Source organism: Marmota monax, unplaced genomic scaffold (assembly GCF_021218885.2).
Source record: "Marmota monax isolate L192 unplaced genomic scaffold, Marmota_monax_Labrador192_F-V1.1 WCK01_AAM20220418_F8-fsc00059, whole genome shotgun sequence".
Taxonomy (NCBI): domain Eukaryota; kingdom Metazoa; phylum Chordata; class Mammalia; order Rodentia; family Sciuridae; genus Marmota; species Marmota monax.
Window position 1 is genome coordinate 10597392 of NW_026693595.1, and position 288358 is coordinate 10885749.

General features: G+C 38.1%; 2 protein-coding genes and 1 long non-coding RNA gene across 10 annotated transcripts; 2 read left to right on the top strand and 1 right to left on the bottom strand.

The window, feature by feature from the left end:
- Positions 1–29981: 29981 nt before the first annotated feature.
- Positions 29982–184020, bottom strand: LOC131424739 (uncharacterized). 5 transcript variants are annotated; one of them, XR_009228213.1, is made up of 20 exons: positions 183859–184020; positions 108349–108498; positions 106098–106328; positions 101433–101649; positions 100663–100826; positions 99335–99413; positions 96112–96218; positions 94880–95032; positions 93989–94112; positions 82434–82516; positions 81485–81669; positions 80437–80578; positions 78280–78336; positions 51315–51412; positions 49832–49901; positions 48473–49171; positions 33859–34018; positions 33464–33516; positions 33161–33337; positions 29982–32130 (listed from the first exon to the last, which is right to left on the bottom strand). It is a non-coding gene; the product is annotated as an uncharacterized LOC131424739 (long non-coding RNA). The 5 variants fall into 5 exon arrangements; XR_009228214.1 differs by lacking the exon at positions 183859–184020 and adding an exon at positions 182140–182214; XR_009228211.1 differs by lacking the exon at positions 183859–184020 and adding an exon at positions 113577–117532.
- Positions 182445–215551, top strand: Vldlr (very low density lipoprotein receptor). Of its 4 annotated transcripts, XM_046459459.2 has the most exons (19): positions 182446–182645; positions 195426–195545; positions 200273–200395; positions 201728–201850; positions 203542–203913; positions 204016–204138; positions 204223–204345; positions 205023–205142; positions 205246–205371; positions 205865–206036; positions 206661–206879; positions 207787–207905; positions 209321–209460; positions 209785–209926; positions 211159–211305; positions 212156–212239; positions 212618–212698; positions 213530–213699; positions 214903–215551. In XM_046459459.2, the coding sequence occupies exons 1-19, from the start codon at positions 182564–182566 to the stop codon at positions 214936–214938; spliced, it is 2622 nt and encodes an 873-aa protein (XP_046315415.1). In that variant the 5' UTR covers positions 182446–182563; the 3' UTR covers positions 214939–215551. The 4 variants fall into 4 exon arrangements, with proteins under 4 accessions (XP_058440015.1, XP_046315415.1, XP_058440016.1 ...); XM_058584032.1 differs by lacking the exon at positions 201728–201850 and having other exon boundaries at positions 182445–182645; XM_046459460.2 differs by lacking the exon at positions 212156–212239 and having other exon boundaries at positions 182448–182645.
- Positions 215552–226906: 11355 nt separating this feature from the next.
- Positions 226907–229829, top strand: LOC131424740 (uncharacterized). The gene is made up of 2 exons (XM_058584034.1): positions 226907–227000; positions 228109–229829. The coding sequence occupies exon 2, from the start codon at positions 228293–228295 to the stop codon at positions 229109–229111; it is 819 nt and encodes a 272-aa protein (XP_058440017.1). The 5' UTR covers positions 226907–227000; positions 228109–228292; the 3' UTR covers positions 229112–229829.
- The last annotated feature ends 58529 nt before the right edge of the window (positions 229830–288358 follow it).

The following is a 288358-nucleotide window of genomic DNA, read 5'->3' on the forward strand; positions in this document are numbered from 1 at the left end:
AGCCATAAAGAAGAATGAAATTATGGCATTTGCTGGCAAATGGATGGAACAGGATAATATCATGCTAAGTGAAATAAGTCAATCCCCAAAAACTAATGGTCAGAAAGTCTGGGGTCAAATGTTATCTATCCTATACAGAAGCTAGAGACAAGTAAGGCACAAGAAGTGGCAGGGGTTGGGTGGAGTTGAATCTCATGAAAATTCAGGGAAGATCAGTTGAGTAGAGGAAAGAAATCATGAAGAAGTAAAGAGTATAGGAAAGGGAAAGAAATCGGGAATGATTTTTGAGAAAAGTATGCTATGTATATATATATATATATATATATATACAAATAAACTACAACAAATTCCACTTTTCTATATGTCTATAAAGTATCAATTAAAATAAATAAATAAAAAGAAGAAAGACAAGCAAACTTGAGAAAGGGGAATGGAGAAGGGAAACAGGGAGGGAAAGAGGAAACACTGGGACTAAAATAGAGAAAACCAAATTCCACGCACGTATGAAATATTAAAACTAACCCCACTATTATGAAAAAATATAATATACTAATAAAAGCATAAAAAAGAAAAGAAAGCAAAAAATAAATTAAAATTTGTGGGCAACCAGCCAGGGACTAGAAAGTAACTCAGAACAGTTTTGGAAACCGATATAGTAATGGGAAGAATAAAGTTATGTTTTGATAGAAATGACAATAATTTTATTATTTCAAGGAAAGTCAAGGAATCTGCAAAATTAAAAAGTTAAAAATTATATATATATAAAGTTAAAAATTTTATACACACACACACACATATCCTTTTTCTTCAAATACTTAATCTCATTTTCATTTTTCCCTTTTATATTCTTTCTATGTTTCATCTTGGATAGTTTTGTTTTTTTTTTTTTTACTTATCTTGCAGTTCATTTACTCTTTTTCCATTTCAAATAGGTTTGTTATTCCACCTGCTGAATGACATTTTAAATTTCAAGTACTATATTTTTTATTTCTTGAATCTTGACTGTTTTTTTCAATATTCACTTGGTTATTCTTTATAGTTTTTTTTTGTTCTGTGTAGATATTTTTATGCTTTATAATTTCAACAAAATAAGCATACTTATTTGTATTCCAGGTCTCATAATGCCAATATTTGAAATATTTAAGGATATTTTGCTATCTGTTGTTGCTATTTTTCTTGTTCATGAAACATTATTTTCTTGTGTGCTTAAATTTTTATGTTTATTGAATATTTTCCCTGGAAAAATTATTTCTAGGAATTCTTTGAGGATATGATAAAAGCACATTTCTCTGGAAAGAATTTTCTTTTCCTCTGTCATGAATCTGTGAGTACTGTACATTTGTGGTATGTTAAGCAGAGGAAAAATAAGAAGAAACTAGTAGTTTATGAAAATGTTATGTTACTTGGTGATTTGAATTTGTGCTATAAATCCATGTGAAGTAATTTATTTCTTGGCTGCCCTTATTAAAAAATATAATCACAGACAGTGTTCTAACATCATAGGAGACTACCATTAGGCTCCCTACGTTGGCAAGGTTAAGATTTATCCTCTCTACCTTACACACAGATTCCATGGACACTTAGACTCAAGTCTATTCAATTTAGAAAAGTAATATCAGCAAGATGGCAAAATTTGAGTTCTCAGTTTCCCTCACAGAAACCCAAATAACAACTATTCCCAGATAAGAATATCTTCATGAATATCTCTAAAAGCAAGAGAGAGGATAAGATACCCCTTTAGGCCACAGTACTGAGAAAAATCATATTCAATGGGAAAAAAAATGATTTAACTTTGATCCTGTCACTCATCCCCCTAGTCAGGACAGTACTACCCACAAAGAATTCTCCTAGGATGACAATTTTGGCAATGAGGGGCAGTTATCAGCTTCCCCACTGTTCTGGGACTCCTTGCAAAAGGCCATGAGAACCACTGAGAGCGCCAGCAGGATTAGATTACTTGGGTTCAATTAAAAACAAAGGATGGAGGAGGGGCTCACAATGACCAGTGCACAGATTTGGTAGTGGCTTTGTAATCCAAAAATGGAGGTGCTATACCAGAGAAATCAGCCCCACACATCACTTTGTAGTAAGCACCGGTGAGAGGTCTGCCATACTCAAGTTCCTAGCCAGTTTCCCCAACTCAGCCCTGGCACTCTACATAACTCATGTAACTCTTGCTCAGACCAGGAAGGATTGCAGGTCATAGACTATCTGGAGAGGGGAACATCTGACTTTACCCAAACCCAGTGACTGAGTAGTGACCAGTGCTCTCCTTAAACCTTCTTTAGAGAGAAGGCAAGCACAGGACATGAAGTATCTGCAGAGTGTAACTTCATCAGCCAAGCAGTAAAGTCATCAAGTCTTGGTACTCAGCTTAAGGCTTTTCTGAGAAAGTACAGGTCAGTAATTACTTGCAAAGAAGAGCATCTGCTTCTGCCCAACCTCTGGTACAAAGCAGTGACCCCACAAAGTCTCAGTGTTCTGCTTAATGTTTTCCCAAGCCAGAAGACAAGATCAGTTCTGTTTATCTGTGAACCATTGCCTCTGGCATGGCCCATCCCAAGTGACTGAGTAATGACTCCACAGACCTCATCCATTCTTAGAACCCAATGTATGGCCCTGCCCAATTACAGATTCCAAGTGGTAGCCTAGAAAAAGCCTGTAACTCTGCCCAATCAGAGGTGGTCACAATACCCAGCTAATAGCTCCAAACAAAAATTTCTACAGACCATAGGTGCATCCAGTAGTTCCTCTCAAGCTCAAAGACAGGCAGATTTGGACAGAACAATGCCAGAACTCAGGCGCTAGCCTAAGACCACCCCCACTGACTGGCAGACACACTCTGGAGCCCAGGCTCAGGCCTACGAACACCTCCCAACCCATGAGGGAGCCCTGGCCCAGTTCAGGCCCAGCACCACCTAGTGGGCCCACCTTGGAGCCCAGGCCTCCATCTTGGGACATTGCAGTCATTGCTATAGCCCTCCCCATGCAGCTGCCTCCACCTCTGACAACAGACAAGTCCTAGAGGCAGCTGCATCTTGAAACAAGCAGCCCAAAGCCACTGTAAGGCCCATCCTTTCAGCCCCATCTCTGAAACTGTTTGCATCCATCTTGGGCACTTCCCCCTCGTATCTCAAGTTACCTCTGCTATTGCCACCCTACCTTTAGTTGCAGTAGCATCTATCATGTGACACTATCAGGTACTGGAAGTCCAACACCAAGGTGGGGTACAGGTAATCTGCACAGACACTGCAAGATTATAGGGTAGAAGCTATAATACCTCAGATTCACACTGCAAGAAATGAAGTCACATAAGCAACATGAAATAACAAGGGAAGAAAGTATCCCAAACAAACCAAGATACTATAATAATACAATCCATGGTCAACACAGTTGATGAAATGTCACAGAAGAAGTTCAGAAGATTCATAATTAAAATGATCTGTGAACTAAAGAATGACCTAAGTGAGCAAATACAGGCAAAAACTGATCATTCCAACAAAGATATAAGAGAGCACATATAAGCAACCATCAATTATACCAACAAAGAGATAAGGGAGCAAATACAGGTAGCAAAAGATTACTTCAAGAAAGAGAGAGATTCTGGGAAAAAATAATGAGAAATTCTTGAAATAAAGGAAAGAATAAACCAAATAAAAGCTCAATAGAAAGCATAACCAACAGACTAGATCACTTGCAAGACAGAATGTCAGATAATGAAGATAAAGTATACAGTTTGGAAAATGAAGTTGACCTCATAGTTAAAATTATAAGAAACCATGAACAGAACATCTAAGAATTATGGGATAGCATAAAAAGACCAAATCTAAGATTTATTGGGATAGGGGAAGGGACAGAGAGTCAAACCAAAGGAATGCACAATCTCTTAAATGAAATAATATCAGAAAATTTCACAAACATGAAGAATAAATTGGAAAATCAAATACAAGAGGCTTACAGGACACCAAATGTACAAAATTATGACCTATCTACACCAAGACACATTATAATGAAAATGCATAGCATACAGAATAAGGATAGAATCTTAAAGGCCACAAGAGAGAAGAATCAGATCACATATAGGGGGAGACCAATTGGGATCTCAGCAGAAATTTTTCAACCCAGACCCTCAAAGCCAGGAGATCCAGGAACAACATACACTAAGCTCTGAAAGAAAAATGGATGCCAATGAAAAAATCTTATATCCAGCAAAATTAAGCTTCAGATTTGATGATAAAATACAAACCTCTCATGATAAACAAAAGTTAAAAGAATTTACAGTGAGAAAGCCTGTACTACAGAGCATCCTCAGCAAAATATTTCAGGAGGAGGAATTGAAAAACAACAATGAATATGAGCAAAGGGAGGAACTATACTAAAGGAAAGGCCAACTAAAGGAGAAATCGAGTCAAGTGAAAACACAAAAATAAACCAAAATGTCTGGGAATACAAATCATATTTCAATAATAAACATGAATGTGAATGGCCTAAACTCATTAATTAAAATACATAGACTAACAAATTTGATTTAAAAAAAAAAAAGATGCAACAATAGTGTTGCCTTCAAGAGACCCATCTCACAAGAAAATATATTCACAGACTAAAGGTGATAAGGCTGGAAAAAAAGGACCACTCACATGAACCATGTAAACAAGCAGGGGTTTCCATCCTTATATCAGATAAAGTACACTTCAAACCAAAGCTAGTGAAAAGGAATAAAGAAAGATATTTCATACTGCTTAAGGGTTTACACATCAAGACATAAAAATCATAAATATTATGGTTAATATTATATTAATAATATCACACAATTAATAATAATAAAAAATTCTGCCACAAACAATGATGCATCTATGTATGTCAAACAAACCCTTCTCAAATACAAGAACCAAATAGACCATAACACAATAATACTGGGTGATTTTAATACACCACTCTCATCACTACATAGATCTTCCAAACAAAAACTAAACAAAGAAATTTAGAACTCAATAATACATTCAATAATTTGGACTCAACAGACATATATTGAATATTCCATCCATCAATAAGCAAATACACTTTCTTCTCAGCAGCACATGGATCCTTCTCTAAAATAGACCATATATTATGCCAGAAAGCAATTCTTAGCAAATACAAAAAAAAAAAAAAAATAGAGATAATACCCTGCATTCTATCTGACCATAGGGAATGATATTTTAAATCAATGATAAAAATAAAAATAGAAGCTACTCCAATACCTGGAGACTAAATGATGGATGGATAACAGAAGAGATCAACGAGGAGATAAAAAAAATTCTTACAGGTAAAGGAGACCTCTGAAACAATTTATCAAAATCTCTGGGACACTATGAAGGCAGTGTTAAGAGTACAGTTCATTGCATTAAACTCATTCATTAAAAGAAGAAAAAGTCAACAAATAAATGACCTGACATTATATCTGAAAGCCCTAGAAAAAGAAGAACAAAGCAACACAAAAGTAACAGAAGGCCACCACCTGCCGCCAGCGTCTGCAAGGTAGGCAGACCTGCGACTGACCAGCAAAACAGGCCCAGCGGCCCGCTGGCGTGATAGACATGTCACCCCATTTGGAGGAGGGGCAGAGCAGAGCCGCCACCCGCGCTCCAAGGTAGGCAGACCTGCGACTGACCAGCAAAACAGACCCAGCGGCCCGCCGGCATGTTAGACACATCACCCCAATTGGAGGAAGGGCCCAGCTGCCACCCACAAGGTAGGCAGACCACGCGTCCCGAAGAAGGGGCCCAGTGGCCCGCCGGCCTAGTTGAAAGATCACCCCAATTGGAGGAGGGGCACAGCCGCCGCCCACGCCTGCAAGGTAGGCAGACCTGCAACCTGGAGAACAGGCCCAGCGGACCGCCAGCGTGGTAGACAGATCACCCCTATTGGAGGAGGAGCACAGATGCCACCCGCCCCTGCAAGGGAGACTTTGCAACTATACAAGAGCAATATAAATATACAGGGGGAAAAAATTCAATAGCACAACAGTTTCACCAAGCAGAAAGAAATGCGAGCAGTATGAAAAGACAAGGAAAGAAAGGACCACAAGCAATGCAGGTCAACTCAACTTTAGAAGAGGTAATAGCTGCAGCAGATGGAATGTCAGATAAAGAATTCAGGATTTACATGCTTCAGATGATCTGGAGTCTCAAGGAAGACATTAGACAGCAAAATCAGACAATGAAAGATCACTTCAACAATGAATTACACAAACAAATCCAGGAAGCAAATGATCAACTATACAGGGAGATAGAGGTTATAAAAAACAAACAAACAGAAATCATAGAAATGCAGGAAGCAATAAACCAAATTAAAAACTCAATTGAGAATACTACCAGCAGAGTAGAACACTTAGAAGATAGAACATCAGACAATGAAGACAAAGTATTTCAACTGGAAAAGAACATAGACAGCTCAGCGAGACTGTTAAGAAACCATGAGCAGAACATCCAAGAAATATGGGATAACATCAAGAGACCAAACTTAAGAGTCATTGGGATACAGGAAGGTATAGAGGTCCAAACCAAAGGAATGAGCAATCTGTTCAATGAAATAATACCAGAAAACTTCCCAGACTTGAAGAATGAGACAGAATCCCAAATCCTAGAAGCCTAAAGGACGCTGAACGTGCAAAATCATAAGAGACCCACACCTAGACACATTATAATGAAGATGCCCAACACAGAGAATAAGGAGAGAATTTTAAAAGCTTCAAGAGAAAGGAAGCAGATTACATTTAGGGGTAAACCAATCAGGATAACAGCTGATCTTTCAACACAGACTCTGAAAGCTAGAAGATCCTGGAACAACATATTTCAAACGCTGAAAGAAAATGGGTTCCAACCAAGAATTGTGTATCCAGCGAAATTAAGCTTCAGGATGGAAGATGAAATTAAAACCTTCCACGATAAACAAAAGTTAAAAGAATTTGCAGCTAGAAAACCATCTCTTCAAAACATCCTTGGCAAAACATTACAGGAAGAGGAAATGGAAAATAACAATGAAAACCAACAGTGGGAGGTAGGACAGTAAAGGGGGGGGAAATAATCAAAGAAGAAAACAAACCATGTTTAGTAACAGAAATAAACAAATATGGCTGGAAGAACAACCCATATCTCAATAATAACCCTAAATGTTAATGGCTTAAACTCACCAATTAAGAGACACAGGCTAGTAGAATGGATCACAAAACAAGACCCAACAATATGCTGCCTACAGGAGACGCATTTGATAGGAAAAGACATACATAGGCTGAAGGTGAAAGGTTGGGAAAAAGCATATCACTCATATGGACTTTGGAAACAAGCAGGAGTGTCCACACTCATATCAAATAAAATAGATTTCAAGCCAAAGTTAATCAAAAGGGATAAAGAGGGACACTACATACTGCTTAAGGGAACCATACACCAACAAGACATGACAATCACAAATATATATGCTCCAAACAATGGTGCAGCTATGTTCATCAAACTCTTCTCAAGTTCCAGTGTCTAATAGACCACCATTCAATAATTATGGGAGACTTCAACACACCTCTCTCACCACTGGAAAGATCTTCCAAACAAAAGTTGAATAAAGAAACTATAGAACTCAATAATACAATTAATAACCTAGACTTAATTGACATATATAGAATATACCACCCAACATTAAGCAGTTACACTTTTTTCTCAGTAGCACATGGATCCTTCTCAAAAATAGATCATATATTATGTCACAGGGAAACTCTTAGACAATATAAAGGAGTAGAGATAATACCATGCATCATATCTGATCATAATGGAATGAAACTGGAAATCAACAATAAAAGAAGGAAGGAAAAATCATGCATCACTTGGAGAATGAACAATAGGTTACTGAATGATCAATGGGTTATAGAAGACATCAAGGAGGAAATTAAAAAATTCTTAGAGATAAATGAAAACACAGACACAACATATCGGAATCTATGGGACACAATGAAAGCAGTTCTAAGAGGAAAATTCATTGCCTGGAGTTCATTCCTTAAAAAAAGGAAAAACCAACAAATAAATGATCTCACACTTCATCTCAAAATCCTTGAAAAAGAAGAGCAAAACAACAGCAAAAGAAGTAGAAGGCAAGAAATAATGAAAATCAGAGCTGAAATTAATGAAATCGAAACAAAAGAAACAATTGAAAAAATTGACAAAACTAAAAGTTGGTTCTTTGAAAAAATAAACAAAATCGACAGACCCTTAGCCATGCTAGCGAAGAGAAGAAGAGAGAGAACTCAAATTACTAGCATACGGGATGAAAAAGGCAATATCACAACAGACACTTCAGAAATACAGAAGATAATCAAAAACTATTTTGAATCCTTATACTCCAATAAATTAGAAGATAGTGAAGGCATAGATAAATTTCTTAAGTCATATGATCTACCCAGATTGAGTCAGGAGGATATAGAAAACCTAAACAGACCAATATCAATTGAGGAAATAGAAGAAGCCATAAAAAGACTACCAACTAAGAAAAGCCCAGGACCAGGTGGGTATACAGCAGAGTTTTACAAAACCTTTAAAGAAGAAATAATACCAATACTTTTCAAGCTATTCCAGGAAATAGAAAAAGATGGAGAACTTCCAAATTCATTCTACGAGGCCAACATCACCCTGATTCCTAAACCAGACAAAGATACTTCAAAGAAAGAAAACTACAAACCAGTATCTCTAATGAATCTAGATGCAAAAATTCTCAATAAAATTCTGGCGAATCGGATACAAAAACATATCAAAAAAATTGTGCACCATGATCAAGTAGGATTCATCCCTGGGATGCAAGGCTGGTTCAATATACAAAAATCAATAAATGTTATTCACCACATCAATAGACTTAAAGATAAGAAACATATGATCATCTCGATAGATGCAGAAAAAGCATTTGACAAAGTACAGCATCCCTTTATGTTCAAAACTCTAGAAAAACTAGGGATAACAGGAACATACCTCAATATTGTAAAAGCTATCTATGCTAAGCCTCAGGCTAGCATCATTCTGAATGGAGAAAAATTGAAAGCATTCCCTCTAAAACCTGGAACAAGACAGGGATGCCCTCTCTTACCACTTCTGTTCAACATAGTTCTCGAAACACTGGCCAGAGCAATTAGACAGACGAAAGAAATTAAAGGCATAAAAATAGGAAAAGAAGAACTTAAATTATCACTATTTGCAGGCGACATGATTCTATACCTAGCAGACCCAAAAGGGTCTACAAAGAAACTATTAGAGCTAATAAACGAATTCAGCAAAGTGGCAGGATATAAAATCAACACGCATAAATCAAAGGCATTCCTGTATATCAGCGATAAATCCTCTGAAATGGAAATGAGGACAACCACTCTATTCACAATATCCCCTACAAAAATAAAATACTTGGGAATCAACCTAACAAAAGAGGTGAAAGACTTATACAATGAAAACTATAGAACCCTAAAGAGAGAAATAGAAGATCTTAGAAGTTGGAAAAATATACCCTGTTCATGGATAGGCAGAACTAACATCATCAAAATGGCGATATTACCCAAAGTTCTTTATAGGTTTAATGCAATGCCAATCAAAATCCCAATGGCATTTCTTGTAGAAATAGAGAAAGCAATCATGAAATTCATATGGAAAAACAAAAGACCCAGAATAGCAAAAACAATGCTAAGCAGGAAGTGTGAATCAGGCGGTATAGCGATACCAGACTTCAAACTATACTACAGAGCAATAGTAAAAAAAAACAGCATGGTACTGGTACCAAAACAGGCGGGTGGACCAATGGTACAGAATAGAGGACACAGAAACCATTCCACAATATTACAACTATCTTATATTTGATAAAGGGGCTAAAAGCGTGCAATGGAGGAAGGATAGCATCTTCAACAAATGGTGCTGGGAAAACTGGAAATCCATATGCAACAAAATGAAACTGAATCCCTTTCTCTCACCATGCACAAAAGTTAACTCAAAATGGATCAAGGAGCTTGATATCAAATCAGAGTAATGGCGTCTGATAGAAGATAAAGTTGGCTCCGATCTACATATTGTGGGGTCGGGCTCCAAATTCCTCAATAGGACACCCATAGCACAAGAGTTAATAACTAGAATCAACAAATGGGACTTACTCAAACTAAAAAGTTTTTTCTCAGCAAAAGAAACAATAAGAGAGGTAAATAGGGAGCCTACATCCTGGGAACAAATCTTTACTCCTCACACTTCAGATAGAGCCCTAATATCCAGAGTATACAAAGAACTCAAAAAATTAAACAATAAGATAACAAATAACCCAATCAACAAATGGGCCAAGGACCTGATCAGACACTTCTCAGAGGAGGACATACAATCAATCAAGAAGTACCTGAAAAAATGCTCACCATCTCTCGCAGTCAGAGAAATGCAAATCAAAACCACCCTAAGATACCATCTCACTCCAGTAAGATTGGCAGCCATTATGAAGTCAAACAACAACAAGTGCTGGCGAGGATGTGGGGAAAGGGTACACTTGTACATTGCTGGTGGGACTACAAATTGGTGCGGCCAATTTGGAAAGCAGAATGGAGATTTCTTGGAAAGCTGGGAATGGAACCACCATTTGACCCAGCTATTCCCCTTCTCAGTCTATTCCCTAAAGACCTAAAAAGAGCATACTACAGGGACACTGCTACATCGATGTTCATAGCAGCACAATTCACAATAGCAAGACTGTGGAACCAACCTAGATGCCCTTCAATAGATGAATGGATAAAAAAAATGTGGCATTTATACACAATGGAGTATTACTCTGCATTAAAAAATGACAAAATCATAGAATTTACAGGGAAATGGATGGCATTAGAGCAGATTATGCTAAGTGAAGCTAGCCAATCCCTAAAAAAACAAATGCCAAATGTCTTCTTTGATATAAAGAGAGTAACTAAGAACAGAGTAGGGAAGAAGAGCATGAGAAGAAGATTAACATTAAACAGTGATGAGAGGTGGGAGGGAAAGGGAGAGAGAAGGGAAATTGCATGGAAATGGAAGGATACCCTCAGGGTTATACAAAATTACATACACGAGGAAGTGAGGGTAAAGGGAAAAAAAAGGGGGGAGAAATGAATTACAGTAAATGGGGTAGAGAGAGAAGAGGGGAGGGGAGGGGAGGGGGGATAGTAGAGGATAGGAAAGGCAGCAGAATACAACAAACACTAGTATGGCAATATGTAAATCAGTGGATGTGTAACCGATGTGATTCTGCAATCTGTATACGGGGTAAAAATGGGAGTTTATAACCCACTTGAATCAAAATGTGAAATATGATGTATCAAGAACTATGTAATGGTTTGAACAACCAACAATATAAATTATAAAAAAAGTAACAGAGGACAGAGAGAATTAAAATCAGGGTAGACATCAGTGGAACAAAAGCAACAAATCAAAAAATTGACACAACAAAAACCTAGTTCTTTGAAAAAATAAATACAATTGACTAACTCTTAGCAACCCTAATGAAAGGAGATAGAAAACTAAAATTACTAAAATTCATGATGAAAAAGGAAATATCACAACAGACACTATTGAAATACAAAATACAATTAGAAATTATTTTGAAAATTTATATTCCAGTAAAACAGAAAACCTTGAAGACAGCAACAAATTTATAGAGGCATATGATGAATCCAAAGTGAGTCAAGAGGACATACACAACTTAAGCAGATCAATTTCAAGCAAGAAAATAAAAGATGCCATCAAAAGCCTACCAACCAAGAAAAGCCCAGAACCAGACAGATTCATAGCTCAGTTCTATAAGACTTACAAAGAAGTATTAATACCAATACTCCTCAAAGTATTCCATGAAATAGAAAAAGAGGGAACCCTTCCAAATTCATTCTAAGAAGCTAGTATCATCCTGACACCAAAACTAGGCAGAGACACATCAAGGGAAGAAAATTTCAGACCAATATCCCTGATGAACATTGAGGCAAAAATTCCCAATAAAATTCTGGTAAATTATATACAAAAACATATTGAAAAACTTGTGCACTAAGACCAAGTAGGGTTCATTCCAGGGATGAAAGGTTGATTAACATGTGGAAATCAATAAATATAATTTATCACATCAATAGACTTAAAGATAATAATCATATGATTATATCAATTAATGCAGAAAAAGCATTTGAAAAAATACAGCACTCTTTCATATTGAAAACACTAGAAAAACCTGGGATAGTAGGAACATAACCTCAACATTATAAAAGCTATCTATGCTAAACCCCAGACCAACACCATTATAAATGGAGAAAAAATTAGAAGGATTCTCTCTAAAACTTGGAACAACACAGGCATGCTCTCTTTCACCAATTCTATTCACATAGTTCCTGAAACTCCAGCCAGAGCAATTAGACAGACAAAAGAAATTAAAGAGATACAGATAGGAAAAGAAGAACTCAAAATATCATTATTTGCTGACAACATGATTCTATACTTAGAGGATCCATAAAACTCCACTAGAAAACTTCTAGAATTAATTAATGAATTCAGCAAAGCAGCAGGATATAAAATCAATACCCATAAATCAAATGCATTTTTGTACATCAGTGATGAAGCCTCTAAAAGAGTGTTGAGAGCCACAGCCGAAGGGGCCCCAGCAAACTTCCAGCTGCCAGTTGATGATTGGCTCACAGCAGCCCCAGCAAACTTCTAGCTGTCAACTGATTGGTTCCTCTGCGGTGATGCTCATTGGGTTGTTTCCCCGCCCTTTCAGACCACGGAGCTGTTCACTGGGGGACTTTTTTTGGCTCCGCCCATGCGACCCAGCCAATCGGCCTCAAGAGCAGGAGGAGTGGGGGAGGTTGAGAGGCTTGTGGGAAGCCAGTGGTGGCAGTTGGGCTCTGAGGGTTTTCCTGAAGAGCTGTGTGGTTTGTCGTGTGTGGTTCTAAAAATAAAGTTAGTTTCCTTTGACAACTGGCTCCTGAATTGTGCCCAGCCTATCATTATTTGCTGACAACATGATTCTATACTTAGAGGATCCATAAAACTCCACTAGAAAACTTCCAGAATTAATTAATGAATTCAGCAAAGTAGCAGGATATAAAATCAATACCCATAAATCAAATGCATTTTTATACATCAGTGATGAAGCCTCTAAAAGAGAAATTAGGAAAACTACCCCATTTACAATAGCCTCAAAAAAAAAAACTTGGGAATCAACTTAACAAAAGAAGTGAAAGATCTCTGCAAATGAAAACTAAAGGACCCTAAAGAAATAAATTGAAGAAGACCTTAGAAGATCGAAAGATCTCCCATGCTCTTGGATAGGCAAAATTAATATTGTCAAAATGGCCATACTGCCCAAAGTGCTATACAGATTTAATATATTCCAATTAAATTCTCAACATCATTCCTTATAGAAATAGAAAAATCAGTCATGAAATTCATTTGGAAAAATAAGAGACCCTGAATAGCTAAAGCAATCCTTAGCAAGAAAAGTGATGCAGGAGGCATCACAATACCCGACCTTAAACTATACTACAAAGCTATAGTAACAAAAACAGCATGGTATTGGCACCAAAATAGACATGTAGACCAATGGTACAGAATAGAAGACACAGAGACAAACCCACATAAACACAGTTATCTCACACTAGACAAAGGAGCCTAAAACATACATTGGAGAAAAGATAGCCTCTTCAACAATGGTGCTGGGAGAACTGGAAATCCATATGCAGCAAAATGAAACTAAATGCCTATCTCTCACTGTGCACAAAACTCAACTCAAAGTGGATCAAGGACCTAGGAATTAGTTCAGAGATCCTGCACCAAATAGAGAAAAAAATAGGCCCAAATCTTCATCACATTGGATTAGGCCCTGACTTTTTTAACAAGACTCCTAAAATGGAAGAAATAAAATCAAGAATTAATAAATGGGATGGACTCAAACGAAAAAGTTTCTTCTCAGCAAAATTCACAATCAATGAGGTAAAGAGAGAGCCTACATTTTGGGAGAAAATTTTTACCACACACATGTCAGATAGAGCAGTAATCTGCAGGATATGTAAAGAATGCAAAAAAATTATACACACACAAAAAAAACCCACAACCAAATCAATAAATGGGCTAAGCAGCTAAACAGACACTTCTCGGAAGATATACATTTGATCAACAAATATATGAAAAAATGTTCAACATCTCTAGTAATTAGAAAAATGCAAATCAAAAACTACTCTACGATTTCATCTCACTCCAGTCAGAATGACAGCTATTAAAAATACAAACAACAAGCGTTGGCAAGAATGTGGGGGAAAAAGCCATACTCATACACTGCTAGTAGAACTGCAAATTGGTGCAACCAATATGGAAAAGAGTATGGAGATTCCTTAGAAAACTTGGAATGGAACCACCATTTGCCCCAGCTATCCCACTCCTTGGTCTGTACCCTAAAGACTTAAAAATAGCATATCATAGTAATTAACCAAGTCAATGTTTATAGCAGCTCAATAGCTAAACTGTGGAAGCAACCTAAGTGCCCTTCAATAGATGAATGGATAAAGAAACTGTATATATACAAAATGGAATAGTACTCAGAATTAAAAGAGAATAAAATTATGGGATTTGCAAGTAAATGGATGGAGCTGGAGAATATCATGCAAAGAGAAGTAAGCCAATCCCATAAAAACAAATATCAAATGTTCTCTCTGATAAGTGGATGCTTATCCATAATGGGAAGGGAGGCTTGGGAAAAATGGAGGAACTCTGGGCAAAGGGGAGGTAGGGGAGAAGAGGCATGGGGCAGGAAAGATGGTGGAATGAGATGGACATCATTACATGTATGACTGCACATACAGTGCAATGCTACATCATGTACAACCAGAGAAATGAAAAGTTGTGCTGCCATTGTGTGCAATGAATCAAAATGCATTCTGCAGGCATATATATCTAATTAAAACTAATTAATTAATTAATAGTTTTTTTAAAAGACACGAACATTTGATAAATGTCCTCAGGTCAGAAACAACTTCCTTGCGTCTCTTACGTCTCTCAGTTTCCACTTTGGACTTTGGATTTAATCCTCATAAATATCTTGTTCCTTTCCTCTTACCTCTCAACTATTTTCAAAATAGTTTTCTATATTTTATTAGTTATTTTTTATTCTTAACATTAGAAAGGTTAGTATAGATGTTAATCCTAATGTATTAACAGAAAAAGAAATCTCACTTTTACTCTAGAATGGTAAAATAGCTATTATTCCTTAATTTTCCTTTTGTTTAGAATTCCATGACGAGTTATTTTGCTTAAAATTTTAATATAGTATTTTACTCTGTTTATTATTCATTTATTGGGCTATTGTTGATGTTTAATATGGTAAAGATTTAAGGTTCATTACTACATTTTATAGCTGTTATTATAAAGATTTTTTATTTGTCTTTGTAATTTTATCCAAGGATAATTTAGCTATGTCTCTTAAGTTTTTATATTGTTCTACTTTCATTATGCTCAGTTAATATATTTTCTAAAGTTCACTGATTACTTTTTCCTCGATCTATTGGGTATCTAAAAGAATACTGCTGAATTGCAAAACATTTGGGGATAGTCAATTTATCTTTTCTAATTGATTTCTAAATTGCTTATAATATGATAAGAAAATAAATCACTTAAATAGTTAAAATATGTCACTTCTTACTTCATAGCCAAGCAAAAAGCTAAATTTGGTAAACAGTCCATGTTTGTTTGAAAATAATGTATTCTGTAATTGTCAAGTGCAACATTTGATACACACCCAACGTTTGTAAGCTTTGTTGTTCATATCCTCTCTGTTCTCTCTGCTTCTTTTATAAGTTATTTAAAAATGTTGCAGGTGCTAATGCCTCTTAAAAATTCTCATTTTTTGGGTAGCGGTGTTCTTCTGTGATCTTTCCTGAACAGGATTGAACCTAGTGACTTACCTCTAAGGAAAAGTGATAGGATGGAGCTTCTAATACAAAAAATATTCATGACTTCTGTTGGTCGTTAGCTTCCTCATTGTGATAGAAGTCAGTTGCCATGCACTAAGTAGCCTTATGGAGGGGCTCTTGTTGCAAGAAATAAAGATGAATTTTGGTCAACCACATAGAAGTGAGACCCTACAAGTCCATTGACTTTCAAAGGAATGAGCAAATACTGTAACAACAATATTGGAAACAGATGTTTTCTAAGATGACCTTTAAGATAAGGTTGTTATATAAGACTTATTAAGATGTGGGTACCTTCCAAGAGTCACAATCTACTGAAACTGAGACAAAAGTTTTTAGTGTACAGCAATATTAAGTACATTCACATTATTTTTTAGCCAATCTGCAGAAATATTTCCATTTTTCACAACTAAACTCTATGTCCACTAAGCAATAACCCTCCAGTAACCTCTCCCTGCTGCCCCTGGTAACCTCAATCCTACTTTATCTATGAATTTCACTATACTAGTTACCCGAGGTAAACAGAATCATACAATATTTGTCTTTTTTGAGTGGTTTATTTTACCTAACAAATGCCCTTAGGGTTTATGCCTATTGTAGCATATGTCAGAGTTCTGTTCCATTTTAGGGCTGAATAATATTCCATTGTATTCATATGCTACGTTGAATTTTCAGATACATACTATTTCTACCACATTCATCTGTTCATGGACTCTTGGGTTGCATTTGCTATTGTGAACAATGAACAGAGATGTAAAAACCTCTAGGACCCTGCTTTCATTTTTTTTTTTTTTGGATGTATGTCCAGAAGAAGAATCGCTGGATCATATGTTAATTCTGTATTTAATGTTTTTGAGGAAATGCTATACTGCCTTTCATAGTGACTACACAATTTTTTAATCCTACCACAAGTTGAAAAGGGGTCTAATTTTTTTTTGTATCCTTACTTTGTTATTGTCAAGGGTTTGTTTTTATAGTAGCCATATTAATGGTGAGGTGAATTTTATTACTTTTTTGCTTTGGATATTTTGAAATTATGTTAATAAGTGCCCACATATTTAAATTATTATAAAGGTCTGATTGAGTCTTTTATAAATATAAAGTGATCCTCTTTCTTTTTAACATATCTATCGTACAAAACGTATAAAGAGTATACTTTCTCTGATAGTAACAATGCTACACTAGATTTCTTTTTCATTGTTATTTTCATATATATTTTTTCCTGTTTCTTTTTAGCATTTAAACTCCTGCTGTCCTTATATTTAATGTACAGCAATTAGGTTGAGATGTTTTAAAATATAATTTGATAATCAGTCTTTTATAATTGAAATATTTTGTTCATTTATATTTAATATAATTACTACATGTTTGAATTTTAACATATCATATTCTTTTTGATTTCTATTTTTCCAGTTAGTTTAAAAATTGTACTTTGATAAATTAGTTTCACAATTTTGTATTCTTTTCCAAGTCTGCTTTGTCTTTATTTAAGAGTGTACTCTTCTCTCATTTTGGTTTTCTTCTTTATCATAATTAGGAACATGTTTATCTTATAATTTCTTAAATTTACTATTTCAGTTTTGGGGGGGGGATACCAATTCCATTTTATGCTATCATCAATTCCTTTTTGTTGTAGGTGGATTTTTTTATCAGGTATTTTCTAAGTTTTATGGTGAGTTTATCACAAGTGTTTCCTTTGCTTTCCCTTAGAAGATCAATATGCATTGAGTTAAAAAAATCTTTCTTTAAGTGGGGTGTGGTGGTCACAGGTCTGTAGTCCCAGCTACTTGGGAGGTTGAGACAGGAGAATCATAAGTTTGAGGCCAGTCTGAGAAACTTAGTGAGACCTTGTTTCAAAATAAAATTTAAAACAAAAGGGCGGTGAATATATCCCAGTGGTGTCATATTTACCGAGCATGTGCGAAGCCTGTGTTCAATACTTACTACTACAGAAAAAACAAGAAACAAACAAACAAACAAACGAAAAACCTTGCTTTAGTTGAAGTGTACAATTTTTGTTCAGGTCCTGAGGCTGGGTTTATTATTATGCCACATCTAGTGTACATATTGATTTGCTATGTAAAATTTCTATGCCAACTGGGCAATCTAAATTAGAATAGCATTTATGTTTAGGTTTTATAAAAAATATTTAACAGGAAATTTTTTGCCCAATCCCAAGGACAAGAAGAGAAGAAATTCCCAGCCATTTCCCTGGTCCAGGACTTAGAGTTTTCTAATATCATTTTTGAAGGAAAACAAAACAAAACAAAGCAAAAGATACATATAACTATTTGGGCTCTTGTTTTTACACAGTTTTCTACTCTGCCTGGGCACTAACCAAGTCTCCTCTCCCTGCATGTATGTTAAAATTGTAGGACCGCCAACCTAGTCTAACATCCTCTTGGGATGCCTGTCCTGGCATTAGCTTCTGCACTCAGCATTCTGGGGATATACTCTGTTGCTTGGAAATGAGGAATTTCTCATTCTATTAAGTTCAGCCACATTAATTTTATTTTTTTGCATTTATTCATATTTGTATCAGGGAGAGAATAAAAATATATACTAAGTTCAAAATGGTGCTGGAACTCTTAGGTCCTACACCAATACAAAGGGACACAATAATGTCTAATGTCCCTTATGTATTAAAAGTTCTACTATTTTCAGTACTATTGACTTTCGTGTATGAACATTCATAATGAATTCCTGTAGTTTTTACCTGTTACTAATTCCTTAAATACCAGATACTCTTATTGGAAGAATTTCTACAAGTATTACATTTTGTGATTTACATTCATAAGGTGCTAGATTCAACTTCAGTTCCATATTAGTGTCTCAATGAATGATGGAAAGTGCATGACCAGTTCTTTGTCTATCTTTTTTTTTTTTCCAAAATATGATTTCTGCATTTGTTATCAGTGTCATTAAGTCTATTTAGGTTTATGCCACCTCTCTTTTTCTTTGAAGCCTATGGTAGGATTGTCACTCTGCACACCCCCACCCCCAGACTGGCATCAGTCATTGAAGTATGAGTAGATGATACCACTTCCTGGTGGAAGCTTCAAAAGTTAGTAGTGTGGGCTTCACCACGTTTTCTTTTCCCTCCTTCACATGTTGACAGTGTTCTTTATAGCGTTGCTTCTTCAGCCTAGGTCCCAGAATGAGAAACATGCAGAGTGGTGTTTCTAACCACCTTAAAACTTACATGGAATCTCACTGAAAATAAACCTTTGTTTTTTATGTTTTTGGGGTTGCTTGTTATGGCAGCATAATTTAGCCCTTCTTGATTGATACAAGAACAAGTGGGGCAGCTTATTTTCCACTGTATTCCCCATAGTTTAGCACAAAGGCTAGCACAGTCAGTGTTTGTGATTTACTGAGTCAAATTTTAGAAGCAGAACTCTTAACTCCTGTGGTAACAGTGTCAATATAGAAGCTTTCTGATCTTTTCTCATATTTGGTCTCAAATCCTCAAAACATTCCTTCCATCTTTTCATCTGGAGTGAGCGAGAAGAACATTTGACATAGTTACAAATGAAAATCATTTTTTTGGTACAAAACCCACTGGATAAGGAAGATGATGGGCATTTCTTTCAGTGGGTAATCTATTACTACATGTCCTGTAAACACTAGATATTCTATTCTGTTAACCTATAAGAAATAGAGCTAAGCAGAGGAAGAGGCAATGTTTTGTTTTTTAATTTGAAAGAATAAGAGGAATAACACTTTCTGAACACAGAATTCTATTTGGGAAGTCTTTTGGCAATTATTGAGTCTACTACTCTGAATACAAGAAACCCATCTTGAAAAATATGTTTTGTTCTCAGAAGATATGAAGCCATTTTTGGTATGTGAAGCAAGATGATTGGATTTTCCGTTAGAAATGTGTATCCCCTTGGTCATACAAATATTTTGTGGATTTATTTTTTTTTCTACTAGGTAGAATAGCTGTATTATATATTATCCAAGCATAGATATGTTGGAGAGTTAAAGAAGGCACTGCTGTTAATTATACCAGGACAACGAATAAACTGATATTTTCCAGGACAAACTGTATGAATACCTTACAGATAGGGACATGTATAAATGTGAATTTCATAGCATATAATCAAGGCTTTTAAGTCTTTTAAGTTCTAAGTACAGCCAGCAGAGTGATCAAAAAGCCAAGGGCAGAAAACATCATCTTCAATAAGGATTTCAATGAGTAACATCATTTTTCCACTAGCTGATTTTTCACTAACCTTTCCTCAGGCCCCACGAATTATTTGTTTTCCCTTGAAGGACTTTTTGGCACCAGCAACCTTCTACCCACACCCCAAAGCAAACTAAATGTCATTTCCTCTAGGATGGCTTCTCTAACATCCCTGCACGTGGCTTGTCTCTGGCCACTGGGATTCCCCAACACAATGTAGACATTTCTCTAGCGGCACAACCACATTATATTGCATTTCCCCATGTATGTCTGCATTCCCCCAGGGGCAGAAACAATGTCTTACTTCTTTTGGTGTCTAAGAAAACCTTTTTACCTAAAGGTAACAGGAAATCATTGAAAGACTAAACCCAGAGTTCTAATCATTTAAAAAGATCATGTTTATAAAGACTTCCCAGCTTGAGCATGAGCGAAAATGAATAAAAACAATGAACTGGTTTGCCAGCTGTTTCCTGATTCACAGGGAAAGAGAGATAATTCTGAGGTGGAGGTAGGGGAGAAACAAAACATCATTTCTTCATTTTAATTACAGTTGACTGGGGCGCCATTGCAGGATGGAACTCACAAAGCTGTGACTGCAAGAAGCTGTGTGTTTATTATGTAGGGGGAAACAAGATAATATGCTAATCTTTAAGAGATTTTGAAGGACTATGTTGTAGTATATCTTCTAGGAATGAAACTGAATCTAGATCATATCCCCCCAGTGGCAATTACAGAAATTAAGAGATGTGGAGAAATCATCTGCTCAGCTCTCCCAGCACAGCAGGTACAATGTCACCTGAGCCATTTTTATGAAGCGCCTGTCACTTCCCAGGAGTAGGCATTGCTCCTAGCAGAACAGAGCAGACTGCTTTGGAAATATAAAACAGGCACTTGGCTCCTAATGCTAGGTGGCCTTGGAAAAGGATTGTAAATTCACAGATGTTAAATTGGAAGCACGATTCTGCAATCCAGGAGTTAAAACTAATGCTTGCTTGAACTACTGAGATTTATTTGTATAAATTTATACAAACATATAAATATATGTGTGCGCATGAGAGAGAGAGAGGAGTGAATTCTTTTTTCTTCAGGACCAAGAGGATAAAGGATAAATTTGCTTTTATGAAGCTATTTTTTGCAAGAGTTGATGAGCTGATTTCACTGAAGCCCATGGCATGACAGGTAGAGATACTCAGAGTCATGTAGTCCTATCTACAAAGCACAGCACAGGACATGCAGACTGTGGGGTTCCTTTGGGCTTCAATTCTGGGATGATACTTGAGTATTGAGAAGCATGAAATATCAATGTCCCCCACTCCCACCCCCAGGGCTGAAGTTTGTACAGCACAGGGTATAGGAAAGAGTGCTGAGGTCATGGGAGGTGGCATTAGGAGATGGCACAGAGAAGCCATCTGACATCCCCCACTCCCTGCACTGAGTCCACCTCAGCCCCCACCATTCTCTGCTTCTTCAACAAGTACCTGCAAGACCTCTACTATATTTATGGTGCTGTGCTAAGTAGTTCAGAACTAATGGCAAAAATGGCAGCTTTGGATCTTCAGATCTCCTGGTCTGATGGAGAAGGGAGCCACAAAACAGATCATCATCATCATCCACTGTTGAAAGGCATGCTATTGAAAATGTGTGTGGTTATGGCAATTTGGCCAAAGGAATCTTTCACTGTGGTTATAATTGTGGAGGAACTGGAATTTGGGGAAGGCTTCATATATGGCTCCCTGTTATAAAACACTACTTTCTTACTGAGGTATTCTTGGTCCTCCTATCTATGTTTCTAGTAGTCCAATCTCCCACTCACTGTGCCCGACACCCACTCACATGCAGTCTGCATGATTCTCAGCTTTGTCTTCTTTGTTTCCTGACTGGAATGTTGCCATTTTCTCTACTGATCTGAATCTGATCTGTTGAAGAGCAGCTGAAGTCCCACCTCCTCCATGAAGCCATACCTGATTATTCCTGCCTATGGTGATGTGCCCATTCTTGCCTCATTTTTTGGTTTTGATTTTATCCTGAATTTTGACATCTTTATATCCCTTATCCAAACACTTGGGACCAGAAGCATTTCAGAGTTCAGATTTTGGGGTTTGAAATATTTGCGTACACATAATGAGTTATCTTGGGGATGCCTCTCAAGTCTAAACACAAAAATCATCTGTTTCATGTACATCTCATACACATAGCCTGAAGATAATTTTATAAAATATTTATAATGTGGCTGTGTTTTGACTGCAATTCATCACCTGAGGTCAGGTGTGGAATTTTCCAACTGTGTCATATAGGGGAAATGAAATTTTCAGAATTTAGAAATTTTGGATTTCAGATTCTCATAAAAGAGATGCTTAGTCTGTTTTGCTATAAAGCTCTTCTAGTATTGATTTAATACATGCATTTTTCTTTTCTCACTAAAATTGAAAAGCACTAAATGACGGAATCCATTAACTAATATTCTATTCAGACCCTAGTAAAGTATAGGACAGAGCACTCAGTAAGTACTGGTTGAATGGATGAACATAGGCATTTTGCCCCTTGAGGGAGATTCAGGATGAAACTGACCCCCCCCACACACACACACTTAATAATATTGAGAGCCGTACTTTTCTGTGGCTACAAATCTGTGTAACCTTTTTTTTCCCCCCGAACTCTATCCATACATTTATCCATTCATCAAAGTCTTTCCTTAGGGTTTGCTATAATCCCTACTTGGTACTTGAGAAACAGAGATGGACTGACACCCCAAATGGGAGGGCCAACTCCTAAAGGGATAAGTGGGTTAAAGTGTTATGAGTTTTCTGTTAGGGTGGGGTGGGGGCACAGAGAATAAAAGCCGATTCTATCACAAGGACAAACACTGATGTCATGAGGCAAGGGATCTTGAGCTCTTTAGTGTTGACTAAGGAATGATGTAGCTGGAGTTAGAGGTTTGGGAGGAGAAGCAAAGTGAGCAGAGAAGTATCATAGAGTGAAGGCAGCCCAGGGGGACCACGTGCCCTGCAATTTGAAGAACAAAGCAAGGAACCTTGAACACCAGCCAGCTGTTTTGTCTTGCTTTGGCTTAGGATGCGCCCTTTCTACATTCCAGACCTGATTCCTTTGTTACCTTACATATTTGAACATGCCTTTTTCCTTCCTTTACTGATGATGTGCTTGACACTTTGCCAGGAGGTGAAGTTCATAGCTGGTAGTAATTTCTCCTCGGCATTCTGAGGGCATTTCCCAATTATGTCTCATTTTCACTGTGGCTGGAGTCAGATGCCATGCCATGATTTTTGATATGTGAGATTCTTTTTTCTTCCCAGCTCACCCCCAAAGTTTTTAGGATTCTCTTTTTCCTTTGCTATCAATAAAAATCTGCCTCCGTGTATTTTGTTTCATAATTGCTTTACTTGTGATAAAATACATCTCACCTAATTTATCACCTGAACCGTTTTTAAGTATGCAGTTCAGTGTCGTTAGTATATTTATATGCCTTCTGTTATTCTTCAACTCAGGGTCTTAAGCGATTGATGGGCTCTTACAAGATGGAGATGCACTTTTTATTTCTTTAAATAACTCCCCCCCCCCCCGTTTTCTCTCCTCTCTCTTTCTAGAACTTCTGTTGAGTTGATGTTTGATTTTTTGAATGTTTTTCTAATTCTGTGTCCTACCTCTGATTATTCCACTCTTTGATTATTTGTTCTAGTTTATGAGATTTACCTTGTCTTTTAATTCTTCACAGAAGATTTTATTTCCATTATTTTAGTTTTCTATTTGTTGTTTCTTGCTCTGATCTTTATTTTTTTTAAACGGCATCCCATTTTCCTATTGATGCAAGATATCATTTCTCCATGTGTAATACTTGTGGTTTTCCTTTTCTTTTGTTTGTGGCACTGGGGGTTGAACCCAGGTGTTCTCTACCATTGAGCTATACCCCCACCCTATTTATTTATTTTTATAATGGAGGTTTGAACCCAAAGGTGCTTAATCACTAAACTACACCTCAGCCCTTTTTATTTTGAGATGGGTCTCACTGAGTTTCTGAGGCTGGTCTCAAATTTGCAATCCTTCTGCTTCAGCCTCCTGAACTGCTTGAATTAGAGACCTGTTCTACTATGACTGGTTGTAATATTTTGAAGTGTTCTTATAAGTCCTTTCTTTATTCCATGAACCTTTTAATTTATCCTGTTTGCTGCTTTGAGGGTCTCTTTCTCACTTTCGGTGGTTTTCCTTAAATATCAGTGGCTGGCTATTTGCTCTTGGCTAAGAAAGTGTTCCTGGGAAGCTGAATGGACCATCTCTAGGCATGGATAGAACTGGTTTAATCAGTCAGGGACCTGGTAATTTTCCTGGTGAATTGTTGGCAAGTATCAGTGGACTTCCTTCAGCTATATTTCAGCAATCTAAAAACCCAGCCAGAGAAGGACAAGCATGCATGTTTTATGACTTGCTATGTAGACTTTTACTTACTGTTTTTAGCACAGTAATTTCATTCCTGAACCTGATATGCTTACCTTTAGGACCCATCAGGTTCATCTTTCCCAGTAAACCTCTCAGCCCCTCTGAGCATGAGGCAGGGAAGGGGTCTGGGTGCCACCTACTTCTTATAACATCTCTAAACTAAACCCTCCCACTTTAGTGAATTTTTAGACTCTTATTACCCCTCATTTCTAAGATTTTCCAGATTTTTGCCCATTAATAAGCTCCCCTGTCAAGCTTTCTTCATTTTGCTTAGTTAATTATCATTTATATACTACTATCTTCCAAAAGTTTTTGAAACCTGTCATTTACTATCTTGTCCTATTCTCACTTCTTTATGGTTTTTTGTTGATTTGGTTTGGTACCAGGATTAAACCCAGAGGCATTTAACACCTGAGCCACATCCCCAGCCCTTTTTATTTGTAGACAGTGTCTTACTAAGTTGCTTAGAGCCTTGCTAAATTGCTGAGGCTGGCTTTGAACTTGCAATCCTTCTGCCTTAGCCTCCTGAGCTGCTGGGATGACAGGGGTGTGCCACTGAGACTGGATGAGTTTTTGTTCTTTGTTATTCTGGAGAATTTTCTGGACAGAGTTGAGCTTGACTTGTGGGTTTATGTACCATATTTAACCCATAGTCTGTTTGCTTATATTAGATTATTAGATCTTAGATTTCTCCCACAGATTTTCTTGGGGGATCCTCTTACCCACTTCTTCCACCCTATGTCTAGGGCTATAGTATAATGTTGCCCTATTTAGCAAACAGAAACACAAGACACACAGTTAAATTTGGACTTCAGACAAATATTTCATGGCACATACTTATTCTGGAAAATCATTTGTTGTTTTCTGAAATTCAAATTTAACTAGTTATTTGAAGCTTATCTTAGTTCAGGCTAATACAAATTAATGGGTTTTTTTTTTTTACTCAATATGTCCATCCCAGTTTTATTTTTTATTTCAAATAAGTTTCATTTGATGAAGTTGGAAATACTAGGGTTACTATCTTAGATCTTCATTATTACATGTTGATTTTTCACTTTAGGAATAGAAAAGAGAAATTCTTATAGGAAATAATAAAAAATTAACAATTTTAGCCTGCCTCCTATATTCCAGGCCTGCTTCTGAGCTCTTTACATGAATCATTGAGATGAATGAAGTGTCAGTTGGCACAATTTAAGGTCCCAATCTTGGTAACATAAATACAGTCATATGCCCTAAAAGAATGTTTTATCCAATGACAGACTGCATGTGTGAAGGTGGTCACATAAAAATTATAACATAGCTGAAAAATTTCTATCACTTAGACTTTTGCAGCTGTCATAATGTTGTATTGTCATACATCACTTATGTGTTTGTGGTGATACTGGTATAAACAAACCTACTGCACATTCACTGGCTTTTAAACAACAAAATTTATTTTCTTACAGATTTGGCAGCTGAATATCTAAGATCAGGTGTGAGCATTGTTGGGTTCTAGGGAGGACCCTCTTTAACTTCTTGTTATTACGTCACACAGCAGAAGAGGGACAAAAAGAGCTCTCTGAGGCACCTTTTATAAAGGCACTAATCCATTTGTGAGGGCTCTACTTCATGAACTAATTATTTCTCAAAGACCCCCCACCTGCTAATACCATCAAATTTTCAATGTGAACTTTGGGGAACACAAATATTCAGTCCATAATACAATCCTACATACAAAGAAACTTCTTATCTAAGCTTTGGCCTTGTATAACCCAATCCTTACATGTAATGTCATAGCGTATGCCTGAGTAGCCCTTGTCTGTTTTGTTAATGCTGTTAATGCTGAGAAGACAATACTAAATATTTACCTGTGGTTCAGGGTTTCTGTGCCCTCCTAAAACAAGATAAGTAAAATATCCGCTCTAACATTTTTATTCTGCTAAGCTAAAGACTTTGAATTTAATCCTTAAAGCTTTGGAGAATTGCTAAATATTTTTGACAGTGAAGTAACATGATCAGATTTGGATTTTTTTTTTTTTTATTCATGCTGTAGCATAGAGACTGAAAAGCCTAAAGGCAAAGACTTTTAGGTGACTATTGTAGTGAGTAATTTGAGCAAGAAAAGATAGCATCCTGACCAGAGAAGAATATGTGAGAACGAAAAGAAAATGCAAGGAATATTAAAGTAGCGGCTACTGACTTGGAAATTGAGTAGCTGTGCTGAGGAGGGAAAAGCTCAAGGAAGTGCTGAGTTTCTAGCTTAGGCCAATGTTGGCGAGTAGAGCCTGCACCAAGAAAAGAATTTCAAGAAGAGGACAGACCTTGGGGCAGCAATTATTACTGGTTCTCTCCCAAATGGTTCTCATTCAATGGGATGTGGGGAGGTTCTTCCAGGAATCAGGAATGACTTTAGCTTTTCCTAAACTCCAGCAAGAAGAAGCCATAAAGATGCATTCAACTTACTGAAATCACCTGCAAACTGTTGCTCCTGCCCTGGCTATGAACTCAGTCGTTGAAGGAAGGCCTTCCATTTCCCAGGTGATGGTGCTGTTTTTTCAAGCATAGGGACATATGTCAGCAATGGTCAGCTCAGCAACAGTGGCAAAAGGCCTCATTTTGATCTGGTCCATGATTATCAACAGGACTGATAGGAGCCATTTTGTGCCAACCTGAGTTGAAATTACTCATCCTGGACTGGGACCTGGTAGAACCAAATGGGACTGACTCTAGAGGGATCATTTTCATGCAATCCAGGAGCCATTCCCCTTTTGCTTTCTCTCTTAACTTTTGGATGACATCGTTTGCATCAATCTCTCTCCCTGCACTAAATAATCTGCTTGGAATAATGACGTCAGGAATAATTTATCAGCCACAATCAGCACCTGCCACTTGTTAAAGACCTGGTCACAGTATGAACTCTGTTGTTAATACTTTTTTTTGCTCACATCAAATCTCATTATTGAGTTGATTGAGTTGGTTGAGAGTTTAACATTAACTTTCATGCCAGTTCTTTGCCCTGTTAATAACCAAGCCAATAAAGGCATCTGCTATCTCTGTTAAGCTAATGAGGCAGGGGAAAGGGATGGAAAGGATGGCAGGTGAGACCAGTTCTTCATCCCCTGAGCCAGCGTTGCCCAGGCAACTTATCCTGCAACTGTAAATGGCAGTGTTTTGCTTTTCAATGTTTTTTTTCTCTCTCCCCTATGTTAGTAGACTTCCATTCCCTAAGGACTGGCCCCTTTGCTTTGTTTTCTCAAAGAACCTATAGGATGAACTGGAGCTAACAGTCTCATGGCAATTCTAGACATAGCTTCTCCATTAATTTCTATTGCTGTCAATTCAATTTCTTTTTGAAAAAAAAAAAGTTGTACAGACTCGGAAGCACAATTTTGCATGTAAAATTACCAGCACAAAGCAGCAAATGATTGCAGTGCTTTGGAAAAGAAAGGCATAGGTTGAAAGACACATTTAAAGAACTGGGGGAGGGGAGGCGGTTCTGAAATGCATATCTCCAGCTGAATAATTGTAATGAGTGCATAAAGCAATAGGAAAAGGGTTTCCAAAACTTGCCACACTGTGAATTCAAAATGCATTACTGTGTCCAAGTTTGCCGTATCAAATAAATTGCTAAACTCAAGTCAAAGGACAGGGAAATAATAGATAACGAAATAGAGTTTTACGTGGGTAGCTTAGAATATGGAATTTCAGTCGAAGCGGATATTACATCTTACTTACAGGAATCCAGCAGAAGTGATCATTGATCAGCCTACGTGAGTGTGTTATTGCTTTGCTTTTTAACCAGCCTACCTTTCATGAGGAAATCATGGAATATAATGAATGAAATCTAGTGTTCAAATGCTTTCTCTCCTAAAAGACTCACACTCACCACTGGCCCTGCAAACAGTCCACTAGTCTCCATGTCCTGGAATCTGGCCAGGTGTAGTGGTGCATGCCCGTAATTCCAGTGACTGGGGAGGCTGAGGAAGTTCAAAGCCAGCATCAGAAACTTTGTGAGCCCCTCAGTGTTTAGTGAGATACTGTTTCAAAGTTAAAAAAAAAAGGGCAGAGGATGTGGCTCAGTGGTAGAAATCTTCAGGTTCAATCCCCGATACTGTGGGGGAGGAGGAATATGGTGTCTGGAATAAAAAGGGTTTGGAGAGAGATCGTTCATTCTGAGCCTCAGTGAACTACTCTGAAAAGTGGGAGCAAGTAAAAGAAAAGCCAGGAAGCATCCATGATGGTGTAGCAATAGCTACACTGCTATTGTTCAGAGACTTGCCTGTAAGAGTCCTTTCAGGTCTTCCATTCTCCAACTGAAGGTCAACACACACCATCAGCTTCCTTTGTTTCCTCCTGGGAAATGCTTCCTAAATCCTTGCCTCTCCTGCTTTTTGTTGCTGGCCACAAAGACTCCTGGCTCTGAGTAGGTGGAGAGGCTTGGTTATTTGCCAGACTATGATGAGGATTCCCCTGGAGGACTATGTCAGAGGAGCTAATGAGTCTCTGTTTAACTGTGACTGTTTGCTCCCCTGGCAATTGGGACAGAGAGAAACACCTTGCACAACAATTAGCTTTTCACAGCCATTAGCAATTTGCAGTCATTAGCACAGGCAGAAACAGCAAATAACGCTCAGGAATCAAATACCACTGTGAGTCACAACAGGACTCCTGAGCAGCATCAGCCCCAGCAAGTCAGGGCTCTGAGGGCCTGAGGTCCTCTGTGCCTACCCACTCCAGCCAATGAATTTTGTGACCCAAAGTGCCTCCATTCTTTCCCATCCTATCCTTGAAAATGCCTGCATCAAATTCATTATTTGTTTCAGTGAAATGTAAATCTTTCAGAGAAAAAGTCTGGAAGATCTAGTGCATAATAAAGCAATTTTGAATTGCCTCAAAGATCAAGAAGCTTAAATAAGGCTGGAAGGAGCCATGTGAATAATTGAAAATTGAATTGAGTGAAACCCAGGGCAGTGCAATGATTTAGTTCCAGAGCTGTTGAAAGCAGCATTCCTGAATACTGAAACCACGTATATCTCTAGCAATAGGGATCAGTTAAATAATTATGCTTCACCCATCTGATGGAATATAATGCACCTTTTAAAAGACAATATTTTGGAACTAGAGTAGATTACCTCAAAAAAGGTTATAAAACATTATTAACATATGATTCCATTTTTATAGTAAAAAAATTATAGACACCTTCTAAAATATTAGTGATCATCTCTGAGTGCTGGGAAGGGCACGGGTGGTTTTTGATTTTCATTCTTTTGCTGTTTTTTGTTGTCTTTCTAAAATAAGCATATGCAACTGTTGGGACTAAACATAGGGGGAAAGAGAGCAGGCTGAGAAAGTAAGCCCTGTTTGGCTCAGTGGGCTTAACATGACTGTAAAGATTTTAAACAAATTATTTATTGAAGTGTAACATCTGTACATAAAAAGGCACATATAGTACATACACAGTTTTAAGACTTTTTCCCCACAAACTTTTTTCCCATAAACCAGGTGCAGATGAGTCTTGAATATAGCGATGGTTACACTTGGTGGTTCCACAAACATGAGTCTGTGTGGTGAAGGGTGACTGTAGGAGGTCAGCTCAGAAGGGGTCAAGGATGCAAGCTGGAAGCCCAAGATGGGAACTCTGAGAGCAAAGGTGGTAAATTTCCATTTTATAGATGTAGAAACTGAGCCACAGGGAGTGATCCTAACTTGAATCCGACAGCTGTTCAGTGGAGGAACTAGGATTCATTCCCAGTAAGGCTTTGGTATCCATGCCTCTTCAAGGAGAAAAAATACAACTGGAGCAACTAGCAGAAGGCCAGGACATCTCTAAAAGCTTAATGACAGGAGAGAAGAGAAAAATGTCTTTAAGGGATGGTGGGAAGGCTCATGTTAGGGGAGAGGGATAGAAAAGCCAGTTTCCAGCAATTTCTACAAAAGGCAGATTAGTGAGGAAATTAATAGTTCTAAGTTTGGTGTTTTTGTGCACTTAAACTCCATGTGGGACTGAGAGGAGCTCTTGAGCCTGGGGAACCAATGGTGCTGAGCACAAGAGCTCTGGCCTCCTTTGGTTGGCTAGGAGGAGAATGGGCTCGGATTGGTATTTTCTTTGTATGTGCTGATTGGTAGGGAAGCTAGGCACTACCCATAATCTTCTCAAATATTCACCCAAACCCCTTTTCCTCTTGGAATAGCTATTCTGGGAGAACCATGCAGAGGGCACACTCTGGGCTAGGAGTGCCTCTAGAGGATGAGAGGTTCATGTTGAAGGCTGAGTGCAACTACAGCAGAAAGTCACCTTCCAAAACAGACTCGGCTCAGGAAGGCTGAGCCTGGGAAATTTCCATTTCACCATTTTGTGAACATCGTCAAAGATAAATGCCTAAGAATTCGGTTTTCTTAGTTAACTCAGTGGTAACACCATGCTATTCTAAGAGGACTGGGCATGAGATTTGTGACCACTTCCATGTAGGTCAGTAGCTTTGTATTGGCACTTAAGCTTTTCATGGATAAGGGCCGAGTGGTGGTTCATTTCTCATCCCCAGTGCTTAATGAAGTGCCTGGTAAGTAGAAGATATTAAAGAAATCCTTACTAAATGTACAAAACACACATCCTAGGTTTTCTAGAGCAATATCACTTTAAATACTCCATGGCTATGTACACTGATTTGGGTCCAGAAGGAATGATCACCAGAGACAGGTCTTAATGTGACTGACAGGAATTTCTGGGAATCTTCAAGAGACATTTCTCAGCAGTAGCTACTATACCAGTAATTATTTATATATTTATGACAGGTAACACTGTATGTTTTTATTGTGGACATTTTTCATAGTGCTTCTCAATAATTCTTTTTTCCTAGTAATAGAAATGAATTTGAAATGAGACAATCAGAGTTTCACAGAACCTAAAATTGAATCCTGCATTTAACACCTTTTCAATCAATTGTTAAAGTCTTACTAAGTGCCAGTCTTATACTCAGTGCTAGGAATACAAAAATCAATAAAAATAGAACTTACAAATGTGAAAATGGACAAATTACAACACAAGTTGGATAGTGTTTATATGACACAAGATGTTTTTGGTTGCATGTAAGAGAAAAATACTGGCTACAACAATAGAAAATTTTAATCATCTCACAAATCATGGAAAGTCTAGATATAGATTATTCTAAATTAATTCAACAATTCAATAATATCATCAAAAACTCCACGTTCTGTTATTGTTCTACTTTTGCTCTTTGGATTGTTGGCTTATGATCACAAAATAATTGTTGCAGCTCCAGGTACCACATTCATACATAATTGCATTTAAGTCATGGAGGAGGGAACTTGCTGCTTCTCTTTATAGCAGGAAACAAAAAAGCTTCTGAGTCGAACCCACCACTAGACTGTCCATTTGATCTTATTACTCAGAACTGGGTCCCTTTCCCATTCCCAAAGCAATCATGGGGAAAGGAAAATAAAATTTACATGCTTGACATAAGCTGACTACCCTCCATTCCTTCTGGCTGGGGGAAGGGCTCCATCCTCCTTTAGCATGTTGCCATGCCCTATAAAATAGGGATCCTAGAACCTAAAGAAGATGAAAAGGAGAGAAGAAATCAACCAACAGTGATTGCTCAGAATTGAGCATATAGTTATATGTGTCAACGTATTTTATTTTCTCTAACTTGATATCATGTCTTCCTGACGAGTGAAGGCTACTCTAAACCCCTGGCCTTTCCCTACCACTGCCCTGACCTGGACTGCCTCGGTGGAGGGAGTGAAATGAGCAGCCAGATTCAACTCTGAACTTACCTTTGAGCTCTAATAACTGTAACCATCCAACCAACTCCAAAACCTGGCTTGTTGAGGTGAGTGAGTGGGAGTTTGGGATGCTGGAGGGAAAGGGTGAAATTCAGGTGAACCAAAGAGATTGGAAGTGGTTTTCCTCCCCTAAAGGCAAGGCTCATATCAGGACTCTGTACTCAGTTGACTTCTCCTGAATGAGAAGGAAGGAGACACACTTTGAGAAGGTCAGAATGGTTCAGCTACCTTCTTGTTTCAGAGGAAAACCAAGTGGAGGCCCGGATTCTACCTTCAGAGTACACAGAAGAGAGCAGTAAAGAATGGTCTGAGTCTGGATAGAAAAAGAGGAGCTGACTGGAGGAGAGCTATATGGAATATGTGACTTCGGTCAACACATTCAGAAACGTGTTTAACAAAGCCATAGTCAATACACTGCTGGCTATATACTGTATGGCATATGTAATATATAACACATATATGGAAATTATACATATACACACATATATAATGTCTATAAGTAGTAAATTGTAATATATTACATTATAATATGTATCCTATATATTATAGATAATGGCTATATAATACTGCTATGTATAATACTGCTATATAAAATTATATATATCATATATGATTGATATGAAATGATATGATGTTATACAATATGCTGTAATATAATACAGTAATATAGCAATACAATATGATAACTAAAATTCAGCATTAACTATATGGTAACAAGGATGCAAAGTACTTTCCTTATGTGATTACTCATAATCATGCCCACAGGTAAGTTCCATTATAATCCAGAGGCTAAGTACCTTGTGCAAAGCTGTTCTGATAAATGGTGGACCCAGGACTCAGGACTGCAAGGTTGTCTGCATCTAGAACACCTCTCTTCACTTCTTTTTTTCTCTTATTTCCATTTGCCTCTTTCCTTACCAAGGTCTCAATGAATTTGGTGATGACGAGGCAAGGTGGTAACCATATATGGGATCCTTGAGAGAATACGAATGAAAAATAGTTTCTGAGGAAAAAAAGATTCTAGTAGCTAGAGAAATGAAAGAAATCATACAAAAATTACTTTAAATGTTTTATTAAAACATTTAAATTTTAAAGATTACCTTAAATGAATTATTTTAATAATTCATTTATAGTGTTCTTGTTTTATAGAGTTCTGGAGAATAAAAAATGGAAGAGGACATTCTGTATCAATGGAAATTATATAAAGAGATGATCTTTCTCCGTCATAGAATTCATCCAGATTTTTGTATGTGTTGTCAAAGTTTTGCAATTCCCTTTGTGTTTTTCAGCAGTCATTTTCTCATCTAGATGGTTCATTCATTTACTCATTAACTCAAGCACTCACTTTCTTCTTTCATTCATTTATTTACCAAGTCATTGGCTGGAGGTTTATGCAGTCTCTTCCATGTACTGGGGACCAAGGAAGATAATGGAGGCTTAAGGATAAAGAATTAGTGTTTCCTGCATTAAATGGGATGGAATGTAATATGCTTACCAGGTGTTTTCCCTTTCTGATCCACTTTCAGTTCCCCATTATCTGTGAAGAGTCCCCTGCTATGGACCCATCTCCTTGGCCTTCTGGAAGGGCAGTGTATACTGTAGGGAATTGTGCATCGTTGATTGAGAACTGGGGTAAAGGTCTGGAATACAAGAGGCTAAGAACAGAGGACATTAGATATGCTACCTGTATGTCCACCTGGAAAAAATTCTGGTTTAGGGAGCCCCTGGAGGTTCTGAGATATCAATTCTATAGGATTTAAAGACATTAAAGCTTCCAGGAACTGATTAACTCAGTATGGTCTCTTCAAGATTTCCCACCACTTACAGAGGGGCAGTGGGCTAAGAGCAGTAGAGGAGCCAGGGGCAATACTTACCCTCCAATTCCCCTAAGGAGTTAATTAACTCTTGCAACTGATAACCCCTCTCCTGGTTTTGGCCTTCGATTGACTCAGGATCCTAATGATATTTCGCCTCTCCAGCACATTCCTCTATATGCTAACAGTGGTGAGCACTGTTCTCAGAACAGCTCTAGAACTGATCACATATCTATATGTCCTGGCTTTAGGCTCTTTACATAAAGTCCCACCCTTGGAAGGTGTTCCTGATCACTAACAATGGCCTAAGTAAAGACCAACTTCCCACAACCATGGTGGATAGTCTAAGCAGGTTTCTATGCCTGAAGCAGTAGGTCTCCAGAGGAGGTCTTCAATTATGATAGTTCCCCAGAAAGATGTGAATGATAAGTATGATGGAAAGGACAGGACAATGGGACCTAGGAGACACCCCACAACCACTACCACCATGGCCTGGACATTTTGTTCCTATTTCTGTGCCCAGATCTCCTCCTCTGCAAAATAAATAGTTCAGACTAGATGAGGCCTCAATTCCTATCAGGCTTGGACAATCTATGACTTTCTGAGTGCTGTATGTTATCTGCTTTCACAGTTTGCACTGAGCATCTTACTTCAGAGATTTAGCACACCCTGATGTTCACTCAAGTGTCATGTTTAGTTTCCATGATAGGCATCTACCAAGCACAGAATCCCTGGGATCTCTGGGCTTCTGGAGTGCAGTGGGTAGATGGCATTCCCAGCCTAGTCCTGGGGGAGACGTGGAAGCAAATCTGTAGAAAGGCACTTTAGTCTATGTTCGAGCCAGTCTGACCCCGTGGCAGAAGGAGTCCTTGGGGGAGGGGAGCCATATCCGAAAGCACTGAAGCATGGGCAGAATGCCCTATGGGCCCACAATCCCAAGTACCTATGAATAGAGAGAGGGGAACAGGCAGTCCCTGTATGCCTATTTGGAATCTAAAGTCCTATCTGATCTTAGAATTGTGGAAGCCTGTGGGACATGGCAATGCTAATGCCCAGAGGCTGGGCACTGTAGTGGAAAGAGAACTGGCTTTGGAATCAGAAGTTCTGGTTTGAGTCTCAGCTCTGTCCTGGCTAGCTACGTGACTAGGAGCAGGTCTCGTAACCCTGATGATGTGTGGGTTTTCTTGCCCGTCCAATGAGGAGCTTTAGGTCTTCCCCAATGACCTCATAGGGCTAGTCTTTCTTAGTTACTTTTTCTGCACGTAGTGTACAAACCCCCAGGTGAAGATGCCTTAGTCACAGTCTGACAACACTATTAGGACAAGATAATGATAAAATTAATATTAATATTTGTAACAAAAATAACATAATCCCTATTGCTACCAGCTGTTGGACTCATTATGTAGCAGACACTCTGCTAAAGACATTTGAAACATTATTTCATTGCCCAAGGCCGCATGGCTACCGCCGCATGGCTACCAAGTGTTATGGCAGGACTCCACACTGACATCTCTGAGTCAAGAGCCAAAGTCTTAATCTCATGTGTGCTTTATTCCTCAAGACCAGTCAACCAGGTTTTTTCAAGTTCTGGCTCACTTGGAGAATGAGAGGGAGATGTACTGGCTTGTCTACTTACATATTAGTAATTAATTAATCAATCAAATTCTTTCAAATACCCATTTCAATCATATGTGGAAAACTATTTACAGATGAAAATTAAATAAATAAGTTTATAGAAAAAAGAAAGTGATTCTATTTTCACTAGCAGCTAACCAGCATGGCTAATAATTGTCTTGTATATGACTTTTTCTTAGGCTTGTAACAAACAGGCATCTATTCCAAATCATCCACCTAGACCAAAAACAAAAACAATAACCAAACCCCCCTAAAAAAAACCAAAAAACTACTGAGCACCTACTCTGTGCCAAGTATCTACAGCATGCCAAGATTCAGTGGTGAATGGTTGTTTCTGACCTTGAGGATCAATCTAACAGAAGATACTGATAGAGAAATAGTTTGGGAATATGAAAATCCTTTGATGGAGGTATGAATAGGGTACTAAGAAAAAACAGAAAATAAGATGCTAATTGGGACTGAGGGTGTCTGAAAAACCTTTCTAGAAGGGGCAACAGCTAAATTGAGTGGAAATATTACCGCTGGTAAAGAGAGACATGGTGGGGAAGAAGGGAGAAGGGATGAGGCAGGACATTTCGGATGGCAGGGTATCTTATGCAATGACTAAGAGACACAAGAGGCATGACCCACTCAGAAAGCCAAAATAATTTGATGAGGACAACTGCAGTTATACAATCTAAGGCAGGAAGGTGATCGCTGAAACAGAGGCCGTGGCATAAAGGGCCATGAGTGTCTTGCAAAGAAGTCTGGACTTCACTGTAATCATTTTGGTAATTAATTGAAAAGGTTCAAGCTGGACGAGGAGGTGTGGAGATGTGGGTCCTAATCCCATTTGTGTGCTACAAAATACACATATTTGCAGTAAACCCACCAAAAGATGAAGATCCAGCCTCAGGTAATGAAAACAGGAATGGAGAGAAATAGAAGCAATAGTGCTTAGCAGAATGAGGCCACCTGATGTACTGACTGAACGAGTTAGGGAGGACATGGTGTGGAGAGTGCTCACCTGTTTTATTCCAGGTCCTTTTCCAGTTTAGCTGAAATGACTCTGTGTCTTGCAATTTTTATATCCACCAACCCATATGTTTTGACATCCCTCAGCTCTTCTTTTGCCCCATATTTTCTTCTATCTCCCAGATATGAACTCAGATGTGAACTGCTGTATCAAATCCAAAATTTTCAGTGGTCTAACACAGTGCAAGTTTATTTCTTGCTCCTGTAAGAGTCCTCCCTGGATAGTCAGTGTCTTCCTTCCACGTAGGTCTCTCCATAGTTATTGCTTTTACCATTCCCTGGGGATTCAGTAGTCTTGGCAGCCAGTGGAAAGGGAAAGTACAGAAAAGATCCATGCTACTTAAAATCCCCACCTGCACATCCAGTAGTAGGAACCTGATACATGAACACACTGACTGTCATTTCTATCTCTATGTACCTATGTAAGGGAAGAAGCACCAAATTTTGTTAGAAAGCTAGCCACCTTGGTCACACCCAAAAGGTTTTAACTCACCCCTGCTCCAGCCCGTTGTCTAATTTAGTTGCTTCTTCTCCTACTTGATAGTGACTGATCTTTGAAACAGTTACAAACATTTTCATTGATCTGGATTAGATATTGAAAAAGGAAAGGATTCCTCCAATGCATAAACAACAGAAAGAGGATAATTCACAAGATAAAACCATGGCTATTTTGCAGCTATGTAGCAAAGGGCACCTGACTGAGAGACAGGCTTCAAAGTTTCATATTTCAAATTCTGGCTTCATCAATAACTTACAGCATAACTTAGGAAGAATGTGTATTTGGATTCTTTGCTCAATTTTTTTTTGCATAAATTTAAATGAAATGTGTACTTTGTTTTATCATTTACTGTTGTAAAAATGTTTTTTACGATTTAATTTTTATTCACAGTACATTTTGGGGGCACATTTCCATGTCAAACACATGTATCCATATAATTTTAAGAAATGACCATGTCACATTATATCTTTCTTTAGCTTTCTTTTCCATTTTTTAAAATTTTTTAAAAAATTTATTTATTTATATTTTTTTTAAACTTTGTTTTAATTAGTTACACATGACAGCACAATGACCTTGACATATCATACATTTGAATTAGATGGGATATATTACAATTCTTATTACACATATAGAGCACAATTTTTCATATCTCTAGTTGTATACAAAGTATATTCACACAAATTTGTGTCTTTATGCATGTACTTTGGATAATAATGATCATCACATTCCACCACATTTATAACCACATGCCCCATCCCTTCCCCTCCAACCCCCCTACCCTATCTAGAGTTTGTCTATTCCTCCCATGCTCCCTCTCCCTACCCAACTATGAATCAGCCTCCTTGTATCAAAGAAAACATTCAGCATTTGTATTTTTAGGATTGGCTAACTTCACTTAGCATTATGTTCTCTAATTCCAATCATTTACCTGCAAATGCCATGATTTTATTCTCTTTTATTGCTAAGTAATATTCCATTGTGTATATATGCCACATTTTTTTTATCCACTCATCTATTGAAGGGAATCTAGGTTGGCTCCACAGTCTAGCTATTGTGAATTGTGCTGCTATAAACATTGATTCGGCCGTGTCCCTGTAGCTTGCTGTTTTTAAGTCTTTTGGGAATAGACCGAGGAGAGGGATAGCTGGGCCAAATGGTGGTTCCATTACCAATTTTCCAAGAAATCTCCATACTGCTTTCCATATTGGCTACATCAATTTGCAGTCCCACCAGCAGTGTATGAGTGTACCTTTTCCCCCACATCCTCGACAACACTTATTGTTGTTTGTATGCATAATGGCTGCCATTCTGACTGGAGTGGGATAAAATCTTAGAGTGGTTTTGAATTGCATTTCTCTAATTGCTAGTGATGATAAACATTTTTTTTCATGTATTTGTTGATTGATTGTATATCTTCTTCTGAGAAGTGTCTGTTCAGGTCCTTGACCCATTTATTGATTGGGTTATTTGTTTTTTTGGTGTTTAGCTTTTTGAGTTCTTTATATACCATAGTGGTTAATGCTCTATCTGATGTGTGAGTAGTAAAAATTTGCTCCCAAGATGTAGGCCCTCTATTCACCTCACAGATTTTTCTTTTGCTGAGAAGAAACTTTTTAGTTTGAATCCATCCCATTTATTGATTCTTGATTTTAATTCTTGTGCCACAGAAGTCTTATTAAGGAAGTTGGGGCCTAATTCCATATGATGGAGATTAGGGCCTACTTTTTCTTCTAGTAGACATAGGGTCTCTGGTTGTATTTGTAAGTCCTTGATCCACTTTGAGTTGAGTTTTGTGCATGGTGAGAGATAGGGGTTTAATTTCATTTTGTTGCATATGGATTTTCAGTTTTCCCAGCACCATTTGTTGAAGAGGATATCTTTTCTCCAGCATGTTTTTGGCACCTTTGTTTAATGTAAGATAATTGTAATTTTGTAGGTTAGTCTCTGTGTCCTCTATTCTGTACCATTGGTGTACCAGTCTGTTTTGGTGCCAATATCCTGCTGTTACTGTTGCTTTGTAGTGTAGATTAAGGTCTGGTATAGTGATGCCACCTGCTTCACTCTTGCTGATAAGGACCTGCTTTAGCTATTCTGGGTCTCTTGTTTTTCCAGATGAATTTTATGATTGCTTTTTCTATTTCTATGAGGAATTCCATTGGGGTTTTGATCGGAATTGCATTAAATCTATATAGTGCTTTTGGAAGTATGGTCATTTTGATAATATTAATTCTGCCTATCCAAGAGCAAGGTAGATCTTTCCATCTTCTAAGGTCTTCTTTGATTTCTTTCTTTAGGGTTCTATAATTTTCATTATATAGATGTTTCACCTATTTCACTAAGTTGATTCCTAATTTTTTTTTTTTGAGGCTACTGTAAATGAGGTAGTTTCCCTCGTTCCCCTTTCTAGAATTTGTCACTGATATATAGAAATGCCTTTGATCAGCTACTTTGCTGATATTATCTACTAGTTCTAGAAGTTTTCTGGTGGAACTTTTAGGATCTTCTAGGTATAGAATCATATCATCGGCAAATAGTGCCAATTTGAGTTCTTCTTTTCCTATGTGTATCCCTTTAATTTCTTTCTTCTGTCTAATTGCTCTGGCCAGTGTTTCAAGAACCATGTTAAACAGAAGTGGCTCAAGAAAGCATCCCTGTCTTGTTCCAATTTTTAGAGGGAATGCCTTCAATTTTTCTCCATTTAGAATGATGTTGGTCTGGGGCTTAGCATAGATAGCCTTTATGATGTTGAGCTATATTCCTGTTATTCCTAGTTTTTCCAGTGTTTTGAACATAAAGGGGTTTTGTATTTTGTCAAATGCTTTTTCCTAAATAGAGGGTGCTTAGAAAATTGTATGACCCTTACAAAAACAAACAAACAAAAAATTTGGCCGGTGGATATTCAGTTTTCATTGTCATTTCTATTGAGATGATCATATAATTCTTATCTTTAAGTCTATTGGTGTGATGAATTACATTTATTGATTTCTATATATTGAACCAACCTTGCATCCCTGGGATGAATCCCACTTGATTGTGGAGCACGATCTTTTTGATATGTTTTTGTATTCGATTTGCCAGAATTTTATAGAGAATTTTTGCATCTATGTTCATTAGAGATATTGGTCTGAAGTTTTCTTTTCTTTTTTTTTATGTGTCTTTGCCTGATAGTGGAATCAGAGTGATATTGGCCTCATAGAATGAGTTTGTAAGTGCTGCCTCTTTTTCTATTTCCTGAAATAAATTGGGTAGTATTGGTATTAGTTCTTCTTTAAAGGTCTTGTAGAACTCAGCTGTGTATCCATCCAGTCCTGGCTTTTCTTGGTTGTAGACTTTTGATGGTGTCTGCTATTTTGTCACATGAAATTGATCTGTTTAAATTCTGTATATCATCCTGATTCAATTTGGGCAAATTATATGACTCTAGAAATTTGTCAATACCTTCAATATTTTCTATTTTATTGTAGTACAAGTTTTCAAAATCCTTTCTAATTATCTTCTATATTTCTGTAGTCTCTGTTGGGATATTTCCTTTTTCATCATGTATGTTAGTGATTTGAATTTTCTCTCTCCTTCTCTTCATTAGCATGGCTAAGGGTCTGTCAATTTTATTTATTTTTTCAAAGAACTATCTTTCTGTTCTGTCAATTTTTTCAATTGTTTCTTTTGTTTCAATTTCATTGATTTCAGCTCTTATTTTAATTATTTTCTGTCTTATACTGCTTTTTTTGATATTACACTTAAGTCTTTAGTACATTTTTACCTAATATTTGGCAGGCGGATATTCAGTTTTCATTGTTTTTGTTTGTTGTTTGTTTTTGTAAGGGTCATACAATTTTCTAAGCACCCTCTATTGAAGATATAATCCTTTCCCCATCACATATTCTTGGCACACTTGTCAAGATTAGTTGACCATATATAGTTTTTGAATAAATGTTTCTTCGTTTGCTATAGGCCCTTATATAATTCACCAATACTTTAAATAGTTGCTAGGTTTTTAAAATGATTATACCAGTTAAGGCTCTTTTGTAGGGAAGCAGGTCTATAGAGTTCCCCATACTTCCCCTCTGGAAATCATATCTTTATAATTATCTTTAGATGAAACTTAACTGATTAGGGTAAAGGAAATAAATTAATGAAAATACAAAGAGAATAAACCTGAAGTGTAACTAATTGGGAGATTAGTGGTAATTAGTATTTACAGATAGGTTTATTTGTAGCTCATTAACTGAAAACTTGCTTCATTTGTTTTGTAGCTCATTAATCAGAAAACCATGTTGAGTGATAGGGCTCTAATGTGGTTTGACTTTTTAAATAAATTCCAAGATTTGGATATCAAATTGCAGTGGAGCATTAAATAACCACTTCAGGGGATTGAAGAATTGGTGATTATGTGAATTTTCTATAATGCAAATAATTTACTATCTTAAATGTCAGTGTTCTTATATCCCCAGTAACTAGATGGGTCATAATATATCTGCTCTGTACCAAATCATATGTTTGCAGAGGTTGCATAGTAAGAAATTATTTTATTTTATAGAACATATAATGTCTGATTTAATTAACTAAGAAATATGTATCGAGTATCCACTGCTTAGAAAGTCACTGTGTTAGAAGACACAGATAATTCAACAAATGTATAACAAGGAAACTGTCTCCAAGAAACTAATCATTGAAATGGTAATAAATCCTCTAAAAATAATTTCTAAGTCCACATTTTTTAATGACAGCTGAGTGGTACAGAGGGATTCAGAAGTGTATTAGACCCTTTAGGTTTGGAGTTATATTTCCTGTTACAAAAATAATGGCTTCCAACAAGAGCAGTCTTTTCACCTTTATTCTCATAAAATTTTGGGCAGCGCTCAGTGGGGAGGATTTCTCTCTATTTCATGAGATATTATCTGGGGAATTGTCAGGATGGGGTTGATGTTTAAGGCTGGGAATTTGCTTTCAACATGTTCCTTCATCTAACTACTTAAAATCACCAAAAAGTTCTTTGATTCTCTTTGATTGATTTATTTATATACTCCTGAGCTACTGATAAGAGTTACTGCTTCATAAAGCTCTAGGATGTAGTCTCCAGAGGGAACCACCTTCATCTCCTGATCATCATCAGTGGTGGAAGGAGGCTCAGTGGTGCTAAAGATGCTGATACTTTGGCTAGAAGTGTCGACAGGCACTGTTGTGAGACCATGAAAGGAAATTCTCTGAGGAGGTAGGTTTAAATTCAAACACAGGGTGCATTCTCTGCAGGTCACTGGTCCAACCTGCCCCCTACTGAGCACTGGCCTTAACACTGATGAGAAATTAGACAGTTAGTAGACTTCAAGTGAAAATTGGATACTACAGTGGAGAGAGTATGAGCCTTGGGAGTCTGTTTGAGGTGGGTTTGCATCCATGCTCTGTCACATACATTTGTCACTTACATTTTTCCCAATGGAAATTTGTCTTTTTCCTTGTCACTTTTTCTTTTTAAATCATTGAGTGTTATAGAGAGGTCTGAATGAAATGAATTAATACATCCAATAGAACCTGACACATTGCAGGTATTCAAAATATAATAGCTAATCATGTTCTTTCCTATCTTGTCCCCATGTGAAATGGAAAGTGATGAAACTCCAAGACCTCCAGCCAATTATTGAGTCCAAAATTATATCATGTCTCCCCTATTCCTAAGGAAGTAGCTGAGGGCGATCGAGTCTAGGAAAATTGCTAGTAGAGTAATAAAGCTGTAGAGGCAGGCCCTGTGCCTGTGAGAGCCAGGAAGCACACTGTTACATGGAGATGGACTTGCAATTGATGCTACCCAATTCTAAGAACTTCAGAGATCAGAATTCCCATTCTATGTATTTCAGTAGTTACTCCAGGACACATTATCATAAAACTAGTAAAAGAATTGTAGTCACAAAAGATTTTGTTTCTGCAAAAAAAAAAAAAAAAAAAAAGGTTTTCAACATAAGTTTCCTCCACCTCATGTGTAAAAGATGCAAGCCAACTTTCTCTTAAAAATCCACTGCTTGATTAATTTTCCCTCTCCCCAGCTCTACCTGTAATAGCCAGATGTTTGGGGTATCACTTTGCAATTCAAAATCTGAGACTTTCATCGATGCTTCTTGATTTGATGTTCCAGGTGGCTGAGAAGAAAATGGACTTTAAGTGATTACTTGTGGCTTTGAAAGGTCATGATCTACTTCCTTCAGCAGGCTGGAGAATGTCAATCTGCACCTGAACTTTATGCCTCACATTTTTCTGATTATGGATACAAATCATCTGACAGTGGTAGCTGCTCATTCTCAGGCATATCCAATGCTAAATTAGGATAGGGCTCAATGCTGATGGGCACTTCTGTGATTGGCATTCTAGAAGTGCATTTATTTCAGTTCTATTCCGATTTTCTTCCTCAATTCCAACATCAAAGGAACTTAAAAACTTTGGCTGATGGACAGAGCGGAAAGCTATTCTTTACTTATATATAATCATTTATACATGTTGAGCTCACAAATTTTGCCAATCTTCCCTAATTCAAATTTTGCATATAATTAGTTTACTAGATAATGTATCTGACACGTTTCAAGAAAAATATTGCAAGAAAAATGAGCATGAATATTTGAAACATATAATAAAAATTTCAAATTTCATAAAGCTGTTATTATTTTGACATCACATCAAATCATTGACCTAAGGAACACTTTGATCATTATCATTATGAAACATTATTTGCATCTAAGGTGTAGTACAGATAGAAATATAATGAAGATGTTTTTCACATATACTACATTGTTAATAGGTTCCAGCTCAATGAAGTAAATTCAGATGTTTAACAAACGTTTATTAAGAGTCTATTTTATGTCACACCGTGAACTGGCACTGCAGTTAAAAGGCCTAAATCTAGTTGAATGTACAGAAAACAACTTTTATATACACACATAAAATAATTATAGATTGTAATTTGCACTCTGAAGAAAACAGTGTGCCAGGACAATGAAGTTTATGAGGTGATCTTCTTTAGGTAGAACAGTGAAGACCACATTTGAGATGAGACCGATGAATAAGAAGCCAGACAACTGAAGAGTGTCAGGAAGAGTATTTCAGGTAGAGGAAAACCAATATTGAATTGTGTCAGAGGAAGAGAATATGGCCTGGTGTGACTAGAGAAGAATGGGCGAGCAGTGTTGGGATGACAGCAAGTATATTTTCTGATTGTCCCTACACAAGGAACAGGAGACTTAGAGAGTAATTGTTGAGGCAAACAGAAGCAATAAATGACAAAACTTGGCCTGAAGTTCTGGTCTTCTAATTGAAATAGCAAGCCTATTCTCTTATTTAAGGACAGGAAGATAAGGGAAGAGATGGCCCAATGAGGCAAAAATCATTTTTCCTGGCCCCTTCATACTTGATGTAATGCTACACATGAGTTTATTATATCCCTTCCTACTTTATTTTTTTTAATTTTTTTTTATTGTTGGTCCCTTCCTACTTTATCCAAAAGAATATTGGCAAAGACAGTTCTCGTATAATAAAAATGAAAGGAAAAATGACAAACTAAAATAGAGACGAATATTATTTTAAAAAATAAGTGAAAATCACTATGACGATGGCAAAAAAAAAACATAATATTTTTAACAGTAGCACTGGATTAAGACGCTCTTCACCTTTGTTGCACACTGGAATCTACATGGAATTTCTTTAGTCATTACTAGTATCATTCAGTTTGTAAAATACAAGCAAATTGACATACATCTAGGAATTCTGGCTTCTGTATTTGTTGGTATTTTGTCTTGAATTTGAGGTAAAATTATTTTAATTATTAAGTTATAGCAGATGTTTCTGGAAAATGAACTCTTAAGCTACCCAGGGATGAACACCATTAAAGGAGGGACATGCTGCTACCTCAAAAATTACAAGGAAACTCACCAGAGGGGAAAAGGGATAGGATATTGTCATCCACAAACTCACCAACACTAGAGAGATGGGGTACCAATGGTAATTATAAGGGTTGTGGAGTTTGCACGCTTAACCTAACCAACCATTAATTCAGAGCATAATATTCCAATAAAAAGCCCTCTCCGACAGCACTCAGAGACCCTTGAGTACTAAGAAGAAAGCAGATTAGGCCCAGGACCTGCTTATGAGAGTCAAATTGCAGAGAAGGGAAGCCCTATTAGATCTCATAGTCAAATCAAGGCCTTGACAGGGAAAAAATAGGACCCTAAGACATGGACTGAGGAAATGTAGGTGGCAGAATTTGAGAAACCAAAGTCCTCATAATCCTTAAACTTTCTGGGCTTGTTGAAGTGGCCCACTACTTTTTGCCTAAAAATACTGTAGAGGCATCTCTTCAGCAAGATGCCTTACAAAATAATAATATTCCTTCCTCAAGATTTGTCCCCTCTTCCCCTCAAGACATTAACTTTGTTGGATTGGCTAATGTACAACCAGAAACAATTTTACCCAAAGAAACTTTTTAAATACTGTTTTCAATTTCTGTATCAAAAGTGTTTCTGTTGCTCAACACATTTTGAAACTCTGTGCAAAGTTTTCACATTTGCAGTGCTTTTATGGCTCTAAATGTGTATAATATGACATTTTGTGATGAATGAATGATTAAAAGCTCTGGAAGTCCAAGATCAGATCTGCACATTTCTGTGACCTCCATCCAAATAGGTCCTTTCAATGACAATTAAATATAGTAATTTAGTTCTTAAATGTCCTGTGCATGTCAGGCTATTAAGGAGAAAGCTAGTTTTTTGTTTTTTTTTTCCTGACTCTACTCTTAGGTCTGCTGTAATATACCAAGGTCTCCTGGGATAGTTACTCTGTTTTACTTATTAGGACGGTATGCTATGTTGTTGGATAAAGTAAAGCATCCACATGCCAAATATAATTTTACAAAGTTCTTTGGTATGACAGATGCTACACAAATAAAAGAAGACACTTGAAATAAATGACAACATACAAGAAAAGCTTCCTTTAGAGCTTTTCAAATCTGGGAAACACTGTTAGGGAGAAAAGAATTCCGTGGAAACAGTCTGTGATTCAGCCTCTTTACTGGGCCAACCTTTCTTATATTGAGCCATATTGAGCAATCCATCTACATTGTTTCAGAGAGTATGGAAACATATTTAGGTCACCTGTGGAACAGCTCATGATTTTTTAGTTAGCATCAGAGGATGGGAATTGTCCCAACTTGCTTTGTCAGTACAGGAAGCACTCAATAAATATTAGGTGAAATAAATTCAGGTCAGACTATGTTCCCAGTGCTAGGTTACTAAGATAAATAAGACACATTCTACCCTGGAGGAACTCACAGTTTGGCAGAAAAATCAGAGAAGCACACAAAAGAGGATAATAAAATATGATATAAGCAAGTTTCTTTGGGAATCCAGTAATGAGTAAGATTGATTGTTCAATGGAATCGGGCAGGGTTCACAGGAAAGGTGACATCCTTTGAGATCCTCTAGGCAGAGAAGCCAGGAAAGAAGTGGGAGAGGAGGGGGAATTCTAGGAGGCATCTATGAGGTCTCGGTGAGTGAAAGCACTGAGTACGTGCATGGCTCTCTACAGACTGGTGGGAATGAAGCATGAAGATGCTGAAAAGGGGACAATAAATTAGATCTGGAAAAGCAGGTTGAGGTTGGGTTGTCAAAAGCATTATAAATCATGCAAAGGAATTTGAATTTCATTTTCCCCACTGGAAAAATCAATGCTTGAAGCTCCAATTTGCCTATAGAACTGAGTTTTCCAAAGGCTATTCCTGAGCATGTTAGTTCTATAGGTGTTAATAGGTGCTGTACTATGACCCATGTAGCTTTTAGTTGAAGGTAAGAGAATAATTATCTGGGACAGATAGCAGGGACTTGTGGTTGTAAAAAACAACATCCATAGAGAATTTCCTGAAATGTGCACAGTTCTTCTGACTCTTGTGTATGTTAAACCAATTTCACCTGCATACCTAGACCCAATAGTTTACCACCTCCTTTAGAAAGGACTTTGCCATTCTGCTCTTCATCAAGATGGCATTGGCCTATGCTAAGAACTGTAATAAGAAAGAGTTTGATGCAACATATATGGTGCTACATTTAAAGAGCCAGTTGGTGTCTTAAAGTATGTGTGTGCTTTAATTGATGGTGTGTCAATTTTTACTCTAAACACTAGGAAGCTTAGAGCCAAATTTGTACCTCATCTCCAAGTAAAAGTATATAGCACATGTGTTGTGGTTTGGGTATGAAGTATTCCCCAGAAGCTCATATGTGAGACAATACAAGAAGGTTTAGAGGTGAAATGATTGGGATTATAAGATCCTTAACCTAATCAGTATAGTACTCCCCTGGATAGAGATTAGCTGGGTGGTAACTGTAGGCCAGTAGGGTATGGCAGGAGGAGGTGGGTCATTAGGGGTGTGCATTTGGGGTTTATATGTTTGTCAGTGGTGAAGGGTATCTCTCTCTCTCTGCTTCCTGGTGAGATGTCCTTAGCTACTTTCCTCCACCACACTTTTCTGCTTCACCTGGGGTCCAGAGCAATGGAAACAATCATCTATGCATTGAGACCACTGAAACCATGAGCTCTAAAATAACTTTTCCTCCTCTAAAATTGTTCTTATCAGGTCTTTTGGTCACAGCAATGAAATAGCTGATAATAACGGCATGTATTTTTGAGTAATGACTGAACCCAGGATTTTATCTGACTTACTTCATTTGTATTCCCTTTGCTATGATACTTTCATCTATTTATATGATCCTATTGCAAGCATTTTGTAACCTCTCTCTCTGATACTTTTGAGGTGAAAAGCTGAGATCAAGAGAGATAATGAATGTACATCATTTACCACAACACCTGGCATATAGTACATACCAGCTCAAGATTTGTTTCTGTTATGCTGATTTTTATCAATCTTATCCACTTCATTGCAGAAGTATAAAAGCAGCATATCCAACTGTCAGAAAAGTTTCTTAAATTCTGTTTTCATGGCCTCAAGTTCCATTAAGCACTTAAGTAAATGGACAAATACTGAGTTGAGTAATTACCAAATGAAAGGCCCTGAACCCTGTGTCATGAAAAAGAGTTGATATCAGTTATTTCATTAGCTATTACTACTGTAAATTACCTTTGTTCAGAAAATACAGTCATTAGGAGCTCTAAGTACTCACACAACAGGGAAATCACTTCTAGGTCAAGAGTTCCAGGAAGTCTTCCCAGCAGAGGTTAGATTTGAACTAGACCTTGAAGGATGAAGAGAATTCATTTAGGCAGAAAGGAATATGGAAGCTCAATGAAATAAGGTAGAGAGGAAGGGGAGATACAATCAGAAGAAGACCTCATGAGAATATGAGATTCATAAAGGAAACCAGTGGGTGGCTGACCAGACAAAAGTTCCTGTCCTCTCCTTCCTCATTGTTCACACTTTGGCATTAATGCCCTGCTCCATCATGGGTCCTCTCATGAAAGAAAACCCAATGCTGTTCTTTGAGAGGCCTCTGAGCCCTCTTCTGTATCCTTTATCTGTTTTATAACCAATAAGAAAATTAACTCAGGTGTGGTAATTATTGGGAGCTACAGATACCTTGTCTACTCTCCAATGAAATTCCTTCACACAGATTCAAACAACTGTGTTCTATTTTGGGAAGTTGAATACTTAGCAAAGAAAGTACAGGAAGTGTGAAATGAGAAGGGGGGAAGCAGAATTCCCATCTGTGCAGAGACTAAAAGCCCTTTATTAGGGAACGTGAGAGAGAAATCTGGTGAGTTCTTGCAGCGATGACTAGACTGGTTCCAAGATGCAGGCTCTACATGGCAGTGGCCAATATGGCTGATGATATTCAAAGGTCAGGTTCCCAGGTTCCTCCACCCTGTTTAAAGAGAAGAAAATGTATTGTTTTTAAAATGTTTCATAGTCTGATATTTCTAGAACATTAAATATTTGGAGGAAAAGGTTCAAAGATGTTCATTTAGATAATTAATAATAATCCTTATACCAAAGAGGAAGATCAATTTAAAACTGTAGTGGTGAAATGTGAACCAACAAGGTCTGTGGAAGATTTGATTGATGTGCACAGGCCAGTAAGTTTATGTCCATTGTTGACAGAAGCCTCAAAAGCTGAAGGATGAAGATAACCAGCTAAGAGTGAAATTCCAATTCTGATTTGTTTATTTATACTCTGACTTATGCCAAAATTATTTGAGCTTGCCAGAATTTAAGCTGAGAAATCAAACTTCTCAGATACTCAAATAACACCTACTTATATAATTATCTTATTTCTTAAAGCAAACACTAAACTCAGTTCAAGGAGTTTTTTTTTTTTCATTTTGTCCTCTGACACCATGCTCAGAGTGAAAAGAGCATTCACCAAACCAAAAGTTCACTTGAGTCAAACCTATGCTCTCTATTTCTGTCCTAAATACCACAGAAAAATATGCTTCACAAAGGGAACTTTTTTAATTAAAACTTTTATTGAAGTATAACATAAAGATAGGGGCTGGGGATGTGGCTCAAGCGGTAGCACGCTCACCTGGCATGCGTGCGGCCCGGGTTCGATCCTCAGCACCACATACAAACAAAGATGTTGTGTCCGCCTATAACTAAAAAATAAATATTAAAATTCTCTCTGTCTCTCTCTCTGCCTCTCTCTCTAAAAAAAGATAAAGATATGTACACAAATATATAACTAGATACATTTTCACACTGTATGGAGGTTACACTCAAATTGATTTTGGAAGGATAAGAAACTATTGGCCAGGGGACAAAGTGAAGAACACAGAGGGACCATCATGTGGTACATGAGAAAGCAGGTCACATCCTGCGCCTTGTGGTGGAGCAATAGAGGAAGACAGGAAATGTGTGGAGAAGATGAGGTCTGAGTAGGTAAGGACCTTGCTTGCCATCTGGGGAGTACATACACTATCTTGAATGTGATAGAAGCTACAGAATATTCTAGGGCCATGGAATGACAAGATTGACTCATTCATGTGGCTGTTTGAAGTCAGGACTGGACAAAGAAGCCAGAAATGTATAAAAGAAGCCTAGAAATTGGAAAAGTACTAGAACAGAAGCTTTATCTGAAAAAAGGGGTGGAGTATGGTAACTTGTAATGGAAAGTAGGTGATTCTCTGAGAGAAGCCTGGGTTTGACCCAACATTCACCCTAAGACTCTAGATGGCTTCTAATGGAACACAGAGTATAGGGCAGAGGGGACAGGAGAAGAGTGTGTGTGTGTGTGTATGTGTGCGTGTGTGTGTGTGCGCGCACACACATGTGCATGGTCACCACGCATGCCAAGTTTCAGTGTGCAGAAACCATACACAGTAATTCATGCAGAAAGCTTCTGGGGCCAGTAGACCACCTGCCAATACCCAGCCTGGTGCAGGCAAGGAGACTCTGCTTGAAAGCGGAAAGGCCAAGCATATGTGAGGGACTTCAAGCCAAAGAGCTAATGCTGATAGTCTGAAAGCCCTGCCAGGATCTCACAGCAGCCCCCTGTCCCCTTTGGAGATCAAGATGCCAGACTGAGTGAAGATAACCTGCCCAGCTCTCTGCTGGATGCAATCACTGATTGAAATTGTAAATTCAATAGGAATATTTTGTGTAAATGTACCTAATGTGATGGCTTGGTTGGAGCCCAGGAACTTAGTTTTAGGATTTCCTTTGGATACTCCACACAGCAAAGAGTTATTCAAGATGAAACAAAGAGATGTAATTAATTTAATAAGTTCAATTTTATATTTAAAAAATTAATTTACTTTTATTTCTTCTAAATATAAAATTAGTAAACTATGAGAAAGTATGAAAGTAGAAAATTTGTGCCCCAAATTCCACTGGCTAAAAAGATCTGTTATTAGGGAAGACCACCCTTCCTTCCTCCTTTCTTCTCTACCTCTTGGTCTCCACAACCACCGCCCCCACCCCTGACACACACAACTCTCCCCAATTCTCTATCTTTTCTGGATACCTTTGCAAAATAGCTTTGTAATAGTTTATCCAGCATTTCTATATACCTGAGGCATATGGAAAGATGCCACATTCCCTGTAAAAGGAACTGGAAACCTGTATCTGTCAGGTTTGGAGAATGCTGACTGTCACAAGAGAGAGTGCCCTGTAAATAGAGCCAGATTTGAGTTGAATTTTGTGATCAGAATAGATTTATGGCAAGTCATTTCATTTCTCTTAGCTCTATTGTTCTCATCTATAAACTTAGGTAATATAATTATGACCTTCCTCACTGTTTTAATTCTCTTCTATTTAAGCTGAAGCCATTTTCTCCATCCTTCATTTCCAGAAAAGCTGGAGAAGACTGCAAGTTTCTCAGACACAGGCACCATAATCTTATTCAATATGTCCCTTAAAAAACAAAACTTCATGAACGAGGCAGTAGTTGTTTGAATAACCTTGATGATTTCCTTTCATCAATGTACCAATGAGCTAAAAACAAAACAAAACAAAAAACACAGTGATAGAAAAGAGACCTTAAACTGGAAACAAGTGATACATTCAATTTCTTAAGAAGTTTGCCAGGATGAGGCAGGGGTGGCATTACATCTCCCTGGAGTTTCACTCACCACAGTTCTCTCATCCCACTATCCCTACAGTACTAAAAAGTGAAACCTTGGTTTAGAGGTTCTGGCTGGGTAAATGTTTAAGAGCCATTAAATCTGCCAGAATGAATCTCAGGTTGAAGAACCTCACAGAAACTTTTCCAGAGTCTCAGGGTACCAGGTAGCATACGCAGAGAAGTTACCAAATGCCAGCTTATCCCATGCTCAAGTGCAGAGATGTACCTCATAGAAATAGGAGCAATGTTCCCAAAATGCTGTCTTTGCCATGTGGTAAAATTCCTTGCCAAAGTGCAGAGCCATCAAAGAGAGAGAGAGAGAGAGAGAGAGAGAGAGAGAGAGAGAGAGAGAGAGAGAGAGAGAGAGAGAAAACACAAAATAAAATGGAGACATATAGAAATCACAGGTCCTGCTTCTAGTAGTTAATAGACTTCAAGGAAAATCATTATTCATGGTAGAAGACAATTTGGTGGTATCATTCAAAAAGTTTGGTGTCCATATACAACAGCTATACACTTTTAGAAAGTTACACAAAAAGCTCCATGTTGTCTATGCAGTTTAATTTTTTACTTTTTGCCATTTAATTTTAATAATGAAAAACCTAGGAGATATAAAAATTCTCCTCCATAGGGAACTGGTAAATACATTAAGAGACATAAAATAGGAGGTAGTATAGGTGCTAAAGTTAGGCAGAGCTCTGTCCATTCTCACATGGACAGGTGGCTAAGGCATGTTTTATTGTCATGACTAAGAGCATGGACTGTGGAGCCACACTGCCTAAGTTCAAATGCTTGTTTCTAGCTGTGTGATGAAGGTAGACTTTTAATTTTTATGTCATACTGTTGGGACTGGTTTTAGTGAATACAATACTTTTATTTAAATAAGTAATTAAAATAATTATTCAAACATATACTAGATAAGAAGATAGTTGTTCTGCAAGTTTGGTACATAAAAGAGACTTTAAAAGTGACAATAATAACTGAGGGCTATATACTTCAGGCATTATCAGTGTGACCACAACCTTACATTTAACCCCTTCTATTTATAATGTATTTTAAACTTTGCAAAAATATTATCATATTCATGAGTTAATATAATCTATCACTCTTCTAAAGAGGATTTTTATATGTATTATCCCTGAGAGAGAAAGAGAGGAGAAAGAGAGAGAGAGAGAGAATAAGAAGAAGAAAAAGAAGAGGAGGAGGAGGAGGAGAGGAGGAGGAAGAAGGAGAAGAAAAAGAGGAGGAAGAAAAGGAGGGGAGGAAGAGGAGGAAGGAGAGGAGAGGAGAAGAGGGGAGAGTTTTTTGTTTTAGGAAAGCTAAGTACTTGACAAAATTGAGGCTTAGCGTGTTAAGGTCTTGCTAAAGATGTGAATGACAGACATTCAAGAAAAGACATGTTTCTAAAACTAAACTCTTTCTACCAAACCATAAGTATTTTGTAAACTGGGCTAGTGCAACATAAACAAAACAGATTTGTAGCATGAACACAATCAAATATGTGGTTTGGCAAAAAGGTGGATATTCATTGGTCACAGGTGAGAATGACCAAAATATGAGTTCTCAAAGACTATGAACAAAGCTTATATAACCACTCCAGGATGCAAATGACCAGTGTCTGACAACTGACACAGGAGAACGTAGGCTTGGCTTTGGCTCATAGCACCCTCAAGTGTGATAGTGTCAATGACTGATCATCTCTGGCCTCGTGAGACAATAAACTGATCAAACTGGTGGAACCAAGAGTAGAACTAAAGAAGGTTGCTATGTCATCTATTTGAGGCCAGTATAACCATGAAAAAATTTAAAGCAATAGGCCAAGTAGCCAGCCCACTACCCTTGTGCTCTTAGGCTTTTGGGAAAGAAAGTGACTGAGAAGGCACTCTGCAGGAGCCCAGGGAAAGACTCTCAGAGGAGGTGACATTTTAGAAGAAGCAAGAATATAGGAAAGAATAAGGCCACAAGTGAAGATATGAGAGAAGATTTTTCTAGCCAGAAGAAGAACTGATTCAAAGGCATAAGGAGGACATGAGCTTGGTGTTTGAGGAACACAATGAAGGTTTAATAGACCCAGAGCACAGACGGCCCTGCAAGCCATAGAGATATGGGGAATGGGGTGACAGAGAATTTTGCAAATATTTGATGAAGACATGATATGTCTTACACTTCTAAAATTTGTTCGGGTTGCTACATAGAAGACTAGAAGCAGAGATACCGGGTAAGAAGCAATTGCAATAACCAGGAGAAATATCATGATATCTTTGTTAAAGTACTAGTCATGGAGCTGGGTGCTGTGACACATGCCTGTCATCCCAGAGGCTCAGGAGGCTGAGGCAGGAGGATCACAAGTTCAAAGCCAGCCTCAGCAAAAGTGAGACACTAAGCAACTCAATGAGACCGTGTCTCTAAATAAAATACAAATTAGGGCTGGAGATGTGGCTCAGTAGTCGAATGCCCCTGAGTTCAATACCCAGTACCAGAAATAAAAACAAAAAAAGGTAGTAGTCATGGAAATGCAGAGAAGTGGATGCATTTAAGATCTGATTGAAGGCGGGTTCAAGAGTATTTGTAGATAAATAGCTTGTGTGGGTTAAGTGAAAGAGAGGATTCTTGGCTTGAGCAAGTGGAAAGAAAGAAGTATGTAAGCACTAGTTATGGTGTGTGATAATAGAAAGGAATTAACAGTTCCATAATTGTCACACAAAGTGTTAGTTACCACTGAACATCCACCTGAAGATGTCAAGTAGGCAACTAAAGTTAGAAATTTTGGAGGTAAAACAGAATGAAAAGTGAAGACCTGAGAGTCATCAGCATATAAAAACGGACTGGTTGGAGTCAGATGAAGAGATCAGGTAGGTGTGAAAAGAGGAAATGAGTCAGCATGAACCTAGAGGGAAGTGTGGGAAGATTAGATGAACTCTAGATAGGGCAAAGGGGAGGGAGGGGAAGAGAGTTGCAAGGGGGTAAAAAAGATGGTGGAATGAGATGGACATCATTATCCTAAAAACATGTATGAAGACACAAATGGTGTGAATATACTATGTATACAACCAGAGATATGAAAAATTGTGCTCTGTATGTATAATATGAATTGTAATGCATTCTGCTGTCATATACAACAAATTAGAGTAAAAAAAAAAAAAACACCAGCAAGGCCTAGAGCAAATAACATTTTAAAAAAAGTGAAAAACAGTACAGTAGTGGGGAGAGAAAAGGAGACAGATGACAATGCAAACTAATATGACCAGGAGATAGAGCCGCTATTATAGAGATAGCAGAGTCCTAGGAATCAAAGTATCTATAACATTAAATTTTAAGTGGTTTGTATTGCTATGATATAATATGTCTAAATCTTATCCAATCTTTTATGAAATGCATACAAAAAAAGTACCTCATGTTCCTAGAGAAAAGACCTATAGTTACTAATGTTTAGGAATTTCTGAATTAAAAAACCAATTCCTCCTAGCATGCACAAGGCACTGGGTTTGATCTTCAGCACCACATAAGTGTAAAATAAAGATATCGTGTCCACCTAAAAGCTAAAAAATAAATAAATAACAATTCCTTACCCAAATATTCTGCAGTGTACCTTAGAGTGGACAAGCCAAGTGCATAGAAATTCTATCAGCAATTTTGTTTGTTTGTTTGTTTTGGTACCAGGGAGATTGAATCCAGGAGCATTTTACCACTGAGCCACATCCCCAGCCCTTTTTATTTTTATTTTGAGACAGGGTTTGCTAAACTGAGCCACATCCCCAGTCCTTTTTATTTTTATTTTGAGACAGGGTTTGCTAAATTGCTTAGGGCCTCACTAAATTGCTGAGGCTGCCTCAGCCTCCTGAGTTGCTGGGATGACAGGCATGTGCCACCATTCCCAACTTCTATCAGCATTTTAAAACCTAACTGTGAAAATATGAACAGACAGCCTAGGACAATGGGACATGTAAGGAAAGCCTTTAACATAAGAGATACAAACATCAACCAACGCAGAAGAAAGGACACACACACACACACACACCACCACCACCACCACCACCACCACCACCAGAAAAAAGAAAACTGTAATCAAACTTTACCCAATGACCTCAGAGAAATAAGATGAATTACCTACCCTTAAAATAAGGTTAAGATGCTATTAAGAAAAAGGAATAAGCAGAGATTATTATTAGAAAAAAGTGAGGGTGTTTAGAAATTTAATATGATAGCTGAAGTGTGTGTGTGTGTGTGTGTGTAAAATTTGGGAAATACAACTAAGAAAACGTCTCATAATATTTTTTTTAAGAAGTAGAAGAGATGAGACTAGAGGGCCAATGCAGGAATTCCAACATCTTACCAATAAGATTCAGAAAGAGAAGAATGTAAAAAGCACAATCACAGAAACATTTTTCTGAAGCACATAAGTCTCCAAATTGAAAAGTCCTATCGAGCACCAACATAATAAAGGAGAAAAGACCCATCATTTCTGTAAACTTGCAGTACACCAGGGAGAAATAAGAGTTTTCAAGAAAGGAAACATTAAATTTCAGCACCATTTAATGTGCTGAAAACAGTGCCTTGAGTAGTATGGGCTGTTGCAAGAGGTGAGAAAACACACACAGAGAGTGGAGTACATTTATGTATAAATGGTCAAGTTATAAGAATGGCAGTGAATACCTCACTAGGGCTATCAATGGAGAATACAAACATTTTCTGACATTTGAGATCCAAAAACACATTGCCATCCATGCACCACTTCTCAAGAAGTTTCTACAAGATGAACCTCACCTGAAGTGAGCAATAAGATAAATCAGGAAAGAAGAAATGTTATCTAGAAGGCAAGGAATCAGCACAGGAGGAAGATGAAAGAAATACCCTGCACAATAATGAAAATAAGTCTTAGGAGGATAAAGGTGCTAAGGATTAGAAAACAAGCTATCCAGATATAACCCAAGGGCAGAGACAAGCAGGAGAAAGGTTCTCTCTCTCAAAACAAACAAACAAACAAAAAATGAGTTCAGTGGTGAACACATAATCCCAGCCTCTAAAGAAGCTGAGTCCAGAGGATCACAAATTCAAGGCCAGCCTCAGCAAATTAGCAAGGTTCTATGTAACTTAGTGAGACCCTGTCTCAAAATAAAAAGAGCTGAAGATGTTACTCAGTGGTTAAGCACCCCTAGGTTCAATCCCCAGTGCCAAAAATAAAGAAACAAACAAACCCCAACTGATTGAATTATCTAGTACATTCACTAGTGTAGACATATTGCTTGTACTTGGGAGCATTAATGCAGAAGCCACAGTTTGGGTGCCATACATTCTAGTTCCAGTCCTGCTTTTATGATCTTATATGAGCCAGTGCACTGCTCTGTGCTGGTGTTTCCCATCTATAAACTACACATTATAGAGTTAACTTCAGAGATTAACTAAATACATCACTATATTTAATATGCTGAATATTATGGGCAGTTGCAAAAGCAGAAATAATGTAACATATACGGAGAAAACAGAGTACATTTTTTAAATAAGAAAATTATCAGTTCTTGGAAAAATAATAATTGAAAAAGAAAAGAGTTGTAATCGTAGCATGTCTCTTGGCTCAATAGTAAATATTTCCATTGTCAGAATAACATAATACTGAAAATTAAAATGCAGACAAGCTGGAAAAGGCAAGAAGGGTCCAAGAATGTAAGAGAGAAATCTTTATCTAGCCTAAGAGGAAGTGAATAGAGGTAGCATTCTATTTAGAATGTGGGATTACATGTTAAAAGAATAGCTAAATATGTTTGAAGTTTGTGCTGAAAGAGCAGAACTTGGCTAATTGTGGTCATTTGGTTGCCAAATAATGAATAAAATAATAAAGAAGAAAGTATGGATATGGGAAGATCAGGTGTTCCTGCAGTATTTCCAGAGCAAAAAGTTCCAATAGAGGTCTCAAGGTCAGGGTTGGTGGAACTATCTGTCCACCAAGGAGTCTGCACTACTGAGAAATAATCCCAGGAAGTGAAGAACTGCCCTCTTCAAGTATTCCATTTCATAGGCCCATAACACAGCTCCCCGTTTCCTTTGAAGTTTTCCTTCCTGTATGGAAAAGGGACCCGGAGGCAAAGCCTAATTATGAGGAAGGGAAACTTTTTTTTCTATTCTGTTTTTTTTTTTTTTTTACTTCTATCACCTAAACATGAGTTAAATTGCCTTAATAATACAATCAATCTTTAAAGAAAAAAGACAAAAAATAAATTTTGGTCTGAAATTATTATACTTTTGAAGTAGGAAGTCCAGTCCTGATACAAAACAGATATTTAAAAGCAGGCAACTGACATATAAATAAAGGAACAAATACCTCTGCTGTTCTCTGAAATTAAATGGAGTCTGCCAAAGAACAATCCGAAGGATGAGAGAGAAGACATACAAGTTGTCCATGTGAGGATAAAGCTGAAGGGAGTCTGATTGTGCCTGAGTCCCCTGTGCCCATTCAAAGCCAAGCCCAGCTGTAAACATCCCGATGACTGTGAACACTCAGTGTCAAAAGCACTTTTCTCTATCAGTGATTCATCACCAGGGCGGGTGCTCATCCCTAGGCAGGCGGGTTGGAGGTACTCAGGGCCCACACTGTCTTAAGCCACAAGATCAGCTGGCTTGGAGGAAGCCCCTTCGTTAGGCACTTCCCTGCCTGGGGGACAGATGTGTTTGGATTTCAATGAAAGAGCTGAAATTTCAATAACAAAACTAGAGACAGCTGCTCCAGAAATCCAGAGGGAGACCCAGGGGTCTTGGTGTTGTTTATTGTAACATGACAACACTCTTCTTGTTACTGCCAACCCTTAGCAGAGGCCAAGGCCTCTGGTGCTGGGCCTGGAGATGATCATGTTTCCAGCTGTGTTCAGAAGAAGCAATATGAAAAAGTCCCAGGGACACCTGGCTTGGGACACAGAAACATGAAGAAACTACCTGAGAATCAGATCCTGCAAAATATAAGCTAATGCACATTGATGGTGATAGAAAGTGAAGCTTTTGTAAGAAGCAAAATAAATGTAGATGAATTTTTTTTTTCATGTGAAATTATGAGTAAATTGTCTTAAATGTATAGTTCCCATGAATTTTGATGCTTTCAACAATAAGCAGGAGCACTGAGTTTTGGGGCTTAGTTTCTTAGTTTCAATTCATGTTAGCCAGTTTTCCTAGAAAAATATTTTGGTTTATGTTCTCACTTTTCTCCCCTAGGTTAGAGTTATTGTAAAAAGCAAAGGAGACTGAGGAAGGAAGCAGATATTTATTTTCTATTTTGCCAAGTGCCGTCCTGTGCTGAGCATTGTTTTACTTTGATTACACAATCACAAAATTTTTTCATAATTCTAAGCAAGGCATTATTACGATATTCATTTTAAACATGAAAAAAATGAAAATCAGTTTACAATATGTCTAAATCACCAGGCGAATAAGTAGTAGAGCTGAAATGAACATGAAATCTTTCTGAATCTTAAATCTATGCTGATTTTGATATCTGCACTCTTGTGTTCATCACAACATTGTTCACAATAACCAAGAGATGGAATCTACCTAAGAGTTCATCAACAGACAAGTGGATAAAAAAGTGTGGCACATATACATGGTAGAAAGATACTCAGTCTCAAAAAAAAAAAAAAAAAAAAGAGATGGAAGGCCAAGGGGTGTGGTGCACACCTGTAATCCCAGTGGCTCAGAACGCTGAGGCAGGAGGATCCTGAGTTCTAAAGCCAGCCTCAGCAATTTGAAGGCACTAAGCAATTCAATGAGACCCTATCTCTAAATAAAATACAAAAACAGGGCTGGGGATGTGGCTCAGTGGTTGAGTGCCCTAAATTCAATCCCTGGTGACAACCCCCATCCTCGGAAAAAAAAAAAAAAAAAGAGGAAATTCTGTCATTTGAAACACAATAAGGATAATGTATGCAAAGTGAATAAGCCCAGCATATAAAGACAAATATCATGTGATCTCACATATAAATGGAATCCAAAAAGCTCAAACTTGCAGAAGCACAGATTAGAGGGGTGGGTACCAGGGGCTGAGGAGAGGCAGGAGAGTTTGGGGAGACATTGGCCATAACATACATTTCAGTTTGGCAGAAGGAATAAGTTCAAGAGATCCCCTGCACAACATGGTGACTGTGGCTAACCACAATGCTGTGTGTACTTAAACATGAATAAGAGAGTACAGGTGTGTTCCTACCACACAAAAAATTAGTATTTGATTATCTTGATTTAATTATCTTGATTGAGACTTTCCACAAGGTACAGCTATTTCAAATATATTATACACCATAAATACATACAATTTTTATTTGTCAAGTTAAAAGAGTAAATGATAATTTAAAAAGTGAAAATAAATGAGGAAAGAAAAAAATCTATTCCCTTCCTTTTATACCATGTTCCTTCTGATAAACCCCAAACACAGACCTTTGTTTTCTCTCACACAGTGAGGCAGAGCCAGAGCTAATAAAAACAATGCATCCCTTTATCCCTGTAAGCCATGTAGAAGAGTTCATGATTCAAACGTGAGAGTGAATGTGCTTATTTCTAGTTTATCAATTAAGACTCCTGCTGCAACACATTTTTCTGTTTTGCCAAGTATTTAAAAATCTTCTTTATTCATTGCTTCTCACCTTGCCCAACTAAAATTGGCAAGCACCGTTATCCTCACTTAATAACCCAAGTCACCGAGGGAATAGCCTGGATTAGAAGCTGTGATACCCAAAGCTCATGGATAAGTGTTCTGTCTCCTGTCTAGACTCAATGAATAATTCAGAGATCTAGTGGGTGGAAATCCAGTTAGGAGTCTGGCAGATTTGATTGCTTTTGAGCTGTGGCAGCCAGGACACTACTTTTGTCCCCTCCCTAATGCTTCTCCTTAGGGGAAATCCTCTCATTCCCCAATCCCTTAAGAGTTGGTATAACATAAGGTGATGGTCCCAGCCCTCTTCCTGATTATCTTTTGCTGGGAGCCATTAGCCAAGTAGGTATGACAATTTCCTTGCCAGCGTACCCCATGTTGCAGTGACATTGAATGTACGTGACCTTGCTCAAGGACCAAGGCAGATTAGGGTGTTCCCGGTTTTAAGATAATTGTGTTTAGGGCGTTCCCAGTTTAGGTTCCAGGTTTAAGGTTTAAGATTATTCCTGCTGGGAATAGGGCGTATCCTGCTGCCTGAGTTCCCCTTGAGTTCTCACGGGATTCAGACAATATATTTTGGAGATAGAAGCCCAGTGGAGGGGGATTTGGGCAGAGAATGTGGATTTGGGAAGAGAACGTGGATTTCCCCAGAACGTGATTGTAGACGGCTGGTGTGAGTTCGGGAATAAAGAGTTGCTGTTTGAATCTACAAGCTGTGTGGTGGCTCGTGATTGTGTGCCCAGCCAGACTGCGGCATTTGTGCCCAGCCAGACTGCGGCAATCTTTATTCCAAAAACGTATTTGAGCTCCTATTATATGTGCATGCTAAATGCCTGTCGGCTTTGGGGTCTATTTCTGGCTCTTCCCCTAATGACCTGTTAGCTTCTGGTTACTTTACAACCCTGTCTAGACAGGTCCTGTCATGATTCTGGGGGTCAGACAATGGGCTCCAATGACACGCTTTCTTCCCTATTCTTCCAGCCCCAGGGAGATATCATCTTCTACTTGTCACTAATCTTTGGTCCCCTCATGGCTCCTTCTGGATTCTCAGATTTCCCATCACCCTTTTAACCAACTATCTATATTATATACCCATCTGTTTAAAAGACCTAGAGGGCTATTTTCCTGGCTGGATCCTGATGGGACACAAACAGAATTCTTAGTTACAAGCTATAGAAACCAACCCTGACATTTTAGCAGGAAATAAATTTATTACAAAAGATATCAGAAAGCTTTAAGAATCTCTAAGAGGACCACGGTACCAGTAGCAGAGAAAGAGGAAGAACGCTGCCCCCAAAAACTCCCCAAGCAGAACTTTTCCATGAAGTCACTATCACCACCATGCTTCATGTCAAGGGTTGTACACAGGTGCTTTTGACTCTAGATTCTGGAAGCTACCATTAAAATTGTGGTCTCTGCCATCATCTGTCAACCGAATCAATTCTGGGCATTTCCTACTTCTTTATGATATTAGCTTCCAACTTAGAGACCGGCATGGATACATCTGATTGTTGCAGTACAGGTGATGTGCCTAACCCTGGCTTCAAGGAGAGGTGGCTATGTAAGTTAAATGACAGCTTCAGTCCCCATCATGGGAGATGGGCTTGTCATAGGAAGCAACATTCCCTAAATACCAGATGGGGATTTAAATGCAGAGGGGGTATTTTAGTTTGAGCAGATGCTGAGATAAGGATTCAAGTATAAGTAGTTTGGGGGAAGGGAAATCCCAGGAAATGGGAGAAAAGGAAACAAGAGAAGTAAGATCAGAGAGAAAACAGCCTGTGGATGGTAAGCTTTCACTATCAATGACTAGAGCTAAATACCACTGGGAGACCTCAGAGGAGTTGTTCCGCCCAAGGAGCCAGGAAGCCTACGTACCACCCACCACCTGCTACCTGACACTACTGAGAACAGCTGGGGGTTCAGGCTTAATTCCCTCAGGCCTCTAGCCTCCCTCCCTCTTCTGTGAGCTCAGTGGGCCTCAGAAACCAGAGAAAACATTAAGGCGAATTATAGGTGCTGGCCTTTGAAAGTTGGCAGGTGTAAACTGAAAAGTTGAGGGAAAGAAAATACAGTAGACACCAAGTGCAGCAGGAAAGACAACTGGTAAAGGTAGACCCTAGGAACTGCTGAGCATTGAGGATACACCGGAGAGCAAAAGGGAAATTCTCCTGGCCGCATTAAGCCAATGGTCTTGAGATTCAGACACATAAACAAGCAAGTACAATAGCAATGCACAGGGAGCTAGACTTCTGGCTTCTGAGATCCAGGAGGATGGGGATAGTGTCCTGCTCATTTCTGAACTCCATTGCCTAGAGTGGTACTTACTCCATTCGTGCTTACTGGCCCTACACTGAATGGCTATTTAGACATAATACCAGTCTATAAATACCACTTGGAAGATTTTTGCAGCCCTGGTGTATCACTCTCATTGTCTCTGTTTCTTACTATAATCCATCAAGTGGATATGTCCCCATTTTACAGCAAAGCAAGTGGAGGCACCCCAACTATTTCCTAACTACTAATTGTTCTTATCTCAGCATGGATGTGGTTACTCTGAGAGGCTTGCCTGCCCAGGCTGCCCCTTCTCCAAGGCAGGGTTATCTCTATCACAGAACCATCTTGGTTTTGTCATTGGCAACTCATTCTCATGTATTCTCATGAGCTGAGCTCTTTGAGAGCAGAAGCTGGGTCTGTTTTGCTCAGCAACGTCTGCTCCGAGTCCTGGCTCCTGCTCCCATGTTCTACATGCACGAACATCATTTACACTGATCATTTTTTGAATGGTTTGAATAAGTGAATATAGGCTCAGAGATGTTAAATAATGTGACCAGTCAGAAAGCTAAGAGGAAGCAGAACTGAGGCTTGAACTGGAGTCTGCCTGATCCTCAAATATCTCCTGTAATTTGCTAAACAAATTGGCAATATAAAATCACAGGTGGCTTAAATACTGCTATATTAAGGTCAAAAGTAATGAACAGAAAGTGTCGAAGAACTTCTCATAATCATCAGGCTGAGGAGTTATTAAACAGAACACAAGCTAGAAGGAGGACAATGTCCCTTAGAGAACAAAGTCCCCAGATCCAAGACTTTGATCTGGCTGGACAAGATTTAAAATTTTCCTTAAATTTAATATTCTAAAATTCTAATGTATTTAATATAATCTCTAGGTAAAAGGAAAATCATTCCCTCTAACACTGATGACTAATTGACTTCATCAGCTCACTAAAATAATTCTGAAATCTTGGAGATGAAGTGATTTTTAAGGCACCTGATAGGGTTTTTCATGCTACTTTAGCCATTGCAGAAAAGCCTTTTCAAATTCCCAAGTGTCAGGCATACACAGCCACATTCAAACTGAAGGGGAAGAAGGAGATAATGGTTTGGAAAATTTCAAAGGTTTTCTTTTTCTGTCTTATTTAGCCAAACAATGTTCTCATTCCTTCCATTCTGCAAAGTCAGTGAGAGCTGTCCATCCTCCAAACATTCACTTCCTATTCGTCCTCAATTCTAAAATGACCAAGAAGCAACATAGATTTAATAATAGCCTTTGGGTGCTAGGGGTAGGCTTTAGAGGTGCAGTGGGGAAGTGGGAGATGGAACAGGCAAGAAATGCCACATGAAGTGTTCACAGAAATGACAACGTGACCCAAAGAATGACTTAGTATTTTTTTAAAAAATTGATGACACATAAAATTGTGGGGAAAAAAATTAAATCTTCCAATTGGTATTTATGGACTGGTATTATGCCCAAATGATATTTCTAGACATAAATAAAATACAATGACAAAAACAAAAGAAGGCTTCACTTAAATTATATATTAAAGAAGTAAAAAATACATTTAAAAAATTACCTTAAACCACTTAAAGTATTTGGCTTTCTGAAACTAGTAAAATGAAAACTTACTACATGAATCAATATATGCACATAAAGTGTGAGTGCTTTGATAATCAGTATGTGCTTTCCTAGTAAAAACTGAAAAAAAGATCTAGGTTCCACTTGAGTTCTATTTCTTGTGGAGAAAAATACGCCAGTGCCCCATCAGCTTTCAAATGGAAATCTGTGAGTGCAGAAAATCAGATTGACAGTCCATCAGTCTGACATCCCTTGACCTGATGGCTGATTCAGAAACTCAGAAGTGAACCTGGGGATGTATTTCATGTTTTTTGCCCCTTCACTAATTTCTAGCACCATCCTGCCACAGTGCTCACAAATAGAATTAAGAGGACAGCCAAAAGCAAAGAATTCCATTTGATTCAAACGTATGATATGTCAAGATCACTGTACCGTCATGTGTAACTAATAAAATAAATAAATAAAGAAAGAAAGAAAGAAAGAATAAACATTGCAAAAACTTTTCAAGGATCTCAGCATATATTCCAAGATAGCACAATGAGAACCAAAAGCCAGACAAAGATATTGAAAACATACACACACACACACACATACACACACTCACACACACACACAGATACATGTATATATATATATATATATATATATATAGAGAGAGAGAGAGAGAGAGAGAGAGTGAGTATGAAAGAAAACATTAAGATCAAGAATGCATATAAAAATTTACATCACACGGACTAGAGAGAAAAAATACGTGGTACTGATGATAACCTGTCACCCCCTTATATGCTCTCATCTGACCTTTAAACAACTCTAGAGTCAGATTTAGCTTCAGAAGCCATCTTAACACATTTCCTCAAAAAGTCACTCCAGGGGATTGGGTGTCCAACCAAGAGAGAAATTTTTGCCCTCATCGCTGAAGTTTGAATCGTTCAATCCATGAATGTTTGCAGATATTTTATACCCTGGCTACACGAGCTACTTATGATCCTTAGATGTGCCATGCAATTTCAAGTATCTGTAACTTTGTTCATTTAGTTTCCACTATGTGAAAATAACTTTTATCTACTCTTTTACCTGGGGACATCTTATTATGTTTTTTTTTTTTTTTGTAGCTCTATACAACAATTTCCACTTTTGCAAGGGATGTCTAACTATACAAATTATGGGTAATGGTTAATTTGTTTCATGTCTAGTTCAAGGGGCCTGGGGTTATTAAAGAAAAACCATGACCAAATCACCACAATAATTATTATCATTATTATGAAACATAATATATTTATATGTGAAATACATTTCAGTCAAAACAAAAACTCAAGAGGGAAATAATGATGAGATTTTTGAACTAGAATTCATTTCCTAATTTTTAAAAATTTGTTCTAATTAGTTATACATGACAATAGAATGAATTTTGACAATATTCTGGTTTACATGATGTAGAATCACACTGGTCATGTAGTCACATATGTACATAGGGTAATAATGCTTGATTCATTCTACTATCCCTACCCTCTCCCCTCCTTTCACCTCCCCTCTACCTAATACAAAGTAACTCTATTCTCCCCTATACCCCCAATTGTGAATTAGCATCCATATATCAAAGAAAACATTCAGCCTTTGTATTTTGGGGATTGGCTTAGCATGATTCTGCAGCTCCATCTATTTACCGGCAAATGCCATAATTTCATTCTTCTGTAAGGCTGATAATACTCCATTGTGTATATATACCACATTTTCTTTATCCATTCGTCTGTTAAAGGGCACCAAATTTGGTTCCATATTTTAGCTATTGTGAGTTGAGCTGCTATGAACATTGATATGGCTGTGTCACATAAAGTGAGTCATTATATAAGAGTTTAGTGTAAATCTGCAATCCTATTGTAAAATATAACAAGGATAGAAATTCAAACATTTCACTTTGTCCTAAACTACAGAAACTTCTATCAAGGCAGAACATCTTACACCACAAAAATTATTTTAAGGGTTAGCAAATGTTCTAGTTCAGTTGTTCCCACACTGGGCTGATACCCAGAATTATAAGGGGAACTTTAGAAAAATATAGATTTCCTTGCTTCACATTTGGCCTGTGACTCAGCATCTTTGTGGCATGGGGCTCAAGACTGTATTTTATAAAGTCTCCCTAGGCAAGCTGAAGAACAGCCAGGTCGACTGTATTAACTGATGAGTTTTTACAATTAAATGCCTGAGCTGGGAACACTGGAAAATATCTCTAGTTGATGCATATTTACATGCAGGCACTCCATATTTGGATTCCATTTCTGCTGTCAATTTCAGGGAATATACAGGCTTGTCCATGTACTCCTTTTGCTATTTTGACACTCTAGTTATGGGAAAAGCGAACTGCTCAAAGTTTCAATCTTCAGTCTACTCAGAAAACACTTGGGAGGAAAACTTTATTAAAATTCAATATAACTGACTTATATAACCATGAACAGAAATCATTTTTTTCCCCACATTTTCAAAGACAGCGTGAAACTGGGTTTTTAAAATAAGTTGTCTTTGATTTTGTTTTTCCATACTAGGAATTGAACCCAGGACTTCATGCTTGCTACGGAAGCATTTAACCCCTGAGCTACATTCTCATTCCTTTTTAATCTTTATTTTGAGACAGAGTCACACTAAATTGCCCAGGTTGGCATCTAACTTGCAATCCTCCTGCTTTTATTTATTCTACATAGTAAATTTGTTTTACATGATCAATGTACCAAAATAGCTTACTTTTTAAGGTTTCTGTCACATAACAACCTAACTTCTCAAATGAGAGTTTGCTTATGTTCAGAGAAATAAAAAATTATAATAATATTTTATAAAGCTAGAATCCCACAGGAGGTGTAATTTATAGCTTGTTTGGGGCTAAGAATTCACACCATAAAATAAAAGGAAATTTGAATCTAGTAAACTCGTTAATTGGATGTTTTCTGACAATCCTTTGAGCATAGCTTTACAGGTAATCGATAAATACTCAGTGATTAGTCTCCTGTTAACAATGGTCTATGCCTATTACCTCAGTTGGAAGAAAGGACAGCAGGGATACAAATGAATGCCTTGATTCAAACCCAATAAATGAATAAAAGAGAAGTGTGTCCGACTCTCAAACAATACCTTAAGTTTGACACCACCTTGTATAAAGATAGGCTGGTAGATAAGAAGGACACCATGTACATCTAAGAGGACTATTTGAAATTCCATCACAAAGCATTCATTCTCATAAGCCATGAATTTTCATTGTATGCTCTCTTTTTCTGTTTGAAAAGCAAGCTGAGAAACAAAAACAGAGTACAAACCTACCTGCTTCTGCATCAGACTGGGTATCAGCAGACTTTCCCTATCCCTGGAATGTGTCAATTTGCCTTTTGGGTTAAGATAAATTTGGTGGTATAGGAAATATAATTGTAAAATCATGGCTGTGGTGGGCCTGAGAAAGATAATGCTAGAATATTAAAATTCCTAGGTCTGGGGAGGGAGGAATGGGAAAAGGTTGATCAATGGGCACTAAGTTATAGAAAGGTAGGATTGAGACATCCTGGTGTACTGTTGCCCCATATGATGACAATGAGTAATGATAATGTACTATATATTTCAAAAGCTAGAAGGAGTTTAAATGTTTTTATCATAAAGAAATGATAAATGGTGGAGAAGACAGGTATGTTCAACCTGACTTAAACATTACATAATGTATAAATGAATCAAAATATCACATTATCTCATAAACATGTAATATTTTATGTTTTTATGTATCAGTTAAAAATACAATTGAATGGGCTGGGGTTGTAGCTTAGCGGCAGAGCACTCGCATAGCACATTCAAGGCCCTGGGTTCAATCCTCAGCATCACATAAAAATAAACAAATAAAGGTGTTGTGTCCAACTGCAACTAAAAAAAAGTTGTTAAAAATATAATTAAATTAAAAACAATCTTTGGTTTCTTACATAAGAAATTACAACTCTCACAATTCATGCATTCGATTGTGGAATAAAGATGAAGTTGTAATTCTCACATCTGCTTATGGAAACAGAAATCTGGCTAATTTTCAAATTTTCACTTCAGATCTGGGACATGGATAACATCAGAAAGGAAAGGACTTATTGTAGCAGTTTATATTTTCCAAAAAATGGCCACATTAATATTTCTGATTCCACATGGCCCTCTCCACTTGGCCTCCCCACTTAGAGAACTTGTTAAGAAGTAGAGTCCTTTTTCCTCTCCCTAAATATGGGGAATGCTTTGTGTCTACACTATCAGAATGTGGAAGAAGTAATGCTTGGTGACTTCTAAGATTAGGTCTTGAAAGTTGGTAGAACTTCCACCTGGTTCTCTCTTGGAACACTCACCATTGAAACTCAGCTATCATATTGTGAGAAAGACAAGCAGCCACATGGAAGGGCTACCACTAGGTGGTCCCAGCCAACAGCCACCATCAACCTTCAGACACATGAGTGTTAGTTGCAGATGATTCCATGCTTCAGCCTTCTAGTCACTCCAGTGATGTCAAGTAGAATGCGAAACTAGTGGGGTAGGGAGGGGGAGCATGGGAGGAATAGAGGAACTCTAGATAGGGCAGAGGAGTGGGAGGGAAAGGGAGGGGGCAGGGGTTAGCAAGGATGGTGAAATGTGATAGACATTATTATCCAAAGTACATGTATGAAGACACAAATTGGTGTCAATATACTTGTATACAACCAGAGATATGAAAAATTTTGCTGTATATGTGTAATAAGAATTATAATGCATTCTGCTATCATATATAAATAAAAAATTAATTAAAAAAAGAAAATGCCAAACTGTACAGTGTTGTGCCAGTCTTTATGACTGACTCATTTTTGTCTACATTTTAAATTAAGGTGATCACTAAAAATTGCAAAGCAACATTGATATTCAGAATAAAATTTCCATTTTCATATCTAAAAAATGGCCCTCCCGTGTCTCTATCAAACTACAAACCTATGAGTAAAATATATGTTATTTTTTGAGCCATTCATTTGAGTGGTTTGCTTGCAACAGAAATACATATCTAGTGTCTTAATTCTGTTTGATCTTCTATCAACAGTTTAAGTCACTTTTAACCAGGAAAACAATTTAACAATCATTTAGCAGTGATTTTTTTCTGCAATGATTCATGTATCTGACTCTCTTATAATAATTGCCTTGGAAAAACAATGCTTTGGGTGACACTATTTGACCGTCACCCTGTGTGAGCTATGCTTGTTCAACTTGTGCCATGTGAATTCTTTTTTTAAAAAATGATGAAAGGAATACACACTCATGAAAATTCAAATTGTACAAACTTTCGGCAAAAACATACTGCTCCCTCTAAATGAACATCCTTCTGGAATAACCATATCAGATCTAGCACGTATCCTTTCAGATCATTCTTGACTTTTCTATACCCTTACACACGCATACACACACACCCTAAGTATGAATCTTAGAAATTTGCCATATATATCACACATTTCCTTTCAATGCATTGTTAATGTAAGCCTATTCATAATAAAATTAGGAAAATGAGATCAAAAGAGGAAGATGATGATAATGATAACAGTCACCATTTTTTAGTTCTAATTGTGCACCAGTTATATGCTATATTTATCCTTTATATGCTAGATAACACATGTATGTTATGTGCAAACTACTTTACTTGCACTATTTCATTTAGTACATTGCCTATTAAAGTTTAGGGAAATCTTTAAGGAAAAAGAGCTCATAAAACAAATTTAGAAAGAAATAAAACATATTCTATATTCTCCAAACATTGTTGAAGCAGGCAGGATGCATTACTAGGCCCCTATACAGATAAAAAAGACCTTTCAGGGAAAAACAACAACAGTTAAACCACTGGGTATGTGCAGAAAAGATGTCTGCTGTCTGAAGAGCAAGGTTCATGACACCAGGTGGCTCAAACCACATCTGCATGTAAATCACTCCAAAATGTATACTCTAGACCAGACTTCTATTCTGAGTTCTAGACCCATATATCCACTTGGATGTCTCAAAAATGTTTCCAACTCATCAAGCCTGTTTTAGTCAGCTTTTTCACTGTTGTGATAAAAAGATCTGACCAGAGCAATTTTAGAGGAGAAAAAGTGGTTTTTGGGGCTCACAATTTTAGAGGTCTCAATTCATAGGCAGCTGGCTCCATTCCTTGGGGCTTGAGGTGAGGCTGAACATTATGGTGGAAAAGTGTGTGGAGGAAAGTGGCTCACATGATGCTCAGAAAGCAGAGAGAGAGACTCCACTCCCTAGATACAAAATATATATCCCAATGACCCACCGCCTCCAGCCACACCCTACCTACCTTCAGTTACCCTCAGTTAATCCTATCAGGGGATTAATTCACTGGTTAGGTTAAGGCTCTTATAACCTAATCATTTCTCCTCTAAACCTTCTTGCATTATTTCACACATAGCTTTGGGGGGACATCTCACATCCAAATTATAACAAAGCCCAAGATTCCAATATTTATGATCTGCCCCACACATAATGATGTTCTCATACTTTCTGGTACCCCAATCCAACCAGTTGTGCAAAACTCAGACAGATTGGGTAATACATTAAATACTAGCCCCTATTAACTCAACTCAATTTAAAGTCAAAAATATCTCTGGAATTTCTCTGCTTCTCTCCATTTTTATTGCCAAGACCCTAGTCTAATTTATAGGCATCTCGTACATAGACTATGTAAGACACTGCTTTTTCCCTCCCAGCTTGCCGCCCAGGTCAACTGAAACTCCCTCTCCATGTTGTAGCTAGAGTGACCTTTTAAAAGTGCAATTTTCATCATTTTACTCCAAGGCTTAAATTCTTCAATGGACAACCCCTGTATTTAGGATAAAAATTTCTGTTTTTATCATAGTTGATAAACCACAGATGGTTCATTTTTTGTCTTCAAACTCATGTGTTCCTCTTCCTGTCACATTTCAGCTACAAACCCTTTAATTTTCTTCAAATTCACCAACTTCCCTCCTACCACAGAACCTTTTCATGAGCCCTAACATCTGTCTAAAATGTTCTTCCTTCATCTGGTAATCTCCTTTTATACCTCAAGTTCTCATCTTAAATATCAGTTGCCCAGGGAATACTTCCAACATTTCCACAATCTAGTGTGTAGTCCTGTTTCCATCATAATGCCACAGGCCCCTGTTTCACAGCTCCATCACAATTTGAAGTTACAATTTATCAAAGTAATTTTTAAGTGTACAGCTCCCCAACTTGACCATAAGCTCTTGGACATCAAGAGCCAGTGGAGTATTGGAGCCAGCTCACATTGACTTGCAGCTCCTGATTGTCTCCACTTCTTCTCATTCTGCAGAACATTGATGGTTTGAAATTGGGTACAATGGGAGTATTTATACCACAGAAATTGAAAAATACTGAAAATCAGAATTTTTCCTCCTGGAAAGCCAGTTAAGCATTTGTCAGCAAAGACCATGTTTGCCTTTCTTAGTAACACACTTACCTAGCACAGTGTCCAGCACATGGAAGGATTTCAATAAATATTTGTTGAATGAATGAATTAATGAATGGCTATTCTAATCACAGGCTCTGATTGATGCAGACCTGCAATGAATGTGACCTACATGAACAAACATGTTTCCAAAATGCTATTTGTTCTTTGTTTTCAGAGTTCTTTATTTTTAAAATTGGGTTATTTCCCCCCCACCCCTCTCAGTACCAGGGATACTGATATAATTGAAGCATGCAATTCACTGGAGGGCACAGTTCCCCAATAACAAACTGGTTATGTTACAATACATGTAAACCTTGCAACCAAAAAATATCAGCATTTTTCCTCTAGCTATCATTTTTATTGTGCTTTTAGAACTGGTAGAAAAAAATTCAGGAGTGATCAAGTTGAAAAGCCCAAAGACCCTAAGAAATTGTAGCAATGATCAAGTGAGAGGACAAGGGCTGTTCTCAAGTGTAAAACTATGGACATTATTTAACTATATGACTTGCTCTAAGTTTTAGGTCACTAATGATAATCATGATTTATAGAATGATATATATCTACATGGTACTTTCTCAAATTCTACCTCTTTTTAAAATATAAATGCTTTCCAGAACAGATTTATCTCTTCAATTAACTTTCTTAAGGACTCAAAGAAATTCAATTGGGTTAGGCTAGATGTGAAGGAGTTGAATGATAATGGTATTGTTACTGGTTATTTATGAATTATTCTTTAAGGTTGGTTCTGTCCAATACTGAAAGAACAAATGCTATTTGGTTTCCTTTCATGTGTTCTTTATGAAATCCCAGGAAATATTAGAAATCTCTTTTCTGTTTCTTTGAAAAAACTCATTAAGTTATATAAATATGATTTTCCAAGAGTCCGACTTTACCACTGAAAGTAGGTATCTTATATGTCATGCTTCTGAATCATATCAATAATTTCCACAACTGAAAATATAGCCTTATTTCTTATGGCATTTCAAAAATCAAAGACACTTAAAAAAATGCCAAGAAGTCAGGAGAAAGCCTTGTATTCCTCCCATGGAAATCAAAGAGAATAAAATTAAAGGAATGTCTAAGAAAATCTCTAGCATTCCAAAGCTTTTTTATGTCAGCAAAATAAATTAGCTTATCAAAAAAATCTTTTTAAAAAATAGAGAAACCAAAAGACACCATATAACAAAAATTCAAGGACAAGTCAATATTAGAAAACCTATTAGCATATTTCTCTGAATTATAAGTCAAAAGAAAAACGGCTTTCTCCTTGTTTTCCTCCTACCTCCTTTCCTTTTTGATCAATTCAGCCCAGAAACCGTTAGATAGGTCCAAGAAGGAGTAGCATGTGCTGGAACTTGAGTAGTGTGAGAATGGATGGAAGATGAGTTTATATAAAGGTATGGTCATATAAATAACTATCTTGAGGATAATGGAAATCAAATTTCTTGCTCTCAGAAAAGGGAATTACAAACATGGAAAGGAGAAAACTGGATGGTTTATTGGGTGGATGTGTGGACAGTAGACAGACAATGTAGAGAATCACAGACATAAATGTGTGCATGTACATACACATAAACATACGTCTATTCTCCAGCTTAGTCCACGAGGAGGGACCTGGAAACAGTGACACCCAAAGACCAGTAAGCATACCTTAGAAATCAAATCTTGGTTTCTAAATATCATTCTCCATTAAAAAGAAGCTGAGTTTCTTGTAAAAAATAACTGATTATAGGGCTGGGCAGACAAAGTACAGACAAAATTAGAGTATCTTCTTGTAACAAAGAGTAAGGAAGTGCTCAGAGAATGAAAGGGATGTACCACAAAGACACAGAAGCCAGTTTGAAGGGACTCCTACTAGCCAAATCTGGGATAATTTGAACAGCAAAATGACTTTAATAATACATCATAGCATGACATTTAGATGTGAAAGTCTGGGTTCATTCTGACATAAACAGATAAGTAAGTACTTGATAAAGAATGAGATATTTATACAGTCTCAATGTAACTTTTCACAAAATTAAAATGATTTCAAAGGGAAAAAGAATAACTTTAAAAAACAGAAAGCTGATATACAGTATCTTAGTTTAGTTAACCAGTAACTGGACAAACTAAAATTGTGTACCACTCTATAAGATACAATGAGAACACAGTACTACATCTGTGATATTTTTGGCCAATATATATAACCTGAATCTAACCATGAGGAAACACCAAAAACCTGATGAACAATCCACAAAAGAACTGGCCTGTAATTTTCAAAAGAATCAAGGTCAATAAAATCAAGAAAGATTAAATAATTATTCCAAGGAGGTTGAAGAGACGTAACAACTAAATGCAACAAATAATTTTTTAAATGACAGTTTTATTGAGATAAAATTCACATCTCATAAAATTCACCCTTTCAAAGTAAATGACTCAACAATTTTAAATATATTCACAGATGTGCTAAGACAGCATCAGCATCTAATTTTAGAACATTTCTATCACTCCCCAAAAGTAACCCCATACTCAACAGCAGTCACTTCCTATTCCTTCTCCCAATACCCCCAACTCCTACATAATACTAATCTACTATATGAATGGATTTGCCTGTTCTAGGTCTTTCATATAAATGAAATAATGCAACATCTGGTCTTTCATGTCTGCCTTCTTTTCTTGGCATATTGTTTTCAAGGACCATCCATGCTTTGCCACGTAGCAATACTTCATTCCTACATCGCAACAGCCCTCGTGAGTCTTTAGAAGCCTCTGACAGAGGACTTCTGTGGTGCCTTCACTCCTCCTCCTTTGTGGAGTGAGTTTAATCATCGAAACAGTATTTCTTATCCTTAGAAACTCTCAAAAATTTCTGTGCATCAGTCCTTGTTCTCCATGTCACTTGACAATGCTGAGAAATGTATCACTGGGTGATTTCATCATGAGAACATCACAGAGTATACCTAGACAAACCTAAATAATTCAGCCTGCCTACCTCATTCCTAGGCTAGTGGTGTGTGTGTGTGTGTGTGTGTGTGTGTGTGTATCTCCTGGAGCCACAATGAACAAGACGAGTTAAATCAAACAAAAGAAAATGATGCAATCCAGAGACCTGGTAAACACCAGATTTATGAGGCTGCTGCCAGAGTTACACAGCATATCATATTTATAGTAAACTTATTTTTATAAGTAGGCGTATGCTCTAAAGCAATGATAGAATGTGTAATATAGAAAATACATAAACTATTAACAAAGTCATTTACTATCCAGTAATACTACTATACATAACCACATGTGCTGTGTCTTATACAACTGGCAGCATAATAGATTTTACATTGCCAGAAACACATAGGCAATACACTGCATGATGATGGTGTTACAATGCCTATGTACTCAGCAGGTGATAGGAACTCCTAGGCTCCGTTATAATCTCTTAATTAATTAATTAATTAATTAATTAATTTGAGACAGTGTCTCAGTATGTTGCACAGGTTGGACTTGAACTCATGATTTTCCCAACTTAGCAACCCGAATAGCTGAGATTACAGGGATGCACAATCACCCCCAGCACGAATTCATTTTTTGACATATAAAAATTGCCCACACTTATAGAGTGCCATGTTTGGCTTCAGTACATGTATACATTGTGTAATGCTCAAATCAATGATCTCCTTAAATACCATTCTTTGTGGTAAATACATTCAAAACCCTTTCAAGTTTTTAGAAAATATACAGTACAATGTCATTGTCTATCATTACCAACTATAGAATAAAACACCAGAATTTATTTTTCCTAACTATGACTTAGTACCCTTTGACCAACTTTACCCCATCTCTCTCTTTCAGGTACTCCTTCATGGTAATTACCATTCTACCCTCAACTTCTGTGAGATCATTTTTTTTTTAATTCCATGTATGAATAAGATCGTGTGGTATCTGTTTTTCTATTCCTATCTTATTTCACTTGACGTAACAACCTCCACTTCCACTTTATGCTGTTGCAAATAAAAAAATTAAATTCCTTTTTTTAGCTAAATAGTTTTCCATTGTGTATACCTACCACCTACCACACTTCCTTTATCCATTCATCAGTTAATGGACACTAACTAAGGTTGTTTTCATTTCTTGACTACTGTGAATAGTGCTACAACAAACTCAGGAATAAATGTATCTCTTCAACATACTGATTTCAACAAATTCTAAAAACCTAAGTCATATTAAATATCTTTTCTTGACCACAATGCAATAAAATAAGAAATCAATAACAAGAAAGATTTTGGAAATTATACAAATACATAGAAAATAAACAACATACTCCTGAGCACCCAATGAATCAATGAAGAAATTGAGGAGAATTTAAAAACTTCTTGAAAGAAATGAAAACAGAATCATGACATTCCAAAACTTTGAGATAAAGCAAAAGCAGTTCTGAGAGGGAAGTTTATAGCAAAAATCCACCTCCACTGAAAAAAGCAGAAAGATCTCAAACAACCTATCACTGCACTTCAAAGAAGGAGAAAATCAAGAACAAACCAAACACAAAATTAGTGGAAGAAAAGAAATAAGAAAAATCAGCATAGAAGTAAATGAAATAGGCTAAAAATAACACAAAACATCAATAAAATTGAGTTTTTTTAACAAACAAAAAATTGATAAACTGTTAGACTAACTAAACAAAAAGAGAGAGAGAAAAAAATCTCAAATACAATCAGAGACAAAAAAAGGAGACACAACAGAAACACAGAGGATCACTAGAGCCAATATGAACAGCTACATGCCAACAAATTTGATAACTTAGAAAAGAAAAAAATGTACAAATTTCAGAACATATACATACCTTACTAAAATTGAATCATGAAGAAACAGAAAATCCAAAAACACCAATAATGAGAAACAAGACTGAATCAATAACAAATACAATTCCAACCAGATGGTTTGACTGTTGAATTTTACCAAAAATTTAAATTTAAAGAACTAAAATCAATCCTTTTAAAAATTATTCTAAAACATTGAGGAGAGGGAAATTATTCCAAATCTATTTCATAAGACTAGCATTACCCTGACACTAAAATCAGACAAGGACACAATAAAAAATAACCCTATAGGCCAATATCACTGATGAAAATAGTTGCAAAAATTTTTCAACAAAATACTAGCACACTGAGTCCAATAGCACATTTAAAAAAAAAGTTACAGGCTGGGACAGGAAGATTGTGAGTTCAAGGCCAGCTTCAGCAAAAGCGAGGCACTAAGCAACTCAGTAAGACCCTGTCTCTAAATAAAATACAAAATGGGCCTGGGATGGGGGTCAGTGGTAAAGTGCCCCTGAATTCAATCCCTGGTAGCTCCCCCCGCCCCTCCCCCCCAAAAAAGTTATTCACTATGATCAAATGTGATTTCTCCCAAGGATGCAAAGATGACTCAACTTATACAAATCCATGTGGTACACCATATCAATATTAAGAAAGACAAAACCATATGATCATCTCATTAGACCAGAAAAACATGAGAAAATTCAATATCCTGTTATGATAAAAACTCTGAATGAATTAAAGGAACATACCTCAACATTAAAATGAATATCATATATAAAAATCCCACAGCTAACATCATTACGGAATGGGGAAAAGCTGAAAGCTTTCTCTCTAAAATTCAGATTAAGACAAGGATTCCACTTTCAGCACTTTCATTCAATATAGTATGGAATGTCCTAGCCAGAGCAACCAGCCAAGAAAAAGAAAGGAAGTAATTCAAGTGGAAGATGAGGAATGGTTTTCAGATGACATGATCATACAGAAAGAAAACCCCAAAACTTCTTCAATCAATTAGAACTAATACACAAATTCAGTAAAGTTACAGGCCACAAAATCAGCATACAGAAATCAGTTTGAATAGGCCAATAGCCAATTATCTAAAAAAGAAATCAAGAAAGCAATCTCATTTACAATAGTCACAAAAATAAAATAAAATACAGGGAATAAATTGATCCAAAGAGGTGAAAGATCTCTACAATGAAAACTGTAAAACACTGATAAAAGAAATTGAACAAGACACAAAAATATGGTCAGCTCTATTATAATCTTATGAAACCACTACCAAATATGGGTCTGACATTATTGACCAAAATGTCCTTAGATTGTTAGGTGGTACATGACTGCAATTAATTTATGGGTTTGCCTTCCCTGCTAGAAGATAAACTGCTCAATGGCAAGGTCAGTGTTGTATTTGTGGTATTTCCAGTGTCTCCTCTGTGCCTGGCATATACTGAGTGATCACTAACTGCTTATTGAGTTGAGTTGACTTGAAGATATTTGGAGAGAAAGCAGAATTTTAGCAGCTGCTCAAATGAAGAGCGGCTTATGCATACTTAGAATAACTATGATGACAGAAATAACAACTAATATTTTTGTCTTGAACAAGTTCTATGCTCTTTAAATATACTATGTCATTTAGCTCTCAGAACAATTCTAAGTACTATATGCTATTAATACCTTGAAGAAACTTTTCCCAAATCATACAGTTCTATTAAGTGGATGAGCCAAAACTTACTGAAAAAGAGAAAAAAAATAACATTATTTATACATATACATGACAATAAACAAAATTTGAAAATGACCTACCTTCACAGAGAAAACCCCCTTCCAAGACATAATAAGCCTTCTCCTGAATGTCATTTACCTACCCCTGCAGCATTTTTTTTTCCAGAACTTTGTGATCAGCTGAGTCTTCCCTGGTACAGGTGCACCTCTTTACAAATTTTGAATCCACCACTCCTGGCTTGATATTTCATTGTCTCTCTTACTTGCCTGCATGCCATTTGCATTCTGCCTGACTTATCAAAATGGCAGAGCTTTTCACGAACAGCTCCAGAAAGTCACCTTTCACGAACAGCCTAAGAGATAGAGAGGTGCATACACTGCCTGTGTCCCCCCAGCCCCCAGAGAACCACATCACATGACCTGTGGGGGAGGTAATGACTGTTGATATGTGTATGCTCTTGTTTGCGGCAACTGGGCTGAACTGTGCCTAATAAAAATAACACGGATTTGGTTTATTTATTTTGGTGTATAAAAACTCCACATTATCTTGAAACCATGAGAACCAGAAGCATATCTGGCAAAGAAAATAAAGCTGGAGGTGTAAGGAAAGAACAGATTAGGAGAAGCCCTGAAATCAAGCCTCTCAGTTTAGATTTGATGTGGAGGGAAATGAAGATCCCTTGAGGGTTTCTGAGCAGGGGAGTGGTGTGATGAAAACAGTGATCAAGAAGATGAAATACAAGCAGGACAAATTGAAGGGAAGAACCAGAATCTGGGAGGAGGCTGAAATCCAGGCCCAAGGGAGGTGGAGAAGGCAGGGTAATAGGAGAGCGGGCTATGATTTTATATAAATTAATTAACACATGCCCACCCCTAATTCACTTTACTATCAAGTTACTACCCAGGTTTTTTTTTCCTTCTTGTTTTTATGTTCCTGCTATATATGGGAAAGCAAAAATAAACCCAGGAGGAGCTGAATATTTTCATTAAACCGATAATAAAATTTCATCTCTGTGAATATAATGGTTTAACTGTCTGAGCACCCTGCTGAGAAAATGAGCTTCATCATGAGCATGTGGAACAGTTTGTTGGGCAGAAATGGATTTTAGGAAAATTTATTTAAAGTCCTTATTCACAGAATTAGCAGCACAATGAAAACAAAATACTTTTTTAAGGCAACGTCATGAAGATAAATCCCACATGACGGGACAGAAATGGCTGTTCTCAAAGTTTGGGCCCTGGCCAAAGAGTGCTCCCAATTTGTCCTGTGGGACTCTAAAAAATGTCCTATCCAAGTCAGCTCCTGCAATGGCAGGAAGAATAGGTTCACTCTCAGGCATATTGGCCAATATTGTTTGCCCAACTCCAACTCAGGAAACCCTACTCCCTCAGCTCTAGGCTCTTAACTTTGGATACAATTTTAAATGATCCAGAGACTCAAAGGTTATTTTTAGTCAAGTTTAGATCTGGAAAGAGCTCAAAGAACCTCTACACCCATAGTTTAAGAATATTTTCAAGATGTACAACCCTTGTTGCCAATTAAATCTAATGGAAATATATAATAGGCCAATAATATTAAAATTGGGATCCTTGAGTAGGGGTGGGAGTGTAAGGCCCAGAACTCCATCTACTCACTCCAGTTCCTTCCCTCTTTTCTACCACACACACACACTGTGACAGACCCTGAGGTTCTCCTTATGACCTTGGGGCTGCAGAAAAACTAGATTTCAAAATTCTTTTATTATTATTATTATTTATTCTAATTAGTTATGCATGACAGCAGAATGCATTTTGACTCATTGTACACAAACGGAACACAACTTTTTATTTCTCTGGCTATACACACTGAAAATCTAGATTGCGAAATTCTTAAGAGGCTGGTGTGTGTGCTTGTGTGTGTGTGTGTGTGTGTGTGTGTGTGTGTTGTATGACTTCTTGTGACAGATGAAAAACTGAAGCCCAGAAACCTTAAAATAGGACTTCCATTTCCAGTTGTATGGCACACTAAATAGCTTGAAAAGACATCTTCTAGAAATACATAGAACACTAGCTAAATACAAATATCCATTTAGATATTCTAATAAGATAAACCCACAAAGACAAACTTACCAGTTTGACAATAATGGGCACAATCTATGACCCAGTAAGTCCCTATTTACGCATGTATCCCAGATCAATGTTTTTTCAGATTGTCAGTGGAGAAGCTTCATTGGATTATACAATCACTTTGGTAAATTCCAACTGGCATTTCCTGGGTGCACAAAATAGACTAGCTTAAACTGGATTAAAACTAAATAGAAGATAATGGTATTATTATGAGAAACTTATGTTCCATATACTTTTGCACACATACAAACACACATAAGTATAGCATATACATAGGCTGGGTTTCCATGTAAAGTATACCTTTTAATTTGGGTATAGACAAAACATTTTGAAAAAAATAATTTTAAAAACCCCACTGTCTTAGAGAAGAGGACAAGAAAATGCACAAGAATACTCATTGAAGCATTGTTTATGATAGCATAAAATTAGAAGCGATTCAAGTGTTCATCAATGGAGAATAGATAAACATATAGTAGTCTGATTATGAAGCATTATGCTACAAAGCAGTTCAAATGAATGAACCAAAAGCTAAATTGCTGGAATACAATATGAAATTCAAAAGTAGCCAGTTGTAAAATAATATGTATAGTGTACTCTTATTGATCTAAAGTTTTAAAATATGCAAAACGATAGTACATATTATGGACAGATGCATGTGTTTACAGAAAGTATGAAAGCATGAAAATTCAAAATAGTGTTTATCTTTGGGGTGGGAGAAAGGGAAATGGTATTTAGGAGAAATCTACAAAGAACTTCAACTATGTCAGATATGAATCCATCAAAATGTTAGGATTGTTAAAACTGCATGATGCATATTCAGTTTTATCATTTTATTCTTTTGTTGTTGATTAAAAATATATATTTTAAGTCATACAGACTAACCTGAAGCCAAATGGCTCATTGCTGGAGTCTTCTAGACTAAGCCCACCAGGTAGGATCCTGATGGATTGCAAGTTCAGACCTCCTTCTACATGACTCCCAGTTCTATTATAAGTGTACAGGCTGAAGGAGTTGTATAATTTTGGTTTTAATATTTTTAATTTATTTTTACCTGAGAGAGGCTGTTCCCACTGTCCATCAAGGCCACATCTGCTCTGGCCAGAAATAGCACAGAGCACATCCACTCTATGAAGGCTGAGCTGTTACTTCACAGTTTGTCACTTGGCTCGGTTTTCCAGCTTCACTTGTACATTGCAACAAAATGTTAAGCCACTGAAAGGTCACTAGAGAGATGACCTGAATATGAAAAAAAACAAAAACAAAAACAGAGAGAAAGAGAGAGAGAGATGGCAATAGAAAGCCAAGGGGGAGGGAGGGAGGACCAGCTCTGAATGAGGAAATAGGCAAACTCTAGGAAGTGATCAATATAAATCAGAATATTGCTGAGAAACCACAAAACAAACATGGCTTTTATTTTAGATGACTAGAGTGATTTGGAATTGTCGTGTTTTTATAGCCTTTAACGGCAAATATACAATCTAACAAGAGGTGGGTTCATCAACTTTTTTCTAGTCTGTCTTCAGACAAAAACAAGAGGACAAACAATACCTTGGCAACGACTGGAAAAATCTTAACATGGAGAGATTTATGGTGCTTTGGAAAAGTTCAGGGCAGCGGTTTTATCATTGCTCCTTTACACACTTCAAGTTACATAAGAGGCTCTGACTTCTCCACTAAATACTTAATCATAACCTCCAGGTGAGCTTGGGCTTTTCAGGCGGGTGAACTAAAGTTCTTTTTACTGTTGAGGGAGCGATGTTGGCAGAAAAAGAAGGTAATCCTCGGAACACAGGAGCCAGAATATATCAGTGCCTGGAATTAGGAGGAAAATTGTGTCTTCTGGATACATCTTACCCTAGAAAGCCCACTGTTAGGGATTAGGAACTCATTCTGTTTGTGCTGTTGGGGAGAATTCAGATCTGCGACAGAACTCCTGGAGCTGGATCAAGAGCAAATGTAGCAATGACTAGCACTGACGGTTCACTGTTCTGAGCACTCACTGTGATGGTCATTCAGAAGTCCTCATTTAATCTTCATCACCACAGGAAGGTTCTATACTAGCTCCATTTTACAGATGAAAAACCTGAAACAGGGAGGTGAGGTGATAGATCTCAGGTTCCCCAGAAGAAGTTGTGGATCCAAGATTTATACCTAGTCAGTTGATTGGAACATCCTGGCCTTTTAAGTGCCACAGTAAGTCTGAGAGGTGATATTTAATATAAGGGGACGCTGCAACTGAGATGGGTCAGTTCCAAGTTATGGTAGTAGCCATCAGGCCCCTGTTTCTGTTACAGGCACTGCTAGAAGGAGGCATGGATTGGCAGGACACAGGAGTGAAGAAGATGTGTCACTAAAAATCAGAATTCTTTGTTTAGAGCTCTTAGCAACCCAGAATATCTGCTTCAGGAATGGACAGTGACTCTTCAGGGCTTCTGCGTATCCTGTCCTGCCTAAATCATGGTTAATCTCTGCTATGCCATCAACACCCAGAGGATGAAAATGGAGATTGACTTAGAAATGCTATTGGTTAAAAGTCAAAAGATCTAAGTGTGGGTCCAGTATTGCCATTTACTAGCTAAATGGATTTACCCTTCCCAGTATCCTTTTCCTTGTCTATGAAAAGAGGGAAAAAAAATGCCTACTACATATGATAGCAAGAATAATCCAGACAGAGGAATAGACAACTCTTATGGGCACAATAGGAACTTTTTGTTGTTGTCCCTAAGTCAAGGAGCACATTACAACACAAAGCTCAAACGTCCATGAAAGACCCAGGTGTGTCCCAAAGATTCTTTACTATATATAGTGCCATCATTAACGTTGGTTCTGGTCATTTTTCCTTTTTTTAAGAAATTTTCCATAGATAAGAAGAGAACTGTTAATCACCAAGGTCCCTGCCAATTTCAATATTTTGTGTTTTTTTTTTTTTTTTTGGGGGGGGGGTCCTAGAGGACCGAACCCAGAGCTTCTAAGTGATGAGTTGAGCTCTTTTAGGCAACTTTACCCTGCTAAGGCCAACAGTCAGATTCCTAAGGTCCAATCACACAGGAAATCTAATTGCCCAGAGATAGACCGTGTTTACAACTGCTGCTAAGGTCAAGTGTAAGAGAAATGAGAATTCTGTTTTCTACTGTAGCTGAGTGGACATCTGGTTTAGTAGGCACCCTGCTAGGAGAGGGGATCCTGGTGTTCCAACACTTTTGTTCTGGGCAACACCAGACACAGGAGGAATGCAAGACAGGATCAACTCTGAGGGCGATTCTGGCCTTGTGGTGACATGTGACTGCTTCACTGATAAGTACCACTTGAAGACGATTTGGGGTATGACCAGCTGCAGCAGGCTGTGAGCCACAGCCAGAGGCCCCACAGGCACCCCGCCTCTGCCTTGTTCTCTCCATGGGTGGTTCTCAGCATGAGGCACGTCCAACGTGGCAGCTGTGACTTGAGTAGGTGACTGTTGTGTGGTCTGAAAGCAGCTATGTGCCAGCTGAACGCTCTGCCAGTCCCTTCTAGAACAGGGCTGATCCTAATCGGAAGGAAGCCAGCCCTGACAGGACCAGAGAAAGCCAGTCCCCTGGGGAGCATTGGCTGGGAACGATGGAGCCATTCCCAAAGGGAGAGGAGAGAAGGGATCAGTCACTCTGGACTGAGAATTCACTGCCCAAAGTGAACCCCAGAAATCCCGTCCTCTGACAGCCTACAGCAGATGGCAGGAAAGCCTGCCCTGTGGAACACATAGCTCAGCCAGCAGCCTGGAGATGTGTCAAGAGGTCAGTGAGCTGAGTCGCTGGCACAGTGTCAGCGAGATAAGCATGGGTAGCCTTCCAAGTCACCATGCAGGACACACTACCACACACCACTCTGTCTCCAGCGGGCCAGTGTCTCCCACTCCAACCCTGGGGCCCCTGGACTGGCCGTTCCCTCCTGAGGGGCTGGCCCTCAGGTCTTGCTCAGTTGGTTTCCTTTTGCAACTCAAGTCTCATCTCAAACATCCCTTTCTTAGGCCTCCTATGATAACAGCCTCCCTTAATTCTCTAGCACAACATCCTTTTTGGTATTTTTAATAGTTTTTCACTATATAAACAAATACTGTTCATTTCGTTTGTATGTTTATTGCTTACTTTCCTTTCTAGAATGTTCACTTAAGGAGAGCCAGCGTCTTCGGAGGGATGGGCGCTGTGCAGGAGCACCCACACTAACTCATGGAGCACAACACTTGCCAAGGGTCACATCGCAAATCTATGATAAAGGGCAAAGTCACACCAGGCCTTCCAAAGTCATGCCAGTCTATGCTCAGCACCTAGAAAATTATCTAGCATAAAATGAAGGATCCATAAAAATCAGTAGAATTAATAAATAGAATTAATTAACAGGCATGTACTGGCACAAAGTTTCTCTGTGATCTGCAGCAGTGAGAATTCAAGGCTCCTGGGTGGCTTTAGCACACACTTTTGAATATCTCACTATTTCATGCGTCATTCCCTCTTCCTCTCTCCCATTAAAGATCTGAAAATCTCTTTGATTCCATTGGTTCCTGGCACCCATGAACTTACTGCATATTTTTTTTTTCATTTATAAATGCTTTTGATTATAAGTAAAACCAGTAACAACGACTTATTAAAATATACTGTGATTTCAACAAATAGGTTTTCATTTTTCTCAAATACAATTTTTTTTTAAAAAAACAGAAATCTTGGTGGAGGAATGAAAAGTGTTTTAAAACTGATTTATTGTGATTGTTGCACCACTCAATGAAATTACAAAAAATCATTGAATTCTAAACTTGAAATGAGTGACTTTTATGAAATGTGAAATATACAAACAAACAAAAGAAAAAGAAGAAGCAGGAGCCAGAGCTGGGTGTGGTGGCACACACCTGTAATCCCAGTGGCTTGGGAGGCCGAGGTAGGAGGATTACAAGTTCAAGGTCACCCCAGCAACTAAGTAAGGTCCTAAGAAACTTAGTGAGACCCTGATTCAAAATAAAAGGGGCTAGGGATTTGAGTCAGTGGTAAGTGCCTCTGGCTTACATCCATAGTACCAAAAAAAAAAAAAAAAAAAAAAGAACAAACCAGAAGGTACACAGTCCAGTGTTAGTATAGCAGCCCGACCATACTTGGGCAGGACCTTGGGTTTTTTTCATTCGTGGCCTCCTTTCCTGACATACAGCTTTCATCTCATGTTTGTCACATCATGGTCACAAGATGGCTCCTGTACCACCACACATCATATCTGCATTCCAAAGAAAAAAAAGAAAAGCAACGAGAGAGTCTCACCAGGTGAATTTGTTCCTTTTTATAAGAAATTAAAAACTTTCCTAGAATTAAAGTCAGCCAACTTCTACATTAAACTGGGTCACATGGTTAGTTACTGAAAAGAGAAATGGGGTTACTACGACTGGTGCTGACTATCAGAGTTGGCCCCTGAAACAGGAGAAGGGATCTGTTTTCCCTGAGGTCAAGCTGTTGCCTTGAACAAATCAGGATTTTAACAGAGAGATGAGAGAGATAGCTGCTAGTTATGCCATAGTTTAGTGGACTTCAGTGGACATTTACTGAGCTATCAACTCTCTTTTTCAAGAATTATAGTTGAAACACACATAAACTGAGTTTTTAAGTCAGATCCCTTAATCTGTCATGCTTCTGAACCTTCTGAAAACTTGGATGTTTGCATTCTTTAAAGTCCATCTTGTTTAAATATCTTCCCCCAAAAATGTCTTTTTTCCCTTAAGTCACTCACAGTAGTTCATGTTGTTAAAAAGCAAAGGCTCTTTATGGTAGGAGCATCCAACGTCCTGCTTGGCCCAGGCACCATGTGCTGCATAGCAGTCATCCACACCTCCTGCGGGAACCACACAGTCCTTTGTACCATGGTGTTTGGAGGTGACCCCAGCAGTGTAGACATTATGTCATCAGCATGACAACATCTTCCTCCTGTTCTTCACCTCCAGACAGTATTTGCTGAGGTCCCCAATACAGAGAGAGGCCTTGTTGGGACTAAAGGACTACCTGTGACAGAGGGATGGGGTTTTGCAGAAGCTAGAGGAGGTCCACAGCTGCTGAGCGTCATATCACAAACCTGTGATAAAGGCCCAGATCACACCACGCCTTCTGCTTGTTGGCCCAATGCAGTTTTTGTTGTTGTTGTATTTGTTTTAAGTCACTCAGTTATCCAGATCAAACACACACATCCTCATACAGTCTCCACACACCCCACAATTAGGAAAGATCCTAGCCTGTAAAAAGCCTGGCCAGCCCAGTTGAGGATTCCACCCCTGCTAATAGCCACAAGGAACGTTTTGATGTTTTGTGGCAGATGATAAGGATTGTCACTCAAGCAGAACCCTGTAGATCTCCTGGGTGATCATCTGTGAATTGGATCTAAATTCCTTTTTAATGTACATCTCTCTTAAGCTTCTGCAAATTTTAAGCAGGATTTCTCAAAATACATTGTTTACAACTTTCAGGTTCTCAGGGAACAAATGGGGCCGTGATCAGAAAACTTTCGGAAGCACCTGATCAAAGTTAAATGGCTTCTTCATTGCCAGACATAGAGAAATCTGTAATGCTCCAATTTGCCTGGTGAGTTTCTAAGAGAGGAATGGAATATGAGGCATTTCCCAAATTTGTTTGAACACTGATTTTTTTTCTTTCGCATATGTTAAGTCTGGTGACCCAAGACACAAACTTTTAAAACTCTGCTAGTGAGAAAGAGTGCAATGGTGCACCCCCAAACCTACTCAATACCCCATTTTGGGTGCCAAGAAACATATTGTGCACCATGGTTTAGGTCGTGATCAAACCTCAGTGTGCTGCCAGTGAGTGTGGCCAGATGGTTCTACATCACAGCTGCTGTCCAGAGTAAAAGCACATTGGTCTAGGAGGGTTGTGCACTGTGCCTTTGTACTAACCGTATTATTTCTCTCATCATCAGGTTACTCTCCTTCAAATTAAGCATCTTAGGCCAGGTGAGAATAGGAAGAATGGAGTCACAGTTGGAGACTTTAACCTGCTTTTGTTTTTCTTCTGTTCAAACACTTCATCAAAGTTGATGTGAGCCACACTAATCTCAATGACATGGTTCATAAACTAAAAACGTATTACCCTTGTTTCGATCTATCTACCTTCCTAAAAAGTCCACCTGGTACAACATGACAAAAGTACTTTCCACCAATATGCAAATGTGTCCCTAAGATATCTGGCACCAATTTGGCTGCTTCCTAAACTTATATGCTTTAAGCATCCCTAAACTTGAAAATGATTTTAGGAGAATTAAATGCCTAGATTGGCAATGGTTCAGTCCAAGCATCCTCAGGACATCTGGAAAGAAAAGCTTGCTTCCCGGGAACCTGTTTTCCTAGGGGTAAAGAGACTCAAGTCAAAGGGGAAGATAACTCACAAATCACACAATTTAATAATATAAACTCATGAAAGATGTCTTGGAGAATCCTATCTCCAAAGGTTCGACATCATCAGCCCTGTAATAATAAAAAATTTGTTTATCCCCAAGATGAATATTTTCAGACTATATTAATAAGGCTTATTACTCCCGTAAATTTACTCTGTCCTTATGTTCCCCCTAAACTGAATTTTATGAGGTATCTGAGATAACTCCAGATTGCAACCACAGCCTTGTATGTTATCCCAGTACAAAAAAGAATGATGTTCTCTGAAGGGATGGGAAATAAGAACATTAAAAGTAGTGTAATAGGAAAAGAACTACTAATGATGGCATCAGAGGACCCAAATCCTATTCAGTCTTTAGACAGAGGATGCTGTGGGTTGAATTGTGTCCCCCATAAAATTCATGTGTTGAAGTCCTAACCCCCAGGACTTCTGAATGTGACTTTATTTGGAGACAGGGCACTTTTAGAGGTAACCAAGTTAAAATGAGTTCATTAGGGTGGGCCCTAATGAACTCATGTCCTATGACAAGAGGAAGTCTGGGGCTGGGGAGGTAGTTCAGTGTAGAGTGCATGCAGGAGGCCCTGGGTTCAATCTCTAGTGCCACAGCGGGGAAAAATAGGGAAGAGGAATTGTGGATATAAGCAAGCATAGAGGGAAGGTGATGTGAACAGGCACAGGGTGAAGAGGCCATCAGCTAGTCAGAGAGGCAGTCCTGGAACAAATCCCTGCCCATTAACTCTCAGGAGAAACCAACACTGCCAACACCTTGATTTTGGACTTGCAGCCTCCAGAACTATGAGACAGCAAATTTCTGCTGTTTAAGCCACATGGTTGGTAGTACTTTGTGATGGTAACCCTGACAAACATAGCTATGTTCCTGGACAAGTCTTTTAGTATCTTGGGGCCTCAGTTTCCTCATCTACAGCATTATGAGGTAGATTGCCTTTGAAATTATTTTAATCTCTGAATGATGAACGTGATCTCCGGCTAAGTCTCCTGAGATATAAACATGTGCCATCTTCTAAAAAAGAAACTCTCCCAATTATCTACAGATCAATGGATTATTGACAGGTAAAAACCAGCTTTGATCATTCTGTCTGGCCATCCTAACTTATTGTTCAGTAATGACATTAGAAAGAAAAATAAGGAGGAAGGAGGGTTAAAGTCACTCCTATGAAAGGCAGCCAATCTATAAGTTTATGTCTTTTCACAAGAAACTCATCATCAAAAAAAACTGACCTATTATACATTCCAATGCAAGTGCTCATGTAGAGCACAGATGAAAAGATCATTAATAAATACAAATTTCATGGTAGGGTTCACCATGGCAGAACTTCTCTGAAGTAAACAGTAAAAGCACACATTCTGTTCTCTCTTCAGAGCCTGTTTCTGGGCTCTCTACCACTTAAATGTTTATCATGAAAGGAAATCATGTTTCAGGGACAACTACTAAACTTTCAAGTGTTGCTATCCTGTTCCATCTCACCAATAAAACAGAAAATAACAATGGCTTTTCATGACATCTATCAACCTCTCATCAGCTTGTATCATTCTGGTATAAACCCAGACCATTAATGCATCTTCAAAGCCTGGAATATAGAATTAATGCCAGAATCATAATGGGTAAGAGGCGCATTTTGGCAACTGAAAGAACAATTTTAAATGTCTAAGTGCTATAAAACAGAACTGATGGCCCAGCTCCCCTTCTCTGCACCTCATCGAATGTACACTCTCCTGCCAGAAGAAATAGGAAGATAAGCATTCTATTCTATGGTATGATTTTTTCACTGCCAACTAAGGTGACCTTCTTAAGCAGCTGAACAGCAGCCTGGCATCAACTTTACTAAAAGAAAAATCAACATACTTGGCAAATGTAATCCAGCATACGAATATACAGGGTCCCTATGAGATGGAATGCTCAGGGTAATTCAAAGAAGTTTTATTTATTAAGAAAATTTTTAACAAGTGTATACATAGAATAGAACCATATGAGTTTGCAGGCATTCACCCAGGGTTAGAAGCTGAAGCACTTTTATCATACCTTGGCCCAAGGACACAAGGAGAAGAAGTTACCATAATGTGGAAGAAGAAAGCTATTTTGTACAAATTGCCTTGAAAGGAGATATAGCCAAAGTTGGCCTCTTAAGAAGGGAGTAACACCCTGCCTGCACTCATCTCCTTCTCTTAAACTTGCTGCCAGACATTCACACCCAACCAGAGACAGAAAGCATGGTGCCCACTGATGTGACTCATAAAGCTCAGTCTCTGAAGACCAGATCTGGAGGGGTGATTAGCTGATATATGCCACAGTGCTAAATCACAACAACAAACTCATCAAGATACCTGTAAATTTTGAAAGCAGAAACTTCTCTACTTCTCCATTCTACCCCAGCTACATCATTTGAATACCTACCAATTATCTAATTTGCTAACAGCAATTAAATTGGCCAACAATCAATTCGGTGTGCATTCCAACTACTCAGTTCCTGCAGACTCCACAAGTTAAGGGCACAGTTTCAGAGGATGCTATCACATTAGGTACCAGCAGCATACAGAGTCCCCAGGCTAGCTCTATTTTTCTGCTCAGTCTACCACAAATTGGAGGAATCCCCCTATTAGGTTCAAAATTTGCTAGTACGACTCCCAGAATTCAAAAAAGGTTCCTACTTTCCAATAAGGTTTTGTTATAAATGATACAATCAATAATAGCCTGGGGCTGAGGTTTTGGTTCAGTGGTAGAGTGCTTGCCTCACACGTATGAGGCACTGGGTTTGATTCTCAGCACCACATAAAGTAAATAAATAAAATAAAGGTATTGTGTCCATCTATAATTAAAAAAAAAATTAAATAATAGCCAAATGGAAGAGGTTTATAGGGCAAAGTATAAGTGGCATGAGACCCCAGAGCCCTCCCTGTGTATCATGTGCTCACCAACCGGGAAGCTCCCTTAACTTCATCTTTTCAGAGTTCTTATAGAAACTTCATTATGTAGGTATGATTTACTCAATTATGGGTGATTGAACTCGGTCTCCTGTACCAGAGATGGAGGTGGAGTGCAGAGGGGCAGCTCTATCTGTCTAATTAGGTGGTTGGTTCTGCTGAACTATCTAAGCCTACCCCTTTTCAGTCACTTCACTAGAATATGAATGACACTGTTGTCACTCAGACAATCCTAAAGACTTAGAAGCTCTGTGCCAGAAACTAGGAGCAACACCAAATATAATTTGGATCATGTCACACCAGCACATTGTACCATGGCACATAATAGACACTTAATATTCATTTATGAATGCACAATATAGTCTTCAGCAGGTCACTCTAGAGGTTTTTCTTCATTTTTCTCATGACATAACTGAAAATTTTGAAGCCACCCTCCAGCTGGACAACCTAGAGAAGACAAGCCCAGCTTCCTCCCAGAATCTTGGGCCACATCATACCTCTGACATTGCAGGCAAAGGCAGAGGAGAGATCTTTACCTAGACTTTGTAGAGATGGAACCTAACCATCTAGGTTTGACCATCTTCCCTAGTCTTCTCACAGTTTCAACCCTTTCCTCCACCATCAACCAACAGGTTCTGATATCCTTAAAAGGAGTGTTACGGTTTGGATCTGAAATGTCCCCCATTTTGTGTTGAAGACTTGGTCCCCTGGGCAGCAGTATTGAGAGGTTTGGCCTTTGGAAGATGATTTGATGATGATAGATCTGACCTCACTAACCCACATGTGAATTAACCCACTGATAGACTCGTAATTTAATGGGTTTTGGGGAGGTGGTGGGAATTTAGGAGATGGAGGGATTAGTTGGAAGAAGTAGGTCCTTGAGAGCATACCTTCTGGCCCAGTCTTCTCTCCTTCCCCATCCCCCGCCTCTCTCCTCTCTTTCTGCTTCTAGGCTGCCAGGAGATAAGCAGCTCTGTCCACCATGCCCTCTCCTTTATGATACTCTACTTATCACAGGGCCATACTCAAAAGAGTCAAGTGACTGGGGACTGAAACTGTGAACCAAAACAAACCTTCCTCCTTTAAGATAATTTCTCTTGGGTATTTTGTCAACAGTGATAGAACTAATCTAAGGAAGAAGCTAGAGTTGGGCATTTTCTGGGGGTCATGGGATACGATTTTTCTAATGACATATGTTGTACATCATGCCACCCAAAGGGTTTTATATTCTAGATAGTTTCCAATGATATGAATCCCAATAATAATTTTAAAAACCCCAGGTGATCAATATTTAACACATGATAGGGAAAACTGGGTTACTACCAGGAGGAAACTTAAAACCAGGAATGAAGAAAATATAGAATATGGCCAGGCTATTCTAACTCATTCTGAAAAAAAAATGAAAATTAAAAATAATCATGGCCTAATCAGGGCATCAACTTTACTAGAAGAAAAATCAACATACTTTGAAAATGTGGTGTGAGATTCCAGGATTTGAATAGGAGGGAAAGAGTGATAGAAGTTTTCTCTCCATAAGCAGAGCTGTCGTTTTGTAGATTGTTATGGTTCTCTATGGCTAGTAATAATCTTCTAATATAAACCAAAATGAACAAAACTCTATGCAAACTCTGGGTTCTCAGACTGACTAGGTATGCAAGGACTTGAATCAGTTCTTATAGAGAACGTCTTTAGCCCTGCTCACATACTCCAGGTCCACTTTTCTCTGGAAGTGGGGTGTCCTTCAGCTTGAACAAAAACAAAAAGTGGGATTTCCTCAGCTGAGTGTCCTTCCTCTCTGGCCAATGTGTCCTCTGTGCATGTGATACCTCTTTGATCAGCAGCACACAAAATTGTCACTTCAGGCTCCAATCAGAAAATGTATCTAAGAACATTGTGATACACAGCTTGCAAACGTTGGCTAGAGACACTCAATATTGGAAAAAACTGCCTAAGGCCATTGTTCTAAACCCAACTGATAATCATCCTAACTGACACAGGGGGAGGGACAGATGGGAACAATGAGTGGAGTCATTTAAAAGAAAGAAGCAGTAGAGAATAGAGTGGATATGTTGGTCCCATCCAAGGCAAACTGAATCACAATTTCTGGAAGGTAGGGCCTTTTTAAAGTCACATTAACTCCATTTATACAATGGCAAAATTCATAATGAATGTCCTTTTCATACTTTTAAATTATAGTTACTTGAATTGGCTACATAGAAACAATGGAAATTTTTCAAAATGTATTCCTGGGAGACCTGCCCTACCCATACACCTAACCACACCCTTCTGATAAACTTTACATCGTGATGATGTATGCATTTTACAAATGCTCTTGAGGGGCTTCAGATAGTCTCTTCCCTTCATCCCACCCTATCTGAAGTTTAGAGCCACTGAGCACTAGTTCTATATTATAGTCAGTTGCTAAAAAGAGATATATTTGGGTCACATATCTTAATTCCCTACTGACATGTTAATGGAATTATTATTCAACAATACACATTTAGATCAGCAATGCCTTAGAAGAGTTATGTAGTTGAATTTTTACATTATTACATATTCTGGAAAACTACAACTTCACTCATCTTATGGTACCCCATATCTATCTATTCCATAAATGTTTATGAAATTCCATATCAGAAAAGATGTGGTCCCTCCAGTTGAATATGGCTGTGCCTTTCTAACCAATGATGACAAAGAGATATTGCAAAGCATTGCCCCAGAGCCTCAGCTTCTAGGAAACACCCTCCCCCCTTTTTTTCAGCAATAACAGTGCACAATTGAATGAGGACCCTTAAGAACAGCACCTTGAAGAACAGTGTTGTCCTAGACACTTTCTATGATAATAGATATGTTCTACATCCTCACTGTTAAAATTCAGTGGGGTAGTGAGTAACCACTTGTGGCTAGTGAGAACTTCACATGTGACAAGTGAGACTGAGGAATGAATTTTAAGTTATATTTACATTTTCAAATTTTACTTAGTATCAACTAATTTAAACTTAAGAAGTCGCATGTGGCTAGTAGCTACATTGAACAGGGCAGTTGTAAGGCTACTTTTTTTTTCTTTTAAACTTGTACTTGATACTTAACAAATAAACAAAATAATACCAATATTTCAGGGTACTTTCAATTTAGCTGTTAAACCTATGCCTAAATTGTAAGAGTGCCACTGGATTTTAGTAAAATTATTTGAAAGGATTTGTGCATACCTGCTTTTGACTGAAGAAGTTCGGCTGCTCCCATTAAAAAGAAGATTCAGGTCCTCTCTCTGGGCAGCCTGATTTAACTGGACATGCCTCTGGTCTGGGCTGTGACTGTTCCCACTGCTGGGACCTGATGACAGAATTGATGACCTTCCTCTGAGGATTGCTACCACCAAACCCCACCTGAATGGCAGGGCTATTCCCTGTACTCTGTTCTCCACTGTTCCTACCCAACCTGGTGAAGGGAAGGCAGGAGGAGGCTTAGGGTGGTTTTGTTTAATTCACACATAGAAGCATGTTCTCAGTTAAAGGAAGAACTCAGTGGGTTTGCAGGGTTTCTCAACCTCTACATTATCGATATTTGGGGTCAGATAATTATTTGTTGTTGGGAGTTGAACTGTGTATAATAGAACAGTGAGCTGCATCCCTGGCCTCCACCCATTAGATGCCCTGATATCTCCCTCCTTCCCAGTGGTGATCACCAGATATTTCCCAGACATTCAGAACTACTGATTTAGTTCAGTCTTGGGCTGTGGCACCTTAAGAAAGAAACTAAATCTTAATTTTTTGCTTCATTATTTATATTTTTTAATGTTCAGTACCTAGCAGATGCCTGATTCATGATGTGCACTCAACTAAATATTGTTTGGATGAAAGAATGAATAAAAGACCAGAATTTCTTTTTAACTATTTAAAGATCCCCTCAGTGCCTAGCATAGTATAACACCCAGTCAAAAATGTTTTCTGGATGGTTAATATTCTTTCAGGTTTTAATAATATACGAAATCATTACTAAAAATTATTTGAAGAAGAGAAATTATAGGTAAAATAAATGTTTTGTATATCTGAATATTAGGGTTTTAAGCAAAGAGTACAAACATAAAAATGTAGTCTCACCATTTCCAAACCAAGTGCCATCAATCAGGGCTCCTTCACTTATCTACCTCCTCACTGAAGTCCATCTAGGTACTGGGGTACGATTCCTTCCTTGCTGACCACTGTAGCCTGTCATCTGTACCAGACATGCTTATGGGGAAACCCAGCTGCTCCCTGCACAAGAAAAACAGACAGCTAGGTTCAGTTTGCAGTTCCTGAACCTTTAAGGTGCATTGCCACTAGATAATGCTTTTATCTCATTTGTCATAATCAAGCCCCAGAGAATAATTCTACTATCTAATTAAAGCCCAACCTTTTGTACTGAAAATTTAGAGACTGTCTCACCTCCGAGTACAGACAGCATAGCAGAGGGAAAATAAAGGCATTCCTACCACATACAAATTTAAACGGACAACACATTTAGCATAATCTGCCCTTCACTGTCTATTTACCTAAACTCTTTATGGTATTTTAAGCTTCTGGATAAGATTTTTAATTTAATAGGAAATATTACTCTCTAAATTCTATATCACTGGCTGTGCATTTAAAGAACTTGCTGCATCCAAACGACCAAAATCATTAAGTCACACTGCTACAATACCAGGGACAAGGTCAGAACATTTATTATAATTAAACAAAAAAGGTAGAAGGAAGAAAGAGCAGCTTGTTCGTAGAAATCATCCCTCCCCATAGAGTAGTGGATTGCTGGATACAAATTAGAATTACCTTGGGAGCTTCTAAAAAAAAAAAAAGTGTCTTACTTTAGAATAATCTTAGTTTTATGGAAAAATAGCAAAAATAGTACAAAAGAATTCCTATTTACCCCATATCCAGTTTCCTCTTTTATTAGCATCTTACACTAGTGTGGTATAGTTATTACTCTCGGTGGCCCAATATTGATACATTGTTACCTAAAGTCTATACTTTATTCATTATCTCCTCAGAGATTCCTTAAAGTCCATTTTCGTTTCCAGGATCTGTCTAGGATATCTCATTATACTTGGTCATCATGTCTCTTTAGGTTCCCAGTAGCTGTAACAGTGTCTCAGATTTTCCTTGTTTTTGATGACATAGGCTTTATTATTTATTTACTTATTGCAAATTACTGGCCATACATTTATAAAATGTCCCTCAACTGGGATTTATCTAATGTTTTCCTCATGATTAGATAAGGTTTATGTGCTTTGGGGAAGAAGACCACAGAAGGAAAGTACCATATTCATTGTACCCAAGGCAGAGGACATAGTACTAACCTGAGTCATCACTACTGATGTTGACCTTGATCATCTGGCTAAGGAACAGTGCCTGACAGGTTTTTCCAGCATAAAGTTACTCCTTTTTGCTCTTTCCATTCTGTACTCTGGAAGAAAGAGATCATGTTCAACTTACACTTGAGCAATGGGGAGTTATGTTCCAGGTCCTTAAGAAAAGAGTATCTAAGTATATTATTTGAAATTATTTAGCATAGAAAATTTACCCGTTTTCCTCCATTTTAAATTTATTCAATAATTTGCTCATTGTGGTATGAATATATGAATTTATTTTATGCCTCAGGTTTCAAACCAGTACAAATTCCTTTTATTGTTCAAATATTCCTTCTTTGAGCTGGGCACGGTGGTGCACGCCTCTAATCCCAGTGGCTCTGGAAGCTGAGGCAGGAGGATCCCGAGTTCAAAGCCAGCTTTAGCAAAAGGAAGGCACTAAGCAACTCAGTGAGACGTGTCTCTAAATACAAATGCAAAATAGGGTTGGGGATGTGTCTCCGTGGTCAAGTGCCCCTGAGTTCAATCCCCAGTACCAAAAAAAAAAAAAAAAAAAAAAAAATTCCTTCTTTGGCCACTATGGGTTCTTCCTGTTGGCTCTCTTTCTTTGACATCATTGGTGTGTGTGTGTGTGTGTGTGCGTGTGTGGTGTTTTCTGTACAATTCCTTACTTTAGCACTCCATGCTCATCTTTTGTATTCCCTACTCTAGTTCTAGAATTCATTACTTACCCAAGTCGTGGTTTCTTTTGGAAACCAAATCATTATGCTAGGTGTGTTTGCTACTACAGGGTTGTCACTAATTCTAGATTATCTTGACTGATACACCAAGAAAATATATATGTATAACTCATTTATATAAACATATCTATTTCTATGTGCTATCTAGAAATATTTCTATATGTAAAATTTTGTATCTGTATTAAGCTAACAGGGGTTCATATCATTACACCCAATACTAATCCATTACCACATGGATGATTCCACATACAAACATTCCTTCTCTTGTTTATCTGAAACTTCACATAACTACAGTGAGAAACTTGGCTCCTACCATTCCATCCATTTACTTAATTGTTCAAATCCAGTATGCCTATATACCAGCATGAGAATTGTTAATTTGACCAACCCCCTGGGGAAGCAACTTTATCAACTAGAGTATAGTGCTTATTTACAGTTCCTTTAGCTTTTAGACTTACAGGGTTCATTTACTTCCGAAGCTACTTAGTCAGTCCCCTTTTCCTCCATACAATTGAGTGAGATTGTTTCATATATTTGTAATACAGTTAGATCATCACAATTCTGCGTTTCATCCTAGGATTCCCCGATCTTCTAAATGATTTTTCAAATTTGTATACATTAAGGCTCACTCTTTGTGCTGTTAAGTTCTATGGGTTTTGACAAATGCATAATATTATATAACCATAATTATAATATAATGCAGAAAAATTTCACTGTCTGAAAGAATCCCCTGTGCTTCACTTATTCAGCCCTCTCCTACCCTACCTCTGGCAACCATTGGTCTTTCTACGATTGTTATAGGTTTGCCTTTTCCAAAATGTATACAATTTGAATCATAAAATATGAAGCCTTTTCACACTGACTTCTTTCACTTAGCAGCATTCATTTAAGATTCACACATCTTTTTGAGGCTTGATAGTTCATTTCTTTTTATCATTGAATAATATTTCATTGTATGTATGTACCTATGTTTGATTATCCATTCATCTATTAAAGGGTATCTTGGTGGCTTCCAGTTTGGTCAATTATGAAGAAAGCTGCTATAAATACTCACATGCAGGCCTTTCCGTGCACATATATTTTCAAGCAGTAACTTAAGCATTCAAATCATTAAATATGTAGTGATTCAATCACTGATGGTACAGTAAGACTCTGTCTAGCTTTGCAAAAAGCTGCTGCACTGTCTTCCCAAGTGATGGAATCATTTTACATTCCCATCAGCAGTGAAGGAGAGTTCCTATTGCTCCACATCCTTGTCAGCAATTAATATCAGTGGGGTTTTTTTGTTTATTCGTTTGGTTTTTAATGTCAGTCATTTTAAAAGATATGCAGAGTTATCTGGTTGTAATCTGTAATAACCTAGCAACAAATGATGAATATCTTTTCACATCCTAATTTTCCATCTTTCTATCTTCTTTGGCAAAGTGTCTCTATTCAAATATTTTGTCTATTTTAAAATTTGACAGATTATTGTCTTATTGTTGAGTTTTTAGTGTTCCTTATAATTTGAATACAAGTCCTTTATTAGAAATGTGTTTTGTAAATATTTTTTCCCAGTCTGTGGCTTGGGAAATTCTCTTGTCCTGATTTCCTTAATAGTGTCTGTCACAGAAGTTTTTAATTTTAATGAAGTCCAACTTACTATTTTTTCTTTCCTAACTCATGCTTTTGCTTATGTGTCTAAAATTTCCTTGTTGAACCATGGTTACATAGTTTCTTTCCTATTTACTTCTGACAGTTTTACAGTTTTGTACAATATATTTAGGATTATAATCCATTTTGAACTAATATTTATTAAAGTGTAAGGTCTGTGTAGGTTCTATTTAAAAAAAAAAACTTATGGATTTTCAATTGTTCCAGTGCCATTTGTTGAAAAGCTTGTCATTTCTATGTTGAATTGCCTTTGCTCCTTTGTCAAAGATAGGTTGAATCTATTTGTGTGAGTCTACTTCTAGGCTCTCTGTTCCTTCCTACTGATCTCTGTGTCTGTTTTTTTTTTTCAATGCAACACTAGAAAGATCACTGAATTGTACAGCAAGTCTTGAAATCAGATAGTAAGAGTCCTCCATCTTTCTCTCCTTGTTTGGTACTGTGTTGGGCATTGCTATTTTGTCTTTTATAGCTTTCCAGATGATTCCAAAGTATAGTTAAAGGTAAGAACCACTACCTTGAAAGCTGCTGGGAACGGAAGCTAGGATATGGATTTTGAAGTCAAATAGCAGCCTTTTGTTTAAATTCTTGGTTTGCAAGCAAGTCATTTGAAATCTGGGGCTTTAGTTTCCTCTTCAGAAAAGTGGGAGACTCACAGGGCTCTTCTGAGAGAATGTGGTGGAAGAACCCAGCCTAGGAATGAGCAATTGACTGGTCATAGTGAGAGTTCCGTTTCCTCTAAACGCTTTCTTGACTGTTATTTTGGTGTACTCTGATGTAACCATTTTATACCAAATATTATGAAGCACCAGTATAATTCTTACCATGAAATACATCCTGATAGATGCATGAACATACAAGATGGGTTATAATCCAGCATTGCTTCTTCTAGTAATTGGCTGTCTAGATAGAAAAAAATAAGCCTATTTGACAAACTTTATACAAGATTCATCCCCATGTTGAATCCATGGGGAATTAACATTGCTCTATTTTTTAATGACTTGGGGGAAATGATGAGAATTTCCTGACATATAGAACCACTAATAAAGAATAGTAGCAAATAGCAAAAATGACTTTTAAAGGGTAAAGAAAGTATCTTTTAATTAGAAAAGTAGTCAGGATATTTTTTGAAGGGAAAATGGGTCTTGCTAGGACCATAGTTTTATCATTTCTTCTTTGGACAGTTCAGTGCACAGGTCAGTGCATAGTTACATAAGTGAGATTATTATGTAGAAAGTATAGATTTTTAACCTAAGATTTTTATATAAATGTCATCTTGCTTTCCAAAAGCCCATCCTTAATTTTACAGAATAAAATATAATGCAGATACAAGCAAGCAATCAAACAAATAGCAACAAGAAAGCCAAAAGCCAGAAATGGTTAAAAAAGAGAGAGAGAGAGAGAGAGAGAGTGTGTGTGTGTGTGTGTGCGCGCGCGCGTAGGAATTGAAGTGCTAACATTTACCAAGTACACACGTGTCCAGGTTTCATGCTAGGAATTATACACATTTAAATTACTTAATACCATTATCACTTTACCAAGTCTCAGAAAAGCTTTGTAATTTGCCAGAGGGCATAAATCTAGCAAGACACAGCCAGGATGCTACCCAGGTGTGCCTCCAATCCTGGCCCTCTATTCCTACTCCAGGACTCTCTCTCTACCGCAATGCTCTCTTCAATTTCCTAACAGGATAAACATCATGGGAAACATTTTAATTTCACAAAAATATTCCCAAAGTTCTTAGCTATTTTCTAAGCTGGATCCTAAATCCTGTTTGTTTACTTGTTTGGATATCCTAAGAACTCTGGCACTACTCTGTTGGCATTGATGAGAGGAAGGCCATCTTTCATTCCTTGCGCATCTCCCACAGCATGCCCCAGACAGTGGGTCCTGTTGCATCTCCTCAGGTGTCATTAGTGAATCCCTGAGGCCTCCATTCCTGCTTTCAAAGGATCTGGCTGCCCAGCAGTGGTGGCAATAATGAGACTCAGTCACAGCATAACAGACATTGGCGACTCACAGGACAGCGGGGCCAGGCCCTACCGAACTCCTCATAAGAAAAATGATGACAAAACTCAAAAAATGAAAATGCCAGGGGGTCAGAACTGGTCACGGAAACCACAGTAGAATCCAATTAAGAGTTGGTATTTACCAGCTTCTCTTGTGACAGATACTTTTGTGCACAACTCCCTGTCCTTGCCCTGAGGAGAGGTGATGAGACGCAGACCAACAGAGTGGAAAACACAGCTCTGAGAGGGGACCCTCTGGAACAGTCCCAGTCGCAGGTGCAAAGCAATTCCAGGGTAATTAAAGACACTTTAAGAGAAAACAATGTTCTGTCACACAAACTAGGACTTAAATTTCAAGATTTAAAATTTTGAAATGTTTAGTTGACTCATTATATAAATTTATGGGGTACCACGCAATAATTCAATACACATATACAACGTGTAAGGATCCAATCATGTTAATTAGCATTTCCATCACCTCAAACATTTATCATTTCTTTATATTGGAAGCTTTTGAACTCCTCCCTTCTAGTTTTTGAGAGCCCTATATCCTTCCCCTTCCACCTAAGCTGGAATCCCAGGTGGGAGTGTTTTTAAAGTTGCTAGTGTAGGATTGCAAATCCTCTAACTTGCAAATCCATAAATTCAGATTGGTCCACTTATTCAGAGCTACTCAAAGTTCACAGGAACTTCTACACTAACTGGCTTAAAAGGTCTTCAAACACAAACTAGAATGCCAAGGGGTTTTGTTGTTGTTATTTAAGAATAACAACTTTGCTTGTATGTTTATTTATAATGGTGGCCCAATTTTTTTTTATTGGTCATAAGATTCACATTAGAATACTCTCCTATGTCAATTAGCTATTGCAAACACTCAGAGACTTAAAACAAGTAAGCAGTTGATTTTGCTCACGTATCAGAGGTCAGCAGAGAAGTTCTGCTGATGTGGATGCAGTCCAGCTGATGTCTCCTGGGCTTACTCAGGTTCCTGTGGTTGTACTGTAGGCTAGCTGATCTAAAGAGACCTCACCTTTGTTTCTGGTGTTTTCTGGCAATCAGCCACAGCAGACAGGGTAAATGGCCTTGCTGATCATCATTCATTCAGTTGGAATGAATGTGTTCCCATGGGGCTGCAAGATTCAGAGGATAGAGAGAGAGAGAGCAGCTTTCAAGCCTCTTACAAGCTTTCAAGGCTTATCCCTGGCACACTCTCACTTCTTTCTCATCCCCTTGGCCAAAACAAATCATAAAGCCAACACAGGTTCAAGGGGTAAAGACATAGTCTCCACCCATGGAACGTATGAGTTATAAAGTCACCTCTTATGGGGTTTGGATACAGGGATGAAGAAGAATTATAGCCACTTTGACATCAATCTACCACACTTCCCTTCCTATGGCTCTTGGAAACTGAATTACTAAGCAGAGGATGCTTGGTGAATACAAAATCAAATATAATTGAATGGTGTGCAGGGGTTATTTAAACCAGGTTTCAAAAGAACTTGAACAGCCCTGCCTCCAAAACCAGAATGAACCATAATCCCAGTTATTCTCCCCTACCCTCCCTCTCTCTCTCTCTCTCTCTCTCTCTCTCTCTCACACACACACACACACACACACACACACACACACACACACACACAAATGTCCATTTGGAGATCATTTCTCAGGGTGGATCCCTTCTGCAGATGATTGCCACTAAACTCTTCTATTATTATTGCTGGTTTAACTTTTAGGGTGATACCTCTTTCCATGTAGTAGATTTACCTTTTGTAATCTCTACAATTACTGTTTGGGTTTTAGTCAATAAAATTTAATTGCTGCTGAAATTGTTTCAGGAAGAGATGGAGGAACATAGTTTAGAGAATACTTTGCTTTTTTTATTTCATTGGCTATAGCTCTAATGACCAGGAATTTCTGGTCCTGGGATTCCTAACCCAGTAGAATAAATACCTTGTGAGCCACAAGTTTATTGCACACCTAGGAACATTTCCCAAACTGATCTGAAACTGAAACCTGGTTGTACTGTGAAACTCCAAGGATCCCAAACCCTGTTAGAGTAAATTAACACTTCGGTTTTCAACATGGCTTTGCAATGAGCGTTTCTGTAGAAATTAGTTTTCTAGGTCGCTATTCCATTACACAGTGCCCTCCTTATAAGAGCCCAAGGGACAGATTTCTCTCTGATTTCAGAATGGGAAATGTGTGCTGCTTTTTAGAACTTGGAATGGTTTTGTGGTAGATCTTTCTCCAGACTATGTGGACCGTATAGGTGAGAGCATTTCCTTCTTTGCATTACCCACTCACCAATTTAATGCCACTTCCACGCCCCATTTCCAGCAAGTGCATAGATCCTTCTGGTGTGAATTTCAGCTGATAACCTCACAGTGGCTTTGCCTTAACTTTCTTAGTTCTATATACATTCATTTCTGCTTCCTTATTCAAATATTATATATTTATTTGGTTCTACTTAAGATACTTATTTAAGCTGCCTTATGCTTTATAGAACCTCAAAGAGAGTAAATAAATAAATAAATGCAAATTTCCCAAGAAAGCTATAGTTTAATTTTCTTCAATGCTTTTTGAAAAATGTCTCAGTTTCATCTAATTTGATGGAACTCAGTTTTTGATTTCAGGTCCTGAGGCTGAATTAATCACACTTCTGAATGGTTCATTAGCTTCTTTGGTCCAACAAGAACCCTCTCATTTTCTTTCTTTCTGCCCCTTTATTCCCCTCCTATTCCTCTGCTCCCCAGGGCAACCATTCCAACCATGCCCTTTGTTGGCAAGGGTTCTTATAAAATATATAGGTTTAAATAAATGGAACTTAACTATATGCAAATAGTGCTGTTATAAACCTTAGTCTGTTTCTTTTTCATCCAGCACTGTTTTTAAGACCCATGTTTTCTTCCTATGAGTAAAATTTTAAGATCCATGTTTTTTGCTAGTCTGTCACTTCTCTCTGCTGAGTAGCATGAACCCAATACATTTTGCCTCTTCACTCCCCAAACCACCTCTCTCTTCTTCCCCACCCCAAATATGCTGCAATGACCAGCTTCATATGCAGAGTGAACATTTTTCAGAATGAATGGATGACATTCATAATTATACTAGGACAACAATGGTATACTATGATTGTCACAAACAAACTGGGACACCTAATCATCTGACTTATATAGGACACCTACAAATCCTGAGAATTCCTTTGTGACATAAGTAGCTGGGAATGGATTTGGCTTGCTGTTTCAGAAAGTAGTCATAGAGTTAATTTTCTATTATACAAGTGTCCTCTGCAGAATTTCTGTACCAATCAATAATCCCATCAACAGTGCATAAGGTTTCTCATAATCCCAGATCATTCATTAACACTTGGCATTACCCAGCTTCATAAATGTTGCCAGTCTAGTACATGTAAAATGATATCTCATTGTTAATTTATTTTGCATTTTCTGTTGAATTTGAACATCTCTTCATATTCTTGCTAATTTCTTGAATTTTTCTCTTCTCTGAGGTTTAATTCTTATCTGTGCCCATTTTCCATTGACATATATATCTCTTTTTATTGATGTTTAGGAGATGTTACTTTTTCTAAAGTAAGTATACAGTTTCTTGTCTTCCTAAATAGTACATAATGACTATGACTGTTCCCCTGAAGAATAGGGTCACATGAGAAGTAACAATGCTTGATTATAAGATGCTAAAGAACCTTGAGTTCAATGTATATAAACCAATCAACATCTAAGAACCATCTTCACATTTGTTTATTTGCATATTTCTCCTAAAACACAAAGACAGTCAACTATAGGATGCATTAGACAGAGTTAAGATGTCTTTGCAGAAAACTACTGAGTCACCAGTTAAAGAAGCCACATCTCAAATGACTTCCTCAGACTCTAGCAAATCTCTTTTTTAAAAATTATAGCTATCAGTGTCATTTGTCTTAGCAGCATATTCCAAAACGACACAAACAATAGATCATGGGTACTGCCAGTCAACCTTTTCTCTCATTTTTATGTAATTCACCTTGCTTATTCAAGGACATGGGGGAGGTTTATCTGTCATCATTGATGAGTTTAGAAGTTCAGTAGAAGGTTTACTTGAAAATTTAGAAATTCTTCATCCTCCAGGAAAGATGTCACTTCTGAAGATATGTTATTGGAATACAGATAAAAAATAAGTTTTAATTCACAAAACATCAACTAAACTGGAAACAGATGCCTGAAATATTGTGTGGAGAAAACTTTGGAGGCCGAGTAGGAACTTGGTAGTTAAATATTTTGATGGATTAGTAATGTCTGCAACAGCCCTGGTGAAGGGTCTAGGTAGGCTGTGTGTTTACCAGCTCAATCTGAATAGACCCTCACAGTGCTTTAATGTCTGACTATGAAATAAACGAACAATCAAACTCTTGGCATAAGTAGGTTTCAAAATTTAATCTTGAATGTTATGTCTGAAACCCTAGTGTATTATTTACAATATAGAGAAAAACTGTTTCATATCACCTCTTAGCTTCATTTCTGTTCTGGAAAATGCTTGGTTAATAGTAAAACACAGAGTCCCCATTTTATAGATAAGGCCACTGGGGCCCCAAGAAATTAGGCAGCCTTTCCAAGGTCTTAGAGTCAGTAAGTGAGGATTCAAATCCAGATGTTTCACACTATATAATAACCAGTCTTAAAGACTGCATCAGTTTGATGCTTGCAAATATATATATATATATATGGCATATACCTCATCAGGAATTACTGCTATTTTTCAGAGTGACTTACCTTTTAAAATGGTTCCCAGCTCATAATACTGAAGTGGAAATTAAGAATAAAATATGTAGAACTAATCAGAAACAAAACAACTGTTGCTTATCCATTGATATAGTTTATAGTTTGAATTTTGAATGTCCCCCAAATGTCCATGTGTTAAAGTCTTGGTCAACAGCCTAAGGCACTATTGGGAGGTAATGGAACCTTTAAGAGGTGAGGCCTAGTGGAAGGAAGTTAGGTCATTGGGGGCATGTCCTAGAAGGTGATATTGGGATTCCTGTTTCCTCCTTTCTTCCTGGCTACTATGAGTGAGCAGCTTTGTCCTCCATATGCTCCCTATCCTGATGTTCATCACAGACCCAAATGTAGTGGAGCCAACCAACCATTGACTGAAACCTCTGCAACTGTGAGCTACAATAACCCTTCCCTCCTTTAGGTTGACTCTCTCAGGTATTTTTTCAGTGATGGAAAACTTACTAACACATCTATCCATGTGTTTCTGTAACAATCAGAATGTTTATCATGCCATTTTTCTGCAGACAGTTTTACATGGATTAACCATTTAGTCATCCAAACAATTCTATGAAGCAAGTATTTCTATTGTATGCATGAAGAAATGGGACAGAGAAGCAAAGTAACTTAAACATGTCCCCAGATCATACAACTGATGAGTTGATGGAGCTAAGATCCCATTCTGGGTATTCTGTCACTAAAACCCAAGTTTTAAATCCACTGGTCCTCTTTATTCAACATTTACAAACTTTTACTTTGGGTTCACTCTGGGTTAGACATAGGTAAAAATTATAAACTCTTTAACTTCTTACCTCGCCGAGTACTTGGAAGCATAAAAACTTTCTGTGTGACACTTGGAAAGTGTTATAAAAATAAATTAGTTCCTTCATTTCTATAAAATGGTTCAGGATATAAAATGTGCTCAGAAATCAGGTATTTTTTCTCTTTATTTCTGCTGAGTTCTTTTGCAGCTTCATGATTTCCACTTTTTTTATACTTCTTTTCCAATACGATGACCTTCTTTTATACCATCATCAATTTCCCTAGGGATAAAATACACATGATTCAAATATACCTTTGTTGCTCTTAAAAACCTTTGTCTTCAATTACTAATAGGCCAAAGATGCTGAGGGACCTGTGATTTTTCCACCTGGGGGAAATTTGTCATAGGTTTTGTAGGATATTTGGGGGATGATGGTGCTAATTATTTTGCTGCATGTGTGTATGGCTTTGGCAAATCATATAACCCCAAATATCTTGATCACTTCCTACAAATCTGTAGGGAGCTAACTGTAAGTTGCCACAATAAACTTCACTAGAAATTATTTATAATGCCTAATTAAATATCACTTGGCAGAATTTTATGGAACGGAGCTTATTGCTTGACTATTCTCAATCAGACTTCAAATCTTCAAGTTTCCAAACCTTCTGGAGAACCCTCTTGAATTTATGATGAAAAACCAATGACTCTACAGAAGCAAAAACCAATGACTCTACAGACTAGAATTGAGCTCACCAAGTGAGTTGAGGTTGGCAGTGGCTTAGTTCCCCACCCACTGCACTGCCAGCCTCAACTCACTTGGTGAGCTCAATTCTAGTCTGTCTGGAGGATATACTTCCTTAAGCTTCAAATACATAAATGATTTTCCCCTCTTCCCCATTGTACAATTTCTTTAACCTCTTTTTCTCTTTGCTGTTGTATTTATTTTTTACTGTTATTATAATATCTGCTGTTTATAACTTTCATGGCCACTCTGTTCTATCTGGCACTCCCATTCACATTTTTCCCACTTTTTCTTCTTTCTCCATTTCCTGTTGCTCCTCTCTCACTTCTTGACTGGGGCTGAACACAACATCCATTCAAGTGGTGGTTCTCAATTTGGCCCTTTGGAATGGGTACCTCCCCACACACACATTTAGCTGACAACCCCCTAAAATTACATAACAACTTGGGTTTGTGTGTGAGTACACGTGTACAAGTGCATGCACTTTTCCAGGGAAAAGACTTTGGCAAACCCTATGGATTACCTACCCCCAAGTGGTTCACAGTTACCCATGCCCTTGACTTCCATTGCCAAAGAAGATGAAACCTAAAATTTTCAATTTCTCAGCTTCCTTTGACTTGCCCAATGGAAAGGAAGACATCTTCTTGAATAAAAAGCAAAGCCTTGGTAGATGAAAACAATTGCCTTGAACCTACTCCCATTATTCCTGTTTGAAATGTGAGTGTAATATATATATTTGCAGCAGCCATATTACAGGCTTGAGGCTGGTGCCTGCCCATGAGGGCAGAAGAGCAGAGTTGGAAATAGCTTCAATCTCTGGGATCACTGTTCCACTTCAGGACTCTCTACCTCCAGACTTATTTTTCCATGTTATGATACACACACACACACACACACATACACACACACACACTCTTGATAAGAAGTAAAAGTATAGCTGGGCACAGTGCTACATGCCTGTAATCCCAGCATCTTGGGGGGCTCAGGGCAGGAGGATCGCGAGTTCAAAGCCAGTCTCAGCGAAAGCAAGGCACTAAGCAACTAACGAGACCCTGTCTCTAAATAAAATACAAAATAGGGCTGGGGATGTGGCTCAGTGGTCAGTGCCTTTAAATTCAATCCCCTGTACCAAAAAAAAAAAAAAAAAAAAAGTAAAAGCATTAACATAAACTCTAAAATTTTCTTCTCATTCCCTAATATACTTTGCGTATGGCTTAGGGGCAATCATCTCATTTCAGACACCTTTGCTAAATAACTAAGGAATTACTATTAATGGAAATCAGCAAACTTAAACAGCATAAATGAAATGGGTATGTGGAGAAAGAATACCCAGAAAAGTTACTATCAGGGCAATGGTGTGAGGTCATTTTTAGTTTATATGTAAATGACTGAAAGAACATGCATAGAATGTTAATGATGGTGGTCTTTAAACTAGTGTGTTCATAACTCTCTGCATCAGTCATGTATTAATTTGCAATTAGAAGAAAAAGAAAAAAATGTTATTTTTAAAGTAGCCTAATAGTTCAAGACAGATTCCTCCCCAACATCACAAACTTACTTTTTCCTTTAAGGTGCCCTGGTTGCAGTGATAAATGTCTTTCTGTTTTGAACAAAGATGCTTCTTGTTGGGCCTGACCCGTGGTGACAGCCAGGTAGGTGTGGTGGTGAGGACAAACGATGAAGCTCCCTTCAAGTGGTCTCCAGGCTGCTGTGTAGAAGAGAAGTTTGGAGTGGAGAAAATGAACTCTCTGTGGGATGTTGCTGATGGTCCCTCCCCCATGTCAGTGGACTTCTGCCTTGTCTCAATGCCCTTATCACAAAACATCCCTAATTCTGATCCCTGTCAAAGAATGGCGGGCCATTAGCTCTGGTGCAGCCTCTATCCCACTCCTGCCTTTTCAGAGTTGGGGAAGCCAAGCTCAAGGGTATGCCCAAGATCAAAGTCAATAGTCGCAGGGTGGACACCAGAACCCAACTACCCATTTACTACTACCACATCACTATCTATCCACTGTCATGCACATGGTGAGCATGGTGCTGGGTGCTGCCCATGTGGCCTCTCATCCTTATAAAAACATATCAGTTGGTGTTGTCACCCGTATATTAAAGCTGAAGAAAATAAGGCTCACACAAATCACGTGATTTTTCTAAGGCTAGGAAAAGGAGAATTTGGCATTGGCTCTGTCTGGCTTCCAAATTTAGGTTTTTCCATAACTTCAGCTACTCAGCACAGTTTGTCTAATCCCGCATGGATATGCCTATGCAACATTTTCTCATAATTCCTCCATAGGTGTCCTTAGCCTGGAACCTCAGAAAATCCATTTCAGTGCCACATTCCTCTCCCCTTCCGTGTAGGAAATGCTTCCTGAAAGAGCCTGTTCTCCCAGCAGCTGGTGATATTTGATTTGATTAACACCCTGGGACCTATCACCAGACTTAAAGATGATGCCTAATTAATTGCTTACATTAAAGAGCTGGCACTTTCTGCATTTGGTTCATACTTCCAGCCTCAATCATGTTTTTATTTCAGCAATAATATTTACATGATTATCAAATAGTCAATTCATACTCTGATGTGGACCTAAGCTGTGTGTGGGGCTTCCCAAAGCAGATGTCCTTGACAGGTGTAAAGAAATAGGTTTTCTTTCCCTAGCAAGAGCCAGGAGTAGGATCTGCTTGTTTTTCAATGAAAAATTGTGCTTGGATGAAAAAAATAGTAATTGGGCACTCTCATATTCCATGGACCAGACATTGCAAAGGCCCTATTGAGGCAAAAAACAATAACAACATCAAAAAACACACCAAAAAATAGTGAATTATTGAAGTCATATTAGACTTAACTCTATTTTAATCTATTTTCTCTTCTAATCTAATCTATTTATTAGGATCTAGGTACATAAATTAGGAAAAGGCTTTCTATATTTGACAGCTGAAGTTTCAAAAGGCATTTGCTAAATATTCCAAAATATTTTCAAGCAAAAGCCAGAAATGTGAGGCCTGGATGATCCTGAAATTGAATTTGTGATATTAAATGACCTTTATGAAGTGAAAAACTGGAAAGAGGCAAAGAACTATAAGACTATTCCATGTAATATTCTAAATCAATAATTTTGATGGTGATAAAGACAAGCAAGGTTATATCTTTTGATAACCAAAATTGAAAGGAGTGTCAGCATTTTGGATAACAAAGTTCTGGACAGATGACAATGGCTTGAATCCCAACATCATGAAATTTAGTAGGAATAGATGCCAAAGAACAACCAGCTCAAGTACTCCATAGGGAAGATGTGGATTTGTGTCCTCAGTGTGAAGAAGATTTGAGGACAGCAATCACCACAAGTTAACATGAGGCAACCATGTGTATGTGGACCAAGTCACTGACACATTTATTTGGCTGTGCTTGTATAAAGTAGAGTCAGTCAGTAAGACCTCTGCTCTAGTAGTCGCTCTTCAGACACGCCTCAGATATTGCACTCAATCCAATTCCAAGTAGGTTGACCATGCATGGTGTTATTCTAATCAGAAATCTTTTGAGAAGGGTTGCTAGTGAGAATTAAACTTAGAAAACAGCCAAAAACTAAGACTTGTGGACAAATAAGAACTATATTCGCTAGTTATAAAGAATATAGACTGCAGGATATTCAGAAGAGAGACTCAAGGATGGGAAGAGCCTCCAGGAAATAGATTATGAATTTTTTTTTTTTTTTTTTTTTAGAGAGAGAGAGAATTTTATTTATTTTTTAGTTTTCGGCAGACACAACATCTTTGTTTGTATGTGGTGCTGAGGATCGAACCTGGGCCGCACGGCATGCCAGGCGAGCGTGCTACTGCTTGAGCCACATCCCCAGCCCTAGATTATGAATCTTTGAAGAATGGGATGCTTGGTTTGGAGAAGAGCAACCTGAGGTCGATTTGAGAGCTTTTTTTTTTTTTTGACATATTCAAAAGTAGCATGTGGAAGACGAATGGTACTTGTAGATTGCTATAGTTTGGATATGAGGAATCCCTCAAAAGCTCTTGTGTTAATGCAGGAATGTTCAGAGTTGAAATCATTAGATCATGACAGCTATAACCTCATCAACATATTAATTCATTTCATGAATTAACCATTTGAAGGACGACTACACCGGGTGATGATTGTAAGCAGATGGGACATAGCTGGAATAAGCAGGTCACTGGAAGTGTGGCATTTTGTCCTCCTTCTCTCTCTCTCTGTTTCCTGGCCACCATGATCTGAATAGCTTTCCTCCTCCATGCCCTTCCACCACAATCTTCTGTCTCACCTCCAGCCTTGAACAGTGGAGTTGGCCATCTATGGACTGAATCTCTGAAACAATGAGCCAAAATAGATTTTTCTTCCTTTAAGTTGTTTTTGTCAGGTATTTTGGTCATATTGACAAAAATCTCACTAACACATGGATTGTGGTTCTTGAGATATACTCTAAGGCATCTGGGTCTTGATAAAATGACTACTTCTCAGAAGAACTCTTGCCCAAGAACAGGGGAATGACAAAAGCTGACCACCTAGATGTTATAATGCCAAAGAGCAATTTGGAGTGCTTAAGCCAAACCTTCAAATTGTCTCATTGTCTTTCTCTCCTGCCACCCAATTCCACTTCAGTGGTGATTCTTTTTTGTTGTTATTCTAATTGTCCCCAGAATGGACCTTGTGAAAGTCTTTTGAAAGCTTATCTATCAGTTCATGTTCATTTCCTACATAGGTCTTCAAAAATAGAAATAATTCCTTCTTAATTATATAATGATTTTTCTCTCTGTTTTTCAGGTCTCAGAAGCTAAACTTCATGGAAGTTATATACACATAAATCTGTGATTCACTGGGCCCTCTCAATAGTTTTGCATATATTTATCAATTTTAATTGGCAATCATTTACCAACAATGGGGTTCTATTTGGAGTTGAAAATCTTCAATATTCTCCTTTGCAAAAACAATACAAATGCCACATTACCCTGAACTGAAGACCTCATTGGTCTGCACTTGAGAAGCCTGAGACTATTAGAACAGTAAGAGCTCTAGTGAAAGTACCAAGCAATATACCCTAAGAGAAAAAAAAATGCTTCCAATTATATTGTACCCCAAACTTCTTCACATCTAGAGTTCAACTCTTCTGAGTCACTTTTCAGTTCAGAATTGGCATATTTGTTCCCATTTTTAATATGATATTGGAATCTGTGTCATCAAGTATATTAAGAACTCTGCATTTATTTCAAAAGGATTCCACTATTATCTCCAGAATTTTCTTCTCAGGAACTAAAAATCAATAAGCTTTGATGGTTTTACTTTCTTCCTTTTTTAAAAAAAAATCTAACCAGCAGATGACAACAGTAGATTCTCAAATAACCAGGATTTTTCTTTTACTCATAAATACTTTGTCCACTGAAACTTTGAGTAGTTGGAGTTATCCAGTAATGCCACCATAATAATGAAAGTCACTCTGTGTAAGCAATGACAATTATGTCCCAATGGTACCAGGTCAACAGATAACTGGAATGTTAAAATTTCAAATACGGATGTGTTAGAAAATATGGCAAGTTCTTTTGTATATCTGCCATTGTCCTAGGCTATACCCTTTATCCAATAATCCCAGCACTGCTTTCTCAGTTGGCTATGACAGTCTTTCCTGGCTCCTCTTTACTTTACCTGAGTCTCCCCAACTGCTCTACTTGATTGTCCTTTTCTTCATTCTACACACAACTTACTCTACTTTGTAAAAATTCCTACTCATTTCAGTTCAGCTGGTTTTCCATTTTCTGGCCATCAACTGATTGAAAGCAAAGCAAAATATAAAAAGTCAATCAAGATTTTGCATCTTAAAAGACACACTACACCTCTCATTCACTTTATGAAGAAGAACTGTACAGATTTACAGTCAAGAGGTAGTTCTTAACTCTCGCTGTGAAGTAAAATAATTTGTAGAGACTTTTAAAAATGTGGATTCCAGTGTGCTACCCTAAGATCCACTAACAATGACTATCCACTTGCAGGGTGGGGCTACAGGGGGAGTAGGCACTTGTGTTGTTTAGAGTTCCACAGATTAATGTGATATGTCATCTAAGTTGCAAACAATCAAATGACATCAGGAATTTTCTGATTCATCAAGGGACAACTCAGTAGGCATACACTAATGCAAATTTGTAATGAAAAGGTCCAACTCTAAGTGTGCCACAGAAAATTATTCACATGAACAGATGATAATTTTGTTCAACCACAGTGTTCACACAATCCTGTACTGAACATGATTAACTAAGTGAAGGATATTGTAATGACTATGCAAGGGGTAGATATGTGAGAGTGAGGCAGAAAACAAGAATGGGATTTCCTTTTTCCCACTCATCCAATGTCCCAAAGGGTGCTTGGTCTGAGGCCACAGAGAAGGTAATCTGCATTATCCAACCACCAGTTTACAGGGCAATTTCAGGGGCAAGATGAGCTGCAGCATAATTTAAAAAATGGTTCCAGTAATGGGATATTCTACAGCCTTAGAGCAAAAAGTTGTACTCATGAAAACTCATACTCAGAAAATTTGCAAACCCCTACATAAAAGAGCTCAGGGATTGACTTTTATGACTACAGAACTCTCTGACATTCTCTCCTAGTTATCTCCATTTTTAGCAATTTTTTTTCCTGAATTTTAGGTAAGTATAAGATTCCCCACCTTGTCACAGTGAAAGTAGATGATGGGTAATTCTACTATTGGCTCTTTTGAATTATACCAGGTAATTCTGAATGCAGTTTCCATACCAAAGTCCAGATGACCTGTTGCTCACCTGGTAGATCCAGGGACCTCTCACTCACAACCAAGAAGAGGCTAAAATTGATCATCTCCTATCAATTTCTTTTCCTTCTGGACCTAAAACAGAGACTGGAAGCAAAAACATCAGAAGCATTTATCTTTGCAGATCAGTGCCAGTGACTTGAAACACCTCTGCTTTTCCTCCTGCTACCCTGTGCTGAACACACACTGTGCCTGGCCTTTTACATGCCCTATCTCATTGATTCTCCACCCCTCTCTATGAAGTAGGCATTATTGTCCATCCCTATTTTGCAGACAGGAAAATAGACAAAGGTTAAACATACAGCCAAGGTCACACAGTAAGTACAGGCTGAATTCAGGAATAAATCCCAGATCTGATTCCAAAGGTTTATCAAACATTAAATATATTTGAAAGTCAGAGAGGTGGGTTAGAAAGATGGATAGATGGAGAGATATAGTCAGATAAACACTACAGAATACATATTACAAAAGCTAGGTGATTATTGTAGGAGTTTTCACTGAACAATTCTTTAACTTGTTTTATATGCTTGAAATTTTTTTTTTAAATAACTAGGGGAAAAAGAAGAAAAGCAATAAGGGAATCAAAGACGTGATCAGTTAAAAATTCTTTTAAGCATCTGTCTCATGCTTCACTACCTTTGTGTTTTATAATTTTAAATTCAATTTTGTTTGACAAATATGCATTAATGCTTTATTATATTCCAATTACCAAAATATCTGCCAGGCTAGGATACCAAATTCATGGTGGGTGCTATGGATGCACAAGATGAAACTCATGTGGGTTCACAACCCAGAGCTGACACAAACCCTCCATGCAAAGTTGATTTTCATAACAGGCCAGTGTCTGTGAAGTGCTAAAAAGAACAAACAACAACAACCACCACCCCAGGAAGATGGATAAAATAATAATAATGAAGAGGGCTGAAAAACTGTTTGGGAACAGATGAAACTTGAATTGTGCCTTGGAAAATGGAAGATGTCAAAAGGACAGGGAAGAGGTGCAGTATGAGTAGTAGGAGCAGTTTGAGTAAAGGTGCAGAAAGGGCAAGGAATGGACAGGAAAAGGGAAATGCTGTTGGGGGAAGAAGGAATCATTCGCAGCCTTATCCACCAAACTTCACAAAGGAGATGCCGGTCCCTCCAATTTCATTTTGTTGAGCGCACAATTACTTATCAATCAAATGGAATGATACCTAATTTCAGATGTTGTTTCAAGGGCTCAGTGGTTGAAAACAGTGACAGCTCCTAGGACACTGACAGCCACATTGCCTGCAGGAAATAAGCTGAAAGGCTGTGCTTAATCTAGCTACATAGCAATGGTCAAGATTTTGCTGAGATTCACAAAATTCCAAATTCCAAAGATGAGGGGCTGAGTGGTTGTGTCAGGTGTGCTTGATTTGTTTTAATTTATTGATTAATTGCATGGTTTCACCTTTGAGTTCACATCTCCATCCATACAGCCAATTGCACAAGAGATATAACTTTATTTTTCCATGATGACTTTTCTATTGGGGGCCTAGATCCAGTGTCAGAACCATAACTTCACTCGATGCTGCTTCCTCAACCCTTGTCCCAGGGGCTGCATTGGAGCAGGGGAATGGGGGGAGGCAGGCCCAGCTCTGTGTGATGCTGGCTCTGCACCAGCATGCCTGAGACCTCTGGTTCCTATAAGTCTTGCTATTGAGCTGTTGCCCAGTCTGAGACTTCAGGTACAGCACTCTCTCTCAGCCGCTGACACAGGAGGATTGACTGCACTGCTTTCTGTCCACAGGGCTGCTAGGAAGCTCTGGGTCCTTTATTACTATGCTGATGGCAGAGCACAGAGGATTCATCCTAACACTTGCACACTGTGCCAGATGTGCTCAATCCCTTGGGGCCAGCTCAGACCATCTGTCCTCTACACACCACTTATTCATTTCTGTTCTGGGGTTTTTCAGTCTTCTTGGGGTCTACTTGGGAAGTGATGGGAACCTCAAACCATCTGGGTTTTCTGTCATCCAGGACTTTCCCTTCTGGGGATCTGGGTCTGGAATCTGTTTCTCAAAGAAGAGAGGGGCCAGGGGCATCTAACAATGCCCTCTGCTTCCCCTCTATCCCTCTGTCTTCTCTTCCCTCTTCTTCTCCTCTCCACACCAGCATTTACCTGCTCTGTCTGCTTCCCTGGACCCAGCCCTATCCTTACTGCCCTAATAGCACATCTGGAAAACCTTATGTCCAACCAGGGCTAGAAGCCTTGCTCCAAATCATCATACAGTTTCAATGCCAAGTGCCCTCAGGGTCTTGCCTTTTGAAAATCAAAAGCCTTTTTTTTTTCCTTGATCTCTGGTGAAACTTCTTTTAATGGGGTTGTGGATAGAAGCAGAGGCAACAGGAGCTGCAGGCAATGGGGGAGGATCATCTATTAAAATATCACTCTGCAACAGTGTTCTTCCCACCCCTTTGAGTTGAGTTTATCCCTTGAGCAAGAGGGACATTTTCTTTATAGCCCATCTTCTTCTTGTGTCTCAGAATTTCATTTTCAGGTGACCTGTCCTCGACAGGACTACGAGGTAAAATACCAAGGTGATTCTGAGACCTAAAGATGGCAAATGTCACCTCCTAAGGCTCAGTGCTGTGGCCGACTCTCTGGAGGGCTCCTCAATAGATGCAGCAGAAAGATCCCAGGCTGAAAATCACCAAAGCACATAATACTCTGGAAGTCTAACAATTAATTTAGGTGAATTATATGGCTGGTGTGCTTGCTGCACAGTCTTTGGAAACCTGTAACACAAGATCTGTAAGTGGGGCTCTTGTGCTTGACAAGCTTCACATGTTATAATCCTAACAGGAAATTAGATACTTCTGATACCACCACCTGGTCACACATGGCTTGCTTGTCTCTTGCCCTGTTCATGGAGACTTCTGTCCCTTTTCATCCCTCGGATCATGCCTTTGGATAAATGCTAGAGTCATTCTTTCAATTCCATTTACCATCTGAGGTTCATATGATAGTCTTTCTATCAACCATGAGGACTGCAAGAGAAACAATTTGTTGATTTAAACATAAAATCAAAACCAATGATAAAGATGTTTTAGAAAAATATTACCCTGATTCTTTTCTCCACTAATGACCTCCCCAAACAAGTCCCTAAGGATATTCATGTTTTTAAAAATAACTCTGTATTAGAAAGACCCCTCCACAGTCTAGCTATTGTGAATTGTGCTGCTATGAACATCGATGTAGCAGTGTCCCTGTAGCATGCTCTTTTTAGGTCTTTAGGGAATAGACCGAGAAGGGGAATAGCTGGGTCAAATGGTGGCTCCATTCCCAGCTTTCCAAGAAATCTCCATACTGCTTTCCAAATTGGCTGCACCAATTTGCAGTCCCACCAGCAATGTACAAGTGTACCCTTTTCCCCGCATCCTCGCCAGCACTTGTTGTTGTTTGACTTCATAATGGCTGCCAATCTTACTGGAGTGAGATGGTATCTTAGGGTGGTTTTGATTTGCATTTCTCTGACTGCTAGAGATGGTGAGCATTTTTTCATGTACTTGTTGATTGATTGTATGTCCTCCTCTGAGAAGTGTCTGTTCAGGTCCTTGGCCCATTTGTTGATTGGGTTGTTTGTTCTCTTATTGTCTAATTTTTTGAGTTCTTTGTATACTCTGGATATTAGGGCTCTATCTGAAGTGTGAGGAGTAAAGATTTGTTCCCAGGATGTAGGCTCTCTATTTACCTCTCTTATTGTATCTTTTGCTGAGAAAAAACTTTTTAGTTTGAGTAAGTCCCATTTGTTGATTCCAGTTATTAACTTTTGTGCTATGGGTGTCCTATTGAGGAATTTGGAGCCCGACCCCACAGTATGTAGATCGTAGCCAACTTTTTCTTCTATCAGACGGCGTGTCTCTGATTTGATATCAAGCTCCTTGATCCATTTTGAATTAACTTTTGTGCATGGCGAGAGAAAGGGATTCAGTTTCATTTTGTTGCATATGGATTTCCAGTTTTCCCAGCACCATTTGTTGAAGATGCTATCCTTCCTCCATTGCATGCTTTTAGCCCCTTTATCAAATATAAGGTAGTTGTAGTTTTGTGGATTGGTTTCTGTGTCCTCTATTCTGTACCATTGGTCCACCTGCCTGTTTTGGTACCAGTACCATGCTGTTATTGTTACTATTGCTCTGTAGTAGATGCCCTTCAATGGATGAATGGATAAAAAAATGTGGCATTTATACACAATGGAGTATTACTCTGCATTAAAAAATGACAAAATCATAGAATTTACAGGGAAATGGATGGCATTAGAGCAGATTATGCTAAGTGAAGCTAGCCAATCCCTAAAAAACAAATGCCAAATGTCTTCTTTGATATAAGGAGAGTAACTAAGAACAGAGTAGGGTCGAAGAGCATGAGAAGAAGATTAACATTAAACAGGGATGAGAGGTGGGAGGGAAAGGGAGAGAGAAGGGAAAATGCATGGAAATGGAAGGAGACCCTCAGAGTTATACAAAAGTACATACAAGACGAAGTGAGGGGAAGGGGAAAAATAATATAAGGGGGACAAACGAATGTCAGTAGAGGGAGCAGAGAGAGAAGAGGGGAGGGGAGGGGAGGGGAGGGGAGGGGAGGGGGGATAGTAGAGGATGGGAAAGGCAGCAGAATACAACAGACACTAGTATGGCAATATGTAAATCAATGGATGTGTAACTGATGTGATTCTGCAATCTGTATATGGGGTAAAAATGGGAGCTCATAACCCACTTGAATCAAATTGTGAAATATGATATATCAAGAACTATGTAATGTTTTGAACAGCCAACAATAAAAAAATTAAAAAAAAATAAATAAATAAAAAAAAAAAAAAGAAAGACCCCTCAGTTCAAGTCAATAAATACCCATAGGACCTCTCTCTCACCAAATAGGTAAGGCTCAAGGATGTGGCTCCCCATTAAGCAGAAAGAAACTTTTCTTGTCACAAGTTAAAACCCTCCCTTGGGATCACAATGATCACCTTATGAATGGTGATTGGGAACAATAAATCATTTCCTCCTAACAGTGCTGCTCAAATTGGTTCAAAATGTCAGACTTTCTAGTGGAACAAACTTCCCATGGGGTATTAGTAATATTTCTAGGGAAAAGGTGAGTAATTAGAAAGGGTGGGACCCACATTTCCAAGATTTAATGGGAGACATTCAGTAATGTGTGCCTTTGTCATCTCACATGTATTATTAGACAATACCCACAAAATACATTGACCTCAAATTGCTGAGTATTTTTGTCTATTTTCACCCATCCAAAGAATTTAACATTAATTATGTAGTTGAACTTTTATTATTAAGTAATAAAAAGAAATACAAATGCACAAAGTCATCTATCTGTCTGTTCTCCTTTCCATCAGTGTCAGAGGAAGCTTCCTTCTACTTCAAGAACACAAATATAGGTCATCAAACTATAATGCTGATAATATACAAAGAATACGCTGATTAGGCTTTGCAATTCTGAAAATGATAAATCACAAACAGCTCAAGCAGTGGTCATTTTAAACAATATCCAGAAATATATTTACTTAATTGGGTATGATGTCATTCACTGCCATCGCCTTCTTGGTATCATACAAAATGCCCAGAAATTTCTCTCCCAACATCTTCCCTCAAAACAAAGCACATGCTTATAAGACTGTCCCTCACCTAACGAGACATTTTCTGAGAAGCATGTACAGGTATTTTTAACTAACTCAGGGCAACATTTGGATCTGTTAAACATTTTTCAACTCCTCTGAAGTCTTCGCTAAAACAAGGAGAGTCCATATAGCTTGTCATCTGCCTGACTTAGAGTAGTCTAAGGCAAGAATCATCCACATGCAGAGTTAAACAATGAAATTTTCTAAGTGTATACATTACATGCTGTGAGAATCAATAACCTCTTCTCAAACCAGCAAATTGGTTTCAAGTATTCGGTTCACTGGTTACATCCAACAGCTGCAAATAAGAGGCCACCTCCTGAGCAAAAGGGAAGGTGGAGATGTATTCTTGAAAAATGTGCTCTCATCATTTCTGTTCTTCCTACTGCACAGATGATATTTGCAAAACTCTTTGGAAGGAACTCTGGATTTAATTTCAGGCAACCCTCTTTGTTGGAATTTTACTAATAAAGTTTTTCTTTTTTTTTAAGTACTGTGTACTACCTCATTTAGTGAAAATAATTCATGGTAATTATTTATATAATTTGGTATTTTCTGGATGTTAGAGTCTTCTTAATTTTGAATGAAACCAGATTATTCTACCAAAAATAATATTAATACTCTCTAGAAAATTTTAACTGAACTATCCGGACCTTCTACTAAGCTCTGCTCTGGGACTATTTGTCAGAAAAGCTCCTCATTAGAAGTAGGTTTTTTATGGCCCTCACTCTCAGGCAGGTAGCCTGTGTTTGCTTTTTTCTCCTTTCCTTTCTTTTAATTCCCTGAGGACCACCCACCCTTCTCTCCAGTGGTCACTGTTTGTCATCGCCTTTGCAAATTGCCTTCACTCCCAGGCTCCCAGAGGGTTTCCAACCAAACCTTCAACCTTGGAAATCTCCTTTCATCTTCTTCCTCTTGTCATGAAGTGTTTACCCAGAACTGCTTGCACAAAGTTTGACTACTTTTATTATCTGGATGAAAGAGAGGTCTTCCTCCAGCAAGGCAGGCTGCTGTGTCTTCTATTTAAGTGCACATACTTTCAAAGGGACATTGAGGGAAAGGAAGAGGAACCTATGTTAGTCAACCATATCACCTGGCTTTCTGGCAAGATTTTCCTATAAGTGGCCCCAGAGACTCCCCTCTATTCCATTACTCCACCTTTACCCGTGCTGACTACCAGCATTGCAGACCTTAGAAATACCTCTGATAGCATCCTCCTTCCACGGAGCTCTGGGAGTTGCTAGGAATTGGAGACCTCTTTCCCTCCATATCCCCTGCATCCATCTCAAGGCTGACAGGGGTTTAATAGATCTCAGGGGTTAAAACTACTATTTAAAGACATGACAGGTTAGGCAGGTTTTTATGATATGGCTTGCAAGTAATATGAACATTAATTATGTTTTATTTACTAATAATCCTACCCCCTTATTTGTAAAAGGGACTTCAACTTTATTACTAATATCATTCACAAACTATCTGAGAGAAATTATGAATTACAAATAACTGAATGATACATCCCGTCTTTGAAAACCAATGTAAGCAGAGGCTGGTTTGTTGTTGTTATTACTGTTTATTTGCTAACTTTTGATTTCTGTCTGAGAAATAAAATACCTAAATACCTTTCCACATATTTATTTATTTATTCACCCAATGTTTGTTGATCATACAGTTGGATGCTATGAGCAAAACAATAAAGCAGAGATTTCCTGCCCTTACAGAGCTTACAGTCTAGTAGAATAGACAGCCAGATAATGGAGAGAAAACCTAAGAGAAATACTACAGTGATGAGTGGTAAAAAAGACAGGTACACTAGGCTAACCTAGGAATAATCTGTAAAATCTAAGAGGCGTAAGGAAGTTGGGTGAAGGCAGCAGAAAACAATATTCCAGGAGAGAGGACAACATGTATAAAAGCCATATAGCAGGGGAATTTGGCAAGGAAAGGTCCTAAAAAGCAGCCCACATAGGGACACAAGGAGGGAGTGGGGTACAAGAAGAGGCTGGACAGGTGGACTGGGGCTGCACCGGACAGGACTCTATGGAGAAAGTGAAGGAAGTCATGTGAGATAATGACTGCTGTGTCAGGGTGGACGGAGACAGACTCCACTGTTTGCTCTATTGTTGGCTGTTATCTATAGTTTTTATCATTTTACTCTCTTCCTGCTACTTTATTTTAAAATTCCCTATTGTTTGAAAATAACAAACTACAGAGCCCTTCAGCATTATTCTACCAATATTTACAAGTCCATTTTTAATACTATAAGATTCCCAAATGCTTTGCTAACACACACACACACACACACCACTAGTTTTCTGTGGGGCTGGGCTTGCCCTGGGGGCTTGTACCTGCCTGGTATGCACATGCTTGCACTCCGTCCATCACTGAGTTACACCACCAGCTCTGATTAGCATTTTTAAAGTACATGTGGTGTCTTCCCTTTATAGATATATTTTCTACTTAGTCTAATATCCTTCAGTGAAAAGGAAATCTGAAAGTTTGATGTAGTGGTGGAAGATTTTTAGCTACAAATAAGTAAAATCAATGAATCAACTTTTACACTGAAGAGAGTTTATTATGAGAATATGAGGGTGTCTCATGGAATCACAAGCAGAAACATAGAGGCTTCAGTCTTTTTTCTCCACTCTTTAGTTTGCATTATGGTTATATAATGGCTCCTGTATTTACATGATTTATGTTTAACCCTAAAGGCTGACCCTCAGTCCTAAAGATGGAAGTTTGGCCCAGCAATGGCCAGGTGTTCAACCTGGGAGATTAACTATGATTGGGGGTGGCTGGGTACAGCAGTTCAAGGAAGAACTAGACAACACCAATTCTGAGTTTCCAGAGAAAGGAGAATTGTTATGAACTTGGCTGACAGCCCACATGGAGAAGGAGGGAAACAATAGCTCTTTTACTTCAATGAGCACATGTTAAGACCCAACCATGTTTCAGGGCCAGCCTAGGCTTATAGATACAAAAACTGGTGCAAAAAAAAAAAAAAAAAAAAATTCTACCTTCAGGGAGTATAATAACCAGCATGACACCTAGACCTCTATTTATATGTGATCACTTACCTGTAACATATACCTGAAAACTTGTAATGTACAATATAGAACCAACATGAATGATATTCATACTGCAAAATCAACACTAAACATTATATTGGACACCATCAAAACATTTTCAGACAGAATGGCACAGATTCAAAGTTTTATTCCAGTTGTCAGATGCTAACAAATGAGCAGGAAATAAAATATAAAATTTATCATGCAGATAACTTTGGTATTTCTATTCCCCATCATTCATCTCTCTGCAAGTGAAAGGGATATACCTATAAATTCATCATCAGAAAAAAAAATGGACATTGAAAATGTACAACATGTCAGTCAAGGTGCTAGGCAGGCCCCTACCTTAGGAGTAGAAAGCACATCAGATTTTGAGCCGGAAGACCCAAATTCTGGTCCCATTAGCTCTATGACCTCCTGTGTCTGTGGGGAGGAGTTTCACATGCCTATAAAGTGAGGCTCATCCCTCCCCCTTCATTGTCAGCACGGGAAACAGAATTAAAAGAAATTACAAGCATGAGAGTCGAAAATGAAGTACAGAGGAGGCAGTCCAAAAACAAAAAGCGTGGATTATGAATAAAATTAAGAAAATGGAAACTCACAAGAAGTGCTCTGAGATTGGGAAGCTTGGCTGAAAAGAGAAGAGAATCTATGTAGATACTAAGGTAAGAGATAAGGCTGCAAACTCAGACAGGAGCCTTCTGCTGAGTATTTATAAACATAAAACAGGCTGCTGGGGAGTGAAGAACAAAGGGAATAGATACAAACAGGCCAGGCAACAGATCCTGAAAGACTCCAGACCCCGAGTTTGATCTCCAGGTGGTTAACCCACAGGCTGTATGTTTCCAATTTTCCCCAACGCGTGACATGCTCCTCACTTCGCAGACTGAGCTGTGTTTAATCTTTTCTTTTCAAACAAAGCAGAGAAAAGGCACCCAGTGATTATAGTAACTTTGGCCCACAGAAAAGAAAAGTTCATATTATTTCCTTCAGCTTTCTTATCCAGCACAATTACCCTTCCGTCTTATGGCCTCTAATTCTTCTTTTATGTTTCCTTTTTATGATAAGCTTACATTCAGATTAACCGTCTCTCAAGAAGCTTTCATCTTCTTTTCAGTTTCTCATATTTTTTGGCTCTATAAGATGATATTTTTGCATTTTCAATTTTCACTAAATATCCATTCATTTGTATGAGTATTTTTGTACATTTAAATGCCATCAGTCTGTAGCATTTCAAATCACTTGTAGTACTTTAGTTTTCTGTTGCTGTCTCAATAAGATTCCAAATGTAGAACAGGGGATGTAAAGCTCCTTTTGATTGAATACATAATTAAAGCATCATTAAAATAAAAACACTACTTTCAGAGTTCAATTCTATTTTAATTAAAATATACAATATCGATGGTGTCTATATTTCTCCAAAGGGTCAAAAGCTGGGTCTGAAAGTCTTAGATTTTACAGTGATCTATGGCCCTCCTAACCTCAACCCTACCCAACTACAGAAACAGATATACAGCACTTTTGTGTTACTAAAATTGCATGGGAGATGGGAACAATTAGGGGGAAAAAACTTAAAAAGTCTCCTTGGTGTGGAAATAATAAAAAAAAAATAAAGTTTGAAGAAAACAGATTTAGGAATGTATATTTGCATAGTACATCAGGTTAGAAGACAGTTAAATACAATCTTCCATTTGATCTCCACAAAAACCAGGTGAGGGGGCTGAACTTGAAGCTTAGTGGAAGAGCATTCGCGTCTCATGTGTGAGGCACTGGGTTTGGTTCTCAGCACCACATAAAAATAAAACAAAGATATTGTGTCCATCTACAACTAAAAAATATTTTTTAAAAAAACTACATTTAAATATATATATATATATACATATATATATATTTGTGTGTGTATATATATATATATATTTGTGTGTGTGTATATATATATATATATATATATATATATATATATATATTTGAAAAAAAACAGGTGAATTTGGTATCTTTTTCAGATCTATCTTGATGATCAGAGAGGTTACTTTTTTTTTGAGGCTACTTTTAATTGTATGACTTGGGTGGCAAATCCTCCCTCCATGTATGAAAGCACAGCCTATACATATTTTTAAGACAGTTTGGCTAATATTGATATTTTAAGTAGGATAATTCTTTGCATGGGGTCTGCCCATGATATTTAGGATGTGTGGCAGCATCCCTGGCATCTACTCACTACATTCCCATAGCAACTCCCCATCATAGCAGATGGAATAACCATTGCCCAATGTCTCCCCAGGGACAGAATAGGGGAAACCAGTCCTGGCTGAGAACCAACTGATCTGAAGCCTACTTATAATGAAAGATTATCTATTGTTTTTAAATTCATACATGTTGCATGGTAGCTAATAGTTATTGAGCATTTACTATATACAGACACTTTATATCAATTGGTCATTTAATCCTCCCCAAAACTGAATGATGTGCCTATTTTATAAATAAGGAAATCTGGGCCATATGATTGTAGATAGCAAGTTGTGAAGGTAAAATATATGAATACTGGCCCTACATTTATTTTACGAGGAAATGCTTGAATGAACTTGTAGCTTAGTGGTAGAGCATTCGCCTCTCATGTGTGAGGCACTGGGTTCGGTACAAATATAACTATTTCTGTTATAAAATTAATCAAAATAATTATGATTATTACATTTGCTTTGAATTTAAACCTAAGTCTGAGCACTGAACCACACCATACTATACTGTTTCATATTAAAAATGTTGTCAGTTATTTTCAAGTTTACATTATTTCTCCTATGTTATTCAATTTTATGTACAAATGTCAATTTCTTATAGGTGTAACTTTTTAATTTATTGATTTTGTTTACTCCAATATGCTCAAAATGAATTTATAATAAAAAGATGTTTAATATAAGAATATATACTAAAAATGAACTTAAAATTTTTATCTATATGCTTAATATAATCCCATTAGTATAAAATATTTTGTATACTATAGTCTTACACACACATATACACATATGTATACACAGAAAAAAGACTGAGAATGCATACCTCTCCACAGGATTTGCCTATGAAAAGTAAGAAAATGAACATTGCTAATTTTTGTCTTTTGCTTACCTATATTTTCAATCTTCTCTATGATAAGCACATTTAATAAATTATACAAAAGTAAGTATTTCTTTAAAAATAAAATTTGATGAATTAGGTAAATAAGGATACCATTAGGGGTAGAGATAAAATGTTTTATGTTAAACAAGATACCTAATTTCAAACTGCTAGTACACTGAAAGAAGAGGAGTACCATGTCCATAGATAGCTGCAGGCTAGCCTGTGCTTCTCAGTTTTCTAATTTTCTAATAAGACTAAAAAATATTCTTTTCCAAATTTTCAAAGACAATTAAATTTAGAGAGAAAATTTCAAGTTGCTCTCCTATATGTTTTCTTAAATCTTATATATCTGCTTCTGCTTATTTCCAGCAAAATTACAAAAAGGCAATATATGAAAAAAATGAGGAGCAAAAAACATCTGTGCAAAAACTTGACCACTCATGTACCTTATCTTGTGGAGTCGATAATCATGCAGACATTATTTCCTGTTCAGATGACAGAATTCAAAACTATTATTTCATGACTTGCAAATACTGTGACAGCTAAACAAAGTGAATTAGCCTGGGTTCTAAAATAAATCTGCACTTGATTTTTCTTTATACCTCCCATCAACTGGCATATTCTGGGAGACCATTACATTACTACTGGGCTCTAATGAATGGATACACTAAAGAAAAAGTGTCTTAGAAAGAATAAGAATGACAAATGACATGAGAGATGCCAGGCTGAGCCGGAAAGATAGAGAATGGCCAGTTGTTTACCAATTTCTTTTATTTCTCCTGCGAACACAAAGGTAGACAACAAAACCAGCATGCTTTTCATCTAGGTATGAAAACATGATCAATTTACATCCAAGGGAATGTGCACAAAAGTCAGAAAACTACTTCTGAACCTGGCCCATAAGACCTATCAGCTCCAGGGAGAGGACTCTGAGGAAGAGGAAAATTGCCTGACCAGGAATACCTGCATTGGAGCAGGAAAAAATATCTTATGTTAAGCCTCTGAAATTTGGGAAATGTTTGTTACATCAGTAGCTACCCTGACTAAGACTTCAGTTCAACCTGAAACCACGAATGCTCAGAACCAATCCCAGCACTGGAAGCTCTTTCAGATAAGCTGCTTCATAAACTCTCTAACTAATGCTGCCACCCATCTGTTTTGCCTTTGGAGACACAGAACCACTGTTACTAGGATAAAGGCAGGAATGTGAATAAAGTGCTTAAAGTCACATCTGAACAAAGGCATGTGAAGTAAGAAAATTCCTTGAGGCTCAGGATATGGCTCAGTGCTAGAAAGCTGGCAAGGCTCTATCTGCAGTAATACACACACACACACACACACACACACACACACACAAGAAAGAAAGAGAGAAATAATTGAGAAAAAAGAAATCCTTGAACTGAATGTACTTATACTTTAAAAGAACTGTTTTCATTTCTGTGTACTTTTGAAAATGGTAAACAAACACTAGTATGGCAATATATAAAACAGTGGATGTGTAACCGATGTGATTCTGCAATCTGTATACCGGGTAAAAATGGGAGTTCATAACCCACTTGATCAAATGTATGAAATATGATATGTCAAGAACTATGTAATGTTTTGAACAACCAATAATAAAAATTTTTTAAAAAAGAAAATGGTAAACAAAGCACATGCTTGATTCAATATAGGCAGGAGATAAACATGAGCAACTAAAAACATAGCAAGAACAAAAACTCGTTTATCTCACTCATGAAGAAATATGGAAATAAATTGTCCAACAGACCCAAGGTATTTATCTTAAATCCTCTCATTTCCAATTAACATTTATTGAGCATTTACTATGTGTGAGCCAATATGCTTGTCATCAGAGATATAAATATGAAAGAGGTTGCCCCTGTACTTGTACACATCCTGTTTAGGAGGCAAGGATGTATAAAGTTAATTCTATAGTATGAAATTGACATTCACTAGATATGCCCAGCCTAGCCAAAGAGGCACAACAGAATACCAAGAACAAATGTTTACTCCCACCTGGAATGACTTCACAAAGGCAGTGACCCATGAGAGTCCCAAGTCTATGCTGGATAAAAAAGTAACTTCTTTTACTTTTCTTCTATCATGTGTAAATTAGTAGCTTTGGCAGAATGTTGTCTAATTACTCAGATAAGGAAATGCAATAAAAAAATAGGGAGGCTCCCTTATCAATAAGAATTTGAATACATGCCGACTATTTATCTGTATGTGCCAGTCAACATCTGCTCATATAATATAAATAACAGAAAAAATTAATTATGTAGTACTAAGTTTAAAATAAATATAAATGTGCTGCATTTCTCTCTGGAGTCAATAATTACCCTCAGAAAGATACTATGCAAATCCCTTTGTTCTTCAAACCTTTGCCCATTGTGTCTAGAGTTCATCAGTAAATCCATCTGCAACAATTATCACTGTGGAGGTTCTGCAGTGGCGATTTTCTATGTCCTGAATTCTTTTTCATTTACTTATTGAGATTCTACTGCAAAGAGATGGTTGCTTCTCCATATACCATTGATTTTCATTGTTTATGGATTGTGTATTTGAGAAATCACTTACTTACTAACATGTATTTGTAACTCCCCAAAATATACTCCTGGTAGAATTCTTGGTCATTCATAAAGGTATGCAGAGTAGCAAAAAAATAAAAAATAAAGTTCCCAGTGTGCACAATCACAGCTGAGGTCAGACAAGGTGATAAATGCCTTCTATTTCAGCTCTCCTACTGTAAACAAGTCTTTTTGCAGTCTAAATAGACTAAATAGTGCTATATTTTTCATATTTTTATCCTTCATTTGGTAATTTTGCTGGTTAAAATGTCCTCGATCATAATGCTGAGGTGCTGTCTCATGTTCCTAAGCACAAGAAGCCAATGATGAGCCTTACAGAGAAAATACATGTCAAAGAAGCTTCTTTCATAGAGCATTAATCTCCAGGATATAGAAATAACTCAGAAAACTTAACACCCAAAACCAAATAACCCAATCAATAAATGGACTAAGGAACTGAACAGACACTTCACAGAAGAAGAAACATGAGTTGTCAACAAATATATGAAAAAATGTTCAATATCTCTAGTAATTAGAGAATGCAAATTAAAACTACACTGTGATTTCATCTCATTCCAGTCAGAATGGCAATTATCAAGAATACAAGTAACAATAATTATTGGTGAGGCTGTGGGGGAAAAGTACACTCAAACATTTCTGGTAGAAAGGCAAATTGGTGCAACCACTCTGGAAAGCACGATGGAGATTCCTCAAAAAACTTGGAATGGAATCAGCATTTGACCCAGCTATCCCACTCCTCAGTTTATACCCAAAGGACTTAAAATCAGCACTTTACAGTGATGCAGCCACATCAATGTTTATAGCAGCCCAATTCACAATAGGGAAGCTATGCAATCAACTTAGGTGCCCTACAACAGATGAAGAGAGAAATAAAGAAACTGTGGTATATATATACAAAAGAATATTACTCAGTCATAAAGAAGAATGGAATTATGGCATTTGCAGGTAAATGGATGGAACTAGAGAATATCATGCTAAGTGAAATAAGCCAATATTCAAAAGCCAAAGACTAACCGTTGTCTCTGATATGCAGTTGCTGACTCAGAACAGGCAGAGAGGAGGGACGAGTGGAGGTTCACCAGATTGGTCAGGGGGGATGGGGGGGAAGGAGAAAGGATGGGTATGGGAAAGACAGTATAGTGAATTGGATGTAACTGTCCTATGTTCATATATGAATACATGACCAGTAACCCCACATCATGTATAACCACAAGAAAAGAAAGTTAAACTCCATGTATGTATGATATGTCAAAATATATTCTACTGACATGTATAACTAAAAAGAATAAATTTTTAAAAAGAGGTATTTTTCAGGTATGAATTATACAGTGCTGTGTCTCTGAGTTCAGTGTTAATGAATCAACAAAATATATAAAACAAGGTATTTTTAGACAAAAATACATAAAACAATACTATGTATTGATTGGTTAACCATGGGCTCACAGGAACCTCAACTTCTACTTCCCCTAGGAGCAACAGTTCAGTATTTGCTAGTTCTGTGTTCTCAGTGACTTTAAAAAACATAACATGAATATGAAAATCACCTCTATTTGACCAATTATTTGTTTATGTCACTATGAGTTCATCGACATATGTTATTATATGGTTTATCATCTATATTATCATTACAGATTATGTTGCTCAAATTGTTCCATCTTTTCATTAGAATAATAATGTTATAGTAAAAAAAAATCCAGTGGCAACCACCTTGACTAGGGGGTCAACACCAATATCACCAATAAGAATGCATATTGACATCATGAATGCTGTGGTTCAGAGCAGAGAAAAAGGATAAAGCACCATTTCTGTGGTGCTCTTGACAGGGACACATAATCTCACACCAATAGTGAGAAGATTCTAGACAGGCCTGACTCAAGAGACATGCAGCAGAATAATGAATCAATCCTGCTTGTGGGTATCCGAGTCATGACAGACGAGGAACAACTGAGGACCTGTTGCAGATAGCTGGGGACATGACATAAATGACAACTGTAGGCAATGAGGAATTCTGAGTGGAATCTTGGGAACAAATCAACAGAGATGTGAGTGGGAAGCTTCTACCTAAAGTTCAAAAGAAGTCTTCAGAGGAACGTGGTGGTGCACACCTGTAATCCCAGTAGCTGGCTTGGGAGGCTGAGGCAGGAGGATCTTGAGTTCAAAGCCAGCCTCAGCAAAAGCAAGGCACTAAGCAACTCAGTGAGACTCTGTCTCTAAATAAAATACAAAATAGGGCTGGGGATGTGGCTTAGTGGTTGAGTGCCCCTGAGTTCAATCCCCAGTACCAAAAAAAAAAAAAAAACAAAACTAAAAGTCTTCAGCTATGGTATGGTATGAAAGTTAATATCTAGTTTTGATACTTATACTCTAATATGTAAGAGGTTAACAGTGGGTGTACTGACATAAAGAAACCCTTGTACTATTTTGTCATTTTTCTAAAAGTCTAAAAAGAGTTCAAATTTTTACCATTGGGCAGTCTTGAATATCCTCACCTATAAAAGTTGTACAAGAGGGCAGGATGAGGTGGGAAACCCTGTCTCAGAGACCATGGACAGAGAGAAGCATTCAATTTCCCAAATGATTTCTCTAAACCCCAAAAATGTTGGTCCACAGGGAATAAATGCTTTGTATTTTAAGATATTGTAGAAGACCTGCTTGTTCCTGAGCCAGACACTTGGCTGCTAATTGGTGACCTTGGGCAAACCATAATCTCAGTTTCCTTATCTTTACAATAAAGAGGTTGAAACAAATAATCTATCTTATATCTCATAACCCTTAGGGTATAAAATCTTATGATTCTAAACTAATTTTACTATTCAGCATTTGAAGTTGGGTACTGTAAGAATTCCCTTTTGAATGCTTATTTATTCTGCTTTCTTAGTAAAAACCATCAGTTTTGACATTTTACAGGAAATCCATGAAACAAATCATATTAGTTTGAAGAAATTCTGCAGCAGTACCCCCTGAAGCTCATCTATAAAATAGATGCAATTTAAATGCTCACAAACAATATAAATATACCTAAAACATCCAGAATTATGCAGCTCTTTAAAAGCATCAGTAACTAAAATTACATGGAAAAACAGATCATAAAAGTGCACATGTATAATGCTCTCCGATTAATATTGTTTCATGCAAATGTTTTTAGATGGAGATGCTGTAGAATTTCTGATAATACCAGGGTAGGATGCTATTTTGAGAGACATAAGTTACTGATACAATAAAATGTAGACTTTATATTGATAAAATATAGCACTAAAAACAAAATATTTTTAAGGACAATTATAATTTGTCAGAAGTTGCTAAATCGGCTGAGAACTTTAATTTCTGCCCATTTCATGACCTAAAATTGAGAAATTCTAGGAGAGTAGAATGATAAAGCAGTGGAACTGGTAACCATCAGTGTGTGTTGGTCACTCACGATGTCAGAGAGAGGTGGGCGAGGCAGAAGTTGAGTATGAACCTCTTGTGGGTTAATGAGGTCATTTCTCCTCCTCCCTTTCTCACATGAGAAATTCATTGATTCTTTTGTAATAGTTTAAGAAAAGAAAACATGAGAAACAAGGATGACGACAATAATGGAACTTAGTGTTTGATGCTTTACATCGGTAATAATTCTTTACCTCATTTTATGGAAGGCAAGAGAGGTACTCTGAAGAAATCAAAATTTATATATTTTCAACCATAGTTAATACATACTAAATTATTCAGTCAAAAGCTAATAACTCATTAATGCTTTGAAAACACTCCCTAATATATTTAATTAAATTTCATTTAAATGGTAAAATTCAATATCATAGAACAATATGGTGACCAAAGTAGCGTAGACTTAATACTGAAGACATATCTACATGGGTTTTCATTTCTATTTACCTTGCTCAAGTAACTTCATTCTGTAGGTCTTATTTCATCATCTTTAGCATGGGAATGATACAGGTCATACCACACAGGGTTATTAAATGAATTAATATGCATAGTATAGATAAAATCCTTGGCATAGTATATAGTAAATGCTGTGTACATAAGGATTATTAGTGTAACTTTATAACAGATAAATGGTATTTATGCACTAGCATAATTAATAAGCATATAAAGAAATATTCAAAATATTAACAATGGTTACCTCTGGGTAGAAGGAGTATGGCAATTGTGTTTCCCTTTATTAGATTTCTGTCTTTTGTTTAACTTCCTACAATATATAGTTATTTCCTCTATAATAAGAAAACACACGTTGACTTAAAAACTCAGCAAGGTAAATACATTATTTTATGTCTTCCTTTCCTTTCAATGACACATGGTCTAGTAATTTCTGACCCAGGCAAAAATACCCTTATGATGGACAGCTCACTTTCAGTTTCACTTGACTTGATCTTGACTGATGATGGTAGAGTGAGTTTGCAAGATGTCTTCATGGATGGGAATTAAAAATGATAAAAATAGTGGAGGGAAGGTGGAAAGTAAAGGAGGAAGATCTCAAGGTAGTAGCAAAACTATGAAAAATAAGAGGCAGGAGAGGAAGAGCTAAAAAAGGGAGCACTGCCAAAATTCTCACAGGCCAAAGAGAAGCTGCCAACAGAGCATCAAAAGAAAGGACCAGATTTTTATTGCAGAGTATTTTGTCCAAGAACTGTACCTAGGAAATAAGATCTATCGGAGACTGGTGCTCCAGCTGATAAAATAAAGAGCTTGGAAGTTGTCAATCAATTCTAACAGAAGGTAAAAAGCTGAACAAAGTGAAAAATCAAGAACTCTTCTTAAATCTGTAAGAGAAGTGAAATCACACAGGGCAAGCTGCTGCTCCCAAGCTGGAAAGACTGACAGGTGCATACTGAGAATCACAACTTGTCAGGGCAGAAACTCATGAGCAGAAATCTTTACAGGAACCAGTGTAGGAAATGTAATTATAATTGACGAATTGTTGGAGGTTCAGTATGGACAACTCTGAGAGTTAAAGACACCAAGGACCTAATCACAAGGCTGCTTCACCCTTACTAGTTTCAATTTCTGGACCTCTACCAAGTTCTCACAGTGAATATCAGGGAAAAACTCCCTCATCTTTCCAGCAGAATGGCAAAGGGAGCCATTTTGATATATATCATAACATTTTATTCTATTTTAATAAGATCTGCGTTCAGGATAGTCTATTTGATCACAGCCTAACTTGCTGAGGTTTTATCAGAGCCTAAGTGATTTCAGGGAAGGGAAATACCCAACTCCAGCCCCTCCAGCCATCCTGTCCCATCTATGAGATGAGAGAACTGAGAAGCACTTGTGAAGCTCAGAGTTCAAAGTCATGGTCTCAGTAAAAGATAGGGACTTAATCATTGACTGTGTTGGCTTCCCCTGCACCACACCATCACATTACTAGAGACCTATTTGAAACAATGTAGTTTATCTAGTACATCATGGTTGGCTATAAAGAAAACTTACAGGACATACTATGAAATAACACACAGGTTTAAGAGAGAGAAAGCCTTGAATCAGACAGAGCATGGCAGGGATATTTGAATTATTAGACTGGTAATTTAAAACAAGTATGATTTTCATGCTGAGGGCTCTAACGGGTAAAGTAGACAGCACTGTAAAACAGATAACCAAGCTAAGCAGAGAGATGGGAATTCTAAGAACCGAGAAAGATATTAGAGATTTTTAAAAAAAACATAAAAGAAAAGAAGAATGTTTTTGATGGGCTCATTGGTTGATATTTCAGCTAAGGAAAGAATCTCTGAGCTTAAGGATAGCTCAACAGACATCCCCAAAATTGAAAAGCAAAGAGAAAAAAAAAACAGTGATTGAAAAAAAGAAAAAGTTCCACAGCAATATCCAAGAAGTATGCATGGGACAATTATGAAAGGTGGAACACACACATGAAAAGAATATCAGATGTCAAAGAAAGGAATAGAAGAAATGTTTGAAATGAACTGTGAATTTCCCCTAAATTAATTTCAGGTATCATAACACAGATCTAGGAAACACGGAGAGCTCTAAGCATGATAAACGACAAAACAGAGCAATACAAATGTCAAGTAGGCATGAAGTTTATAAACCACAGAGAATTAAAGATAAATCAGAGACATTTGTGGGTACTTTTTCTATAGAGCAAAGCAAAGATTAGAATTACATCTGACTTCCCTTTGGTAACCAGACAAGCAAGAAGAGGGCAATATTTCTGGTGTTGAGAGAAAAAAACCACCAGCCCAGAATTCTATACCCTGCAAAATTGTCCTTCAAAAATGAAGAAGATATAAAGAGACCAGTCTTCCAAGAAATGTTGTCAAAAGTTCTTTAAAATGTTTAAATATTTAAAAATTATTTTAATTGAAAAATAATTGTGTATCTTTATGGGGTATAATATGAGGTTTTGATCTAGGTATACATTATAGAAAGACTCAATCAAACTAATGAACATATTCATCACCTTACCAATTTATCATCTTTTATAATGAAAATGTTAAATAGATTAAATTTGGATATACACACCAAAGTTAGACTACTGGATCATATAGTAATTATATATTTAACAGAAACTTGTACACCATTGATAAGAATATATGTTAGTATTGACATTTTGGAAAACAGTATGAACATTCCTAAAATATATCAAAGGGGTTCTTTAGAGAGAAGGAAATTGGTATAGTTCAGAAACTCAGATCTCAATAAAGGAAAAAAGAACATCAGAGAAGAAGAAGTGATATAATAGATAATACATTGTTCAAAATAATGATAGCAACAAGCTATTCAATTATGTATGGTTATGTGTGCATACATACACACATATTATGTATGCTTATGAATTAGTAAAATTAATAATAGCAATTATACAATGATAGGAGAGAAATTGGGATTTTAGCATTTTTCTAAGGTACTCAGACTAGTGTTTTAGTCTGCTTTCTGTTGCTATAGCTGAATACCACTGACTAAATAATTTATGAAGAATAAAGGTTTATTTGGGTCATAGTTCTTAAGACTGAGAAGTTCAAAGTTGGATGACCTCATCTGATGAGGTCCTTCTTGATGGTGGGGACTCTCTCCAGAGTCCAAAGGTGCACAGGGTTTACATGACAAAATAGATGCATACATGCAACAGAAGTAAACAGGCTTTTGCAACATCTGCTCTTAAAATAACCCATTAACCCATCAATTCATTAATCTATGAATGAGGGCAGAGCTCTCATTACATAATCATCTCTTAAAATTTCACCTGATCTCATCTCTTAACATTTCACATTGAAGATTAAACTTCAACATGATTTTTTGGTAAGGATATTTAAACTATAACAACTGTACATGAAGCGTACAGTGTTATTTGAAAGTATACCTTGGCTAGTTGTAAACATATATTGTAAACTCTAGGGAATTCATTACAAAAACTAATGAAATGTTAAGAAAGGAGAAAAAGCAAATTATTTAAAATATTCATTTAAAATCATAACACTCAGAAAAAGAATGGAAGACAAAATACAGGAACAAAGGATAAGAGGGGGAAGTAGAAAAGAGTAACAAATGGTATATGTTAATCCAAAATTCTATCAATAATCTCTTTGAAATTCAATGGTCTAAATGCACCACTTAAAGAAAGATAGTCTACAAGAAACTCACTTTAAGTGAACAACACGCATAGATTAAAATTAAATGGGGTTCAATTATCCAAGAAGACATCACAATCCTTATGTGTGTGCATCTAACATGAGAACGTCAAAACATGTGAAGTAAAACCGATAGAATTACAAAGAGAAATAGATGAATCCACTATTATGGTTAGGAACTTCAATATCCCTCTATGAGAAACAGATAGATCTTACAGGAAGAAAATCATTATAGTATAGTTGAACTCAACAATACCATAAATTAACTGGACATAATGGGCATCTACAGAATAATTCATCCAACAATAGCAGAATGTGCTGTCATGTCAAGTTCACATGGAACATTCACCAACAGCTCACATTCTGAGCCACAAAACATAGTTTAACAAACTGAAAAGAACAGAAATCATACAATGTCTCCTTTCCAACCAGGATGGAATAAAATAGAAGTCAGTAACAGAAAGATGGCTTGAAAAACCCCAAATTCTTGGAGATTAAACAGAGGTAATCATAAGGAAATTTCTTAAAATTTTTTTTGAACTAAAGTAAAAGAAAAACACAATTTATGAAAATTTATGGGATACAGTAAAAGTAGTGCTTGGTTTAAAAAAGTATAGCATTATTTTGTATATTATAAAAGAAAAATTCTAAAATGATTTATCTAAGTGTCCACCTTAGGAAAGTATAAAAGTGTAAATTAAATCCAAAGTAAGTAGAAAGTGAAATAGTAAAAATTAGAGCAGAAATCATTGGAATTGCAAAGAGAAAGTCAATGGAGAAAATCTACAAAACCAAAAACTTTCTTTGAAAATTTAAGTAAATCTTATAAGCCTTTAGTTAGGCTGCTAATAAAAAAAAGATCAAAAGCTGACCCAAAAAATCAATATAAGAAATTAAAGAGAGGACATAACTGCAGAAATCATGGGCATTGAAAGGATAATAAAAGATAGTATGAGCAACTCTATGCCCCAAAATGTGATAACCTAGATGAAATGAACTAATTCCTTGAAAGATACAATCTGCAGAAATTCACACAAGAAATAAAACTTTGTATGGATCTCCACCTGATAAAGAAATTGAATCAATAATTAAAAACCTTACCCCCACCCTCCCCAAAAGCCCCAGATTCATGTGGGTTTATAGATGAATTTTACCAAACATTTATGGAAGATTTATCCATTTTATACAATTTCTTTCAGAAATCTGCAGCAGCTGAAGTACTTCACAACTCATTCTATGAAACCAGCATTACCTTAACACCAAAATAAGACATAAACATTACATGAAAAAATCATAAACCAATATCTCTCGTGAACTAGACAGAAAAATTCTCAATAAACTTTTAGCAAATAAAATCCAGATAAGGATAAAATAATTATATGTACTATGATACGATGAGATTTATCCCAGATATACAGGAGTGTCCAACATTCAAAAACTAGTTATTATCATGCATTATATCAAGAAAAGAAGAAAAATCACATGATTGTATCAATAGGTGCAGAAAAAGCATTTGACAAAATGCAATATACATTCAGGATAAAAAACTCTTAGTATACTGGGTATAGAAGGGAACTTCTTCAACTTGAAAACAAATATCTTCAAAAAACTACAGCTAATATACTTAATGTTGATAAACTAGAATATTTTTCACTAAGATCAGAAATAAGGCAAGAACATTCCCTCTCACCACTGGTTTTCAACCTCATACTTGAAGTCTTTAATTATTGCTAATGCAATAAGGCAAAAAAGGAATAAAAAGATGTATATATAGGGAAGAAAGAAATAAAAATATGTTCACAGATGATGATTACCTATGTATAAATTTCAAATGATTCAATGACAACCACAGAAAAACTCTTGGAACTAAAAAGTGATTATAGTAAAGTTTTAGGATACAAGGTTAATGTAAAATAACATAATTATTGATTCAATTTCTTTATTAGATATAGACCTATTCAAATGGTCTATTTCTTGTTATTAAAATGTCACTTGCTTCCCTATATACTAGTAATGAACAGATGCAATTTAAAATTAAAAACTAAATAGTATTTGTATTACCACATTAAAAATGAAATATTTATCTATCAAAATATGTACATTTTGTTGTTAGAAAACTTAAAAATCCTGATGAAATAAATCTAGGAAGACTAAATAAATGGAAACATGATCCACATTCATGGATAGCAAGACTTAATATTGTCAAAATATCAGTCCTTCCTAAATTGACCTATGAGTTCAATATCACCTCAACAAAATCCTAACAAATTATCTTGTGAGTATAAGCAAACTGATTCTAAAGTTTATAGGCACAGGAAAAAGACCAAGAATACCCAATACAATATTTAAAAGGAAGAAGAAAATTGGAGGACTGACAGTATTAACATCAAGATGTTCTATAAAGCTATAGTAAATCCAGATGAAGTGGCATTAGTGAAAGAATATAGAACTAAATGGAACAGAAAGAAACCCAGAAATAAACCCAAACATATAGAGAGAGCAGATCTTTAAGAAAGAAACAGAGACGATACAATGGGGGAAAAAAGATTCTACTCCCTTTATAGGAATAAACTCAAGTGGATCACAGAATTAAGTATAAAACACAAACTATATAAATCCTAGAAGATAATATAGGAAAAAATTTAGATGACTTCAAGTTTAGAGATGAGTTTTTAGATAAAACATCAAAGGTACAATCTATTTAAAAGTAATTAATAAGTCAGACTTTATTAAAACTAAACATCTTTACTCTATGAGAGATATTTTCAAGAGCATGAAATTACAAGTCACAGACTGTGAGAAAATACTTGCAAAAGACAAATATAACAAAGGCCTATTATCTAAAATACACAAAGAACTAAAAAAAATCAATAATGGTGAAAAAGCCAATTCTATTAAAAATGGTCTAAGTATCTTAACAACTCACCAAAGAAGACATACTGACACAAACAAGCATATGAAAAGGTACTCCATATCCTATGTCATCAGAAAAATGCAAATTAAAATGAGATACCACTACACACCTATTGGCATGGCTAATATCCAGATCACTGAAACCACCAAATGTTCCACCAAGTATGTGGAGCAACAGGAACTCTCATTCATTGCTGGTGGAAATGCAAAATTATGCAGCCACTTTGAAAGACAGTTTCTTACAGAATTGAACACACTCTTACCATAAGATCCATCAGGTGTGTTTCTTGGTTTTTACCCAAAAGAATTAAAAACTTGTGTCCATATAAAGATATATTCATGGATGTTTATAGCAGCTCTGTTCACAATTATCAAAACTTGGAAGTGACCAAAAAATCCTTTACTAGATGAATGGATAAATAAACTGTCACACATCCAGACAATGGAATATTAGTAAGTATTAAAAAGAAATGAGTTATGAAATCATGAAATGACACAGAGGAAACCTAAACACACTAAACGAAAGAAGTCAATCTGAACAGATTTCGTGCTAAATGATTCCTGCTTTATGACCTTTCAGAAAAGGTGAAAGGATAGAGACAATAGATAAGAGGTTTCCAGGGATTGGGGGAAAGAAGGGATAAATAAGTACAGCACAGGTCATTTTTAATATGATGAAACTATCCTATACAATATTATAATGGTGGATACACATATTCATACACTTGCTCAAACCCACAGAGTGTAGAAAACCAAGAATGAATCCAAAGGTTAACTGTGTGCTCTGGGTGATAGTGATATGCCATATAGGTTTCTCGGATGTACCACCTGTGGATAGTGTTGATAATTGGGGAGGCTCATATGTGAGGATATGGGTATGTGGGAAATCTCAGTACTATCCACTCAATTTTGCTATGAATATAAAAATTCTCCAAAAACCCACAAACAAAAAAGGCAACTTTAAAAAGCTATTGGATATCTAAAACTGAGAATATAATTAGAGTTTACTGTGGTGAATGAATCTTGTCACGCTGCTGAGTAGCCATTCTGAATGGCTCTTTCCCACTCATACTCATAGGTTCATGATCATTTTTATTTCATTTCGAAATTTTGTGAAGACTTCTGACAGTAATAAGGATCCAAAACACCAGCAGATTAAAGAATTTTTTATTCACACTTCCTACTCTAATTAAACATCTAGTTTATTCTTGTTACTCACACAACTGTAAAACTACTATAGAAGGCACTGCCAATGACCTCACATAACCCCTATGTAGACTGGGGAGCAACCTCTGATGCCCTTTGCTCTTGGATCAGGAACTTCCCTTAACAAAACATGATGCTACTGACCTACCACTCATCACCAGGACAACTGTTCCAATTGGGCTAATATCTATGATTACCCAACCACTTGTAGTACTACTAAATTGTCCCCAGGGATCTATTTGCCATATAGCTGACCATGACGAAAGGTACAGCCAGTGACCATGGCGAAAGATACAGCCAGTGACCTCAGGAAAGATTCAAGTTGACAATATAACTAAGGCTTGAGTCCATGTCTTGGTTCATTAAATTCATGAACCAGATAGCTGTCCACCATTCAGTCAAGATAGGATTAGAATTTAGACAATTGCAAAGTAAGATCTGGCAGGCTCTGAACATAACTATAATTCAATTCCACTATCTTTTTTTTTTTTTTTTTAGGAATGGCTAGAGGATATTTATGGGTAAATCCTACATGAATTATTAGAAGTCACTAAACATATTGTTAATAAACTAAACATAGTATGTTACTAGAGACTACCAAGGATTTAGTCTATATTTTCCAAAAATAGTTTAGTGTCAAGTAATGTTTACCAACATTTGATAGCTCCCATTGGGCATGCTCCACATACAAAAAGAATTCTTGCAAATTTTTAGAAAGGATATTTAGGAAGGAGCCTCACTACTGTTGATTTGAGTTGATTGGGTTTTTAATTACGATTAATTTTCCTTCTTAATTATAAATTCCTCTTAATTTAGCATCTTCATTATGGATTTAGCTTTCTGTGGGTTGTTCACAGACTAACAACAAATACTGTTTGTTTAGTCCTGGCTTTATGCTGAAATCTTTACATGTCATCTGTTGTTCTTAATAACCCTTTGAGACAGATATTAATATCATTCTTATTTTACAGATGAAGAAACTAAGGCACAGAAAAGTAAATAAATTGCCTAAGATTATACAACTGGATACTGAAAAGCTAGTATTCAAACTCACAGACACTTACCATAGATTAAGGAGTCAGAAAACTTTTGGGGTTAAGGACCAAATACTAAATATTTTGGGCTTTGCTGACCATATCATGTCTGCTTGACTCTGCTGTTGCAGCCCCCAAAGCAGTCACAGACATTACATAAACAAATGGGTGTGGCTGTAATAAAATTTCATTTATAAAAACAAGACACAGGCAGAATTTGGCCTGTGGGCCATAGTTGGCTAATCCCTGCTCTGTGGTCCTCACTCTTAACCATTATGCCATTAACATTTTGCCTCTTAGCTTTCAGTAAAACATATGCAGTTTAGGAGATTGAAATGCCCTAACACTCTACCAAGATACAAAGGCATTACAATTCAAATATTCATCATCTAAGCCCTTACTGATAAAGGAGATAGAAAATATATGCCTGTACAGGGGTGTACATTCATTGATGATGTGAGAAAATCTTGTTTGCTTTCTTCCTTTTTTTGCAATCGGTAATCAAAATGAGCATTTGATTATTAGATTATTTGATTATTTAAATTTATCCCACAATGTTCTAGGATGTAAAATATTTATATAGGCCTGTCATTTTAAAGGTCAATATGTAAGCCACGTGTTTTGTTTTGTTTTGTTTTGTTTTTATGATCCAGATTTTAGGCCTGATGCTTTATTTAATCTTGTTGGAACACATGAGGGAGGAAAGTGAAGGGATCTTTTGAGCCACTTTGGATGGCTATAGTCCAAAATATTTGAGAGTCACCACATTGTGGGAGTGAGCCAGGGAAGCTCTAGGGCTCTTCGGCGCCTGGGACACTACAAATGGCAGCAGTGAGGAGTGGGGATATTCTATTTTGTTCAGCAACAGTCTAATATGATGGTTTCTGTTAAGGACTAAATTGTGGCCCCACCCCCCGTTCATAATTTGAATCCCTAACCCCCATGACTATATTTAGAGATAGGACTTTTAAGAAGATAGTTAGGGTTAAGTGAGGTCATTAAAATAGGTCCTGAATCCAAAAAAATTGCCTGTCCTTGTAACAAGAGGACAAGACACCGTGGCTGGCTCGCTTGCTTTTGCAAGTGCTCCCTATTTCCCCCCTTCCCTCTCTCTCTCCCTTTCCGCCCCCCCATCCCAGTGCACACTTAGAGAAAAGGCCATGTGAAGATGCAGAGATAAGGCAGCCATCTTCAAGCCAGGAAGAGAGGCCTTGCCACAAGCCAACCCTCCTGGCACCTTGATTTTGGCCTTCCAGCTTCCAGAATTGGGAGAAAATAAGTGTCTGATATTAAAGGTGCCCAGTCAGTGGTATTTTGTTATGGCAACCCCAGCTGACTACTAGAGTGAAAATTTTGAGGTAAAAAAATTACATGAACTTCCATAAGCTATTAGTTAACAGTGTATTCATTGCCAGTTGACTGTGAGATATGTTACACATATATAAATACACAAATAATTAGAAACAATGAATTCAGTAATACCTATATGTTACTAATCATCATAATATATAAATATGTTTTGGAGAAAAAGTTGTATATATATTTTTATATATGTATTATTATTTTATATTTAATCTGAAAATAATGTTTATCTGTTTTCAGAGTCGACCCTTTACAATAGTAACTGCAACTGACCCATTGGCATGGTTGGTCTTTGGGATACAAATAATCTATTCCCATCTCCTTTGAATTCTGGCTAAATCAGCTTAGTCCCTCTTCCACAGCTGCCTCCCTTATGAGGGCATGGCACACAGAATGAAATGTGTCAGTCACAGTTTGAGAGAATGATCTAATAGCAAGGATTCCATAGACAGGACAGATTTTAGGCTAGATAAGCATCATGACTGCCATGTGAATAAAAACTGACCTGTAGCTATACAACTTATTACACATCAGTCTTATTTATCTGAGACTGAAGCTCACTGGGAAGAAGCAACAACCTCTTCATCTTAGACTTGCTTCTATGTCCCTCGTAGCATTTGTGATTGGAAGAGCTTAATTAATATTGATTACCACAAGAGGCATTCAAGCCAGTTGTTTTGTTTCCAAACCTAGCTCATCATCAGTATCAACTAAGGAGCTTAAAACAGGGTGTTACAATGCTGCCCTGAGCATCACTAGGATCGGAGATCTGAAACACAGCATGTTTACTACACTTTGCTTATTAATTCAGATGCAACCATTTTAGAACCATTTCCCATAGTTACACGTGGAAACTATGCTAGATAAATTGTCATCAGTGACCTCAATTAGTGACCACCTCATATCCTCTCTCTTTGCCCTATAAATTTGTAGTGCCCTCTCACTCCGAATCTTGAGATACCCAAGTGGCTTTCTGTGGCCAAGAGAATTTTAGCAAACTTTTCACAAGCAGAAACTTGAGAAAGAGCTTACCTGCATAATTCTATTTCCTCCCTTCAGTTCCCAAAGATCCTAGGCTAGCCTACTGGAAGGATAATATTAGAGGCACATGGGCAGAGCTGAGTCATCCTGGCCAAGACCAGGCTTGACCAGGCAGCCCCCAGGCTACTCACTAGCTGACTGCAGATACATGAGTAAGCCCAGCTAAGATCAATCAAAACCAACACATACCTGTAAAACCACCCAGTGAACTCTAGACCTGGGAGAAATAACAAATGGCTCTTATTTTAAACTACTAAGGTCTAGATTGTTCTACAACATCACTAACTGATACAACTACCATTGTGCAAATTGAACAGAGAGACAGGGTATCTAAATTAAAGAATGGGCATTGATGCTGTCAGAGAGTCTTATCGAAAGTTTTGATTTCTATTCTGTATCGTAAAGAAAAGAAAAAAAAGGGGATTTTCCAAAGTCAGGTCTCTAGGAAATACTAAGTTAAAGATTAGCTGATTTTGTTGCTACAGAATTTTAAAGCCTTTTGTTTAATCATGGGAAATATTCCAAAGGAAGCGCTTGTAAGAAATGTTTCTGAAACTCATTTGACCATAGAACCTTCTCTATCCTCCACACCATGCTAAGAATTACACAAAATGAATATTCCTAGGATATACTTTGAGACATTATTTAAGATGAATTGTTCTTTCTGCACTTCAGCATGAAAGTTATAGGAAGAAGAATTGAGACTACATAAAGGATCCAAACAAGATTTATCAACTCTAAGAATTAACCAAAGATGGACTTGCTGACCTTGTAAGCAGTGACCCCATGCCACAGGACTGAAAGCACTCAAAGAGAGATGAATATGAGGTTTAGAGAATTTTTATGATGACTAGTTTGCTCCACCTGAATTCTTATTTCCCAATAGCATGGTGAAGAATAGATTACTTTCTGTTGTAAACAGTGTCATGGTTAAAATGTCAACTTGGCCAGTCTATGGTGCCCCATTTTTTGGTTAAACACTAGCCTGGATGCTGCTGGTGGTGGTGCTTTGTCAAAATGATTAATATTTTAATCATTAATATTAATCAGTGCTTTTTAGTAAAGTGGATTAATGTGGGTGGGTCTTATATCATCATTTGAGGGTCTTAAGATCAAAACCTGAGTTTTCACACAGAAGAAGGATTTCTGTTTGAAGCCTGCAACACAAAACACCACCCCAATTTCCGGTCAGTGGTTTACCCTGCAGATTTTGAAAATCCCATAATCCTGTGACCAAATTCCTCAAATTAACTCTTTTTCTTTAATTCTCTATCATACACACACACACACACACACACACACACACTTATTAATATATGTGTATATATATACACATAAAACATATATAATATATATTACATATATATACTACATATATTACATATACATCTCTGCAGATGACTTAACACAAGTAGATATCAAGCATCATTTATATTTTACCAGAATCCTAGGTTAAAAATATCCAGACGCTCTACTCTGTTTCCTTATCCTTGCCTTGCGTAAACCAAAGTGTTAGGTTTCCCAATTTCCCACTGCGTTTCTCTGAGGACTTTTCTGAGCAGTCAGCTGAGAGGAGGAGCTCATAATTGCATTATAGTGATAGCCAGGAGGTGACATTGCTAATACTCCCTTTTTAAGAGGGGCAGATGTTATGAGTCACTATGGGTGGCATAGTAATTTTGCAGCTGTGTAATGTTTGTAAGGAACTGACAGTCCCTTATGAACTATAGTGACCCAACTTGGCAGGGCCCCAGCACCTATTTATGGCCTAAAATACAGGGGAAAAGGTCAGAGGAGGTGGTTCTGTCTTCTAGAATTGAGTCAGACAGATGATAAAACTGCATGTCAGAGGTAACTCAAAGTCTGATTTACTGCGACCTGTTCTCTGAGAGCCTAACCAAACTACTACAAATCCTGTGTTGATATGCAATATCTGCTCATTTAGAAAAAAAAGAAAGGATTGAAAAAAACCCTAAAATAGAAGAAATAAGTAAGGAACATATCAAGTATAGTCTGGTAACTGCAGGAATACACACCTGAAAATACCACCCTGTCAGAGGACCTCACACTGCAGCACTGGCCATCCATAACCAGATCCTCGAGGACAAATTCTTGTGCCAATTATTCATGTATTTCCTGTGCCTTGTTCCACACTTGGTACATAATGGGAGCTTAAAAAATACATAGTGAATGAGCTAGTAGGTACACAAAGTACTTCACATTCACATATCTAGATAATCCAGTCAAGATTGTTTTTTGTTCTACCATTGAGCTAAGCAAGCCCAGCACGATCCAGCACTGGAGAATATTTTTTTTACTAAATTAGCTTTGATACATACGTGTGGGTTTTGAGTTCTTCAAGTCGTTAGGACTAGAGTCTTTTTATTTGTGTATGTAAATTTGTGTTAGTGTGCTATTACAAAGAAGCACAGACTGGGTCACTAAAGCAATAGAATTTATTTTCTCACAGTCCTGGAGGCTACAACTCTGAGATGAAGGTGTTGGCAGAGTTGGTTGGTTTCTTCTGAGATGTCTCTTTGGCTTGTCTTTTCTCTATACCTGTATCCTAATCTCTTAATTTCTTAGAAGGATACTAGTTGTTTGGATTAGGGCCTACCCCAATGACCTAATTTGATTGTCCCTTCAAAGTTCCTATCTCCACCTACAGTCATGTTCTGAGGTAACAGGATTTAGGATTTCAACATAAAGCTTTTGGGAGATACACAAATACACACCCTCAAAAAGATACACATAAGATAACATCTGTTTTTGCTTTGTTTTGTTTGTGCTGCTGAAATTAAATCCAGAGCCTCACACATGCTAGGTAAGGCTATACCACTGAGCTATGACCTCAGCCAGATATGTATGTAAATATTTTCATAATTAGGAAGGGAGGAAGATCTTTACATCTATTCTGTCTTCATATCCTCCTCCCCCCCCTCCGGCTCTGGTTGCATAGTTAGACCCCTTCTTTAAATGGGAAGGGAAATGCAATAATGAGATATGTTTTCTGTATCATTTTTCCTTTAATTGATAGATAAACCACCTCCAGTCTAATTAATCAGTTTCACATTCATTTATCTCAAAAGTTTATTATTCCTTTTAGAATTCTTAAAAACTAAAAGAAGTGGGAACACAAAAATCTACAAGTGGTCTACGGAGAAGTCATTAGATTATGCACGCCCTGGGAACTAACTGGATCTGGTATGGGTGTGTTGCCAGCATGTTCTACCCTAGGTGGCATATGATGGGTATTCTAAAAATATATGGTTAAAGTGATGCTCATAGGGAAAATCTCTGGGTTCCAGGTTCCTATGCTCATGTTTCAGAATCATATTTGCTCCCTGCACAAGATTACCATGTGCTGACTTGTGGGCTCACTGTACCCTTAATTTTCAGAAAACATTTATGTAAAATACTAACTTCCTGGAGTTCTAACAGACTTGAGTTTGCAGCCGTTTAAGTTAAACAGGAGATAGATAGAAGACTGTAGAATATTATATACCTATAATCCTAAATTCAGTGGCACATAAGATCATTAGCACTGTCCATTCAGAGATGAACTCCAGGGAGTGGTAGAGCTCAGATACAATACAGAAGTATTGCACTTGCCTAGCATGTCCGAGGCCCTGGGTTTGACCCCCAGCACCACAAAACAAGAATTAGAAAATAAAAAGATGACCGCACTGAATCAAATGCAAGCAGCCACTCTAGGATCTCTAAAGTCCCCATTACTAACACAGTGTATTCAAGAGCCATGCATAGGCTTTGCCTTTACCCTGGACAAAGAGGCAGTAGCAGGAAGCAAATGGGGACACTTGGTTAGTTTTTGGTGCCCTTCCTGTCTAACATTAGTTAGATATTCCTGAAATAGGCCAGTAGTATATTGATAAGGAAACTCTGTTGCTAAAGATCTTGAAAATTTAATGTCTAATATTCTGTATCTGGCTTGTGACTGGTTAGTCCACTCAGATCCTTGAATGAATAATTTTGATCTGGTTAACTTCTTATTTTCTGGTTCTTGTCTCAGACTTTATAAATAGTCAGTTTCTAGTATCCAGGGTTTCACATCTATAATCCAGCCAACCATGAATCAAAAATACTTGGGAATTGGGGAAAAGTCCCATTTGTACTGAACACATAAAGATCTTTGTCTTGTCATTATTCCCTAAATAACAGTATAACAACCATTTATATAGCATTTACATTGTATTGGGTACTATAAGTAATCTAGAGATTATTTAATATGTGTATACATTATATGCAAGTAGTACACCATTCATTATACGGAAATTTTTTTGAGTGAATTTTGGTAACTGCATGGGGTCCTGGAACCAATCCCCTACAGATGCCAAGGGTAAGGAAGCTGTATTCTAATTCTTAGAACGATGTGGTTATCTATCTGGTTGGGGTAGGGAAATAAATAATAGCTGCCATAACACAGTGATTAACCAACAAGTTTTCTGACTATTCATTCATAACAGAATGTAAAGAAAACAGAAAACTAAGCTCCATATCCCCCATATTGACACTGAGGAGTCTTGGTTGATAGGTATGTAGATGGGCCACAACTCACCTCTTGGAGAATTCCATTATTAACAAGCCAGAATCTAGTGATTCTATTGTGCCAATGAACATCAATGACCAAGTCCCAGAATACCAACCACCAGGACTCATAGTGCATATAGTTCCACATCGATAGAAGGTTTTAAAAGTATGATATGATGGGCACTAAACTCAGGGTCCTAATCACAGAAATTCAGAACTTAGCTCCATAGAAGCTATATCTCGAATCAATTTACTGAGTCTAATTTTTCTGTTTATCAAATCAAAATATCATCGCCTAAATCCTAAAAAAAATCATTAGAGGATTAAATAAGAAAAGGAATCATCAATCAATTTGCATGTATTTACTGAGGCCCCATGAGGTATTCTAGGATCTGGGATACAACTGTGAACACCCCTGCTGGGATTATATGTGAATTGGGGAGGGGAAAGATGGACAATAAATCAATGAGAAAATAACTAAGCAAGGACAGGATGCTGCTATTTTAGACTTTACACAGTTGAATTTCATTCTTGGGAAGCAGTTGGATGATGCAAGCAGTCGAGTAACATGAGTATACCTGAGTTTTAAAGGATCCCTCTGGTGCTGTGTGGAAAAAGAACAATAGACAAGATTGGAAGTAGGGATATAGGATAAGAGACCATAGCATTGTTGAGGTGAATATCACTGGAGGCCTGGACTTGAATAACAGGACAGAGAAGTAGGTAGAATTAGGACATATTTTTTTGGGGGGGTGGAGTCACAAGGATTTGCTAATAGACTAGTTGGGAATATGAAACAAATAGTGTTACTCAGTATGTGTGGAATTGGAGGTACTAGGGAGAGTACCTGTCCCACTTAGGTACACAGATTTAAAGGAATAAGATTATACATAGGCATCAATTCTAAAATCAGAACATAATGATTCATAACCAAGATCTTCACCTTAACAAGACAGTCTGGTACCACTGCCAACAATATGAGACCAGACCTCAAGGGTTTTAATATAGCTAAGTAAGGGATATGTCAGCTAGATCGGAGTCTCCCAGACATTGAAGCATATATATAAAGAGAATTATAGAGGTAGAAGCTGACTGTTCCTTTCCAAATACCATCAGAAATATGGGAGTCCTTTGCCAAATGATTTCAATTATTATGGTCCCATTGGCAGGGCCATCTCTATTGTAGGGACTGATAAAAGGGAGCTGTAGCCAACTGTCTTCGAGTATCCTGCCTCTTTGGCAAGATAGGCCTTATTGTGGAGATGAATGCTCATTACTTGGCAAAGATGGCAGGTGGTAATAAGGGAAATCCAGCTGTTGGAATCACAACCAAATGGCTATTTACAGGGGAATAGGCACTGAGAATAAAAGGGCAGACACTTTGGGAAATCATTAGTCCTTGACTCAGGTCAAACATAGATCCTTTCTTCTGTGGAAGTCCAATCTATAGTATCACCTTTAAATTAAAGGGCAATAAAACTTTTCATGCTTAGAAGTGTTTAAACAAGAAAGCACTGTAATAATTTTTCATCCTCGATGCTGTATAGCAAAGAGACTTATGGGTTGTTTTCAATGACTGAAATATCAACACTAAATTTTGTTAATTCTTGTATAATTAAGTTGAAAATAAAAAGTTTTTTTGAAAATGGTATCCTATTGACTGACCTTAGAAAATACTTAATGTCTGTTAATACATGAGATTTATCAAGTTTCAGAAACCATTTTATATACATAGATTTTTAAAATGACTGCAACTTGAAGCTTTAGGTACAGAGACAAAAATAATTTGAAAATAGATTATTCAAAAATAATTTGAAAATAGAGTACGCTCTATTTTATCTATTATCTTCAGTGTCTTATACAGAAGACACTGAAGATAATTCTTAACAACTTACACTCATTACCATGACTATTAGTAATCATGATGCCCTCAGGAAGCACTAACCTCCATAGAAGGACATGTCCCTGCAGTAAATAACCACTCTTAAAAAGAAAGTAATAATTTTTATTTGGTCCCTCCCTATAAACCACAACTTTCTCTGTCAACTGCTACTGGTGTGTTTCACTTTAATAGGGTGCTATGCATTGAATTGTGTCCCCCTAAAATTCATATATTGAACCTATAACCCAATATGATGGCATCCTGGGGGTCCTTGAGAGGTAGTTAAAATTAGATGAGATCAAGGGGGTGGGGTCCCAATGATAGGATTAGTGCCCTTATAAGAAGAGTCTCTTGTTCTCTCTCTGTGCGCACACAGAAGAAGACTATGTAAGAAGGCTGTCATCTGCAAGTCAGAGAAAAAGCCCTCACCACAAACCTGACAGTTTGCACCTTGCTCTTGGACTCCCAGCTTCTAGTACTATAAGAAATAAACATCTATTGTTTAAGCCTGGTGTGTGGTATTTTGTTATGGTAGGCTTAGCCAACCAGACACAGGATGACCATGTATCATTTCTGATGTGTTGCTTCTAATCTCCTGTGAACAAATTTTGCTTAAAATATATATTTGGAAGCAATTCATGGGTGCTTTTTAATTATTTATTTTGACTTTTTTAAGGCCTTCATTACCTACATTCAAACTCTGGATTAGGCTGGGAAGGGTAGGTGGTAAATGGCTGTAACCTCAGCTACTAGAAAGACTGAGGCAGAAGAATTGCAAGTTCAAGGCTAGCACACTACTCAAAATAAAATATTTAAAAGGGCTGGGAATGTAGTTCAGTGGTAGAGTCCTTGCCTAGCATGTACAAAGCCCTGGGTTCAATCCCCAGAACTGAAGAAGAAAAAAAGACTCCAAATAAAATTTTGGAATTTGCAAAATTCCAAAGCTCAGTATTTACATTTGTTTTCTAGGCTGCTAATAGCTGAAAACTGTTTAACAAAATTAACAATACAGGCCATAATTGTTGTTTTGCTTTGTTTGAATTTAAGGAAAGAGATAAAGTCTTCAATTGTCCCTCACTCTGAGTAAAGAGAAAAATCTTAAAGCCTTCTTAAAGGAGATGAGCATTTCCTCTGAGAAATTATGATAATAGGGTGTGAATGGTTGAAAGATTTTTGCAGGGGTGGGGGCAAACAAATATATATTATAGCATTTATTTTGTCTTCAGGGATATAGCTAAGATTGTATTTTTAGATGTTCACCCTTCCTCAGAGTTTGAGAATATTTGGGAGGGCTGTTGTTAACAAAATCTCTCAAATAATAAAAGTAATTAGCATGCAGCACATGTCAAACATATTATTACCATGGCTGGGTGACAAGATAAGCATAAACTGCAAAAGACTATTATGCTCAGAGTAAATAAGGTGACTTCTGACCAGTTTTAGCATTTGCTGTAGGTAGGGGAAGCTGGATGCTTTCGGGGACTTAACAATGAGAAGCTAGAATACCTAAGAGAATGGGGTCAAGGAATACCTGACCAGGGGCCTGCTTAGGAGATTTTAAGATTATCAGTTGCAAATAAGATCCCAAGGGGGGAAATAAAAGGTACTCTTTAAGCAATGACTTGTTATTTCATGTACATGTTATGCCATGTATAGATGATGAGAGTTCCAGGGCGTATGAGAGGAAAGGAAATGAAACTGAGTCATAAAGCAAATAAAGGAACCATTTACTGATTTCAACTTCCACCCCTGGAGCAGAGCCAAGTGCGTCATGTGGGTAATATGATAATGAATACAAATATTCTATGGGCCAGGTACCAAGACATTAGGAGTGGCCATTGAAAAATGAAAACTTAAAAAAGTAAGTAAGAAAACGATATAACTCTCATCTTACCTGTCTTATGATCACAAGTTTCCTGTGTAGAGGTAGATTTATAGTACCATCTCTCCCCCTAGAAAACTTTGCAACCTAGGCACAGCAGCTAAGACACAGAAGGACAGGTAGCAAATGTCGATACAAAAAATAGCCACTGGGGCTGGGAAAATAGCTCCCTGCTAGAGCACTTGCTGAATGCACAGGGCCCTGGGTTCCAAGAAAAAGAAAAGAAATAGCTACAGTTGTAACATAGCTTACTGAGTATTCTCACCTAAATTATTCCTAAAACTTTCCTAAAGAGATCGCATTATTCTTTCTAACTTTTAGATGAGGAACGTAAAACTCAAAAAGTTAAGTTCTTCACCCAACACCAAGAAACTAAAAAGGGTCAAAGAGGGGTCTCTAACTTAGATATGTCCACATTCATTGCTCTTCCCACCCGCTATATGACGACATGGCACAGCAGAGAGGAGTCTTGATCCTATAGCACCAGGTTAGAGCACGCCTGACAGTATGATAAAAATGAGATTAGAATATAATAATCTACATCCAAGTCATAGTTTCACATTATATCTTACATTTCCTAACATATTTCAGTTATCTTAGTCTTCCCAAAAGTACAGTGACGTCCTGGCTTAGAAAAGCCATCTCATCATTCACCCTATGGTGTATCCTATTCACTGGAAAAATAGGTATCTGCTCATAAGCTCTGACTATCATTCATTGCACGGCTTTCAATCTGTTGTCTGTGAGCAGCACTTGAAAAGACAGATCTTGTTTGTAATGAATGACAGGATAATTTCTAGCGAAGGTCAAGACTCTGGACCAGCAAGACTGAATGTGTTAAGTGAGATTGAAAATGCCACCACATCAAATAGTTTGAAAGGTTTTTCAAAGTTTAAAAATTTTCCAAGGCATGCCCAAGAATCACCAAGTTACTCATACATGTCATTAGTTTGAATTGAAAAGCATTTCAAAGGCACTTTTACACGAAGATTCTCAACAAAGATTTTGTTTTCCAAAAATGTCTTAATTCAACTCTGGTCTGATCCGCCACGTGGAGTACTTTCTAATCCATTTTACCACACATCCCTTAGAGCCTGACTTACCTCAATTCCACCAAAAGGTCATGAAGATTCCAGGGTTTTTCTTTTTCCTGAGTTATTCTGATCTTCTCATTCAAATCATTAAGTTTGACACTTAACACATACCATCTATTATTTTTTTCATACATAGATGTCTTTAATTCTTTGTTAAGATAATACTCTCCCCGAGGATGAGGATTGTATATTGTACACTTCATAGTATACACTAACCCTACTAGATAAAGTAACTGCATGATCTCTTTAAAATAGTGTGAATTTAGAAGGAACTGAATTACAGTGACAGAACAGTAAAGAAGCCCGGCAGGATAAGGCAGCCCACAAGTTAACAGCTTTCACAAGACTCCAACATTGCTAGTGTGAGGGTAATGGGCAGAATGGTCCAGAAGCAGGGCCTGCAGTAAAAGCAGGAACAACAGAGGGAATAGAGCTATCGACAGACATCATAGAAAGCAAAGTCAAGGTAAGGATCTCCTGACTTTTCTCCCCTGTTCTCACTCTCCAACTTTCCACCAGTGCCTCATTTTGGTCACACTTTGAGATCAGAGAAAGAGAGAGCCTGTATCGGTGATGCACCCAGAAAAGAAAGGGAGCAAAGAATAGATCCAAGCGTAACCAAGCAGGTGACAGAAATGGTGATCAAGGAAACCCTCACTGTAGATCTGTAAAATGGCAAAAATAGCTATATCTATTTCATAGGATGGATAAAGGATTAAATGAAATAATCCCTGGTATTTAAGTGATCTATAAAAACATCTTATGATTGTTCTCAAAAGTATTAATGGAGAGATTAAGGTAGGGATGTCAGCAAGATTGCTGATTATAGATGCCTGGTATGTTTCCCTCCACCAAAACAACAAACAAACAAACAACAAAAAGAAAGTGACAGCAATTTCACTGGAGTGTTTGATGCCGAGCATGGGAATACTGTGGGGGTGTGGCAGACCACAGAGATATGTGGCAGCCTTATAAACAAGGGAATAAACCTTCATCTTTAACATTCCATCTCCAAGATCAACCCTGAACCAAGACAGACTTTGCTCAGTGAGGAAAAAGATAAGCAAGGATTCCCAGCAATCCCCACAGGGACACCTGAAGCATTTGCTGCTGGAGAGGCCTGAACCAGGTGGGAGCTGCCAGGTCACCACACCCACCACATTGCCTTGGAGAAGGAGCCCCACCACTTGCACCTCCTTCCATAATAGCAAAGACCCAAAGTCTGGGGTTTCCTCTGGGGACTTCTACCAATGAAAGAAGAGGCAGCCAGAGGAGTAAGTGGTACCTTTGGTGGTCTCCTAGGGATAAAGTCACAGATCATTTATCCTGGGGCTCAGGTTCACCCTGACAGGTATGAACCAAAAGGAGACTGGCTCTTGAAGGCATTTCAGCTCGGCTTTGAATCATCTTCATCCCTGAAATTGGATTATGGTGATTCCTGATGCAAGAGCTGCCAGGCAATTAGAAGAAAACATAAATCTTCCCTGCAGAAAGAAATTACCCTGGGCATCAAATTATTTCTACAAATGATTCTTTCAATATGACTTCTGAAATATCATAAAATAATGGCAAGAAGACAAGAAAAAGATACAGCAGAACCAACAGATATTAGAACTTTTCTATTAAAAGTAGATTCAGACACTGGACTTCTATCAGGCATAAATTTTAACTATGGTTGCTAAATGTTGATAATTGTTGAAACTGAGGGATGGGGTCTGTGAGGTCATATACTTTTTTTTCAGTATATGCCAGAATTTTTTATAAGAAAAAAAAAATCTATGAACCAATTCAAGGAGAGTCTTAGTTGGCTCTTTTATGTTTCTGTGAGGTTTATTGGTATGCTATGAATAGCAAAGACTACATAAAAAATTTTTATTTAATCTTTCAAGAAAATTAAAGGTCAAATTGTGAATTTAGCTCAAAGTAGAAATTATTTTAAAAGGACATATTAGATTGGTGAAAAAAAACTAAATGAATATCCTATAATTGAAAATTACAATTGCCAAAATTAAGCTTTTTAGTGGATCAAGTTAGAGTAATTTATACCCAAAGAGAGACTTAGTGGACAAGAACTTAGAAGACAAGATCTGGGGGGAGATGTTGGAATGTAAGGGGGTAGAGAAAACAGTGAGAAGCTCTAAATTTCTTCTAGAATCCTACCGTGGAAGGAGAGAAAAAACAAGACCAAGGCAACATTTAAAGTAACAGTAGCTGAGAATTTACCAAAATAATGAAAAACAACAACTTCTAGGTTCAAGAAGTTCTATGAACACCAAGGAGGATAAAAAAATGTTTACTTATGAAGGTCATGGAAAAATTATTGAAAACTAGACACAAAGGGGAAAATTTAAATGTAACTAGAGTAAGAGGAAAATTACCTTCCAAGAAGCATTGAGACCAACAGCCATCTTTTCAATACAATGAAGGATGGCACTGGTGCTGTTGCCTTTTGTAGGGAGGAAGGAGCCACAGAGACTTAAGAGGACTTTAGGATTGCTGTCTTTAGGAATGCTGTCAGCGATCTACTTCTTGATTTGATGCTGCTTTGTGAATACCCATCAAGCTAGGTATTCATATGCCTCATGCACTTATCTGTATTTTTGTGAAAATCCACACAAGCTTAAAGAACAGATTGTAGTAGAAAGAATTTTATCAAATTATTCCATCATATTTCCCTCCCCTCACTTTATTTGAAAGCAAGTTTTTTTTTGGTATTGGAAAAGTTTAGGCTACGGAAAGGAAAAGGTTGAAAATTCAAAAGAGAGAGAGAGAGAGAGGGAGAGAGAGAGAATTTTGTAAGACCCAGGTTTTTAACCAAATCTAGCCTAACCTCATGTTTCTTGTTTGTGATCCTAAAGAAGCCTGACTGTAATAAATGAAGAAATATGTCAATCATAAGTGTTCAGAACCACAACATGTTAAAGATGCTCCTAAAGTTCTTGAGATGTTGAAAGTCACTTTTCCCCCTTAACTAGTCACCATCTACTGTTCTTTATTATTGGTCAAAATTTAAAACAACAAAGGGGAAATACTAGGTGTTTTCAAGTTATCCCAAATGGAGAATGAAGCATCATTATTTGTACTGTTTTAGATAATTTAGTTTCTCTATAATAAAATTTGTATGTTTTTAAAATCACAGGAACAGAAATAGACTGATGCCATTCTTTGCAGTGGCGAGGCCTTATCCATGCCGCTTGTCACACTCCCCAGGGCTGCCATGAAATCATGAAGAGGAGCTAATTGCACATAGTAAGGGTTTTAATTGACGAGCACCTGACCATTACAGCGATTTCCACTTCCAGAAGCATCCCAGCTGCCATTGTTATAGAGTAGCATAACTGAAAAGAGTGGGACTAATTGGAGCAATTAATTAAAAGCACACAATTAGCTCCTATGGCAGAATTTTTTTTCACTTTCTTTCCTCATTGCTTGAGGCCTGTGAGGGTTTTTATTGAGTCTTACCACACTCAGGATTGTCTGTGCTGATAATTAACAAGGAGAAAATGGAAAGAGAGGGATTGAGCTTACAGCTCTACCAGGTGATGGGGCTTGGCCACTTTCCTCCTGGCAAGCCAGGAACTGAACAAATAAAACCCCAGAGCCTGAATGGGAACACAGGAGGGGGTGGGTCTCAATGAGAAGTGCTGAAACTGAGAAATTTAATTCTCCTGCCAGTTCCTCCATCTGCAAAAAAAGTAAGATGACTATTACTTGTCTGTTTCCCAAGAACATGGAGAAGATTCATCAATGATAGGGTGTTGCAAGAAAGAACACTGCCCTTCAAGGTGGAGCATTGCTACTGCCCAGGGTAAGGTTGGGGGATTTCAATATTTGACAACTGGTTTCTAGAATTAAATCTGTTTTGTTTTTTGGACCCTTCTCTGAATGATACAAAGGAACCAAAACATCTCAAGGAAGAAGTGAAGAAAGTTAAGAAAGGAACATATTCTTTTCTACCCACATCCTGATATCATGGAAAGTTGACCCAGTTCCCACCTAAAAACATGCCTAGAACATACCAACAAGCCTGGGAATGCAGGGTAGTCCACAAAATCCCTCCTACATACAAAATCAAGGAGTCAGGCTGAAGTTTGCTCCTATTTTTTGCCACAAAAGAAGCTAAAAGTAAATAAGTGAATTGAAAGTAAAGATACTTATTCACAGGCTGAGGCTGTAGCTCAGGGGTAGAGTGCTTGTCTAGTGTTGCACAAGGCCCTGGTTTCGATCCCAAGTACCACCAACAAAAACACAACAAAGAAAAAACAAACAAACAAACCTTTGTTAGTAAAGACTTTCTCTGAAAAATGTCACTGTTAAGTCTCATTAGTCTGTAAAGGATCTACCTGGGTTTTGCTTTGCAACCTTTTCCTGGGGTGTTTTGCTACGAAATAACACTCTACAAAGCTCCCTTCCTCCATGATCAATCTCTGTTCCAATCATAGGGAGCTGGAATCATGGTGACAAGGCTGCATAAGGAGGATGCTCCAGTGAGCAAGTACTATGAGTTAGGCTCCAAAGAAAGCTCTTTTTCATAGTTGCTTTCATGGTCCAGTACATGTCACATCTGAACAAGAAGATGAACTTGGAGATTCTTAGTTACAAATAAACCAAATATTTGTTTCAGCTTTTTAATTCAAGCCCAGAATTGTAATTACACATTTTTAAATTATAGTTTCACATACTTAAGATGACTGAAGAAACATGTAATGACAAAACACCAACCAGTTCTATAAATTCCTACACATCATATGAGAAATTATGAGCCTCTAGAAAACATTGCAAAACCTATCTAAAAAATCTCAGCTAAAAACCTAAAATCTTCTGAGGTTTATTTAAGAGGTTGAATTTACCTTTACTTCCAACTTGATTCAATACTTAGCTACTGTCACAGTGACTAAACATTTGATTCATTTCTCTTTAACCTGAAAGGATTTGTATTTTCTTGGTCATCTCCCAGCTAAATGCATTTGAGTCACAACTCCTTGTGTTTAGTAAATATACCTTCAACACATAACCAATCAAAAATTTATGGTGCTTCAGTGATTGATGTGAAATGCCAAAAGGTTTTAATTGCTTTGTATACCCAAAGCTTCCAGCTTACTCCAACAAAACCAATTAAGTCACTGGCATAACATTTGGCAGCACAGAATAAATATATGTAACCTCAAATTACATTCATTACCAAAACTGTTTCAATCATTAAGGGTGAGAGAAATTATGTCAAGATTGGAATAATATAATGGTGTTTAGATGGAAGAGGTATTGATATACTGCCTTACCTATCAGACTCTTCACCTTATAAGGACTGTGAAGGAGAAAAATCTATAAGACACATTGGCACTAGGAAGCAAATAATTATATGCACTTGAGGGCCCCCAATTTTAAGTTGAAATCTTGGAGATGTTAGTACAGACAGCTTCCCATTTGTTTCTATCTGAATTAAGCCTAAGTATCTTTAGGCTGAAGCAAGTCAATCTACTAGCATAAAACAGAATTATAGAGACAAGTGACAAGAAGCAATGACTTTTCCTACTGCTCATCCCAAATCTGGTCTAAATCTGACCACTGCCATGAAGGAGAAGACAATAGAAAGTGGCAGGGCCTCATTCCACTTAGAAATAGTCATGACCTTTTATAATTCAGCCATTATGTGGAATCAAGAGGAAACAGCAAGCCACAATCAATGACTGGCTATGGTATCGACTAATATTTGAATGGGTCAAGCATGTTTTCAATTGAAAGTAACAGAAAACCAACTAACACTGACTTAGCTAAGGCTGTTTTCCTTACGCAAGGAGTCTACATGTGGGCAATGGCCAGTGTTGTTTCAGCTGTTTAAAGAGTGCAGCACCTGTAACTCTGTCATTCTCCTGATCTCTTCCTTAGGTCTGTAACATCATGGCTGCAAGATGACCATCAATGTCCAGTCATCACATCTGAATTCAAGATTAGAAGTTAGGGAAGGGGTTTCTAGTACCACCAAAAATGAACCTCTTTCCCTAAGCCCTCAGCAGAATTTGGTTTACATGTAAGTGGACAGAATTGTGTCATGTGGCCATGACTGGTTGCAAGAGAGTGTAGGGAAACAGAGGTGTGTGAGGAAGTTCTTGGCTGGGGAAGAGAAAGAAGTAGGGCCTGAAGCAAGATAGAAATGAGGAAATGACAGCCTTTAAGATCACAGAGATAAATATCCAACATCAGATTTTCTAGGTAAAATCACTAGAGGAGAAAACATTTCCTTTCTTTATTTCACACACAAAGGAAAATACTTCAGGAAAGAACAGAACATTACACCATTACACATCAGCTTACACAAACAGAATGAGTGAAAGGATTTCCCTGGACTAACTCAGTCAAAAGCAGACCCAGAACATGTTAGGAGTTTCACTGAACCTTCATTAAAACTGACAGGATAAACTTGCAGTTTATTTTTAGTATTTGTGTCTATAAAACAATAAATAGGATATGGGGGAAATAATACCACACTGAGATACAGAAGAAACCCTTGCATTGGACAAGGCATGTCTTGACATTCAAACACCTAAATACAGGAAATGTTTGACAATCAACTGAACAGTGATGAGAAAGGCAAAATAATTGAAATTTGCTACTTTAGAAAGAATTTCAGATATAAACTGTAGAGCTGAAATTTTAAAAAAGTATAAAAATGTGCTGTAAAGTTTTTCTGAAACCTAATGGGTAAGATGGCTAAATGGGGAATGCTATTTTGGTACAAGAATACCCCTTTTTTTTCCCAAGGGTAGGCAGTTCTCCATATCTGGGGGTTCCACATCCGCATTCTACATATTTAACCAAACTCAATGAAAAATATTTGGAAAAAGTATTGTCTCTGCACTGAAAATATACAGACTTTTTTTGTCATTAGTTCCTAAACAATATACTATAAAAACTATTTATACAACATTTACATTGTAAGTAATATAGAGATGATTTAAAGTATCCATATGTGCACAGGTTATATGAAAATACTGTGCCCTTTTATCTGAGGGACTTGAGCAAAAGATTTCAGTATCCATGGGGGATCCCAGAACCAATCCTCCTCAGATGTCAAGATACAATCGTATAGCAAAGTTCAGTTGAGTCCAGATATTTTGGCCAGGATTATAATTTTGCTAAGTATGTTTTTCAAGCTAATAAAATAAATACTACTTAAGTTCTAATGTGCCTTGCTGCCAAAAGGATCTTAGACTAGAATATTTTTGTTTGCTCAATTAACCAAGTGGTTGTGAACTTTTTCTATCAGCTAGACACATTTGGGAGCTATAAAATTTACAGATGCCTTGGCCCCCCTAGTTACCTGAGAAATTACAATTTAATTGGTGTATGTCCAGTCAAAGGTTTACTTGTTTGGCTTTTGGTCCTTTGTTGATTCCCATGTGAGGAGAATTAAGAGCCACTGGATGAAGAAAATACTAATGGCATCAAAGATGTAGTGTTGGAGCACACAAAAACACTAATGAGTGAAAATTAGTATCATTAGTCAGAGATACCTTTGGCAATACGTCAGATGCCTAAATAAATTGATTCCCTTTCTAAGAATGTATCTTAAAGAAATGGGCAAAGAATCAAAGATTAATATACTGAAATATTCACTGTAACATCATTTATTAGTAAAAGTATCCATTAATGAGTACAATTAAATAGACTGACACATTTGTGTTAAAATATTTTCAAGGAAAAACTTCAAAAATGAGAAATGTTTGATGAAGTTTAAATGAAAGTATGATTTAAATTATAAAGAAATGCATGCATATTAGAAAAAGGAAGCAAGGACATTAAAGCAGTAACCAAAGAGTATTTTAATAGGAGTCTCATGGTGGGATTACAGATGACACTGGTGAGGTTCCTTTTTATCTTTAATGTACTTTTTTCAAACATTATGTGTACACTTGTTAATTTTATGATCAGGTAAACAAATATTTCTTTCCAAAGCTTTTAACTGCAGCATTTATGAGTCCCCATGTGGTTGGAAATCCCTAGTCTGATTACTACGAATATTAACTGAAGAGAGGAACTTCTAGTTTAAAAAAAAAAAAACAACGTAGGTTTTCATCATTTAAAGATCAGGTCAATAATTTGAAAGTACTCAAACTATTTTTTAAAAAATGTTTCCATAGTTCCTTTATGAAATTGTGTGTTTATATAAAATATAATCTAATTCAAAAAATGTCATTTTTAAAGGAATACAACTGTATATAGTCAAGATTTGTTCAATTTTCTGTATTGTAGTTGTCAAAAATGTTAACATTCTAGGGAAAATTTAACCAGAAATATTTTTAATATGTTAAATATACTGAGTAATCCATAATATAATAAGTAACATAGGAAAGCTGTAGATATTTATTTGTAAAGGTATTTTCCTACCTAGATACGTTCTCTTTTTTTTTCCCTCTCTTCTATACATTCCCTCTGTCCCCATCATCTTCCTCCCAAAAGGACAGTTAGCCTGTTGCCTCTCTGAACTATAAGATTCACAGAATTGACACTTTCAACATTTAGCTTTGCTTCATGGCAGCTCATGGCTGCACCCAGCACACTGCAGCATTGGTTTCCATTTTTATATTCTCCAGGGAAACAGCTGGCTTAATATCATGGTTATCGAGTTAATTGCTGTTTTGATGACTTGGGGTAATGACTTGTGTAACCCCCTTAATTTAAAGCATTTCAGAAAATGTGCAGTTGCTCTGTTGGGTAAGAACTGGAGTCCAGTGTAAGTCACCATGCTCCAGGGATCAAGGGAACAGGAAAGCCTCCACCTCCAGGCCACCCTGGCTGAGAAGTTGAGAGAGAACCTGATCACCCAAGGGTGCTGAGGGCTGAGAACACCTTGCTATTTGCTTATGAGTATTGGGTTAGGAAAAGCACTAGTGGCTTGGGAGATCCAGGCTTGAGCTTTTACCATTCAAGTCATGAGGCCGGAACACACTATAGGGAAGGTGTGGATAGTTACCATGGGACACACAGAGGAACAGTACAGCTTATATGGATTAGGCTCAGCCTAATTAGTGCAGAAAGAAGCCAAACTAAGAGCTGATGTGATTAGAGAGTCCACATTTGCTAAAGGCAAAGACAATGGACTATATATAGATTGTATCCTAGGCAGGCTTAGCAAAGGAGCTAAATGGAAATTAGCTCAGAAAAACCTATAACACAGGCAGTTTGTCTTTGGGCACTTCTAAGCTGCTCTGCATGCTGGCTTTCCCCCCAGCATCAACTCCAGATCCTGTTTTTGCTCTTAAACAATTGTCAGCCAATTCCCACTAACTCTAAAACATAAAAGGGACTGGTTGGCAACGTCCTAAGCAGTGATGCTTCTTGGGTCTATTTACATTTTGTAGGGAGAGCAGAGGAGGTGTATAGAAGTTCCGAGTAAGGAACCAGTTTGCTGCCTTGCACTACCAGCAGCTCTCCTCCCCCAAACTCACTCAATAGCAAACTCTGCTAAGGGGCCTGAGGCAGCTTTCTCTCTGTGTCGTCATCCAGGGAACTGGGCAGAAGAACCAGGCTGGAAGAAGAGGATCCTAGAGATCACTGAAGATTTCATTTACACCTTACAAACAAATCAAGTCTGTCTTCTCTAAAAAGACACAAAGGCACTGACTATTCATCTGAACTTTATAGGTTACTAGCCCTTCATCTCAACTCTGCCAGCACCTGAGAAATTCAGCAAGGGCCCAAGACTAATCCTTGAGAAAATATTAATGAACATATTATAATAGCAAAGATCACTGAACATTCACTATGCTTTAGACACTGCATTAAAACTTTAACGTGGGTGCATCATCATCATCATCATCATCATCATCAATTCCCAGATACAGAAACAACTTCAGAAAGGTAGAAGGATTTACCCAGGTGTCCTAACAAGAATCAATGGAACCAAGAGCCAACCAAGGCAGCCCCATGATAGAGCTATGTTTTGAACTGTGGTAGAAGGAGGAGGCAGAGGGAGAAGAGAAGAGTCATTGTGGGAGGGGGACACCTGAATGCTAATGCTATGTCAATCTCTTCTGCTAAGCACTTTTTGCCCATTACCTCTGCTTATCACACTCTAACATATGTTTCTTTCACCAACCCGTTTTCCACATGTTAAAACTGAGGTTCAAAGGGATTTGATGATGTGCCTAAGATCCCCCAGCTGGTAAATGCTAGAGTTAGCAGTGTTTCAATAGCCAAATGCTCCAGTGATATCCCACCCAATATCTTGCTGCTGCCAGAAAGGCATTTACTGAGCAGTCTGCTTAGGAATTTAAACTTTTGGCATCTTATAATATTTAGGAGGATGAGAAATGGTTTCATTTGGGTCTTTTTTTTAATGTTTTATGTTATTTGGTTTGTTTTCCTTCAAAAGCCTAAAAAAGGAGACTGGTAAGAGAATCCTCTAATACCATAACATGACCTTGAATAGAGATGGCTCAACAGCCCAGAGAAAAAGTGGATCAATTACTCTTTCTTACAGACCACAAGTTTAATCACTGGGGGTTATAACACCAAAGAAAGCTAAAAATGGAATATGTAAAAATAGAGGGTCATTCTTCAGGAATATCATCATTTTACATACTAAATTGAGTATCTCTCCCCATCACCCCAGGCAAACGCTATCTACAGCATGTGTCCTGAATCTCAGATGACTATTGGAGTCTATTACTCACTATATTATTTCCCTGGTATTTGATGAAGGGATGAAGAAAATTTTGGCAGGCTTTATACAAGGCAAATCAATATTTTCCATTTCCCATTTATGTATCATGACAATTCACCAGCTGAGAGGACAAGTATGAGAGAAAAAGTCAACCCAACTGATGAGTCAAGGCCAAGAGAGAAGGAAAAAATAGTGGAAAGAAAGGAAGAAGGGTTAGGAGAAGCAAAATAATAAGAATGTCATAAAGAAACTCGTAAATCGACAACAACAGATATAATAAAGGTGGGGGAACCAGTGAGAAGGTCCCCCACATATACCCAGCACCAGCCCAGCATTGTAGGCCTCATTCTCTGTGTTCCTGACAACAATTCTTGAAGTCCTGGGAAGCAAGAACCTCAGGTCCCAGATTAACCACCAATAGAAGGCCTAGGATCTTGAAACTGGATAATTGCAACATCGCGCCTGCTAAGTTCTGCCTTGGTAGGCAATAGTTCACCCATTAGTTATTTTGACATATCAGGCTCTAGGATCCCTGAAACATTTTCATGCCTTGCATCCTGGGCCCATTTTTGCTCACAAGGACCTGAAAGTTGGCAATAAGGGCACAGAGCTGTGCAGATCTAGGGGCAAAGCCAGATTTCAGCCAGGTGGATAAGCAGCCCTTATTACCTCCAAGATTGCTCTGGTGTGTTACAATGAGGAGGTTGCATCAGAACCCACTGCTTAGTTTCTTCACCTAGATGAAGAAGAGCTTGGGGATGGTGTACATTAAAGATATCAAAGCAAGCCATCACACAGTCAGGGAATCAAGAAATAGCCATGAGCCAGCATTACAACTCTAGACATTAAATCCATGGAGAGAGAAAGAAAGAGAGAGAAGAGAAGAGAAGAGAAGAGAAGAGAAGAGAAGAGAAGATGAGAATGAATATGAATATGAATGAGAGAATGAGATCAAGAATACTGAAAACCCAAGTTGAGTTTCTTGGACAGTGAAGGAGAACAAGCTGGGCATGGTGGCACATGCCTATAATCCCAGTGACTTGGGAGGCTGAAATAAGAGGATTGCGAATTCACAGCCAGCCTCAGCAACACAAGGCACCAAGCAACTCAGGAATACACTGTCTCTTTTGTGTAATAAATACAAAAAAGAGCTGGGGATGTGGCTCAGTGGTCAAGTGCCCCTGAGATCAACCTCTGGTGCCCCTCCTCCCCGCAAAAATATGAAGGAGAACAAGGAAGAGTCACCAAGGATCTGGCTACTTAGACAGAGGGAAGACTGGAGAGATAACACTCTGGCAGGAACAGCTCCTAGGTGCATCTGCTAAACTCTCCTCCACTTACTGCTTCCTCACAAGTTTAACCCTGGGGCACACAATCTTTATTTTTCCTATACAATTTAGATACAAAGTTTGTATTAAATTTGCTTTGGGACTGTGCACAATCCCATCTAGCACACATCCCCTTCAACACAACTCGAGCATCCTTTATCCAAAATGCTTGGCAGCAGAAATGTTGCAGATTTCAGAACAATTTGGATATTGAGTTCTTGGATTAGGGATGCTCAACCTGTGTAATGAAATACTGATCCAAAGCAAGAGGACTGCCCTGTTAGAGTCCTGTTAGAATAGCTGTGGTAATATAGAAGGACCTTCAGATGAATCATTTGGACTTGTGAGATATTCAAAAGAGGTCAACTTTAGGAAGAGCAAGAGGAAGAGAATGGGACTCAAGCATCTAAAGACTTTATCTATAGTTTATGAAAAAAATGAGGGGTTTAAAATATTAATTATAAATTTTGTATGCTTTTGCTATATATATATTTTAATGTATCAAAATGTAAAGATTAAACAAAACAAATTATTACAGGGATAAAGAGCAAGGGAAGGTGGAAAAGGTGAGGTGGGGGTAGATAGGAGAATGTGAGGGAGGAGTAGACCAATGAGGGAGAAGTGGAGAAAACTTCTTGGTTGAAAGGCTCTGGGAGATTATTAGTAACCACCATTAGTAAACCCCAGCTCTGGTCAGGTTGTAAGTAAACAAATGAAGGAAGAATAAAGATAAAGTTCTCGAAGCCATGAATAGAGCACCAGACATTCTTAGGATCCAGGAAAAGACCCAAATAAGTCTTCCTAGGAGTTATGCTATCAAAGCTCCAAAGGAAAGAAAAAGATTATAGTCAACAGGCAAATTCTGATTTTTTTCCAGAATTCCAGGGACCTGGCAGCCATCTGAACATCTCACCAGACACTTTAAATTGATTCATATAGTTCAGTATGGAAGTGTTTCTCTAGCCTTAAAACAAGAGCCATTGAGAAAACCTGGCGAGGTGGTGCATGCCTATAATCCCAGCATCTCTGGAGGCTAAGACAGGAGGATTGCAAGTTCAAAGCCAGTCTCAGCCACAGCAAGGTACTAGGCAATTTAGTGAGACCCTGTCTCTAAATAAATACAAAATAGGGCTGGGAATGTGGCTCAGTGGTTGAGTGCCCCTGGGTTCAATCCCTGGTACCTCCTCCTCACCCCCACCCCACCCCAAAAACCATTGAGAATAGAGAATTCACTTTTCAGTTAAATTCTGAATAATTGTGTCAGAAAATTGACCTTCTGTACAATGGGGAGCAGCTACAGTATATTTAGTTTTCTGAAATAGGAGCATGGGCTGGAAATAAGCAGACCACCTGGCAATCACCTACCTGTTACTCTAGACACACACACAAAAAAACTCCATTCCCATTTCAATAGAAGAAAGGTTTTTATTTATTTATAAGACTTGAATATTTAGTAGTAAGACTAAGTAACTTATAAAATCTGCAGTGTCAGAAGAAAAAATTCCAAACACGTATTCTTTCCTTTCATTAAATGAATACTAGGTAATGGAAGCAGCTTCTCAACTGCAGGCAGAATCCATCCTCTCATTAATCCCAGCTGCTTCATTACATCAATTCAAAGTTTCTAATTTCATTGTGTCTTTTCAGATACTTCCACCATTTATAGGGAAGAAGGGATTTTAGGTGGTTAAAGACACATATGGCTGAATTTCTTCAGAAGAAATAGTTCATTAGCAGTTTCTCTCCCCCTGTTTTTTAAAGGTGTCAGAGAACAAAGCAAAAGCAATCATATATAGTGGCACTGATTTCTGCAGGTCATATGTGATAAGAAGAAGAAAGTTTATCCGTTTTCCTTGTAGCCCCATTGCAGTCCTTGGAGAAGGTGGAATTTGATGGCAGCATCTGGTGAATAGAAAACTTAGAATAGAATTTAGGAAAATGCATTTACCCATCCCTTCCTGGAACAGATGGTAATACAAAAGTGCAAAGAAAAAAGTAAAACATTTCAGGTTGGGGATATAGCTCAGTAGAAGGGCTCTTGCCTCGTGATGCCCTAGGTTCAATCCTCAGAAACAAAATCAGAGGTGGGGTGGGGTGGGTGTGGAGAAGGGAGACATTTAAAATAATAAGGGAGCTCGAGGTGGCACAAGCCTGTAATCTCATTGACTCAAGAGGCTGAGGCAGGAGGATTTCGAGTTCAAAGTCAGCCTCAGCAAAAGCAAGGCACTAAGCAACTCAGTGAGACCCTATCTATAAGTAAAATACAAAATAGGGCTGAGGATATGGCTTAATAACCCAGTGCTCCAGAGTTCAATCCCTGGTATCCTCCCCCCCAAAAAAAATTTTAATAATAAGGGAACAAAGAAACCTGTACAAGGTCACAAAAGGAGTACCTTAATCTAGAGGTCACTTAAGACATGCCTTCAGTGAATATCTGGTTGTATTTAAGCACCTGAAACACAAAATTTCTGGGAGGGAGAAACATAAAATGTTACAAAGTGAACAGATTATTAAAAAGTATTTGTATTGGGGGAGGCTAGTGTAAATGTAAATACCAGTGTTTCCCTCTTTAATAATGGATTACATTTATCCCCTCCTTAGTAAAGAAAAAGAAAAAAGAAGTTCTTAACCTTGGAAAAAGGTGACTTCTGGAAAAGATGCTTTTAAAAGAGAAAAAAACTTGATCAAATAGCATCAAAACCTATTATTATAACCCATCAAACATCCTATTTTTACTTCTTTTTATGAAGGGCAAGTCTTATACATGCTGATGGTTTTAAAAGGATCTCAGGAGGTACACTTGTTCCATCTTGTGATAACATAAAATTGAGTCCCCAATCTTGCATTCAGTGGAGAGACAAAAGTTTCCCAAACTCTCTAGGGGCTTACATAACACAGTTATTTCTCCTTCTGTTTCTGTTTCAGCTGGATCCTCCCCACACTGGGGTCTCACCTCCCAAGATCCCTCTCCTCCCTTTACTGATCCCCAATCTGTTTAAACAGCCTCTTTTCTTAAAGCCTCACTTCCTTGTGGCATGTCGTGTATAATACACTTTATGGAAGGTCTGAAACCATGGTGATAATGTATCACAGCACCCTGTGCATTCCAGGAATATAAAGTGCAATAACTTATTTTATGCTGCTTAATTAAGTGAAAAATGATATGAATTTGTATGCACATCTTGATTGTGTTAACATTGCCCATGAGGAGATTTTAAAAAAAAAGAAGGAAATATGCAAAAGTGTGAATAGCAACGAAGGTAATAAAATTATCATTCATTTTTTCTTCCCCTCCCTCAAATGCTCTGCATCTTCTTTGATGTACTCATCCTACATGCAGAGGTGGGTGGCCTTCTCTTCCAGTTTCCAAACCTCTGGGTTCCCTTTTTGCATTGATAAGGGAATGTCACCTCCACCAATGAACTCTTTCAAGTCTGTGGTTTCACACTCTCTGGTTGCCAATGAGGAATTTTGCAAGGAGACGGCTAGGCGAAATGCCGCAGTCTGGCTGGGCACAATCAGGAGCCACCTGTCAAAAGAAACTAACTTTATTTTTAGAACCACACACGCCAAACAAAACAGCCTCTCAGGAAAAACCCTCAGAGCCTCAACTGCCACCACCGGCTTCCCACAAGCCTCTCTCTCCAACACAAGCTTCTCTCCACCTCCCCCAATCCTCCTGCTCTTGAGGCCCATTGGCTGGGTCACGTGGGCGGAGCCAAAAAAGTCCCCCAATGAGCAGCTCCGTGGTCTGAAAGGGCAGGGAAACAGCCCAATGAGCATCACCGCAGAGGAGCCAATCAGCTAGATGTTGCTGGGGCCGCTGTGAGCCAATCATCAGCTGGCAGCTGGAAGTTTGCTGGGGCCCGTTCGGCTGTGGCTCTCAACAAGTGTTAGCTATGATTTCCATTTGGGGACAGAGAAGGAACATTTATTTCTTATAGGTAGGAGTAACTGATAGTATTGAGAGCTGCTCTGTTTCTCCAACTAGATGCAAAACCCTGTCTAGGAAGCATGGGTCTTCAGGTAAAATGAAGTATGGCTCCCTATCCCATGCTATTTCATCTGAAGGTGCCCATGCCAAAAGTGACTCTGGCTCCCAACTGCCAGTTCTTTAGGTTTTACACACCAAAGCCATGTGCTCAAGTCAGAATTCTTTGCATGTTGGAATAAGGCAACATCCAGCGCCATTGCTCACACCCAGCATGACTCTTTTTATCCTCACTATGTTTTAATACAAAGATCTTTATATATTCCAATAGTACTGGATCACATAGCCCACCCTAAAGGTCTATGTAACCTGAAATTATAATGAAAAAGGCCTAGATTTCAATCCCTTCCTTCCCAGGAAGGCCACTACAGTCCTTATGCACATTCACTTACTCCTATCCCCCAATCTCCCTACTATTTTGAATTCTGAATATCCATGCACTGTCACAATGAAAACTTCACTGGACATGCTTCCAGAACCATCAATGATCACTTCCATGTATGTTCCCACAATAGGAAGAAAGAAGGGCATAAATTATTTCCTTTCATCAGTTGAAAAAAAAGTGAAACTCAGCAGTTATGGGGCTTTTTCAAGGACATATAGTGTGTGAGTTGCAGAGCCTGAATGAAAACCCCAGCTTCTGAGTCCAAATGCCACCCCAGAGCAGAAAGTCTAAACTCTCTTTCCATGGCCAGTCCACATGCAATGGATCTAAGAAGCCTCAAGTAATTCCTCAGGGCTGGGAAAATTAATCCTTCTTTCTCCCACTTATCCCCTAGAGCCAGAACTCAGACAGGCTCTTTGGATCCCAGAAGACCATAATGGTTGCTTATAGAAGATGGGTACTTTGGAAAACAAAATTAGGCCAGAAATCTGGGTCTCATGAAGCTCAAAATGGTCTTTATTGGTTATCCCTGAGTTTACTGGAGGGCAGTAAGGTGATGAAAATGGAAAATTTTGCAGTTATCTCAGATTCAAATGAGTCCCTCAATAATATAGCATTTTAAAATGGCTTCTTTCTTTCTTAAGCAAGGCAACTAGAGTCAGCCTCTGGAGAAACAGGGAGACTATTACTTAAAATTTAGACAGTATTTTATAACCAATATATATGTCAGAACTCTTTTCACATACAACTTACAAACTCCCACCTGTTACTTTTACATTTGGTTACTAATGGGACGTGCCTAGGCAATTTAAAATTTTTATCAAGGATCTGAAAACTTCATTTTGGAATTATTAAACACCACTGGCTTATTAGCCTCATTCACTCCTGAACTCAAAGGTCCTACCAAATCTGAGGAAGAGCTAGAAGCTTTAATGGCGCCATTTCTAGGATGCTTTCTTCACCAGAGGAGGAACACTAAGTTCTCTGTCAATTTTGAAATGCAATGCTGCCCTGACAAGGGCCACTTCCTTTCCCTTAGCAAACTGAGTGCTTCACTCTGAGGGTCTCTGAACCCTGGGAGAACATGCCAGGCTCTGCGGGACAGCTCTCCCAGTTACCTCTAAGAGCTCATCTAGAAAGAGATAATCTGAGGGCCACACACAGAACTACCAGGGAGAGTAGCTGTGGGTTTCTGGAACCTGGAAAACCACTAATGGGAATAACTCTAGGCACAACCCGCAGGGCCCACCATCAGAGTTTATATGTATAGACTCATGTCTGTTCTACATTACCTACAGCAATGTACACATACCACAGAATCATGCTGGGTTGTCAAAACTACACACAGTGGAACCTTGCTGTTAACTTCTTTCCCAGAAACAACTTCAGTACAAGGTAGGTGTCTCTTATACCTAGTCCAAAACTGTGCTGCCACATTATGCAAGGATTCCAGTACAACATATGGCACCTACGAAAGGCCCATGCCACATGCTCCAAAGGACAGAACTTCACCAATGCTTTAAACATTTCAGGTTGAAGTCCAGGTTCCAGTAGGAATTTCAGTAGGTTATAGAAGGCATCGTCCATATAAACTAAGTATAGATTAGTCACTTTAAGGACTCTTAAGTGAGCGCTGGGAGCCTTCCAGGGTAGGCTCCCTGGATGTGGCCCCAATATCATAGAAATGTCAATGCCCAGGAAAAAATATTTAAAATAATCAAAAGAAGACAAAGTTACATGGCAAATTAATAGTAATGCTTTTGTGATCTCCAACCCTACTGAACAAGACACATATATTATAACAAATTTCACAGCTCCTCTCCCACATGATACTAGAGGTCAAGGTCAAAGTTTAGGTAAATGAGGAAAAAAAATGACTGTATTAGGGAGTTCTGTGTGGAGATAGCAGACAAGGAGCTCATAGAGACAGATAAAGGCAGGAGGTTCTAAGAGCTTAGGAAGGGGAAATACTGAAACTTTCTCAGCAAGAATACAAGAAAAGGAGATAAGATGAATCTGGCAGTGCAATTATAAATACATACCACCAAACACCACAGTCTCGTATCCAATCCTAATAAATCAGAGATTCCCACCACCCTCCCAAGAAGATTTTTTTAAATTACCAAGGAAGTATTTGGGGAGAAAGTAGGAAGAGCCCTTCCAAACTCAGTTAGCTACTTGAAAGAAACTGTCAACTCTCTGCTTTGGTTGTAAACTCAACATGTACACTGCCAAGTCTAAATACAGGACAAGTATTTATAGCTGAGCAAGATTTACATGGCCAGTAACATTCCTACCATAGATACTTTGGTGATTAAGAAAATAAAACACTCCGAGGGTCAACAGGAGACTGGGGGAGTTAGAGAAGGAGGAAATGGACAGTGGTTGATCAAAGGGTACAAAGTTTCAGATAGACAGGAGGAATAGGTTTTAAGAGCTATTACACAGGAAGGCAATTATAACCAATAATAATATATTTTGTAACTCAGAGTAAATTTCCAATGTCTCACCATAAAAAAAACAATAGATAAGTGAGGCAATGAATATGTCAATTAGCTTGATTTAATCATGCCACATTATTAAGATATCACAATGTACTCCATAAATGTATACAATTCCGATTTTTCAATTGAAAATAATATTAACAATCAATTTAAAAGTAAAATTTAAAAATGTGAAGATGAAAATGAAGGAGGAGGAGAAAAGAAAGATTCTAGATTAGTTACCCTTTCTGACAAGATATCAGACCGGCTTGCAGAAATAAACAATCCAAAGGCAGCTTATATCAGAGGCAAAGGAAATTGAAAAAGAATTTGACCTGATAAATACTTCCTGTTTCACCTTTGATTTCCAAACAATCTTTGGGGAAATATTTCCAATAATTTCTTCATTGAATCGTCTCCTGAAATGAACTTGGTTTGAGGAAATGATATTAGATCCACAAGGCCCAGCTCCACTTCTCTTCATGAGCAGAGCCTCCTGAGATTTCTCAAGACAGCCAAATGGCAGGCAGAGCAGGGTTTGATGGGGGTGGGGAATAAAAAAGGAGAACATAAGCAACTTTATTAGATGTGATTAAAATTTCCTTACAAAGACAGAAAAAGAAGTTATAACTACTGCAAATTATAACCACTGCTTTTATTTTCCCTTCAATTTACTAACAGAATTTTGAACTACTGCACTTTACTACAAGGTTAAAATAAGAAGAGCAGAGGGAAGATGTCTTTAGTCCCCTTCTGAAGAGTCCTGCAAGACCCTAGGTATGACCTGAAGTGCTAAATCAGGTTAACACAAATACTACTTGGTAACTCCTGTTTTTCTTTCTTTCTTTTTTTGTTTTGTTTTGTTTTGCTTTTTTTTTTTTTTTTCTGTGCTTGGGATGGAATCCAGGGCTTTGTGAATGCTAGGCAGGTGTTCTACCACTAAGCTATCCTCCACCCCTTTTTATTTTGAGACAGGGTCTTGGAAGTTGCTGATGTTGGCCTAGAATTTACCACCCTCCTGCCTCAGTCTCTGCATTGGCCACCATGTTGAGCTCATTTTATTTTTGCCTTGCTTCAAGAGAAGATGCCAGATAAACATCAGTTCTAAGAATGACCATTTGGAAGAAACAATGGAGTTCATCACTTAGATGTTCTAGCCATGATAAGTATTAATGTTCATTCTCCTGTGAGGGTTAGGATTCAAGGACACTTTGCATGAACTCAGTGAGAATACTTATTTGTGTTTGAGCTCTTCCAAACTTCTGAAAAGAGATTATTCTTCTTAGACTCAGCCCAGGGTCTCTTCCCAGGGAGTAATGATGTAATGTTTGCATAGTACTTTGAACCTACTCAGAATAAAGGCAATGTGCAAATTCAAGACATTCTTCTCACACTCTGTAAGACATAGCTGTCATTTTTTTTTTTCACATGGAGAAAACTACTCCTCTAGTCAGGAGAATTTTATGAAACCATTGTACAAGGAGGAAGAGATCTTCCATGACCTTCTTAGATTGAGCCTATATTTCCGAGCAATTTTACTGACATGATAGGCAGGTTCTGCATGTATTTAACCATTATTTTTGCCTTCAAGGTATTTACTTCTTATTATAGGACAGGAATATGTTTTAATTAAAAAGATATTGATGATATTGTGGTTAAGAAAGTGAAAGGTACTACCATTAAAAGCAGCAGAAGTCTCAGGTATGTCTTATTTCTAAGCTGTCCCATCCCAATCCAAATGTTCCCCTCTCTCTCCACAATGTACCTCTGATCTGTCCTTCCAAATACCCTTTCATTATTTTCATCCCAAAGCAAATCCAAGTCAATTTAGGAACAAGGTCTGATTTGGGACATTAAGCATCAATTGTCCTGCAACTTGGGTCAATAACCATGAACTCTTCGACCGTACAGAGAAGTCTCCCAAAGATTGAAGCTTCTTTATTTCCCTCATTTGCATGGATCAACTATTGAGAAAAACAATGAAACCTGGAAAACTTCTGTTTCCAGGTTCTAAGAATGTTCAATTTCTCCTAGGGTAAAGGGAAATAATTCTCAAGATCCTCAAAAAGAAATCCAATTTCTATCAAGTTCTGTTCTCACCGTGATTTAGCAAAATAACAACCTTGTTATCCTATCAGCTAAAATCACTATTCCTTTATGTTAAAAAATATACTTGCTTTCCCACACAACTCATTCAAGAACTCCTTTAAGAATTCAGTGGAAGACCCAGCTTCTGCTAAAAGGCTTCTCCAATTACAATGAAATCCCCTTAACTCTTTGATCTGTCTATCTATTTATTCCAGACTTCTGACTCTAGGAATCATTAAGTGGTCTTTCCTTTCTTAGATGGCAAACTCTGTCATGCCTCATAATTGAGTGGGCACTCGATAAATGAATGCTATAGTACTCTGAGAAATAATACACTTCCTATTGGCAGCAAATCCAAGAGAAACTTCCTTAGAAGAGAGGACTGTCAATTACCACTTAACAAGCCTGAGCTGGCTCCCGTAGAAAAAGCAAACAAAACAATAACAACTTCCTCTCCAACAGCAGTCACATCACTATCTAGCTGCTGCCCTCCAGTCACCTGGCATGCTGCTGGTCCCACGGAAGGCACACAACAAGTCCTTGTTGGAAGATTGATTCATAAAGGCATGAGACTTGTGATATGTAACCCATGACCTGACAGGTAGATGCCAGCTGGGTTCCTCACAGTCTGGCTGTGCCCAACTTCTGACCTCCCATGGTCCTTGGCTCTTGTACAGCTGACAAATCTAGTAGGCTGTGAGATGCTAGGCCAAGAGCAGGATTCACAGAGCAAGGCCTGGGAGGCTATTCTGGAACACTAGCAAGGGCCTGCAGCAATTGCCACAAGATCCCTCTTCTCCATGCAGGTGAAGTCTTGTTCAAATTTTCCTGTACTGGTTTCCTTCTATATTACCCCCACCCTGTAGGCCAGAGCTTTGGGCCCCACACCAAGTGATTCATAATTAGAATGTACATTAGACTCACCTGGGAAACCTCAAGCTATTTGTGCCCAGACCCTACTTCCAAACATCCAAATATCCTTACTAGAGTAGAGCTCCAGTGCTCCTATTTATATAAGCTCCCCAGGGGATTTTAATATGCAGTCAAGATAGAAAACCACTGCCTTACATTGTTCAAGTCCAAAGTCTATACCTCTAATCCCTTTGCCTCTCTTTCACATTGCAACTATTCTTCTTTATCATCATCATCTTCTTCACAGCAACAAATGTTGTTATTAACAATAGTAGCTACAATTATTGAGCGTTTATTATATGGCAGGCACTGTTCTAAGTGTTTTAATTGTATGAATGCATTTAATCCTTAGAAGAAGTGAGTGTACTTGCTAACCCCATTTTTCAGATGAAAAAACTGATACATAGGGGTAGGTTAAATAATTAGACTAAATCTTATAGCTAGGAAGTTCCAGAGCCAGCCTTTGAGCGTAGAAAACCTAGTTTCATCACCTACTTACCCACACTGCCCCTCTGCATTCATTTAATTAGCAAAAGTTTTCAGCAAACTACTGGGTGTCCCCTGGATCTTATTCAGAGAAAATAATTTTTTCAGTCATATTTCTAAATATGCATGACCAATTTCTTAATCAAAAACCTTCAAATGTTTAGTAACTGCTTTGGGATAAAAATCCAAACAATATACCATTACATTCTTCAACTGCACTCACCTACCTCTCTGATACTTCCTCCACCTTAAGTCATGCTACCCTCCAACAATTCTGAATTACCTGTTGTTCCTAGAGCCACCATATAACACTAAAAGCAGGCTCAAAAACTGGGACTCCCCTTCACTCTCCAGATATGCTCATTATCATCATTAGAACTCATCATAAATATATTTCTAAAGCAATTTAGGGATGCTAGGATAAGAACCTTCCTTTGGGAGGTTTTCCTTCCTTTGGCTCCCATTTGGAGCCTTGAATAGTACTTTAAGAAGCAGTACACTATGAATTTAAATCACACATATAATTAAATAAAAACAGTAGATACTTTAATTATGCACTTCTACAAAACTCCTAAAAGTTTTAAAATAGAATTATGCCTGGTGTGGGGGTGTGTGGCCGTCATTCCAGTTACTTGGGAGGCTATGACAGGAAGATTTCAAGTGTAAGGTCATCCTGGGCAACACAGTAAGAACTTGTATCAAAATTAAAAAAAAAAAACAAAAACATTTTTTAAAGGGCTGATGATGTAGCTCAAAGTTAGACTGTTTGCCTAATCCTGGGTTCAATCTTCAAAACCTAAAAAAAAATTAAAGAAAGGAATTACATGGTAAAATTGTACATATTTAAAGAACTTTCTACGTTATTATAACTTGCAGATTAAAATTCTTATGTCCTAACAAGCAATTTATGCTTAACTAGCTTATGAGGGGCCACAAATTCACCATTTGAGTAGGAACCTGTTTTAAGAATGCTTTCTTTCAATGCTCTGGTACTACATTTCAAAATCTCCTGCAAATTGCATTATGACAAATGAGAGCAATCATATTTAGGGTCAGAATTATAGGAATTAATTATGAGAGTGGCACAGCACCTCATTCCTGCATTGAAAAAAAAAAACAAAAAACACCAACATTTGCAAAATAAAGGACACTGCTGAGTTCTCAATGCAGCCCAGAATCTGTCCAATATTGATCTACTTCAATTTAAAAGGTAAACTACTTGTGATTTGCTTTATATCTCCCAGGCCTGTAAATCTGTCCCTTGCCTCATCTGACATCCCATTCTCATCTGTCATTGACTAGACAATGACAGTTCATCCTTTCTTTGACCAGTTGGGACATCATTCTATTAGGTCACCCAACTCTTAAATAATGTCCCCCTATTCTGCCCCAAATAAAAAGTTCACACATTACAGAGTCATCTGATTTGTCATAAATCTAACCCATGATGTCTCGACTGTGGCTCTGTTGACATTGAATTGGCTAACTCTTTGTTGTAAAGAGCCGTCTTGTGTATTGTAGGACATGCAGCAGTATCTGTGACTTCTAGTCACTAAAATGCCAGTTGTACTTCTTGCCCAGGAATGATAAACATCTGAAGACCTTGAACAATGTCAAATGAAAATGACAAATGTTTTTTTTCGGGGGCAAGCGGCGATGGTATAATAGCTTCCAATTGAGAACCACTGCTTTAACCTCACACTCAATACATTCTGGAGTTTCTCTTCACCTACAAATAATTTGTGCCACATCTGGCCACATTCTACTTTCTGAAATTACTCAAAAGCAGTCTACAGCCATACCACCCTGAATGCACCTGATCTTATCCGAAATTATTAAAAAACAGTATGCAAATTGCCTTTGGCTTTGAGACTTTTAAAAAATCATTCTTAATAGATTATAAATTTGACTCAGGTTTAATTTTTATAATAAGTCTACATTAAGCATTTTATTTGGGGTTGAGGCAGGGATAGGAACTTGATTTGGCCAGAATATAAAAGAAACAAGTTGTTCAAGACATCCTTACAAATCCTAAATTCCTCTTCTGAATGCCCTCCAGAGGGCATTGGGCACATCAATTCTTTTTTTTTTTTAATCTTTTATTGATTTTATTTTTTTAAATACACAACAGCAGTGGAATGCATTATAATTCTTATTATACATATAGAGCACAATTTTTCATCTCTTATATAAAGTACATTCACGCCAATTTATTCTTTTATACATGTATTTTGTTTTTTTGCATTACAATTCTTAATACACATAATACCACAATTTTTCATATCTCTGTTTGTATATAAAGTACGTTGCACATCAATACCATTGGGTGGCCACATGTGGAGTTTTGCCCATTGCTTTATGGTAGCACTGCAAGTCACCCTTGAGAGGGCATCTTCATCAGTTTAGTGCAAGTAAGAGCTTAATCTAAATTGACTAAACAACAAAGGTAATCTATTGGCTCAGGTGAGAAGTCCATAGAACATCAGCTTTCAAAACAAGCTGACCTGGGCCCAGGATTACAGTTTGGATGCTGTTTTTGATTCTCTCATATTCCTCTTCTCCAAAAGTCAGTTTCATCTTCAAATTGACTTCCTTCCTGGGGGTACAATGGTAAAATGGCCAGCAGATCTGGCCTTATGCCCACATAATCACATTACTTAGTAAATACCTTTCTAACCAATTAAAAGTCCCTAGAAAAAGTCCTAAGCTTCACCACAAATGAAGCAAATTGGGTGATGTATTTAGAGCTTAAGTATCCAATCATTGTGGACAGAGAAAGCCACAGGTTGACTGGTTGAGGCCCTGACCAATCACAGTGGTGAGGAAGGAAGTTATACATACAGATTTAGAATAGTGGTTCTCAAAGGGTCTTCCCTGGCACCAGCATTCCATGGGAATTTGTTAGAAAAAAATCTATTCTTGGCCCCCTCTCCAGACTTATTCAATCCTAAACTCTGGGAGTGGAATTCAGCAATCCATGTTTAAATAAACCTTGGCCGTCAGATCATCCACCTGCGAAGCCCAGAGAGAAGAATGAATTGTATGCATTTCACTGGGCCATCACACAATTAGAAAATGCTGAAATGGAGACTTGGGAAGTCACTATCAAAATACTTCCCAAGAAATATTAGGGACTGAATTGGAGCAAATTATATTCCACGTTCATATAATTATATCAAAATGAACCCCAATATTCTACAATGGACTAATAAAAAAGAGGTTTATTTTGAAAAAAAACAAACCAACAACAACAACACAAAACTTCCCAAGGGGATAGCTCTTTTTCACTTCTGACTTCCAATGCTGGGGTTGCAGAAATCAGTGCTATAAATTAGCAAATTGGTTTGAAGATGACTTCTGAGGCCTGTATTTATGAGGCTAAGGGCTTTGAAGAAAAGGAAATGACAAGCATCAATCTTAGCATTTTTCTGTGGGCCCTAACCTACTCCTTTCAGAGAATTTGGAGAAATAATGTTTCAAGTATTTGAAAGAAGTAAAGCTATATAGGATTTAAAACTGAAGAAATTATTCTCTAAAATAGTTTCTTAATCATGACTAATCCTAAGAATCAACTATAATAAAGTTACATATACAGATCCCGTGGCCCCACCTTGGACCTACTGATTCAGGGTCAAGGAAGGGCCTGGGAATCTGTACCAAGAACAGTAATTTCTTTTTCTCCTTTCTTTAACCTACTCTCTCACTACTGATGCCTCTAACTAATTTCTCTTCCTCTAGTCTTAGTCTACTCTACCCCACAAAGAAGCCACCCCTCATATCACTGACAAAGTAATCTTTCTTAAAAAACTAACAAAACTGGATGTGAGACCTATGATCAAAATCTGTAACAAGGCCTTGCCATGCTTCATAAGATAAAATCTAAAGTCTCTGTGTATCATACTAGGCTCAACCTAATCCTGTCCTTCCTTTTCTTCTGCCTTACTTCCCATCATTAGTCCAATTGAGTCTACCCATCCTGAGTCTCTTACACTGCCTAGAATACATGCTGCTCTTGTGCTTTAATTCCCTCTGCTCATCAGGTCTCTCCTTCCTTCTTTCCAAGTGTTCAGTGAGGTAAATGCTAGGTTATGCTGATGTTACAAAATATCAGGAGATGAAGAAGCCAGAATTTATCTCTTATTCACTCTATGTCAAGGTTGACAAGTTTTTTTTTTCTATAAAGACAAGTGATAAATAGTTTAGGCTTGATAAGCAATATATAGTTTCTGTTGCTGCTGTTTTTTCTTTTATTTCTTCCATATTTTTTGTAAACCTTTAAAAATATTTTTAAAAATCATTCTTATTCATAGATTATATAAAAATCAATCACTTGCTAGACTTAGTCCATGAGTTCTAGTTTGCTGACCCCTAATGTATGTAGCCATTTCCAGAGACATATAGGCAGCCAGGAGCTACTGAGATGAGTAGTTCTGAGTCACTCAGAGACCTGGGCTAATGAAACAGCACCTTTGGAATGTTTTTTTGTCACCGTACAGACAAAAGGAGTCTCACACAAGGAATAAATGCCTGTCTGGAAGAGGCATCTATAACTTTTGCTCACAAATTAGCCGAAGTTAGTCTTTAAAACAACCCAACCATCAGGGGGCTAGGTATTGCAATCCAATCATGTGTCCAGAAGGAGGAGAATTTAAATTACTTGGTAAAAATCATGAGTATGCTCAGCTCTGCAACAGATCTCTGTAAAGCCTTTTCTGGTACCCTCATACTGAAGCCAGATTAGCTGCTCTTTCTTTGTAATCAATTTTATAGCCCCTTGAGCATCTCTGCCTTATCGTTCAGTAATGGAGCACTGCAGTTGCCTACTTGTTTGTCTCTCCCACCAGATTCTCAGGCCGCTCAGATAACGGCCTCCATATGCCCAAGACCTTGCAAATAACCTACCTTCCTGGGATGTTCAGTGTGTGTTACTTAAACAAACCAATGAATGTGGTGAATTGTGGGAGAGAATGGGATTACCTATGCATTTACCGGAACACTTCTAGAAGCCAGCAGTATCAACTTCTTTAAGCTTGGTTAGTTCATCCACATCAATCTCCACTCATGATTGACTTATTATTTTACTACTGGTTACTTTCTATACCAATTAAATACATTCTTTCTCTTGTCTCATCTACTCTTTGCAAAGAGCTGGTTTTTGAAACCACAGAACACTCTGATATTATGTGGGTTGATTTTTTTTTTCCAGTTTATAGGTCAGAGGCAGGCACAGAGAAACCCAGTGATTTTTTCCAAGATACACATCCAATCAGAGAGTTTATACTTCCCTTTGATTCAACAAAAAGGTAAAGGATTGAACACAGAGCTGTAGCTAAGTTTGCCAACAGTTTATTTATGCTAGAAAGCATAATACATGTTTGTCAAAGATAAGTCTTATTGTCCTATATCAATGTTTAGCTTGTAGTGTACATTTCTCACTGAATAAAATGTTAAAAACAAACTACATCATTCTTTATTAATGCTGTGCCTTTTCATGTTGATTCCATCCATGCCCTCTACTCCCTTTTGTCCTCAGTAAAGTGGAAATGGCCTTTTCCCAACCTCAAGAAAACTGAACACATCATGCACCTAGGGTTTGACCATTCACCTCAGTGCCTGTGAGGTGGACAGCACAAGCATGCATTTGCACTACCAAATGGCACAAATTTAATTTGTTTCACATGCAACATGTGTGTGGCTCCTGCAGTTTGTATTGATCATGTAACTACAGAATGAGCAAAGTAGCATTCACAATGAGCTGGAGTACAAGTCTTCATCTATACATCAAATAAAGCCACTTCATGTTTTTCAGTCACAATCTGGATAAACCCCAGATAAACCAAAATGTATCCTGACTCAGAATTTTCCTCATCTCTCTGTCTCCTGGGGATGGTAAATTCCCAAATAAACATCCCTTCTGCTGACTAGCTTTGACAAATGCCCAGGAGAACCAGGGCAAGGAGAATACAGCTAGGTAGTGTCCTCTACTCCTCGGATCAGCAACAGAATAGAGCCAGGACATGATATTATTGAAATCTGCCAAGTTTGAGTCATTCAAGGTAAAAACAACTTTAAAAAAAGTATAAAAACTCTTCAGTGAAGGTGCAATAACTCCCACTCTTGTTAACTGCTCAATGGGCCACAACAGACAACGCACCTCAATCAGGCGAAATAAACTGAAGTGCACAAAAAGCAAATTATAGGCTCAGGAACTGTTTGACACAAAACAAAGATCAGTCCTTCTAGGAGTGTTGCTTTTGCTTCCGTTTTTCTTTCCTTAAGCCTTGTAATTGAATGTTACAAAGTGTATCAAGAAAAAAAATATCTACTGGGGTCCCCTTCCCCCAAACCAGAAAGGTTAAGCTTTTAATTACAGGCCCTCAAACTATCATTTTGTGCAATTAGCAATTAACTATAATGGTTGATGAGAGAATGCAGAGCTGCGCTAGCAATTTCCCTCCTCCCCATCCCAGACTGGGTTATTTTAGTCTTGTTCTATTACAGAGAACAAGCCACAACCGCGCGCTCTCTCGCTCTCTCTTTCTCTCACTTAAAGACACATTTAATTTTTAGCAAAATGACATCTCAGCGTGCGATTGATAGGCATCCCGAACCCCACATCAGAGCAGCACAAACGTTTGGAACCCCCTCTCTTTGTCACTTTCTAGTTGGAGAAAGGAGGCCCAAGAAGACGCTACCTACCGGCCCCAAACCAGCCTCTGGTAGAGAGGGTGGTAGAGAGATGCTTGGTGCCTCTAGAAGGTGCAACTCGTCCCCCCCACCCCCACCCCCCTCGCTGCAAGCCCCGTTATTGGGGAGGCGGTGGCAATAGCAGCAATAGTTGCATCAGCGCTAACTGCTGCCGCTGCTGCATTTACTGTTGGCGGCTGCCGGAGGGTACAGTAATGACTGTAGGGAGCGCACAGCTGCTGCGGTGGCAGGTTCCCTGGATCAGGAAATTAGGACAGGCACCCGGGATTGGAGGCGAGGGCGGTGCGCGAGCCAACCAGCGGCCGCCCCGGCCCCCCGTGAGCCCCGGGCGGACGCGCCGGGCCCCTGGAGCAGTCCGGATGGCGGCGGCAGCCGCGGCCACTGCTACTCACGCAAGCACGCTCACACTTGCACACACACTCGCACACCCCCGGCGCAGGCACCCGGCTGCTTGGCGCGTGTGAGACCAGCGCGAGGAGGAGGGCTCCTGCCACCGCCCCCCCGCTGACCACTCCCCCTCCTGCCCCCTCCCGGCTCCTCACCCCGCGCTCCAGCCGCTGCCAGTGTGGGTGCTCCGCGGCTGGCTCCTCTCTGGTGTCTTCTCCTTTGCTCTCGGCTCCCCACCCCCTCTCCCTCCCCCCTTCTCCTGTACCCTCCCCTCCCCTCCCCTTCCCTCCCCTCTTCTGCAGCGCCTGCATTATTTTCCGCCCGCAGCCTCGGCTTGCACCGCTGCTGCAGCCCGGGGAGGTGGGTGGGTGGGCGGGCTGGCTGGTGGGGAGGAGATTGTGCAAGTTGTAGGGGAGGGGGTGCCCTCTTCTCCCCCACTCCCTTTCCCCCCCTCTAACTCCTTCCCCTCCTCTTCCCTTTCCCCCTCCCCGCCCCCACCTCCTTCCTCCTTTCCGAAGGGCTGGTAACTTGTTGTGCGGAGCGAACGGCGGCGGCGGCGGCACCATCCAGGCGGGCACCATGGGCACGTCCGCGCGCTGGGCGCTCTGGCTGTTGCTCGCGCTGTGCTGGGCGCCCGCGGACAGCGGCGCCACTGGAGCCGGTGAGTGGGGACGCACCCCTCCGCAGACGGCCTGGAGCAAACCAGGGTGCCGGGAATATGTGTGGGGGCCCTAGGCGTCGGTCTTCTCTAGCCCACCCCCCTCCTAGGAGGCGCCGCTCCGCTCTCCTCTTTTCCCTCCCCACCCTGGTGGCGCTTCTGAGCTGTCAGCGCCTCGGCTACAGGGAACCGAGCTTGGGGGACAGCGGGGTTTTGGGTGTCCTAAACCCTCGCTTGAACTAGTCTTCATTCCCTTATGCCCCCTCCCCCAGAGCTACTGCTTTGCCTCGTTTTTCACACCCTTGACAGGGGCTGGGGACTATGAGCTTCTGAGCCACTGAACAATGGTTCTGCCTCCTCTGCCAGGCGGGGTGTTAGGAAGAAGGCAGAGAGCCGGGCCTGGCCCAGAGGTGCGCGACAGCCCAGGGCGCGCCCCTCGGACTTAAGTAGGGTGAGAGCCTACAACGGATGGAGGTGGGCATCTCCAAGGATGCGGGGCGCCAGGTGCTGGCCGGGGCAGGGAGTCCCCCAGCAGCCGTGAGCTGACGCACGTTCGGTGGGCGGCAGCCCGGGAGGCTCCGCGGAGCCGCCAGAAGTGCGCAGCCTGCGCACCCCAACTGCGACTCCCCAGGCCCCAAGCCTTCTCTGTGGCTTGCGGTTTAGAGTGTGGCTTTCAAAAGGGCTCTCCTTGAGGTGCTTCTCCACACCTCTTTCCACTCCGGGGCGGCGTATGGAAACCTCTTGGTATATGTACATGCTCCTGATGCAGCTGAACGGGGGAGAGGGGTTGGACACAGACTTAATCAGGTTAGTTTGCCGATCCTGTTTCTCACTGGGCTTCCTCCAGAGGAACCGAGTCCTAATCTAATGACTGTAATTAGCCTTCATTCTAAACAATAGATCAAAAGAGTAGCGTGAGAGCTGGTGTATGGTTGTGGCTTGTTGTGAAAGGCGGGGGTGACTACCCTTGAGTCCCGGGGGTCAGCTGCCTTGGGCCTGGAAGCCCTGTCCAGTGTCCAGCCACTCTCCCACTTGGGCCATACAACTTCCCTGAGCAGGCGACAGCAAGCCTATCTTAAGAAGGTTTGGTCAGTGTCTTGGCGGGTCCCTGAAGTGATCTTAAGACGTGACACAAAGGGGCTTGCTTGCCAGCCAGTTCTAGGGAAAGGGGACAGAAAGCTGTCTCAGCCCTTAATACCCATTCCAGAGTCCTTACCTCCTATCGCCTGGTGGCTTAGGAGGCCCGCCCGCCTGCCTGCAGTCACGTGTCTCTTGAAGTGAGAGTGAACTTTCAAATGTGTGGTCAAGCAGCCTCTCCGGCAATACTTGTGGTTTGTAAAAATTCCGAATGCCCCCTGCCCTTTGGTTCGACTGTCCGGAGCGTGTGAAACTGGGACGGGCTTTTCAGTTCTTTGCGATTGGTTGGCTGCCCGATCGCGTTTAGGTGGGTCACGTGGCTCCACGGACTCTTAATTTAGCTGCCTGAGAAATGTTATCTTTAAGAGAAAGTAAGAAAGCACAGGTTACTAGCGGGCTGTAACCTCAAAGGCTTTCCTCTGTCTGAACTCTGAAAAAGGCTAGAGTGTCCTGAAGGTGGAATGTGACCTGTAAGGAAGGAACCTAAGAGCCCAGAAAAGCCCTTTCAGACATTAACAATCATTGATGGATGAGTAATACTAACTTATTAAACGATCTCTCAGAATAGTGCCAGGACTTGCATTATATTTTTTGCAAACATTTCAAAACACTAAATTACACCAGAAACTGCCTACAATTATCCAAGCAAGTGAGGGAAAATATTGATTTTTTTTTTCTTTTTCTTGCTGCGCATCCCTTTATATTCTGGGATTTTAAGAAATACTAACTTTTCTTTAGAGGTTAACGTTCCCCTGTAGAATGCGAGGAATACACCTAAACGGTGGAAATGAATTCGTCAAAGCCATATGTTGGTCTTGAATTAGATAGGTGAGGATCCCTTTATTACATGTGAAATAAGGGACATGCCGTGTACAGTGGAAAAGATACCCGTGCAAACCTAAATTTGTCAAAAGGAAAGAAGTAGTTCCTTTCTGAACTGGAGCAAATTTGGCTGAGGCAGATATTGATCCCAAGCCAACCCAGACTGGCTCCTGTCTTAAGTTCAAAGTCCCAGGACATGTGAACTGACTTTCTGCCCTTGGTATTCTATTCTTACTATTTCTCTCCAACTCTCCTGCCCCCCAGCACACACTTACTTTGCTGGTCCAGAATACTGTAGGACAAGGCAGGTATGCACAAGACTCAGGGCAAAGAGCTTAAGTGAAGACAGCAAGAGAAGTTAGTATACTTGGTTACAAATTACCTGGGGGTTCTAGGACATTTTCCTCCCACCTAGATATGGATTAAGATCTGGGGTACCATACATTCTTCAAGGCTAGAGTCTAGAAGAATTAAGATTTGTGAGAGCTATTCAGATACGGTTAGCAACAAGCAGAAGAATAGGAAGAAATTTCTTTTATTGTGGGGAGTGGGTTGATATAAAATTGGCAGTATTAATAGACCTAAAGGTAAAAAAAAAAAAAAAAAAAAAACAGGCACTGAGAAAAGAAACCTGACCTGTCTAGATAGAACTAAGAGAAGGTACAATAATGATGGTAATCTTTGCCTAAGTCCAAGAATGGGGCATGTTAACAGGGACTTTAAAAACAAGTCACTAGAAATTATATTGTTAAAAATATAAAACAATAAATCTCACCATTATGTGTAATTATGCACCATTTTTTTAAAAAAGGAAGAAAAATCAGGTAACCAGCTAAGCCCTTGTAGGCAATGAGAATTTCTTGAAACAGTTTTGTCCCCTCAATTATCCTCTTGCTCCCTTCACTTGGCACTTACCTGTAGTGCTTGTCCTATGTTATTTGACTTTTGCTTTTAGTGCTCACGTCTTCAGATACCTAAAGCATGCATATCAAGGCCAAGTTCAGTAGAGCTGTCAAATGTTAAGACTTCAGTACAACAAAGTGCATATTTAAACACTCAGCATAGCTAGCAAAGGTGGCAGCCTCCATCATCAAAAGAAATACAGCCCTGATTGAAGTGTTTGTTCCTTTTATAAAAATTGAATAACCATGTGCTTGACTTGAATTTTTGTTATAGTCCTGAAAGAGGTGAAAAGTCCTTGTGAGCCCCTTCTTTTCCAGGAGGAGTATCAAACTGATATGACAAAACTAGAGTAGAGCAGGAACCGGCCATATGGCTTCAGGTTTTGATCCAAAAACCCTTAAACTTGGCACACAACATAGAAATATAGATAATTCATAGTAAATAGCTGGGCCATTTTCTATTTCTCACAGACTGTGTATCATGTTCTTCTCAATACAGGGACTAGTGATCTAGAGGAGGCTGTTACCTATATCAGGTTACAATTAGCTTCAATTTGCATTGGGACCTTCCTTTGGAAAGCCACATTTGCATGCTAGCCTATTAGATATTAAATGCATTACAGGGCCATGAGGTCTATAATGATCCTCAGAATATGCATACTTGCCTCATGAGAGCATCTCATGGTTAGACCAAATCAACTGCCCTTCGTGTGGTTAGTTGATAGATTCAAAATTGCTTGATTTATTCCCTTCTAATTTGATCTCAAGAGAATACCCAGGCCACAAACTACTTTCTAGATATACACTCCAAAAAATGCTTTCTTTGAGATTATGGGTGAGATGTACTTGTTGAACAGAAATAAGTGGTCAGGGACAAACCCCTGTCCCAAGCTAAAGATGGGCAAATCTAAGGAATGGTAATATTTCTGAGGACTTAGTGTCAAGTCTAAGAGAATTTGGCTTTGTAAGTGAAAACTATCTCAATTTCACTCTATGTATTTATCAATCTAAATTAGCATCTCTTTGCTATCCTCTGCTGTTGGCTCAAAATAAAAACATTGAACACTGTTTCTACCAATGAGTTAGACACACTAACAGCTCTGTGGATGCTAAATAAGATGGCAGGTGATACATTAAACTTAGCCCAGTTTCCCTTTCATATGATGTCTCCTAGGAAAACTTGGGCCTGCTAGTTATTTTGAGGTTTTCAATTAACAATTAAGCAAGAGAGTGCCTGTTAGGTGCTGTCAGAGTAGGTACAGAGATTCTGCTAGAAATTTCTTCATGTTTGTTCAGACATCCTTTGCCTGCTTTGAACGTTAACCTCTAAAGCTGTATGGCTATGGAAATGAGTATGCCTAGCCCTGTATTGAAGAGAGAACTTTAGGGAAAGAAACTACAGAATGGGGCCATCCGCTAGGAATGGCTGATCTGCCACCCTCTGGGGGTATATGGGTTAGCCCTGAAGTCCAGGAGTCTTAATAGGTCTAGACATAATGTTGGGAATTGGGTGTGAGTATGTGAGGGGAAGTGAAACTTGCCAAGCAAGGGAAATCGTAAAGCCTTGGTGATCAACGATGTTTGCATGTTACTTCATGTGTTACAACTTAATATAGTTCCCAATATGGTGAGTGAATAGGATTCCTATTTTATAGACTGCCTCTAATCCTTAGTATTCTTAAGAAAGTTTTCCAAAGACCTGAGTTACTAAAGGATCTCTAAGTCTAATAAATAGGTTATAAACTGAAGCCAGTCTCCATTGTACATCTGCTTGAAACCAGTAGATGTACACCCACGGAGCACCCACCCATATGTTGTATGGCACCAGACGTAGGCAACACAGTGACCACGGAGTTCATGGCATTTCTTCTAGTGGGGAAGTCAAACTGGGAATTCAGTGATCCAAAGACATACTAGGATAGGAGCTCTGAATTAAAGAGAGTAGATCTGGTATTTAAGATTTAAACATGAAAGCAATAAATGGCAGCTGAAGATTGCCAGAGTTCCCATATACTATTGGAATTATAGCTCATGAAGTTTCACTAAATTCTCCAAGAACTTAGACTTTAACATGATGCCAGGAATTATCCCATCTCTGCAGATGATCTTGCAAAGCTGATACAACTCAAGCAACAATGGATTGCTGCCAGCATGACCGGAGAGCATTACAATGGCAGAAATAAAATCTGAGTCCAGGAACATCAAACTCTTAAACTTACCAGTTAGGGGCTGCTGATTCCCAAGTACTGGGATCTATTCACATGAAAATGCGGCTGACACACTCATTCTGACATACAAGTGTATGAAAGTGTATTGTTTTTTAATGATAATGTGCCACAAGCAGGAGATGAAGGTACTCTCATAGGCATAGGAAACAGGGGCCTTTCTAACCTGAACTTTCAAATATTCTAGCTTGTAAAGCAGGTAATCACACTTAGTTTCAGGTTCAGAAAAACTGGGGAGAATATTCTAACAGAATTCACACCTGCTTTATTACTGAATTAACAAATCAATGCATGCATCCAGGACTAGTAACTAGGGTCTAGAGAATCTTTGGATGTCAGACACTAGGGTCTGAGTTATAAAGATGATCTACAGGCCCCACCTTAGGGAATCTGCATCTAAAGGTAGAAACAGGTAGATAAGCACATCTCAGTGGATGGTGTTTGTGAAGGCATAGGGAACTATGGGAAATAGCCAGACCACATCTGGTTCTGTCCCAAAAGGCATACGAGGGCCTCATTGAAGAGGTACCATCTGAGCCCACTTCTGGTGGATGAGTGAATAGGAGTGACATGGGCAGGAGGAATCAAAGCAAATGTAGAGGTGAGCTGAAGCATGAGGAAATGACTGAGGCCTCTTAAAGTGTTAGCTCAGCTGCTATAACCTGAGCAGGTGATGACCAAAAGGGAAAAGTTTGGGGACACTAGTAAGGAACTTAAACTAAATCCTAAGGACAGTGGGAATCCAGGAAATGATCCCATCCTTGGCTCTTCTGGCCATTCTGGGTTGCTTGAATCACTGTCTCAATTTGGACAGAGAATGTGACAGCCTGGAAGCAAAAGAACAGGAGACCTAAATTTAGATCAAGTGAGTGATGAGGGCTTAGATATGGCCAGGGCTAGATGGCCAAATGTCAGAAGAAAAGAATCTGGGTTCATTTCTCAACTACTGATTTAGTGTAAACAATGGGACTGATTAAAGCTAGGACACATGAAGAAAGGGAGAGAGATTTTAGAAGAATCTCTTTACTATATATGCCTATTAAGGAATCCAAATAAGTTTTACCTGCAATAATGCACTCAAGAGGTTGTTATCATCACTTCTGTTATAAAAGAGTAGCATTTATCTCCTATGTCCTTTCAGTGATGAACATAAAGGCTTATGAGGGTTAATAGTATGGATAGTAATAGAACCTTGAAAAGGCCTCTTCTGTTATGTATAGAATTCATAACTTCTTAACCTTATTGCCATAGTCTTAAAGTATACTGCAAGACAAACACAATTGACATTAACTCTTCAGAAATGCAAGTGAGGGCCCCTCCTGGACCCACTGCATCACATTCTGAGGGGTGGACTCAGCATGATGCGATAGCAAGTCTTGCAGAGAATTCTGATGTATACTAGGGCTGGGGAACAACTGTTTTAGTTTATTACCCACAGAGCCTTATAACTTCCTGGGTGTATCATGTTGAGAACTTTTGCTCTGCCTTGACTAGTGTGCTTAGACAAGCAAACCAAGAACTGTAGCCCTGTTAGAAAAAGACTTGCTAAGGGAATTCTGGCAGCATTTTTTAAAAACTATAATGGGAAAGGGAAATAGAGGTCTAGCTCAATAATAAAACTGTACTAAGAGAGAATCATTCTGATAAGTGAATCCACTTAATTCTGGATTAATTTAAGCCAGCTCTACTATCTAAATTCCAAGTCAAAATATTCTAGAAGGTACAAAGTCCCGAATTGTGTGCTTATTCTAGAAGATACATAATCCTGAGTTTACTCATGTGCATGATATCAGAAGGCAGAGTGCCTGGCTTCACATCCTAGCCCTGCCCAGGATGATCATGGGCAATTTCTATATTTCCATTCTCCAAACAGGTTTCCTGAATTTTAAATGGGAAGTAATAATGCTGACCATGAACAATTGAGGATTAAATGAGTTAGGAGACATGAAGTCTTAGAGCCATGTTTGACCAACAACAAAAGCATTCAATTATTTATCTTTGATTCTTATTATCTTCATCAGATGTAAATGGAAAAACTGTTTGACAATCTAACTGTAAAATTCACTTATTTCAGTGATTAAGAAAAATTATCCAAAGTAGTTAGCAGTTTGTAATTAACTCCTAAACTGGTTCTTAATGTTTCCAAGGCTGACTTTAGGATCAGAACCTCTTAGCACCTTGTTGCAATATTTTCCCTCTGATCAACCTCCTATCCTGTAGAAAAACTTCTTTGCTGACTCAGAAATCTGTTTATCCTAAAAGGAGTTTTAGTCTATGAATAGAAAATTTGGCTTTAAGTAGCAAGCATTAAAGGAGAAGTGAACTAGACTAAAAATAAATGCCCTTAGTGGCCCCAGAAGTGCCAAAACAAATGGACTGAAGAAATTCCAGCAGATGATAACACCTTTATGCTTGAGCAATGAGGAAGGACATGAAAGAAGTGAATTCTGGGCTGGATAGCCCCACAGTGTGGCCACATGAGCCCCTCTGTGCAGATTCAAGTGCATGCTAAGCCTGAAACTCAAAGACGTCTCTATATTCTAGGCATTCATGTTGGAGCACTTCTGCCAAGATGCCCACTGAGAGTCCTATAGGAAAGTTGTATCCTATCTTAGAAGCTTGGTTTTTACTGTAAGGTCTGTGCAGTTTTTAACTGAAGCTTAATTGTAGGAACAATTAGACAACAGCAGGCTGACTTCTATGTGTATTAAAAATCCTCAATCTTTTGGAGCCAAGCGAGTTGCCATCACGTCTGGGCAGCTTTAAACTGTTTAGGTAGCAAGTCTCATGGGACACTGTTGCCTTGAAGGAAGTTTGTGTAGTCTGATTCCATAGATATGAGTGACAGTGAAAGCAAGTGATTCTTGGGGAATTCACTCACTGCTAATTTAAATAGACACATCAGTGAGTAGGTACAAATGACTCAAAGGCCTCTCACCCAATGGGACACAATATTCATTCTACTAAGTATTAGAACTAGAAGGAAACCTAGACAGTGCAATTTCTTAAAGTTTTTCAAATTATCTCACACAAAACTCTAGTATTGAAAAGAAAATCTTCCTGGGTGAAACAACTGGGGATTCCTCCTCCAAGACCTTCCTCCTCACTTCAATACCCCTGAAGCCCTAAGGCAATTCCTGTGAAACACTATGACTATAAGGAACCGCTGAGAATTTTATTTTACTCCAACTTTTCATATTTCTGAGCAGAAAGATCCTGGACTGTAGAATACCTAGTACTTTGACTTCCAAGGTAATTCTTTCAGGTATCATTAGGCTTTAGCTTAACCTGAGAATTAAAAAGAACCTTGAGTGTTGATGATTTCAAGTTCAGCCTGTTTCCTTTATGAAAATATAATACTGAACTTGAGATTTAACTGTCATGGATGGAAACAGACTACAAGTCTACAATCCTGTAATCCCCAGAGTTTTGGAAACCAAAAGCTTCTTAACTCATTTGGTGCTTTAAATTCTACCTCTTTGTGCAGTAGCAGTCCCAGTTGAACACTGAAGATGGAAAGGTAGACTCTTTGGGGAACTTGGAGGGAAGACCCACAGTATTCTCATCAAGTGGCTGATATCTTAGTATTCAATATAGCCTTTGAGCTCTTCCTGCTCTTCATGAAGCAGGGAATTAAATGGAACTGGAGGGAACTTTCTGCCTATGAGAGTCTCTCAAAAAAAATTGCTTAGAAAGGTAGGAAACAGAGATGTCCATGAAGCTTAAGGTCTTTATTTGCCCTCTTTTTAAAAAAAAAAAAAAAAAAAAAAAATTATTTTTTAGTTGTAGTTGGGCACAGTACCTTTATTTTATTTATTTATTTTTATGTGGTTCTAGGATTGAACCAGGGCCTCACACATGCTAGGTGAAGGCTCTATCATTGAGCCCCAGCCTCAGCCCTAGCCCCTTTATTTGCCCTCTTTAAAGCATCCTTTATAAAGCCAGCTACCCTGCCTGCTCCCACTCTCATCTCTCCCCTCTTTTAGACAAGCAGGGATGTATTGGTAGTACATTGAACTCCTAATTCCAGTTGTCCCTCCTTCCAAATGGAATGTCATGTTTGTGTGATGGTGAAATGCAGCTTTATGACAGGCAGACAGCAGTTGGATGCAGTGGACATGTGGGATAAGAAAGGCAGAAATTAAACTCCTTATTGTCTTAGGACATTGGAATGAACACTAAGAAAATCCTATGTCTGTTAAGAGCTTGCTTAATATACATTCCTGAGGCAGAATTGCTGGGATTCTAATATAACTTATTATACTTGGTAGTTTTGTATTACAACTAAATTCACCTCTTCAAGGTAATAGAATATTGTATGTTGGCATTTAATCTGAGGTCAGCTTGAGCACCTGCAAGATCTGTAGCTTAAAAACTAATTTTTAAGAAGGTTATCTTCCAAGTACCTCACTTGGGACCTGGAAGTGGTACATCATTTGACAGTGGAAAATCATATTTTGACATCTACTGTTAAGCTTTATCCAAGTCTGATTATATGTTTATCATTCTGACTATGTCAATGTCAGTGCTTTTGTCTCATTTTGACTTGACCTTTGGTAAACTAAAACACTTAAAAAATTCAAAGCCTTTCAATCTTCACTGTATTCTAACAGCAGTTCTCTATGTTCTCTGCCTACAAATAGTTATTTTACTACTTTTTCAAATAAAGTACTCAAAGTAGACTCTTACTACTCCCACAGTCTTCACAGGTCCTAAGGACACTGAACTATTGCGAGTGGCCCCTGGAACATGAATCCACACATTAATAATATTCTAAGCATGCATGGTTAATGGGGACAAGAGGAGGAGGCAGCCAGGTACCTCACACTGGCTTAGTGGTAGAAAACAAACAGGTGGTACTTCTAAATAACTATCTCTATCTCCTCTTATTTCCCATTATAACTCCCTAGAATCTTATATTCAATTAAAATATTTATAGAATTAATAAATATTGTGAAATGCTGATAGGAAATGCCATTAAAACATATTGCTTTGCAGCCAGATCCTAGCTTGACTGGACTCTTGGGAGTAGAATAGTTGATAGAGTTTTAAAAGCAATGTATTTAGTACCTGAAGGTAACCACAACCATATGGTAATCTTCACTGGAACCAAATTTTAATCTCCTTGAGAATTAGCCAGAAAGCATAGAATTCTGCCTAGCAGCAGGGGGTGGTTGATACTAGGGAGACCAACTAGAGTATTGTGCACATAACACAAGAGTTCCAGTCTGTGCTTGTCTCTATAGTATCTGTTCTTATGCCAGCACATCCCAGCTGCAGATGCTAAGAGTGGCAGGAAATCGGAAGGCTTTCTGCTTGAGTCTCCCCCGCCCCCCAACCCCATTCTCCCAGTAATCTACACGCACTACATAAGTCCTCTGGCTTTCCCAAATATTTGTGCATGTTGGCATTAAGAATCAGGTCTGTGCCTTTTATTTCAAAGCAATCGTGTCCTCCAGAAGGACAAGCTGTCAATGATAGGAGACCCCTGTCTTCTGTGCCAGGCAAAAAACTTGAGTGTCCTCCTTCAAGTCTTAGTTCATACTACAGTGAGTTAAATAGCCAAATATTAAGCCAAGGAGAACGGGCTCAGAGATACCGAATGCTCGTCTGTGGCTTAACTTTCCTTTCCTTTCCTTTTCAATCATCACTAAATTAGAAACCATTTCCGTTTGCCTCTTAACTATACTTCCTTGTTTCTTTTGTCTTAGAGCTGATTCATAAATGTGTTTTTCCAATTAGGCCTCAATTTCTAAGATGAGGAACCATATCTTAAACCTCTTTTTCTACCCTCTTCTTGCTGATCCCTTTCTAAACCTGCTTTACTTTGTGATAGGAACATCATTTATGAATAATATTATAGATGTGGACAAGAAATGTCATTAAAGGATTAGGATTTGGCTGCGGAATTGTAGCCACACAAATGGTTTAAACAAATGAGAGCATGAGTCCAGAGGGGGATGGGGTGCCCTTTGTGGACTATTGGCAAACTAGATTCCTTTTATCTTCATCTGGTTCCTTTGACCCCAAATCACTATTCCAGCCACTGTGTCCAATTTTTAGGAATCAAGCTGGAATAAAGGGAAGGAAAATGATTCCCTAATTTTTTAAGGATACAGCCATATATCACTTAATAATGGAGGTACAATCTGAGAACTGTGATGTTAGGCCATTTCATCACTGTGCTGACATCAGAGTAGTTACTTACACAAACCTAGATGTGGTGGCCTACTATACACCTCAACAATACAGTGTAGCCTGCTGTTCTTGGGCTATAAATATGTACAGGAGGGAACTGTACTGAATACTGTAGGCAACTGTAACATGATAGTAAGTGTTTGTATATCTAAAAACAAAAGGTATAGTAAAATAAATATGGTATAAAAGATAAAAACTTGTGCACCTGTGTAGGGCATTTATTATGAATGGATCTTACAAGACTAGAAGTTGCTCTAGATGAGTCAGTGAGTGAGTGGTGAGGGAAGAGAAGGCCCAGGACATTACTGTGCTGACTTTGTAAACACCATGCACTTAGGCTACATTAATTTCCAAAAAAATAAGAAAAGATTTTTCTTTCTTCAATAATAAATTATTTATAATTTGTTGCAACTGTTTGTTGTTATTTGGGTTTTGATGCTGGGGATGAAACCCAGGGGCTGCACACTATATAGCAGGTGCCCCATCACCATGCTGTATCTCTAAGCTTTACTGAAATTTTTTGGCTTTATAAACCTTTAAACTCTTTTTAGACTTTTTGACTATTTTGTAATAATACTTAGAACACAAACACACTGTACAAAAATATTCTCTTTATATTCTTATTCTATAAAATTTTTTCTATGTACAAAAACTTTTGTAAATTTTACTTTTTAAACTTTTTTTTTAAACACTAAGATACAAATACACACATCAGCCTAAGTCTACACAGGGTCAGGAGCATTAGTATCCCTGTCTTCTACCTCTACACTTTGTCCCACAGGAAAATCTTCAGGGGCAATAACATGCATGAAGCTGTCACCTCCTCTGAGCCTTCTTCTGGAATCCCTTCTGAAGGACCTGCCTGGGGCTCTTCTGGAGGCGATGTCACTCTTTTCAGAAATATGTCCATGGTGGTGTGCTTGGTTTGTGTCCTTTTTGCACTATAGATTTGCCTATAAGCAGATAATGCGCCAGAGCATTGTGCTTTATTAATGAAAACCTCTAGGTATTGGGGTCCCTATTTTCAAACTTTTTAAGAAGCTTGTTTAAGTCTGCAAGAGGTTCTGCTAAGCCCTTCACTGTGAATTTTCTTAGGGGTTCTTTTTCTTCTAATTTTTGTCCCTTATTTTTCAACTATGTATTCTCTGGCAATAGGAATTCTTTAACTTCAGTTTAGTTTTTTTGAGACCACTGTCCTAATCTGCATTCCATTTTGACCAAAACATCATGCAGCACTTGATTCCATTTCTTCCATTTCTATTGGCATTCCATGAGCCAGAACTTAATATCCCTGCAAGAAAGGTTAGGAATCTAGCGATTGGTATTAGCCTGTGCCCAACTGAGAATTCAGTTATTGTCAGTCACTGTCTTAAAGGCCCATCCCGTGCTGGCCCCTGAGTCTGAAGCTGTCCCTCTAGGGTCCCCATTCCTAGATTTTAGGTAACTTGTATTTCTAACTTTCTACTCTGGCTTTGCTAAATGTTTCTTCCTTATTCTAGGCAGAAAAGCCAAATGTGAGCCCTCCCAATTCCAGTGCACCAATGGCCGCTGTATAACCCTGCTGTGGAAATGTGATGGAGATGAAGACTGTGTCGACGGCAGTGATGAAAAGAACTGTGGTAAGTGAAGAGCTCAGTCGCCTCATTTGTCACCTCACTTGGACTCGTGCATGTTACTGAAATGCGATGATGGTATCTTAGTTTCTACAAGTGTGTTGAGATTCTGCAAATAAAATCCACACAAAAGAATTGCTTTGAATCCAAGTCCGAAGAATCTATACTTCCTGGTCCACAGGAACATAATTGAGTGTTTGACACGGGGTTATCAACTTGAGTATGGAATGTTGAAGATAAAGTGGAGTCCCTTTCAGATGACAGGACCTGGTTTATCTTAGATCTGGCATATGGGGCATAGGAAGCTGAGGAAAGGGAAGGGAGGACCAGAAATAGAGGCAAACAGAGGTTGCTTAGAAGTAACTTTTTAAAAATTCTCAAACGGCTCTGATCCCAGAAAAGAAAGCAAGTCACGGACACTACAAAAATCCACCAAAGTTTTAGCATGGTAATTAACCCTGGGCATAGAAACTACAAGCCAGCAAAGACGAAAGATCAGATAAGGATTCATTTCTAATCCTGTTCCCACAATAGTTGCTGATTCTAAAGCATTAAGCAGGGCGGAAGACATTCTCTCCCCAAGAGAATGGGGATATAACATCATACCATTGATCAGTATCCAAAGATCATTGCGAAAAATGCTTGTGTGTGCGGTCTACATGACTTCACGTCAAACAGAACATCTGAGAGCTACATATCAAGGTCACATTTAGGTACCTAAAGTACATGGCTGAAGTTTCCTTTTTGAACCCTTTCTTTTGTGTTGTAAAAATCTTGAAGCAGTTTTGTGTGCAAATATTGGTTACTACCATTGTCATTTACCTTTTAAGAGATACTGTATACAGTTGTTTATTATGCACACCAGAAACACAGAAGAAAAACAGAAGCTAAGCAAGGGTCTTCAATTGCCATCTTGTAATGCTCTTACCTTCTTCTTCATGCAACATTACTAAAATGTTATAAACATTGTCTTATGCTTGCTCTTTCTGATGCAATATCATGGGTGTTTTCATGCCTGTGTGCAGATTAGCAGCTCTTTTGAAAGCATAGAAAGTCCATTCTGCAATCTTGGATAAAAAAATTATCTCCAGTCTCATGACCAAGAATAGTTCTCTTGTGCTACACTTTTCCATCATTTGCATTTAACACTAAGATTTTAATCTATTCCACAAAACATTAAGTTCCATGCTATTTCTAGGTTACCTAGGTAATACAGTTCTCAACAAATATCTCATGAGAAAGACCTCATTCTTTTCAACTGTTCTTTTGATCTAAGGAGCAATTCTTCCCTTATTCTAATTGTATATTGGGCAAAACCCATTGCTTTTTCTTAAAAAGTAATTAATTTCTTCATGTTGTAGAAGTCTTCTTTTATCATCTGACTCAGTAGAATCCAGCCTGGGCCATTTTAGGATAATTATTGTTTTTTTCCTAAAATACCCTCTACTAGCCATACTAGGAGGATTTGGGTCAAGGAAGAAGGTAGATGAACAGTACAGTGAATCAAGATCATTTGAAGTAGGAGAACTTAAATATATTACAGAATCTGTTGCTGTTTCACAGATGTAAAGAAGAGAAAGAAAGTGGAAACTTCGCTCAGGAAGCTCTGATTGCTTATTCCAAAATGTTTCCTGATGTAAGGAAAAAGCGACATAATTACTTAAAATTTCCAAAGTCACCTCCTGATTCTCCTGTCTAACCTTTTGATAGGGAACTTGATTACAATTTCAGCAGAGCTCTTTCTTTCAAGCATGACAACTAGCATATTTAGTCAACTTGAGTTTAGACTCCATGAGTTATGTGCTTCTATTGGCCCCAGTAACTCATTTTCTTTAAATGTTAGGCTGAGCTGGTAAATCAGTAACTGAGACACCCTAAGTACGTAACTGCTGGTTCACCTCCCTGGTGGCACATTGACATTTCCATCCATATCTCAAGGTCCAGTTCAAATGTCTTCTTTTTTCTTTTCCTTTTTTAAAATTAGTATTACATTTAGGCATGAACTCGGGGGTATTCTGTCACTAAGGTTCATTTTTAAATTTTTTTTTTTAAATTTTGAGACTAGGGTCTTATTACTGTCTGAGACTGACCTCAAACTTGGATCCTCCAACCTTAGCCTCCTAAGTTACTAGAGTCACATGCATGTGCCACTATGCCCAGCTTTGAATATCTTTTCTTTATTCCACATCCCTGGCCAGGGTTTGCTCAGATGGAGAGAGATGAACTCTTCAACAGTTTGTTCGTCCCTATGTATCTTTGTGTGACACTTTGTTCCACAGCCAGTCTTTCATATTGTCATGACATTTTCTACTTCTTGAAATCATGTCCTCTCTTTATGGCCATTCCCCTACTGCCTCTTTTGCAAATTCTGAAATATATCATAGGTTGAATTATACCAATTAACCCTGCTGACTCTGGGTTCTTCCCAAACTGCAGAGAATGTGGGCCTCAGAGAGCACTGAATGTGTTAACACTGGGGCTTCTCTGTGAAGGTGATTTTAGAAATAGGTGTGAATCTAAGCTAATATGGCTTTTCTTATTTCCATAGCTACTTAACTCAAGGAGATGAATAATCCTTTTTGGATTACTATAATTCTTCAACCCATCTTGAGTGTTAGAAATTGACTATAGTCACTATAGCCCCACTTCACAATATCTTAGGCTTAACTAGAGTGGCCCCAGGGTAAGCCCTAAATACTGAGACCTTTACATTGCTTAAGCCCCTGTCTTGAAGTGGTCCCTTTCCAACTTTTGGCAAATTGTGGTCTTTTAGTTGATTCACAAGCATAGTATACTTATTAGAGAAGAATGTTTTAAAATGGAAATTCAGGCCAGGTATAGTGGCATACACCTGTAATCCCAGCAGCTCAGAAGGCTGAGGCAGGAGAATCGCAAGTTCAAAGCCAACCTTAGTAACTTAATGAGGCCCTAAGCAACTTAGTGAGACTCTATCTCAAAATAGATAAATAAATAAATAAGGGCTGGGGATGTGGCTCAGTGGTTAAGCACCTCTAGGTTCCATTCCTGGTAGTCCTCCCCCAACCCACCCCCCCCCCAAAAAAAAGGAAACTCAAGTAGAAAGTATAGGAACTTAGGCAAGGAAAGAATATAGCCTAAGAAAGAAAAGCTGTGGGCATCCTGTCTGGCTACTTTATCAAGACAGTTTCATACTTTGTGGCTCATTTGTGTTTGGGTGACCAAGCTACCTGGTTTGCTTAGGATAGTCTTTCATGCTTATTTTCCTGACATAATTAACAGTGACCCCTTGAACAGTGAACTGCATTATAATCCTAAGCATAGAGGAAGGACCTGCCCTAGGAAGAATTAATAGGACTGACCCCTTGCCTTGGGCTATTTTGACACCAGCAGTAAACTATGGGAATTAGCTCTGGCAGCTTCAATGACTTTTAGCAGGTTGATGTGACACCACCCCTTGACAGGGAAGGTGAAAATATCTTCTCCCTTGAATTTTAAATAGCTCTTGTCATAGTTCCCTTTAAATTTTCTCCCTTTTCTATTGGATGAGTTCCTTGTCCCCTATATACCAAAAAGGGTGACAGTATTCAACACTGGGGCTTCACCTTCTATCCACACACTAAAACATGTTTTATGAAGAGATGCCCTAGACCAGTGTCTTAGCTATAAGAAAAATACCATAGGCTGTGTGGCATAGACAAAAGAAACATATTTCTCACAGTTGTGCAGCCTGTGAAGCTCAGGGTCAAGGTCCTGGCAGATCTAGTATCTGGTAAGGACTCTTGTCCTTATTTGTGGTGTGAAACTCCTCCGAAACTCATGCTGAAATTTTATTTCCAGTGTAATCGTGCTGAGATGTGGTGGGACATTTAAGAAGTGACTTAGGTCATTAAGAGAAAACAGAGCCTTTCTCCCTGGACTGGGTTAGTTACTGAGAGAGCAGATTGTTACAAACAAGGATGCCCCTTGTATTTTGCCTTTTCCACATACATCCACTTGTCCTTCCATGTTTCTACTGAGGCCCTGACCAGAAGCTGGGCAGATACTGGTGCCATGTTCTTGGACTGCCACCTTCCAGCCAAAATATATTTCTTTCCTTTACAAACTACCTAGTGTCAGGTATCCCGTTATAGCAAAAGAAAGTGGGCTTGAACCAAGACACTTATGCAGTACACAAATGATTTGGAAGAAATTCATGAAGAGAATACAAATATTAGTTAATCTAAGCATTCCAAACAGGCAGGAAGTTCATTGTAAGGTGTCCCTGGCCTGAAAGACAATGAACAAAGTTTGTCTTTCCTTGAATTTGGTATCATCCAAGTTTCTCAAATGAACACCTTCATCTGAAAAAATATATTATGAGTCTTCCAAAGTTGTCTGAATGTTGGCAATTGAGCATCCATCAACTCAGATTAACTTTTTTTTTTAATTTTATTTTTTTTTATTTTTAATTTTTTATTGTGGGTTGTTCAAATCATTACAAATTTCTTGACATATCATATTCCACACTTTGATTCAAGTGGGTTATGAACTCCCACCTTCACCCCATACACAGATTGCAGAATCACATCAGTTACACATCCATTGATTTACATATTGCCATACTAGTGTCTGTTGTGCTCCGCTGCCTTTCCCATCCTCCACCCTCCTCAGATTAACTTTTAAAGGAAATATATCAAAATGTAATTGGGGCTCTAAGATAGGATCGGGGTCTTGGGTGAGTGGCTTCAACTTTAACTTGTGAATGAACTTTGCAGTGAAGAAGACATGTGCAGAGTCTGACTTTGTGTGCAACAATGGCCAGTGTGTTCCCAACCGGTGGCAGTGTGATGGGGATCCAGACTGTGAAGATGGTTCTGACGAAAGCCCAGAACAGTGCCGTGAGTGTGACTTGCTTCAGATTTAAACTCTTCCAAGATGTTTTGTGTTTCATAATTTTTTAAAAAAAAATGCTTAATCTACTACTTGGTATTCATTTTCCTTTGCCTGCCTTAAAGTTTAGGTCAATTGACTCCAAGGTCATTGAAGTTATTAACAGTTGATCAGTCTCCTGTAAAGAACAAGACTGACATTCTCTTGGGTAGCTTCACTCTTGAACACTTAAGATGGAAGCCAGCAGATTTGATTAAGAACTCCTTGACTAGGTGCATAGATTTTCAAATGCTTGATAATAATGACTCTGAGCAGATGGTACTTTGGTCCTGGAAGCTAAGTCAAGACGTGAGGGTTCCCTGTGGGCCAAGCTTTTAGATGCACAGCTTTTCATATTATGAAAGAAAAGCTGTTACTGAAGGGGCAAGGTGACTAGCAATCCGGTGATTTCATGACTTTTAACAAACTTGTCACTTGTAGTTGCTAAGCAGGGACCTTATAGCTTGTTCTTAAAGAAACATCATAGACATGCAAATGTACATCTTTGTCTGTAGGCTGATATTCAGGGGAAAGTCTAAGACCATAGAGGATGATGGTTTGTGATCATATAATTGGCATTGTTTGAATGTCAAGGTAAAGAAAGTCTTAGAATTCATGTAAGGCAGAGATCTGCAGACACAGAAAAAGGAAGGATCAACATGAACAAAATTTAGGTCCAGAATATGATGATGGGGGAAAAAAAAAACAACTTATGCTGAGACTCACAATTTTTTAGGCATGAAGCGAGGAGAATGATTATGATATTAGTTAAAGCAGATGAGTTCAAGACAGGCTTTACAAAGATTCAGCCTCAAATGTTAGTGAAGGACAACCTGGTAAAGTCAAGAATTAGGGCTTATTCCTACTTTGCAAGATGTAGATCCAATGGATACTGTGATGGAGGCTTATCAGGGAGCCTAGGCCATGGACGGTTTCATAGGTATTAGCCCATCTGGCCTTTGATGAAGTGGGGTTAGGTGACAGTATCTGTATGCCCACTTCATATCCAGGAGATAAATATGGCCTAGGAACAGGCCAGCCAATCAACCTAACCATGCCAAGTAAAACAAAATCCAGAATTGAGCACACCATGGAGCCTTGAAGGAGTGACATGGTCAAGGTTCTCAGGTGCACTGCCAGGTGGCATTGGTTGGCACGGCTTCTAAGGAATAGAGCTGGCGAAGGATCTGCCCAGTGTGCCAGGCCACCAAGGTACAGGTGTTACACTTCCAGGCAGTGCAGGAGCACAGCTTTGCACTGATCGGTTTTGAGGCTCTTTTGAGACTGTATATCATCAACAGATATGAGAACATGCCGCATAAATGAAATCAGCTGTGGCGCCCGTTCTACTCAGTGTATCCCAGTGTCCTGGAGATGTGATGGTGAAAATGATTGTGACAGTGGAGAAGATGAAGAAAACTGTGGTAAGAAGATCAGTGTGCAGTGGCATATCCCAAAGACCCTTTTCCTCAAAGAAGGGTGGGCAAGGGAAGTGAAATTAAGCATGAAGACTTACATTGACTCACTTTTCAGTGACTTCACTATCTGCTCAATCCTTGTCTTTCATAACTGCCCTAAAATTCTGAAAGCCATTCTCATGGTAACTAGCTATCGTGTGGTATTTCTTTTAGGAAAATAGAAATAAGAAGGTAACAGGGCATTTATATGTAGCAGTAGCTCAGGGAAGCAGCAATCATGTGAGCTTTTGGCTCTGTTATAGTAATTCATAGACCTTCCTCACTTTGGCTCAATAAAACTGTAAGGTGAGTAGGGTCAGCAAACACATTCATAGGTCTTAACTAGATTGGCTTATTGGAATTAAAAAAAATTCCTTGAGTATTATACAAGCATTTTTTATCCCCAGGCTAGATTCTGTTACAATTTTTCCCAAAGTTAAGGTGGCAGAGAGGCATAAATTAACATTTTTGCTAGGAAATTCCTGAAGAAAATTCCACCCAATCCTTATCTCCTGTCACAGTTCCTATCTCTGAAAGCTATCTCTTTTTCCTATTCTTTCATGTTTCAGTTCTTGGAAAATCTATAAAATACTACATGTTACAGGTGAGGCCCTGGGAAAATCTCTAGGTTGAACAAACATTGCTTTGAGTGTTCTTTCAACCTACCGCCCTTTTTACATGGCCTCTAAGACCTACAGCTCCTGAGTCTGATGAGTGTGGCCTACTGATGCAGTACTAGACCAGGGAGTATACAGGCCCTGGCAGTTGAAATGCCAGACCTGCATGGAGAAGTCACCTCCTGAGGTCAATGCCACTGCACCTAGTCCAATGAGTTTTAGTGTTCAATCCTAGAATTCAGAGCTTTATACACTGGTAAGCCCTGGAGCTGCCAAGTGTTTCCCTCACAAATTGAGACATTGCTTCCCAAGAGAGTCGTGGTCTCCATTCCAATCACCACCAAATTGTGACCTTTATCTGTTTGGCAGGAATTTTAAGTCAAAGTACAAACTGGCTAATATGATTAGCTTATCATTATTAGCATACCTTGTTGCCAGATTGTGTTTCTAGCCATAGCAATGACTTTTAAAAATTGAAAGTGTTTAAGCTTTATTATTGTTGATCCTCATTTAAAGGACCAAAAAAAAAAAAGAAGAAGAAGAAACAATGTATAGTGGTGTATGGCTTACTTCTTTTTGGTGATAATGTCTTAATGCTTACTGTATTGTGTTACCTGTTTACATAATGCATGCTGTGTAACCTGGCCCTGACATGCATTATAATTTAATTTAGGTGTAATTTAATCTCTGCCTTCCAAAATGAAATCTCTTACAACAGTTTAAATTTTTGATCCCTGTCCCACTAAGAGTCAATTGTGGTTCTCATGTCAAAAATAATTTCTAGTCTTCAACTATTTTCTTGGTCCTTTATTTCTGTTCTTAACTTATTCATAGTATGCCTGAATACTTTTTTTAACATGGTGAGACTGTTTCTTCAAACTTTAAGAACTTATTCTTAATATAACTCAGCTATAGCTTTTAAGTTAAGCTTGGAAGCTAAAATTAATGATCAAAAATCAATATAGTTGCTTTTTTGGATAAGAGTCTTGTCAAAAGAGCAATGCTGAAGTGCTTTCAATGGGGCATCTCCTCTCTTATTAGGCAACATAACATGTAGCCCAGATGAGTTCACTTGCTCCAGTGGTCGCTGCATCTCCAGGAACTTTGTGTGCAATGGCCAGGATGACTGTAATGATGGCAGCGATGAGCTGGACTGTGCCCCACCTACCTGCGGTGCCCATGAGTTCCAGTGCAGCACCTCCTCCTGCATCCCCATTAGCTGGGTATGTGATGATGATGCAGACTGTTCGGACCAGTCAGATGAGTCCCTTGAGCAGTGTGGCCGCCAGCCTGTTATACACACCAAGTGCCCGGCCAGCGAGATCCAATGTGGCTCTGGCGAGTGCATCCACAAGAAATGGCGATGTGATGGGGACCCCGACTGCAAAGATGGTAGTGATGAGGTCAACTGTCGTAAGTAGCTTTCTTATCTGCAGGGCATGGTCAGTTTTCTTCCATATATCAACTGGGGATAGTTTGACCAGCTTCATTCCTTTGTGTTTCCTCCTTTTGTAGCTTCTCGAACCTGCAGACCTGACCAATTTGAATGTGAGGATGGCGGCTGTATCCATGGCAGCAGGCAGTGTAATGGCATCCGAGACTGTGTTGATGGTTCTGATGAAGTCAACTGCAAAAATGGTAAGGGTTTTGGGGGGTTGGTTAGGCAAGGGATTGCTTAGCTTAGATCCACTAATGGAACCTCTCTTCTGTTTCTTGTTGTAGTCAATCAGTGCTTGGGCCCTGGAAAATTCAAGTGCAGAAGTGGGGAATGTATAGACATCAGCAAAGTGTGTAACCAGGAGCAGGACTGCAGAGACTGGAGTGATGAGCCCCTGAAAGAATGTCGTAAGTGAAGGGGTTGCTCAAGGACAGAGTGGGCAGTTTGATTCAATCCATAGTGCTAATGCTGTTTGGATCCTGCATGATGACTGGTTAAACTTTTAATGAACTATAATTTAATTGAATTGTTAGGCTTGAGGGTTAAGTTTTATGATTTGAAAATCCAGGCAGTGACAGACAAATTTGTAGTTTAGCCCCCTTAAAAATAACTGGGCAGGCACAGTGGCACACACCTGTAATCCCAGTGCTTCAGAGGCCTAGGCAGGAGGATCATGAGTTCAAAGCCAGATTAAGTAACTTAGCAAAACCCTAAGCAACTTAATGAGACCCTGTCTCAAAGTAAAACTAAATAGAAAGGGGAAAGGGCTGGGGATGTGGCTCAGTGGTTAAGTGCCCTTGGTTTCAATCCCCAATACCCCCCCCCCAAAAAAGGATAATTGATGGGCAATAGAGAAACTTGACTAAATACTGTTTAACTGATAACTTGCCAGGGATATTGGGTTGCCATTTCCCTCTATCCACCCTAAGATGCATAACTATAAAACAAATAATTAAATCTTAGAAAAATCATGAGTCTGGTGAAGTCAACTAAACAGTTATCACAAAGCCTGAATTTTAAGTGAGTAGGGTAAATATCAATTGAGAATAAGTTGTCAAGTGACTTTGCTACATTTTTATTTCAGATGTCAATGAATGCTTGGTAAATAATGGTGGATGTTCCCATATCTGCAAAGACCTAGTTATAGGCTACGAATGTGACTGTGCAGCTGGGTTTGAACTGATAGATAGGAAAACCTGTGGAGGTGAGTTGAAGAAGAGATTCTAGTCCCCCGGGGAGATGGGAAAGGGCAGAATACATCTAGCAAGGCATAGGAACAGCAAGACTAATTCTAATTTCCCTCCTAGATATTGATGAATGCCAAAATCCGGGAATCTGCAGTCAAATTTGTATCAACCTAAAAGGCGGTTACAAGTGTGAATGTAGTCGTGGCTATCAAATGGATCTTGCCACTGGCGTGTGCAAGGCAGTAGGTAAATGGACTTGGACTGGTGTTGCTCTGGTACCTTTATAAGTAAGTGCTTATAAAAGGTACAACCAGTGGCTGCAACAGTCACACCAAATACAAAACTGAATAGTACTGGAGAGCAATGCTACTAAACTCCTAGTGCAGTAGGCTAGGTTACATAGCAGACCATCTCCTCACACGTCTGCCTTGGTCATTCCTTTTGCATATGGCATCATGAATTCTTACCATATTTGCTTACTTTCTGCTTCTGAAACTAAGTGCAATTCAAATAAGTAACCTTTCGTTAGCCACCTTGTGTGGAATGCTAAACCCTAGACCGCCTTCCGAAACAGTAGGAAGCACCAGCAGGTCCCCAGGGCAGGAACTTTGGACCAGGGGCTACCGAGGTGTTCAGTATTACAGTTGCTTTGCAATTGCTCCTCTGCTGGGAGGAGGTGAATTAGAAAGACCTTGTCATCTTACAGCAAAATTTAGTCCACCTGACTTGTATCTTTCAGGCAAAGAACCAAGTCTGATCTTCACTAATAGAAGAGACATCAGGAAGATTGGCTTGGAGAGAAAAGAATATATCCAACTTGTTGAACAGCTAAGAAATACTGTAGCTCTTGATGCTGACATTGCTGCTCAGAAACTGTTCTGGGCTGATCTCAGCCAAAAGGCCATCTTCAGGTAACTTTCGGTTCTGTTCCTGGGCTTTGGGCATAAGTCACTGTCACTTGGCCTGTGGGAAGGTTTGGAGGGGTTTCTCTCATCTCTAGCTCCAATCTAGCATCTAATTATCTGGGAGTATTAAATCTAACACTGATTCTTTAGCTATTAAATTATTGTCCATTCTTAATTAGAAACTAATCGTTGTAAGGTAAAAGGTGGCTAAAGCTGTGAAACTGTAGCAGATGACATCTTAATTTCTCATATTTTCTCTCCTTTCTCTATGGTTCATTGAGAACTCAGTTCACTGAGTTCACTGTTACTATAAATAGAAATGATATAGCAGCCTTTTCTTAATGGGATTCTTAGTGGGAACTTAGAAACTCAGATGATGGCTAGTGAAACAAATAGCTTCACTTAGAACTTTTGCACATATATAGAATATGTATCAGTAACTAGATAAACCTACAATGTTACTAATTTAGCATGAGTGAGAAGCATGGTTGAATAATTTGAATGGTAAGCTATGGTGTTACTAGAGTTCTTTCTGAATAAAGTCCTTGACCATTTTATAAGCAGAAAGCCCATTCTCCAGGCTCTAATGGTGTCAAACTCTTAAATTTCTTGTGACCTATTCTGTTTCAGTGCCTCAATTGATGACAAGGTTGGTAGACATGTTAAAATGATCGACAATGTCTATAATCCTGCAGCCATTGCTGTTGATTGGGTGTACAAGACCATCTACTGGACTGATGCGGCTTCTAAGACTATTTCAGTAGCTACCCTAGACGGAACCAAGAGGAAGTTCCTGTTTAACTCCGACTTACGAGAACCTGCCTCCATAGCCGTCGACCCATTGTCTGGGTTCGTATTCTATGTTTGCCATTGTCAGTCTTTTGGATGCTATCTGCTTAGATCAGGAACTTTCCTCATACATCCCAAGATTAATCAGAAACAAAGAATTTTCCAGTTCAAGGTGTCCGAGGTGCCACGGTGGAGCAACCTTGGGATGGCCCCTCTATATGGCACGTCCTTTCTTTCTGGCTCCTGTACATGTGACTGTTGGGTGGCCTTAGGGGAAACTGTACTTCTGGTTTTGACTACAGAACAAGCTCTGACTTAAACCTTATGCCCCCCCAGCTTCTATACTCCTCCTCCTCCTCCTCCTCATCATCATCATCATCATCATCATCATCATCATTGTCTGAAAACTTTGCTGGGTTAGTTCTAAGTTATTGAACTTAAATACTAGCATGAAATGCTGGGATTTTAAACCATAGTCCCTGAAGGCTTCCAAAGTGCAAGTTGTTTAAAAGTTCAATTGAAACAAATGCCTCTCTAGAAACATATTGCTGAGGGGTTTCCTTAAATTGCCACTAAGTCACATAGACAGGTAGCTTAGGAAGTTAACTAAAGTAATCACAATTACTCCTTACTAAGTATCATTAGAACATAATCAGCCAGCCCCTACTATAAAACTTAAGGGTATTCTTTTACTCCTCTGAGATAATTCAGTGTTTTAAAAGGAAATACATAGCCTTGACTTTGGACTGAAACTCAAATGTCAGAGTGATACCGATTACCACAGTTACTAATGAGCTTGTAGATTCTTAGGGTGAAATTTGATTTACCCAGAATATAAATTAAATCCTTAAGTCTCACTATTTGTCTCTAAAGAATCAATCCCCAGAGTTTTCTATTTCTTTTGTTTCAAGATACCACTATATTCCTTCTCACTACTGAGACATAATTCTGATCTCCCTCTTCCCAGCTTTGTTTACTGGTCAGATTGGGGAGAACCAGCTAAGATAGAAAAAGCAGGAATGAATGGATTTGACCGACGTCCGCTGGTGACAGCCGATATCCAGTGGCCCAATGGGATTACGCTTGGTGTGTATGTCCTTCCTCCTCACCCACCAAATTTAACTCTCTTCATAGCATTTTCACTTATCTCCATAGTAAATTCTGGATTACAGCAGATGACTTTTCTAGTTTCCTCTATAGAGGGAACTTAGATGAGAGTACTTGAACAACACAAATGGAATGGTAGACTTAACAAAATAATAATGCTGTTCATTTGGCCTAACATGAAACATGATTTCAGGGAATCTTGCTTTTGGAGATTCTTCTATTGAATATGATGGGCACAGGTGCCTTGGCATTTCTAGAATCACAGGCTTGTAACAGTTTTCTTCTGGTTCATTAAAGAAGAACTATAAAATTCTAACCTCTTTTCTTTTACACTTTTATTTGAATATAAAATGACAGAAAGTGTGACATTCAGAAGTTGCTGTCAGAGACAAATTTATGAGATTTTTGTGGAATAATGGTTACTTTGGTAGAACTGTGTTAGATTTTTGGATTTTTACAAGTTTATTGACTGATAGTTGCTGGTTTCCTTAATTCTAAATGTGTCATTTTCATTCATTGGTAAACTTTAAAAAACATGGTCATTGTAGAAAGTTATAATTAAGTCAATTGAATAGACTTTAAATTGCTAGTTTTCATACTTTACCTTGAGACAACAATCCTTATTTTTAGGAGTAAATACATTTTTTAATCATGCTATTCTTTGGTCAACCATGAGCTAAATTCCAAGACAAGGTATCCATATGTTTACCACTTTTTGACTTTGAAGATGAAATTCTGTTAATAAACAGGATGTCAATTGGTTTTGCTAACTGACTATTTGGATATTCAAATTTGGATTAGTGGTAATACAGAAATATTTAAGTCTCAGAATAACAGATATAATACAGATGTGAAATGAAAAAGAATATATAAGAAGGCATATGTAGAAATAAGTATGTGCATTATTTTTCATGCATATTTTCATTATATCCAAATTAAAATACATTACATCTATGTATGTGTATATATATATATATATATATATATATATGTGTGTGTGTGTGTGTGTGTGTAAAATATAGGTGTATATGTATATATTATATATGTTTATATATATATTTAATATGTATTTATAATATATATTCATTTAGCTTCAATATTCTTAGGCTGTCATAATAGTGAAACAACATGAGTATTAGGTAGCTTAAACAACAATAACAAAAAATATCATGTAACATTTCTTAAGTCAGTTACTTTGAGAGTCTTCATTTGTCCCCCCAAATGAATCTAAATACAGATTCTGTATGCTTCTTCATAAGCTTTTGGGGAACCATTAAGAAAAGAACCCCTGCTGGAGAAGGAACCATGAAAGTAGAATATTAGATTCCTCAGATATTTTAATTGTAAGCCAGGGCAATAATTATGTATCATATGGTGTCAATCTTTCTACCTAGATCTTATAAAAAGCCGCCTCTATTGGCTTGATTCCAAGTTGCACATGTTGTCCAGTGTGGATTTGAATGGCCAAGACCGGAGGATAGTACTGAAGTCTCTGGAGTTCCTGGCTCATCCTCTTGCACTAACAATATTTGAGGTAAGCTATGTGTCTCACATTTGAGTTTCCACCTTTGAGTCACTATAGCACTTGGATGAGAAAAAACAAGGATGGGGAAGGACAGGAGAGTATAGGACATCTTGAAAAATTGCTTTCATTTAAAAGCTGGTACAAATTAGAAACTAATTCCTCAAAGCACTTCAAGAAACCTGAACTTGCTTCTCTTACAGTTTTACATCTAATGTCCCAGAGCAGCATTCAATAACCTTAGTCCATTAGATAGCCAGTAAATAATGATGACCCTAAATAATTGACTTCTATTAATCCTGGGTGTGCATGCTAATTGTTGGGGCTCTGTTTCAGGATCGCGTCTACTGGATAGATGGGGAAAATGAAGCAGTTTATGGTGCCAATAAATTCACTGGATCAGAGCTGGCTACTCTAGTCAACAACCTTAATGATGCTCAAGACATCATTGTCTATCATGAACTTGTGCAGCCCTCAGGTAACCTAGAGAAACAAGTCCTTAGTGGTCACTTATTGGTCACTTCTGACCCACAACCTACTGGGAGTCAGCAGCTCTTGAGCAACTCTATAACTTTCTATAAAATGAAATGAAAATTTTGCCCTCCTGCACTCTACCTTAGATACCTCACACTTGATATTTCTTCCTTCTTAGGGAAATGGCTTCAGAATGTCACCTCATCTTTCTTTCAACCCTCAGTGTCAGACCTTGTGTTTCTAATTCTTCCATACCCCTTTGGTCCTTCTTGCTAAGCCTGTTGCACCAGTCTCCATAGTAGCTTCTGTGCCACAAACTTTCCCTACTTCTAGTTTTCTGGGGTTTCTTTAACAAAGTACCCCAGATTGGGTTTATTAAACAATAAATTTATTTTCTTACAGTTCTGGAGGTTTAAATCCAAAAATCAAGATGCTAGCATCTTGTTGGTTCCTTTTGAGGGATGTGAGAGGGAGACCTGCCCCAGGTCTTTTTCCTTGGCTTATAGATGGTCATCTTCTCCCCTTCTCTTCACATCATCTTTCCTCTTCACAAGCCTATGTCTCAATTTCCTCTTCTAAGAAGGACACAGTTATATCGAATGAGGGACCACCTGATGACCTCAGCTTGGTTATCTCTGTAAAGGCCTTGCCTCTAAGGTCACATACTCAGGTCCTGGAGGTGAGGATTTCAACATACAAATTTTAGACAGGGATGCAGTTCAACCTATAACACCTACCTTCCTCCTGTGACACATAAGATTGTGCAGATCCTCAAACACATCTGGCCATATTCCATATTTTCTCCTGTTTGAAATGCTCAGCTCATCTATCTAAATGAAAACTCAAACTTTCCTTCCACTGTATAAGAGCAAGTCAAGGTAAAACCAGGAGAACATACTTGGTCTTCTTCTGATATGGACAAATAGTGACATACCTAGCTGGGGACATACCTAGCATGTTCAATGCCAAGGTTCAATTCCCAGCGCTGCAAGACAGACAGACAGTGAGAACTTCATCTCCCTTCCTTGCCTCCTTCCAAGACCTGCCTGTTGAAGACATAAGTCATATTCTGCACTCAAGGAACCTCTTAGAATCTGGTGTCCTTAGAGCATGCTGCCTGTGCCCTGATACTATTCATTTACTGGTCTTGAAGCTTTGACAGAGTAAGCAAGTTTAAGCTCCATGGAGAAAGAAAGCACTTGAATTCCTATTCTAAAGGATTTTATTTTTGACTAGGTAAAAATTGGTGTGAAGAAGATATGGAGAATGGAGGATGTGAATACCTATGCCTGCCAGCACCACAGATTAATGATCACTCTCCAAAGTATACCTGTTCCTGTCCCAATGGCTACAATCTAGAGGAAAATGGACGAGAGTGCCAAAGTAAGGCTTTTTGCATTTTGACCACAAGCAGTACATACAAAAGGAATAAGACACTATCTATAAAAACTGGCCTGGATTTTAAGAATTCTGTTTTACCTAACCCTTGAAATAGATCAGACATGTGCTACTGTTGCATGCCACATGTTCACCTCAGAACTTCAGAACTGACCTGTAACCTATTTCAACATTAGATAAATTTATAGGTGACAAGGTGTCAATGTATCTCATACCAATTTGTGCCAGTTAACACTGTACCAGTACTGAGCTAGTCAACTGGAAGGTAATTAAAGTCTTAATGTTTTCCTCCACAGAAGGCACACTGCAATTATTCTTAAGTAAGTCCATGGTTACAGGAAACCTGTAGCCTCAGTGGGTAACACTGGTTTAAACTCATACTGAACTTGCATGTTAATCCTCTGTTCTTGGTTTTTGATTAAGTAACAAATTAAACTTGCTTGTTGTGAGCAAGGAATATGACGAGGCTTTTATTAGCTTAATTCTGGGTCATGACAGACTTTATTGAGAAAATAGCTGCAGGACCATCTGGTAGGCCTAGTACATCAGAGCATCTTGAGAACACATCTTGCAACTTCCAGGAGCCTGGGTATTACTGACGGGGGTTAAGTGTGGCTGTGCATCTTTTTGAATTGTCGTATTCCATATGCAAACTGTTCTACCCAAAGCTTCATGTACTTCTGTTTTTGCATGAAGGCTACTATTTCTCTCAAGTTGGACACATACATCTATTTCACTTGATGTTACAATAACCTCTTGCATGGCTTGTCTACAGTAAACTGCTAGCCATTTGGGAGCCTGGGCATTACCCAGGTTCTTGGTTTTTGTAATCCAGGTACTTCAACTACTGTGGCTTACAGTGAGACAAAAGATGCCAACACAACAGAAATTCCACCAACGAGTGGACTAGTTCCTGGAGGTATTCGGTTCAGTACTACAAACTGTTAATCTCCACTAACAGCCACACTCTTTATATCCATAGTGTACATAATTAATGCAGCCTTTAACTACTAGTTCTGCCCCTGATTGGTAACCTATATTTAAACTCTAAAGACTTAGAACCTGCATATCCTAGATCTGCCTGACTTAGTAATGCTTCTATTATAGAATTATGAGTGAAATGGCTCCTCCAGCCTGTGACTGAAATACTCCTAGGCCAGAGTTGTTCCTGGTATTCCATTATTTTAGTTACTAAACATTGATTTTAGTTGCAAAGGTATGAGGCTTCTACCTGATGGGTAAATTTCCAAGTCTGAAATCAGACTCTTGTAAACTGATTGATTTTATTCTCCTATAGGGATCAATGTGACCACAGCAGTATCAGAGGTCAGTGTTCCCCCAAAAGGAACATCTGCTGCCTGGGCCATCCTTCCTCTCTGTAAGTAGATTCCCTTCACTTGGAGATCTGATGAACATCTTAGACACCTGATGAACAACAGTGCTCATTTATTTAGAGCCTCCTTCCCATGGCCTCTTAGGTTGCCATAGAATTTGTGACACTGATTTATTCTTACTCTCTTTCCCCACCTGGTACACACAGAGTCCATATTTTCTATACATTGGTTTCCTTAGTACAGTAACAGGAAATGCTGATGTTCAATAATTTCATGAAAGGTGTTTATTGATTTCTACTTTAGAGTTTCTACTTTAGCCTGTTATCCTCATTCACAATAAGTCCCTTTAATAAGAGTTCTGTTCTATTCTCCTTTGAAATATGCATAATGCTTTATGCAGATGAGATGCACAAATGCTTAAATTCTTTCTTCAGGAGAAACCCAGAGAATCCTTAACTACTTTTAGTTTATATTCTATAAGTCCTATGAAGCTGTTATAAGACATATGAATTCTAAGGCACTTTGCATAAATGGCCTCTTTGTCTTAGATTATTGGATTTCAACATTGCCTAACACACCAGAACCCCTGAATAGCTCTCCAGAAGCCTCTGCAATTTTAATTTAGTCTTCCTGGGAGTGGGGCCCAGGACTCTACACTTGCAAGGATGGTTGTGACTAGCTTAGTGTTTAGAATACTACAACCCACTAAGGTGATCTTATTTCAAACCCCTGGCTCATATATATTCCAATTTCTAGTTGTCCCAGTTCCCTAAAACATGAAACTTATTAAAGTTGGTTATCATGGATCCCTGAATATTGCCTTTCCTATGTGTTCTGAAACTAAACCTCATTTAGTCACCCTCTAACTTTTTCAGTGCTATTGGTGATGGCGGCAGTAGGTGGCTACTTGATGTGGAGGAATTGGCAACACAAGAACATGAAAAGCATGAACTTTGATAACCCTGTGTACTTGAAGACCACTGAAGAGGACCTCTCAATAGACATTGGTAGACACAGTGCTTCTGTTGGACACACGTACCCAGCAGTAAGTCAGCTTTGTGTCTTTCTATACCATAGCTTAAAGTGAGACTTTTTTGAAAAGGAGACCAAAACTTGAGCTCAAGCTATCTAGGCTAAGAAGGGCCTTAGGATCATGGAACCACCAAAAATTTCATCCACTACCAGATATCAGACAGACTAGCTTGTAAGTTAATAAGTTAATAAGCATCTCACCCATGCAGGATAGCAAGCAGGTCAACCCAAGGTCATCACTATAATATTTGAGATATTTTTAGTTACAGAAATGACATGTAAATATTAGTATAAACCAAGTAGCTCCTTGCCTACTGGACACCTAAAAGCAAATTAGTAACTCATGCATAGGGATTACCTATAAGGAAAATGACTTGAAGTCAGGGTATTGGGTAAGATTCACTTAGCCAAAATACTACTAGATGGTTTACTTATAAAGTACCCCATTCCACCAAGTATAGCTAGTTTTTCCTTCAGCAGTAGAGTCACTCACTTGTTCTTCAGGTGGAACCCATATCATTATGGGAACTTAGGGAACAGGATGAACAAAACATGTGCTGAGTACTCCCCTCCAAGCTTTCTGGTGAAACAGGTAATGGTCAATTCAGGGCATACATGTGTCTTCTCACACTATTTTCCAAGCATTATTATGACCATTATGTAGAAAAGCCAGAATAAATAATGCTATTTTCACTGTCTACCAAGTATGTATAAGTTGAGTATTCCTTATGCAAAATACTTCAAATCAGAACTGATTTGAATGTTGAGTTTTTTCAGAAATTGGAATATCTTCATATTCATAATGAGATTATGTTGGGGATAGACCCATGTCTGAACTCAAAATCCATTTATATCCCATGTATACCCTATACACATAGCCTGAAAGTAATTTTGTGCAATATTCTTAGCGTGTGTTCATTTTGACTGCAATCCTCTCATGCGAGGTCAGGTGTGGAATTTTCCATTTGCAGTGTTATGTCAGTGCTCACAAAATTCCAGATTTTAGAGCAATTTGAATTTCAAATTTTCAGATTAGGAGTTTAATTCAAGTTAAATGCATGAATGCTACAACTTAATCATGTTTTGTACCTGGCTTTCCTACTAAGAACTTTGGTCTCTGACCAGCCCAAAAACAAAGAAAGCCCGTTTTAAAGACTACAGTTACAACCAGTGAGTAATCACCAAGTTCATTCTAAACATTTTTATTTTTCCACAGATATCAGTTGTAAGCACAGATGATGATCTAGCTTGACTTCTGAGACCAGTCTCAACCTCTAAGGTATAAACCAATAATGCCCCACTTCGGAATGGTAACCAAGCCAGCAGCTGAAGTCTCTCTTCCTCCTGTCTGGAAGATTATCAAGATCTCTTTGCGTGGATCAAGCTTGTGTACTTGACCATTTTTATATGACTTCTGTAAATATTCTTGTCCACATTCTACTTCAGCTTTGGATGTGGTTACCAAGTATCTGTAACCCTTGAATTTCTAGACAGTATTGCCACCTCTGGCCAAATATGCACTTTCCCTAGAAAGCCATATTCCAGCAATGAAACTTGTGCTATAGTGTATACCACCTGTACATACATTGTATAGGCCACCTGTAAATATCCCAGAGAACAATCACTATTCTTAAGCACTTTGAAAATATTTCTATGTAAATTATTGTAAACTTTTTCAATGGTTGGGACAATGGCAATAGGATAAAACGGGTTACTAAGATGAAATTGCCAAAAAATTTGTAAACTAATTTTGTACGTATGAATGAAATCTTTGACCTCAATGGAGGTTTGCAAAGACTGAGTGTTCAAACTACTGTACATTTTTTTTCAAGTGCTAAAAAATTAAACCAAGCAGCTTAACCATGGTTTGTGCCTATTCCTCTCAGATGAACTGCTTGATGTAAACAGCCTGAGTAGTGTCAAGTGTTCTAACTGAATCTAGGAGCCACAGTTCTCTATCATGTGTAACTAAGCCTGTAATTGAGCTACTTTATCTTACAACCAAGTACTAACTAAAGAATACAGTACCATTTGATGTATTATCCCCAAATATTTCTTATTTTGTAAAAATAACTTTATTCTTGCTTAAAAAAGAGTTCCTTTTTTCATTAATCTGTCTCCTTATCTACAAACATGAGCTAAGATTTCTATGAATTCTTTTACTTCATACTTAAGTCTCTGTTTTCCGTGTTCTGTCGTTATCTATGGGTCAAGGACAAGTGCCTTCTAAGGCATAGGGGGGACCTCTCTTATAAAAAGCCTGTTATCATCCCATGAAGATGGCTGAGGGGTATAATAAATAAGCAGTGCCACTCTTGAACAATCTAAGATGGTGTTTCTCAGTGTGAGTCTAGGAACAGCAGCATCAGCATCATTTGAAAACAGTAGAAATGCAGCTCCTTAGACCCAAACCCAGATCTACTGAAGCAGAAACTCTAGGGGTGGGTTCCAGGAACCTGGAACAAACTCTTGTGCCTATGCTCATGTAAACTGAAGTTGAAAACCTCTGTTCTAATGTGTTTTTTTGTGGGGGAATATAATTAAAGCGTCTTCAAAATTGTCAGCCTACCTGGCATAGGACAGATTTCATCTATGGGCACCTTCCAGAACTTTTAGTATGAAGACCAGAAAAAGAGTTTGGAAAGAAGAAAAAGGACCATGGGGAGCTTAGTGAATCTTCCATCAGGTTGGTCATCGCGTCCTTCCCCTGAAGTCTCAAGATGCCTGGAAGCAAAGAGATATGTAAGGCATGAAGCACTGAGAGGCTGCTCTACGTCCAACAAGAGTGGGGAGTCGACAGTGGAAGGTGCAGCAATCCCTCTGGGACTAAGTGACCAACACAGTAGCAAGAGGATGAATAGAAGATGTTTTGAGAAACTAAATGGATTGGTGAGGGTCTCATATTTCACTTATACATGGAATATAAGGCAGTTACCATTTTTGCTTTTGGCTTAGGAAAGGAGATCAATAATGCTAGAGGAAGGGGAAGTGGATTCGTCATTTCGTGGATGCTCCCTTGTGATTCTGTTCAAATGGACAGAAAGAGAAAGAACAGATTTGGGGCCTTTGTTTAGTGGGAGGTGTGGAAGTCAAGCATGTAAAAGGCAAAGGCTATCATGGTCATGGTAGGACTGTCTGCTATCAACTTCAGAAGGTACAGTGAGCACACAGAATGTGGCCTGGTGATAGAGAACGGTGTACTGCCTATTTGGTAAGTAGGTCAACATTCATCCTATCTAAACTCTGAAGGCCATTTCTTTGGTGTTTGATCCCACTGTGATCCAAATCCACTGATTAATTTTTTAATTGGCATACTACCAGGTTTGCTTTTAGAAGCTTAAAGATACCTGTTTTCTTTCCTCTTTTATGAGGCGACACAATAGTAATCAACTACAAGACCCAAAGTCATAGTTTTTGCAAATAAAATATTATTCAATATCACCTTCTGTAGAATTCCAATCTCCAGTGTCATCTTTCAGGTTCTGGGTACCAATTTCCAACCCAGAAAGAGTCTAAGGTTGTCTGTCTGTCTCTCTCTCTCTCTCTCTCTCTCTCTCTCTCTTTAACCTTATTCTCAATAAAAATCCAAGATACATCTCATTGTACCTAACTTAAGAAATTATGAGAGGTGCAAACTCTTTTGAAAACAAGAAACTAACCAAATCTATTGAGATAAAAGTAATTATATGGCCAGACTGCTAATCAATTGAGCACGTAATAATAGTTCATGAGGGACTAGTGCCTTGGATTTTATCACCCAAAGATGATCTTAAGGAATTCTATTGAGACGTGTTGGCATAAGTTTGTTGTGTCTCTAGAGTTTAATGCAGGAGAAGAAAATTAAATAAGAGGAATGATACTGAAGCTTATTAAACACTAGGGAGAATATGTGGTGTTAAACGAGCTTGTTTCATGAAGTGACTGAAAGTGACTTTAGGAATTGGTACCAAGGAATGATTTATCAACAGATTTGTGGCCCCTGGTAAAGAAATCCAGCCAAGTCTCTGAATCCAAATTTGTAAGTGGCCTTTGCAAGCTATCAACTATTTGGCAAGAAGTAGTCCTAGTTGATCACTGGTCCATTAAAACATTCTCATAACTATTTGAAAGCCTTGTTATTATTTCTAAGCCTTTGGTTCTTTATTTTTTATTCTAATTGCTATATATGACAGCAGAATGAATTACAATTCATATTACATAATAGAGCACAATTTTTCATATCTCCAGTTGTATAAAAAGTATATTCACACCATTCATGTCTTCATACATATACTTAGGGTAATGATATCCATTCCATTCAACCATCTTTTCTACCCCCAAGCCTCCTCCCTTCCCCTCCCATTCCTTTGCCCTATCTAGAATTTGTCTAATCCTCCCATGATCCCCCTTCCAACCCCACTATGAATCAGCCTCCTTATATCAGAGAAAACATTTGGCATTTGCTTTTTTGGAATTGGCTAACTTCACTTAGCATTATATTCTCGAGCTTCATCCATTTACCTGCAAATGCCATGATTTTATTCTCTCTTAATGCTGAGTAATATTCCAATGTGTAAATATACCACATTTTCTTTATCCATTCATCTACTGAAGGACTTCTAGGTTGGTTCCACAGTTTAGCTATTGTGAATTGTGCTGCTATAAACATTGATATGTCTATGTCCCTGTAATATGCTGTTTTTAAGTCCTTTGTGTATACACCGAGGAGAAGGATAGCTAGGTCAAATGGTGGTTCCATTCCCAATTTTCCAAGGAATCTCCATAATGCTTTTCATATTAGCTGCACCGATTTGCAGTCCCACCAGCAATGTATGAGTGTGCCTTTTCCCCCACATCCTCGCCAACACTTATTGTTGTTTGTATTCTTAATAGCTGCCATTCTGACTTGAGTGAGATGAAATCTTAGAGTAGTTTTGATTTGCATTTCTCTAATTGCTAGAGATGTTAAACATTTTTTTCATATATTTGTTGACTGATTGTATTTCACCTTCTGAGAAGTGTCTGTTCAGTTCCTTGGTCTATTTATTGATTGGGTTATTTGGTTTTTTGGTGTTTAGCTTCTTGAGTTCTTTATATATCCTAGAGATTAGTGCTCTGATGTATGAGGGGTAAAGATTCGCTCCTGGGATATAGGCTCTCTATTCACCTCATTGATTGTTTCTTTTGCTGAGAAGAAGCTTTTCAGTTTGAATCCATTCCATTTATTGATTCTTGATATTAATTCTAGTGCTATAGGAGTCTTATTAAGGAAGTTGGGACCTAATATGACACGATGGAGATTTGGGCCTACTTTTTCTTTTAATAGGCACAGTGTCTCTGGTTTAATTCTTAGGTCCTTGATCCACTTTGAGTTGAGTTTTGTGCATGGTGAGAGATAAGGGTTTAATTTCATTTTGTTGTATATGGATTTCCAGTTTCCCCAGCACCATTTGTTGAAGAGGCTATCTTTTCTCTAACGTATGTTTTTGGCACCTTTGTCTAATATAAGTTAACTGTAATTATGTGGGTTAGTCTCTGTGTCCTCTATTCTGTACCATTGGTCTAACAGTCTATTTTGTTACTATTGCTTTGTAGTATAGTTTAAGGTCTGGAAGAGTGATGTCACCTGCTTCACTCTTCTTGCTAAGGATTGCTTTAGCTATTCTGGGTCTCTTATTTTTCCAGATGAATTTCATGATTGCTTTTTCTATTTTTATGAGGAATGTCATTATGATTTTGATTGGAATTGCATTAAATCTGTATAGTGCTATTGGTAGTATGGTCATTTTGACAACATTCATTCTGCCTATCCAAGAGCAAGGTAAATCTTTCCATCTTCTAAGGTCTTCTTTGATTTCATTTTTTAGCATTCTGTAGTTTTCATTATAGAGGTCTTTCACCTCTTTTGTTGATTCCCAAGTTTTTTTTTTTATTATTTTTGAGGCTATTGTAAATGGGGTAGTTTCCCTTTCAGAGGATTTATCACTGATATATAGAAATGCCTTTGATTTATGGGTATTGATTTTATATCCTGCTACTTTGCTGAATTCATTTACTAGTTCTCAAAGTTTTGGGGTGGAACTTTTTGGAGGGATAACAAGAACATATCTCAACCTCATAAAGGCTATCTATGCCAAGCCCCAGGCCAACATTGTTCTAAATGGAGAAAAATTGAAAGCATTCCTTCTAAAAACTGGAACAAGACAGGGATGCCTTCTTTCACCAATTTTACTTAACATAGTTCTTGAAACACTTGCCAGAGCAATTAGACAGCCTTTGGTTCTTGACGAACACAAGGCAAAATAATTGAGGCTTCAGAAACTTTGGCACTTGTTTGTTTCATTCATCTTTTGAAGTCAGCCTCTTCAAAAACAGAAGACGGGCTTGAGATAGCATGACTATAGGGCACTTAAAGAAGTAACTTTCCAGTTAAGAACGCTGTAGAGATTCAAGAACAACCTAAAGTCTAGCTTTTAACTGTCTTCAACTCAAACCAAAAAATTCTTGCAGGGTTTCTCTTGTATCATGTGATTTCCTAGAATTCTTACCAAGTGAAGTCTTTCCTAATTAGTTTGTTATTTTAAACTAAATAAAAGATAGTCTACTTTCTTTTAATATCAAAAAAATATAGATCTTTTTACTAATTTAGGCTCAAGAATAAAGAGTATACTTTGCTTACCTTGATTTCTAAATTTGAGTCCTTTGGTTTCATGATCCTTTTGGGGGGGTAAATTGTGAATTATGCATTCATTTTGCAACAATATTATGGACCTGACCTGTGGGAATTCTGCGATACATAGAGGAAATTTTCAAAGGTATCTTGTTTAAAGATACAGGGAAATGAATTGGAAGACAAAACAATGATTTTATTGTTTGTTTGCTTAGTTGTTTTCTGTTTCTTTGGTCATTTGGTTTTTCCACTTATTTCTGTCAACCCATAGTGGACTTTTCCAGCTCCAAATAGTTGTTTGTGAAGGAGAATCACTCATGTTTGTATATACCTCATTCACATTGACCTTCACATATGGAAAGCTGAATCTAAGTTAGCAGTTGGGGCCTACTATGAAGTTTGGAGACCCATAGATAAGGACCATCACTCTGGGGTGGCTCTTGGACCTGTCTAGTGTTTTTGAACTTGGTTCATCCAAGAAACAGGAATGAAGTTGGACCACAGCTCAGAATCCCCGGAAGATCTTCCATCCACAAACACTAATGCAAGAGTAAGACAAGTTGAGGTTGGGGAGTTTGGTTTCCTTCAGATGGGAAGTCTGGAGCAGTAGGCAGCATGGTCAACAGCACAGACTCCTGTGTTGGTCTTGTGTGTTGTAGTTAGGCAAGTTACTAAGCCTCTCTGCAAAATGGAGAGGAAAGGCACCATTTCACTGTGACATGGTAAAGAGTACGAGCAATGACTGAACTCAGCATTTAGCATCCATGCAGGTCAAACACCACTATTGAATATAGCTATCAATGCTGGACATCAGTGTGTAGAAAGCACAGTCCAGAAAATGTAAGTGACTTTACCAGTGAATTTTACAAGTAACTTTACTGAGTCTACTGTGTATTTGACTGTTATCCAAGTGCTCTCCACGACATCTCTCTTTTGAGATCTAAGTCTGAAATGTAGGCAGTGATGTGACCGTGTATAGTTAAAACGTCTTAAAGATTTACATGGTTTAAACCCTAAAACCACAGCTGGTACATGTCTGCCTCAATCTTGATTAACTTACTACCTAGGAATGGAGATAAACATTTGAGGGCCTGCATAGTCTTTAGATGGTCACTAGAGCACTCGAAATCACCCTTAAGTTCCTACCACATGCTTGCTTAATGTTGTGCTGAATAAATGATTTCATGTCTCTTATTGGATTTTCACAAAAACCACCAAAGGCATGTATTATCTTCATTTTACAGATGTGAAAACTGAGGCTACAAACAATGTGAGATTCTAGTCCCCTGAGCTTACTGCCAACCCCTCCCAGAAGAGGATGCTGTGCTGTGTGAAGGTTAAGCTGGAAGTCACATTATGTTTGCTGAGTCCCCTTTACTACTAATTTTTGGGTCTTCAGCAGTTTCTTGGGTGTCTCAGATATCCTTCTGATCTAGCGGTATGTAGAAATATAAAGCTAGCACTACTACTTCAGTACAATATAGAATAACTGTCCTATATCATGCCTTTAAGATGCTAGACATTCCAGAATTTTGGCCATTCAAGTGAAGTGAAAATAGATTTCTGGATTATATTGAAAAAGATTCCCTAAAGGACTGTATAGAAAGTCACATCATTCCTAAATGTAAGATATTGGAGGAAAACAAGCTATAACACCATGAATCCTAATTTCTAAGGCTCTCATATAGGCCAAGACATGGTCAAGAGGATAGGAAGAATTGCAGTTTTTCAACTGAATGATGTTGCTATATAACTACAGAATTGGATCTTAAGCATTCTAGGTCCTAATTCATACCTGGGTATTTCTCAATTTACTCACATGCATAGGGAGAAAAAGACTTTTTTTTTTTAAACAAAACTATTGACTTTGTCAGAACTATATTGCCCTTCTTAAATGTCACACTTGATACTAAATTATGTAATTACTATGTAATTACTCAGGAGTCCAGTGCACACAACCAAGTTATCATCCTCAGGATCTTCAGAATTCTAAAGGCACGCGTTGGAACACATCCGGTCCTGTAGATAAGCATTTTTCTTTTACTAATGATCTGTACATTTATCTTAAATAAAAGTTTATTTTTGAGATAATTGTTGTAAGCCTTTCCATTTTCTAGTGAAATTTTATAATTTCAAACTTTTGCTCATATCTTTCCCCTTCCCTCAACTGAATTGCTGGAGGCGATGTACTCACCCATTACTGGGGGACAACAAGGACCTCAGACTGAGAAAGAAAGTCCACTCTTTCACCACACTTAGAAGAATGGCTAGTGCCCCACCCTGGGCAGCCAGAGCACTACCTTCTCACACACATCCCCTCTACCCATATCCGAAAAAAACAAACTCAAAACTACTATCACCAAGGAATGTTCTTTAGATCAGAATTTCCTCCCAGGGGCTGGCTGAGAACAGGCCATACCTGACTACAGGGAGGGTGCCCATTGTGTCAGACAAAACAGACTTTGACAAGCAAGGAGAGCATCTCAACGCTTTCCCCTCATCCATTCTTACAAGGTCTGTGTTGAAATTCATTTGCAATAGGCTAAATCTTTGTGAGCCTTGGAATTATTTCACCTGATACATTCCCAAGCAATGGTACCCTATTGTTTGAATTATATTGGATGCTAAATCTTAAAACTGACTTAGGGGAGCCAAAAGAGTAAAGAAAATCAGTTAATTGAAGGAAAGAGAAACTTAAAAAATATACATATATATTATAGTATATATTTCAGAAATGTGAAATCCTTAAGGTAAATATCACAAAAGATATTCAAAATGTTTACCTAAAAACTACAAAAGATCATCAAAATTAAATTAAAGATGATCTAAATATATGGAGAGATATTGTGTGTGTGAACTGAAAAAAAATGTTATGTCCACAAGTTTTCCCTAAACTAATTCAATATAATCCTTACCAAGAAGCAGCAAAGCTCAATAGTGAATTAATAGTGAATGAGAGGAGCTCGCCAGCTCTGCAGTAAGATAGGGGCAGATGTGGAGGGTCTTCCACTACATAACCAGAGAAGTTGCTTGCCATCCAGGCTTAAGTGCTCTTCTGAAAATTACACCTACTTTCATAGGGATCTCATAAGATCACATATAAAGTGGTTTTTTCATTCAGATAATAACTGCTATTTCTGCCTAGTGCATGCATGCACACGCATACACACACACAAATACGATTCATAAAGTTAAAATCTTTTACTTATGTTCATTTTAAATCTGATTTTGATCTGCACTATTGTATTAATATCCCATTTGCAAATGTCCCTTGTTAAATTTCTCCTTGAAATGCTAGCATTGGCTTTTTTTTTAATCCAAAAAATCAAGAAGATTAATTGTCCTGCACCTATTAGCTTTGCAAAAAAGCCTGGCATGTGTGACCTTCTGCTGATTAAAGAGTACAGGTGGTTGGTTTAAGTTCACCAATTATACAGAGAGGTCTTTTTAATCAGTGGGGGAAAGACAGGCCATACTTTGGACCACTCAAGGAGGTAAGGCTAGTATGCTCTTTGGATTTATTATGCTCAGCAAATATGGTTGGCCCATAATCTAAAAAATGGAGAATGCTAAATTTCAGGTCTGAATATCTAATGCTGTAGTGTCCGAAGCAGAGAGTAAGTTTAAACCCCTTAGTCATTGTTTCCATTTTCCTAAATTTATCCATTTACATATGAGATTTACCAGGGATGAGTTGTTTAAATTTGAAAACAAATTTGACTTTTTAGCCTGATCCCAAATGAATAAGCCTGTGGTTTCCTAAGAGGGATTTCTAAATGTTGACAGATGATGTTAAATAACTAGTCAGCAATTGGTATTCCTCCTCAGGCTTCAGAAGACTGAGAACAGTCTCTAAAAGGCTCTAGGACAGTTTTTTAATGTGCATATCCTAGATTGAGCATCAATTAGAGGAGAATGCAACAATTTCTTCAACTTTCAATGAAACTGAAGAAGAATATAGGGACCAGTCCTTTCAGAAGTTATTCCAACAGCCCCCTCCACTTTCTCACACACATACACCATGTGCACTGTCAATACTTCATTCGCTTGTTCAGTACCTCCTATGCACTAGGCATTGTTCTGTAATTGTGGGGAACTGGTGAGAACATGGCAGGACAAAGCCCCATCCTTCATGGTGCTCACTCTAGCTGGAAGCCAGGTACTGAACAGACAAAGTCAGGCAGTGATAAGATTTATGAAAGAAAACAAGAGTACAGGATTAGAGAATGACAGAATGTGCTACTTTAGATAACATGGTCAATGAAACCCTCCAAGAAGGTGAACTGAGCAAAGAATCCAGAGGGAGAATGGGGATGAACCCACCCAGAAGTACTGAGGCGAGGTCCTGAGTCAGGAGTGTGTTTGATTCATCTACGAAAAAGCAAATTGGCATTGTAGCTAGGGGTGGCAAAGTCAGAGTGGAAGGAAAGAAGGGAATACGAATCAAGCAATGTTCACTTCCACAGCTGTGGTCTAAACTCAGGAGTTTCTTTTATGTGATGGGACAACTTTAGAAAGCTTGGAGTAGCAGAGGGACTTCTAAAAGTTTCACATTGGCTTCTTTGTTTGGAGTAGACTGTAGCGAATCAAGAGCAAAAAGAGATAAGTTCAGAGATTATGGCAGTACTTCAGGTAGATGGCTGTGGCTTGGGCTGGGCTGATGGGACTGGAAGAAAGCTCTCGTTTATTATCAAGTCGGTTATGTCAGAAGAGTATGGTGTACAGGATGTCTCCCTGGAATTGAGAATGTGGCATTCTAGACAAGCTGCTGGTCCAGAAGAAGCTAATAGGTTCCTAACTCAGCTGTGCCCTTTGGCTGCAGATACCAGTTTGGCTGCACACCCTGACTGGGCTGGAATAACAGGCACAGCTCTAGCATGGGTAGAAAAAAAATCAATAAAGTTGCATGGAAACTGGGAGGAAAGCCATCCTACCTCTCCTAACCCAGGGAGTTTGAAATCCAGAAGAAAAGAAGAGCCTTGAGCATAAACCCCACCCACAAAAGTGCAAGGGCTTCAACCTTTCTATGTCAGTCCTACCTCCAAGGACAACCCCTTCAGGTAATGTTTTGGCAGGGCTATGTGGGTGGGAGCTCTGTGTTATCTTGAGTAATGGTCTCAGAAACCATGTTTTCTCTGGATCGAGCTTCTTCTTTTTAATGTGAGAGCTTTAGAGAGGGTAAACATGTTCTTTCTATCCAATCGCTTTCTATTTCCCTGAAACCCACTTGGTTCCTGAAAGCACTGAAGAAACATCAAAATATCTTTCCTAAGAAATTTTAGAATCCTGGCATTTCTGAGTTGAGAGAGACTGTCACTGAGTCTGATACTTATCTAATAGAGGAGGTAACAGTGAGGAAGTAGAACATGCTGGCCTAAAGTTACTTAGTAAAGAGCTCATTCAGCAAACAAATGCCTCAAATCACCCACAGCATAGCAATGACTCTTATCATAAGCTTATGAATTCCACAACAGCTCATAACCCTCTAATATTTTTTAAAGGATATTATTTTTGAAAACAAGAGGCTCCTAAGACCCAAAATTTGATGAATTATTTTTAATGGGTTAAGAAGTGAGGTGAGTCTCTGAACTGCATCCAAGCATGTCACAGAATTGAAGCCAAATATTATCAAAGAGCTCATGGTGTACAGGATGTCTCCTGTACAATGCAGTGTCTTCTCAGACATTAGCCCCACTATCTGTTTCCATTCAGAGAAGCCTGCCTCCTATATCTCAGGATCTGGTAACCTCCAGAAAGGACGATGCTGAGAATAGTGACTACATGCAGTTCTCCTCACTCCCCCTCCTCTGCAGCAGACACTGTGTTCCCAGCACTCTGTGAACCGTCTCCATTATGAGACAGATAAAGATTTCAATGGGCTTAATTAATAGTGCCAATTCAACAGAAGTAGCATGCCAGCTTGCATGCAATCCCAGTCCCTCAGAAATCCAGTGAAACTGGGGTAGAAGATGATTTTTCAAAACCAAAAGCCTATCATCTCTTGCGTTGGCAGGAGTACTGGGAATGTCCCTGGGAAAAGCAATTTCTCTATTGCTATATCGGAAGGAAAATCTTTGAATTTGCTAAAGGAGGTCCTGAGCTGACTTTGGGGACTGGACTACAAGATGGTTGAGCTGATCTGCATTCTCTGAAGAGAAAAATCAGGTCATGGGTGGAGAAGTGGGAGGAACTAAGCAGTACAAGTTTGGTACCCTATTTGACAGACAACAGAAACATGTAATACACAATTTTGGATTGCTTATACTTTCTACACCATAAACCCTCTACCTCCTTTGTCTGTGGTACATGCTTGTGGTGAGCCGCTTCTGCCGTTTCTGCAGATTATGGTCGCCATTACAAGATGACGCTGGCTCCGCTGTGGTCTGTGACAAACAACTTCTTATCTGGGAGAGTTGGCACATGATTTTTCACCACCCTGTGAGAAAGCTCCACGCGGCAGCTTTGCATTGGGGCTTGGGATGCTTTATTAAGGCTGGGAGGGGCACCCGAGAGAGAGAAGAAGAAATATCAAGGGCCTGAATAAACTGCTGAAAGAAGATTCCCGAGTTGCGTCTTCCTTGCGGGCAAGGGGTCGCGACAAGTGGTGCCGAGACCCGGGAACCAGAACTTTCAGCAGTCAGGGGTGGTGCACCGGTTAGTCCCAGGTAAGTGGGATCCGCGATCAAAGCGGGGTTAGTCCCTAGTAAGTGGGATCCGCGACCAAAGCGGGACAGCTCCTCTGTAATGAAAGAGAGAGCCTTACATTTTATTGCAGCTGCACTGTGTACTTTCGCTCCTACTTTCGCTTTCTTTCTTTTGTGCTTTCTTTGTTGTTGTGTCATGGGTGCCGCATCTTCAAGTCCGCTTCTCCTGGCCCTAGATGGCCTGTTACGTTCCAAGGGACTGGAAGTGAAACATAGTACTTTACAGAGATTTTTACAGAAGATAGATATCGCTGCACCGTGGTTTGCATTTTCGGGCAGCCTTACTGTGCCTAGTTGGGATAAATTAGGCAAAGATCTTGACTTTGCTTCTGAGCAGGGCATATTAGAGGGTGGGGTGATACCCCTTTGGAAAATGGTCCGTGGTTGCCTTACAGATGGTAAATGCCAGGAAGCTGTGAGTGAGGGTCAAGCTATTCTTGAGCAATTGCATGAGGAAAAATCTGAAGGATCATGTAGTGAAGTGGCAGAGAGTATTAAAAGTAACAGTAGTGAGAAGGCAAAAGAGCCTGAAGATAAAAATAGGAGAAGGCTCTACCCAGACTTGACCGAATTAAAAACGCCTGAGAACACAAGCGACTCAGAGAGTTCTGAGGACCTTGATATATTGTTACAACAACTACATAAGATAAAAATGAAAAAGAAGAAAAAGGAGACACAGGGCACGCAGGCCTACTGTAAGAAGGGGAAGGGAGTTAACATTGGTCAACAAAACTCTGAGGAGGAGGAGGTAGAATATCTAGAAGAAGATATGGTGCCGATTGCCCCACCTCCGTATGTGGGGGGGAGCCAAGGTTCCGGGAGATCTTTTCATGCACAAGTTTGGAGGACAGTTAATACAGATATGGGACTTGCATACCCTGTATTTCAGGACAATAACAGGGAAGATATCATGAGCCTTTAGACTTTAAGATAATTAAAACCTTGGCAGAATCTGTCCGCACTTATGGCATAGATGCCGCTTTCACTCTCACTCAGGTGGAGGGACTTACTAGATTTTGCATGACTCCCTCAGATTGGGCTAGTCTAGTCCACGCTTGTGTTTCCCCAGGGAAATATTAGGAGTCCAAAGTTGGCTGTTTAATGTTTCTGGCAGTACCCAAGACTTGGAGCGAGGTAGGAGACTTAAAATTACTTCACACAATTCACAATTGTTTAATGCTACATTACCCTCCGCAGCAGTCTGTCTCCAATCTCCGTTCCTGTTTCTTTTGGCTAATGATACATCACAGGGGATGCTTAATTGCTCTAATATTACCTGTTATTTGTCTGAGTGTTGGAATGGCTCCTGGACTATGGCAATGGTTATGAAATTTCCAACTTTTGTCCCGATCCCGGTTACTGCAGATCCAGAGTCTTTTCCTATTGTTGAACTGATTAGAGCCCGTAGAGATTTTGGAATTACGGCAGCTATAGTGACAGCTGTGGCGGTGTCTGCTGCTGCAGCAGTTACAGCTGGAGTAGCCATGGCCAGCCAGGTACAAACTGCTGCCACTATTAATCAGGTTATTCAACAAACATCCACCATACTTGAATCTCAAAGTAGAATTAATCAACACATTTTATCTGGGATTCTAGCTGCTAATCAAAGGATAGATCTGCTTCAAGCTCAAGTTGAGGAATTGTCTGACCTAGTACATTTGGGTTGTGTTGACCAACGTGCACATTTATGCATAACCTCTGTCAGATTTTTTGATTCCAGAAATGCCTCCCACATCATCGGGGAGTATCCATCCGAAACCTGGTCCATGGAAGCAGAAAACATGATCCAGTCTCAACTAACCCAGATAGCTGTCTTGAACAGTACCCGTGTCGATCCTGTGACTTTGGGTCAATTCACCGATTGGATATCTTCTGCTTTTTCCTTCTTCAAAGAGTGGGTGGGAGTAGGCATTTTTGGTGCAATGTGTTGCTTCAGTGTTGTGCTCTGTTTGTGGCTTCTCTGTCGCCTTAAAACTCGCCATGCACAAGAAAAGGCTATGATCATACAAGCTCTTGCAGCTTTAGAAAATGGCAACTCGCCTCAAGTCTGGCTTGCGCATCTTAAGCAGTAAACCTTTGTCATGGTCGTTACACCCCAAGTTATTATAACATTGCACTGGGATCGACATGACTTTCCTTGTTATTCTCTTAGTGTTGGAAAGCCCTTGCACTCTGCCGGTATTACTGCCATTGCACGCAGATGGGTTTCCACACTAGTGCTTTTCTATCGCCTTGAAGTTCGTGCCTTTCTTTCAGGGTGCTGTCAACTTGTTTGTCATTATAAACAGCCACAGTTCAGCCTCAGCTATCCCCCTTCGTCCACCATCGTCACGATACAGGATGCGAGGCAAGGCACTGCACTTGAGTGATCCTTGACGAGGACCTCAAGGAGAGCATGTCCTATTGCATGCGGGTTAGACGCGTTCACGCCCCGCCCCACGAAAAAAGGCGTCGGCTGATATGGCCTCAGATCTGGGGAAGGGCCCTCCTTAGGACTGAGCCATACTATGCAGCCACTTCTGCACAGTGGGATAGGACCTCTACTCTCGCCTGTATTGTTTTAAGAAAACAGAAAAGGGGGAACTGTGGTGAGCCGCTTCTGCCGTTTCTGCAGATTATGGTCGCCATTACAAGATGACGCTGGCTCCGCTGTGGTCTGTGACAAACAACTTCTTATCTGGGAGAGTTGGCACATGATTTTTCACCACCCTGTGAGAAAGCTCCACGCGGCAGCTTTGCATTGGGGCTTGGGATGCTTTATTAAGGCTGGGAGGGGCACCCGAGAGAGAGAAGAAGAAATATCAAGGGCCTGAATAAACTGCTGAAAGAAGATTCCCGAGTTGCGTCTTCCTTGCGGGCAAGGGGTCGCGACACATGCTAACACCATGTGAGTGACTTTAGATGAAAATCATAGAAAGGAATCCAATCCTAGACCTGGGTTGACAATCCACTTTCTACAGGATGTGGAATGGAAGTTCAAGCCCATATTATGTGGAGTTTAAGGAGCAGAGTGACTCCAGATGATGTCCCAAGCTATTAAATTTATTTGGTGAGATCAGGTGGCTTTTAAATGAAATGCACCCAGCATTTCACTAGTTAGAGTATAGTACTTATTTTTCCATAATTTCATTGGTGTGTTATAATTATAGATAATGGTAGGATTTGCTGTTACATATTAGTACATGCACAAAATATAGCAATATAATTTGGTCAACATAATTCACCAATATTTCCCTTTTCCCTCCCCCTGATTTCTCCCTCTGATTACCATTAAATTATCATGAGATCTCCCACCCACCTTTCTTTTTTTCTCTTCTCTACCTTCCATATATGAGAGAAAACATACAACCCTTGATTTTCTGAGTTTTACTTATTTCCCTTAACATCGAGTTCTCTGGTTCTATCAATTTTCCTTCGATTGACAATTTTATTATTCTTTATGGCTGAATAAAATTTTATGCTGTATATATACACCACATTTTCTTTATTCATTAATCTGTTAATGGACATTTAGCGTGGTTCCATAATTTGACTATTGTGAATTGTGCTGCTATAAACAAGAGTATGCAGATATCATCACAGTATAATAACTTTAATTCTTTAGGATAAATACTGAGGAGTGGTATAGGCGGATCATATGGTTCCACGCCTAGTCTTTGGAGGAACCTCCATACTCATTTCCATACTGGCTGTACTAATTTACAATCCCATCAACAGTGTAAAAGCATTCCTCTTCAGCATTTATTGTTTGTGCTCTTGATGGCTGCCATTCTGACTGGTGTGAGGTAAAATCTCTGTGTAGTTCTCATTTGTATCACTCTAATTGCTAAATATTTGAATTTTTTTTGTATTTTTTGGCCATTTATGCTTCTTCTAAGAAGTGTAAGAGTACAGAACTTGTGATAGCAATGGCCTGTGGGAGCTCAGAATATTTCAGTCTATGGGATAATCTTTCCAAAGCGCTAATATGACTGTGTCCCTTCCCATCTTAGATGACTTTTTATTGCCTACGGGATCAAGGCTAAGGCCCTTAGGTGCAGGCTGAAGTCCACTATGACTTGACTTCTGCTTCCTGATCCTACATCCTGCAGTTCTTTGGTAACACTCACCTGTTCATAACTTACCCTCCCCTGCCCCACCTACTGTTGTTTCCTATACAGTGTTGTGCCTTTCCTTCTTCTCTTCTCTCAGATTGCAGTGCCCATCTCATCATTCCTTGCTTGCCTCTTGTCTTCCCAGCCTTGACTCAGATGTCTCTTCCTCCCGGAAGCTGTCTCTATGGCCCTAATTGGAGTCATGTGTCTTTTTCCCACTTTGCATATAGTTCTATAATAATATGTATATCATCATATTGAGATTATCTATTTATATATGTGGCTTCCTGACCATGAAATATAAACTTTAATGCAAGAATTTAGTCTTGGTCATCTTTGTACCTCTAGGACAGAGCACCAAGTTGGGTACTTTATTTATTTATTTTTTATTGGTTGTTCAAAACATTACATAGCTCTTGACATATCATATTTCATACTTTAGAGTACTTTTTAAGTCCTCAAATACTGATCGTTAAACTAAATTGATCCCATGAATTTAAGACATACATTATTTTCTAAAAAAAAAAAAAAAAAAAAAAAAAAGCACGAGAGTTTGGGCTTCCAATAGAGAGCATTGTCTCTCAAAAAATGTTCCCATGGGAGGTTATTTGCCTACTCCAGTGATGTCCTACATCCCACACAAGTTGGAGGTCCTTCTGTGGATTTATATGTGAAGACAGTAAAGCTGTTTTTTGTAACCATATTGTTATAACAAATCTTACATCTTTGAGGGTAGACCTAATATTTTGAAGTAGCAAAAAACAATCATTGAATTTTCCTTCAGAGACTATAATAATTTCTCATGCTGCTTAATACTACATTTAGATCCTCCCTGACTGTCCTAATGAGTTACTCTTACAGAACATAGCTAGAGCCAATGATATCACCCTTGAAATAAACATAATCAGCCAAGGGAATTACAGTAAATAGAGTAACACTAATCTAGGTCATTGTATACTGGTGCAGCTATTTTATTTGTTTTTTTGTAGTAGTAGGGATGGAACCCAGAACCTCATGAATGTAAGCACTCTACCACCTAACCACATCCCCAGCCCTGGAACTAATTTAAAAGTTATTATACAACTTGATAATTATACTGTTTTTATTTGTTTATACCTTTTTATTGTTTAGAAGTGATTTGCTAACTAAGGAGCTTAATCAAGCATGGTTACTGAAGGGCTTGATCCCATATCCTTTACCAGAATAATGATTCCTTAAGAAATAGACTCATGCTTGAGAGTTTGGTGAAACCAAAGAATTCTCCTTAAAAAAAAAAAAATACACGTACAGTCGGCACTCTGTAGTTAGTTTCACATCCATGGACTCAATCACCCATGATCAAAACAAAATTGTGTCTGTACTTAACATGTATAGACTTCTTTTTCTTGTCATTATTCCCTAAACAGTATGGCACAACTAGTAACATAAAATTTACATTGTATTAATATTATAAGTACAAGTTAACTATTCCTTATCTGAAATGCTTGGGAATACAAGTATTTCAGATTTCAGATTTTTGCATATACATGATAAAGTATATTGGGAATGGGACCCTAAGTCTAAACATGAAATTTATTTATGCTTTATGAATACCTTATATACATATAAACATAATTTTACATAATACTTTTAATAATTTTGTACATGAAACAAAGTTCCAGGATATGAAATTTTCTGGTGTCATATCAGCATTCAAAATGTTTCTGATTTTGGAGCATTTTGGATTTGGGGCTTTCAGATTAGAGATGCACAAACTTTAACCTAGAAATGATCTTAAGTATACAGGAGAATGTATATATGTTACATGCAAGTAATACACCATTTTGTATAAGGAACTTGACCATCTGTGGAGTTAGGTATCCAAAGGGGTCACAGAACCAATCCCCAGTGAATTCCAAGGGGCGACTGCACTCACAAAGTTTACATTTAATTTCAGGGATTCCTGTATGTCCTGGTGCCTATCTATGAACTCTAAAGATTATATCTCAGCTAGGTGCAGTGACATATGTAATCCTAGCTACAGAGAGCTAAAGCAGGAGGATCTCAAGTTTGAGGCCCATCTGGACAACAAACACAGTAAGACCCCATTTCAAAAACAAAAAGTTCATATCTCAGGTTAGAATTCTCTTGTATACATATTTAAATAAATTCACCTTTTATATTACCGTTTCCTTCTCCCTAAAATCCTATACATACATTCTCTACTTCTCTGGGATGCCAGCAAAACAGAGTTAATGATAGAATAATTATTTTATTTAAAAGCAAGTATTCCTTTCTCTATGGAATTGTAGCATCTGGAAGCTTATTGACAAAGTATTAAACTCCAGATATGTAATATTGACTTGACTTACATTATGAACCATATGTGTGTATTTTGGTCTTGCAAACTAGCAATCATTTAATCACCATATCAGTGTTTTCACTTTGTAGAGGCAATGTGCTATAATGGTAAAAGCACGAGAATCTGAATTTAAAACTTTCAGTTCTGACCTCAGTTGCCACTTAGTTGCTTTATAATCCTGGTAAATTCCCTTCCATCTCTAAACCTCTGTTTCTTCATCTGTAAAATGAGCCAATGATAAAATTTGACTTAGTCACTTCATACAGTTGTTATGAAGACCAGATGGGAAAACAGATGTGTACTATCCAAATGTAAGTTTCTTTTTCCCCACAGGGCTGTTTGAATAAAAGACGTTTACCATGTGTACATTTTGTAGGTTCACTTCCCAGATAGAAATTTTATTGAAGTTTGACATCATGGACTTTTGGTTTACAATGAAAATCACTGCTCACGATGTTCTGTGGCTATAATAATGCTACCCATATTGACAATGCCAAGTCATTCACACTAATGCCAGTGAAAGCTATTCCCTAATCTGTTAAATCTTTCAGTGATGTTGACGTGACTTCCTTCCAACAACACTTTATTATATTAGAAACATGTGTGTGCTTTACCAATAGGCATTGCTTGAGTTGCAATGCAGAAAGAAATGCCAAAAGACACTCTCATAAAATTATATTTTAGGAAGTATTTTTCATGAGATGTAAAGGGCTTATAAAATATAGTGGTTTCATTCTTCAATTCATATCATTATTTTTACATTTCAAGTTTCTAAGCTTTTTGCTTGGTCCTGGCTTATTCTATCCTGACAGCTGATGCAATAAAATGCAACTCAAGGAGAGTGACCATTGCAATCAGAGAGATCGAATTGCAATATTGTCCTTTAGAAATAATAAACAGTGCAGAAGGAAATACATCAGATACTATGCCCAGAATAGGAATAGAATTGTGCTTGTTCAAAATGACAGATCTCCAGTGTTGTGGGGAGCCAGCAATGTTACAGAGTTGTGTTATGAATAGCTCCTTCAGATTTGTTTCTTTTATGACTCTTTAAACATATAAGGAAAAGAAAATCTAAAATAGTCTTACAAAAATTTCAGTCACTTAAAAATGCTTCAATTTAACTCCAGTCCTGGCACTTCATAAAGCAAGTGTCAAGCTAGCCTGGATTTATTTAGCTAAATTAGAAACCCCAGGCACCAGGAGTCATTTTTCAGTAGTGATAGTTGCAGCCTTTTCATAAAGGAAAAAAAAAAAAAAAAAAAAAACTTCCTGCAGACTGCAATTCTTATCAAATGGGGTCACTTTCTCTTCTCCATGGGGAATTCCCTCGAGCCTTTGAAAAATTAAACAAAAGCTTTATCATTGGGAATTTGGAAATTAGAACATAAGGTTTTTCTTGGTACTTATATCTAGGCCCTCACTATCCACAGCTGCCAGATATCATCTTTTTACCATGGGATCCATTGGAGGTTTCCAAGAAAAATCCAAGTTCTTGAACTTGGCCTTCAAGGCCCTCAAAATGACATTGCTGGTGAATCTTACCAAATATTTAAGAAAGAAGTCATACCATTTTTTTTCTACCTAATCTTTTTGACAAAATTGAAGCAGATAGAAATTATGCAAGCACATTTCAAGAGATCAATATTATTCTGACACAAAAAAACAGATAAAATGTTATAAGAAAACAGATCAATATCCCTTATGACCATAGAGGGAAAACATTCTTAACAGAAATATTAGGAAATCAAATTTTTTTAAAAAGATACATCATATCCATGTGGGGTTTATCCTAAGATACAAGAATGATGTAACACTTGAAAATCAATCAATGCAGTTTGTGGTATTAGTAGATTATAAAGGAATAACGTGATCATTTCAATAGATATAATTTTTGATGAAATAAAGCATTTATTTCTGATAAAAACTCTCAGCAAACTTAAAAGAAAGGTAAAATTCCTCAATCTTAAATAGCATTTACAAAAAATGTTTACAGCCAACATCATACTAATAATGAAAGACTGAATACTTTCCCCTCAAAGATCAGGAAACATACCAAGGTGTTTTCTCTTGCCACATATGTATCTTCTTGTGAATTCTTGCCAGTACAATAAAGCAAGAAAAAGGAAATAAATGCATCCAAATTGGAAAGTAAGAGGTAAACATTATCATAGACAATGCTATGGTTTGTACACATATCCCCCAAAGGTCCACGTGTTAAAGGCTTTTGTCCCTAGAGTGATGTTATTGGGAAGTGGTGGTAATTTTAGGAGGCGGGGCTTAGTGGGAGTCCTTAGGTCATTAAGGCTGAGCCCTTGAAGAGGATTACAGGACCATAGCCCCTTACTCTTCTCCTGGTCAGGAGAACAGCACTTTGCATTGCCATGTATTCCATTTCTCACTATTCCATCCAGCGTGTCCAACAGAGGCCCCAAATAATGGGTCCATCTGATCTTGCACTTGAACCTCCAAAACTGTGAGCCAAAATAAACCTCAGGTGTTTTTAATAGTGACAGAAAGCTGAAACAAATGGCATGATAATCTGTGTAGAAAATCCCATCAAATCTATAAAAAGTTCCTCTAAAATATATTTAGCAGTTATACAACACAAATGCAACATGCAAAATCAATCTTTCTATAAAGTAGTAACAGTTAAATATCAAAACTTAAAATAACAATGCTTTTTACATGATCAAAAAATTTGAAATACTTAGACACAAAACTGACAGAAGAAATAAAGATCTGAACATAAGAGTGTAGTCTTGAATAAACGCCACACACAAAACCTTAAAAGAACATGTATTCTGCTGTTATTGAGTTGAGTGTTCCACAAATGGCAGTGAGTCTAAACTGGTTGATGGTGCTATTTATAATTTTTATGTCTTTGTAGATTTTTCTATTTACTTGTTTTATTAGTTATTTTGTTGTTGTTGTTGTTTACTTTTTTTTTTGTTTTGCTACGAAGGATTGAACTCAGGAGCACTTAACCACGGAGGCACATCACCAGCCTTTTCTGAATTTTATTTTTGAGTTTCTTAGGGACTCCCTAAGTTGCTGAGGTTAGCTTTTAACTCACAATCCTCCTGCCTCAGCCTCCAGAGCTGCTGGGATTACAGGTGTGCACCACCACACCAAACTTATCAGTTATTAAGAGGTATTGAAACCCCTGACTGTAAATATGGATTGTCTATTGCTTCTTCATTTCCATCAGTTTTTATCTTTGTATGAGTCTCTGCTCATAGATAGGATAATCCTTTTCCACACCTGACAATGATAGCTTGCACACATGCATATATAATCACATGAATACATACACCTTCAGATCACTGTCACTTATAAATGCAAATGAGGAAATCCCAAATAAAATGCTAGAAAATCAAATCCAAAGATATCATAAAGGGCATTATCCACCATGACCAAGTCATAATTCTCAAGCTATGCTAGAAAGATTGAATAGCAAGTAATCTAACATGGCATATCAATGATCAAATAAGATAAAATTTATAATAAAAAACCTAAAGGGCATTTTGTAAAATTCAATAAGCAAATTTAAATTAAAAACTCTGAAAATCAGTATTAGAAGGGTACATTTTTAAATGATAAAAATAATTTATTTTTTAAAACCAGCAACTTTAAAACACACTAGAAGCATTCCTTCTCAGATTCTCAATAAAATAAAAATGCCATTTCATCCAAAGATATTTGCAATCTGTTTACTTTCATTCCTCACATTAGCTGCTTTCTGGTCACAGGGTCCTTGAGTTTTCTCAGAATGTCAGACATAGTTGCTATAGGGACCTGGATCATTTGAGTCACAGAGCTTATACCTCACTTTCTACTTTGGCCAAATAGACTGTGAGCCATATGCATTAAAATAAGTAGAAAATAAAAAGCCAAAATGATTGGAAAAACTATTTCCTTATAGCTTCATTAAACAGAACAATGTTTTTGAAAAGATGGCCTTTAAGTCTTGTTTTTAAATAGCTTTATCCACTGGCTTATCTTATTAACATATCCTTTGTCTTGTAATTTAAAATATTTATAGAAATAGTAATTTTATAGAGAGGAGGCTTTTGGTTTTATTTTTAAAATAATATATTACACATATTTTATAGCTTACATTTTTCACTTTGCCATTACATTTTGGCCATTTTCCTATATAATATGTATCTCTCTAAATCATTATTTATAGATCATATAATATGTTATGATACAGCTGTAGTATATTCTACTTAACCTTGTGACTATTGATTGGCATTCATTTTGTCTCCAATTTTCTAAACTTAGCATTATAAGGAACAATTCTACTTCCTTGCATCTACACAGCAAATAGAAAACCCCTTCAATTTTCCTCATAACCAGAATCACTCTCTCCCTGATACTGATAGAAATCTTCAAGTTTAGAATGAAGCTCACTATTATCTGTAATTATAATGCACCAATAAAAATTTTTCAAAAGAATAAAGAAAAAAGAAATCTTCAAGTGTACAGTATGCAAGAAATAAACCAGAAGAACTTTGGGTAAAAATAGAACCATTAAAAAAAATTAGAACCATCGAAATGGGAGTCAGCATCATCCATTTTCAAAACCTCAAGGCCCTTAGTTTCCAAAATATTTCAGCCCAATTTATACTCCTATTTTTACACACATACCTACACACACACACACACACACACACACACACACACAAAACTAGAAGTTTGGATCCAACCAAAATAAAATAACAAAAAAAAAATGATTTGTAATATCAACATTTAGAATTCCCTCTAAAATGGCCAGGTCTTAAATTAAACCACATCTAGAGCAAGCCACCAGTCAACAGGCCTTACTCATGCAAACAAAGTTTTAATTATCATTTTAGCTCCTCCCTCCTAAGTATGAACAGTCAAAAGATCACATGACATTTTTTAAAGTCTTACAACATGAAAAACATACTAAATGGAATAAAAAATACTTCAAAATAAACTATGTCAATGGAAGAAACAGAAATATCAAACAAAAACATGATTCATAGATTTAAGACATAAGATATTGCTGTATAAAAAAAGAACAAGATGCTGTAAAAAAAAAGGAACAATTTGAGAATATATAAAACTCTTGGAAGTCAAAAAATACAATAACCAAAACTTAAAGGGTTAGAAAAATAACTCAAAGATGATTTCTTTTTTATTTCAAAAAGTAGAACAAGGACTGGGGTTGTGGCTCAGCGGTAGAGCGCTCGCCTAGCACGGGTATTAAAACAAAAAAGTAGAACAAAAGACAAAGAGGAGAAAATATGAGGAAAAAATATTTGACATTTAGAAAATTGGTTGGGAGGCTCAATACTCAAAGACAGATGTCCAGAACGAGTTAAAGATTATCATCAAAAACATAATATGAGAACTTACTGGAAGTGAGATGTGAGTTTCCAGACTGAAAGGGCCTACTTACTGTCAAACACAATAAACACCCCAAGATGGGACATCACAACATGCTAGAAAACTGAAAACAAAGAACAGATAAAACAGCAGAATGCTACTGGACTCCTCAACACTACTACCAGACGGTAGAACACAATGGAATAATGGCTTTCATATTTAAGAATCTTAAATATTAATGTTTAAAATTCCTTTAACCTAGACTTTTGTATTCCATCAAACTAGTCATCAAAAGCAAGGGGAATGATATAAGCTCATTTTCAGATGCACAAGATCTGCCAATGACTATAGTCCCAGTCACTTGGGGAGGGTAAGGACCAGATTCCTTGATCCTGCAAGTTTAAATTGTTATATGAATGTAAATACTAACAACTAATACAATCTGAAACTGTAACAGGAAGATGTAGGGAGAAAGAATGTGAAGGCAGGGTGTTGGGAAGGATTTTGACTAAAATTTTCATATTCATTTGTAACAAGTCAATTGACAATATCTAATTCCATTAAAAAAAAGATAATATCTAATTCAAAAAATTAAATTGTATCATTTGAAAAATGAAGTAAAATATTATTAATAAAAACAGTAATAGTTAATAGTACTTGCCTGAAGGTAGCTAGGATCAGGGATGAGAACTCGGTGGGAGAGGTTTTTTTTCCTGTAATCACTGTAGAATATTTTGAATTTTAAACTATGCCTACATTTTTAAAACAAAAATAGCTTAAAGCATGAAACAAAAGTTCAAGGATATGAACACGTAGTGTTGAGGAAGTCCTTTTATGCAATGATGTAAGGAAGAGAACATGATGTTCCAAGAAGCAGGCTGGACTCTGAAATCACCATGCATTGAGGCATGTGTAGGCTCTGTCACCAACGCCAGAGGCACACAGAAAGGAGTCTAAGCTCTCGTTAAAATAGCTGCACACAAAATCATCCAAACACATTCCTATATCAGAACTGTGATCTCTATGAGAACTGTTCCCTGAGCCCAGCCAGGGAGAATACCACTGGTCACAGATGTAGGTCGTGGATCAGAGGACCCAACTTTTCACAAAATGGAAAAGATGGAAGAGGATGCTGGGGAAGGTGAGTAGGTACAAGGATGGAGGAGAGTAGAAGAGATGATGAACTGACTGTTTATTGCCTGCCTGTCTGTCAGGCCCTGTGCTAAGCATTTTATGTGCACAATAATGTTTATTCTTACATCACAATAATTATTTCTCCTCTTTCCATTTTATTAGTGAGAAAGCTGGAACTCTGAGAGATAAACCAGCTTGATCAAAGCCAGACCATTAGCCAGTGGCGTGGTTTGGGTTTAAGCCAAGTCTGTCTGATGCCAAAGTCTTTCATGCCATGACAGAAAAAAAGAATCAGAGGAAAAAAGATGAAGTTTCTTTTGCTTTCTGGACATATCAAAATATCATATTTTGCTATTGTTTATTTTCTTAAACTGTAGCAAAATATACATGACAGAAACTTATCATTTGAGCCATTTTAAAATGCACATTTCAGTGGTATTAAATAGTTACAATGTTGTACAATTGTTACCATCATTCAGGTCCAGAACATTTTCATCACATCAAATAGAAACTCTGTACCCATTTAACAATGGTTCCCCTTTCCCCTTTCTCTGGCCTTGATAAACTCCATTTTATTTACTGTATCTATGACTTTATCTAGTCTGTTTACCTTGTAAAAGTAGAATTGCAGAGTACTTGTCCTTTGGTGTCTAGTTTAATTTGTGCCGAGATTACTAAGCATAATATTTTCAAGGTTCATCCATGTTGTAGAATGCACTAGAATTTTATTCCTTTTAAAGCCAGAATATACCATAGTACCTGTATAATGATGTATTTTGTTTATTCACTGATCTATTGATGGACACTTGGGTTGCTTCCATATTTTGGATATTGCAAATAATGCCACTCTGAACATTTGTGTACAAGTTTCTGCTTTAAATTATTTGGGGGTATATACTATTTGTTTATTTTAAGCCTTTCTTTCTCTCTGGAGAGACAATATTGTCTCAAAGTTTCAAGATTTCTCAAACTCTCTCCGCAACTCATTATTCAACCCCAACCCCATTCTTCAAACCTCTTCAACCCAAGAACAACAACAACAACAAAAAAAAAAAAAAAAAAAACAGATGAAAAGTTTACTTTTCTATAGCTCTCTGTATTGTCTGGACCTAGTAATTAATGACCAACACACTTGCATCTTTATTAAATTATTCCTTTATTCATTCAACAAACGTTCAAATACTCTGAACATTTCTTTCATGCCTGGCGCCACTCTAAGAAGGTGGGATACTTCAATGAATTTAAAGACCTCTAACATCATTTTCATTCCATCTGCTGAATTTTTTCTGACCCAAGTTTATCAGAACATTTCTAGATCACAGGAATGGTTTTTACAAAACAGGAGAAGGTAAAGAGTATTTGTCAACCAAGAATGAAAATCTTAAGTGTAAGTGGATGGAAGTCATGGCTCTTCTGAAAAGATTGAGACCTTCTAGGAAGAATGTGAGGTATTCTTTGATCCTTTCTTCTTTATTCCAAGGAAGAGATGATCCCAGAAAAGCAGCAAAAGGAGAAAGCAGCAAGACCATGAAGCAAGAGTCTTACATCTAGCATTCATTCATCTTCCTTTGCTAAGTCCCATTTCCAGGAGCAAGATATGAAGGCATCTGAACCCTTTCCTTGAGATATTTGAAAGGCTGGTGTCTCTGGTGATTTCACCAGATGACTTAGTAGATGATAGGCAGTGCTGACTCAAAGTCTTCTGAGGAGTCTAAAAGGAACTTGAGTCTCCAACAAGCTGGAAAAGATGACTTTTGCAACAATGTCTCATGTAAAGGCACAGTCACCTATATTTTTTATATTAAAAAAATGTCTGGGGCTGGGGCTGTGATTCAGGGGTAGAGAACTTGCCTAGTGCTTAAGAGGCACTGGATTCAACCCTCAGCACCACATAAAAATAAATAAATAAAATAAAGGTATTGTGTCTACCTAAAACTATTAAATATTTTTTTTTAAAAAAATTGGCACTGCTATATATATTGTACACTGTTGAATCTGCAAACTATTTTAGAAAAATCTCTGACTTTATTGGCTCTGAAGCCTCTTGAAAGGCACCAGTGCCACTGCAAACTGGGACATTAGATTTCCCCAGAGGACATGGATTTGGGATTCAGGAAATGGCATCAACTGGCATCAAAAGCAAGTCTTAGTTGGATACAGCCCCAGCTGTTCTGCAAACAACACGACGCGAGGGTTGCTAGATCTTTTCAGGGCACCAGCTAGAATTTGGTGAGAACCACACAGGTGTACCTTAGTTTTTCTAGGTCAAAATCAAGATTACAAATTAACACTGAAAAGTGATCTTGAAGAAGTGGGCCTCTTTAGTTTGGTCAAAGAGGGGCCAGAGGAACAAAGAACTGGTTATGCTCAGTGACACATACCAGCCCTAATCCCTTTACCAAAGCCAGTTAGTACTGCCAGGATCAGCACAATATGTTCTAATATCCAAACAACTTAACTGGAAAATAACCAGCAAAGCAAACGAAACAGGTTTACCAATATGCCACTGCCCCAAAATGGACTTACCTTGGAGGCTGGGAAGCAGCTGGAATGAGATCTTCTTGGGTCCTTGTTTTCTTTCTTCCTTCCTTCAGCTATCTCACTTCCCTAAATGCATGTTCTATCTAGTCTGTTTTTTTCTATGACAATAATATCTTTTAGGATATCAAGAAAGTGTTATGTCCTCAGGCAAGAGTTTTAAAGTCTAGGTTATCCTCATGAGGATGTTTAAAGGTTCCAATGATCCACCCTGCCCCCACCCCACCTTTTGGTGGACTGCAGGACAAAAGGAATAACACATGGAAAGGTATGCAAGGAAGGAAGCAGAAAGCTCTCTCACCAGGTAAATCACTGCAAAAACGATTTCATTTACACCGATGGGCCCACTTATGACTTGCTGTTTACACCAACACTGCACAGTTAGCTGAAGTAACTAACCCATGCACACCCTCTGCATCCAGCACTAAAAAATAACAAGTGACTATGAGCTTCCCAGTCCTGGTTATAAAGAGGGTTCTAGAGCTCTCTTCCTTCCTTACAGTCTTTAGTCTAATCTTCCTCCTCTGTGTTTGTTTTCCTGTTGCTCAACCCACAGGTATCATCTTCTGTTTCTAGTCTTTGCACACTTTTGGGTAGGCTCACACCTCCTACTGATCTCTTTTGGCACCTAACCTCAGACTGTCTGCTTTAGAAGCTATAGACTCACTAAAGGGTGAGCTTATGAAACCTGGAAATTTATAATCTGAAATGCTTGCAAATTGAAAACTTTTTGAGTACTGATATGTAATCATATGTAAAAAAAAAAATCCACATTGAGTCATGGTCAAAGCAAGGTACACTAAAAATATTGTATGAAATTACCTTTAGGATATAAACATGAGGTGTATATGAATCTTAAGTGAATTTAGACTTGGATCTTATTGCATTACATATATGCAAATACTTCAAAATCTGCAAAATCTGAAAATCCAAAATACTGGTCCCAACCATCTCAGATAAGGGATAAATTTGCACCTTGGCTGGTAAAGCCACTGACCCTTCATCCATAGGGTCTCCCTGTGCCTCTCTCCTCAAGGAAAGGACTTAGGCTACAATTTCCACATCCTCTAATCCAAACTGTTCTATTATAGACAATGTTTGCAGGCACTGAGGTTGAGTTCACCATGTCATGGTCCCATATAGAAGGAATAACTGAGCTACAATGAAGAATATCCTGGCCTTGGATATAGATAACTTGAATTCCACCTGAGAGATAGATACCTGCCACTTATAGGCTGGGTGACTAAGTGACCTAGGTAAGTTCAAAGTTCATATCTTTTAGTACCTGAGCCTATGATTGTGGGAGTTCTGACAAATCCTCTGGTTTCACCTCCCAACATGGCCTCCATTACTACATTCAACCCAGCCATATAGCCCAAATGGTAATCCCTTAAACTCCAGTAAAGATCATGCCTGTGGCTTATATACATGTTTTTCCTTCAGTCTACCTGCCCTGAATTCTCCTTGTCTTCTTCTTTGAAACATATCTCAGGAGCCGTAATTATTAGGAAGCCTTCTTTGTCACTACACCATCATCATCATCGCTATTTCCAGCCTCCTCCATGCTTCTGTTCTAGAATCCTTGATGGACACATCTGCCTTCCCCAATGGGTGAAAATGCCTCAGGTCAGGTTCTGTGCCACGTTTGATTTTTAGGTTTCTGCCCTAACATAAGCCTGGAACAGAGCAGTACTCAATGAACATTCGCAGAATGAGTAAATGCTTCCCATTTCCTCTCTCACTTAATCCTCACCACATCAGTGGGATTCTCCATTTGGTAAATAAAGAAACGGAGGTTTATCATTCATTGACTAATTTCTGGTTTAAGTTACAAAATTTCTGAGTAACAAAAGATACAATGTGAGCTCAGGCTGGCTTGACTGTAAACCCTACTCTCTATCACTTCAGCCACATTGAAACAACTCCAGTGATAAATTTGGAGCATGCAATTACCCTGTATGGGTTTAACCCCCTCTGAACGTTTCTAAACTCTTAAGAGAATAGAATATGCCATGTTTTACTATCTTCAACTGATGGATTTTTCAATTGAGGTGGGCCTTGTATCAATGGAAAGCTAGAAGTCCGCTTTTGTACTCTTATTAGGAAATTTCCACCACCTCAAACTTATAAGAAATAGAGGGTAAGAGGGTGGGCAAGAAGACCTGGTTGGAAAAAGAGAAAGAAAAATATATGAAATGATGGTAGTTATAAGATCTAGAAAGGTTAAGACAGCTCAAGATCGAGAATGTCATGACCACATAACTCAATGGAAGACTTCTTTGCTGCAACTGGTAGAACTTGTTAGTCAGGGTTTCAAAGATCTTTTCTTCTTTCACAATCATCCAGTTGCTTTATTTTTCTAAAATGACCTGTTTTATATGACTTTGGGACTCTTATGTTCAGAATTCTATAAGCAAATATCACTCTAAAATTCAGAGCAGGGTTGTATACACCTGCCTCTGTAATCTTCAGAAAACTCAGGGTAACTAAAAATTAAGTTTGCAGGGTCTTTTAGGCAAGTGCTTACTATGACCCATTGCCAAAGTCCAAAACATGTATAGGGTAGAGGAAGGGGCTTGAAAGAGAGAGCCGCTGTGTTGAGGCAGTGATGAGATGTTAACAAATATTGACAGGTCTAATAATAGTTTATCCCTAGCTAATCCTATAATTTGCTTCCATAATACTATAGCTAAGCACATAGGAGCCTGAACTTCTAGTAAGCTTGCCTTGGCACAAAACTTCCTGCTGTGAGTAGACTAAATTCTGAATTGACATTTCTCTGTTTTAAAGATACTGACAGAGTATGGGTGCTTTGCCTGTATTTTATTGATTTGGTTATTGATGCCAGAATCACCATGGACTCCACACATAATTTGGAACAGATTGTTTTTGCCCATGACCTTTCAAAAAAATCAGTTTAAAAAATCTACATAACCAAATTACAATGTTATCCCATTTTAGAGTGGAAATATTCTACTACACCTATCTTCATAAATAATTTTTAAAGCTGCCCAAATCTGTAATATCTCTTCTTCAAGAAGTTTATAAGATTTGTGATAGTTATGACTTTTCTTCTTGTTGTTAAATCAACACTAGAGTCTGTGTTATCATAGTTGATGCTTCTTAAAATTTTATAACAGGGAGAAGACAAGAAAATTGCATCTTTTATTCTTTGATCATTGAGCTCCAAGTTTCAACCAGTGAGGACTGCTTAGTTTTCACCAATCATCTGTACAATTATGATAAAAGTGACAAATTTAGGATAGTTTTGTCTGAGAGTTACAACAACAACAACAATAAAAACATGTTAACTGTTTAAGCCATAAGGAACTTATCTTTTTGTTTCATTAAAAAATCCAGAAGCAGAGTTGCTCCACAGTTAATTATATCATAATTAGACATGGTCATCAGAGGCTCAGATTATGTCTATAGTTTTGTTCTATCATGCTGGGACTTCTCAATTTGTCTTCAAACTGGCTCTCTCAAGATTGCACGAAGGCTGAAGAGTTTCAGGAGTCAGGTAGATATATCAATGGAGAGACCCTTTTTGTCAAGAAAGCCCATTTTATCAGTGAGGAAGCTTTCCTAGAGCCCCACTGTCAATTTCTCCCTAATTTATCATTGACTAGATTATGTGACCATGTTGAGACCAATCACAAGCAAGAGAAATGGAATCACTATCATTGCCCAGTGCCACCTTCTAGCACTGGGTCTGAAGACCACACCCTCTAAAACTTATGCAATATGGAGGAGGGAAGATAAGTAAATAATAACTGGATTCTGCAGCAAAGGAGGAAGGAAGAATGGCTGTTGGATTGGACAAGAATCTACAGCAAATGCAAAAGCTTCTATAATACAGCCATTATATATATTCATTTTTCATCCATTAGCAAATGTTTCCTGAGTGTTACTCCAGGTGTCATAACATTATTGTAAGTAATGGGAGGACACCCACAGCAAGAAAAAATAAGTACTGTCTCAACCCTCACAGACTTCAATTTCCTGAGAATTGTTTTTGGCAGGGGAGGTATTGGGATTTGAATTCAGGGGTACTTGACCATTGAGCCACATCCTGATCCTATTTTGTATTTTATTTAGAGACAGGGTCTCACTGAGTTGCTTAGTGCCTTGCTTTTGCTGAGGCTGGCTTTGAACTTGTGATCTTCCTGACTCAGCCTTCAGAGTCACTGGGATTATAAGTGTGTGCCATCGCTCCTGGCTCCTTACAATTTCTTGAGTGTCCACATTTTACATTGTTCTGAATCTGAAAGGGGCCTGAAAGAGAAAATATCACAACCCTCTTGTTTTATACTTGAGGCAACAGAAGCCTGCATTATCTAAGTTAATTGTCAGACCAGGGAAAAAGCTGATTTTGAAGTACCTATTGTTTATATTTTTTGTGACACCGATTATCCTAGGTACAAAAGATTTTTATCTATATAAATAGAACTTGTCATATGCCAACCTAAAATATAACTAATAAAATAAATCACTTCAAGGAAAACTACTTACTCTATAAAATGATTCACCACAAGATTAATTTAGATAGTATCTACATGCCATTAAAATAAAAATGCATAAAATGTCTTCATAATCCTTATTGGAGGTAAACTATTCATAAATCATGACAATTCAAATTTCTCACTTTCATACTCCATTTCAAATCCCATCATTCTTTCCTCTCTAGCTCTGTGCCAGTCAGTTCCAGTGGTAAGGGAGCCTCCTCTGATCTGCACCCTAATAGGCCATTTGGAGTCTCAGAGTCCTCTCAGGGATAGGTCTGTTTTTCACTTCTTGCCTCCACTCACCACACTGGCAGTTAAGAGATGCTTGTACCTACATGTTTTTTTTTTTTTTTTTTTACCCCACATTCTCTGGGGTTGCCTATTCGTAGCAAATTCCTGAAAAGATTCAGACATTGAAAGCTGTATTGGAAGTGGCCAAATCTCTGGTCAGAAACTTCACTATATTTATGCCTACAACAATCCCGGAGGTGTACAAAGGCAAACACAATGATACCTGCTGCAGCATCACTTGGAAAAGGCAAATATCAGAAACAATCTTAATGCTTATCCATGTGTCACGACCCATACATGAACGTTCCATGACCGATAAAATCAAAGAAGCTACTCTCCAAACTGATATGGAATAGTGGCCAGGAAACCTTAGCAGAAACTTCCCAGTGCAGAGCAATATATATGGCATGGAGCCTGTGTTTAAACAAATAAACATAAGGAATATATACTAACAGGAGACTGAATATGCAAAGAACAATTCTAGAATGGGTGTCAGCAAATCCAAGCTACCACCTATTTTCGTATGCTATGAATGGTGTGTGTATATATTTATCCACCCACTTATGTATCTATACTATGTATCTATACTTATGTATCTATACTATACTATTTTTAAGTTTTTTTTTTAATTGACAAATAATCATACATATTTATGGGGTACAACAGGTATTTTTTGCTCAGTACCTGTATACATTGTGGAATGACGTAATCAGGGCAATTGTAGCATATCCATCATCTCAAATATTCCTCATTCCTTTATTGTGTGGACACTTAAGTTCCTCTTTTCACAATTTTGAACTATACACTATTCTATTCAGTACATTTACTAGCTGACCACTACAGCACCCGGACTTCTTCCTTCCATACAGCTGCAACTCTGTGCTGTCCACCAAAAATCTCCCCTTTCCCCATCCATGCACACTACCATATTTTTTAAAGGTTGAAAAAAATTAACAGAAGAATAAACTTAAGAGAATTATATGATTTTATTAAAAGTATATGAAATTCAACTTTCAATATCCATAGTTACAGATTCCTTGGAACACAGAGAACATTTCATATTGCTTGCTTGCTCCCAGGTCACTACAGTAGAGCTGAAGAGTTCTGATAGGGACTTTATGACCTGTAAAGGGTAAAATATTTATCATCTGATCCTCCGTAGGACAAGTTTGCTCACCCCTGCTCCAGAAGATGTATTCCAATTAATAACTATGGGTGCCTTGGAGGCAGGGGACTGGAATATAAGACAAGGGCTGAAAGAAGATGTATGTTTTACTCACAATTCTTTGATGCATTTTTGAATTTTTATACTGGGCATTACCTAATTTAAGAACATGAATTATTAATTTGTTATTAATAATTTTTCTTAAATGATTTAATGAATAATGCATTAAATCTCTGTTTGCTCAGGAGAAGAAATGACCTTATAGGGCATTCTGTCATTGGCACAGATTTCCAAAGTGGTCCTCGGGAGTGTCAGGAGATGAGGTAGCTAGGTCAGTGTGTGTCCTGTATTATATTAACATTAAGTTTTAAATGGTCATCTCTGTTCTGAAGTAACAGAAAAAAAAATAGGGTGCTAAAGGTACTTCTTCCTTTTGATGGAGAAACAAAAATACATAGCTGTTTTTGTGTTTCAGACAGTGTCAAGGGATTCTCTGTAGCTACACTGGAAAAGTAAAAATCCTCCCTATGACTTATTGACCCAGGCTTTGCAGGCACAGAGGGGAGCCCCCTGTCGGGGAGAAAGGGAAGACATCTGGAACTTGGAAAGAAGGCACCTGGGTAGTTCTGGCCCTAAGTCAGCTATAAGCTGGCACATCATAGGATGTCCCTCAACTTAAGAGAATATTGACTTTTATTTAAAAAAAAAAAAGAGGGTGATGGTTATTAGATGTCCTATATTGTATTTCAGGTGCACCTGTTTTTAGAAAAGAATAGTTTTTTAAAAAATGACTTAAATCTGAATGAGAATTTCACTGGGGTTGAGGCTCCCTGGAGATTCCCAACTACATCCAAGGTTCAGAACCCTTACTATAAGAAAGCATCTTGAAAATTCATATCAGCATAATTTGAAAGAAAATGTGATGAGAAAAAGAAAAGAAATACAATTTATGATCATAACCAAGTACAGAAAATAGCCCTAATAAAAAAAAGTGGCCTTATACAAAGAAAATAATGAAACTTAAATTAGTCTTGAATGAATATGGAACAGTGTCTTCTATGACTAAATATTTGAAGAATGAGAATTTCTCCCCTCCCCACTTCCACCCTCCAAAAAACTTAAGGAATTTTGAAAATTTGATTGTCACTCTAAAAATATAGAAAAGAATAGCTGTGCTAATATATCAAGGACAATTGTAGAAATTATGGCAGGAGAGGAATTTAGAAAAATAGTGCTCTGGTGCACCCTGCCTTTCCCTGCATGTACAGCTGCACCCCAAGTTTAGCTCTCTCCCCTGAGCCAGCATCGGTTCAGGCACTGTCTAGGCCCACTGCACACTAGTGTGGTACCTTCACCCTCCTGGCTAGTACAGCCAGCAAAATACAGTCCCAGGGTAAGGATCTGAAACAGTCAGCTTTGGGGGAAAAAAAAAGAATCCTGATCCATTGGGATCTCTGGACTCCCAAGGAGAAGCTAACTCGGGCCAAAGCTTCCCAAACATTGACCAGTCTCACTAGGGTAAAAGGAGCTGGAGAGTAGCTGACAAGGTGGACTGAGGTCTCCCTCAGTCTACAGGATGAGAAAGCTGTGGAAAGCTGAACACTTCTTCCCTCTTTCCCAAGCCTTGATAGGAACCTGATAAGTCCCACTGCAACCCAGGGACCTGTCAGGGTCAGAACAGCTCTCCTGCTGTCACTCTCACATTCTCTCCCCACCCTCAATCTCAGTTAAGGATTCCCAGCAGCCAAACTCCAGTGAGTAATAAAGAAAGATCACCAGATCCTAAGGGGCAGCAGCCGCAGAGGGGAAAATAAACATGGATTAGGCAGGTCCCCAGTGACACAAAGCTAACTGGAGCGGACAGAGGGCAACCTGTGACAACCACAACAACATTCTGCAGATGCCTGAAACCACGGGTGGTACCAAACGCTATGTAGACTATGGTTTTTTTCCCTATACTATCTACTTATCATAAAGTTTAATTTACATATAAGGCATAGTAAGAGATTGAAAATAATAACTAACAATAAAATAGAACAACTACAACAATACTTTGTAACAAAAGTTATTTTAAAATTTTGAATTATGTTTGGTGTTTTCCACTTAGTGTTTTCAGCCCAAGATTGACCTTGGGTAATTAAAATCACAGAAGTAAAATTGGCCCCAGGGTAACAAATGTAATATAGTAAGAGTACTTGAGAAAATTCAAGTACAGCACAAAAAAAAAAAAAGACTTCCTCGAACCCTTGCCTTTAAAGTACATGTATGAAGACATGAATTGTCAACATACCTTATATACAAACAGAGATAAGAAAAATTGTGTATATATGTGTATTAAGAATGTAATGCAAAAACAACAACAACAACAAAAAGTACATTTATAATGGCAAAAAAAAAAAAAATAGAAAAGTTCAGTAGATAGATTTAAGCAGAAAACACTCTTGGTGCTCAAATTCAGTGGCCTGGAAGATTGCAAGAATCAAGTAAGGAAGACCACAAGGCAAAAATATAATCTAGTAATCATAAAGAAAAAGATAAAAGGCTTCTACAATAAACCCAGGAAACTAACATGTGCAGAGTAAAGGTCTAGAAGAAAATGAAAAGAGGAAAGGGAAGAGATAGAGAAGAAACAGAAGTTAAATATATATATATATATATTCCTTGAAAAAACTCTGAGTTTTTAGATCACAAGTGTCTAATGAATTTTAAGCAATATTATTTAAAGAAGAAATATATTTATGATATTCTGGCACAATCCCAAATTCCAAACATAAAAGGAAAATCTTAAAACCTTCTAAGTTGAAAGAACAATTGTCTTTAAAAAAAATCTTATAGACTTTTAAAATTTTTTCATCTTAGTACTATTTCAAACAGGGAAGGAAAAAAGTCATACATTGCTATCAGAAATGTAACTATGAAAATGGCAAATTTACGTTAAATTTTAGGTAGCCACTAAAAAAATCACTAAAGTTATTCTGTAGTTGCATGGAAAAGCACAGTTATAAGGTAAGACAGCAATTATAAAGAGAAAAGCACATTATGAAACTCTGCAGTAATGATTAAAACTTTTAAAATGGACGTGTAAAAAATAAATGAAATAAAAGGTTAAAGGAAGTGATAGGATTATTTTCCCCTCTGCTTCATAAACTTTCTGTAATGTAATATTATAGTGATGATATTTAAGTAATAGTTTGTGTAAAATTCAAATTTTTAAAAGGAAATTTTAAAGGATAAGTAACATGAAAAAGCCATGTCCTAACCTATAGATGCCAAGGGAAGGTCACAAACAGCACATGTCCTGCAGCTGGACCAGATGATTCAGGACTCCAGACAGATGTGCCAGGACCAGTTTTAAGACTGATACTCCCTGGGACGAGGTTTTGTCCTAAAGGTCTTTCGGGAGGGGGAGGGTGTTAAATTATTTTCACATTACATGAAATAAAAAGATGCCCCAGTGCCCTTATTTGTCTGTGTGCTTGAGCAAATCCAAACCCAAGTTTTAGGGCAAAATCATGTCTTCCTTTGAAGGTATTTCCTTCCCCTCCTCACCCAGTCGGGTGCCTGTCCTGTTTAGGCTTCTCAGAAAAAGAAAAAGAGTCCCTGACAGTAGGAAGCTGGCCTGCCAGGCAGGTCCTGGGGTTGCTAGAAGGTAATGTCAGACAAGGTCACTCTACTATTGTGACAAAGGTCAGTCTATTACTGTGATAAAGTGAAACAAAGTGAGTCCACTCCAAATCATATCTGAGCATAGACAAAAATAAGGTCATTGTGAACACCACTGAATCTCTCTCTCTCCTGGCTCATAAGGGAGACTGCAGCTTCTTAACAGTCATGGTTTTATCTGTGCGGATTCCTCCTGCCTTCTGGATAAAAATTCAAATACAAAAGCCAAACTGCCCAAAAGCAATTAATCCAGAGCAAGGTCCTGCTTCCTTGAATTCTTTCTCCAATCACCTAACACAAGCTTAAATCTGATAATATCAGCCTCTTGCACCTTCTTCCTACTCTTCCCACATGTTTATGTAACAAGACAAAGACCCCAACTCACTTTGACTCTAGGTTTGTTCCTGGTGGCCCCTAGTTTTAGAGCTATGACAAATAAATGGCACCTTTGTTACTGACTTTGGTCACCCTTAGGGTAAATAGTCAAAATTGAGCTGGCAACCCAGAAGAGCTTGTGGTTTCCTGACATTAAGGAATCCACCACACATTGTTATCCAGTAACTATCAAATCCACCACTTATTCAGTATTTATCAAAGCCCAGTTGAAAAAGGCTAACAAATACATGAAAAAAAAAAAGGCTCAGTTCCACTAATCATCAAAGAAATGCAAATCAAAACCACAAAGAAATAACATCTATTTCTGAATCTCTCTATCTCACTGGCTCATAAGAGAGACTGTAGCTTCTTAACAGTCATGGTGGACAGAGAATGGCTGCCATCACAAAGACAAGACTAAATGCTGGTGAGGATGTGAGGAAATGGAGTTTAAATTAGTATATCCTTTATGGAAAACAATGTGGAGATTCCTCAAAGAATCTAAAAATAGGATGACCATATGATCCAGAAATAACATTACTAAATATATATTCAAAGGAGATAAAGTCTTTATACCAAAACAATACTTACACTCCTATGTTTGTTACCACAGTACTCACAATAATCAAAATATGGAATAAACCCAGATGTTCCTCAGTGGATGAGTGGACAAAGAAAATGTGGTATAGACAATGGAATATTATTCCATAAAAAGAATGAAATCCTGTCATTTGCAGCAACATAGATTGAACTAGATATCATTATGTCCAGCAAAACAAGCCAGATCCAGACAAATGCCATATGTTCTCACTCATTGTGGAAACCAACAACCCAATATTAGAAAAGAACAGAACAGAATAGTGGTCACAGGAGACTGAGAAGAGAACATGAAAGGGGGATAGAAATATATTTTTTAAGTGGCACCAAAAACAGAGTAGAGAAACCACTCTAGGTTTAGCATGGCAAAACACCCTACGATACATTTCAAAATGTCTGGAAGAGTACAGAATTCCCAGCACATGAAAATGGTTAAAGATTGAAAAGATGCAAATGCTTCTCACCCTGATTTGATTAATATACGTTGTATACATGTATCAAATTACCATAATATATCCCAAAAGATGTACAAATTTTAAAAAATTAAGGCAGAGCTAAAACAAGATGATGAACTAAAATATATGTAATCTCTCTCTTTCTTTAAGACATCAAAAACCTATCCCACAATACAATTCAAGAAGACCAGCAAAGACCTCTGTACCTGAACCCTGCTGTGGCATGTGTGGAGCTGCCACTACTAAATTGAGCTTTTGCAAAATGCCCTAAGAACTTTCCTGACATCTCAGCACTGTCAAGATGTTGACAATACCACTCTTTACAGAAGTTTTAGAACTCTTGGGAGAAGTTTCTTTTGATGATACCAGGAACACTTAGTTTCTTTTCATTGTACACACAGTGTGAACTGTATAACTGTAAAGCTTGCACTTTCAGGTTGGTTTCTTGAAAAGTGAGTCAAATTTGTAGCAAGACTAGTCCACTTTCGGATAATTATTTGCCTCATTCTTGGCTCCCTTTTATATCTCTGCCATTATTTTCCTTTCCCTGTGTGCTGAAATTATGCTATATTGCTGCATTTTATGTACCTCTGTAAACTGCCTGAAAGTTTGTTTGTTTGTTTGTTTGTTGAAATTGGGTAGACTACAAAGAAAGAAAGAGAAATCAAGACTGAAAAACTGTGGCACAAATTATAAATCAGGGTGGGCATTTAGAAGAAGGTGCAAGCACTGGAAGAACAGTCAAAAACTGGGGCCTGGACAGGTGGAGGATCCAGGAAGTACATCCCAAGTTGGAGGAGCAATGGAATGTGCAGAAAGCAGAACAATAAAGATCTGTGGCTGGCTGCCTTATCCTGAGATAAGCTGCAGGATAAAGAACAGGAGGGGGAGATGGAAGAGGAGGCTGAATACAAGAAGCAAGAGTTTAGGCTTGATGTCAGTTACCTCTAGCCTTTATGGGTGTCTAACATACATTATTGCTCTCATCCCCCACTCTGAAATCAGCAATGGAGATGGCAGAAAGAGTAACTGTATCTGTCTGCTAAGGCTGTCACAAATGCCACTGAATTGCATTTCTTAAGCCAGGCACTGTGACACATGCCTGCAATCCCAGTGACTCTGGAGGCTGAGGTGGGAGAATGGCAAGTTCAAAGCCAACTTCATCAATTTAGCAAGGCCCTAAGCAATTTAGCAAAATGCTGTCTCAAAATAAAAAAAAAAAAAAAGATGGGGATAATAGTGGTAAAGTGTCCCTGAGCTCAATTTCCGGTGCCTGATTTCTTCTGAGGCCTCTCTCTGTGGTTTGTAGCTAGCCATCTTCTCCTTCTATCTTTACACAGTCTTTCGTGTGTGTGTGTGTGTGTGTGTGTGTGTGTGTTTCCTAATATCCTCTACTTATAAGGACTATTGGTTTCATGATCTCATTTCAAAATCCCAAGAAACAATCCTTCCCCCCGCAAAAAAACATAATCCCAAATGTTGAAAGTCCCCAAACCTCAAAATCCTAAAGTCTAATATCCAGAAAAATCACAATCCCGAATAAATAAAATCCTAAACATTGAAATATTAAAAACCAAATCACCAAAACCACAATTTCCATAGAGGTTAAAAACAATTCAGAAGAGGGGTAGAGACATGAATTCTAGGGAAGAGATTGACCACACAATATGCCAACAATGAGAATTTCAGTTTAAACCTGTGTCACTTTTCTGCGTTGGCATTCCTTCCAGCTGTTGAAATTCCCTGAGCTTTAATGAATTACAGCTGCATTGACCGGAAGAAAAGAGGAAAGCAACTGACTGCTTTGAAAATACTGTGTGCAAGATGAGATAGAGTTATTTATGTGACAGTGTTGCTGTTTGATCACCAGCACTGTTTCTGCCAAATCTGCAGTCTGTATAGAAATACACACAGAGTGGTTTTCCACGTACCCCAAACAACCTAGAATCATGGCACAGAAGATGGAGGAACTTAAAAGGGATTGCTCATGTCGGTGTATACAGAATCATAGAAGAATTTCAAAAACAGCAGTGCCATGTAAGAAATGAATGTGAAAATAATCTCTGAGGACAAACATACCCTAAAAGAAAAGAGCATCTTTTGTCATGATACAAGCCTTCAAAATATAGTTACCAATGGTGAAGTTTATCCAGCCCCAGACCACCTCTATTATGCAATGGTCTGGAATCTAGACCTGTGATACACTTTCATATGTTGAATTTTCTTTTTCAGTGTTTCTTTGCCGGGGGGGGGGGTCTTTTTTTCCTTTCTATAAAGTTTTTCCCTTTTCCCTTGCTATTTTAAATTGTTAGCTTTTTTTTTTCAATTTTTTATACTATGTATTTCATTTTCCCACCATTTTCAGGACTAGTACAAATTGACTAAGAATTTTGAGGAATTCCAATTTATTTTATGTACTGAAAAAGTTTTTTTTACTCTGCAAAAGTGCATCACCACAATGTTGACTTTGTGTACAAGCATCACACATGTATGTACAAACACTGAAAACTTCCTCTGTGAATGAAGAGAGGTCCTTTTTGTACAGATGCATTTGTGAAAAATAAAAAAATTCTTGAGATCTCAGCTCTTTGGACAACTGCACATGGAAAGTGACCTATAGTGGTATTTGGACAGTCTCTTGAAAAGCTTAGGTTACCCATCATAGTATTTCAGATAATTGCAGTTACAAATCTTGGCGCATACAATTAAGGAACACAGTGATAATCACTTATACATTTTGTTTTTTGAACTATTTTCTAATAAATAAGTGTATCTTCTCAAAACTATTATGCTCACATGACTATCATTAGTAAACTTGAGTGTTTATTCTTGCAAAAATGTTATTTTCCCTTTTAGTCTGTAAAATAGTCTATGATATGTTCTATAATAATCTTATACATTTCTCAAACAAATCCCTTCTAAAAAGGTAAATAAACATCTTTTAAAGCATTTTTTACAATAGCTTTGTCCAGAATAATATTTTTCTGATTTTGATCTTGGGGGTTTTTAAACTTGAGGAACTATGACTTTTGGGAATGTCAATATTTGGAATTGTATCTCTCAGGATTGTGGCCCAAACCTGTTTACAGTAGCCACTGCCTCCAAATGTAGCCACAGTGTGAGGTTTTGGGGGTTAGGACTTCAGCACATGAACTTATAGCAGGCAGTTATAGAAGCTTCTGGAGAGGGCACAAAGCAGATAGTAGCTAAGGCAGGGTTCAGATGAAAAATGCAACTTACCTCTGTGAGATGTGGCACTCACTGTTGGAAGGAAGCTGGGGTAAGTGAGCATTTTGAAAAAGCACTGGCCACTTACCCTGACCCCTGAAAAATCAAGAAGGGCTCATCATTTCCAAATAACTTGAATCAATATTGAAAAGGTGTAGATTAATATTAAACAGAGACATGAGGTGGGAGGGAAAGGGAGAGAAAAGGGAAACTGCATGGAAATGGAAGGAGACCCTCATTGTTATACAAAATTACGTATAAGAGGTTGTGAGGGGAATGGGTAAAAAAAACAAAGAGAGAAATGAATTACAGTAGATGGGGTAGAAAGAGAAGATGGGAGGGGAGGGGAGGGAGGATAGTAGAGGATAGGAAAGGTAGCAGAATACAACAGTTACTAATAGGGCATTATGTAAAAATGTGGATGTGTAACCGATGTGATTCTGCAATCTGTATTTGGGGTAAAATTGGGACTTCATAACCCACTTGAATCTAATGTATGAAATAAGATATGTCAAGAGCTTTGTAATGTTTTGAACAACCAATAAAAAAAAGAAAAAGAAAAGGTGTGTTAGCTGATCATTGCTATCACAAAATACTTGATAAGAAAAATTTATTGTTATTGGAAAAAAATTATTTGGTTCATGGTTTCGGAGGATTCAGTTAATGGTTAGCTGGTTCCAAGGTAGTAACATCATGGCAGAAGGGCATGACTGAGAAAAGCTGCCAGCTCATGGCCGCCACAAACAGAGAAGGAAAGAAAGAGTCAGAGAGAAGATAAATCCTTCCAGGGAATACCCTCGGTGACCTACTTCCTCCAGCTAGGTGCCCCCTCCCAGTAGTTCATTCAGTGGATTAATCCACTGATGGGGTCAGAGCTCTCACGATCTAATCATTTCCTAAAAGCTCCACCTCTGAGCACATGAGACATTGGGAGATATTCCAGATCTAAACCATAACAAGAGGAAAGGGTAAAATTTGGGCTAATGAACATGACAAAAGAATTTTATTGACAATGGCTATGAAGAAAACTGCATGCAATTTATGATTTATTCCCAAATACAATGAATGACAAAGGATAAGTAGCGACTCATGATAATATGTTGTATCTCACCTCTAATCTGGTGGTGAGAACACAATCAGTTTCACCTGGAATGATCACCCTCTAGTTTTATCTACACTGTCTTCCATGGATACCTGTCTGGCTGAGATGCTCGATTCTCCCTCTTTTGCAGGAGGGCAGTGCTGGGGATCAAACTCAAAGCCTCATGCGTGCAAAGCATGCACTCTAATAGTGAGCTACCCTCCCAGTTCCCATTCTCTCTTTTCTAATTCTCTGACTAGTTTTCAGAGAATTTCATAAATTTTGCTAATATATCATCTCAATGTCTTTAATTGACAATGCACCAAACTGATTTCTGTGAAAGTATGGCTTTTCTTATTTTCAATTTTCTCCATAAAAAAAATGTTGGCTGCTTTTTACATGATCCCAATTAACCTTGCACTAGCCTCTGTGGGGCTGGGCCCCTCTTCCTCTTTAACCTGAGCATCAGGCTGGTGTTTTGGCTGCTGTGAGGGCTTCCTAGAAGTAGCATTCTCTCCATGAAAATATCATTTCTGGCAAAATCCTCAAACTCCAGCCTGCTATGAGTATGGGAAGGAAATGTTACCTTCTCAACAGGATGAATTACTTCCTATTAAGGAGCCAAATAAAAGACGAATCCTTCATTAGGAAGGAACAGAGAGACCATGACATTTTCTGTGCTACCTATTAAATACCCTCTTTACAAAAATAATATCTGATGTTATAGTTCAGTCATTTCAACATTGGGTTTACTAGATTAGCAAGTAAAGTTCTCTTCTTGCTTTCATTGTAATCCTTTCATGTAGATATTTGTCATTCTGTAACACTACATCTATGCATCATTGCATGAGCTCAGGGCTATTCCTAAAAATTACACCCATTATAAATTTAGTTGAGTGAGGTTTCCTTCCTTATTCTTTTAAAGGGACATTCTCTCCTAAGACAATAACATTAATAGATAAAAGTAGATACCATATCCAACTTGAGAAGGCTTATACTTGAGGAATAGAGAATAACTGAAAGCTACTAAGAAAAAGCTTGTAAAGAAATTCTGGTTGTAGCATTCAGGGCAGCAGAGTGTGGGAAAGGGCTGAGAGGGGGGGTGGTTTAGGTGGCCTCTAGGACAACCTGACATGGTAGTTCAAGTTCTTGGCCTTCCCAGACCTAAGAGAAAATAAAGGACCATAGGAACAAGGAACCTTAGAAAATGACCACAGTTAAGAAGAATAAAAAAAAAATAGGTCAGCTAAAAGGACAAGATGGGGCCATTGAGAAAAGATGATATATAACCAACATTTTGAGCTAGAAAACGTTTAAGATCTTATAGCCCAAATTGCTTTAATTTTTGATGAGAATTCAGACTTCAGAGAAAAACCTGATGTCAGAGTCTTTGGTTCCAAACTCTACACCCAGTGCTAGAAGGCACATCAGCATACCCTGGCGAGGTTGTGGAAGATATGAAGTTCCATTTGGAAGCAATTTTGCCTCCAAACATCTTTCTGTGAACTGTTCTCTAACCCAATTAGCTTTCCAGCCTGGCCCCGTTTTGATACTGATGGGGTGAACAACCATGATTTACACTGTCATTGCAACTGCTCAGCATCACCACCTGGCTCCCTCCACTGACATGGTGGCTCTGATTTAGTGATATTGCACTTGTTGATGGGAACGAACAACTGCCAACTGTCTGAAATAAGAAAGAAAAGTCAATAACCTCCCTATCCAGAGAAGGGCAGGAAAAGACAGGATATATACTAAACTATCTCCCATCACATTTTTTCTTCATCCCTCACTAAGAAATAAACATCTTGCTTCTGGGGAGGTCTTGTGTTTTAGGGCCCACCATGGAAGGTCAGATTTGGTGCTAAGAGAGAGGGAAGGTGAAGGAAGCTCCCCTCACAGCAGGAAGATTGAGGAAGAACACAACATCTGCATTCAAATTCCAGGCCTGACACTTTCTGGCTAAGACTTTGACTACTATTTAGATTCCTTGGGATTGTTTTCTCATCTGCAAAGTGCCAGAATAATAAAGAATCTTTTGCAGGTCATAAAGAAAAAAATGTGCAATGAATAGGACAATATTAAAAAAATGCTTTAAAAACAGCAGCCACTATTGACATTAAAAGAAGTAATATTTCAAAATGTGCAATACTGCCAAAGAATATTGAATATTGACCAAGCGTTTGTGCCAGGAATGGCCAAACACACTTGACATGAATCACCTCATTGAATCCCCATATCTGTTTTATGAAACAGACATTATTAACCTGGCTCAGACAGGTGCAACTATTATACCAAGGTCGCTTATCTATTGAGGGCTGGCTTCAGCTGTCATCCCCCAGGTCTGTTTTACTCCATAGTTTCTAGCAGATGGCAGTTTTAACCATGTATCAATGGCCCAGGCCGGGGCATTTTTCAAGGAATATTGTTATTTCCCTAGACTTTTATGACCTTGCTGTTAACTGGCTCGTCCTATGGAGTTGTTACTTTGAAAACAGTCTAGGTCATTGCATATTTTCAGCTGCCTCTCACAGGGAATTAGAGATGCATTTACATTTAGTTTAGCTCTTATATTGTGAAAAACAAAATCCTACTTTCAGGATGTTTCATTGAGAACTCTACAAGTTCTTGGCCCTTGGATCAGAGCAGAATGGGTACCAATATTCTAAGCTATGCATTTTTCCTCCAACAGATAGGTAGGTAGGTAGGTAGGTAGAGTGATGGATATAGAAATTTATGTTCTACAGAGAAACAAAAGCAATAGGATAGACGGACACACATTTATTATGAGGAACTGGCTTACGTGATCAAGGAGACTAAGTCCCATGATCTGCAATCTGCAAGCCAGAGACTCAGGAAAGTTAATGGTGTAATTCCAATTGAATGTGAAGGTTTGAAAACAAGGGGAAAGTTAATATAAATCCTAGTCCAAGGCCAGGAGAAGACCTCTGCTGCAGCTCAAGTAGGCAGGCAGAAAGAAAAAAGGACCAATTTCTCCTTCCTCTCTGCCTTTTTGTTCTATTCAGACCCTCAATGGATTGGATGATGCCCACTCATATGAAGAGGGCAATTTACTTTACTGAACCCATCAATTCAAAGACTAATCTCATTTGGAAACATCCTCACAGACACACCCAGAAATAATGTATAATTTTGACACCATGCAGCATAGTCAAATTGATAAATAAAATGAACCAGAAGAATAGATACAGACATAGACACAAGTAAAGATACGGAGAATATATATACATACATACACACACACACACACATATATATAGATGAATGTATAATCACAAGGACCCTGTGTATGTCTGTACCTGTGTGTGTGTGTGTGTGTGTGTTTTCTACCTACATTTTTTCCTTTTTAGCACCAAATTCATATCATATACCTTAAGATCCCTTCCCAAGGTGAGAAGACTCCTGGGCCTTAATTATTTTTGCATAATTAATACATGTCCTTGTAATTTCCATTGGTAATATCTTCCTGTTTTCTTTCATATTCTATGGGCGATCATTCATTTCCTACATATTAAGTTACCTAGTTTCCTTTACCTTCAAAATCTAGCTGCAATTTTGCCTCCTTCACTTAAAATGAAAACACATACACAATATACACACAAAATTTTTTACAGTTAGGATACTAGAATTTAAAAAATAAATAATAACTCCAAAGAAGCCAAATTTTGAACCAGTCTACTGGCAATCAAGTTCCTATATCATAACTCCTATATTTTGCTGCCTCTCACCAATGTAAAGGTGAATATCATTAGAAATTATAATGATTTGAAAGTAAAATAAAATCACAGCCTCTGGTACAGGAGTCCTCTATGTTTCTCCTTTGCTAGCAAAGCAATAAAATTTCTTTTTCTTTTCTCTCAAAACCATGTCCTCGGGCTGAGATTGTGGCTCAGTGGTAGCACTTGCCTAGCACCTAGCACGCATGAGGCACTGGGTTCGATCCCTAGTACCACATTAAAAAATAATAATAAAAAAAAATTAAAAAGGTATAAGAAAATTATATATATAAAAAAATCCTCATTATTGGCTTGGCATCAGAGACAAAGACCGAATTTTGGTAACAAATTTGGGACCTGAGAGCAGCCCCTTCTCCAGCTTTCTTGGCCAGGCCTGGCTGTCCAAGGAACCCCACTTCCATGCTGATGGCGCAAGGTGGGTGGCTCTCAACTGCAAGAGAGTTAGGAGATGGTGAGTTTGACTAGGGTCAAATCAGAGGAGCTGCTCCTGTGAGTAAAGGAAGGGACTGAGGGATTATCCCAGCAGCTGTCAAAACTCCTTTTGCTTTGGGAAATTCCCATCTTCTCTCCTGAACAGTACAGGTTGCTCCATTATGGTCCACTTTGAGAATAAGGAAACTGAACTCAGGAAAATCACAGCTTTGGCCATCTGGTAAGACCCCAGGTGTGCACGCCACGACCCTTGATTCCATACATTTGATCCCTTTTTGTGGAGACATCTGTAGCCACTACTGGTGTAGGAGTCATGGTAAAGTGGGATATGAGAACCTATGGATATCTACTCCTGTTAGGTCTGTCTGAGGTGATTAAGCCACCCGTGTGAAAGAACCACCAATCAGGCACTGATACAACTACCTGCCAATCAGCAGGGTCTCCTGACCAATCCTGGATCTTAGCCAGCTCCACCGACCAACCCCAGTAGGACAAGGGACTCTAAAAACCCCTCTTCCTGTCCCAAGCCCTCCCTTCCTGCCCTAAGCCCAGTAAAAATTCCAGTCTGGTCCAGCCCCACCGCCATTCTCCTCAGACCCTCTTCTTACCCACTGTGTGGGTCTAAGGGTTCTGCCCAGGAGCGACATCTTAATAAAGCCTCCTTCAGCAGCCTTTAAAAATCTGCCTCCTTTTGGTCACCGCTGCCTGACCTTACAACTCTCTTCTGGTCACTTCTAGGGTCTCATCTGTTTGTTAGCCTTGGATTTGGGAATTCCTTCTAACTAGAGGGGATGTCTGTATTTTTGTTTGAATCTGTCCCCTTTAAGATTTAGGACATACTGCACTGATCCTATCAGTAATCTCTTGGGAAAGATCTTAGTTGGTCTGTTTTAAAAGTTCCTGTCTGTTGGCCATAGTTTTGGGAATCCACTCTGTTTGTTTCTTTCTGTTTGTCCAGTCTTACAATTAGAGTCAATCTGTCAGAGGTAAAGTAAGTTAGAAAGGGCCCTCAATAGGTATAAGCCTAAGATAATGTTTTAATGTAACGATCTGGCTTTTTAATAACTTTAGAAGTCACAGAGACAGACCCACACAAATACAGTTATCTCATACTAGACAAACGTGCCAAAAACATTCACTAGTGGCGTGCACACCTGGGGTCTTACCAGATGGCCAAAGCTGTGATTTTCCTGAGTTCAGGAAAAGATTCAACAAATGGTGCTGGGAAAAATGGAGAGCCACATGTAACAAAATGAAATTAAATGTCTATTTTTCACCCTGTATGAAACTCAACTCAAAGTGGATCAAAGACTTAGGCAGTAGAACAGAGACTTTGCGCCTACTAGAAGAAAAAGTAGGCTCAAATCTTCACCATGTCAGCCTAGGATCTGACTTCCTTAACAAGACCTCTAAAGCACAAGAAGTAAAACCAAGGATCAATAAATGGGATGGATTCAAACTAAAGACTTCTTCTCAGCAAAAGAAACAATCAGTAATGTGCAGAGAGAGCCTACAGATTGGGAGAAAATCTTTACCACATAAATAAAGCATTAATCTCTAGGATATATAAAGAACTCAAAAAACTTAACACCAAAAAAGCAAATAACCCAATCAATAAGTGGGCTAAGGAACTGAACAGATAATTCACAAAAGAAGAAATATGAATGGTCAAAAAAATATGTGAAAAAAGCTAGACATGGTAGCACACGCCTGTAATCCCAGTGTTTTGGGAGGCTGAAGCAGGAGGATTGTGAATTCAAAGCCAGCCTTAGCAATGGCGAAGCACTAAGCAACTCAGTGAGACCCTGTATCTAAATAAAATACAAAAAAGGGATGGGGATGTGGCCCAGTAGTCGAGTGCCCATGAGTTCAATTCTTGGTACCAAAAAAAAAAAAATGATATATATATATATATATGAAAAAAGTTCAACATCTTTAGCAATTATAGAAATGCAAATAAAAACTACTCTAAGATTTCATCTCACTCCAGTCAGAATGGCAATTATCAAGAATACAAGCAACAATAAATGTTGGCCATGATTTAGGGAAAAGGGTACACTCATACATTACTGGTGGGACTGTAAATTGGTGCAACCACTATGAAAAGCAGTATGGAGATTCCTCAGAAAATTTGGAATGGAACCACCATTTTACCCAGTTATCCCACTCCTTAGCATATACCCAAAGGACTTAAAATCAGCATACTGTAGTGATGTGGCCACAACAATGTTCAGAGCAGCTCAATTCACAATAGTGAAGCTATGAAACCAACCTAGGTGCCCTTCAATGGATGAATGGATAAAGAAAATGTAGTACATATAACCAATAGAATATTAGTCAGCCATAAAGAAGAATGAAATTATGACATTTGCAGGTAAATGGATGGCACTGGAGATTATCATACTAAGTGAAATAAGCCAATCCCCCCAAACCAAAGGCCTCAAGTTCGCTTTGATATGCAGATGCTGACTCACATTGGAGGGGTGGAGGTCCACTGAATTGGACAGAGGGAATGGGGGAAGGGAAGAGGAATGGGAATGGGACAGACAGTACAATGAATCAGAGTAACTTTCCTATGTTTATATATGAATACATGACCAGTGTAACTCCACATCATGTACAACTACAAAAATGGCAAGTTGTACTCCAGGTATGTATACCAAAATATATTCTACTGAAAGGAATAACTAAAAGGAACAAATTTTTAAAAAGGAAAAAAAAATAAAGAAAAGTCTGAAACATTGATCTGTTCTTATCTATTAAGATAATTTTCTTATTTTTGTTAGGTTTTATTACATGGGGAAACTAAGTCTTAAAGGAATTAGAATTTGTACCTGTTTTAAAGGCTTCAAAGATTATTTTGTAAATGGTTAAACAAACATCTGTTATTTAGCTTATAACAATAAAACTGATACCCTAAATATATGTGATTAGGTATATGTATGCTTCTAAAGACTCTCTCTAAGCCTTGTCTAAATGTAATGTAAAAGTTTATAAAATGAAAATTAATGTAAGTTTACCATCAAGGTAACCAACAAGTGCTCTCTTTTATACATTGTATCTGACATAAAAGGGCCACACTGTTCTTTGAAGACTTGTCTTATATCTGTTTGCTTTGACCAAGTCAATTTCTGATTATCAACACTGTTTCCTAAATGTATAAGAAATTCAAGGCTGTCCGTTGATTATTTGCTAACCCATGCAGACATGTGATTATTGTTATCATGCACTATGGATTCTAAATTGTACTTTAAAAATTAAACTTAGTAATATACAAAGCTTAGGAGAGCACTTTGCCAAGTTGGTATTCTCTAAACTAAAATTGCCTATAGCAATAATCTTGGATTTGTATAGAAATGACATATTTGGTTGGTATTTATGTCATTGGATGTTTTATAGCTGTATAAATTAACCTATTTTCAATAAGTTATATATACAATTCTGTGTTACTCTTCACACTGGAATTAGAATTTAAATGCATTTTTGAAAGGTTGTAAGAGAGCCTGATCTGTTTAGAGTTAACATTACAAAATACGAAAGCATTTTGCCATTTTTTTCCACAAAAAGAAAGTTAAAATCTCTAAGGCTAAGGCCTTTGTTTGATTCATGATTCAGAGGTAATGTTGTATTATACTATTTATCAAGAGCACCACTTACCTGAGATAAGCTCTGCCTCTCACCTTACTCCATGTTAGAATGGCTCCAAAATAGGTTAGACTTCAGCTCATTTAAAGTTTGTGTTCAAAAGATCAATTTTTGCTGTAAAAATTACTATGATCTCAAAATAAACAGGGGATATAATATATAACTAAATTTTAAGATTATAAAAATAATTTTTCTTGGTTCATAGCTATTACAAAAATTGAATATTTTTTGCTCAGTTAATTTCATCTTGTATTTCCTTGTAAATTTCATTACTGTTGACTCTCAGTGTTTTGCAGAGGTACTGCATCTAATAAAACAATCTAAATTAATTTGAGACAATAAGCCATCACCTATAGGACAGATAGAATATAATGCTGACTTTCGATACTAATACTAACCCCAATTAAATGAAAGGGGTAACTGTAAAATTATAGATATTAAATTCATAACCTGCTACTTCCACTTTAAGACTGGTAAAACTGGCCTGTTGGATGTTTAAAACCAAGAATTTGGAAATCAAAGTCAAGGAAACAAAAGGATCAAGGAAAAAGCAGCCGACATTTTGACCCTTGTACTCTAAAGTCAGCCACCCAGAGAAGGACAGGACCCCTCTTTGGGCCCTGAAATCAGGTGAGTCACCTGATCTGATGATCAGGGAGACAAGATGACCCTAGAGAATAGGAAGTCAAGCACTGCACATTCTGCAAAGATGAGGGTCATGGAGGAGGGAAATGTCCCTGGTGCTTCCAAGAGAAGCCACATATGTCAACAAGACTCTGACCCATCCTGGCAGATGGCACCACTGATAGAGGAAAGGAAAGCTAAAGGAGCCAAGAGGCTTCACACAAGTCCCTAAGAGTGATCTCTGAGGAATCTCAGCCAACTCTTAAGAGTAGATAGGAAAAAGGTCAGTTTTGACCAACCTGGTCTTAAACACTTGGCAGGAGAGTACGGCCTAAGTGCAGTCCTACCTGGACATTTAAAAGGGGAAAAAAAACCCAAAAAACTGTTTTTTGGTTTTTTTTTTTTTTTAATGTAACTGAAGATGTACACTTGTGTCAGCCCTACCAAAAGTAAGTAAAGCTGGAGGCTGTAAAGGAAGCGTTCTTGTGTAGGACTGCCTAATTATAATAATAATCACAAAGGACTCTGGAGTCACAAATTTGTCCTGAGCTAATTTGAACCTGATCTCATAGACCTACAAATCTTCCTAACCCCCTACATTGATAAATTTGATCATTTTTTCATGGATATAATTATGAGTTACTGTATTCATGGTTTCAGAGATTGGCTGAAATACTAATGGCTTTTGTACTAATTCTTTACAAAAAGTAATGCTTTGCTGTCTTGTTTATTGTTGTTTTAGCATCATGTCTGCCCTATGTATGCCTTGTACTGCCATCTGCCACTGTGGACCTCTGGACAGAACAGACCTCTGGACTGCTCTGATGCTGAATACCCTTAACTGTCCACACCCTACCTGATAGAGAACAAGGACTTTGGGTTACTTCCCCCAAGTTCACGCTCTGTCAGCTGGAAGCATCTTAGAGATGTTGTTGCCCATTTTTCTATAGAAATGGAATGTAGAAATTGACAGTGTGGAAATGTCACCGTGGTCCACTTTATGCTTTGAATATAGCCCTTGCTGCTCTGCCACTGTGACTTATTTTTAAAATGGGCATGTTTCTTTCTCTTCCTCTCTCCCTGCTCCTCCCTAATCTCTCCCCATCCCTAATCTCAGGGGAAACAGGATGACCTTTCTTCCCCATCCTAGACAGAGTTATCTGACCCTGTGTACACACCCACCATAGGAAGGGAGTAATTTAGACTTGGGGACAATACCATAGATTTCAGAAATTATTATCTCCCAAATTAACAATTGAATTACAACTCCAACAGTGAACATGTGGAATATAGCTTTTGAATCACCCCTTTAAAACCCCCCTGTTCCAACTGATGAGCAGAATCAGAGCCTCTGGGACAAGAGTCCTCTGTGTTTCTTATTTGCTAACAAAGCAATAAACCTTATTTACTTTTTCTCAAAAAAAAAAAAATAGCGATTATCAGGGCTAGAGTGAAGGGGAATGGGAAATTATTGTCTACTAAGTACAGAGTTACTCTTTGAATCATTATATAGTTCTGGAGGTGCATAGTATTGATAGTTGTACAATAATATATTGCCATTAGATTGCACATTTAAAGTAATACATTTTATATTATATGTATCACAACAAAAAAGGATGCCAAATAAAAAAATAGTGAGTATCCCTAATTTTAAAATCTAAAATCTGAATTGCTATGAAACTTGAAATATTTGTATGCCCCCATGAGATCACAAGTAGAAAATTGCACACCTTAAAACTTTGTTTCATACACAAAATTATTTAAAATATTGTATAAAATTACCTTCAGGCTATATAAGATGTAGATGAAACAAATTATTTTATGTCTGCAACTATTTTGTGTTTAGATTTAAATTCTATAACCAAAATATCTTATTATGTGTACAGAAGTATTCCAAAATTTGAAAAAAAAATATCTGAACACTTCTGGTCTTACCCATTTCAAATAAGGAATACTCATGTTTCAATTCATGTAACATTTTCAAGCTTCAGTCTCCCTATAGGTCAGATGGAAATAATAGCACCTAGTATAAAATAGTAAAATAGTGTTGTGATAGTTAAATTTTGAACACCCACAAAGCAGCTGATGTCAGGCCCATCATGGGACTCTGCCTGTGTTCATTGCCTCTCCTTTATGAATCATCCATTCATTCATACTGCTTGGGCTCAGCTAGAGAAGCTGGGGAATATGTGGGTGGGCTAATTGGGAAGCTTGTCTGCTACATAAAAGTAGTAGCACATTGTTTGCAAATTCCTAGCACTTAATAATGTTTGTGAACAATGAACGTTTTTTGAACCAAACTGCACTTAATAGATAAGCCACAAGGGAAAAATAGAAGGATGGTGGTATTCAGAGATGGTTTGTTTGTTTGTTTGTTTATTGTAATAGTGATTGAGCCCAGGGGCACTTAACCATTGAGGCACATCCACATCCCATTTTTATTTATTGACACAGGGTGTCACTAAATTGCTTAGGGCCTCACTAAGTTGCTGAGGTTGGCTTTGAACGTGTGATCCTCTTGCCTCACACGGCTGCCATGCCGGGCTAGAGACAGTTGTTGATGTATGTTATCAGATACTCTGAATTCATAAGGATATAAACAAGATTTATTGTTGATGAGGAAACTATGTATGTGGTTCACTTGATTTCATTTCAAATTTAGCCCATTTTTTCCTTAAAGCTGCCTTTTTAATGTGCAGTTTTACTATCCTGAGCAACTGGAGCCAATGAGAAATTAGTGTTTGGGGGACCACCTCTAATAAAGGAAATGGCAATAATAGGTACAAGGAGCAAATTAACAGGGCCAAGTTACTTAATCCTCAGTTGAGGAGGTGTGCAATGAAACTTAGAAAATGAAAATAGGCATTAATTAGATCCACCTTTCATTTTAAAGGTTGCATTGCGTCCATATAAGAAAGATCATTATAATCATGTAATTTAAGTTTTCCTGCTTTTAAATTCAGAACAAGAAGCATAAAACTTTATACCACAAATATACACCTTCTAGATATATGCAGTAATTTCATTTCATACTTTGGTGAATTAAGAAGATGAAGTTGAGTAGAAACAGAAAAGGCATAAAAAAAATATCTCTGATAAGCTTTTATTTGTGTCAAGCAGCACTGAGGCCCAGTACTCAAAACACTAAACTCACCATCTGAGCACTCCTTCTTGGTCAAGTACCTACTCTTTTCCCCAATGCCCCTCTTCTCAGGCAAAAACATGGACTCTGGAAGCCCTTTCTCAGATCGTTTTTCTCCCTATAGCACTATTACCCGTTTGTTGTAGGTTTAACCACAAAAGTAAAATATGTCAGACTGCTCTGTAATTTCTCAACCCAAAATATATTAACCAAGGATCTCTGCCTTCCAGAGTCTTTCATGGCTAGTGTGGGTCCACCAGGATGACCTCGGGTTACCAACTGTCTATTGAGACTTCTTACATCTGACTCAGCATTAAGCTTAGGCTGCTGTGGACCAGAGGGGATGCCGCTGACTCCTGGGTTCATTGCCATCTGGACAAGCACATTTCAACTTCCTCCATTGCCTTCTGCAGATCAACAAGCTGCCATTTTCCATGTCGTCATAAGATCCTGTATGATGTCATATGCATTGATATATACCTCAGAACCTTTTTTACAGAGCAATGCTGACCCACACCAGCTCAACTAAATACATTTTCCTTTAGGACTCACTATCTTGTAGTAGTTTCCACTTTCCATTCAATACAAAGCGAGAAGGGTAGAGCAAACTCCAGCTTGCACAGGAACTCACTTCTAAAGTGTGCATATACTCACAGGTCTGGTCTTCTCATAACTTCAAGACACTCACTGGGTTTGGGCTTGTAAATCATTTTATCATATGAGTAAATCAGAGACAAACAGGCTAAGCAACCTATACTTGGTCACACAGTTAGAAACCAGAATTCAAATGGTCAAGCTGGGTGGATTGCAAATGATGAAAACAGAAATACAAAAGTATCCTTTGTTTTATGTTTAACTAGGACAAAACATCCCCCCAAATCCATCTACATCCCTACATCAGAGGTATGCCCATGTTCCCCTTTCTCTTCAGTTTCTTAGGAAAAGGTAATTTCCAAACCTTCATCCCAATTTTCTTATATCTCATGACCTCCAAAGGCCTTGAGATTAGGACATGTCAAAGGTTTTGTGGCCCATTCTCTTCCTTGACATTGGGCAGAGTCCTTCTTCCTCAGGCACAGCTCAGCTCAACAGTTCTAGCCACCCATACCATAAAGAAAGCAGAGTAGAGATCTAAGCATTGAGATTTTGTCATAAAAATAGTGTTATCAAACATCAATCACATAACTGTGTCTCAGGACATGAGTGGAAAAGATAATGCAAATAGCCTCTAAAATCATTCACCTCTGTTCTTGTGAAATGGCTGACAAAGAACAGCAGAGATGAAAATGATTTACAACTGCCACGCAGAGATTGTCCCATAAATTATTCTGAAAATTTATGGTACAATCTTTTTCATTTTCATGAAAAAAAAGAGTAGGCAATGGATAAAGAGAACAGGACCTGGGACAGAGGCATTCAAAAACTCACTTCCTTCTCTATCTAGTCAGTCCAGCCACCTTATTCTTACTCCATCACCAACTTTGACCGTGAATAAGCCAGAGGGCTTTACAAAATGCAGATTCTCAAAAGTTGGTTGGACCTCAGGAATAAAATCCTCCACGAATAGGACTAGGAATTGAAATTCGAGCTTTCACTCATCATTAATTGATTCTAATGCAGCTGGTCACTCCAGGATCCAGCTATCTTTAAGGACATTGGCACACAAGACAATTTTCTGGAAGAAAAAAGAAAAGTCGTCTGCAATTTAAATGAGTTCCTTGCTGTCCAAAATGCTTCTGGGAGGTCTGAGATAGCATGACAGCATAGCTTCTCAGAACACTTCTCTTCCACTAAGTCCCACGAACCTCTTGTTTATTTTTGACATCTTTTCTGTGGAAGCACATGCTAATAATTTTGTCGCATAATATTTCAATTTGTATTCTGGACCACAAAGGAGCAGCACTCTGCTGACAGACAAACCTATCACATCCCCATGGAGATACTGACACAAAGGGAAAGCAAGCTTTCCTCTCTATCTGCATGCGGGGGCCACAGCTGAAGCACAAACCATGCAATAAAAGAAGGACAAGGAGCAATTTAATTCACTTCCTGTTCCCAAAGCTAAGCTCTTGCTAAAGTAAGCAGAGTCTTCTAGCTGAGTCCTTTTCATCAAATGGTTATACCAAGTAACATTTGCATAGCACTTTACTTTCCAAATCACTTTCCTTTGCATTACAATCTGGTCTAACCATCAAAAATAACCTAGAAATGTAGGAATTGTTTTCCCCATGTTACCTAAAGAGGGTGACAAGTTAAATGACCTACCCAAGTTCACAAAAGTTATCTTTAAAGATCGAAGAGATATGATTCAGAAGCAGGTCTTCTACCTTGAAATCCTCTTATAAAATTGTTCTACCTTTATAAAAACTGAGTAAATATCGTTGAATGAATGAATAGATGGATGGATAGTCTTTATGAAACAAAGATTGAAAAAAATTCAAATTAACTTTAATATGCACTCCTGGATATAACCAAGGAAGATGTCCATACCTACATAAAAATTTATTCCAAATAGAGTGCCATAAAGACACCCAATATGTAAATTTGCTAGTTGGTCTTTTCACAGTAAGATATTTTCCAGGAATTTGTTTTGTGAAGTGTCACAAAGGAAGCACAACTTGGCTACTAAGATTCTGGAACCAGATAGTCTGCATTTGAATCCCACATCTGCTACTTACTAGTTTTGCAATCAAGTAGAAGCTACTTATTTGTGCCTCATTTTATTTGTCCACAGAATGAGAATAATAATAGTTGTGCATGGCATATCAAATTGGTTGAGGCACTAAAATATTAAATGCATATTACGTATTCTAAATTGTATCTGGCACACAGTAACCATACATTTCTTTTATGTTAATAAAAATATCTGCTCACATGGAATCAACTTTCAATTGCCAATGTGTAGATTATTCAATAGGTTTTAGGTTTTAGTTGGGGTTGGCTTTGTACCTTGCACACAAACAGGCCTGTTCCCTGGATATTCAATTGTCCTTGGGTAAGGAGAAGGGACCTTATATTTGCAGCGTGAGTACCACATGCCAAGTTCTAGGCCACACTTTATTTATGCCATCTTACTTGATTCTCACAATACTACCTCCAAGAAGCTATTATTGTCCCCATATTACAGATAAGAAAAATCTCAGATTCAGAACCCTAGCAGTAAGTAATTAAACCCAAGCATTTCCCATTCTTGAGCTCTTGCTTTCAAATGGTCTCTTGTTTAATGTGGACATGAATATAATCCTTACAAATTCAAATTATAACTACTTTCCTTGCCTTACACACATCATGTAACATGTCACCATCTAGCTAAAGCCCCAGGGTGAAGCCTGATGAACCACTTTGTGGGAAACTGAAGGGCATAGGAGAATGAACCACTGTGTCAAGCCACCATCAAGCCAATGCTTTCACTCAGCAAGGAAATTATGTCACATGCCGCGGTGTGCAAAATATCCGGATGATAATAGTAGTTGAGAAGGTAGTTGGGATGATTGTGTTATGACAGCTCTGCCCAGTGGCAAGCACCTGGTAGCTATCAGCTCTAAAAGGCAACTCAGTATAATGTTTAAGAGCATGAAGTTGGGAGCCAGATTGCCTATGATCTGATCCTGACTGTGTCACTTGGCAGTCATAACAGTTTAGGCAAGCTATTTCATCTTTCTGTGTCACAGTTGCTCACCTGGAACCTGGGATCGCCACAAAACCTACCTCTGGGCTTCTTATGAGGATTAAATAAGCTGATATTTGAACAGTGACTGGAACACAATTCCTGCTATATCAGTAAGGATTTTTTTCTTGGGGGGGGGGGGTGGCGGTACTGAGGATTTAACCCAAGGGCACTTCACCACTGAGTCACATCCCCAGCCCTTTTTTATTTTTTAGACAGGATCTCGTTAAGTTGCTGAGGCTCGCTTTGAACTTGTGATCTTCCTGCCTCAGTCTTTTGAGTTGATGGGATTATAGGCATGCGCCAATACACCAAGCTATATCACGTTTTTTCTTATTAAGAAAATGGGGCTGGGTGTGATGGCACATGCCTGTAATCCCAGCGTCTCCAGAAGCTGAGACAGGAGGATTGCTAGCTCAAAGCCAGCCTCGGCAATAGCACTACACTAAGCAACTCAGTGAGACTCTGTCTCTAAGTAAAATACAAAATAGGGCTGAGGATGTGGCTCAGTGGTAGAGTGCCCCTAAATTCAATCCCCAGTACCCACTCCAAAAAAAAAAAAAGAAAGAAAATAGGGCCCTCATTGAGGAAAAAAGGATTGGTGAAGTGTGGAAAAGAAGCATTTATGTGTATTATTGGTTGAGTTTTATGTGGATGTAACTTTTTGCAGAGCAATTTGGCAGTAGCCTGCAACATTGTAAATGTACCTTTATCAATTCCCTGCAAAGACTATAAACTCCAGCTATAACCAACACTGTGATTGTGGTTGCCTGTGAGAGTTGAAGAAAGCAGTGAAAGGTAAGAAAGAGCTCCCCTAACCTAATAAAAGATGTGTATCAGAACCTAAGAAATAAGACTCTTAAGTGGAATGGCATCCAAACATTCCCTTTAAATCAGAAATAGAACCAAGGAAGCCCATTCTCATTGCTCTCAGTCAATATTACTCTGAAGACTAAGCCTTCTGCGTTAACACAAGAAAACATGAAGACTGGAGAGAAACAAAGCTGCCATTAAGTGCTCATGAAGTGATTATCTACACAAAATTCTACTGGATCTATTAAAATGTCTTATGATTGAAATTAAGACGAGATTAGCAAAATAGCTAGCTGAAGGAAAGAAAAATATCCATTTCTATATGCCAGCAAAAAACAGGAAACATCATTTTAAAAGATGTATTATTATGTATTATTCTGTAACAAATTACCCCCAAACTTAGCAGTTTAAAGAAGCAAATATTTATTATCTCACAGTGTTTCTGAGAACTGGGAACCGAGTGAGTCAGCTCGATGGTTCTGGCTCAGGGTCTCTGTGAAATTGTGGTCACACATTGCAGGCGGGGACAGTAGTCATCTGATCCTCAGCTGGTGCTAGAAGATCTACTTCAAAATGGAAAGGCCTGTCCCATTTTCTCATATGGACCTCCCCACAGGGCTGCTGGACTGTCCTCTGAGCTTGGCAGGGCCTTGCTACAGAGGGTGACATGAGGAAGTCACGGTAATGGTAGCTTTGATGGCCTCATCTCTGAATTACTTCTTTATTTTATTCTTTCATCAGAGTCACTAATTCCATTTCACACATAATGGAAGGGAAATTAACCTCCACCTTTTTCCCCCCTTTTTCTTTTTTTGTATTGGGGATTGAACCTAGGAGCTCTTTACCACTGAGCTCCATTCTTAGTCCTTTTTATCTAGAGACAGGGTCTCACTAAGTTGCTGAGGCTGGCCTGCAACTTGTGATCCTCCTGCTTCAGCCTCCTGAATCTCTAGGATTACAGGCATGCACCACTGAGCCCAGCAACTCCACCTTTTAAAGGGAAGAGTTTTAAAGCATCTGTGGATTTATTTTAAAACCTTAAAGATCCAGGCACAGTGGCAACACCTGTAATCCCAGGGGCTTGGGGGGCTCAGGAACAAGGATCACAGGTTCAAGCCTCTGCAATTTAGCAAGCCTCTGTCTCAAAATAAAAAAATAAAAAGGGGCTGGGGACCTAGCTCAGTGACAGAGTGAGAGAGGTTCAATCCCTAGTACTGGGAAAGATATGTCAATCTCTAGTATTAGGAAAGAGATATCATATAAATTAGCAGAAAAACTTAAGATTTTTACAAATAAATCTAATAAACAATATTTAAAACTACCAAAAAAATAAATTTTAACAAAGAACAGTAAAGAAGACTGAAGTAAATGCAAAGATATAAGACAGTCTAATAAATTTTCCAATCCATGTATTAACTCTAATCTAAGATCCCCCAAACCTTTTTTTTTTTTAACTCAAAAAGTAGATTCTGATATTCATGTGAAAATAATTCAAAGGGACAAAAACAGAAAGCATTTCTTTTGGGTGGGGGGCAAGTAACAAGGGGTTGAACTCAGGAGCACTTGACTACTGAGCCACATCCCCAGCTCTATTTTGTATTTTATTTAGAGACAGGGTCTCACTGAGTTGCTTAGTGCCCTGCAATTGCTGAGGCTGGCTTTGAACTTGTGATCCTCCTGCTGGAGCCTCCTGAGCCACTGGGATTACAGGTGTGCACCACCACGCCTGGCCAGAATACACACTCTTGAAGGAGAAAAATGACAAGATTGAAGAACACGCCCCACATATACCAATATTTCTATAGATTTGATTGAAGAATATACTGTTTAATAAATATGCCTGGGACAACTGGTTATCCATGGAGGTAAAAAGTAAAATCATAACCCTGTCTCAAACCACATCTTCAAATTAGTGGATTCCAAAAAATTTAAACTTAAATGTGAAAGGTAAAACTCTAACAGTAACAAAAGAAACTATAGGGATATGTCTTTGTGAACTTATGATATGAAAGGGCTTTTAAAGCAGATATAAAAAAAATGATAGCCATAAAAATTACTGAGAAGTCTGATTATATTTATAATAATAAAATATTTTTAAAAAACACAAAGAAAGTAAAAAAGATAAGCCACCCATTGTTAATATATTGTTAAGATAACCTACAAGTATTAGTATCCTAACGATATTGCTCAACTCTGAAGAGTGGGATTCTGGGTCAGTGTGCCTGTAAACTCTTAATTTTAATAAGTATTAATACAGAGTATTTGAGAAAACTGTTAGCAATTCAGAGGATTCATATTTTTTTGCCATTTTGAAATGTGCTGACAATGAACCCATATCATGGGCCAGCCATGGGCTGTGTGTGTGAACTATGAGCATGACACATGGGTGGACTCTCTGTCTGGGCTGTGCACATATGTGTTCTTTTCACTCCCTCTGCCTTTTGATCCCACACAGTACCTGAGATGGGTGTGGCCTTCCAAAATGTCCATCAATCTGCTGACCACAAGACATCAGGAAGCTAGATTCCAGCCCCTGAGACCTGACACCCCTCACAGGGCTAGAACTTTCTCAAGTGTCTTCCCCTCAATAAAAAAGGGGCTCCAGAACGTCCTCCTCCTCCTCCTCCTCTTTTTTCTTCCTCCCTTATGGGAGCTGGAGCAAAGGAGCCGTCACTTAAGAATCCCAAGAAAAAGGTATTTTCTCTGTCTTGGTGTGGTTGTTTTATGCCAACCCAAATTCACCTGGAATGACCCTGAATTACTTAGTCCTGTGTCCCGGCAAACCCATATTTTTCATGTTTTCATTACAGTATGTTTTATCACATAAAAGTGAGAATTGGCATCCTTTTCTAGTTCCTGGTTCAATTGATACAGCTACAGCACAATGTATGTTTGTTGGCTATTTATTTTATTATTTTCTATTCTTTTTAAATTGCCTATTTGTATCTTTTTACTATTTAATACTATCTTCAAGCTATGAGCAAACTCCAAGACAAGAAAATAAATCAATCTCTATATACTTTAAAAAAAAAGAAAATTCTCTTGGCGTATTGATATGGTTTTATTTCCAGAAACCTTACAAACTATGGTTAAAAAAAATGAAAAATTGTTAGACTATCTAAGATAGTTTGGTAAGATGGCTTAATATAATTATGCAAAAATCAATAACTCTTCTTGTTACTAGCAGTAAGCACCTAGAAATGGAAATATGGGTGATGTTTTATTTACAATGGCAAAAAAAGTAAATAAAGTATTTCAGGAGAAATTTAACAAGGCCGGCTTAATATTTCTATAAATGAATCTATAAAGTTTTGCCATAAAACAAGATCTGACCAAATGGAAAGGCAAACTATTCTAGACAATTCTTCTACATGCATATGTGAATAAAATCAAGGAGGAGGGAATGGGCTTGGAACAATTGGAGAATAATTCAGAACACAGGCGAGCTGGTCCTTGCATTCGGCCATTCAGCAAGTATTTATTGAGCACTTATTAAGTGCCAGGCTGTAGGCTGTACCCTGGTGATAGTCTGGAATTGATCCAAGTTCTCATGGAGATGTGAATGGTTTAACAACAATAGAAGACAAGGTTTTATAAAAATCTTTACAAAACATGAGGGTTGGCATAAATAAGAGAACTTGAGTGTCACTTACATTCATGCCATTATCTAATAGACATAGGAACAGAGGCGCAGAAAGGAGATGTGATTTGGTCAAGTTCATACAACCAGCAAGTAAGATACAATGGAATTCAGGTCTCTTGACTTTTTCAACATACCATTCTTCCTCTCAGTACTTAAAGGGCCCTCTGGTACCTCTAGTACTCTAGCACTAAAAATAATCTTATAGCACAATTATGACATGCCATTAGAGGGCAAAAAACCCTGGGCACTGTCATGGTGCTTATTCTCTATTGATATACGGCTAAATAAACAGGTACATATAAGTAAGAGGATATCAGGAAGCTATTAAAAATATGTGAATCTGAGAGCCGCCGCCCGCGCCTGCAAGGTAGGCAGACCTGTTACCGACTGGCAGAATAGGCCCAGCGGCCCGCCGGCATGGTAGACACATCACCCCAATTGGAGGAAGTGCCCAGCTGCCACCCGCAAGTTAGGCAGACCGCGCGTCCCGGAGAAGGGGCCCAGCGGCCCACCGGCCTAGTTGAAAGATCAACCCAATTGGAGGAGTGGGACAGCCACCGCCTGTGCCTGCAAGGTAGGCAGACTTGCAACCTGGAGAACAGGCCCAGCGGCCCGCCAGTGTGGTAGACAGGTCACCCCTATTGGAGGAGGGGCCCAGCCGTTGCCCGCAAGGTAGGCAGACCACGCGACCCGGAGAAGGGGCCCAGTGGCCCGCGAGTGTGATAGACAGATCACCCCAATTGGAGGAGGAGCACAGCTGCCGCCTGCCCCTGCAAGGGAGACTTTGCAACTATACCAGAGCAATATAAATATATAGGGGGAAAATGCAATAACACAACAGTTTCACCAAGCAGAAAGAAACGCAAGCAGTATGAAAAGACAAGGAAAGAAAGGACCACAAGCAATGCAGGTCAATTCAAATTTAGAAGAGGTAATATCTGCAGCAGATGGAATGTCAGATAAATAATTCAGGATATACATGCTTCAGATGATCTGGAGTCTCAAGGAAGACATTACACAGCAAAATCAGACAATGAAAGACCACTTCAACAATGAATTACATAAACAAATCCAAGAAGCAAAAGATCAACTATACAGGGAGATAGAGGTTATAAAAAACAAACAAACAGAAATCCTAGAAATGCAGGAAGCAATAAACCAAATTAAAAACTCAATGGAGAATACTACCAGCAGAGTAGAACACTTAGAAGATAGAACATCAGACAATGAAGACAAAGTATTTCAACTTGAAAAGAACATAGACAGCTCAGTGAGACTGATAAGAAACCATGAGCAGAACATCCAAGAAATATGGGATAACATTAAGAGACCAAACTTAAGAGTCATTGGGATACAGGAAGGGACAGAGGTCCAAACCAAAGGAATGAGCAATCTGTTCAACGAAATAATACGAGAAAACTTCCCAGACTTGAAGAATGAGACAGAATCACAAATCCTAGAAGCCTACAGGACGCCGAATGTGCAAAATCATAAGAGATCCACATCTAGACACATTATAATGAAGATGCCCAACATACAGAATAAGAAGAGAATTTTAAAAGCTACAAGAGAAAGGAAGCAGATTACATTTAGGGGTAAACCAATCAGGATAACAGCTGATCTTTCAACACAGACTCTGAAAGCTAGAAGATCCTGGAACAACATATTTCAAATGCTGAAAGAAAATGGGTTCCAACCAAGAATTGTGTATCCAGCGAAATTAAGCTTCAGGATGGAAGATGAAATTAAAACCTTCCACGATAAACAAAAGCTAAAAGAATTTACAGCTAGAAAACCATCTCTTCAAAACATCCTCGGCAAAACATTACAGGAAGAGGAAATGGAAAATAACAATGAAAACCAACAGTGGGAGGTAGTACAGTAAAGGGGGGAAAATAATCAAAGAGGAAAACGAACCATGTTAAGTAACATGAATAAACAAATATGGCTGGAAGAACAATCCATATCTCAATAATAACCCTAAATGTTAATGGCTTAAACTCACCAATTAAGACACACAGGCTAGTAGAATGGATAAAAAAAAAAAAAGATCCAACAATATGCTGCCTACAGGAGATGCATTTGATAGGAAAAGACATACATAGGCTGAAGGTGAAAGGTTGGGATAAATCATATCACTCATATGGACTTCGGAAACAAGCAGGAGTGTCCATACTCATATCAAATAAAATAGATTTCAAGCCAAAGTTAATCAAAAGGGATAAAGAGGGACACTACATACTGCTCAAAGGAACCATACACCAACAAGACATAACAATCATAAATATATATGCCCCAAACAATGGTGCAGCTATGTTCATCAAACAAACTCTTCTCAAGTTCAAGAGTCTAATAGACCACCATACAATAATCATGGGAGACTTCAACACACCTCTCTCGCCACTGGACAGATCTTCCAAACAAAAGTTGAATAAGGAAACTATAGAACTCAATAACACAATTAATAACCTAGACTTAATTGACATATATAGAATATACCACCCAACATCAAGCAGTTACACTTTTTTCTCAGCAGCACATGGATCCTTCTCAAAAATAGATCATATATTATGTCACAGGGAAACTCTTAGACAATACAAAGGAGTAGAGATAATACCATGCATCCTATCTGATCATAATGGAATGGAACTGAAAATCAATGATAAAAGAAGGAAGGAAAAAGAATACATCACTTGGAGAATGAACAATAGGTTACTGAATGATCAATGGGTTATAGAAGACATCAAGGAGGAAATTAAAAAATTCTTAGAGATTAATGAAAACACTGACACAACATATCGGAATCTATGGGACACAATGAAAGCAGTTCTAAGAGGAAAATTCATTGCTTGGAGTTCATTCCTTAAAAAAAGAAAAAACCAACAAATAAATGATCTCATACTTCATCTCAAAATCCTAGAAAAAGAAGAGCAAAACAACAGCAAAAGAAGTAGAAGGCAAGAAATAATTAAAATCAGAGCTGAAATTAATGAAATCGAAACAAAAGAAACAATTGAAAAATTGACAAAACTAAAAGTTGGTTCTTTGAAAAAATAAACAAAATCGACAGACCTTTAGCCACACTAGCGAAGAGAAGAAGAGAGAGAACTCAAATTACTAGCATAAGGGATGACAAAGGCAATATCACAACAGACACCTCAGATATACAGAAGATAATCAAAAATTATTTTGAATCCTTATACTCCAATAAATTAGAAGATAGTGAAGGCATCGATAAATTTCGTAAGTCATATGATCTGCCCAGATTGAGTCAGGAGGATATAGACAACCTAAACAGACCAATATCAATTGAGGAAATAGAAGAAACCATCAAAAGACTACCAACTAAGAAAAGCCCAGGACTGGATGGGTATACAGCAGAGTTTTACAAAACCTTTAAAGAAGAACTAATACCAATACTTTTCAAGCTATTTCAGGAAATAGAAAAAGAGGGAGAACTTCCAAATTCATTCTACGAGGCCAACATCACCCTGATTCCTAAACCAGACAAAGACACTTCAAAGAAAGAAAACTACAGACCAATATCTCTAATGAACCTAGATGCAAAAATCCTCAATAAAATTCTGGCAAATCGGATACAAAAACATATCAAAAAAATTGTGCACCATGATCAAGTAGGATTCATCCCTGGGATGCAAGGCTGGTTCAATATACGGAAATCAATAAATGTTATTCACCACATCAATAGACTTAAAGATAAGAACCAAATGATCATCTCGATAGATGCAGAAAAAGCATTCAACAAAGTACAGCATCCCTTTATGTTCAAAACTCTAGAAAAACTAGGGATAACAGGAACATACCTCAATATTGTAAAAGCAATCTATGCTAAGCCTCAGGCTAGCATCATTCTTGAATGGAGAAAAATTGAAGGCATTCCCTCTAAAATCTGGAACAAGACAGGGATGCCCTCTCTCTCCACTTCTGTTCAACATAGTTCTCGAAACACTGGCCAGAGCAATTAGACAGATGAAAGAAATTAAAGGCATAAAAATAGGAAAAGAAGAACTTAAATTATCACTATTTGCAGATGATATGATTCTATACCTAGAAGACCCAAAAGGATCTACAAAGAAACTATTAGAGCTGATTAATGAATTCAGCAAAGTGGAAGGATATAAAATCAACATGCATAAATCAAAGGCATTCCTGTATATCAGCGATAAATCTTCTGAAATGGAAATGAGTACAACCACTCCATTCACAATATCCTCAAAAAAAAATAATATACTTGGGAATCAACCTAACAAAAGAGGTGAAAGACTTATACAATGAAAACTACAGAACCCTAAAGAGAGAAATAGAAGATCTTAGAAGATGGAAAAATATACCCTGTTCATGGATAGGCAGAACTAACATCATCAAAATGGCGATATTACCAAAAGTTCTCTATAGGTTTAATGCAATGCCAATCAAAATCCCAACGGCATTTCTTGTAGAAATAGAGAAAGCAATCATGAAATTCATATGGAAAAATAAAAGACCCAGAATAGCAAAAACAACTCTAAGCAGGAAGTGTGAATCAGGCGGTATAGCGATACCAGACTTCAAACTATACTACAGAGCAATAGTAACAAAAACAGCATGGTACTGGTACCAAAACAGGCGGGTGGACCAATGGTACAGAATAAAGGACACAGAAACCAATCCACAAAATTACAACTATCTTATATTTGATAAAGGGGCTAAAAGCATGCAATAGAGGAAGGATAGCATCTTCAACAAATGGTGCTGGGAAAACTGGAAATCCATATGCAACAAAATGAAACTGAATCCCTTTCTCTCGCCATGCACAAAAGTTAACTCAAAATGGATCAAGGAGCTTGATATCAAATCAGAGACATGGCGTCTGATAGAAGAAAAAGTTGGCTACGATCTACATACTGTGGGGTCGGGCTCCAAATTCCTCAATAGGACACCCATAGCACAAGAGTTAATAACTAGAATCAACAAATGGGACTTACTCAAACTAAAAAGTTTTTTCTCAGCAAAAGAAACAATAAGAGAGGTAAATAGAGAGCCTACATCCTGGGAACAAATCTTTACTCCTCACACTTCAGATAGAGCCCTAATATCCAGAGTATACAAAGAACTCAAAAAATTAGACAATAAGAAAACAAATAACCCAATCAACAAATGGGCCAAGGACCTGAACAGACACTTCTCAGAGGAGGACATACAATCAATCAACAAGTACATGAAAAAATGCTCACCATCTCTAGCAGTCAGAGAAATGCAAATCAAAACCACCCTAAGATACCATCTCACTCCAGTAAGATTGGCAGCCATTATGAAGTCAAACAACAACAAGTGCTGGTGAGGATGTGGGGAAAAGGGTACACTTGTACATTGCTGGTGGGACTGCAAATTGGTGCGGCCAATTTGGAAAGCAGTATGGAGATTTCTTGGAAAGCTGGGAATGGAACCACCATTTGACCCAGCTATTGCCCTTCTTGGTCTATTCCCTAAAGACCTAAAAAGAGCATACTACAGGGACACTGCTACATCGATGTTCATAGCAGCACAATTCACAATAGCAAGACTGTGGAACCAACCTAGATGCCCTTCAATAGATGAATGGATAAAAAAAACAATGTGGCATGTATACACAATGGAGTATTACTCTGCGTTAAAAAATGACAAAATCATGGAATTTGCAGGGAAATGGATGGCATTAGAGCAGATTATGCTAAGTGAAGCCAGCCAATCCCTAAAAAACAAATGCCAAATGTCTTCTTTGATATAAGGAGAGTAACTAAGAACAGAGTAGGGAGGAAGAGCATGAGAAGAAGATTAATATTAAACAGGGATGAGAGATGAGAGGGAAAGGGAGAGAGAAGGGAAATTGCATGGAAATGGAAGGAGACCCTCATGGTTATACAAAATTACATACAAGAGGAAGTGAGGGGAAACGGAAAAAAAAATCAAGGGGGAGAAATGAATGACAGTAGAGGGGGTAGAGAGAGAAGAGGGAAGGGAGGGTAGGGGAGGGGGATAGTAGAGGATAGGAAAGGCAGCAGAACACAACAGACACTAGTATGGCAATATGTAAATCAGTGGATGTGTAACCGATGTGATTCTGCAATCTGTATACGGGGTAAAAATGGGAGTTCATAACCCACTTGAATCAAAGTGTGAAATATATGATATGTCAAGAACTATGTAATGTTTTGAACAACCAACAATAAAAATTTAAAAAAAAAATATGTGAATCTAAGCCAGGCATAGTAATGCACACCTGTAATCCCAGTTACTCAGGAGAATGAGGCAGGGGGACCACAGTTTGAGGCCAGCCTCAGCAACTTAGCAAGACCCTGTCTCAAAACTGAAATAAAATAAAAGGTTGGCGGTGTAACTCAGTGGAAGAGTGATTGCTTAGCATGCACAAAGCCCTGGGTAGAATCCCCAGTACTGAAAAAAAAATTATATGTATGTATGTATGTTTAAATCTAGATGTGGATCTACACATGGAAAAATGACTATTATATATCACTGAGAATAGAATAGAAATTTATATTTGTTATCATCCCACTTATATAAATTCTATATGAACAAATGCGTGTGACATTATACATAATTATATATGCATATGTACATTGGTGCATATATAGATGTATGCACAGAGCGATATATAAAGATTTCTGGTTGAAGATTCACCATGATGCTAACAGTAGTTACTTGGGGTTGTGATATTTATGGTGAATGAGCTGAGGCTGTAGCTCAGTGGTAGCACTTGCCTACTGCATGTGAGTTCCTGGGTTTGATCCCCAGCACTAAAGGTGGTGGGGAGGGAGGGAGGGAGAGAGGGAGAAAGAGAGGGCGGGGAGAGATTGATTTGAGATAGAATTTATTTTCCTCTTTGTACATCTCTCTGTTGATGATTTTTAAAGATTAATCAGATAATATTATCAAAGAAGTGAAAAGATCATGTCCTGAGTAACATGAGTTGAAATCAATGCTTGCATCAGAACATGGGAATTGGAGACACAGATGGCAGCAGGACCTGCTCACCAGAAAAAGGAGCAAGGGAAAGATATATTGGACTAAATAATCTAGGCTTTATCTCTATGTAGTGTCCACCATAATAATAAAAAAGATTCAAAGTTTATATTAACAAAGGATGACAGAAACTATGTTAGCACATCAGTCCCATTCCCAAACATCAAGAGCTTCAACAGTATTAAAAATACTATAAAGAATAATAATCACCTTGTGGAAATCCCTCATGTCTCAGAGCCAGCTGATGAAAAGTAAGGAAATTGCTGGACAGGGCTTCCTTGCAAAATGTCCCTTTGTCCCTTTTCTTAGTCCTTCCTTTTTCTAACAGCCTAGACTATAGACTCACTTCCTAGAGGTACAAAAGTCATGTTGCAATCACAGCTATGGACATGACATAGTGAAGCAGAAAGCTAGAAGGAGCCTGGACTCCTGATAGCATCCTTAGCACTTCTTCCAGCCCCGGACTGCCCATCTTTGGATATGTTGTCATAGGAGGAAAATAATGGCTTCATGTAGAAGCACCTAGTTAGCACTCTTCCAGTTACGTGTAGCTGAATGTAATCCTAAAGGATCCACACAATAAAAATTCCTTTAACGGATTTTGCTTATTCATATTTTGTGATGTTCTTACATAAGCAGGAGCTACAATGGACTTTTGCCAGATTAATTTTAGAAGAAATCAAGTGTGAAATTATGAGGGCAAGGAAAATCAATACCTTTCTTGAAAAAAAAAATGTTACTTACTAATCACAAACCCTTAGCAGCACCCAATATAGGATGACATACAAATAGTTGCTATGTCAATTATAATAATTTCTATTTCATAAACCTTTCATGACAATGTGCTAATCTGGTTCCAGTTTGATCTTTGATCCAGAGTACTGTACTGACTTTCCTCATAGTTTTCTCTGAAATCAGCTGCCTTCTTTAAAATTTAATCTGCATCAACATAAGAACACTGTAGCCACAATTGTATTCATTTAAATCCCATTTATATTTTAGACCTTTATCACATAAGGTCCAGTCCTTCTGTTCTGATTTTATGAATAGTCATTGTAATTCAGAAAAGTTCTTTAGAAAGTTGCATGAAAAGTATTTATCTACGTTATATAATTTTGCCATGACTGATAACTGTTGATCTGTACCAAAAAAAAAAAAAAAAAAAAACGGTTCTGGAGTAAAGCTACATAGGAAATTTATATGATATAATTGAGTCATCATTGACCATTTATAGTCCTTTCCCTTCACTGCATTTATTAACCCTTAAAAGATTTTCAGAGAATGGTTCTATTCCAATGTTCTTCATGTACCATCTGTTCAAGTGCATTCCTTATATTCTTACTAGGTTTTCACAGATGCCACTTTTTAAATCAGCAATCTCCTCAGGAGTATCATCTGGCTCCCGTTACTCTGCTCCAGGGAGCCCCTTGTCACCACAGTAATGCCAGCATCAGAGCAGATGTTCCTTATTCTCTGGCATATTTCCCTTCCTTGGAAGAAATTTTTAATGCAAATTTTGAGGGGAAAAAAAATCGTGTGGTGAAAGCATTTTCTGCAAGTGCTCTCTCTCTGCATCAAATGCAATGCTTGGTAGCCTCATTGCCACTCTTCGAAAGGCTTGGTCAGAGAGCACCCAGGAGAGAACAGTGGAAAATCACAGGAGTTAGATGTGAAACAGCATCAAATTCTATAAGACTCAACTGTTTAAAGAGACTGTTTCACAACAGAAAATAAGCAAGGCTTGATTTGGCAGAAGACAACGTCTTGTTTTGGGAAGATTTGTGACATACAGTTGTGATACTTATGCAGAATGATTTGGAAGACAAAGATTTTTCATGAAGGCCATTAGTGTGGATAACTAAGTGCAGCTCTTTTTCTTAGTGCTAGGATCTGATATTTAAATGGCTTTAAAATATTTCCTTCATGTCTACAACTTAGTTGTTTCACATGGACAGAACTTCAAAGTGAAAACTAGATGCAGAGAGGCAGAAACACTCTCAAGTTAAAGGGAAAGAGTGTTGTGCTGGAGTTAGACCAGGGTTGTAGAAGCAGGTGAGCTGGATGTTGCTCACCTAGCTGTCTGTGGGGACTTGAGCAAGCACCTTACCTATATAACCTGACACCTCAATTCCTCATCTTTAGAGTAAGAAGTGGGACAGGATGATCTCCAGGGGGGCTTCCAGCTTGGAAGTAGCATAGAATTATTTTGAATCCATTTCCAGAATAGCATAACAAATGGTGAGCTCTGTTGCATCCACTGGGGTTAGAGGGACATGTTAAAAGCTGGTCCATGTATGTTTAGGAGGAACAGTAAATGAAGATTATAAATCAAAGTGAGAGTTTCTAAGCCAGGGGCACAGCATTATGGGCTGCATTTTTGGCCACAACATATCAGTGGAGAGGGAAGTTCCTAGAGTGACAGGAAAATAAGTCCCATAATCTAGAACCAGCTCTACCCATCACTCGCAAGCATCATCAGGCTGGAAACTCACATTTGAGAATCTCAGGTTCTTCATCTTTAAAAGAGAGAATTAAAGTAGATGGATAGGTTGGGTGCACTGGCACATGCCTGTAATCCCAGTGGCACTGGAGGCTCACTAGTTCAAAGCCAGCCTCAGCAACTTAGCAAGACCCTGTCTCAAAGTTAAAAAAAGACAGAAGCCAAAAAAACATGGGCTTGGAATGTTGCGCAATGCCCCTGGGCTCAATCCCTGACACTGATAAATAAATGAATAAAGTGGATGGATGAGCTCTGGGAAGTGGGTGCAGCTTCCAGATTGAAGCCTTATGGCAAGACATCGATAGGAAACATGTTTACTTACAGCCTTCCCTTCTCTCCATCATTTACTTTCCCTTCTCCAGACTCAGACAACTTTAATTTGGTTAGCAAGAATTTCAACTGACCAAGACACTTTGCAATCAATTGCTGCTCTCATCCATTCCACATTCCACCTATGGTCAAATGGGCAAAATTTAAAAGGCAGTGAACAAATAATTCAATTATTGGAACAAGTTTACAAGATTTAACTAAAGCTTTGGGGGATGAAAAAGAAAGCAAAACAAACTTACTCTTTTTTCCTTTATTGAAAGTTAGGAGGATTGTTAATATAAAACTTATTTTAGCTTGGTTATTAAGTATCCAGATGTTCATCTCAAATTCCCACTTTACAATTACAATCTTAGTCATTTAGTGAAGGGACTTCAAAGGCCTCAAAAGAAATGTAGCTTCCCAAGTAAATGTCAATTCTCTCTTTCTCTATCCCCTCATTTTTACAAAAATATTTCTTCTGAGCAATCTTGTTTTTCTTCTATTTGGCTTAGTTTTCCCCTTTAACATTACTTTCTCCCCAGGTGTGTTAGTCAGCTTTCTGTTACTGTAACAAAACACTTTGTTATAGTAAACTTACAGAGGAAAGATTTATTTGGGCTCACAATTTTGGAGTTTTCAATCCATAGTCGGGCTTTGGGCCTGAGGTGAGTGAGGCCATTTATCATGGTGGAAAATACACAGCAGAGCAAAACCCTTCACCTCACAGCCAAGATGAAATAGAGAAAGGAAGAAACCCCTTAGAGGCCTCCCCACCTATACACATACACATAGTGACTGGATGACCTCTCCCTAGGCCCCACCTACCTCCTTAAGTTTCCACCATCTCCCAATAGCATAGCAGGAAACTAAGACTTTAACACAAAGGCTTTCAGGGGACATTTAAGATCTAAACTAGAGCATCAAGCTATCCTGAAACCATT

What these genes read in the sequence shown, in the direction of transcription:
- Vldlr (XM_046459459.2), top strand. Translation starts at nt 182,564, where the DNA reads ATGGGCACGTCCGCGCGCTGGGCGCTCTGGCTGTTGCTCGCGCTGTGC. An exon ending in TGAAGTCAACTGCAAAAATG is followed by an intron (nt 204,139 to 204,222) that starts GTAAGGGTTTTG and finishes TTCTTGTTGTAG; the next exon opens with TCAATCAGTGCTTGGGCCCT. An exon ending in GAGTGGACTAGTTCCTGGAG is followed by an intron (nt 212,240 to 212,617) that starts GTATTCGGTTCA and finishes ATTCTCCTATAG; the next exon opens with GGATCAATGTGACCACAGCA.
- LOC131424740 (XM_058584034.1), top strand. Translation starts at nt 228,293, where the DNA reads ATGCTTAATTGCTCTAATATTACCTGTTATTTGTCTGAGTGTTGGAAT.